Source organism: Vidua macroura, chromosome 8, assembly GCF_024509145.1.
Source record: "Vidua macroura isolate BioBank_ID:100142 chromosome 8, ASM2450914v1, whole genome shotgun sequence".
NCBI classification, from domain to species: Eukaryota; Metazoa; Chordata; class Aves; order Passeriformes; family Viduidae; genus Vidua; species Vidua macroura.
The window spans coordinates 519,565-800,417 of record NC_071578.1 but is presented as its reverse complement, the minus strand read 5'-3'; the positions used below and the strand labels follow the sequence as shown (position 1 = coordinate 800,417).

The 280,853-nt window shown below is 54.0% G+C and overlaps 5 protein-coding genes and 1 long non-coding RNA gene across 25 annotated transcripts; 3 read left to right on the top strand and 3 right to left on the bottom strand.

Moving 5' to 3' along the window:
* Positions 1 to 14,244: 14,244 nt before the first annotated feature.
* Positions 14,245 to 15,789, bottom strand: LOC128810591 (uncharacterized). 2 transcript variants are annotated; one of them, XR_008438076.1, is made up of 3 exons: positions 15,669 to 15,789; positions 14,558 to 14,750; positions 14,245 to 14,320 (listed from the first exon to the last, which is right to left on the bottom strand). It is a non-coding gene; the product is annotated as an uncharacterized LOC128810591 (long non-coding RNA). The 2 variants fall into 2 exon arrangements; XR_008438077.1 differs by having other exon boundaries at positions 14,568 to 14,750.
* Positions 15,790 to 62,819: 47,030 nt separating this feature from the next.
* Positions 62,820 to 87,114, top strand: PPP2R2D (protein phosphatase 2 regulatory subunit Bdelta). 2 transcript variants are annotated; one of them, XM_053983898.1, is made up of 10 exons: positions 62,820 to 62,959; positions 63,180 to 63,272; positions 73,910 to 74,007; positions 76,176 to 76,341; positions 77,359 to 77,471; positions 80,443 to 80,620; positions 81,719 to 81,883; positions 83,885 to 84,054; positions 84,131 to 84,222; positions 85,146 to 87,114. In XM_053983898.1, exons 1-10 carry the CDS (start codon positions 62,953 to 62,955, stop codon positions 85,423 to 85,425), a joined length of 1,362 nt encoding a protein of 453 aa, XP_053839873.1. In that variant the 5' UTR covers positions 62,820 to 62,952; the 3' UTR covers positions 85,426 to 87,114. The 2 variants fall into 2 exon arrangements, with proteins under 2 accessions (XP_053839873.1, XP_053839872.1); XM_053983897.1 differs by having other exon boundaries at positions 63,177 to 63,272.
* A 1,214-nt stretch (positions 87,115 to 88,328) lies between these two features.
* On the bottom strand, positions 88,329 to 96,502 carry BNIP3 (BCL2 interacting protein 3). The gene is made up of 6 exons (XM_053984128.1): positions 96,415 to 96,502; positions 93,339 to 93,528; positions 92,641 to 92,725; positions 90,391 to 90,497; positions 90,152 to 90,301; positions 88,329 to 89,242 (listed from the first exon to the last, which is right to left on the bottom strand). The coding sequence occupies exons 1-6, from the start codon at positions 96,449 to 96,451 to the stop codon at positions 89,191 to 89,193; spliced, it is 621 nt and encodes a 206-aa protein (XP_053840103.1). The 5' UTR covers positions 96,452 to 96,502; the 3' UTR covers positions 88,329 to 89,190.
* Positions 96,503 to 103,454: 6,952 nt separating this feature from the next.
* On the top strand, positions 103,455 to 168,079 carry JAKMIP3 (Janus kinase and microtubule interacting protein 3). 15 transcript variants are annotated; one of them, XR_008438188.1, is made up of 24 exons: positions 103,455 to 103,528; positions 125,738 to 125,875; positions 127,316 to 127,510; positions 128,595 to 129,092; positions 135,943 to 136,158; positions 137,794 to 137,913; positions 138,329 to 138,475; positions 138,890 to 139,021; positions 139,490 to 139,525; positions 140,880 to 140,939; positions 143,243 to 143,371; positions 144,935 to 145,063; positions 146,817 to 146,900; positions 147,644 to 147,706; positions 148,389 to 148,487; positions 149,390 to 149,488; positions 149,578 to 149,637; positions 151,267 to 151,332; positions 151,663 to 151,731; positions 151,806 to 151,883; positions 154,823 to 155,026; positions 155,320 to 155,385; positions 157,078 to 157,565; positions 167,178 to 168,079. XR_008438188.1 is itself a non-coding variant. In XM_053984177.1 (24 exons), the coding sequence occupies exons 3-23, from the start codon at positions 127,376 to 127,378 to the stop codon at positions 156,323 to 156,325; spliced, it is 2,532 nt and encodes an 843-aa protein (XP_053840152.1). In that variant the 5' UTR covers positions 103,455 to 103,528; positions 125,738 to 125,875; positions 127,316 to 127,375; the 3' UTR covers positions 156,326 to 156,347; positions 157,078 to 157,165. The 15 variants fall into 15 exon arrangements, 14 of the variants coding, with proteins under 14 accessions (XP_053840152.1, XP_053840151.1, XP_053840150.1 ...); XM_053984177.1 differs by lacking the exon at positions 167,178 to 168,079 and adding an exon at positions 156,275 to 156,347 and having other exon boundaries at positions 143,246 to 143,371; positions 149,578 to 149,631; positions 157,078 to 157,165; XM_053984176.1 differs by lacking the exon at positions 167,178 to 168,079 and adding an exon at positions 156,275 to 156,347 and having other exon boundaries at positions 149,578 to 149,631; positions 157,078 to 157,165.
* A 2,855-nt stretch (positions 168,080 to 170,934) lies between these two features.
* DPYSL4 (dihydropyrimidinase like 4) lies at positions 170,935 to 185,056 on the top strand. 3 transcript variants are annotated; one of them, XM_053984187.1, is made up of 14 exons: positions 170,935 to 171,034; positions 172,731 to 172,819; positions 173,096 to 173,280; positions 174,084 to 174,248; positions 175,609 to 175,670; positions 175,764 to 175,844; positions 178,495 to 178,563; positions 178,899 to 179,019; positions 179,655 to 179,811; positions 180,011 to 180,152; positions 181,168 to 181,338; positions 182,006 to 182,185; positions 183,170 to 183,317; positions 184,201 to 185,056. In XM_053984187.1, exons 1-14 carry the CDS (start codon positions 170,996 to 170,998, stop codon positions 184,290 to 184,292), a joined length of 1,701 nt encoding a protein of 566 aa, XP_053840162.1. In that variant the 5' UTR covers positions 170,935 to 170,995; the 3' UTR covers positions 184,293 to 185,056. The 3 variants fall into 3 exon arrangements, with proteins under 3 accessions (XP_053840162.1, XP_053840160.1, XP_053840161.1); XM_053984185.1 differs by lacking the exon at positions 170,935 to 171,034 and adding an exon at positions 171,185 to 171,717; XM_053984186.1 differs by lacking the exon at positions 170,935 to 171,034 and adding an exon at positions 171,563 to 171,794.
* A 9,281-nt stretch (positions 185,057 to 194,337) lies between these two features.
* On the bottom strand, positions 194,338 to 266,730 carry STK32C (serine/threonine kinase 32C). Of its 2 annotated transcripts, XM_053984191.1 has the most exons (12): positions 266,595 to 266,730; positions 220,811 to 220,866; positions 202,438 to 202,589; positions 200,319 to 200,492; positions 199,854 to 199,891; positions 199,075 to 199,164; positions 198,431 to 198,534; positions 198,224 to 198,340; positions 196,684 to 196,809; positions 196,408 to 196,539; positions 195,470 to 195,537; positions 194,338 to 194,664 (listed from the first exon to the last, which is right to left on the bottom strand). In XM_053984191.1, the coding sequence occupies exons 1-12, from the start codon at positions 266,677 to 266,679 to the stop codon at positions 194,547 to 194,549; spliced, it is 1,260 nt and encodes a 419-aa protein (XP_053840166.1). In that variant the 5' UTR covers positions 266,680 to 266,730; the 3' UTR covers positions 194,338 to 194,546. The 2 variants fall into 2 exon arrangements, 1 of the variants encoding a protein (XP_053840166.1); XR_008438190.1 differs by lacking the exons at positions 194,338 to 194,664; positions 195,470 to 195,537; positions 196,408 to 196,539; positions 196,684 to 196,809 and having other exon boundaries at positions 198,252 to 198,340; positions 199,075 to 199,121.
* Between the last annotated feature and the right edge of the window lie 14,123 nt (positions 266,731 to 280,853).

Below are 280,853 nucleotides of genomic sequence, written 5' to 3'. Positions count from 1 at the left end.
TTTCGAGCTAGCTAGTTAGTGATAGTTCTTATTAGTGTAATAGAGCTATAGTATAATACAGCTTAATAAAGTCATTAATTAGCCTGCTGAAATCGTTAGAGTTCAGCGCTCATTCTCCCCAGGCGTTGTGGCTTTTACAATACTATCCCAGCCCCTCCCCACCCTCCCAGGGTGCCCAAATCCCCCCCCAGAGTCCCCCTTTTTGGGGGATGCAGAGAGATGATGCCGAAATGCATTCACACACCTCAGGCAGAGGGAATGTTTAAACCCAGATGTAAAAACATCTTGGTTAAGGGTCAACAATTGATTAAAAAATGGATTAGCGAGAAATAAGCATGGGAAGGCTCCAGGGGGTTTGTTGGGTTTTTTTAATAGTTCTTAAGCTCAGAATTTCCCTCTCATTGATTTGCATCTTTCCTCGAAATGCTGCAAAAGAGAAAAAAAAAAAAAAAAGAAAGTACAACATTTGTTTTGTTTCTGCAAGAAAACTCAACCCATTTCCTCTTAGGCCAGCCTAAACCATGATTTAATGTCATTTTCCTGATGTTTGCAGAGTGAACCAGGAACAATCAAAGTTTCTCCTGGCCTCGGGGGGTGCTGGGAACTGTTCCTGCATCCATCAGGATGCTCCCATGGGTTGTGGGTCTCTGATGCTGATCTCAATTTCCAGCAGTGCAGAAGGACCCCCCAAAGGGAATTAATTACCACCAGACAAGAAACCCTGACTCTCTTTGCCATTTACTTTTTTTCTCACTTCCTATACCAGATACAGTTTTAGGGACTGGGAGCTGAATACAGTTCTTGTATTGTTCCTGTTCTAGAAAGCAGCAGAGGAAAAAAATATAGTTCCAATTATGATCTTCCTCCCTCTTTTTCACTTGTAAATCTGTGAATTTTAAATCAAGTTTTATTTCTGTCCATTATAGACATCCAATAACTGTTTGATTTATATAACTAAATACATTGTGGTATAAAAACATCCATTTAAATAACATTCCACAGTCTTAGGGAATGTTACCCTAACCCTGCACTCTCCTCTGCTTAGGTGAATCATTAGGAGCTCATCTGTCATTGAAACCAAAATATTCTTTACATTGACATACAATATTTAAGGCTGCTCACTCTAAATCCAACCCTGAAATGCATCTGTGCTCAGAAGCCTTTTGTTCACAGAGCCCTGACAATTAAAATGTGCTAATGACATGCAGATTATTACAAACTCATCCTGCAGAGTTTGTGTTGATGAGCGTTTGAGCAGACACTGAGCCACCACCAGAGACAGGCTGGGGATGCACTGTGAGATTCCCAATTCCTGGGGAGCCAAAGCCCCACGGAGCCCTGGGCGAGAGGAAACCACGAGGGCAAAAATGTTTTATGGAAGACAAGGGGGGCAAAGCCAAAGGCAGGGGAGCTGCAGGAGCTGAGGCTGAGGCTGCACAGGGACCCAGCCCCTGCAGGATCCCTCGTCCCCTGTCCCTGTCCAGCTCTCCTGGAGCCCCTCCAGGCCCTGGCAGAGCTCTGAGGAGCTGCTCCTCTCCAGGTGAGCCCCCCCAGGTGTGCCAGGCTGTTCAACACGCCCAGTGCACCCAGAACTGAGCCCAGCCCTGCACACCTGCAGCTCCTGCAGCAGTGCCTGGTTTGGGGTGAGCTCTGCAGCCCTGTGCCCCTCAGTGATGGAGCAGCAGAACAGATCCCCTGGGCAGCACTGCCCGACCCTCTGCCGTGCCTTCATCTCTGCCCTCGTCCTTTCTCTGGCAGGAAATGACACCAGCCCTACCAGAAATGCTGATTTTCCCTCGCCACTTTCACTGCCCCAGAAATTGTTTCCGTTCTCCTGTGGGTGAGAGCGGCTCAGGAGCAGGGACAGCTGGTTCCAAACGCTTCCAGGAGCTTCCTGGCACAGAACCAGCAGCTCTGGCTGAGCCTGCCCCAGCCACAGCCCTTCCTCAGAGCCTCTCCTGGACCCTGCTCCTTCCATTCCCTGTGATTAGCAGCAGCAGCAGCCCTGGGGAACAGCCTGGGCTGGCAGTTCCCGAGCAGCTCTGCAGGTCTGGGCACCTGGGCCTCACCCAGGCACTGCCCTCACCTGTGAGAACACCCAGAACCTTCTCCTGGGCAGGACCTTGTGGCTCTGCACAGCTCCTGCCAGGAGGGGACAGCCGGGGGGTCGGGCTGGGAACAGGGAACAGGGACAGGAGGAGAGGGAACGGCCTCAGGCTGGGCCAGGGCAGGCTCAGGGTGGATTTTGGGAAAATTCCTTCACCCAAAGGGCTGCCCAGCCCTGGAGCCCCCATCCCTGGGGGGTTTCCACAGCCCTGTGGATGTGGCAGCTGGGACAGGGGCAGTGCTGGCCCTGGCAGGGCAGGGGTGGTTGGACTGGATGTTCCCAGAGGGCTTTTCCAGCCTGAACTATTCTGTGATTCCATGAACTTGGTGCCCCTCACTGCTCCACCTCCCATTCCCCTGCCAGCACACGGGCAGGACACTTTTAGGGGGAATCTGCAGGGCCAAGGCCCACCTCAGCCTCCTCTCCCGGCCAAAGGAAGGGCCCTCCCTGCTAACTGGCTTCTTGGACTGAAGCATTAAACCCCTCTATTTTCACTCTCTTTTCTCCCTGCAGCTCTAACTCTCGAGGCTGAGAATCTCTGTTCATGTCTGCTGCAGAACAGACAGCCCTCATCCTTGCCAAAGCCGTGATGCAGCCAGACAAACGCAGCCAAGTGCACAGGGCTGAGTCAGGGCACAGCAGCTGAACCCAGGCACGGGCCTGGGGCTTTGTCTCCAACTGTACCAGAGCTCCTGGAGCCTCATTCCTTCCTAGGGAGCACCCAGGAAATGAAAACTCGAACACAGCGTGGGAGAGGGAATAAGTGAGAAATGTGCACGCTTCAGGCTCTGGTTGCAAAAAAAAAAAATTACTGTGAAAAGTATTTGCAGTTGAGCTGATTAAGGAGCAATTTGTTTCCCTAATTATTTGTAAGTAATAAATGGTTAAATACCTCATTTTATAACACAGCAGCTAATTTTCAGGGCTCTTTGCTCGATTTGTAGAGTAACAGATTTGTTTGAAGTAGTACATCAATGTTTTACTCTCAACAAATAATGTCACACGTTCTGTCTCCTTCAGAGGGCCGGGCTGCATTTCCAGGTGTTTGTGGGGCAGAACATCTGGACCTGACCCTGTGGGGAGAACCCAGCAGCACCAGGGCAAGGAGAAACCAGGGAGACACAGGAAGGCACATCCCAGGCAGGGCCAGATCAGTGCAGAGATTTCTCAGTTATAAATAATGGATTTACTCGGGCCAGGAGCTGACCCAGCAAAGGCACTGATTTGTCTCTCTTTTCTCCAGTTTCCCTCAGATTCCCGAGGAGCTGCTCAGGCCAGGAGAGGAGGCAGGGCTGGATGCAAGGAGGGGGCAGTGTGGAATGAGGGACAGCAGCTGCTGCCCACAGGAACGTTCCCTTGGCCAGGACACCCCGAGGCCCTGCAGGGCTCAGGAGTTCCCCTCCAGCCTGGCCCTGCAGGTTCCAGGCTCCAAGCTCCCACCAGGGCTCCTTGGCAGGAGGGTGCAGCCGTGGGCTTTGAAGGAGGAAGGCAAAGCCAAGCCCCAGATCCTGGGCTGGCTCCTGCCCAGGTGTGATGGACAGGAGTGGGGATGGCTCTGCAGGGTCTGAGGCACTGGGAATTATAAATTTTACTCGCCCTTACTGCCAAAAATATTTATCACTGAGCCTGTACTAAAGGGGGAGTGAATGAAGAACAGTTGGGGTTTTTTTGGGAAGCACTGACCAGAGCACATGGCAGGGATCGGGTCCTGCTCTGTGGCAGCTCAGGATGGGATCGCAGGGAGCAGAGGTCTGAAGGTGCAGCAGATGAAATTAAAACTGAGAAAGAACATCCACACATGGCCCAGAGAGAGCAAACATGGAGTTTTCTATCTCAGGCACTTTATTTCAGCAATATTGCCTAGCAAAGAGCCTGCACTGGGAGAAATCTACCAAGAGGTTTCTAGACTTACTAGAAGGCAATCTTTGAGAACCCTGAATTTTGGTAGATCTGTTGCTTGTTCGCTGCTAATCATCCCCTGCTGGAGAGCTGTGAGCCTGCAGCAGGGTCACCAAAACCCGTCTGAATCCCAAAACAAGAGGCTGAGTCACACCAGCAGCCTGCAAAGCAGCAACGCCCCCACGGAGATGCCAGGACGACTAACGTGGGTTTGTGTTCTCAAAAGAAACTGCTCCCAAATTGCCTCTAAACTGGCAGCATGACAGTGATGTTTGAAAACTCGAAATCTTGATATTTAAGGTGTGTTTTGCTGCCATGTCTCCGTGCCAGGAGCACAGTGTGTGTTGGGTTGGAGCTGGATTTGAAAGGTCAAGTCAGACCCAAGCCGAAGGTTTAACTCTGGATGGGGACCCTAAATGAGTCATTCATCCTGAATTACACATTTGGCCAACATTTTATTGCATTAATGTAACGGCCACCCACTCGCCCTGTACCAGCAGGACCTGCCTCTCACATCAATATTTCTCATGGGTCTTCCACACTAATGTACAACTGCATCTATATTTTAACACTCGGGGAGGGAAAAGCCAAGGCAGACCTGTGTGGAATTCCAATTCCCTGCCAAAAGCCGTTTCAATTGGCAGCGTGCAGCTTTAATGAAGGGTTTTGTGATACTTGGGAGCCTGGCACTCTAAGCAAGCCTGAATTTTAATTTTGAGTTATTCTACAACAGAGCCAGGCACACATTAACAAAAAAGCAATTACTCCTGACATCCCAGCACTTCCCCCATGTCATTCCAGAGCAGAAATGGGAGATGAATGGGGACTTCAAGTTACAGAATGAGAACTGAGGAGAGTCAAAGTGCTGCTTTTCATTCCAAAAAGGTGGATCCAAGGTTTCAAAGCACAGGAGACACAAGGACAGTTAATGTTAAGCAAAGTTTAGGCTCCCACTTGTCCAATCAGTGAATTTTCCAAAGGCAGAATTAATGACAAACTGTCTGGGACAGGCACTGACAGAGACCTTGGATGTGTGAAATAATGAAAAAAAATAATGTCCCTTCTCCTCCTGTGCCTCTGTGCACAGAGCAGGGAAAAGGCTGGGGCAGGGACTGGGAGGTGAGGTGGGGTGGGATAAGGGGATGGGAAAATGGGATGGGATAAGGGGATGGGATGGGATAATGGGATGGGAAAATGGGATGGGATAAGGGGATGGGATGGGATAATGGGATGGGAAAATGGGATGGGATAAGGGGATGGGATGAGATAAGGGGATGGGATAAGGGGATGGGAAAAGGGGATGGGAAAATGGAATGGGATGGGATAATGGGATGGGAAAATGGGATGGGATAAGGGGATGAGAAAAGGGGATGAGAAAAGGGGATGGGAAAAGGGGATGGGATAATGGAATAGGATAATGGAATAGGATAATGGGATGGGATGCAATAATGGGGTAAGGGGATGGGATAATGGAGTAAGGGGATGGGAAAAGGGGATGGGATAATGGGATAGGATAATGGGATGGGATGCAATAATGGGGTAAGGGGATGGGATAATGGGGTAAGGGGATGGGATAATGGGATGGAGCAAGGCTGTGCTGCCAGGGAAGTGCTCCTTCCCCAGTCTGCTCCCGTGCCCAGACACTCCAAAGTGTCCACACGACAGTAAGGGCAGGTAAAATTTATAATTCCCAGTGCCTCCGATCCCATTAATTCATCCCACCGAGTGCCATTAATGGGATGAATTAATGGCATCTCCCTCTGATCTGCCACCTGGAGGAGCTGAACTCCTGCAAGGACCTCCCAATTACAGGTGTATTCCTGGGAGCTTCAAAGGGAAGCTTTGAGAAGGGAAGATCTGATGGTTTCCAGGGCAGATCCCGAGCTGAGGAGGAGCTGCCTTGGTGGCACCTCAGCGCACAGCCCTCCAGAGGAGGCTGCTATATTTAGATCTGCTATCTGCATGTATGCATAATCAAGTGGCTGGCTACATTATTCACAGAAATATGCAAACGAGATTTACGTGCCGTGCATTTTCCAGGCGCTAATTTGAGAAATACGTTTGGGCAAATTCCGAGCGGGTTCCGGGAGGAAAACGAGCCAACCTGTAAAATGGAGCAACCTACACAAGTAATTCTTCAGGAATTATTACAGCCTCAGACTCGCACGCAACTGGAGCTGAGAGGACGCTGAGGGAATAACCAGCACGGTGCTCACAGTCTTAATATTACTTAAAAGTTTATTCTCCTCACATTGGCCTGGCTTAGCACAGGAATCACCTAATTGTCTGATAAGTACATGCAAAATTACTTCTAGTGGGTGCCGTGTCATATGCAAATCGAGCCTGTTAGTGGCTTTTCAGTGATAGCAGTCAAAATAATTATATTTGCTGCTCACAGGAACAGCCACTGAACACCACTGGGCAAAATGAGGTTTTATGAACAAGATAAAAAAAAGGCAAAAAAAAAAAAAAAAATTCCGTGTTTTCTTTGCTGCTCAATATGCATAAAAGTACCTGCAGGAATATTGTGCTAAAAATCTGCCAAGCAGCCCCACAGAGCACACTTTTAATAACAATTGTATCATCACCCACTAATCCAAAACTGACACTGTTTGTCCTCAGGTATTTGCAGCATTCTGCTTTATCGCTCCTGATTGGAAAAATGCAAATTATGCTTTTTTCCTTCTATTTTCTGTTCACATAGCAAATGAGAAAGCCTTTCTAACTCATTAAAAAGCTCATTTGTCACATTCCTTTTCAATTAACTTTGCCCCTTTGTCTCCCATATTTAATCCATTTCTGAAAGGCATTGCTTCCCACCAGCTCCAAACCTGTGCCTGCTGGAGAAGGGACTGATCCTGACCCATGGGTGTCACACGGAGCAGAACCTTGCTCCTCCCTTCTCCTCCATCCTCTACACAGAGACCTTTTGGAGAGAGCCCAGAGGAGGCTCCAGGAGGAGCAGAGGATGGAGCAGCTCTGCTGGAGAAAGGCTGGGGGAGCTGGGATTGTTCACTGGGACAGGAGAAGATTTGGGGTGACCTCAGTGTGACTGGGGACAAGGGATGGAGGGGATGCCTCAGGTTTAACTTTTCTATTTTTCAGGTTCTGTGCTGCTTTAGTGTGTGGGTCTGGGCTTCATATTATGGGATGGTGAGCTCTGTGCACAGAGCAGGGAGACAAAACAATTCCTGCTCCAGCTGGGCACCAAGGACAAATGATCCAAACCTCAGCCCAGGAGCACAAACAGCGTGGGCTGGAGAGAGAAAAACAAGCAGGATGGGAGTGCCTGGGCTAAAGCTGGAATGGGACAATGAACTGCAAGGTGCAAATGGAGCAGAGCTGATCCCAGTGAGAGCCCCCGGGAGCGCTCGTGCATTTTGGGACCATTTTGGTTCCTCTTGGCTGCAGCCCTGGCTGGGCTCTGCTGCTGCCCAAGGTGGATCCATGAGGAGATCCTTTAATAAATCCCTGCTTTATTCTGTGACTCTGTTTTAGGTCAAGGCATGGAGGGACAGGGCACAGGGAATGGCTCCCACTGCCAGAGGGCAGGGCTGGGTGGGAGATTGGGAATTAGGAATTGTTCCCTGGCAGGATGGGTAACCCTGGCACAGGTGCCCAGAGCAGCTGTGGCTGCCCCATCCCTGATCTGGACAAGGTCTCCTCTTCCCCCTCCTTGAGGATTTTTGGCAGCAGAGACATGTCCCACGTGGACACTGCAGACAGCTCAGGAAGAAAATTCTGTTTCAACACTGGTGGAAATCGACTTTGCACATTCCTTCCCTATTGGGCTTGTGCAGAAAAGGTCAAAGTTTCATTTGAGCGTTTATGAAATATTTGGTAGCCTTGGATGGAGAATGCCCTTCACACAGAAAGCATCTTAATTAACCCCAAATCATTGAGCATACCTAGAATCTGCTGAAATGGAAATAACATCCACAGGAAGCTATAAATGTTTGAACTTCTGGTGTCTCCAAGCTGCTGGAGGTACCAAAGGCATTAAAACCAAGGCTCAGGTTTTCAGGTGGCTCTAGTGCTAAATGCAGAAGTCTCATTGCATCCATGCCTTACTGTCACTGCTTTTAGATAACTCTTCTTTCTCCTCTCTGTTTCCTTGTCTCTCCCTGTTTGTGTGAAATTGCCTGTGAGATCAGCAGAATGAGGGACAGTTGTGTGTCCCCTGTCAATGCACACAAAGCTCTTCACAGAAGCCACAAGTGGAAGTGGGATATCATCATCATCATCATCATCATTATTATTGTTGTTGTTGTTTTGGTTTGTTTTTGTGGGACCACTCAGAAATGTTGGTTGAAACCTGGATCAGAAAATATTTAGTTCCTGTTCTTCCAGGATTTTTTTTCACCAAAAAAGCTCAGTACAAAGCTGTTTATGGAAATTAATTCTAATGGCTTCATAGAATCTTCTGTTCCCACTGTAACACTTCGCATTACACAAGTCTTGCCACAAAGGAGATAATAGGCATGGGATATATTGAATTAGTAGATAAAGTTCTTATCTGTTCCTCTACATTACTTCCCTGGGTCTGAAATGACAAGTCATAGTTATTAAAACCATGGCAAATTGCCTGTGATTAACAAGGAAATAAATATATTATCCTAATAGAATTATCTCCTCCATCTGAAGCCCATGACAATTTCTGACAACATCCCGAAAAACGCTTTGCATCCCAGTTACCCAGAGGTCTGAGAAGAACATCCTGAGCTGTTAATGAACCGACCTTGCAATTAAAGCACATCCTTTGAGCTGGATCCTTCCTGCTGTGGGGGCCTGGGGGAACCTCCAGGTGTGTCCTGAAGGGAAACCTGAGTTCACTGTGAGGGACTGGGGAGGAACAGCTGTAATTTACCAGTAAAGGGTGCTAAAAATGAAACATGAGCTGAAGCAGGGTAGATTTGGATGGGATATTGGGAATTGGGAATTGCTCCCTGTTAGGGTGGGCAGCCCTGGCACAGGGTGAATTCCCAGAGCAGCTGTGGCTGCCCCTGGATCCCTGGCAGTGCCCAAGGCCAGGCTGGACACTGGGGCTGGAGCACCTGGGACAGTGGGAGGTGTCCCTGCCATGGCAGGGGTGGCACTGGGTGGGATTTGGGGTCCCTTCCCACCCAAACCATGCCAAGATTCTGTGAAATATTGAGAACAACAATAAGCATCCCAAACTGAAAATGAGGCATGTTTCTAAGTAGGGCATTTCTTAACCACAGCAGGTTTGTAAAGTGCTCTCCCACACACAAATGGTCTCTGAATCTCTTGGGCAGAGCCTCCTCCCAGCACAGACCAGAGGGGCTCCAGCTGTGCCTCCACAGCCCAAGCCAGGCTGGGGCTCAAGCCAAGCAGCACAGCCATGGCACAGCTGGGACAGCCACAGTGCACAGAGTGCCACCACAGCATTGCAGAGAGCTTCAACCCATCCAGAGCAACACCAAACCCCTTCAGAGAGCTTCAACCCATCCAGAGCAACACCAAACCCCTTCAGAGAGCTTCAACCATGCAGAGCAACACCAAACCCCTTCAGAGAGCTTCAACCCATCCAGAGCAACACCAAAGCCCTTCAGAGAGCTTCAACCCATGCAGAGCAACACCAAAGCCCTTCAGAGAGCTTCAACCCATGCAGAGCAACACCAAACCCCTTCAGAGAGCTTCAACCCACCCAGAGCAACACCAAAGCCCTTCAGGAGGCTGCAAGGACCTGCCCTTGCTCTTTGCCCACCCTTTACACCCCTCCTGTCCATGCCCTGCCCCTGGGTGCCCTCTGTTCCCCGTGTGGTTGCTCAGCACACCTGGGCACTCCCGGTGCCACTGCTGCCAATATCAGTCACCTGTGCTGCACAGCTGCACCCACTGGGGGTGGGAGAATGGGCCCAGCCCCATCCCAGTCACCACAAACTGTGTGCCTGCCCAGCCAGGGCCGGACCCCAGCAGATCCTGAGTGCTGGGCCCATCCCAGAGCCAGCCCAAGCTCTGTCCAGGCTGCTTATCCCAGAGCCACGGGCTTCCAGGCTTTTGGGAGGAGACAGGCTGACAGCAGCCCTGCCTGAGCAGGCTGGGCACGGCCACCAGCTGCTCCCAGCCCCTGGTCCCTCAGAGGGAGCCCAGCACAGAGCTCTCCTCCCTGGGACACCCTCCAGCCCACCCAGCTGGCACCCAGGGGCTGGCAAAGCCCACCCAGGAGGAGTCTCTGCAGTGGGATCACCCATTATTTTGGTGATGCCAGGGGAGTTTTAAAGCCAGCTCAACATTCAGAACTTGTTCTTCTGGCCTTATCAAGACTGAAATGCTCTCCAGGTTCTGGGAGAGGAGAGCCAGCAATGCTTCAGCCTGCAGCTGTTCAGAGCAGATATTCCACAGAGGATGCTGCCTCTGAAAAAGCTAAAAACAAACTGTTATTACTTGGAGAGAAGTGCTCTTGTCTCCAGCCAGGCCTGTGGAGGGATGTTGTGAGCAGCAAGAACAGAATTTGTTCCACAGAAGCACGAGGAGTATTTTGGAAATGATTGTGAGGGTGGGAATCCTGGTTTTCTCAGCACCAAACAAACACATAGCAACCGGTCTTTTCCTAATAACAGGAGATTAAAGCTGGAAATGGGAACTGCAGGGAGAGATGAGCAGCATCCAGCCCCCAGTTCCAGCAGGGCCAGAGTGGCTGGGTCAGGCAGCAGCAGGAGCCAGGGCAGAGGATGTGTGGAGCACTCTCACTTCAGTTTTACCACTGGCAGTGACAGCTGGACAGGCAACACAAGGACAATGAAGCCTGGGTGAGCCATGGCTTTGGAGAGCACGGGATCAGAAATGAGTGGGAAGCCACATCCCAGCACCCCAGGGTGCTGCAGCACCTCTGCCCTCCTGGCACTGCCCAGGCTTCCCGTTTGGGCTGAAAACCATCAGTGCCACTGGCACACAAACACTGCTTTGTGTTTAAACACCTCCTAAGTACAACCAAAGCCCTCGCAGAAACTTCTCACCCTGACAAATTCAGCTTTCCCCCAGCCAAGCCAGCCTAAAAAGCAGCCTCTGCATTCCTTTCATGAGGCTTCTTTTAATATTTAGACCAAAATATTATGATTGTAGTTATTAATTAGGCATTCCCTAAGTACTGTTTATCTTTGTATTTGAGTCATTTCCTGAGAGTATCTTTATGAAAGCACCTGCCAATTCGGCTCCAGAAATCACACACAAAACCAATCTGCATTTCCCAGTCACACCCCTTCTGTTGTGAGTAATGACAGCTTAAATCAGTCACCAGCAGCGTGGGGCTGCCTTGGCACGGGCTGGGAGCAGTGACGTGGAAATCGATGTTTGCACTCGCAAATCGATCACGAGTGGGGAGGGACCCTCTGAAGGCTTCACCCAGCAGCTGTGCCCTGACACAGCCACGGGCTGCAATTACAGCAACAGGCACTACAGAGCAAACAAGACACAGAAATCCAGTAAAAAAAAACCAAAAACACAACAACAATTAAAAAAAAAAACCCAACACAACTCCCTAAACTCGGCAGAGAAAGGAATAATCCTGTGTCTAATTCATCCCCTCTAAGTGCCACCCACCAGCACATTACTGAGCCAATGCACCAAGTAACCTTTCTAATCAAAGCCAGTAAGGAGAACAAATGATCTAAAGAACAGATCCAAGATTAATAAAAGAAAAAAACCCATTCTAAGCAGAAGTTTTTATTCTTTTATTTCTGTGTGTTGCTACCAAAGCAGCTCTGAACTGGAATGCCTTCACTGGAATGCCTTCCAGACCACCTGGCACTTACGGCTTAAAAACATTCCTGTGATAACACAAGTGTAAAATGGTTGTTGTAACTGTTTAATTACCCACAAGAGAGGTTATGCTACCATACCTTTTATTTGAATTACGGGTCTTGAAGTGCTGGGCCCTAAGCCTGAGCACAAAGGTGGAGCAAAGGAGGCTCAGGGGGGACCTTGTGGCTCTGCACAGCTCCTGCCAGGAGGGGACAGCCGGGGGGGTCGGGCTGGGAACAGGGAACAGGGACAGGAGGAGAGGGAACGGCCTCAGGCTGGGCCAGGGAGGTTTATTTCCAATACTGGGGAAATTCCCCCATGGAAAGGGGAAAGGGCTGCCCAGCCCTGGCACAGCTGCCCGGGCAGGGCTGGAGCCCCCATCCCTGGAGGGATTTCACAGCCCTGTGGGTGTGGCAGCTGGGACAGGGGCAGTGCTGGCCTGGGCAGGGCTGGGAATGGTTGGACTGGATGTTCCCAGAGGGATTTTCCTCCCCCAGCTTCTGCAGCTCTGTGTTTTCCAGGCTTGAGCAGCAGGGCTGGGTCACCCTGGAGCACACGGGCAGGAGGGGCAGGGAGGCAGATCAGAGCCACAGCCGTGTCAGGGGAGAGGGACCTCTGGAGACCACCTGGCCCAAGCCCTGGCTCCGTTTACAGGTGGTCTGGGTGCAGATGGCTCTGGGTGCAGGTGGCTCTGGGTGCAGATGGCTCTGGGTGCAGGTGGCTCTGGGTACAGGTGGCTCTGGGTGCAGGTGGCTCTGGGTACAGGTGGGTCTGGTACAGGTGGCTCTGGGTACAGATGGCTCTGGTACAGATGGCTCTGGGTACAGGTGGCTCTGGGTGCAGATGGCTCTGGGTACAGGTGGCTCTGGTACAGGTGGCTCTGGTACAGGTGGCTCTGGGTGCAGGTGGCTCTGGGTGCAGATGGCTCTGGTACAGGTGGCTCTGGGTGCAGATGGCTCTGGTACAGATGGCTCTGGTACAGGTGGCTCTGGGTACAGGTGGCTCTGGTACAGGTGGCTCTGGTACAGGTGGCTCTGGGTACAGGTGGCTCTGGTACAGGTGGCTCTGGTACAGGTGGCTCTGGGTACAGGTGGCTCTGGTACAGATGGCTCTGGTACAGGTGGCTCTGGTACAGGTGGCTCTGGGTACAGGTGGCTCTCGGTGCAGGTGGCTCTGGGTACAGATGGCTCTGGGTACAGGTGGCTCTGGTACAGGTGGCTCTGGGTGCAGGTGGCTCTGGGTACAGGTGGCTCTGGGTACAGATGGCTCTGGTACAGGTGGCTCTGGTACAGGTGGCTCTGGGTACAGGTGGCTCTGGTACAGGTGGCTCTGGGTACAGGTGGCTCTGGTACAGGTGGCTCTGGTACAGGTGGCTCTGGGTACAGGTGGCTCTGGTACAGATGGCTCTGGTACAGGTGGCTCTGGTACAGGTGGCTCTGGGTACAGGTGGCTCTCGGTGCAGGTGGCTCTGGGTACAGATGGCTCTGGGTACAGGTGGCTCTGGTACAGGTGGCTCTGGGTGCAGGTGGCTCTGGGTACAGGTGGCTCTGGGTACAGATGGCTCTGGTACAGGTGGCTCTGGGTACAGGTGGCTCTGGGTGCAGATGGCTCTGGGTGCAGGTGGCTCTGGGTGCAGGTGGCTCTGGGTGCAGGTGGCTCTGGTACAGGTGGCTCTAGGTGCAGGTGGCTCTGGGTGCAGGTGGCTCTGGGTACAGATGGCTCTGGGTGCAGATGGCTCTGGTACAGATGGCTCTGGTACAGGTGGCTCTAGGTGCAGGTGGCTCTGGGTACAGGTGGCTCTGGGTACAGGTGGCTCTGGGTGCAGGTAGCTCTGGTACAGGTGGCTCTGGGTTCAGGTGGCTCTGGTACAGGTGGCTCTGGGTGCAGATTGCTCTGGTACAGATGGCTCTGGGTACAGGTGGCTCTGGGTGCAGATGGCTCTGGGTACAGGTGACTCTGGTACAGGTGACTCTGGTACAGGTGGCTCTGGGTGCAGGTGGCTCTGGTACAGGTGGCTCTGGGTACAGGTGGCTCTGGTACAGGTGGCTCTGGTACAGGTGGCTCTGGGTGCAGGTGGCTCTGGTACAGGTGGCTCTGGGTACAGGTGGCTCTCGGTGCAGGTGGCTCTGGGTACAGGTGGCTCTGGTACAGGTGGCTCTGGTACAGGTGGCTCTGGGTACAGGTGGCTCTCGGTGCAGGTGGCTCTGGGTACAGGTGGCTCTGGTACAGGTGGGTCTGGTACAGGTGGCTCTGGGTACAGGTAGCTCTGGTACAGGTGGCTCTGGGTACAGATGGCTCTGGGTGCAGGTGGCTCCGTTTACAGGTGGCTCTGGGTACAGGTGGCTCTGGTACAGATGGCTCTGGGTGCAGGTGGCTCTGGTACAGGTGGCTCTGGGTGCAGGTGGCTCTGGGTGCAGGTGGCTCTGGGTACAGGTGGCTCTGGTACAGGTGGCTCTGGGTACAGGTGGCTCTCGGTGCAGGTGGTTCTGGGTGCAGACGGGTTCTGCCTGCAGCTCTCAGATATTCTGAGCAGGTGAAGAGTGAGGAGTCCTGCAGAATCCCTGCATGAGTCCCCTGTGCCCGCTGAGCTCCCAGGCTCAGCTCTGGGTCCAGCCCAGCCCTGCTGGCTCTCAGGCTGGGCTGTGCCCGGGTCAGACCCACCCTGGGATAAAGGGGGAGAGCGAGCCCAGCCCAGCCAGGAGAGCACGAGCCTGGGTCAGCACCTGCTCAGCCAGGGAAAGCACGAGCAAAGCCAGATTATGCAGCAGCTACATTTCATCTCTTTACCTCCACGCACCTGAATTGCAAACACACTTGGGATGAGCTTATGAAGTGTTGAAGGCCATGAATTCCACGCCACACTCAGGAGAAGGGCAGCACAGGTCAGCTGGGCCCCTGGAATGAGGAGGGGATGGTGCACGACACACGCTGTGCCCGCCACAGAGAACGTCCCAGCCAACTCAAGGTGGCACCTGCAGCTCTAAAACATCACATTTGGATTGGATTTGTCAGTTATCCGTCTTCCAATCAATACCCCAAACACACGTTTACTGAAATTCATTTCTGTAGCAAATCCAAACATCATGTACACTGCAAAGTGGTTTTTTGATACAAAACACGATGTACACTGTTTGGAAAAAAATCCTTCGTTGTATTGTGTGCAAGAGGAAAATTAATATTACTGAAAACCTTTCCAGTGTGAGTTGTCTGGTTTTGAACAGCAGCTTCGAGCAGGGTGCCAAGGGAACACACAGAATTCAAAGTATTGCTTCAGATCTGGGTGTGACTCAGTTTCTCCCTGAACCAAAATGATACTGGATGAAACCTCAGCCATGGACATCCCACCTGCTCATCCAACCCCTCAATGGTTGAAAAAAATAAAGTGGTATTTTAAATTTCCATCTGCATGAAGGAGAGCTCTTCTGGGGCAGGGAAAGGACATTTGTGTGCCCAGGCTGGGGCAGGGGTGAGGCAGCATCAGGTGAAAGCTGGAGGAGAAAACCTTTGGGTTAACCACCACCAGTGCTTTGGCAGAATTAACCTTTGCAAGAGGCCAGATCTTCTTTAAAAAGGGGAATTGAGACTTTAAACTGCCAGAGGGCAGGGCTGGGTGGGATGTTGGGAATTAGGAATTGTTCCCTGGCAGGGTGGGGAGGGATGGGATGGAATTCCCAGAGCAGCTGGGGCTGCCCCTGGATCCCTGGCAGTGCCCAAGGCCAGGCTGGAGCACCTGGGACAGTGGGAGGTGTCCCTGCCATGGCAGGGCTGGCACTGGCTGGGATTTGAGCCCCCTTCCAACCCAAACCATGCCAAGATTCTGTGAAATATTGAGGACTGCTGGATTTTGCCTTCATTCATGGGGTTATTCTCCATTTGAAAGACCTATTTCCTTTCTGACCTGAGGAAAAAAGACTTCAGAACTTTCCTTGTCTGAGCAGCCGCCCGATAAAAAGGTGAATGTGCAAGGTGAATGTTCTCCCTGCAGGAAGGCCTGGCAGGAGCAGGGCTCAGCAGCAGGGCCCGAGGGCTCAAGGGCAGAGCCCTGCAAGGCTGGGCTGCTCCCTGTGTCCTGTCCTGGAGCTGGCAGCTGGGGCTGGCCAGGAGCAGGGGGATGCTCTGGACGTGTCCCCTGCCCCGGGACAGGCCCTGAGGGTGTCCCAGAGCTGCTCTGTGCCACAGGGGACAACCCCTCCCACACTCAGCATTTCACTCGTGGAATCTGGGATTGTGACGTCCCCAGGATCCCAGACTGGTCTGGGTTGGAAGGGACCTTAAACCCCACCTCAATCTCACTAGCCCAGGCTGCTCAGAGAAGAACTTAACTTCATTTTCACGAGCACTTATCTTTCAATTTATCACCCAGACTTCCTTATTATGGCCTATTATGAGCTGAGCTTTATATAATTACCAATTTTTACGCACAGTTCTGTCTCTTTCCCCCTCGGCTCAGATAAGGACTTATCTCCCTCACGCAGGCAGGGAACATCCCTGGCCAGCAGAGCCCAGCTGGGGGCTGCCCAGAGCCCTGTGCCCTGCTCCCCTCCCCACAAACAGCATCTCCTCCAGCTGGAGCTGCTTTTTCCTTCTTCCCACCCTGTTCAGTGGCTCCATCTCCTCCCAGCCCTGCTCCCTCCACTTGGTTCTCCTCTGTGATCCACCTTTTCACCCACCTCACAGCCTGCTCCTCCTTGCCCTCCTCCTGTTCTTCACCTGCACCCACAAACCCTCCCCGGGGAGGCTGCAAAAGCAGCAGGTGCAGCCCCTCCCTGTGCCTCAGTTGCCCCCAGCTCTGCTCACCTGAGCCTGGCCATCTGTCTGGGGCTCCCTCAAAGCCCTGCAGCACCAGCCTCAGCTCCTGCTCCACATCTGCCACTGCAGGGGCCAAATCCCACCCTGCCAAATTAGTTCTGTTTGTTAAATAAGTTCTTTTCTTCAGAAGAGCACGCCTCTCAATCCCACTGTTCCTGTGCTGCTCTCCCACCCCCCTCCCGGTGGTTTTTAAGTGGTGTAACAGATTAATCAGTTCATGGCTTATTCCTTGGTCTGGCTCTCTGGATTTTTTAAGGGCTTTTATCAATGTTTAAGGTTGGATTGTGCAGAGGTACAAAGCACACAACACAGCAATAAGAAAACCTGTGAAAATAGTAGTTCACACAAGTCAAACAAATACAGCATGGCGAGAGCAAGGTTAGAATTAGCACTTTAGGTAAACCTAGGAAAAGATGAGATTTTAGATGGATTTTTGAAAAGGGCAAATTTTGAAATGGCAGCGTGGCGGAGAGAGGAAATTGTTGTGCTGGCTGCAAGTGTCACCTTGCAAAGGCAAACAGGGATGGTTCACTTTCCTTTAACCACAGAAACATTCCCTCCATTCAGCAATTTAATGCCAGCTATGAAGGCACAAAGTCAGGGTTTTTTTTACAAGTTGTTACTGTGGAAAGGGCAATTGCTATCACAGCCCGTGCTGGCCGTTGTCTCAGGATGCAGATTTAAACATCCAGGAGCAGAAACAGCGAGGAAGGAATTGTTCCCTGGCAGGGATGGAATTCCCAGAGCAGCTGTGGCTGCCCCTGGATCCCTGGCAGTGCCCAAGGCCAGGCTGGACACTGGGGCTGGAGCTCCTGGGACAGTGGGAGGTGTCCCTGCCATGGCAGGGGTGGCACTGGCTGGGATTTGGGGTCCCTCCCCACCCAAACCAGGCTGGAGCTGTGGCACAGCAGCTCCTCAGGGCCAGGCAGGCTGGGCTCCACACAAGGAGCTCTGCCCTCCCTTCAGAAAATATCCCTGGAACTCCTCAGAGATCAGTTCTTGAAATTTCACCAATTCAGCCTCTGACCCACTGCTGGTTGTACACTGAATCAAAATGCTTTTTTCTTGTGTTCAGAACTGCAGTGGTTAAAAGCAGCTCTGCATTTTATCCCACTATTGAAACCGTTTGATAGGATCAGCTTTATTGGCTTGTCTTTGCCATTTTAAATTAGATTTGTTTTCCACACATTCTCTGATCCCCCAGAGTTTGCTCGTTGTGTTCCAAGTTAAATCTTTAAAGAGACATTTTTTGTGTAACCCAATCCTGTTACTTTGGTGTTTGGGCACTTTTAACCCCCAAATGAAGCACCTTAAGTCAAATATTCTCCCTTTTCCTTGAATTAATCCTGTTAGCCAGTATGAAGGTAGGAGCATCAGGTTTCCACATGACCCTGCAAATCGAGGCACCAGCTGGGCAGAAATCCATTTCTGAACAGCCACATGAGCATCCCAGGCTGGGCTCCATTTAATCTCCCATGCCTGCCCACAGATAACAGCTCCCTCCACAGCCCTCACAGCCCTCCCGGCCGCTTCTCCCTCTCATTTTTCACTGTGCAAAGCTGAACTTCCCCTTCCAGGCCTCCTCTGATGAACCAACGGCCCTCAGTAATATTTCTCTGCAAGTTATTTTTGCTGCAAGTTTAAAGACATCTTTTATTTTTAATGCCTCTGCAATTCTCAATCTGTTCAGTGGCATTTAAACTCCAAAAAGCCGGTGGGAAGACGAGATGTGCTTCAGATGAGGCAGCGCTGGCCATCTGCGTGCGAGGGGTTTGTTTTGAAACAGCAGCTCCGGGTGCTCCAACAACTGCTCAGAGCCAAGGGTGCCTCAGCTGCCAGGGTGGTGCTGCCAGCCTGGGATCCTGACAGCTGCGGGCAGTTGGAGATAAACCCAGCTTTAAGCCAGGCCTGGCTGGGCTCTGCGGCCAAACCACGGCCCCTGGAGGCTCTCTGGGCTCAGGAGCCACCCCCACACCCTCGCCTTGGAGGGGTTTTTGGAGGTCTGTCCCGTGGTTTTCACACCACGCCCGTGGTTTTGTGGGTTTTTTTTTTTTCCCCAAGTGAATCCCTAAGGACATGAAGCAAAGCCAGGGGCATCGCCTTGAGGATTCTAAAATAAGTCAGGTGCCTGCATTTGTTGGTAAAATAAATAACCATCCCTTTCTCCATGCTTCTGGATGTCCAGCTACAACAGTGGACTTGCAGCTGGCTTGAGTTTTGCTCCCACCACAACCGAAAAAAGATGAATTTTTGAGGAAGTGGCTGTGGCTCAGCTCCACTGACACCTGAAGGCTGCAGAGTTAGGCTGAAACAGGAGCCACGGGAGCGCTGGAATCAAAGCAATTTGGGAAAATAAGGAAATTAAGGGGGAAAAGGTCAAACCCCCCTTAAGAGGTTATTAACTTGTACCAGTTGTACTTGCAGGGCTACAAATCCAGGCTGCAGGAGCACCTGGGATCACACACCAAGCCCGCCTCTGCTGCTGCAGAGATGGAGATTTGTTGGCCCAGTGAAGCGTTAGCGCTCAAATAAATGAGCAGTTTATTGACCTTTGGGTGGCTGAGACAAAACTGAAAGGCAGAACCACTCCTGGAGCAGGCAGGCGCTGGGGCTGTGCTGGGAAGGAGCCCTGAAGGGCACAGGGAACACGGGCACCTGCCCACAGCTCCCGCCAAGCACCCAAAGGCGCCGCCCTCGGCTCACCTGGCTGCTCACCCGCTCTTGTGATCTGCTCCTCTGTCTCCTCCCCAGCGCAAGGGCTGCCAGAATTCTGGGGGAGAAAAAGGCAAGGCCGTTCTCTTCCTGTCCTGAAAGGGTTTCTGATCTGTCAGCGGCGTTCCCGTCTCCGGGAGCGCCCGAACACGCGCGGAGCTGGCACGTGGGGAGGGGGCTGCTGGTGAGCACGGTGCTGCTGCGTGGATTCAAAGGTCTCTTCCAACCTTCACGGGCTCCAAATGCCCCAAGCAGAGACAAGGAAAGCACCCACAGGCAGCACCTTTGAACTCCCAAATCCATATTATGGGTCAGCAGGACAAAGGGGGAATGACTCTTGTAAATAGTCCGTGTCTCCAGGGGACAGCTGGAGTACCAGAAACGCTGGGCTCCTGCAGGGCTGGACTAATTCAGTAGCTGAACACAGAAAAATGGGGGAAACCTCTTCCTGTGTATTGTGGAATGGACATAAGGAATTCAAGGCTGATGCAGAAAGCTGGACTAAGAAAACAGCTGCTACTGTGCCTGGTGCACAACAACAAAGAGCAAAATGCTTCGTAACTTGCAAATTAAAAATTGAGATACGAGGGGGAGCTTAAGGAAAGTAAGCATGCTTCATGGAGGTAGCACAGAAGTGGAGCTGGAACAAGGATCCTGATGTGCATTCAGGAGCACAGGGCACTGATCCTGCAGGTCAAGCAATTAAATCCTGTTAATGACCTTGCCCCTTACCCGCAGCTTGGGACTCAGCACCTGCTCTCACCCCACTCCCAGGGAACCCGGGCTTTGCAGGAGGGGTGGAAATCTGTGTCCTCTGCCATGAAAATCACACCTGAGGACTTCAGGAACCGCTCACCTGGCGACTCAGGTACCTGCAGCTGAGCCTGGCGTAGGTCCTGATCCACTGCCAGCCACGGAGAGGCAGAAATTCTCTGTTTTGTGGTTTTCCAGAGTGCAAGAACTGAACCCAGAGTCACAGCCACGTCACCTGGCACAGACAGCAGAGCACGGCTCGGGTTTGGGGAAGGAGGAGCTGCAGGAATGCCCTGCTTGGCTAGGGGAGGCCAGGGAAGGGCCAGGGAAGAGGCAGAGGAGAGGCAGAAGAGGCCGTTCCATTCAATGTCTTATACTGCCACCACCTGAGAAGTTCCCACTCATTCCCAGCCTCCTCCAGGATCCCTGCACCCCCAGTCCCTCCCTGGCACGGGGAGATTTGGGGCTGGGCAATAAAGAGACAAGGGCAGGAGGAGATCCAGCCCAGGGCGAGCTCGGGGAGGTCGAACCCGAGCTGTGAGAGCACAGGGGACCACGAGGGACAGGTGTCCCTGTGCCCACTGCTGGCTCTGCGTGGCTCAGGGGAGATTGCTGATAAAAGCCAATTGCCCAGGCAGGGGCTCACCCCACACTGCCCTCACAGGGCTGAATTCTCTCGTGCCAGGGCCCTGGCAGTGCTGGCTGCTGGCAGACACAACTCAGCTTTTCCAGGGGCAGGCTGTGAACAACTCCTCAGAGACAAGCACAGAGGGGGAGCTGCAAAGCAGGGCACGAGGCACTGGTTCTCTGCTCCTCAGCACCCCCAGGCCAGGCTCTGCTCCCAGAATCACCTCCAGACTGTCCCAGGTGCTCCCAGCCCCAGTGTCCAGCCTGGCCTTGGGCACTGCTGGGGATCCAGGGGCAGCCACAGCTCCCAGGGAACAATTCCTAATTCCCAATATCCCACCCAAATCAACGCTGCTCCAGTTAAAACCATTCCCCTCTCTCCTGGCACTGCTTTGGACAGAAGCTGCACTGAAGTTCCTGGCTTTGCCCCCAGCAGTGACACTTCCCATCCCACAGCCACTGCTTTGATTGCCAATGTCACCTTAATTTCTCTTTCAAAACACAAGCCTCTCTTGCTTGGGGATATTTCAAGATTGCCTTCAATAAATATGAATGCAAATTTATTCCTTCATGATTTGTCATTCACTGCATTACCACTGCCATGGAGCAGGAGAGACCTTCATCTCCAAACTCCTTGATAGGGATTTCTCCAAAGGCAGATTCTTGATCTCCCAGTACACCTTTTTGGCTTTTATAAAATAAATACATCAAAGAAGATATTACTCAGGCTTATTTGATGTTCAGTGAGAAGTCATCCCCACCATGGGAAGATAGGAGCTACCAACCTCCTCAGTCAAAGAGAGGAATGAAACCCTCCTTCCTGGCAACCCTTCAAAAATGGATTTTCAGGGCAGCAAAGGCCATCAGGACCCTTCCCACCACTCAGGGGCTCCCTGCTCCCAGCTCCAAGAACTCTGGACCTGGAGACTCATTTATTCTCTTACCTCCCTGCTCTTGGCCCTTTCCAGTGCCCCCATGCCCAGCCCTGCCCTCGGGGGAGGCTCCTGCCCCGCCAGGGACGGAGGTGCCAGTCAGGCACCCCTGGGGGATCACTTTTCTCTCCAGCCCAAATCCTCACAGCAAATACAGCCCCCAGAGCAGGGCAGGTGGCCAGGCTTGGCTGCAGTTGCTGCATTGGCTGCTCCAGGTTTGCCCCAGGTTGAAGGAAATATCAGGATTTTTATGGCCTGATCTAGCTGAAGTTGTGTGTTGAGATCCAGGGTGACGCTGGCATTCAGGATGCCACGAGATGTCACTTCTGCTTACGTTCAGCAGACTTCTGGAAGATAATCTGCTGTTTCTAAGGGGCTGGAGAGGGTTTGCATTTAGGCTGGAGACAAGGCAGGAGGGAACCCCAGGAAGAAAGGCACACTTCTACACTAAAGCCCTCATGAATATTAATGGGGCCAACACAAAAGAAGCTGCAGCATTAATATGAGGAGCATGATAAAACAGACTTGAGCTTGTGACATGTTCAATCTCTCATTTAATTTTTATAGGAGTTGATTAAGATGCCTTTGCTTGAATTTTTATACTGTTTACTATAAAACATTATCATTTTCTTCAAAATCTATTGAGACAGACAAACCACACATTTGCCAAGTTGTTAAATAAATAGTATTAAATCAACAATACCCAGGGTCCCCAAATGCGAGTCATTTCCATGTATATTGATTTTAGTTCCATTTGCTGCAATAAAAGTTTTGTCTCCAAGCAGAAGGCAAAAAACCCCAACTATTTTATCAGATTGTTTTGGTTTTAATTCTTGAAATAATGTGTCTCTGCAGTCCCTGCGTGGGGCAAACTGGCCCTGAGTGCTCTGAGAGAGAGCTGGGGGAATTCAGAGGGGGACAGCAGCTCCTGCCCCAGGGACAGCAGGGGAGGCCAGGAAGTCACAAAGGAGCAAATCCCCCAAGAAACGGGCTGGGAGAGCTGGGGGTGACCACCTGGAGAGGAGAAGGTGCTGGGGAGCCCTCCCAGAACCTTCCAGGCTCCGGGGGGATCACAGGGACCTTCAGCAGGAACTGATGGGACAAGGAGCAAGGGGTGCAAAGTGAAAGAGGGGAAATGTAGCTGGATCTTGGGAATTGGGAATTGTTCCCTGGCAGGGTGGGCAGCCCTGGCACAGGGTGAATTCCCAGAGCAGCTGTGGCTGCCCCTGGATCCCTGGCAGTGCCCAAGGCCAGGCTGGACACTGGGGCTGGAGCACCTGGGACAGTGGGAGGTGTCCCTGCCATGGCAGGGTGGCACTGGGTGGGATTTGGGGTCCCTTCCCACCCAAACCATCCCATGGCTCCCAGCAGAAGCTGCTGCTCGAGCTGACAGGGATCTCCAGTGTTTTGCCACACTCGGTGACACCCCCCGAACTCCAAATTTTAGCAGTTTAATTCTGGCACAGCAGATCTGCAGCACATTTTACAAGAGGCAGCGAGTGTAACTCAGCACAGGAAACAGCACCAAAGCTGTGAAGGAGGAAGCAAAGCACAAACTCTGAGAGGATAAACTGGGAAGCGGCTCCCGGGGCCAAGGAGTGGGCAAGTGGCAGCAGGGGAGAGCTCGCCCTGCCCAGCAGGAACCACAGCAGCTGCTCTGCACCAGCCAGAGCTATTATTTTGTATCATTTTTCCCAATAAAATAATTCCATCAAAATACAGATTCAACATAAAGCAGATAAATCAGCGCATAAAATCAGATTCCACAGAAAGCACAGAGTCTCTCTTCTAAGTACAAGGAAATTACGAGAAAAATATATTTACTCTGGCCTTTTTCTACCTCCAAAAGCCAAGTTTTCAAACCACTTTTTTTGTCTGGGAAAGAAGTGGAATCCCCACCTTCAGATTTACACCTGCTAGAGAACAAACCCCCCTGGGTCCCAGGGCTGGGCTTACCACAGAGCTTCTCTTTCGATGGGTTAAAGCCCTGGGGTGCTCTCAGCCACTCGTGTATGACTGTGACACATGAGAGCTGCTGAACACGGAATGGGAAGAGGCTTTTAGAGCAACAAAGTTCACCTTGTTAAAAATGCACTCCCTGCAGAGGCTTCCACATCCCCCATCCATCACCACGTCAGGCTCTGGCAGTTTGGGACTGCTCAGTCAGGAACGGGGGGAACAGGAGGGAACAGGAGCCCAGACTGCTCCTCAGAGCAAAAATAACTCCAACACTCAGCAGCCAGCGGGGCTCTGGGAGCAGCCCCAGGAAAAAGGCTCCTCACAGACTTCTCCAAAGCCTGGCTTTGTGTCCAGCATCTACAGCATCTTCATCAACATCCACACCACAGGCACACCCACCTACAGCCACCCACATCCACATCCACATCCACATCCACATCCATACCCACATCACCCACATCATCCACATCATCCACACCCACCTACAGCCACCCACATCCACATCCACATCATCCACATCCACATCACCCACATCCACATCCACATCCACATCACCCACATCCACATCCACATCCACATCCACATCACCCACATCCACATCCACATCACCCACATCATCCACAACCACATCACCCACACCCACCTACAGCCACCCACATCCACATCCACACCCACATCCACATCATCCACATCATCCACATCCACACCCACCCACAGCCACAGCCATCCACACTCTCACCCACATCATCCACAACCACCTACAACCACCCACATCCACATCCACATCCACATCACCGACATCACCCGCACCACCCACATCACCCACACCCACATAATCCATATCATCCATATCCACATCATCCACATCCACACCCACATCATCCACACCCACCTACACTCTCCCATCTCCACATCCACATCCACATCCATCATCCATATCATCCACACCCACATCCATACCCACATCATCCACGTCCATATCACCCATATCCACATCATCCACACCCATCTACACTCACCCACATCCACATCCACATCATCCACATCACCCACATCATCCACATCACCCACATCATCCACACCCATCTACACTCACCCACATCCACATCCATATCACCCACATCATCCACATCACCCACACCCACACCCACCCACACAGCCACAGCCATCCACACTCACATCCACAACACATCACCCACATCATCCACATCTGCATCCACATAATCCACACCCACATCATCCATATAATCCACATCCACATCATCCACATCCACACCCACGTACACCCACCCACACCACACACATCATCCACATCCATACCCACATAATCCACATCCACATCATCCACATCATCAACACCACACCCACATCCACACCCACATCATCCATGTCCATATCCACGTCATCCACGCCCACACCACACCCACACCACGCCCACACCACACCCACATCACCCACACCACACCACGCCCACACCACACCCACATCACCCACACCACACCACACCCACACCACACCCACACCACACCCACACCACACCCATAGTCACACCACGCCCACACCACGCCCACACCACGCCCACGCCCCTCTCACTCGGCTGCTCCCGGCTCCCTCGCCCAGAGCCCCGCTGAGCCTCCCCAGGGCTGGGCTCCATCAGATGTCAGACGATCCCAAAGCAGTGCAGCTGCTTCCTGCCCAGCTCACCGCGGTCTGAGCTGAGCACAGCCTCACTCCTTCCAGGCTGCAGGCACACCCCCTCAGAGCCCACCCCCCCGAGCTGTGCCCCTCAGCAGCGCTCCCAGCACAGCCCAGCTGGAGCAGGGCACAGCCTGAGGATTTCACGGGCCTGGAAGAGGTCTCACGGTGGGGAATAACCAGGTGAGGGCAGGGTGACTGACAGCACAGCAGCAGCAGCAAAGGGACTACTGAGAAATTTCTGACTTCCTACCTGTTCAGAGCCCTGTACAGAGAAGGGTGCTAAATCCAGAGAGATGTCACTAATTACTGCTGGCTCTAAGCAAACCCTCCCTAAATGCAGGGCCGAAAACTGCCTCACCTGAGCCTGGCAGCACGGTGGTGCCTCTTCTCTGGCACACGCAGTGAACTGCTGACATTTTCTGTGCCAGAGCCTGCTTTGCTGCCTGTCCTCACCCCGCGGCTGAGCGCGAGCGTTCCGTGTTTCAGGAACAGCCTGCTTGGAAGAGGTGCCAGAACGTTCCCTGCTCCTCGCCCTGTGACAGCACCGGGCAGCCTCACCAGGCTCAGATCCGTCCTGTTTGCCTCGCTTCATTTCACAGATTGCCAGGGGAGCTGCGAGAGCCGAGCTGCAGCAGGAACGCAGCTCCCGGCCAGGCACAAAGGGACAGCCCCAAAATGCCCCGTGGCAGCGGCCCTGAAGCTGCACAGCTGCCCCAAAACATCCTGAGGCAGGGTTTGGGCAGGGGCAGGTGCTGGAGTGGGTGAGGAAGAGCGGGAGGAAGGGCAGGGGGCTGTGAGGGGTGGCTGGGCCGTGGTCCTGTGCCCGTGACAGCCACGAATCATTGAATCATTCCCTGTGCTGGCAGCAGGGATGGCAAAGCTGATTTAAAATCTGGGGGAAACGGCCAAAAAGCAGGGAAGTGTAAATGAACAGAAGGTGCCCGGGGTGTGAGCTGTGCCAGGGCCCTGCAGGCTGTGCAGGGCAGGAGCTGGGCCAGCCTGGGCTGCACACCCTGCTCTGGGTGCCCACACCTCTGATCCTGCCCAGTCCCGACCCTCCCGGGGGGCTCTGGGGGCTCTGACCCCAAATTCTCCAGCTCTGGCAGGGAGCAGCCCCAAACTCCCCCGGCTGCTCAGGCCCAGTGTGGTTTTCCAACTGCATTTCACAGAATCCCAAAGTCACAGAGCTGTTCAGGGTGGAAAAGGCTCTGAGCCCACCAGGTCCAACCAGCCCAGCACTGTCCCAGCCAGCACTGCCCCTGTCCCCAAGTGCCACAGCCACAGGGCTGTGAAACCCCTCCAGGGCTGGGGGCTCCAGTCTTGCCAGGGCTGGGCTGCCCTTCCCATGGGGAATTTTCCCAATATCCCACCTAAACCTCCCCTGGCACACTTTGAGGCTGTTTCTCTTCTCCCAGGTGTTTCCCCCTTACCTGGGCAAAGACCCCGACCCCACCTGGCTGCACCTCCTGTCCCTGGTCCTTCCTCAGCCCAGATGCAGAGGGCACCAGCTGGGATGTCCACGGTGTCAGAGCAGACAGGACCAGCCTTTTCCTCTCTCCCCACAGGCACCAAAGCTCATGGGCAGCTTTTCGGGGCACGAACAGGATGGGGATAATGAGGTTTTAAGTAGGCACCGTGGTTTATTACAAATTTATCTTTACTCATAAAACGTCCCACTAGTAATATTCCTGTCTGAGGCAGAGAATGAAATATCAAATTAAGATCCAAATACTCCAGTACAGCCTAACCACTTTGACAAAGTGATCTGATATAATTCATTCCTCTTTTAATAAAATGAAGTGAATCTTTCAATAACACTGGCTCATCCCATCAGACAGGCTGGATATCCTGAGGTGCTGTGGCAGGCTTTGGTGTCTGTCAGCACTAGGACTTCGCTGGTAGTACATGAAGTTTGTGGATTGATTCGAAGCTGGGGTGGTGAGCGAGGCGAGGAGGCAGGGATGGGAAACACCTCTGGGTGGGCTCCCACTGGGCACAGGAACAGCAGATAGGGTGAACAGAAATGCCAGTAATTCACCTGGATGTCCCACGGCCCTTGTGGCATCACGGCCTCGGTGGGGTCAGAGGATGAGCCGGGGGATGAGCCCAGCAGGTGCAGCAGGAACCAGAACTTGCTCTTTTCCAGTGGCTGGGGGGAAGGAGCACGTCCTTTGTGAGCAGATGTGGGGGGTTCTCAGGAACACTCCCCAGCTGTGCCCCCTGACCTGCACCGTGCCTGGGTTTGCCTCTGCCCAGAAGCTGCAATTCTCTGCAGCAGATGGGAGCTGTTACCTCTGCAGGCAGGTGGGCTGCTGTGTCCCCCTGCCACAAGTACAAATCCAGGAAACAAGTGCAACCCTCTCAGTTACTCCACAGCAGCTTTGTATGGAGAGGAGGAATTGTAATTTAGGATTTGTCAGCTGGTGTCAGACACTGACAGCTCCTCGTTTGACTCCTTTCCTCCCTCCTTTGTGAACAAGCCCCTGGGCTGGGAACTGGAACCCTTCCAGCCGCCCCAGAGGGAGGAGCTGTGGCTGGGCAATCCTGTGTGGCACCACTGATTCCACAGAAACCAGCAGTCATTGCCCAGAGGGACACAGCAACCTCGTTAGTCACCCAGCTCTCTCTTTATCTGCCACTGCACAGCTTCCCTGCTTTGTTTTGCCATGTACAATAATTGCAGAGGAGTGGGAAATGGCCCTTCCATCCAGCCTGGCACTCTCAGCCCCTGCTGATGCCTCTCATGAGGCTGCTCAAGGAGAACGAGGATTCAGGCCCAGGCTGCAAATTCACCTGTGGGGAGAGGGGCCACCTGAGACCAGCTGTGACTACAGCTTTTTATTAGACCCCATACTATTTTTAATAGTTCATTACGAGATAGAAAATGATTGTTATTTTCACGTGCAGCCCAAAGAGCAAGTGGAGAAAGGCAGTTGGCCTCTGCAGCAGCTGTTCCCAGGGAGGAATAAAACCCTGATTTGCCTCCTGGGAACGCTTCCAAGAGCGACAGCAGCTCAGGGAAAGCAGAGCTGAGCCCGGGAGGCTGAGCACAAGGACCACAGCTGGGAGGGATGCTGTTGTGTCTTACTGCTCGTGCTGACGGGCTGCTCTCACGTCTGGGGAGCACCCACATTTTCCAAGGCTTGGAAGGATCACACCTGCTAAGAACAGTGCCACAGCCCTTTTTCCTGGTGTTTCATTAGTTCTTCCCCTTTGCTGGAAAAACTCGCAGGAGTTTTTCATTGCTCCCCTCTGTGCTGAGCCTCATCCTTCCCACCAGGTGCATTTGCTCGGTGACGAGCTCTGCCCAGACTTTGGATCACTCCACCACTCCAAGGAGGAGAAAGCCCCTCCTGGACAGCAAGGAAGGGACTATTTTGCAGAGGCAGCAACAGGAAAATAAATGTGTGTGGTTGTAGGGGGGGGACAGGCAGAGCAGTCAGCACTCCTGGCTCCATGGAAAGCTCACCCTGCAGCCCTGGGCACTTCCTCTGCCTCCTCTGGCACTCCAGCATGTCCTGAGCCCCCACTCATTAATCTTACCTGAGCAGGGATGCCTGGCTCTCAGGCCACTTTAATTCCCAAACACACTCAGCGAGGCTCAGGTGGGATTTGGGGAAAGTTTCCTCCCCACAGGCTGCTCAGGCCTGAGCCCCCACCCTGGAGGTGCTCGGGAAAGGAGCAGACGCTCTCACACCGGGCAGGAACATTCCCCCTCCCAGCCCCACAGGCTGTGCAGTGGATTTCCAGAACTGCAGCCTGTCCTGCCCCTGCTGGGGCTCTCCTGCAGCCTGCACCCCCTGCCCCAAGAGCACTTGGGGGCTGCCTGCACTAATCCTGCTCCTCTGCATGCCTGCGGGGTCACTCAGGGAAGAGGGAAAGGGGAATTACTCCCACAGGATTCCACAAAGTCTTGCAGGGTTAAGCCCTCCCCTGGGTAAATGGTCTTATGAGATGCAGAGTAAATACTGCGAGGATTAGGCTCAAAATGCCTTTCAGCTTTGAAAAGCAACACGAGCCCAAATCAGCCATAGCCACGCTGGGCCGGGTGAGTCCCCAGGTTTAACCAAGCACTCTCCCACAGGAAAGGATTTCTAGGAATGAGGCTTTGTCCAAATGTTCCTTGCTTAGGAGAGGGATGAGCTTAAAATTCGAATGAGCAGCCTTGGTGGTGCTCAGGTGTGAGATCACCTTGTGGCACTGGGAGTACCCAGAGACTGGGGCTCAGCACACATTCTGGGGGCTGGGAAATGAGAAGGATGAGGGAGAGTTTTGTTCCTGTGCTGAGCTCCTGCTTTTTTTCATTGGCTAGAAACCCCATGTGGGCAAATCCAACCATTATTCAGTCATGGAATCACAGAATCCCGGCCTGGTTTGGGTGGGAAAGGACCCCAAATCCACCCAGTGCCACCCCTGCCATGGCAGGGACACCTCCCACTGTCCCAGCTGCTCCAGCCCCAGTGTCCAGCCTGGCCTTGGGCACTGCCAGGGATCCAGGGGCAGCCACAGCTGCTCTGGCAATTCCATCCCTGCCAGGGAACAATTCCCAATTCCCAATCTCCCACCCAGCCCTGCCCTCTGGCAGTGGGAGCCATTCCCTGGCTCCTGTCCCTCATCCCTTGTCCCCAGTCCCTCTCCATCCTTCCTGTGGCTCCTTCAGGCCCTGTGGGGCCACCCTGAGGTCACCCCACCCTTCTCCTGTGCAGGTGAGCAATCCCAGCTCTCCCAGCAGAGCTGCTCCATCCTCTGACCATTTGCTGCCTCCTCTGGATTCTCCCCAGCAGCTCCAGGTGCCTCCTGTGCCGGGCCAGGGCTGGACTCCACTGGCCAAGCTCTCAAAAGAGAATACAGGACCATTTGAAGCCTTCTTCTGAAAACACCACTTCCCTCCCACGTCCACGAGCTGCCCAGAGGAGCCAATCCCAGGGTGTGAGCGAGGGTTCTGGGGTACAAACCCTGCTCTTAACCAGCTCCCACGGGGGTGAGGAGGAGGAGGCAGAGCCTCTGCAGAGCCCCAGGCTCTGATTTCCTTCCCCGAGTCTGGTCCCTCCTAAAGCCGTGTCCTTGTGGGTGCCCATGTGCATATGGGGCCATGTAGGAGCAGCAGTAATTGGGCTCACCTGCTCCACCACCTTAAATCCCTGACATTTATGAACTCTCCTGGTTTCTCTTTGGCTTTTTAAAAGCCTGGGACTAAATTGCCAGCGAGGCAGTGCTGAGCAATCAGCCAGCAGCAGCAAGAGCCCTTGACTTTCAGAGCAGAGATTAATGTATGTGCCCCTTGGCTGGAAATTGCCCTTCTGACCAATTTGCTGTGGCTATTTTTTCACTGCTATATTGTCTTTTTCTGAGGATGTAGGAGTCTTTCCTCATTATTCTAAGAAATCTTATAATAAATTGATCTGGAGTCACAAGGAATAAAACCTTACTTGAACAAATGTCTGCTCCCTGGGACAGCAGCAAAGAGGAGGCTTTGTCATCCAACAAATGGGGGAATAAAGGCAATTTTTTACATTCTGATTGAGCACATGTTGCTGGAAGGGGGCTCAGTGTTATCTTCCTTCTACAGTATTTTTGGTTTTTGTTTAGTTTGAGAAAAAGAAAGATGAAAATTTGGGTTTTTTTCTGGTCTTTTGGTTTGGGTTTTTTATTTTGTTGTTTTGGTTTTGGTTTTTGTTTGTTTGTTGTTTTTTGTTGGTGTTGTTTGATTTGTTTGTTTGTGGTTTTGTGTGTGTTTTGTGTTTTGTTTGGGTTTGGGATTTTTTTTTCGTTTCTTTTCTTGCCAGGCCATTACAGTGTGTGTGTCACTGTCAAAGCCAGCCCACCCCGGGGCGAGGCAGGAGTGGGCACACCCCAGGCACGGGAGGGGCTGGAGCTGGCTCTCAGCCCCCTGGGAGCCCTGTGAGATGCAAACAGAGCTGAGGGACCATCTGCAGCACCAACTGCTCGGGATGGAAACTCGAGTGAGCTGCCCTGACAGCAGACCTGCAATAAACCTGCAATAAATGTGTAACAAATCTGTCAGAGATTTTCCAGGGCTCCGTGGGGCCGGGTCAGCTCAGGACCCGCGGGCTGAGGGGCCCCGGGTGCCCCTGGCTGGGACCAGAGCCAGGTTTCATGTCCAGGAGCAGCTCTGGCAGCTGGACAGAGCATCCCTCCCTCTCACATGAGGAGGGGGCTGCGTGGGGAGCAGCCCCTGCTCTGCAGGGCGTGGGCTGCACACGGGAATGCTGCACTGCAGAGGGAATCCTGCACTGCAATCAGGGAATGCTGCACCTCAAACAGGGAATGCTGCACTGCACGGGAAATCCTGCACTGCAAACAGGAATCCTGCACTGCAAACAGGGAATGCTGCACCCCAAACAGGGAATCCTGGACCCCAAACAGGGAATGCTGCACTGCAAACAGGGAATCCTGCACTGCAGAGGGAATGCTGCACTGCAAACAGGGAATCCTGCACTGCACAGGGAATGCTGCACTGCAAACAGGGAATGCTGCACCCCAAACAGGGAATCCTGCACTGCACGGGAATCCTGCACTGCAAACAGGGAATGCTGCACCCCAAACAGGGAATGCTGCACTGCAAACAGGGAATCCTGCACTGCACGGGAAATCCTGCACTGCAAACAGGAATCCTGCACTGCAAACAGGGAATCCTGCACCCCAAACAGGGAATGCTGCACCCCAAACAGGGAATCCTGCACTGCACAGGGAATGCTGCACCCCAAACAGGGAATCTTGCACTGCACAGGGAATGCTGCACCCCAAACAGGGAATCCTGCACTGCACGGGAAATCCTGCACTGCAAACAGGGAATCTTGCACTCTAAACAGGGAATCCTGCACTGCAAACAGGGAACTCTGCACCCCAAACAGGAATGCTGCACTGCACAGGAACCCTGCACCCCACACAGGAACCCTGCACCCCACCTGGGGAGGTCTGGCTGCCCCCAAAGCCCTCCTGGGTGCTGGGAGCAGGGCTGGGCACCAGGGCAGGCGAGGGGGCTGCCAGTGCCTGGACAGGTCCTGGAGTGGCCCAGGTGGGCCAGGGACCCCCAGCTCTGCCAGCCCCAGCTCCCAGGGCTCTGGCAGGGGCCGTGCTGAGTTTTTCCTGGCTCAGGGTCCCATTCCAGGACAAACCCATGAGCTGAAGTGCAAGTTCAGTGTTCTGGGGGAGAAGAAACAAAACCACCGAGGGCTCGAGATGGAGGAAGCATCCTCACTTTAATTAACCCAAAAAAATAGGGCAGCCACACTCCCACTGCCATTCCTTTTTCAGATCTTTTATCGACCAGCGTTGCTCAGCTATTTTTATCCTCAGGATGCAAAGGCAACACTGGAGGTGCAAAGTGGATGGGCAGGGATGGATAATTTATACAGACAGCAGGAACAAGAGCGAGTGCTCACACCAGGGAGAAGAATCTGCTGTGCTGCTCTCACAGTCACCTCTCTGCCTTCTCGGCACTGCCACAGAGGCCTCGCAGCGGATGGGAGGTGAGGAGCAGGAGGGTGGCAGTGTCACTGCGGGAGAGGCTCTGCACGGGGACAGGTGAGTCAGGAAGAAGAACAGCCTGGCAGCCAGGGGAGACCTCTGCTCTGTTCAGCCTGCAGGAGAGATCAGGCAAGGAAGGAGAAACCGAAAGTCTTGTGGTGGTTTTTTTTTGTTTAGTTGGTGGAAGAGGTGACAAAACATCCGTGTGATGTTAAAGGCGGGGATGGCGGGAAGGAGGAGTGACAGCAGGAACAGAGCTCTGTGGGAAGGATGAAAGGAGGGAACGTTACAGCTGGACACGCTGCTGCAGCACATCCTGCTCCCCCGAGGGGCTGGAGAGGAGTTCGTCCTGCAGGGGTGTTTGTCCATCCCTCTGCAGGGGTGTTTGTCCATCCCTCTGGAGAGGAGTTTGTCCTGCAGGGGTGTTTGTCCGTCCCTCTGGAGAGGAGTTTGTCCTGCAGGGGTGTTTGTCCTGCAGGGGTGTTTGTCCATCCCTCTGGAGAGGAGTTCATCCTGCAGGGGTGTTTGTCCATCCCTCTGGAGAGGAGTTCGTCCTGCAGGGGTGTTTGTCCGTCCCTCTGCAGGGGTGTTCGTCCATCCCTCTGCAGGGGTGTTTGTCTGTCCCTCTTGAGAGGAGTTTGTCCTAGAGAGGAGTTTATCCATCCCTCTGGGTGGGTGTTTGTCCATCCCTCTGGGTGGGTGTTTGTCCATTCCTCTGCAGGGGTGTTTGTCCATCCCTCTGCAGGGGTGTTTGTCCATCCCTCTGGAGAGGAGTTTGTCCTGCAGGGGTGTTTGTCCATCCTTCTGCAGGGGTGTTTGTCCATCCCTCTGGAGAGGAGTTTGTCCTAGAGAGGTGTTTGTCTGTCCCTCTGGGGAGGAGTTTATCTGTCCCTCTGGGTGGGTGTTTGTCCATCCCTCTGCAGGGGTGTTTGTCCTAGAGAGGTGTTTGTCCGTCCCTCTGGGTGGGTGTTTGTCCATCCCTCTGCAGGGGTGTTTGTCTGTCCCTCTGGGTGGGTGTTTGTCCATCCCTCTGGAGAGGAGTTTGTCCTGCAGGGGTGTTCGTCCTGCAGGGGTGTTTGTCCATCCCTCTGCAGGGGTGTTTGTCCATCCCTCTGGGTGGGTGTTTGTCCATCCCTCTGCAGGGGTGTTTGTCCATCCCTCTGGAGAGGAGTTTGTCCTAGAGAGGAGTTTGTCCGTCCCTCTGGGTGGGTGTTTGTCCATCCCTCTGCAGGGGTGTTTGTCCATCCCTCTGGAGAGGAGTTTGTCCTAGAGAGGAGTTTATCCATCCCTCTGGGTGGGTGTTTGTCCATTCCTCTGGAGAGGAGTTCGTCCTGCAGGGGTGTTTGTCCATCCCTCTGCAGGGGTGTTTGTCCATCCCCGCTGGAGCTGCCTGCTTTTCTGCCTTACCTGTGGCTCCCTTTCAGAGCCACACACCTGATGCCAAAACACTGAACATGAAAGGCTTGTCGCTGAAATCGATTTTTCTCAAGTTACAAATTACACCAAGCATGGTTTTTAATTGGATGTACAAGAGAACCTTTGCAACAACAGCAGGAATTAATAGTGTTTAAAAATAGCTTTTCGTGCTTTCCTACGCAGAGCAGTTCCTCTGAAGCAAATTGTCAGAGTGTAATGACACGGGCTTTGCACTTACACTTTTATTTAGCTCTTTATTTGTGTGCCAGGCAGTGTCCCAGGCAGGGCTGGACAGGCTGGGTGGCACCTGGGGACCGTGGCTGCCCTGGCCCTGGGCACACAGCACAGGGATAGCGGCTGGGGAGGAACAGAGGCATCCTCCCACAGCTAAAACCATTAACAATCGTTAATTAACCGCTGAAACTCTCCATCTTGAAGCTCTGTGAGGTTAAGTGCAATCAATGTTTATCTGATTACACTAAACAGGGTCGAGCACAGAGTGTTTGAGGAATTGCCTTGGAAAGAGAAATAAATGCAGGGGGCAGGATGGGGAGGGGCGCTGGAGGGGGAATCACCTTTTGAAAACAAACAAACAAAACCATCCCACATGCAAGCCTCAGCTGTCCCTGGACACAGTTCATACCTCCCATCCAGGCACCCTGCTGATGTCCAGCGTCTCTGAGTGTGCTCAGGAAGATGCTTTTCTCTAAATCAAAGCCAAAAAAATCAAACCCAACAAGAGCAGCCTGGAAAGGCCCTGCTCCACCAGCCCTGAGGCCAGCTGCCTTCAGTGAAGCTGGACCAAGCTCAAAGCCTGCATATTTCTGTTCTCCTGAGTCGTGTAAGCTCCATCTGCTCCCCGAGCCCCGGGCTGTGCATCTCTGTGTGCCTGGCCCGCTGTGCTCCCTGCCCAGTGCCACCAGTGCCACCAGTGCCACCAGTGCCACGCACCAGTGGTGCACGGAGCAGAGCTCGGCCACCCACAGGGGCACCTGTGCCAGGGCTGGCCCCAGACGAGGTTTTAATTAACAATGAAATGTTATTACAGCCCAGCCACCTCTCCTGTCTGTGCTGTGAGGAGCAGAGCCTGCTGTGGGGCACAGCACAGCACAGAGCTCCTGGAATCCCCGTGTCCTGCACGGCTCCCACCCCAACGCACGCAGGAGATGCAGGGCTGGGCATTCCCCTGGATCCCTGGCAGTGCCCAGGGCCAGGCTGGACACTGGGGCTGGAGCACCTGGGACAGTGGGAGGTGTCCCTGCCATGGCAGGGGTGGCACTGGGTGGGATTTGGGGTCCCTCCCCACCCAGCCCAGTCTGGGATCCCAGGAATTGTGCCCAGGCTGCTCCTCCCTGCCGTGCCGGGCACAGGCCAGGCTCAGGGACGTGTCCCAGGGCACGTCCCCATGGCAGCTGTCCCATGCAGGACCTCAGGTGTCCCACTGCTGCCCTGGGCCCGCACGGGGGGGGTCCCAGCCCCCAGTGCTCAGCAGAATCTCTGAGCAGGCCAGCGGAGCTGCAGACCTGGCCTCCAGGCGCTCCAGGGCTGCTGCAGCCCCCTGAGCACAGCCCCGGCAGACAGGCAAGGAGCAGCGAGGCAGCAGCACTGCTGGAGCTGCACCTGTGCAGGTGGGAGCTCACAGGACCCCAAACCCTCCCAGGCACCGTTTGCACAGGCTGCTGACAGAGAGAGCCGTGATGAGCCGCTGCTGCCGGCGTGGGTCTCGGAAGTTCTGTGAGGGGACAGCAAACGTGTCACCACCTGTGCACAGCTGAACAAGCAGCTCCTTCACCCCCTCCACCCCCGAAGCTCTGCCTTTCCAGAACGTCCTGCTCCTGCCCCTGAGCGCCAGCTACCATTCCACAGTGAAATCGGGTTTAAAGAGCCAAATGTCACTGAAAAATATCGAAATCCTCGCTGTGGTTTGGTAGGAGCCATCCTCCAGGAAAAATGCAGTTTTATTTTGCAAAACCTGACCTATGGTTGTGCAGCCCTGCCCCTGCCAGGGCTGTAAAGCTGCTCGAAAACACAAATGTGATTTGGGTTTGGAGCACGTACACAGCTGAGTAAGGAACTGCAATGTTTGCTGATATGGGAGCTGGAAGCACGGTCACATCCAAAGAAATCCTGCTGCAATCAGACAACGCCATGCAGGTGCTAATCAGCCTGGCTGTTAATCAGCCCTGGAGCGAGGAGCTGTGCAGACGTGGCCAGGGGTGATCCCACACCCACCCCTCACCCCAGCTCCAGAGAGCCCCTGAGGATCCCAGGCCTGCCCCCAGCCCTCGGCAGTCCTGCACCAGGCAGGGCCTGCTCTCCCTGCCTTTAACAGATGGCAAACTCAGCCTAAGCAGGAGGAGCAGACAGACACCCTTCACAAAGCCAAGAGCCCTTGGCCCAAGTGTTTCCAACCCATCCTCAACCAGGTGGTTCCTGTGGTTTGCCCCACGGCCCCATTTCCCTCTCTGCCATCTGCTGGTGGCACACAGGGGTTAAACTCTGGGGCTCTTTACGTGGATTTATTCATAAGAATCCAGAAGTTCAGTGGAAATCAGAACATCTGCATCCTTCAGAACTCATGGTAACCCCTTCACTACCACTCTGCTATCACTCAAACTTTCACCGCCTTGGCAGCCAACATTTCGTGGTGCGTTCCCTTCGTGATGCTCAGGGTTCAAAATGTGACCCCCCTGCTTCTCCATCATCCTGGGAACAGCAGGAGCCTCGCCCTGCTCCACCTCCCTGGGAGGATCCCCAGTGTCCCATCCATCCCTGCCATTCCCCCTTCCTCAGGCTCCGTGCAGTTTCTGCACTAAAAATTTACTGGAGTCCAGGACATCCCTGTGGCTGCCCTGGCTGGCTCCAGACCCTGGCAGGGGGCTCACAGACCCTGGCACAAAGTCAAAAACACCTGTGGCTTCCATTTCAGCCCGTGGAACAAACTGCCAACTCTGTGTGAGGAATTACAGCCACAAGGGTTTGAGTAGTGTGGTAGTTGAGTTAACACAGGGTGGAAAAGTAGAATTTTGGGGTTTTTAGAATGGGGTTCAAGGGGACAAGATGGAGGGATTTGGGCGTGTCCTGACCTTCTTCTCCTTCTCCTTGCCCTCCATGTCTCGCTGTGCTGGTGACACTTTTCTGTTGGTTTCAGGCACAGACACACTGTCCAACACCAATGACAGACATTGGCACGTTATTGTAACCACGGCACACGGAGTTTTTGGTATAAAATGTGAACACTGCCCTGAGGGCAGACAGAATGCCATGGCCGAGCTGCTGGGCAGAGCTCAGCAGGGCAGAGAGAGAATGTTCTAGATCAGGGAAAATAAACACCCTTGAGAGGCCGACCCTGCACATTCAGACTCCTCCTTTGGCTGCGGGGCTGGGAAATGAGGAATTTCACACTCTTGGGGTCACCTCGACACCCAGAGACACCCAGACTCCGAGAATAATTCACTAATAATTTCAGTAATCCTGTGCTCTCTTGGCCTGTTAGCTGGCTTTGAGCCCCTGGCTTTGCCAGCACACACAAGGCTCCGTGCCAGCTCTGGGGGCTGCGTTTGCTGAGCTCTCTGTGGCTGTTCCACAGGCACAGCTCAGCACAGCCATCCCCAGCAGGGACAGCAAACAGCTCGCTGTGCCCACGTCCCCCTGGCCACGGGCAGAGCCAGCTGGGAAATAACTGTGTCCTGGGGACACGGGGACAGCAGCCTGCAGGGACACCACCCCAACAGGCTCCAGGAGATGGGGGAAACTGGGGGCTCCAGCCAGCAGGAAGCCAGCGAGGCTGGGCTCCAGCAGGGGCTCTCCAAGTTAAGACAGAAGTGTGACTTTTCTGTTTATCAGGAGGACTGATGTCATCCCGCAAGATAAAGCAGCTCCTGGAAAGTGCTATTGTTTGTCTTTCTTAACCATTTATCAGCAGAGAACAGTTTAATGTTCTGGTAGAAGGCACAAGTGAGTATCTCTTCAGTGATGAAGGAAAATAAGCTTAGTGCTAAGGCAAATAGAAAATATTGATCTATCTTCAGGTACTGCAGCTGAAAATCTTTTGTGAAATTTATCTTCCCTACCCCTCCTGAGCAGTGCTCTTTGTCTCTTACCAGCTAATTCTCTGTAGTGAAAGTTTAACCTTGAACACAGAGAAGGGAAAAAACTCAAACCCAAAGCAAACTGGCTCTGTGAAGGGTTTGGGTCCACAAAGGCACAGCTGGGGTGAGCATCCCCATCCCCTCACCCATCCTGGGAAAGCTCCTTGGGAAAACCACATTCTGAGCTTCACTTCTTGGTAAAATCTCCAAGGCAGGAAAGGAATAAAGGAGCAAAATTACCTATTAGGTAAACCTGGGAGGCTCCTAAGTCTGAATCTCTGGGCTGTGCTCAGCTGGAGTCCCCAGCAGAGCTGTGTCCCTGCCCTTCCCCTCAGCTCAGCCAGCACTGCTGGCCCAGCTCCTTCACCTGCAGTGGAGAGCAGAGTACTGAGTACTCCTCAGTGGGGCTCAGGCCCCCTCCTCCTGCCCTGTTTGCAGCTCGGAGGGCAGGGACAGCTCCTGGGCACTGCCCAAAGGCAGCTGGGGACATGGGCAGTGGTGGCCTGGGCACGGCTGGGAATGGTTGGATGCACTGGGCTCAGGGGCTTTCCCAGCCTAAAGACATCCAGGATTTTGGCTCTGTTGAGCCAGATTTCCCTTACCAGTGTAAACAAAAATCCTGCGAATCGTGGAATCACAGAATCTTTGAGGAGCCCTTCAAGTCCAGCCATTCCCAGCCCTGCCCAGGCCAGCGCTGCCCCTGTCCCCAAGTGCCACATCCCCAGGGCTGTGAGACCCCCAGGGATGGGCACTCCAGCCCTGCCTGGGCAGCCTGTCCTTTCCTTTTTTCTGATCTGCAACCTGAACCTCCCCTGGCACAACCTGAGGTCATTTCCTCTGTCCTGTCCCTGTCACCTGGGAGAAGAGCAGCGTGGGGAGCATGGCCTGTCATGGGACAGTGCCATGACCCTCACCTGGCACTAAGCCAGGCCTAGAACGGAAGGAAAAGGGAAGAATGGGAAGGAAGGGGCTGTCCTGGCAGCAGGAGCAGCTCCCCAGGCAGGTTGGAGGTGGTGGGGCCTGCAGAGCCACCTGTGACACCCCCATGGGACACCCCCCTGTGACACCCCCCTGTGACAGCCCCGGGACTGTCACCACAGCAAACACAAAGGGGCACAGACAGCCCGAGCAAACTCAATTCCTATTTAGGCAAATGTTCAGTCCCTGCCCAAACAGGCAATCAACTCCAATTTAAAGCAGCCCTTGACAAGCTTCCTGTTTATTGCAGATCTGGGCTGGGGTTTTCAGCCTCTTTGTATCTCCTCTCTGTTTCTATTAAGCACAGGCCTGTGCCATAATATCATTTTTCCGACTCTCATGCCACTGACAGCGCATCCATCATTCTTCATAATTGCATCTAACAAATATTGATTTTGTCTCCAAAAGAGTAAACAGAAATATTAAAGTTCTTCTGCAGAAGGCAAAACCACTCATGGAAAGTGCATTTAAACAGGGGGAGGAGGATGAAGCCTGGACAGAACATATGGCTGTGAAAAAGCAGCACCAATTTGCACTGGCTTAAAAATGCATCGAAGCAGAGCAGAACTGGGCAGCGCAGCTGTGTGCCAAGGAAATGCCATGGGGACAAGTGGCAGCTTCCATCCGCTCTGTGTCCAGCAGAAGTGGCTCCAAACACATCCCCCTGCTCTCTGGAGAGAGGGAGTGGCTGAAGCCTGCCCTCAGAACAGGAATGCTGATTAATGAACGGTTAATGCTGATTACAGGCACTGCTGGCTGCCTCACTGCTGGGGACAGCACTGCCACCCCGGCCCTGCACAGCTGGGATGTCACAGCTGGCACAGCTGGGGACAGCACAGCTGGCACGGGGCTCTGAGCAGAGCCTGGGGCAAAACATCCCTGCCCATGGGATGGGCTTTAGGGCCCTTCCGAGCCAAGCCAAGCCAAGCCATGGGGTTCCACGAGGATATTTGCCTCTCCTGCTCCATCCCTTCAGTCCTGCCCTCGGAGGAGCTCTGGGAAGGCAGAGATCAGCCCCACCTGAGTGTGTGCAGGAGGCAGTGCCAGGGCAAAGCCAGCAGGGTGAGGGACAGCTCCTGGGGCTCGGGATGGGGGGATGCTCCCAGGGATGCTCCCAGGGATGCTCCCAGGGATGGGGGGGATGGTCCCAGGGATGGGGGGATGCTCCCAGGGATGGGGGGATGCTCCCAGGGATGCTCCCAGGGATGGGGGGGATGCTCCCAGGGATGGGGGGATGCTCCCAGGGATGGGGGGATGCTCCCAGGGATGCTCCCAGGGATGCTCCCAGGGATGGGGGGGATGCTCCCAGCCCGGGCCAACCACAGGGGAGCAGCAGCAGGAGCAGCACCTCAGCCCATCCACACCCGGCTGGGGCACTGGGTAACACTCCCGGGGCAAGGGAGGGTCCTGTGGGGACGTGGCCATCGGGACAGCACAGCAGGAGTGTCCATAACGTGGGCTGCTGGCCCGCAGGGAGAGGCAGCTCGGGAGGGTGGACAGGGGGCTGCTCCACAGGGCACAGGCAGCACACGCCAGGGACACGCCAGGGACACGCCAGGGACGCGCCAGGGACACGCCAAGGACAGACACACCGGGACACGTTTGTGTGAACAGCACTGCCCAGGGCACCCGCCCCCCCGGGAAAGCCCAGGTGGCATCACCTGGCTGCCAGGGACGCTGCGGGGCATTCCTCACCTGGGCTCGCCCCTGCCCGGCACAGACCAGAACTGATATTCCCGCCCTCGCCAAAGGGCAGTGCAGGCTGTAAGGGATGATTCCCAGAAATACCGAGGCCACCTTGGCACAGCTTCACTGGGGACAAATGCAGGAAGGAAATCACCACCTCTTACAGCCCCCAGAGCTGAACCCACAGCAGCAGCCCGTGCTTGTCCCAGCTATGCACAAGCTCTCCCCTCCCCAGAGAAATCTCAGGTTATGGCCAAAGCCTCTCCTCTCGCTCATGAAACTGCCACCGAGCAAAAGATTGTCCTAATAAGCCAATGGTTTCGTTTCTCAAGGATTTTTCCACAGCTCTGCTTAAATTCCCCAGGAGCAGCACCAGCCCTGTGGGCAGCATGCTCAGATGTTTATTTCAGCAGGGGATGCTCCACTTGGAGACAACTCTGAGAGGGGGAAAACCACTAATCTCTCAAATCAATCAAGCAGCGCCTTGGCATGCAATAAACACCAATTTCTAAAGGAGAAATCTTTCTAGAGAAACTTGATCGACTCTCTGACAGTGTTCGGGAGTTGGAAGATGAAAAGAAAAGTTATAAATTGGAGTTGCAGTAAAATATTGGGTTTCATGTCTCGCTGCATCTTGATTGCTCATATGGTTTGAGCTGTGTGTGCAAAACCCCCCCCACTGGAAAGGGGAAGGCAGTGAAGCAGCCAGGGCTCGAGGATGAGGAGCAGTCCCCTGCTCGTGGCTCCCCTGCCACCTGCAATGCCAGCAGCAGGGAAGAGCCCCACTGAGGCCACCCAGACCTCTGCCCCAGCAGCCACAGCCAGGGCACACAACCCATCCCAGCCAGGCTGGACAGGGCTGGGAGCAGCCTGGGACAGGGGAAGGTGTCCCTGCCACGGCAGGGGTGCCGCCGGGTGGGTTTTAAGGTCACTTCCAAGCCAAAGCAGTGTGGGATTGTGTGCCCCAGCTCAGGGGCAGCTGATGGGTCACAGCTCCAGCCCGGCCCAGGCTCTGCCCTGGCTCACCTGCCCACCCCAGAGCTCTGGGGCAGCTCTGCCCCCCTGCCCGCTCTGCTGCTGCTGTGCCTCGGGCGCTGATCGCTGCCAGAAGCTCCTGCCTTAGAACGGGTGCTCGTCCCAGTCCCTCCTGGCCCTTCCCTGAGCCACGCCGCTGGATTTGGGAGCTGACCCGGCACGGCGGGAGGTGCTGCAGGGACCCAGCAGAGCCCAGGTGCACAGCCCGGGCTCCCTGAGCAGGAATCCAGGGCCAGGGGCTCTCGTGTGTTTCCGTGCTGAAAAACTCAGGAGTGAATTGATGCGTTCTGTCTAGGACAGAGGGTACAAAATCCTCCCGAGGTCATTTCCTCGGCTGGCACTTCTGCTCTATCACACCCAACCTCTCGCTGCTTTGATCTCTCTCCTCCAGTCTGTCTTTTGTGTTTCCTCTCCTGTTCCAATCCTAATTTTTTCTTAATTCCTCCTATAAAAAATGACTGAGGAACCAGTAGGAAATGTCCACAGTGGCAGAGTCGGGTCCTGATCTGCTCTTACAGCAGCAGATGAGAGCAGTTTCCAGCTATAATATGTTACATCGAAAGGAAAAAAGCTGCTTTAAAAATCTATATTAAAGCTTTTATCCAATTAATATTTCATCACAGCTGCCTGAGAGAGACTCGTCACTCCTCAGCCATTTCATTCTAAGCAGCTAAAACCCATTTGTGCAGTTGTAAATCCTTGCTTTTTAATATGCATTTTTGTAATGTACTAATTAAAAAAAAAAAATTTAAGGAAATGTTTTTTTCCTCGTTTGGTTTCTTCCCCTTATTGCTTTTTGCAGCGTGAGGAACAAACATTAAACGCATCCCAGCCCCTGGCAGTGGCTCTGCCCCGAGCTGAGCATTTCACTGCCCCCGACCGTGGAGCAGTTAACAGAACAAAATCTTTGTGGGTTTGTTAAACCCTCACAAGAACCTGCGTGACAAGGAGCCGGGCTCGGCGGGATGCGGGATCCGGGATGGGGGATGCGGGATGGGGGATCCGGGATGGGGGATGCGGGATGAGGGATCCGGGATGGGGGATCCGGGATGGGGGATCCGGGATGGGGGATGCCGGATCCGGGATGGGGGATGCGGGATGAAGGATGGGGGAGGCGGGATGAGGGATGCGGGATACCGGATCCAGAATGGGGGATCTGGGATGGGGGATGCCGGATTCGGGATCAGTTCGGCATGCGGGATCCGGGATATGGGATACTGGGTGCGGGATGCGGGATCTGGGTTGCCGGATCCGGGTTGCCGGATCTGGGGTGCGAGATGCCGGATTCAAGATGTGGGATCCCGGGTGCGGGATGCGGGATCTGGCTGGCTGGATCCGGGATGCGGGATATGGGATACTGGGTGCGGGATGCGGGATCTGGGTTGCCGGATCTGGGGTGAGAGATGCCGGATTCAAGATGTGGGATCCCGGGTGCGGGATGCGGGATCTGGCTGGCCGGATCCGGGATGCGGGATGGGGGATCCGGGATGCGGGATCCGGGATATGGGATACTGGGTGCGGGATGCGGGATCTGGGGTGCCGGATCTGGGGTGCGAGATGACGGATTCAAGATCTGGGGTGGGGGATCCCGGCTGCGGGATGCAGGATCTGGGTTGCCGGATCCGGGTTGCCGGATCTGGGGTGCGAGATGCCGGATTCAAGATGTGGGATCCCGGGTGCGGGATGCGGGATCTGGCTGGCCGGATCCGGGATGCGGGATGGGGGATCCGGGATGCGGGATCCGGGCTGCAGACCCCATCGCTGCGGGAGCACTGCCCTCTGTTGCCCGCGGCGTTGGCACCGCCCGGAGCCATGGAATGCCCCGTGGGAGCAGGCCCGTCACTGGATTCATTCATTCACCGCTTTTGTCCCGAACGCACTCAGCTGCGTTTCCACGACTTCCACGTTTCCCCACGCCGGACCCTGTGTTAGGAATGAACCCCCGAGACTCACGGAGCCCGGGCCCCTCTCTTTGCAGAGTTCTCTAGAAGTAAAGCACACCTGAGAGCTCCCAGGTGCTCCCTGGTCCCAGACGGGGCACGCAGCTGCTTTTCGATCTCTCTGCAGCCAGATCCATCCTTTGCGTCACCTGTGGAATCTCCCAGAACAGCTCTCCGTGTGCCGGGGAGCTCCAGACACCTGGAGCTGGTGAGACAGATCCGCTGGGATGAGGCAATCCCAGTCACTGGGATGGGGCATTCCCAGAGAGACAGATCCGCTGGGATGAGGCATTCCCAGTCACTGGGATGGGGCATTCCCAGAGAGACAGATCCACTGGGATGAGGCATTCCCAGTCACTGGGATGGGGCATTCCCAGTGAGACAGATCCGCTGGGATGGGGCATTCCCAGTCACTGGGATGGGGCATTCCCAGAGAGACAGATCCACTGGGATGAGGCATTCCCAGTCACTGGGATGGGGCATTCCCAGTGAAACAGATCCGCTGGGATGAGGCAATCCCAGTCACTGATCCGTGTGGCCGTGCCCAGCTCGCTCCTCCAGGAGCAAGGAGTGCTCTGTATCTCTGTATCTCTGCATCTCTGTAGGTCAGACACTTCCCATTCAACAGTTAATTAGGAGAGCAGTGCCCAATTTACTCCAGCCAGCCTGGAAGGAAAATGTTAAACTGGTGCAGTTTAAGCACAATCAACACCTGCAGCCACCTGCTCGGGATCACAGGAGGAAGCTGCTCCCCAGTAACAGGTTCCAAGAGAAGAAATCAGTGATTCTCCTCTGCTCCTGATCCCGACCCTGGCAACCCCCTACAAGGATCCTCCACTGCCCTTCTGGGGCTGTGCACCCCAACTCAGCCCCCCAGCAGGAGCGGGGAGTGGGAAAAAAATCATGGAATGGGTTGGGTTGAGAGGGACCTCAGAGCCCACCCAGTGCCACCCAGGGACACCTCCCACTGTCCCAGCTGCTCCAGCCCCAGTGTCCAGCCTGGCCTTGGGCACTGCCAGGGATCCAGGGGCAGCCCCAGCTGCTCTGGGCACCTGTGCCAGGGCTGCCCACCTCAGTGAAAGCTCCCAGCCCATCACAGGTGTAACGCTGAACCACAGAACTCTGCCAGTGCCCCCCCTGCAGAGCCACGAGCTCACAGCCAGCTGCTTGTGAGCAGGAAAATGAACGGTGCTGGCCTCGATGACAGCCCAAGAGCTGCCACTGCTCAGCCCCACGAGGGCCAGCGAGGGCCTCAGCAAATGTGCCCAGGTGAAGTGAAGTGCCCAGGTGAAATGAATGTGCCCAGGTGAAATGAATGTGGCCAGGTGAAATGAATGTGCCCAGGTGAAGTGAGTGTGCCCAGGTGAAGTGAATGTGCCCAGGTGAAGTACCCAGGTGAAATGAATGTGGCCAGGTGAAGTGAATGTGCCCAGGTGAAGTGAGTGTGCCCAGGTGAAATGAACGTGCCCAGGTGAAGTGAAGTACCCAGGTGAAATGAATGTGCCCAGGTGAAGTGAGTGTGCCCAGGTGAAGTGAGTGTGCCCAGGTGAAATGAACGTGCCCAGGTGAAGTGAAGTACCCAGGTGAAATGAATGTGCCCAGGTGAAGTGAATGTCCTCCCATGAAGTGAACGTTCCCAGGTGAAGCCAATGTCCTCACATGAAGTGAATGTCCCCACTGTGAAGAAAACGTCCCCAGGTGAAGTGAATGCCCTCGCATAAAGTGGATGTTCCCAGGTGAAGTGAATGTGCCCGTGCATGTCCAGTGCACCGTGGTGCACCTTCACTTTAACACCTCCTGGAGAGAAAACGCCTTCCCAGCTCACAGTGACGAGCTCAAACCAGAGCTCAGAGACCCTGCAGGGGGAGCTGGGGCTCTGCAGGAATTTCGGCTGTGCCAGAGCTGGGGCTGTGCTGGAATTCGGGCTGTGCTGGAATTGGGGCTGTGCAGGATTTCAGGCTGTGCCAGAGCTGGGGCTGTGCAGGAGTTGGGGCTGTGCAGGAACTGGGGATGTGCAGGAATTGGGGATGTGCAGGAATTTAGGCTGTGCCAGAGCTGGGGCTGTGCAGGAGTTGGGGCTGTGCAGGAGCTGGGGATGTGCAGGAATTGGGGATGTGCAGGAATTTAGGCTGTGCCAGAGCTGGGGCTGTGCAGGAGTTGGGGCTGTGCAGGAGCTGGGGATGTGCAGGAATTGGGGATGTGCAGGAATTGGGGATGTGCAGGAATTGGGGATGTGCAGGAACTGGGGATGTGCAGGAAATGAATTTAGGCTGTGCCAGAGCTGGGGCTGTGCAGGAATTGGGGATGTGCAGGAATTGGGGATGTGCAGGAAATGAATTTAGGCTGTGCCAGAGCTGGGGCTGTGCAGGATTTGGGGATGTGCAGGAAATGAATTTAGGCTGTGCCAGAGCTGGGGCTGTGCAGGCTCCTCCAGCCTGCAGCTGCCCTGGAGCTGCTCTGTGCACTCAGCACTGGGGAACAGCCCTTGCCCAGCCACAGGGAAACAAGGACACGGGGAAGGGTCAGGAAGGAAAACCAGAACATGGATGGAAGCTATCCTAGGGAATTCCTGCTCTAAACCAACCCTGCTGCCCAGCTTCTCTGCTGTGCCCTGCGGTCCCGTGGTTATTAATCCATCCCTGGACTTTCTGAATTAGCAGATGGCGATTATGCATTCACCCTTACAGGGTATAAAAATGAATCTTCACATTTTACCTTGTGACAGAGCATTTCCATACAAAACACTCCTCCTTTGTCAGTATTCTACCCACAAACTCGGAGTGTCTGAATGTTGGAAATGGGTTCAGAATAATTTCCTTGTGTTTTACACATTTTTCACTTTAAAGAGAGATGAAAAACCATGACCCAGAGAAGCCAGTCCATTAAGATAAATCTCCATAATTTTGTACTCATTAAACAAAAAAATCCTACTTGTTCCTCTTTTCATTCATGTGTAGAGGCTGTGTCGGAAAGACCCCAAAAGTTTGAGTGGTTTTTAGTAAAAATGCAGTTGTAAGTGTGGTGTAATAAGGATCAATGGTGCCACCAAGTGGGGACGTGTTGAAAAGGAAAAATCGCGATTTCTGTGGTTCCTCGTTGGGAATCAATGACGGAAATCTATCGCCTATGACGGAAAGTCGCAGAAAAGCAGAAATAGCCACTTCAGTGAAGGTCATTACACTGCCTGTGCCCCCAGATCCAGGGGTTCCACATCTGTTATTTAAATTTTTAAGCACCGTAAGGTTGAAAAAAATCGGAAAAATCAAAAAGAAAACATTCCAAACGTTTTCTTTTTCCACACACTGAGAAGCTGTGGCTGCCCCTGGATCCCTGGCAGTGCCCAAGGCCAGGCTGGAGCAGCTGGGACAGTGGGAGGTGTCCCTGCCAGGGCAGGGGTGGCACTGGGTGGGATTTGGGGTCACTCCCAACCCAAACCAGGCTGGGATTCTGGGACCACGGGCAGCAGCTCAAAGGAGAACTCAGCAGAGAACCCGAGAGCTGAAGGCAGGAGCAGAGGCTGAGCACAGCTGAGGGATGTCCCTGCTGCAGCCAGAGCCCAGGACAGCAGGGAGCACTGCTGCCCATGGAAAACACCCCAGACATTCCCAGGATTTTCAGCCAGACAGGGGTAAGCAAGGCAGCAAAGAGGAGAAATCACCTCCAGCTCTTACCAAAAAGAAAAAAAAAAAAAGGTGAAGCAGGCAATAGCTGAACACCAAAGAACTGTGTCACGTTATAAATCAAATATTTGCAACACATTAGAATGTACTACTTTGAGAAAAGCAGGAATATTTTAAAATTCCAAAGCCTGAACTTCTCCCAGGAACTTTGTTTGGCGTTTGGAATTGTTGTAATGTTTAGTTCTGGGAGGATGGGGAGCAGCTTGGGTGCAGGAGGCTTTGCTGTAACAGATGTCCCAGCAGTGCTAAAGGAACCCGAGAGACCCCAGCCAAATGGCCACAGCCAGCAACTTGTAAATTAAAACACAGCAAAAAAGGAGAACAGAAAAAGGCAAAAGTTTTTAAAGTACTACTGTTAGGTCTGCTGTATGTGTAACAGCATATTTCTGTGAGTCTCTAACTGCAGAGTGCTAACCAGCTCAAAAGAAATCAAAATACAATCCTCCTAACTTCTGCCAATACCGAAACTCCCTGCTCACAGCCGAAGCTCGTGCCAGCTTCCCAAACCCAGGGGAGCCAGATCTCCTTACCCGTGCAACCACAGAACCTGGGAGCCATAAAATCTCACACTTGTTCAGGGTGGAAAATCCCTCTGAGCCCAGCGAGTGCAGCCCTTCCCAGCACTGCCCAGGCCAGCACTGCCCCTGTCCCCAAGTGCCACATCCACAGGGCTGTGAAACCCCTCCAGGGATGGGCACTGCAACCCTCCCTGGGCAGTGCCAGTCCCTGACCCCCTTTCCATGGGGAAATTCCTGCTGAGCCCACCCTGAGCCTGCCCTGGCCCAGCCTGAGGCCGTTCCCTCTCCTCCTGTCCCTGTTCCCTGGAGCAGAGCCCGACCCCCCCGGCTGTCCCCTCCTGGCAGGAGCTGTGCAGAGCCACAAGGTCCCCCCTGAGCCTCCTTTGCTCCAGGCTCAGCCCCTTCCCAGCTCCTCAGGATCCTCCAGCCCCTTCCCAGCTCCCTCAGAATCCTTCAGCCCCTTCCCAGATCCCTCAGGATCCTCCAGCCCCTTCCCAGCTCCTCAGGAGTTCCCCAGCCCCTTCCCAGCTCCTCAGGAGTTCTCCAGCCCCTTCCCAGCTCCTCAGGAGTTCTCCAGCCCCTTCCCAGCTCCCTCAGGAATTCTCCAACCCCTTCCCAGCTCCCTCAGCCTCTCCTGGTGCCCCAGCCCCTTCCCAGCTCTGTTCCCTTCCCTGCTCCAGCCCCTCCAGGGCTCTCCAGAGCTGCCCCAGGATCCCAGGGTGTCCCTCAGCAGGGCCAGCACAAGGGACAATCCCTGTCCTGGGGGACAATCCCTGCCTGGGGGACAATCCCTGCACTGAGGGACAATCCCTGTCCTGGGGGACAATCCCTGCCCTGGGGCTCTACGCTGGGGCTGGCACAGCCCCGGGGGCCATCGGCCTCTTGCCCCCTGGGCACCCTGGGCTGGTGTCCAGCCCCCAGGGCCTTTCCCAGCTCTCCAGCCCCTCTGCCCCAGCCTGCAGCGTTCACGGTGTCACCCACGGGCAGGACCTGGCGCTCGGCCTTGCTGACCCTCACTGCTGGCCTCTGCCCGTGCAGCCACCCCAGTGTGACACATCATTGCACTGACATTGCCCCTGTGCAGTGGGAGAACGGGCTGCCCAGAATTCAGGTAGCCCAGGCAGCATTAGCGAGCCATGAAGTGCCCAAACAGCGGCCCAGAGGAGGAGGGGTCTGGCTGGTCACAGCTCATTCCCAGCAGCCAGCTTCATCTTCTGTCTGAGTGCACAGAGGCATCGGCATGCAGCATCCACCCATCCATCCATCCATCCATCATCCATCCATCCATCCATCATCCATCCATCCATCCATCCATCATCCATCCATCATCCATCCATCCATCCATCCATCATCCATCCATCATCCATCCATCATCCATCCATCATCCATCCATCATCCATCCATCATCCATCCATCCATCCATCCATCCATCCATCCATCATCCATCCATCATCCATCCATCATCATCCATCCATCCATCCATCCATCCATCCATCATCCATCCATCATCCATCCATCCATCCATCCATCCATCCATCCATCCATCCATCATCCATCCATCCATCCATCATCCATCCATCATCCATCCATCCATCCATCATCCATCATCCATCCATCCATCATCCATCCATCATCCATCCATCCATCATCCATCCATCCATCCATCCATCCATCCATCCATCCATCATCCATCCATCCATCATCCATCCATCATCCATCCATCCATCATCCATCCATCCATCCATCCATCCATCATCCATCCATCCATCCATCCATCCATCCATCATCCATCCATCCATCATCCATCCATCCATCCATCATCCATCCATCCATCCATCCATCCATCCATTATCCATCCATCCATCCATCATCCATCCATCCATCATCCATCCATCATCCATCCATCCATCCATCATCCATCATCCATCCATCATCCATCCATCATCCATCATCCATCCATCATCCATCCATCCATCCATCATCCATCCATCATCCATCCATCATCCATCATCCATCCATCATCCATCCATCCATCCATCATCCATCCATCCATCCATCTCATCCACATCCATCCATCCATCATCCATCATCCATCCATCCATCATCCATCCATCCATCCATCCATCCATCCATCATCCATCCATCATCCATCCATCATCCATCCATCCATCCATCATCCATCCATCATCCATCCATCCATCCATCATCCATCATCCATCCATCATCCATCATCCATCCATCCATCCATCCATCCATCCATCCATCATCCATCCATCCATCATCCATCCATCCATCCATCATCCATCCATCCATCCATCCATCCATCATCCATCATCCATCCATCATCCATCATCCATCCATCATCCATCCATCCATCCATCCATCATCCATCCATCCATCCATCCATCCATCCATCATCCATCATCCATCCATCCATCCATCATCCATCCATCCATCCATCATCCATCCATCCATCCATCCATCCATCATCCATCATCCATCCATCCATCCATCATCCATCATCCATCCATCATCCATCCATCCATCATCCATCCATCCATCATCCATCCATCCATCATCCATCCATCCATCCATCCATCCATCCATCATCCATCCATCCATCCATCCATTATCCATCCATCCATCCATCATCCATCCATCCATCCATCCATCATCCATCCATCCATCATCCATCCATCATCCATCCATCCATCCATCATCCATCATCCATCATCCATCATCCATCCATCCATCATCCATCATCCATCCATCATCCATCCATCCATCATCCATCCATCATCCATCATCCATCCATCATCCATCCATCATCCATCCATCATCCATCATCCATCATCCATCCATCATCCATCCATCATCCATCATCCATCCATCCATCCATCCATCCATCCATCCATCATCCATCCATCATCCATCCATCATCCATCATCCATCATCCATCCATCATCCATCCATCATCCATTATCCATCCATCATCCATCATCCATCCATCCATCATCCATCCATCATCCATCCATCCATCCATCATCCATCATCCATCATCCATCCATCCATCCATCCATCATCCATCCATCATCCATCCATCATCCATCATCCATCATCCATCCATCATCCATCCATCATCCATTATCCATCCATCATCCATCATCCATCCATCCATCCATCCATCCATCATCCATCCATCATCCATCCATCATCCATCCATCATCCATCCATCATCCATCCATCCATCATCCATCCATCCATCATCCATCATCCATCATCCATCCATCATCCATCCATCATCCATTATCCATCCATCATCCATCATCCATCCATCCATCCATCCATCCATCCATCCATCATCCATCATCCATCCATCATCCATCCATCCATCATCCATCCATCATCCATCCATCATCCATTATCCATCCATCCATCCATCATCCATCCATCATCCATCCATCCATCCATCATCCATCCATCATCCATCCATCATCCATCATCCATCCATCATCCATCCATCATCCATCATCCATCCATCATCCATCATCCATCATCCATCCATCCATCATCCATCCATCATCCATCATCCATCCATCATCCATCCATCATCCATCCATCATCCATCATCCATCATCCATCCATCCATCCATCCATCCATCCATCCATCCATCATCCATCCATCATCCATCCATCCATCCATCCATCCACACAGGTGACACAGGTGACACATCTCCTCCCAGCTGGCAGCCCAGCCCTCTCAGCGCTCACCCCACTCCAGGTGTGCAGTCCTGGACACCCTGGTTACCTGGAACTGCTCCCCTGTGTCACCCATTGCTGTTGTGCAGGACTCTCACCCTGCTGAAGAGCTGGCAGATGTTCTGTCCCCAGCTCCACATCTCCACATCCCAGCTCGCTGGTGCTGGCACTCAGCAGAACGCCGTGGGCTGGGGAGGAGCTCGGGCAGGAGCAGCACCCCCTCCACGGGGCTGCTCAGCCAGTGCCAGGCAGGAGGAGGCTGCACAAAGAGACACCAAACTCACCCAGGGGCTCACACACAAGGAGCTCTCAGCAGCCAGGGTGGGAGACAGCAGCTTTTCCAACCCCAGCTGCTCTCCTCTCCAGCAGAAACGGGAATTCCCTTCTGATCTCACAGGCAGCAGGGCACTTCTGGGTTTCTGGAGAAAACCCTCTCGTTGGTGCAGCTGTTTCTGCCAGGTGTGCACACCTTCTTCCCCAGATCAGCACCTATTCTGAAATGCATTACATTGCTTCCTTCTTCAAAATAAGTTCCCTTTCTTTGACTTTAAGCAGCTCAACTTCCTATTAAAAAACTCTCTGCCATGAAAGAGCCTTTGGTGTAAGGCTCATTAGTAAGCTCAACTCTCCCCCACTGCTTCCCACGTCTTTGGGATTCCTGGAGAGAACAGCTTTGCTTTGATTAGAGAGGAAAACATCTTCTTTTTCAGTTGATACCAGAGTGCCTGAAAGCCAGCACTGAATTTGGGATGGGGACGTGGTACTTGTGCATGCAAGTAATGGAGAGGTTTGTGCGGGATGGAGTGAGAGCAAAGAACAGCTCCAAATTAAACTGGGCTGACAGTCAGCACTCAGCAGCACGGCTCAGGGCAGGTCTTTCCAGCCTCCACGGGAAGGTGTTCTCCTTCTAGGACCTCCTAGCTGACGTGATTTCACTGTTCATCACTCAGATTTGGGGAAGCCAGGGCTCCCTGCTCCCTGTGGCCGTGCTGGAGCCCTCCAGAGGGATTTGGGGTTTTCCTGGGATGACTCAAGAAGTCATACGTATAACATGCCTCAGACAGGAGGTTTGAACACAGACATCTGTAAAGCGAGGAGTAACAGTGCCTGGTTTTGGTGTGCTGAGTGCAGAGAGCCTGTGAATGCACCTGCACACCTTTGTCAGGGGGCTCACCTGAGCCAGGGCTCAGGACAGGGGCTTGGACACGGGCACAGCTCATCCCCTCACACTGATGGTGCCTCACAACACCAAAGCAGCCCCACATCCCCCTCAGAACCTGAACCTGGGGTGTTTTCTTGCCCTGCTCACCACCAAGGGGAAGCTCCAATAGGACAGACACGAGAGAATGCTGACAAAAATATTGGTGCGAGGATAAAGAGGAAAGGTTCAACCCTGGAAACACTGAGCAAAAACCAGTAAAGCTCAAAATGATGTGAGCTGCAGCACTGGAATGAGTTGAAGGAACGGCTCAAATGTAACCTGGAGTTGACTGGGTGACAGCAAAGCAAACAGCAAAGAGAGAGGAGCTGGAGCCCTGCGACTCCAGCCACAGCCAAGCTCCCTGACAGCACCTGCCCAGGTAACCAGCCAGGGCTTGCCATACAACCCAACAACCACCCTCACAGGTGTTTTTCATAGGTGTGGCCTAGTCGGTAACTTCTGTGACATCGAGATGGAAATGAATCAATGGAAAAGGCTTCACTTCAGAATTACGACTTTAAGGAGTTCAATAGTTGAGACAAGTTGCACTACTAATAAAATTTGCATTCTTTACGAGTGGGATATTCCGCTTCCGAAGTGGCTGCAGACGCTTCCTAAGCTGGTGGTGAGCAAACAGGGCAGCTCAGATCACTGGAAGCAGCAGCTGCCAGTGGCTGCCTTGTGCTGTGTTGTGCTGTTTGCCCTGCTCCGGGCCCCGTGCCAGCCTGTGTTTCACAGCTCGTGCCGTTCCCCGAGCACACGGCTCCGTCAGCGCGGCAGGCCACGGGCCAAGGGACGCCTCCTGAGCTGAGCAGGGACAGCAGCACCACAGGGACCCTCTCCAGCTCTGCTGAGGGTCTGTGGCACTGCACGTGCTGGCACAGGAACCTTTCGGGGCTCCTCTGTGCAGCTCAGGACTGTGACAAGCTGTGGTGTGCCAGGCTGGGCTAACCAGCGCTCCTGCTCCCATCCCTGTGCGTGTGCCTGGGCACAGCACCACACCTCCACAGCCCAGGGACCCCCGGGAGCAGAGCACTGAGCCCAGGCCACGGCTAAAGGCTCCTGAGTCTCTTTCCTCCCGTGTTTTACAGCTCCAATTGTAGCTATCCTAAGCAGCAACATTCCTGTTCTCTTTTTTATAGAACCGTGTCTCACATTCTGGAAGACCTGCAACACGTGGGTGGTGCTCTTAGCAACTTGCTGCCTGACTGGCACCAGTATTTGGGGTAAGAGGGGCTGGTGGGGGCTGTGGGAGCGTGCACAGCCGTGCCCCCACGCCCTGGCACTGGGGGAGCCCCGACGGCCTCAGCCTGCGGGGCACAGCTGGGAGAAGGGCCCTGTCTCCACAGCTGTTCTGGGGCAACAAAAATACCCAAACCCACCGTCCCTGGTTGTTAACTCCCTCCCTTCCACACACCATTATCACTACGAGGTGCACAGGGCACACAGGCTGGAGACAGAAGAGTCTTAACAATTTCACTCTGTGGAGCCCATAGTAACATATTCTGTTACCAACATCCACCAACTCCTCAAGGATTCTTCCTGAGACTTCCAACCCAATTTAGCTCCACCATATGTCAGTGCTACTTGCTTCAGCACTGAATTTTCTCCAGTATTTCACTACAGTTAAACCACTCCTCTGTTATTCTGAATAAAATGAATAAAGAAAAAAATAACTGAATAACAGAAAAAAAAAAACAGGTTAAGAGGATAATGGATCTGGAAGCCAACCAAACTTACCATCACCCTGTTGGACAGAGTGTAGGGAGCACCTGTTCAGTCCCACCTCCCTTAAAAACCCCCTCATTTTTTAAGAGCTTTGCTGAACATTTTCCCATGCCAAAGGCTGGTGAGCAGAGCACCCCAAGGGTTTTCTAAGGCGCTGCTGCTGGGATGTGCATTTCCTACAAGGAACGTAGAAGGGCTTGCTAATCCTGTCCATTTTCAGCTCCTGAGTTTGGCCCATATGGCCCTTAGATGCTTTGACCCTCCTGAAATCACACCCTGCCATCAGCAAGGTAAGAGGGGAACAGGAGTCTTCATCCAAGCCTTCACTGTCTCAAACTAGAGAAGCTGCAGCAAGGAAAAATGCCATTTCCTACATTTATGTCATCCCACATAAGTGGTTTGGGGGCTTCTCCTTGCAGCCGACCCAAAGTGAGGGGAGACCCATTGGGGTCTGCAGCTCCTCCCGAGGGGCAGCTCCGATCTCTGCTCCCTGGGACAGGGACAGGACCCAGGGAACGGCTGGAGCTGGGCCAGGGCAGGCTCAGGTGCATCCCCAGAGGTGCTGGCACTGCCCAGGCTCCCCAGGGAATGGGCACGGCCCCGAGGCTGCCAGAGCTCCAGGAGCCTTTGGGCAGCGCTGCCAGGGGTGCCCAGGTGGGATTCTGGGGGGTCTGGCAGGGACAGGTGCTGGACTCGATGATCCTTGGGTCCCTTCCAGCTCAGGACATTCCCTGATTCTATGAAATAAATGGGTGTTTCCCCAAGAGGAGCGTTCACAGTGGAATTCAAACATTTCCTTTGAAAAGTGAAGTGTTTTTCTTTTCACCCTGCCTGAAGCATCCACGTTAGTTTCATGCAGGAAGAAATGCTCGAGGAATGAGTGCTGTCCGTGCTGGCTGTGCCACAGTTCCCCCGTGGGGAAGGACTGGGGGCCCAGGGGAGCAGGACCTGCAGCCACACCTTGCCGAGGCGGTGACTCACGGCTCCGCTGGGACACGTTTATAACTTCTCTTCTCCGAGGAAAACGCACAGGTAGCAATTAAAATCTGGGTGAGGCTGGACAAACCCGTAAATGTTTGGAATTATTCCGAAGTTTTTAATTGAAGTTGGAGAGCGGAGCAGCTACAGCGGAATGGGAATGAGATTTTGACATTTAAGGAAGTGTCACTGAGAGAAATCTTGCTGTCACAGATATGACTCACCCACTGCTGTGCCTGACAGGTGTCTTGACTCCTGAGATCAAGATAATTTCACTTTAATCTGAGAGAAGCAGAGGGATGAGCAATTCCATTTATTTATAATACAAGCTCCCTTCAAAGGTAACTGGGAAATGAATATTTTGGGAGGACGTTCACAGTTCATTGCTGCCGAGGTGTGAAAGCAGCACAAAGGGCCCTCTCTGGATGGACAGCACGGCACAGAGAAGCAACACCCATGTCCCCAGAGCAAAGCCTGCCTAGGGAAGGGACACTTTGTGGTGGGGGAAGCTGGGAGACATTGGGAGAGACCAACATCAGACAACGCAGCACGTGGCAAGGCAGAGATTTATTTGGTTTTCATTACGGTAACAAGATGACAAACATTTGCCTCCCAATTTAACCCAAAATACCACAGTGGTGGCACACCTGGCTTCTTCCAACAGCGATTCCCGTTGGGAAGGAGTGCCCAGGACCTCTGCAATGCCGTGCCCCAGCCCTGAAGCAAACTGGCAGGGACTGGGCTGGGCAGATCAGAGCAACCAACCACTTGTGTCAAAGGCAGTGATAACTGAAAGGCTGACTGCCATAAATCTGACTGGAAAGAGGATGGAATTCCCAGCTCTCAGGCAAATAACCAGGAGGTGAACTCCAAAGTCACCCTCAGCTGCTCCCAGCTCCTGCTCTATGGAACAGCGAGTCAGGCACCAAACGAGATGCAGTCCCTGGCTTGGGCCCCAGTAACAGGCAAAGCCTTTTCCAAATTCACACCAGTGCCACTGTGGCTCCTCAGCCCGGGCCACACAGCACCCATTCCCAAGATCCTCCGCAGGCAGCAACATTTCTGACACGACTCCAAAAGTGGTTCCTGCAGAAGTGCTCCCAGAGTGAGGAGAAGCTGCCTGAAGCTTTGGGTTAGCTCTAGATCTTTCCTTATAAAGCCACAGAGCAATTACTGGATCACAGCACGAAGAACACAATAGAACAGACACTTTCTTCAGTCAGGAGGTGATTCAGCTATCAAAGAGATTTTTTTGTTTCTATTTTGGGGGAAAAAAAACCCATCAGTGCTTTCAGATGTCTAAAGCTGACGTTACCAGGGTTCTTCAGGGCTGTCAGCAGCTGAGAAGGGCTCTGTGATCCCTCCCTTCTCCTCACACCCCAGCCTCTCCGACAGCCCTGGGGAACACCTGGGGAGGCTACCTGAGGGTGAGCAGGACACGAACAGTGACTCACAGGGCACACTGTGCCTCTGCAGCCAGAAATAGAGAGCAGAGCACATGGCCTCGTCCCTTCCATCCCCTCACCCGAGCCAGCCAGGACACACACACACACACAGTGCCAGGAAAACGCTGTGCTGCTCCTTCCTGGAAGAGCTCCCCTCTCCAGGGCCACGGCTCAGCTGGTGCCAGGCCGGAGGGACACTGCAGCCACGGGAGCTCTGCACGGGACAGGCTGGTGACAGCGAGGAAGGTGATGGCACTGCCGGAGCGCTGGCGCCTGGGAGAGCAGGGAGGGAAAAGCTGAACCACGAGGTTTAGGACATTTGCCTGGAGGTGACAAAGGGGCTTTCCTCAGGGGCTTGGATGCAAGGGCTCTTTGGAGCAGGACAAGTCTGAATGCCATGCACACCCCACACCACGCCAGTGTTTCAGGGACAGCGGGGTCTGCGCTCAGCTGCGGGAGCAGGGACCTGGGCAGGAAGCACCAGAGGTTAACAAGGACTGAAGTCCAGGGTCTCTTCATACACCATAGGGGTAAATACAGTGTAAAAAACACAGGCAAAATTACTAAACACAGGGCTCATAAGGCAACCCACCAGCTGCCAAACCACAGGTTTGCTCCAAAGTTTGGAACACTGACAAAAATTCCATGGGAAAAAAATCTGTTGCGCTTCTCACCTAAGAAGAATCAGTTGTTTTGCTGTCAATTAGCACGTGACATGCGTGTGGTTTCTATCTGTTAATGAAATCTGACTCCGTGTGCCCACCAGCTGTACTTCCCTTTAGGACAAACGTTCTTTCCATGGCTTGCCCTGTGTTTTTTGAAGTTACCCTTCCAGCACCCTCTGTTTTCAGAGCAGTAGCAGTGAGAGCCCCCTGGCAGAGCTCAGGGCTCTGCCAGTCCCACCCAGAGGATGGAACACGGGCTGAGGGACGCGGCTGCAGCGCTGGCAGCACCTCCCACAGCACACGCGGGGGGCACGGAGCAGCCGGCCCCGCAGGATCCTATTTCCAGAGCACATTTGGAAACTTTGCTCTCAGGAGCTTTTCTTGCTCGGTGCGGCCAGGGCAGAACGTCACCTTCTCGTGAGTGTGCCCCTGAGTACACAGCAGTGACCCGGTGACTGGGAACAGCCGCTGCCGACACCCTGTGCCTTAGTTCTGGGAATTCTGCAAAAGCACCGGGCCCAACCCCGTCCCCTGCTTGTGCAATGCCCCTGCCCAGGCCCCACACAGCCCCCGAGCTGAGCAGGGAAAGCTTTCCCAACACTCCCACCCCAGAACCGCCCCTGTGCCCCAGCGTGGGCAGCAGGAAAGGGGAACTCTGCCCTGTGCCCAGGTGAGCCCCACCTGCAGAGCTGGACCAGCACAGGAGGCACCTGGAGCTGCTGGGGAGAATCCAGAGGAGGCAGCAAATGGTCAGAGGATGGAGCAGCTCTGCTGGGAGAGCTGGGATTGCTCACCTGCACAGGAGAAGGGTGGGGTGACCTCAGGGTGGCCCCACAGGGCCTGAAGGAGCCAACAAGAAACTGGAGAGAGATGATTTACAAGGGCCTGGAGTGCCAGGACACGGGGGAAGGACTTCCCACTGCCAAAGGGCAGGGTTTAAAGGCATTCTTTGCCCTCCAAGATGACTTTCCTACAGCTACAGAGGAGACAGCCAAGTTTAAAGGCATTCTTTGCCCTCCAAGATGACTTTCCTACAGCTACAGAGGAGACAGCCAAGAGACTAAGTAAAAATTGTTTTATTTAAACACTTGATATACAACACACTGCTTAGGGAATAAACACAAATCAAGTAATGAGTTTATAAATGGGTACAGATGTCATAGCAAGAAATTAAATAAGGAAAACTTGAGTCAAACACATTTCTGTATCTAAATTACCAAGAACAGGCTGCAAGCCCAGAGCAGCAATGTCTCTGAGAGGAACCATCCTGAACTCAGGCAAGTGCTAGACTTTAGTCCTTCCACAGGAAAATCCCAAAGAATCTCCAGGTAAAATTCCATTCAGTAAGATAAAGACTCCCAGCAGAGAGATTTACTTGTCCCTAACAAGACTCTTACTCTGTTAGAGGATGTTCTTCACTCATCTGGGCTCAAGATCACAATTAACCAAGTCTGTTCATCAGCCGCTTTCCTTGCATTTCCTACAACCAACAGGACATAGGAAACCACCTCACACTGAGACACAACAGTGCAGACCTTTCACCTTTCCAAGCACTTAGCCCTTCCCTAGAAGCAGCTGGGCTTTAAAGTTCTTTAAGTTGTACCACTTTCCAAGGGACTTAGAGACCAGGAATACAGTAACAGAGGGGTTTTGGGGCAAACACAGAATTCATTTTCATTTCCTCTGCTCTTTGGGATTTAGGGGCAGAAATTGCATCTTCACAACTTCCAGCATCCGTGCTTAGAAAAGAAGCAGTCCGTGCGAGAGGCCCGAACTCAACGGGGCACCAGGAATATTCAGTTAGTGAGGCAGGAGCTCGGGGAGGAGGCATTCCCGGAGCCGGGGGCTCCAGGAGCGCAGCTCCTGAGGGATCCCCGGCCGTGTTCCTTCACCCACCCCTGCCCCGTGCCCTGAACCGGCCGGGCACAGCCCCAGGGCCCGGGCCCGGCTTGGGGCTGGATCGCGATCGCTGCCCGCAGCTCCCCGAGCCCGGCTTAGGAAAGGCTGTCACTGAAAGAGGAGAGCAGAGCCGGGCTTAGGAAAGGCTGTCACTGAGACAGGAGCAGAGCCGGGCTTAGGAAAGGCTGTCACTGAGAGAGGAGAGCAGAGCCGGGCTTAGGAAAGGCTGTCACTGAGAGAGGAGAGCAGAGCCGGGCTTAGGAAAGGCTGTCACTGAGAGAGGAGAGCAGAGCCCGGCTTAGGAAAGGCTGTCACTGAAAGAGGAGAGCAGAGCCGGGCTTAGGAAAGGCTGTCACTGAGACACGAGAGCAGAGCCGGGCTTAGGAAAGGCTGTCACTGAGAGAGGAGAGCAGAGCCCGGCTTAGGAAAGGCTGTCACTGAAAGAGGAGAGCAGAGCCGGGCTTAGGAAAGGCTGTCACTGAGAGAGGAGAGCAGAGCCGGGCTTAGGAAAGGCTGTCACTGAGAGAGGAGCAGAGCCGGGCTTAGGAAAGGCTGTCACTGAGAGAGGAGAGCAGAGCCGGGCTTAGGAAAGGCTGTCACTGAGAGAGGAGCAGAGCCGGGCTTAGGAAAGGCTGTCACTGAGACACGAGAGCAGAGCCGGGCTTAGGAAAGGCTGTCACTGAGAGAGGAGAGCAGAGCCGGGCTTAGGAAAGGCTGTCACTGAGACACGAGAGCAGAGCCGGGCTTGGGAAAGGCTGTCACTGAGAGAGGAGAGCCGGGCTTAGGAAAGGCTGTCACTGAGAGAGCAGAGCCGGGCTTAGGAAAGGCTGTCACTGAGACACGAGAGCAGAGCCGGGCTTAGGAAAGGCTGTCACTGAGAGAGGAGAGGAGAGCCGGGCTTAGGAAAGGCTGTCATTGAGAGAGGAGAGCAGAGCCGGGCTTAGGAAAGGCTGTCACTGAGACATGGGAACAGAGCCGGGCTTAGGAAAGGCTGTCACTGAGAGAGGAGAGCCGGGCTTAGGAAAGGCTGTCACTGAGAGAGCAGAGCCGGGCTTAGGAAAGGCTGTCACTGAGAGAGCAGAGCCGGGCTTAGGAAAGGCTGTCACTGAGACACGAGAGCAGAGCCGGGCTTAGGAAAGGCTGTCATTGAGACACGAGCACAGCCGGGCTTAGGAAAGGCTGTCACTGAGAGAGCAGAGCCGGGCTTAGGAAAGGCTGTCACTGAGAGAGGAGAGGAGAGCCGGGCTTAGGAAAGGCTGTCATTGAGAGAGGAGAGCACAGCCGGGCTTAGGAACGGCTGTCACTGAGAGAGCAGAGCCGGGCTTAGGAAAGGCTGTCACTGAGACACGAGAGCAGAGCCGGGCTTAGGAAAGGCTGTCACTGAGACACGAGAGCAGAGCCGGGCTTAGGAAAGGCTGTCACTGAGAGAGGAGAGGAGAGCCGGGCTTAGGAAAGGCTGTCATTGAGAGAGGAGAGCAGAGCCGGGCTTAGGAAAGGCTGTCACTGAGACATGGGAACAGAGCCGGGCTTAGGAAAGGCTGTCACTGAGAGAGGAGAGCCGGGCTTAGGAAAGGCTGTCATTGAGAGAGGAGAGCAGAGCCGGGCTTAGGAAAGGCTGTCACTGAAAGAGGAGAGCAGAGCCGGGCTTAGGAAAGGCTGTCACTGAGACAGGAGCAGAGCCGGGCTTAGGAAAGGCTGTCACTGAGAGAGGAGAGCAGAGCCCGGCTTAGGAAAGGCTGTCACTGAAAGAGGAGAGCAGAGCCGGGCTTAGGAAAGGCTGTCACTGAGAGAGGAGAGCAGAGCCGGGCTTAGGAAAGGCTGTCACTGAGACATGGGAACAGAGCCGGGCTTAGGAAAGGCTGTCACTGAGAGAGGAGAGCCGGGCTTAGGAAAGGCTGTCACTGAGAGAGCAGAGCCGGGCTTAGGAAAGGCTGTCACTGAGAGAGCAGAGCCGGGCTTAGGAAAGGCTGTCACTGAGAGAGCAGAGCCGGGCTTAGGAAAGGCTGTCACTGAGACAGGAGCAGAGCCGGGCTTAGGAAAGGCTGTCACTGAGAGAGGAGCAGAGCCGGGCTTAGGAAAGGCTGTCACTGAGAGAGGAGAGCAGAGCCGGGCTTGGGAAAGGCTGTCACTGAGAGAGGAGAGCCGGGCTTAGGAAAGGCTGTCACTGAGAGAGCAGAGCCGGGCTTAGGAAAGGCTGTCACTGAGACAGGAGCAGAGCCGGGCTTAGGAAAGGCTGTCACTGAGAGAGGAGCAGAGCCGGGCTTAGGAAAGGCTGTCACTGAGAGAGGAGCAGAGCCGGGCTTAGGAAAGGCTGTCACTGAGAGAGGAGAGCAGAGCCGGGCTTGGGAAAGGCTGTCACTGAGAGAGGAGCAGAGCCGGGCTTAGGAAAGGCTGTCACTGTCACTGTCACTGTCACTGTCGGGCCTTGGCAGGCGCTGCCCAGGGAGGGTTGCAGTGCCCATCCCTGGAGTGTCCCAGGAATTCCCGGAGGTGGCACTCAGAGCTCTGGGATGGGGCACGGCTGGGGCTCGGTGATCCTGGAGGGCTTTTCCAGCCTCAGTGGCTCTGAAATTCTGTGATAAACCCGTCCCAGAGCAGCGCGGAGCCCCTGAGCCCCCGCTACCCTCCCTCCCCTCACCCCGGCTCAAGCGCTCGCTGAAGGCGGAAACGAGTCAGAGGCACGTTTGGTTTTTTTGTTGCTTTTGGTTGGTTTTTCTCTCTTTTTTTTTTTTTTTCCCCTCATCACGATTAACCCTTCGGGGAGCGAGCAGAAATGAATCGGGAGGCACAGCGTTATCTCCCCGCTGTGGCGCTCCCGCCCCGTCCCTTCACGTAAAGCCGCGTTTGGAGCGGCGCGCCTGGAGCCCCCGCTGCCGCCTGGGGAGCGCCTCCACAGCACCGAGACCACCACTACTACTACTTCTTCTTCCTCCTCCTCCTCATCCTCCCGCTGGCCGGTGCCAGGCCGGTGCCGGTGCCGGTGCCAGGCCGGTGCCGGTGCCGCGATCACCGCCCCGCTCGCTGCCCGGCCCGCCCTCCCTGAGGGGAGCCGGCGGTGACGTCACGGCCGGGCCGCCCGGCAATGGGCGCCATTTTGAAACCGCGAACCCTCCCGCGGCTCCGGGCGGCTCCGTCCCGCTCCCGGCCCCGCTCCCGGCCCCGCTCCCGCGGCTCCCCCCGCCATGGCAGGTCTGTGTCCGCGCTCCGCGCTCGGCTCCGCGTTCGCGCCGGGATGGGCCGCGGGTCCGGCTCCGTGGGGCCGCGGGAGCCGGGCGCAGGCCGGGCCGCGCCGGGCGGCACCGGCGGGTGATGCGGGAGCGCGGCGGCCCCGAGGGGTCCGGGCCGGGGGTCCGGGCCGGGGCTCTTCTCTCCCTCCCTCTCTCACCGCCCTTTCTCCCCTCCGCAGTAGTGGCGAGAGCTGGAGGCGACGGCGGCGGCAGCAACGAGGTGCAGTGGTGCTTCTTGCAGGTGAAGGGGGCGATCGACGAGGACGTGGCGGAAGGTGAGGGGAGCCCCGACCCGCTGAGCCCTCCCGGGCGGCCGCGGGGCAGCGCCGCAGCATCCCCGGCCGTGCCGGGGGCTGTGTGCCATGACTAAGCGAGCTCCCACCCGTAGGGCATCGCAGAGCAGTCACGGCGCCTTCCTCCAGGTCTTTAGTGTGAATCCCTGGATAGTTGGGGGTTGGAGGGGACCCCTGGGACCACCCGGGCCAAGCCCTGCCCAGGCAGGGTCACTGGGGCAGGGGACACAGGAGCGTGTCCGGGAGGGTTTGGAAGGGCTCTGCAGAGGGAGACCCCGGCCCCTCCCTGGGCAGCTGCCCCAGGGCTCTGCCCCTCCGCGCACAGAAGTTCTCCCTCACGCCGGGGTGGAACTTGCTGTGGCTCAGCTCCTGGCCAGTGCTCCTCGTCCTGCCTCTGGCACCGGCCTCTGACAGCCCCTGGGGAGATTTGTACGGCTCGCTGGGATCCCCCCTCGGCCTTCCCTTCTCCAGCCTGAGCAGGCCCAGCTCCCAGAGTCTCTCCTCATCTCAGAGATGCTCCAGTCCCAAAAGGACTCTGTGGCCTCTCTGGACCCTCTCCAGTAGCTCTTGGCTTTCTTGTCCCGAGGAGCCCAGAACTGGGCACACTTCTGGGCTTAGGATAACTGTCTGCAGTTCTGGGCTTAGGATAAAAGGTAACAACAGTGATATGATACAGGGAGAGGAAAAAAAGAAACACCAGTGGAGTCTGTCAGGCTTGTCAAGTTTCGCTCTGACGCACAGAGAGTGCAGCTCTGTCATTTGTGCTGCATTGAAAAGTGCAGTTTAAAGGGTTCCTGCAGCTGTGGAGAGATTTGATTCCCACTCGTTAACATTTGGGAGCTATAAATAGGGATATTAAGCAGGGAAAAAGGGCACACCTTCACATTTCTCTGAAACTTTCCAGGCGCTTCATGTTTTGGACAGAGTAGAAAACAAGAAATGTTTTAACTGGGAAAAGTGTTTGCTGTAGTGTGCAGAACCTGGGTGGAGTTTTGCTTGACTCTGATGAGAAAGTCCTTTTTTTGCCCCTAAATTTCCTGTGTTCTAGCTGTCCAGGCTGGCAGCGCTCCTTTCTAAAGTGTGAATTAACTTGCAGGGCCGTGTGTGCTCAGCTTGGGTTTGGGATTTTATTTTTATTACTGGATGCAGTAAATATTTTTCCTTGCTGCCTGCTACGGGGAAATTGTGCTGACAGTGTTTTCATTTTCATGCCACTTGTTTGGCATTCCATTTAAAATAATGGCCATTGGAGGGATAGACTGGAAACTGTTTGAGAAACTAGACCCACTCAGTTGTTTTCTTCCTTTTTCTCCCCTCTGTATGTTTTGTAGGTTGCTCTGAAGTTCCCAGAAATCTTGTAGAAATGTATAGAGGTAGCTTATATGTTTTTTTTAAATGTTTTTTTTTTTCTCAGGCCTGTCACCTGTGTGACTAAAAGCCAGTTCTCCATGAGTAAAGGATGTAGTCCTGGGGAAATCTGGCTCCTGGGGACACCTGGCTTCCCAGGTAACTCCTGAGCAGCCTGGATTTGCACAGAGCAGGAGAGCTCCAGGAATCTTTCAGCACCTGGTTTTGCAAAACTGCCACTAAAGTTTTGTTTTCCTTGTGGGAATACCAGAACTATTTACAGGCTTTGTGACTTCTTGATTTTTTTTTTGTTTTGATTTGTGGCCTTTCCCCTCCTCTTACATTTTGCCTTGAAATGGAATAAAAAATATGCTATTTATTTGCTAATAACTGCCCAAATTTAATTTCCTAGCAAGAGTACAAATACATGGCTAGATTTTGGGCCTCAGTTAAGGACATATTTACTCATTACCATCTTTTAAATCCTCTCTTACCAAACTGCACATCTAAACCTGCTTGATGGACAACCGTTGCCTTGAAATAGCCTTCGAATTGCACATAAATTTTTGTGATGGTGCAAACTTGCTACTGCTGTCAATTTTTGGTCTATTTTGTGAAAAATCAGCTCTCTAGAGGAGGAGGACACCATGAAGTTGCTGTCCAGCCTCTTCCATGCAGAGTGTTTTGCTGGATTTTCTTAGAGGATTTTTCAGGAGTTGAAACTGCTCAGCCAGGCGACTTTACCAGAAAGTCCTTTCTTTTACAGTGCAGTTCCAGCGTACATTTTATATTCCATACTTGTTTCTCAGGTGTCTGGCTTCATCACAAACACTGGGACAGCTGTATCAGATTGGCAGCTGGATTTTCCTAACTGGGTCATTAATACAGAAAATCACTGTCTCCTCTTTGTCTTGTCCGTGCCTTGCCTTTCCTCGGTGACTAATCCCTGACCTCTGTTCAGGCTCTGTGTCAGGAAAGAGAAGGGCACTGTTCAGTCTGACCATTTCTGAGAGACCAGGCTAATCCATCACTTATTGAATATGGATTTTGTAAAGGGTTGGATATGACTTTTCTAGAACGGAAAAGTTTAGCTGGATTCAGGGGAGAGGACTGGAGGATAAAACAGAGATTGAGTGAAAGATTTTCATTTTAGGGATGGCAGCAATCACAATTTGAAAACAAAGCTAATTAAAGATTGTGTTGTAATGCTGTTGTTAGTGTTAACCACGTGACTCCAAAACTTGCACTGATTGCCCATGGAACTTGTAATTCTTGGGTTGCTTGTTTTGTAGAAAGACCTTTCTAAATAGAGAATACAAATGCTGCCAGAGACTTTATCACTTCCATGATTTCAGTGTTGAATTTGTTTTGCATGTTCAAAATTGTCCATTTTGTGAGGCTCTTTTTTTTTGGGCAAGTAAAGTGTAAATCTGTTTATTAAATAATGTACAGATATGCCCAAATTCCTGTGGGCCAGATGTTCTGCATCTAATCCATGACCACTGCTGGATGCATTGCTGTGTCTCCAGTTAATGATCCAAGAAATAATCTTTTTTTTTTTTAATTCTCTAGATAGTGACTAGTATTGATTGACTGCCCTGCCAAACTGAGACATCCCTTGTTACCATCACTTCAGCCAACTCTCCTTCTGCTTTGGCTGCCTGTTAGGTGCCAGGTCAGACACCTCAGCAGTTTGCCAGGAAGCAGAACACAAGGAGCAAAGACAACCACAGTCTAACAAAAATATGTTAGCCTGTAATCCTGAGTGCAGCTACAAGTGATTTAGAAATGTTCTTTAGAATTTGTCGTTACAAATCAGTGGTTTGAGACGTTCTCGTGTGGGGTTCAGGAATTCACTTGGCCTATTCTCCTGTTCTTAAAGGAAATTCAGGCATGGTTTTGTGCTTTAAAAAAAACTCTTACAGTAGAGGTGCAGCTCTGTGATGTCTGGTTCAGTTGCATGAAGGGAGTTGCAGAATTGGTTGTAAGCTTTAATAATGACTTTTTTTCTGTAAGAGCTGGAAGGCAGGGGGCTAGTGACTACAGAGCCATGTGCTGTTTGCTGTTAACCTTAATTCACTGGTCATGCTGGAGGTGACACTTGTGCTGCAGAGGGGCAGAAGGTGGGCTGTAAGCTGGGCTTGGGCTGGGTTTTTCCTTGAAAGCCAGTGCTTTGCCATGAGCAGGACCTCCCTGAAGCCTTGGGGCTACCCAGGGCAGCTGTGGCTGCCCCTGGATCCCTGGCAGTGCCCCAGGCCAGGCTGGAGCAGCCTGGGACAGTGGGAGGTGTCCCTGCTGTGGCAGGGGTGGCACTGGGTGGGCTTTGGGGTTCCTTCCAACCCAAACCAGGCTGGGATTCCATCATGGTATTTTGATGAAATATGAAGCTTTGGTGAGATGTAGCTTGTGAATGGTGAAGAGTTTGAATAAGCAGTGAGTATCAATTGCAGAGTTGTAAGTGGGCATGCACAACAAAGCAATTTGAGTGGTGGGAATACAGGAATGAGTGCAAGTCTTCCTGTGTGAGCAGGGGGAGCCACTGGATTTGTCCCTGCAGACGGGCAGGCTGTGTGCAGAGGGAAAAGCCTAATGAGAAATGACAAAACCCACTACTTTCTTAAAGGATGGGAAGATGTGAAAGCTTCAACTGAAAGAAAAATTTGATTTTCTTACCATGTAAAGACTTTTATGAACTCCTGATAGAAGTACACCCAAAATCATCACGATGAGCTACTTAGAAAATACTAACAATAGCATGAATTAATTAAATACACTTCTAGTAGGAGAAAGCTTATTGGAATTAGTCTTCCAAAGGTTAAAAAATAATACCGAGGCAGTAGATTTGCACAAAGAGTACTGGATTATGTCACGAATCTGAGAAACAGCCTCCAGAACTTTTCATGGCTTGTGGGGAAGGCAGGGCAAGCTCTGCAGGCAGGAAAGGAGCACATCTGTGTAGCTGAGCTCTGGCTGTGCTGCTCCTCTTGGTGCCATGCTGGTCTGGCTTTCCCTGCAGACAGCTTCTCCGTGCAGACAGCTGTGTGCCCCCCAAGCTCCAGGACAGCTTTTTTGGGATGTCATTCAGGGGACTCCCAGTGTCACCATCTGCTTCCACTGACAGAAAACACAGATTGGGCTACGCGAGGGAGCGGCGCTCACGTCTGCCGTGAGCCGGAGCTCTGGGGTGCTGTGCCCCCCCTGAGGGGTGCCTGGGGGTGCTGGCAGCCCCGGGAGCAGGGTGCTGCTGCCGTCTGTCCGTCTGTCTGTCCGTCCAGGCTGTGCCCAGCGCTCCCAGCGGAGCAGCCCGCGCGCTCCTCCCGGAGCCAGGTGGCTCAGCTCCAGGTATCCAGGACACACAGGAGCTGGCAGGCTTTCCCACACAACTCCAGACAAGATGTTTGGAGTTTGCCATGGCCTCCAAGAGCTTCTGCTTCCCGGCTGGCCGGTGCCCTGCTCTTGCTTTACCTTAAATATGTTCAAGGATTTCAACTAGTCCCAAAAGCTGAGTTACTTTGGATTAAGTTAAACCCTGCCAGCTGCCTAAAGACAATTCAAGCCAGTTTCACGAGTGATTTGAGTATTAGGGCATAAAAAAATGGTTAGACCTTACAGATATTTTAGGTTGGCAGAGTGTTTAGTGGTGTAAGCTGAGAGAAGTTTGGTCTGAGCAAAACTATATCCCTTTGGTTTATTCTGATTTCTGGTACACCTCACTCCTGTGTTAACTCTTCAAAGAAATCCTGAAAGTGGAAATGTAAAAATTGAGTATATAAGGAGGCATATTCTGAAAAATAGGTGATTTGAGTAACTTGGATGTGTATGTATCTTCTCAGGTGGTTATTGGCAGCTGTAAAGTTTGGCTTACGTTTCAGTACAATTGTGATTTCTGTCAGCTGTTAGGAAACAGCACTTCAGGAGCACTGAGAGCAAGAGCAGTCGGTCCCTCCCCACTGCAGGCTGTCCTGGCAGCTGCAGGGGACAGCCCTCCTTCACCTGGCCAGGGAGGAGGGAGAGGCTGCGGGGCAGAAGTGGGTGCTGGAGTCAGTCAGCAGCACTGCCTGCCCTCCCAGCACAGGAGGCTGGAGCAGGGTGCTGCCAGCAGCTCCTGGTGTGGTTCCTGCAGCCATCCCAGCTGCAGAGCTGTCTGACTTCACAGCCCTGCTTCCCTCTGCCCAGCCCAGCACCTTCAGTGCAGCTGCACCTCCATGGGAGTGTTTGGGAAGTGCAGTTACTGCAGGTCAGTGACAAGCAGTCCTGAGGCTCTGTGTGTCTGGAACTTGTTAAGCTCCAATAGGATTTTGGTTTTTAAACATTTTTTCTATTATTTGCTCTTTAGCAGGTGTTGGTCTCTAAATTGCTTCATTTTCTTTGATAATCCCTTCCCTCTAAAGAGGCTCTCTGGGATTTTTTTTGATTGATCTTATTTGCTCCTATTATATTTTTTCTTTGAGGAGTCTTTCCTGAGTTGCTCTGAAGCGATGGCTCCTCGCTGTTCTCACTGCCCACATTTGTCACCTGTGGTCCCTCAGAATGGTCTGTTGTCCCTGTCTGCTGCAAAGAGACTTGTGTTCCTTCTGATGTCGTGTCACACAGTTCAGCACAGCATTCCAGGGAGATCCCAGTGTCTGCTCTTGAGTTGATGTAGGAGCAGATAACCTGCGCTGATCCCTTCTGCACTCTCTGCCTGCTTCCCATCTGCTGTGGGAGACCCCACAGTGCCTCCCACAGCTTTGTCCAGCCACGGGGTAACTCCAGCTTTGTAGGATAACAGTGTTGGAGGGGAAGGTGTGTCACCTCTGGGCTTGATCACGGCCACAGAAATATTCCCTCTGCTCAAGTCCCACTGGCAGTCTCCCTGGCAGTCCATGCCAACCATCTGCCTGAGGCCAAGCCAGCCATTTCCTCTCAAAGCAGGAGCCTCTGCAGAGGTTTCCCTGGGCCTTACAGAAGTTCCTGCTTTGGTCCCAGGATGGCTCATGGGAAATGGGGCTGTGCATTCAGACTCTTCTCCAGGGAACAGGACAGGAGCCAGGTTTGCAGGCAGGCATTGTTCAGGCTGTGTGCTGAAGTGGTACATTGTCCATTACATACTTGGAAAATTCTAAGTTAAAATGCCCTGGAAGCTGGAGCAGCCTTCTTTTTAGGTGCTGTTAGAGAGCTGTGAGTGTTCGGTTCCTTTTCACTACGTGTCTGAGGAGTGGGTTTGTCACAGAAGGCTCTGAACAGCTCAGGAGGATGAGAGCCACTGGTGCTGACCATGTCTCATTAGTGTTGCTCCTGAATGCGAGCTGCAGCTGCAAATTCCTTTTCTCCTGGGTGAGCCATCAGGCAATTCCATGTTTTCAGGTTTGGGTTTTAACCAGAGCAGCAATGCACAGCCAGCTTAGAGAGGAAAAGTTCACGGGAGCTAATTTTAGGCACCTGATGTAGATGTTGTGGATCTCTTTGCATTCTCCATTACCTCAGCTGAGAGCCCGGGCGTTGATACCGGTGTCAGAAATACCCAGGATGAATCCTGGGGGGATTAAGTTAGTTTGCAGGTATAAGCTTGCTGTCATCTCCAAATCCTAACAAAAGCTGGTTTCTGTCACCCCAGCTCCCTCCACTCCCAGCAGAACTTGCCCAGGAGGCTCTGGAGGCTGTAGACTTCCCAGAATTCTGGCAGGAGTTGTTTGTAGGAAGGTTTGCCCTCAGCAGAGATGGTGAAAGGCTCCGAGCACTCAGACTGAACTCTGACACATCTGTCAGGGCTTACAGGGCTGTCCTGAGGCAGGCAGTGGGCTCCACCACATTAATGTAGAGCTGGATGTGTTGGGATGGTGTTTCCTACCCATGGAAGTGATCAGTGCTCTTAAATTTGGGGGTGCTACAGAATCACAGTGTAGTTGCCAGCAATCCTCGTAATACACCAGCTGTGAAAATAGCTCCGAGTTTCTCCTCTGGATGCATTGTAATCAAGTTGGAACTCATTTCCAGAAGTGGGGGTAAACATGACTTTTTCTTGTCTGGAAAGAAATATTGCCAGCCTTGTATGTTACTGTGAAGTCCCAGGGATTGCTGCCCTCCCTGGTTACAGGAGGAGGATTTACGTGGATGCAGAGCAAGTCCCAGCCCCACAGGAACAGAACTGGAGGGACAGCTGGACAAACCTCTGTTTCTAGAAAAGCAGTACCTGAGAAGAGAGCCTTGGGGTGCTGTCCATGAGCAAATATCACACTGGTTTGGCTTTGCTCAGCCTTTCCCACTTTCCACTGGGAGTTACTCTGCTGGCATGGAGAAGAGGCTGAAAGTAAGGCAGGGGGATAAGACTGGTGCTTGTACACCAAAGAAGCAGTTACGATATCTGATAAAAACGCTTAGAAATCCCAGAGTTAATGCAACGATGAAGAGCCTGCAGAGGTTTGCTTTGTTCTTTCCCAAAAGTTCTGAGCTGACTTGGAAGTGAAGAGCAAATGTAGGTGGGTGAAATGTTGAGCAGAACGGGAATGGTTTGGAATTCATTCTGTGCTTTACTTGGAGTCTTGGAATATTTTATTTCACCTGCTTTGAGATGGGAGAGTGCTGAGGATAGTGGGTGGAATGATTTGGGGGATTGATCTGCTTCAATTAAACATGCCTATAGGGAAAACTTTATCATTCATACATTTATGGATAAAACAAGTACAGTGCTATTAAAGCAGGTATTTGCTCATCTTCCAAATTTTGAAACTTAGAAAATATTTAAAGGCAGCTTCTCTATTTTTGTCCTGCTGTGCCCACCCCCCAGTTCCCCGTTCCCTAGAGCATGTTGGTGACAGACTATTTCAGTACATCTTCTTTACCCTCCTCTCCCTGCATTTCTTGTTTCAAGCCATGGAATTTGGGTAGTGTCTGTGTTTTGGTGTGTTTCCACCCAAGATTCTGTTTGTCTGGATAGCACTGCTGGGGAATAATGGCTGTGTCAGCAGCTGGTTTGGGCAATTTTGGGAAACAAAAATGATACACAGATTATTCTGAGCAAATAATTGTGTGAATACTCCAGTAGAAAATGGGAGAAGCTAATAATAACCTTTTCCTTTTCTAAAACAAAATGGAAAAGTGGCTTTTGTGACTTTGAAAGAATTGTATGTGTTAAGGAGGCATTTATCCCTGCTATTATTCCTGAGTCTCCAAGGGTAAAAGGGATCCTTGCTAGAAGGGCTTGCAGGTGGGGGTGGTAGTGGAATATTAGTTTTGCTGCTAATAAACTTTCATAACTCAAGGGCTTCTTCCTATCTGACTACTGAAAATGTCATAAAATTCTCTGTGAAGTCACTTCACTGATTGCTTACCTTCCCAGTTTGTTTCTTTTTTCTTGGTTTCCTGCTTCTCCAGTGTGTCTTCTAAAATCCCTGTGTATAATTAATAATAACTGATAATTGACTAGTAATTCCCTTTAAAGAAAGGTGACTATAAAACTGGATGTGTCCAAAAGCTGGTTAGTAATGTGATATTGAAGGCTGGCATAAATCCACAGAAAGATTATATTTACTCATTTATTTAGTTGTTCTAAATAACATTTTTTTTTAATCCAAGAAGGTAAATCATTATCTCTCCATACTAGGAAAAAACTTTTAAGGGCATCATTGATAAAAGATGAAAAATGAATTTATGTTGAGAAAACTGGTTAGTGTTTCTAATCACCTTCCTTGTGAGAGTGGGGCATTATTGAAAGGAATTTCAAAGATAGCACATCAAGATCAATACAGGAAAGGAGTTTCCAGGGAGTCTCCAATTGCACACTCTGGAACTAATTGATATCATACACTTCAAACCTCAGAATTTTGCTATCTGCATCATAAATGCAATATTTGATGTGAGCAGGCCCAGCAGGAGCAGTGTTTGCTGAGTGCTTTGTTGGGTTTGTTACCATCTGCCCCAGCCCCGGGATAGACATTTCCAGCTCCTTATCTCACCTCCCCTTGGCTGGGGTTGTTCAGTGGCAATTATTTCTTTATTGCCACCTCCCAGAGGGACTGGGGCTGCTCTGGGGATAAGCACTGGTCTCTCTCCAGGCCCCAGGGCACTGCAGGTCCTGAGGGCTTTTCCTTTGCTCTCCTGCTTCCCTGTGTCCCCGCTGGTGCTTCTGCAGGGAGCTGGTTCAGGAAGCTCAGCTGAAGAGTTTTGTTTCTATTTTGCCCCTTTGGCCGAGCAGAGCTGCCTGTTCCAGGCTCCTGAAGTAACTAAATCCCTGAGTGCTTGGCTTGGGAAAGGCAGGTGTGCCTCAGCCTCACCTGGATCCATGGGAGCAGCACACCTGGCAGGATGCACACACTGGGGTGGGATCCCTGGGGGAGGCTCAGGCAGGGATATCTCCACGGACACTGCAGGGTTACTGCCCAGGGGCAGCACACACACCTTGGGAGGCTCAGGGCAGGGATATCCCCATGGACACTGCAGGGTTACTGCCCACACCTTGGGAGGCTCAGGGCTGGGATATCCCCATGGACACTGCAGGGTTACTGCCCAGGGACAGCACACACACCTCGGGAGGCTCAGGGCAGGAATATCCCCATGGACACTGCAGGGTTACTGCCCACACCTCGGGAGGCTCAGGGCTGGGATATCCCCATGGACACTGCAGGGTTACTGCCCACACCTCGGGAGGCTCAGGCAGGGATATCCCCACGGACACTGCAGGGTTACTGCCTGGGGCAGCACACACACCTTGGGAGGCTCAGGGCAGGGATATCCCCATGGACACTGCAGGGTTACTGCCCACACCTTGGGAGGCTCAGGGCTGGGATATCCCCATGGACACTGCAGGGTTACTGCCCACACCTTGGGAGGCTCAGGGCTGGGATATCCCCATGGACACTGCAGGGTTACTGCCCACACCTTGGGAGGCTCAGGGCTGGGATATCCCCATGGACACTGCAGGGTTACTGCCCACACCTCGGGAGGCTCAGGGCTGGGATATCCCCATGGACACTGCAGGGTTACTGCCCACACCTCGGGAGGCTCAGGGCTGGGATATCCCCATGGACACTGCAGGGTTACTGCCTGGGGCAGCACACACACCTTGGGTTCCTAATCCAATGTGCCTCTGGTGACTAAAGGCCTGCACTGAGGAATAAGTGTTTTAGCTTGTCAGTAAAAGTGTGTCAGGCTTTGAAACATGGCTGCATTTGGGGATGTAAATGAATAATTTTGTCATTAATACGAGTTGTAATGCTTTTTTTGTGCTCAAGTCTTGGAACTCCTTGATTTGCTTTCCACATTACAGTGCTGGTTTATTTCTGTTCTCTTTACAGCTGATATAATTTCAACAGTTGAATTTAATTACACTGGTGATCTTCTTGCAACAGGAGACAAAGGTGGCAGAGTGGTTATATTTCAAAGGGAACAAGAGGTCAGTGACTCGAAAACAAAAGCGTTGTTACTACACTGTTCTTGTGTTGCACAGTCTCACTTCATCTGTTCATGCCCTGAGGTTTAAATGGAGAGTTTTCCTCAGAAAACCCCAAGTTAGCCAAGTTTCTAAGAATCTATACTTGGTAAGTTGGTCTTGTGAGGGCTCCCCTCCCTCCTTCCAAAAAAAAAGAGTTCCCAAAATCCAAGTGAGTCCCCAAAATCCAAGTGTAGTTATATGTACCTGGTGTCCTCAGCGTCATTTTGCAGAATTTTGACTTTCTCCCAAATTTTTCCACTGGGTCAGGCTGATCTGAGATAAATCACAATGCTCTGGGAGAGAATGTAAAAGAAGTTCAGGAAATAAGCTGCAAGGAGTACAGGATAAGGTGGTTAAAATTTTTTGAGGATTTAAAACCAGTGGGAACAGCCTCTTCTCCAGAAGCACTTGAGCGTTTCCCATCAGGAGGGTGGGAGCACTGTCCCTCCTGCACTTCCACAGCTCCTCTTCATGAGTTCAGCTGTGTGACAGTGCTGTAATGTTCCTGTGTGTTCATCCTGAGCCACATCCCTGAGCTGGGATATCCCGAGCAGCAGTGGGGATGGGAAACGTCCACCAAGTGCCGAAGAGTAATTGTCATGTCTGGGAGGAATCTGGGATTGTGTTCTTTAAAAAGTCAGTATTCCACATGGCAGTTCCCACCAAAGCATCTGTGTATCCCATCCTTTGAGGAGTTGAGGGGAATTTGAGGGTTTGAGCATTCTCCTGGGTCAGAAATACCAGAATTGATCATGGAATTTTAATTCACCTCGTCTGTACATGAATATTACAGATCTTTGGTGCTGTGGGATTTCTCCAGCAGAACCCCTCTGCTCTCCTTGTGGGGCTCAGATGATGCTCTGTTAATGAACACCTGGCCAGTATTTTGCATTTCTCCTCACTGTGCTGCTGGTGCCAGCTCTGTCCCACAGGTGCCTCTCTGGTTGTCCTGGGAGGCTCTGGAGCAGTGAGGTGCCAGCACTGCTGAGATGGTACCTGGCTGCACCCACACGGCTCCGGGCTCATTCATCACTTACTGGGGTGGCCAGAGGCTTAACTGAGGCCCAGAGAGAAGGTCAGAAGTGCCTCAGGCACATCCTGAACTTCTCAGCATCTTGGACTTGCCTGCCATGGAGAGGCACTACTATGGGTTGGCTCTCAGTTGTTCCTAAGACAAAACCTGCCTGTCGTGGCGCTTCCTCGGAGCGGGGAAAAACAAACCCCAGGTCAGACTGTTCACACAGGAGTTTGCAGCTGTCTCCTTGGGAACACGTGGAAACTGAGGGAAGAGTTGGGAATGAGGAACGTTTCTTTTGTCATGGTCAAAACTGCAGGAAAGAATCTAAAATAAGTGTATACTGCTGGAACCTTAAAACAATAGCCATACTTTTTACCCAGTTTGGATTTAAGATTAGGTTAACTAGGTCAGTGACAGCTTAGGGTGGTTATACAGTTCCCTAGACACTTGGGATTTGGGAAAGCACCCTGGAATGCTCTGCATCATGCCCTGGGCTCGCAGGACTTGACTTCACTTGCAAGCAGCAATTACTCCAACCAAATGTGTGAGTAGAGAGGGAAAGCACCAGTGCCAAGGCAGCTCACTCCGAGTGCAGGGAACTTCTGGATGGGGTCAGATGGGAGGAACCTGCCCAAAATTCTTACAAGTCAATGACATGGGCAGTGAAGTCGGAGAGTTAAGTGAGAGTGTGGAATCTCCACAGCTGTGAGACACTGCAGGGCAAACTGCAGCCCTGGGGCTGTTCTGCAGCACAAACCACTGACACCAACGTACTCAGCCTGATAACAAGTTGCCTCAAATCTGATAATGCAAATCTGGGGAACCTTGGGACTTCACTCTCTGTTCCTTGCTCCCACACCCACCACATGAGAATAGCAAAGCCTGAAGGGTGCACAGATTTTTGATACATAAACCTACATTTCTAAAGAGGAAGGCTGTGTGCACTGTATTGATGCTAAACTGGGTACAATATCACAGACTGAAGATTCAAAATTCAAGAGCTGTTGTAAAAGCTGATGTTCTGATTGACAATTTCTGGTGATTGTTTTGTGTGGGCCATTTCTGAGGGACCCAGTGCCACCAGCCTCAAGAAATGCTCTTTTTCTTGCAGACTAAAAGCCGTCCTCTCTCTCGGGGAGAATACAATGTTTACAGTACCTTCCAGAGTCATGAGCCTGAGTTTGACTACTTGAAAAGTCTAGAAATTGAGGAAAAAATTAATAAAATTAGGTGGTTACCACAACAGAATGCTGCTCACTTCCTGCTGTCTACAAATGGTAAGGGCCCTTTCTTTTGCACAAAGAACTTTGCCATTGGAATATTGTCTCACCTGTCATACACTTGGGGTTTTTTTCTGACATACTTTGGGGTTGTTTTAACGTCTTCTCTAATTACATGCAAACTGTGTTTTGATTGTAATGTTGGCTATGTGAATATTTGGTCTGTTTAGTTTTGGTGCATCATGGAGCATCTGTAAATTAAATTGTAGAACTGGGTACATGGGTTAGTGGAAACAGACTCATGTCTTAAAGGTATTTTCCAACCTAAACTATTCTGTGGAAAAAACTTGCTCTTATTATCAGAGGAATACATTATTCCTAACAGTTTGGATCAGTTTGTGAGGTCATGGTGAAATTCTAAAAGCAGGAGTGACTTCTGTCTGCTGGTCTGTGCAATTAAAATAATTTCCTCTGATAGAAGTCTTAATAAAGCATTCTTTAAACTGTCATCTGAAATGCTCTGCAGGAGTTTGGGGAGGAGAGGTTTGGCTCCAGTTAGCCAAGGATCTCCCCACTGGGTGAGACAAGTGTGCACTCACTGCCTGCACTTGGAACACTTCCCTGGTAACACCTGGCAAGTGCATTCCTTTGGAACCCCAAAGAGTGGGCAGATCCTGATCTCTGCCTCTGGCTGGCTCTGAGCAGGTACCTGGGACAAACCTGGTTTCCTTTAAGACAGTTAGTACAAGGGGATCATGTGCTTGTTGGGTTTGGTCCCTAGCAGTGGTGTCCTGGTGTAATTCAGCTAATCATCCAGGGCTTAGTGGGGAATTTGGAGAATTGGTGTGTGAAACTCTCCCCAGGCAGTGGCATTTGGGTGAGTGGGAGGCACAGGGCCTTACTGCCCAGGCACAAATTGGGATCTTACTCAAACTGCACCTCACGTTGTGGGTAAAGAACTCTGTCAGGGTCCTGCTGCAGACAGGTCACTCGTGTCCACTCTGCTGAGTCCATACTTAGTGATTTGATTTTGTATCCAATCCATTCTCAAGCATGTGAATTTTTTGGTTTTAGATAAAACTATTAAACTATGGAAAATAAGTGAAAGGGATAAACGAGCCGAAGGTTATAATTTAAAAGATGAAGATGGAAGACTTAGGGAGCCTTTCCGAGTCACAGAACTACGGGTACGTCTCTGCTCCTTGACTTTGTGTATCTCTCTGCATGCTCTTCTCAATCTTTGTGCTACCAAACTGAAATGTGCAAATCAAAAATAGTGTTTGGGTCAGGCTCGTTGAAAACTTCCAGGAAAAAATGGAGGCATTTCATGTTCTTACATATAAAAACTATTAAAAAAAGTTCCTCTGGAAAGCTTGAGGAAAACATTCATCATTATAATACTGTATTTCTAAGAGTATGACTCAAAAATTGGAATAGGGTATTCTGTGGCTGGAAAAAGGTGTGTTTGTTAGAGCAAGTTCCAACCTAATGTGCACTGGAATAGTCTTGGACATCATGCTGTAGTGGTAGGGTTAGTGCTCCAAACTTGGGGTCATTTGGAGTGGGAGCCCACAAAATGAAAGATGGGGTTGGGGTTTTTCCTGGGGTTTCATGTTGTTCCACCATCAGCAGGAGCAGAACTGAGACTCTTGCTGCTCTCAAAGCCCCCCTCCATGGTAGGGCCTTCAGCTGGAGGCATTTCTTGGGGGCTTGTCTTGCTTTTGCCAAAGCTGAACGTTGAACAGAAGCTTTGAGTGTACAGAATGTGTTGGGAAAGGATATCCACTGCCTCCGTGTGTGCAAGCCAGGGCTGGATTGAGTGTTCCAATGAGAGCAGCTAAACCCAAGGACATCCCCTAGGATCCAGTGCTAGAAGGAGGTCCCGGTGGAGTTTTGGGTTCTGCAGCCTTGCCCTGCTGGGGCAGGCACCAGAGAGACCCTTTGGGCTCCTTCAGGCACTGTCCTGCACGGAGGGAGCAGCAGCAGCAGGAGCCTCTCCAGTCAGTCCCCTGCACTTGCTGCTGCTCTGGGCTGCAGCCCTTGCAGGCACTGCAGCCTGGAAGGGCTGATGGATGAGCCAAATCTGAACAAGAGCTGGCTGGAGGAAAAGCCTCACCTGGAGGTACCTTCATGTATAAAATGCTCGGGGTTCGGAGAGCCAGAGTGTACCAGGAGCTCTGGGGCTCTGCTGGCAGGTTTTGTTACAGAAACACAGTGCCCATGTTCATGGGGACGTGGCCACAGAGGAGGAGCAGCACTTCACACAGAGACCATGGCATTTCCAAGTCCCATTCCTGATCGTCCCCATTAGTGCACCTGTGCTGTCACAGCCAGGCTGGGAGCACTCTGCTGAGATAGGACAGTGGCCTGATAAAAGGATTGAAAATGGATTAATTGTAGTCGTTAGTTGGATGTAAACAGGCTGGGAGATGCAAACTGGGAAGGCAGGTAGGGAGCTCTGGGGTGGATCAGTCCTTGTTCCAGGAAGACAGGTTATCTTAGGCACCCTGAGCTCGGCTGGCTGTGGGAGCAGGACATCCAGGTGTGCCTGAATTCCTGCTGGCTGTTCATGAACAAGTTGGGAATTTCCTTGGAGGCTGTTCTTGCCAGTTTCCTGAGCACCCATCCAAGGTCTGGGGACATTTTGAAGGGTTTGTTTACAAACACAGCCCACGTGCTGTTGGGTGAGGCACCAAGGGCTGGCTTTGACCGGGAGGTTTCCTCTTGGCAGTGTCCAAAGTCAGCATCCATGTGCTCTGTCAGTATTTTTCGTGCTCAGTGGATTTCAGAAATGTTTAGTCACCGAATCAATACAGAAATCTGTGCAGTGCAATTAATTAATTGCCATTAAACAAGCTGTGGGGTTCAGGGCTCAGTGTTGGCGCCAGTTCTGTTTAAGGTCTTTATTGATGATCTGGCTGAGGAGATCGAGGGCGGCCTCTGAGTTGACAGAGGATGGAAGGTGAGTGGGATGTGCATCTGCTGAAGGGCAGGAAGCTCCACAGGGGGAGCTGGACAGGCTGGATTCGTGGGCCAGGGCAGAGGGGCAGAGTCCCCATCCCTGGAGGGGTTTCACAGCTGTGTGTGGCACTTGGGGACAGGGGATAGTGGTGGCCTCAGGAGTGCTGGGGAATGGACTCAATCCAGAGGGTCCTTCCTAAGGCAGTGACTCTGTGCTGGGTGACCCTGTGGGGGTCAGCAGTGACCCTCTGGGGGTCAGCAGTCACTCTGTGCTGGGTGATGTGTGGGGGTCAGCAGTCATTCTGTGCCTGGGTGATGCGTGGTGGTCAGCAGTGACCCTGTGGGTGGTCAGCAGTGACCCTGTGGGGGTCAGCAGTGTGTCTGGGTGATGTGTGGGGGTCAGCAGTGACCCTGTGGGTGGTCAGCAGTGACCCTGCGGGGGTCAGCAGTGACCGTGTCCCAGGGTGATGTGTGGGGGGTCAGCAGTGACCCCGTGGGGGTCAGCAGTGACCCTGTGGGTGGTCAGCAGTGACCCCGTGGGGGTCAGCAGTGACCCCGCGGGGGTCAGCAGTGTGTCTGGGTGATGTGTGGGGGGTCAGCAGTGACCCTGTGGGTGGTCAGCAGTGACCCCGTGGGGGTCAGCAGTGACCCTGTGGGTCAGCAGTGTGTCTGGGTGATGTGTGGGGGGTCAGCAGTGACCCTGCGGGGTCAGCAGTGACCCTGTGGGTCAGCAGTGTGTCTGGGTGATGTGTGGGGGTCAGCAGTGACCCTGTGGGTGGTCAGCAGTGTGTCTGGGTGACCCTGTGGGTGGTCAGCAGTGACCCTGTGGGTGGTCAGCAGTGACCCCGTGGGGGTCAGCAGTGACCCTGTGGGGGTCAGCAGTGTGTCTGGGTGATGTGTGGGGGTCAGCAGTGACCCTGTGGGTGGTCAGCAGTGACCCCGTGGGAGTCAGCAGTGACCCTGTGGGTCAGCAGTGTGTCTGGGTGATGTGTGGGGGTCAGCAGTGACCCTGTGGGTGGTCATCAGTGACCCTGTGGGTGGTCAGCAGTGACCCCGTGGGAGTCAGCAGTGACCCTGTGGGTCAGCAGTGTGTCTGGGTGATGTGTGGGGGTCAGCAGTGACCCTGTGGGTCAGCAGTGACCCCGCGGGGGTCAGCAGTGACCCTGTGCCCAGCCCGTGTGCTCTGTGCCCGCTCAGGTGCCAACGCTGAAGCCCATGGACCTGATGGTGGAGGCCAGCCCGCGCAGGACCTTCGCCAACGCCCACACCTACCACATCAACTCCATCTCTGTCAACAGCGACTACGCCACGTACCTGTCTGCCGACGACCTCCGCATCAACCTCTGGCACCTGGAGGTCACCAACAGGAGCTTTAGTATCCTTCGGTGCCCTCCGCACAGCGGGTGCAGCTCAGCTGCCTGTGTTTAAGAGAACCACTCCACGGTACTAATTAGAGTGGGTGTTTGAAGCCAGGGCTTAAAAGAGGATTCTGAAATCTGGAGGTGTAATGCAGTGAAAGCAGGCTTTGGGATGCTCAGTCATTCCTGAGGGCAAGCATGCCTCCAGTGGAAAACTGTCAGTAGGAACATCAGAGAGGATTTGATTTTGAAGGAGAAACTGAGGAATAGTGGGAGCATCCCTAACTTGTGGAGTTCAATCAGCTTAAATGAGTTATTGGATATGAAAAGTAGATCCTTTGTTACTGTGGATACTTTTTTCAAAGTTTGTGGTCTCCTAACCAAGTGACACTTCTCTTGAAACCAAATCTCAATATTTTTTCATGTCAAATGATACCATTAACTGCAGAAGTAATTTTCAGATCTTTCTGCAAACCTGTGCAACTAAAACTAACAGCATGCTTTACACTGACAAAGCTGCAGTAAAATAAAAATTGCAGGGGTACTGATGCCTAAGTAGGTAATTTTCTAAAGTTTTAGGTCAGGTTTTCCAAAGCTTTAGGTAAAGAGATGAGGTTTATTTGGTGTGCAGTAGGAAGCAGGAGGCCTGGGGAGACCTGCTGGACTTTGATTCTTGTGAGATCTTCTTTCACTCCAGGAGTCTGAAACTGCCCAGCATCTGTGGATTTGAGGTGGAGAAAGCTGGAGAGGCACGTTTTAAAAGAGCATGTAATGACAGGCCAAAGGGGAATGGCTTCCCACTGCCAGAGGGCAGGGCTGGGTGGGATATTGGGAAGGAATTGTTCCCTGGGAGGGGGGTGAGGCCCTGGCACAGGTGCCCAGAGCAGCTGTGGCTGCCCCTGGATCCCTGGCAGTGCCCAAGGCCAGCTTGGGCAGGGCTTGGAGCAATCTGGTCCCTTCCACCCCAGACCATTCTGGGATTCTGTGACTTGTAAAACCCAGAGTTCTCCAGGCTGTCCCCCACTCTTGTACCTCACACACGGTGGGAAGGAAGCTCTTGCCCCCGTTTCCTACCTGGCGTGTGAAGCGTTGCAGGCCTTGACCAGCTGTGGCAGACATCGTGGACATCAAGCCAGCCAACATGGAGGAGCTGACGGAGGTGATCACGGCGGCCGAGTTCCACCCGCACCACTGCAACGTGTTTGTGTACAGCAGCAGCAAGGGCACCATCCGCCTGTGCGACATGCGCTCCTCCGCGCTGTGCGACCAGCACTCCAAGTGTGAGTGTGCTCCTTCCTGCCTGCCCTGCTGCCTGCCCTGCCCTCCTTCCTGCCTGCCTGCCTGCCCTGCCCTCCTTCCTGCCTGCCCTGCTGCCCTCCTTCCTTCCTTCCTGCCTGCCCTGCTCTCCTTCCTTCCTGCCTGCCTGCTGCCCTCCTTCCTGCCTGCCTGCCTGCCCTGCCCTCCTTCCTTCCTTCCTTCCTGCCTGCCTGACCTGCTGCCCTCCTTCCTTCCTTCCTGCCTGCCCTGCTCTCCTTCCTTCCTGCCTGCCCTGCTGCCTGCCCTGCTGCCTGCCCTGCTGCCCTCCTTCCTGCCTGCCTGCCTTGCTGCCTGCCTGCTGCCCTCCTTCCTTCCTTCCTGCCTGCCCTGCTCTCCTTCCTTCCTGCCTGCCTGCCCTGCTCTCCTTCCTTCCTGCCTGCCCTGCTCTCCTTCCTTCCTTCCTTCCTGCCCTGCTGCCTGCCTGCCCTGCTGCCTGCCTGCTGCCCTCCTTCCTTCCTTCCTTCCTGCCCACCCTCTTTCCTTCCTTCCTGCCCTGTTGCCCTCCTTCCTTCCTGCCTGCCTGCCCTGCTGACTGCCTGCCCTGCTCTCTTTCCTGCCTGCCTGCCTGCCTGCCTTCCCGCCTTCCCTCCTCCCTTCCTGCCCGCCCTCCCTCCTTCCTGCCCACCCTGCTCCCCTGTGTCCATCCTGCCCTCCGGCCGTGCTGCTCTGGCCGTGGGGGACCCGACCTCCGTGGGGAGTGCCAGGGCTGCAGTGCTGGGCAGTGCTGGGCACGTCTCAGCTGCCTTGTTCTAGGCTACCCCTGGGCACGAGGGTGGCGTGAGGCACCACCTGGCTGCTCTTTGCCCATTTGTGCCTCATAAACTGACAGGAGCGAGTGCTTTGGGCACAGTGGGACCTGTCTGCTGGCCACACTCAGACTGGCTGCCTCTCCAGGTATCTGCTCACCCGTGCCAGTTCAGGGCAGCTCTTGCACCTCTCTGCATTGCAGACTGGGCTGATGCTGCCGGAATCCCTGTCCCCTGTGACCAGTGCAGCTGCTAGGATAGGATGAATCCTTAGGAAAGTGCCCTGGAAGTTTCCAGGGATGCAGGGTGGCTGCCCCCTCGGCTGCTGAGCCACCAAAGCACGAGCAGGTGAGGAATTAAAGCCTTGCTGTGGAAGCCATGAGGATCCTGCCTGGCCTTGCACACAGCCACGTGTTCCTGTTCCCTGCTGACAGCTGAGCTCTAGCAGTGTGCCCAGCCCTGGGGGTGCCTGCCACACGGACACTTCCAGGCCAGCTTCCTGCAGTGCAGAGAGGCCTTTCCTGGTGCTGGAAGGAAATACTTGTGCAATGGGAAGTGACTAACGCAAGGCCACCCCACTGATCTGGTTCAGTGTTGCATTAAATCACTTAAAAGCACTTTCATTTTAACTGCTCGTGACTGAATCACATCCTGCTACAAGGGGTCTGTCAAAAATGAGCGAGATCTGGGTAGCCTGGGTCAGGAATCTCTGATTTCAGAGGTTGACTTGTGGATCCAAACAACACGTGTGTTGATCTGCTCTCTAAAATTACACAAACTGTGTGGCAAATGTAGCTGCTCACATTTCAGGGTTTGTTCAGAACAGCTGTGGTTCAGAGCTAAAGAAAAGTACATGGTCCAGTGGTCTCCTGGTGTTTGGGTTGCTGCTGTTCCCACCTGCTGCTGTTCTGGCTGATGTGTAGATCAGGTGTGATGGCTACAGTACCCACTGCTGTTTGCTGCTCTGGTTGATCCCCAAGACCTGTGGCTTGTGGTTTGCTGGTGCTGTGCTCCAGTTGAACGTTGGAGACGGACATCTGGCACTCTGGTGACCTAGAGCACCACAGTGCTAAAAAAGAGATTATTTCTGAGAGGTGTCAAACAGCAAATTTCTTTAAAAAGAAACTGGTCACTGATTTAAAATTCTCCGATACTGAAAACATGGAAGCCGTAAGAGCTGGCATTGGTTTCATGTGGAACTGTGTGTTCTCTCTGCAGTTTTTGAGGAACCTGAAGATCCTAGCAGCAGATCATTTTTTTCAGAAATAATATCCTCGATATCTGATGTGAAATTCAGCCACAGCGGGCGATACATGATGACAAGAGACTACCTGTCTGTCAAGGTGTGGGACGTCAACATGGAGAACAGGCCCGTGGAGACCTACCAGGTACAGCCCCCCCTGTGCTGAGCTGTGCCTTTGTCCCTGTGCCCTGTGCGTGCCCAACGCGTGTCCCTGTCCCCAGGTGCACGAGTACCTGCGCAGCAAGCTGTGCTCCCTCTACGAGAACGACTGCATCTTCGACAAGTTCGAGTGCTGCTGGAACGGCTCCGACAGGTGAGGGGCTCGGGGCGCGGGGCTGGGGAGGGGCTGCAGCCCTGAACGGGGCTGCCAAGGGCTCCGAGTCACCCAGGGCACAAATCCCTGGAGCAGGCAGCTCACACCAACAGGATTGCCAGGCCTGTTGTGCCCCTGTGCCCAGGTGAGCCCCACCTGCAGAGCTGGCCCGGCACAGGAGGCACCTGGAGCTGCTGGGGAGAATCCAGAGGAGGCAGCAAATGGTCAGAGGATGGAGCAGCTCTGCTGGGAGAGCTGGGATTGCTCACCTGCACAGGAGAAGGGTGGGGTGACCTCAGGGTGGCCCCACAGGGCCTGAAGGAGCCACAGGAAGGATGGAGAGGGACTGGGGACAAGGGATGGGGGACAGGAGCCAGGGAATGGCTCCCACTGCCAGAGGGCAGGGCTGGGTGGGAGATTGGGAATTGGGAATTGTTCCCTGGCAGGGATGGAATTGCCAGAGCAGCTGTGGCTGCCCCTGGATCCCTGGCAGTGCCCAAGGCCAGGTTGGACACTGGGGCTGGAGCACCTGGGACAGTGGGAGGTGTCCCTGCCATGGCAGGGGTGGCACTGGCTGGGATTTGGGATCCCTTCCAGCCCAGCCAGTCTGACTTCTGTTGACAAGGGACAGAGGGATAGAGGAGCAGCAGGAAAACCCGCTTTGCTCACGTGCAGATGAGCAAAGTGTAACTGCAGCTGAGTGCCAGTGGCAGGAGGGGACAGGGGAACCCCTGCTAAAAGAAAAACAGTGCACTGGAAGCAGTGCTCAAATCCCAGAGGAGTGGAGCAGGTGTCCAGTGGAGAGGAGAAGAATGGAATGCCATGGCCTGGTGATGAACGTGGTCTGACAGTCACGTGTGGGAGTGAGAGGAAGGGGTGGATTTTATTTCTGACAAGGTCTGCCTTCCCTTTCCTTGAACCAGCACAATCATGACTGGATCTTACAACAACTTCTTCCGGACGTTTGAGCGGAACACGCGCCGGGACACCACCCTGGAGGCCTCCCGGGAGAGCAGCAAACCTCGTGCCATCCTAAAGCCACGCAAAGTGTGCACAAGTGGCAAGAGGAAGAAGGACGAAATTACCGTTGACAGTCTGGACTTCAACAAGAAGATTCTGCACACAGCATGGCACCCCATGGAGAACATCATCGCAGTAGCTGCCACCAATAACTTGTATTTATTCCAGGAGAAGGTTAACTAAGGATGGCTGCCCGCGGACAGAGTCTCGTCTCACATAGTTCAGCTCAGTTGTTTATCTGTAACAGAAGGCCTTGTTGTCCTATCAGTGAGGAACATTGATGCACTTACTTCCCTTGAGCTATCGGAGAGCATCTGGCCTGGCTTTGAGTTCCTGGTGTGGTTCTGCCTTCGGTGGGGTGGGAGCGTCCACGCGGCTTTCGGGGAGGAGCCTCCGAGGCAGAATTGGTGGACAGTGCTCAATGAGGCCAACACTCAAAACAAATGTATTTATTGATGTCTGAGCCTTCCTTTCCAGTTTATAGACCAAAAAATTTAACACCTGAGAAGAAAAAGTTGTCATAAAAGTGTAATTTCTCTCTCTCGCTCTCTCTGCTGTAATATTTGGGCCTTTCAGAACATTTCTCGTGCTTGATGCCTGTCCGTTCCTCCTCGGGCCCGGGCCAGGGCCTGCCCTCGGAGCTGCGGCAGGGCTTGAGCTGGGCTCGAGGCAGGTGTCCATGGCTATTTACTCACCAACTGTACCTATAACCACACCTTCTGGTGGAAACCACTTAATAAATAACAGCCTATCAAACGTGTTCTTAGAGCTGGAGGGATGTATTCAGTCTTCTTTTTGTATTGCATGTCCTGAGCTGGTGCAGAACAGTTCTGGTGGCACCTCTGACAGGGTTTGCCCCAAAACACCGAGTTTTTGGCAGACTAATACGAACTTTTTTGTGTAGTATTTCAGATTCTGAATTTAGAGTTTCATTGGCATTGTCATAGAGTTGGAGTTGCACTGGATTTGTTGTCAAAGGCTCTGTGTGTGCCAAGTAGGAGATGGAAAAGGGTCCTAGAAACATCCACAGCCTTAACCAAGTGTCGGCCTTGCACGGAGGGAACCAAAACATCGACACCTTCTCTGCTCTGAGGATAAACGTGCAGCTTCTGGTGCATCTCACCCTCAGCCAGAGACAGACCTGACGTGCATTATGGTTTTTAACCTTTTTAGTATTTGTCACAAAGGGAACAGTTTATTTTAAGTATTTGGCGTAGAACCTTGCATTTCCCACTGCAGTTCCAGAGCCACTCCGGGCCGTGCTGCAGCAGGGCTGGGCTGGGCTGCCCAGGGTCCCGAGCCCCGGCTGGCGGGACAGCAGCTGCTGGAGCTCTCTTGCTCACTTGTTTTAAGCCTTAGGTACTGTTTCTTTCTTGTTTGTTTTTTTTTTTTTTCTTCCAAAGAGGCCTAAATCACATCCCCTTGCCCCGGATGAGCCCGGGGCCACGTCCAGCAGCCGGAGGCTGCACTCTGCCAGGTGCCTGCAGCCTGGGAACTCCTTCCCAGAGCCCCAAGCTTTCCCCCAGCCAGTCCCAAGCGTGGTTACACTCCGTTTTCCCTGGAACAAAGGCGTGTTCCAGTCCCAAGAGCAAACCGTGTCCGTCCCGCCCCTCCCGGTACCGCCCCCCGAGCCACTGGGTCCCAGGAAGGTGGGAAGGACAAAGCCTGAGGTTCTCCCAGGGAGGGTTCGGTTCAGCCAGTCCTGTCCTGTACGTTGGTTGTGACACTTTGGAACTCTGGAGATGTGGAACTGGGGGGTCGCTGAAGCGTTGATCCGACCGCGTTCCCAACGCCCGCTCGAGCCGATCCGTGGGGTTGTACATAATTGTTCAGTTCTTTTGACCAAAAAGTTTAATAAATTTTAAATGTTTACCTGGCCGTGCTCCCTGTGTTTTGCAACGTTTCCTTCTGTGTGGGAGGGAATCGGCCGGATGGGCCAGCCCAGGGGGGGGTTTCCAGTTGGGATGGTTGGAGTGGCCAGGGCTGCTGCCCCAGCCCCAGGACACAGCAGCGCTGGCCGGTTGTGGATCTCTTTTTTCAGCAAATACAAGTGGAACATCAGTAAAAAGGGAATGATGGAATCTCCTATTCCACAGCCCTGTCTGCTTGTACCACTTCCAATCAGCCTTTGACTATTCTCATGGAATTTTTACCCTTTTATCTTACACCAGGTTTTAGTGTCAAGTTTGGGACAACTGCTGCCTAGTGGAGCACCCCGGTCTAGTGAAAGGTACCCCCATGGCAGGGGCAGAACTGGGGGGGTCCCTCCCAACCCAAGCCCTTCTGGGACCGTTTCTGCCCCGGGCTTTGGGCAGGCCCACACGGGGAGGCGGCTGTGGGAGCTGCACCCACCCCTGCAGGGCAGGGCCGGCTCTGCCCCGGTGATGATCGTGCCGTGACACCCGGATTGAGGCGCACGCCAGCGAGGAGGGGGTGAGCAGGACACTGCAGAACCTCGCTGCCCCAGCAGCCTGCGCTGCCCCAGGAGCGTCGCTCGGGGAGGAAGGAGCTGGGGGACAATGGCAGTGAAACAGGGACCCTGGTTTAACCCCTTCCCTTCTCCAGCCAAAGCTGGGATCTGCTGCTCTCAGTCCCTCAGGAAATGGAAGCGGCACCGGAGCATTTGGGGGTTCTGGTCCCACCTTTGCTTTTGGCTCCAGCCTCAGGGCAGAAGTTTGGATTGGAGGTTAGGAAAATTTCCTTCCTGGAAAGAACTGCCCAGCCCTGGCACAGCTGCCCAGGCAGGGCTGGAGCCCCCATCCCTGGGGGGGTTTCACAGCCCTGTGGATGTGGCACCTGGGGACAGGGGCAGTGCTGGCCCGGGCAGGGCTGGGCTGGTTGGACTCCATGGGCTCACAGGGCTTTTCCAGCCTCAACAATTCCATGGTTCCCAGCTCCTCAGGAGCATCAGACCTGTGTGTGTGTGCAGTGAGTGCAGGTTACCCAGGGCCTGCTGAGGTTTGCTTGATGCTGCTTCCATGGAAACCTCTCAATTCCGTGTCAGGAAGTGACCAGTGGGAAAGGGGCAGGCAGAGGCCACGAGCCTCATCAGCCCCTGGAGAAAAAAGGAATGAGGAAACTCTGAGTTCACCAGGAACCTTTTTATTTAAATATATAAAACATGGTATTTTGGCAAACATTCATTTTCTCATTAAATAAGGTAAAATCACTGAAGGGAAAGGCTTTGCATCAGTAAAAACCAAGGAGAAGCCACCCTGTGGTTCATCTGCCCAGGGCTGGGGTCAGGTGCAGATTTATGTGGGACAGGTAAAGCCTGAAAGCGACAGCCTGCGGTAGGTACAGCAGAGTAACTGCTGGGGTTAAATAAACGTCCTGGCAAAAGCAGCTTTTAGTAGGCACTAAATCCAAATTCTACCTCTGAACTAGGACAAACTGATGGGAGTTTTACCCCCGTGCTCACCTCTTCCCACTGTGTCTCAACACCTTACACCTCCCACCGAAGTGAACTAAGCAACACCTGCCAGAGGAAAAACTGCCCGGGGCCGGTGAGAGCCCCTGGGAATTCCCGGATCCATCTGTAAGGCCACTCGAGTTTGGGCTCATCCCTCCCTGGGGGGCTGCAGGAGCAGTGACAACATTCCCACCACAGGCACAGGGGCGGGATGGACACGGCCCAGCACGAGGGCTGCTGAAAGCTGGGACTGATTGAAACACGGAGCTGCTCTAATTCTCAGGTACTTCACTACAAAGCACTAAGGGACATCACAGCATCTGCCACGTGCTCTAGGGGTTGATCCAGCAGGGGTTGATCCAGAAGGCTCTATGTGACACGGGAGCTCCAGCATCTCCCTTCCCATTTTTAGACTAAACTAAAACAGGACACGGACAGGACACACACACGACGGCGCCACGACCAGCTCCAACCCTCCTGTGCACCTCCTGTGCTCCAGCTGCGTCTGCTCCGCTCAGCTCCAGAGCCCGGTGCCTCTAAAAGGTGCTGCTGGAAGCCGTGGTGGTCAGGCGCCTCCCGATGTAAATCCTGCAGGCAGGGCCAGAGCACACGCTCAGCCAGGCTCTGTCTCCGTGCAGGGAACGCCCTCCCTGCCAGGCCACTGCCTCAGGAATTCCCGGCAGGAGCAGCAGGAACAAAACTGCTCCGGAGCCCCTCCCCAGCCCCAGTGACTGCCCCGGTCTGGAGCCCCTCCCCAGCCCCAGTGACTGCCCCGGTCTGGAGCCCCTCCCCAGCTCCAGTGACTGCCCCGGTCTGGAGCCCCTCCCCAGCCCCAGTGACTGCCCCGGTCTGGAGCCCAGCCCCAGCTCCAGTGACTGCCCCGGTCTGGAGCCCCTCCCCAGCCCCAGTGACTGCCCCGGTCTGGAGCCCAGCCCCAGCTCCAGTGATTGCCCCGGTCTGGAGCCCCTCCCCAGCCCCAGTGACTGCCCCGGTCTGGAGCCCCTCCCCAGCCCCAGTGACTGCCCCGGTCTGGAGCCCCTCCCCAGCTCCAGGGCCCAGCACCTGCCCCCATGCTCATGTGGAAAGGAAACGTCCTCCATCCCTCCCAGGAGGGAATTAAAACATCTACTGAGTAATTTAAAATAATATTAAATGTTTTTAAATCTGTATCAGTGGAACTTTAACATCTATTCAGTATTAGCTTTTTGCTTTGCTGATCTCCTAGTTGTGAGATTACGAGTCTCATCTCCAGTGGAGCCAAGTGTTGTGTGACTACAGCTCCAGTGTACAGAATTCCTCAGTTCCCTGCCTCTTAATTGTTCTGAGAAATTCCCAGCCAGGGAGAAAATCAGAAAACTTCAACCATCCAGCAATACCACAGGCAAGAAGCACTTCCTGGATAACCATCTTGGACGAAGAGGGAGTTGGGACTCAGAATCAGGCCTCAAAGAAAGCAGGGAAAAAAAATCTATTTTTCTTTTTCCAATTGAACCTTACCCTAGTCCAATGGCCAGCAGGTGAGAGAGCAGCAGGGATGGGAGGAAAACCTTCAGGAATTCTGCAGAGAATATCCCCCCTTTCTTCATGACACTGGTGTTCCTCATGCTGAGCGTGGCTGTGCGCCGGGGGTGCTTGAAGAGGAATTCCCTGGATTTGGGGAAGGGATGTCAGGTGTGTGCTCAGCCTGGAGGAGGAGAAGCTGCAGGAGCTCTCCCAGCAGCTGTGGCAGCACTCACTTGGGCGGGATGTTCTCGGGCCGGCTGGACCAGTCCCAGATCCAATCCGCGTTCTTCCTCAGCAGCCGCTCCACCTCCCTCCTCCTCTCCAGGAAATCCTCCTCAGACTGCAACCAAGAGCCACCCCCAGGCAGCACAGCTGGCACAGCTGGCACAGCTGGCACAGCTGGCAGCTGCCCGAGCTCCTGGCTGCAGCCAGGACCACTGCCCAGGCCAGCCCTGAGAGCCGCCCACCCACCCATCCCACGCCCCACGTGGGAAGCGTTCACAGCCCAGGTAAGAGGGGGAGCAGGGATCCATCCTCAGAGTGGGGTGAGAATGGCAAAGGCCACATCCCAGATCCCAGATCCCGCATCCCATATCCCATATCCCACATCCCATATCCCACATTCCATATCCCAGATCCCACATCCCAGATCCCAGATCCCACAGATCCCACATCCCATATCCCACATTCCATATCCCAGATCCCACATCCCAGATCCCAGATCCCACATCCCATATCCCACATTCCATATCCCAGATCCCACATCCCACATCCCATATCCCATATGTGCCCAAGACAAGACTGCCCTGGCAGTGAAATCCCAGAGCCCAGCATTTAATCCTCATGCACAGACCCGAAATATTCCCAGTTCCCAGATCTGATGGACACTGGGCACAGGGACTCCTGCCCTATCCCAGTTCTGATGGACACTGGGCACAGGGACTCCTGCCCTATCCCAGTTCCCAGTTCTGATGGACACTGGGCACAGGGACTCCTGCCCTATCCCAGTTCCCAGTTCTGATGGACACTGGGCACAGGGACTCCTGCCCTATCCCAGTTCTGATGGACACTGGGCACAGGGACTCCTGCCCTATCCCAGTTCTGATGGACACTGGGCACAGGGACTCCTGCCCTATCCCAGTTCTGATGGACACTGGGCACAGGGACTCCTGCCCTATCCCAGTTCTGATGGACACTGGGCACAGGGACTCCTGCCCTATCCCAGTTCCCAGTTCTGATGGACACTGGGCACAGGGACTCCTGCCCTATCCCAGTTCCCAGTTCTGATGGACACTGGGCACAGGGACTCCTGGCCATGCTCAGAGCTGGCAGATGTCACTGGCTGTCCTTGTCCAGCTCCTGACAGTCCCAGTTCCAGCCCCTGGGCCATCCTGGGAGGCAGGTGAGCCTGGCCAGGTGTGTGCTCACTGAACAAGCCCCCCAGCTCTGGTGCAGTGACAGCACAAACGCTGAGTCAGGGCAGAGCTCCTGGCTCAGCTCAGCTCCATTCCACACAGCCCAGGCCTTGGGATAAAAATAGATCCTGCTCCCAGAATTCCAACAGCTCTTGATGCGCACACACACACGGGATGGAAATAAAACTGTCCAGGCAGCTGGAACTCTGATGGCTTTCTAACTTGGGGTTATTTGTTCTCAAAGTCTAAATAATGATCTTTAAACAGCTGAGGGGTGTTCCTGACAATATAAAATAATAATAATTTCCAGTAATAATTAACTTGCAGTACCACATTTAGCTAAGCTAAAGCTGGGTCCTTGGAGTCTGGCAGGAGTTGTAGAAATGATGCAGAAAAATTCACTTCCTTGAAAGACTTCCTTCCTCAAAATGTTTTGTGAGTCATTTTTTTCATATTAAAAGCTAATTTATTACACTGAAGGCTTCAGATTTCACCCTGTCATCCTGCAATAAGCCCTGTATTGATTAAATATGGTCAATGTATATCCTTTCCCCCACTCTTGCTGCAAATGTGTTTATTCATTTTCCTTGCAAGGTAAACAAACCTACAAAGTGAAATCAGAAAGAACAGGGAGTTTTCTAAAGCAGCAGGTATTCAGGTTTGGTATTAATTGTTAAAATACCTGGAATCAAAGCTATGGCAGGGCTTGGAAACTGTGTATTTTTGGCTGCCATATTTAAGTGACTCTAGAAATTCTTGATGCTGTCGAAATATCTTTTAGAATTCCTACTGAATTGCTGGAGGTGCATTTCAGCATTGGTGGGGGATGTAGGAAATGCACCCTGCCAGCAGCCAAAGGGAGAGGGGAAATCCTCCTGAAAAATCTCAATCACAGATTGGGAGGACCAAACCAAAGCATGCCCACGTGCCAGGAACAAACCCTGCCGGCCCGGCTCTGCCAGGGTGGCTGTGAGTTGTGGAAGTCTCTGCTTCAGCAGCTTCTGCTGCTCCTGCCCAAAGCACAGGGAGGCAGAGCTCCCCTCTCCCTCCCCAAGGTGAGGGCCTTACCTGGAAGCTGTTCTTCTCCCCACTGCTGTGGCTCTCTATCTCCAGAGCTCGGTGGCTGTCCTGGGGGGTCTGCGAGCGAGGAGGGCTGCACCGGGACAGAAGCACCGGGAAAGGAGGAGGTGAGGTGCTCTGTGACACGCTGGGAGAGGGCACGTTCTGCCCATGGCCCAGGGGCTGCGTGGGCAGTGCTGCCACGGCCCAGCCACCTCAGCCACTGCTCTGATCCCCAGCCCTGTGCCCACACTGCCTGGCACTTCCACAGGAACAACAGGCAGCAAACGAAGAGTGGCAGCAGGGTTTGGATTGAATCCCCACCAGCCAGGCCAGGCCAGGCCAGGCCGTTCCACATCCTGTGGAGTGTGAGTCCTGGACTTTGGCTTTTCCCAACACAGTTTAGGCTGCAGACCTCACAGCCCATCAAAATCCAGCAAAGGCATTGGTGGCACTGCCTGACCGCCTGCCCCAGGGCTGAGCTGGTGTGTGGCACTCCTGGACCTGTGCTCTGGCTTCTGAGCACACATGCACACTCGTGTTCCTATGGAAACACGCATAAAACGCACACCCCACGCACACGTGTGTTCATAGGAACAGGCACCTGCATGTCAGTGCACTCATGCTCTGGGCCATCCACACGTCCTTGGCACCCCGTGGTGACCCTGGCAGTGCCCGCCCCGTGCCCAGCAGAGCCCCCTGCTCACCTGTCACAGTGGGAGCTCTCCCTGGAGCTGCTCCTGCCCGACTCGTGCTGGGCGTCCAGCAGGATCTTCTCCATGTCCCCATTGTGGATGGACAGCGAGGCTGGCACCTGCTCCTGGCTCCCCGCGGACACAGAGCTGCCACTGCCACTGCCACTGCCATTGCTGCTGAAGTGCAGCTCCACCCAGGACCCTGTGGGCACAAAGCAGAGCTGAGCCCCACAGCCTGAGGCCTTTGCTACAGGCACCAGAGACCCTGGGGCTGTGCCTGACCCTGGGGCTGTCCCTGGCCCTGGGGCTGTCCCTGACCCTGGGGTTGTTCCTGGCCCTGGGGCTGTTCCTGACCCTGGGGCTGTTCCAGGCCCTGGGGCTGTTCCAGGCCCTGGGGCTGTCTCAGACCCTGGGGCTGTCCCTGGCCCTGGGGCTGTCCCTGACCCTGGGGCTGTCCCTGGCCCTGGGGCTGTCCCTGGCCCTGGGGCTGTGCCTGACCCTGGGGCTGTCCCTGACCCTGGGGCAGTCCCTGACCCTGGGGCTGTCACTGACCCTGGGACTGTCCCTGACCCTGGGGCTGTTCCAGGCCCTGGGGCTGTGCCTGACCCTGGGGCTGTCCCTGACCCTGGGGTTGTTTCTGGCCCTGGGGCTGTCCCAGGCCCTGGGGCTGTCTCTGACCCTGGGGCTGTCTCAGACCCTGGGGCTGTCCCAGGCCCTGGGGCTGTCTCTGACCCTGGGGCTGTCTCAGACCCTGGGGCTGTCCCTGGCCCTGGGGCAGTCCCTGACCCTGGGGTTGTTCCTGGCCCTGGGGCAGTCCCTGGCCCTGGGGCTGTCCAGAGTGACACTGCAGGGACACAGGCCAGCCCTGCCTCCCAGCTCATAAACAGCATGGAATGCAAAGTGCAGGCAGTTGAGCTGGGAAGGCTCACAGGGCTGGGAAGCAGCTGCTCAGTAGTACATTGTGCTTCTCTCTGCACATACAGATCTTTTATTTTGGTATATGTTCCATTTTTATTGTTCAACAGAAGTGAAGAAGAAAATAATCTCAAGGGCTTTTGCTGCCAAAGTTCAGTTATTCGTTTATTGAAATTATTCTGGGCTCCAGAGCCCAGGGACTGTTTAGTGCAGCCTTTTTTCAGTCCCACTTGTAGGCGCTGCTGTGAAGCAACCGCGGGTGTGTGGCAAGGGCTGTCATGGGTTTGCTCCTAGCAGTATATTTAACACGGTCACATGGGCTTTGTTTTCCTAAGGGAGGGAATAACAGCTCCCTCCTGGGCAGGGACAGCTCGCTGCAGGGCCTGGAGCAGCTCCCTCCCTATGGAATCCTGGAATGCTTTGGGTTGGGAGGGATCCCAAATCCCACCCAGTGCCAGCCCTGCCACGGCAGGGACACCTCCCACTGTCCCAGGTGCTCCAGCCCCAGTGTCCAGCCTGGCCTTGGGCACTGCCAGGGATCCAGGGGCAGCCACAGCTGCTCTGGGAATTCACCCTGTGCCAGGGCTGCCCACCCTGCCAGGGAACAATTCCCAATTCCCAATCTCCCATCCAGTCCTGTTCCCTGGCAGTGGGAGCCATTCCCTGGGTCCTGTCCCTCCAGCCCCCCAGAAATGAGCTCAGGGAACAGAAAACACCTGAGTTACACAAAAGCCAGAGGAACCCCACTGTGGAACAGATGTGGCCCAGCCCTAGCAGTGCACAGGGAACAGAGCAGCAGGACGGGAGCAGGAGGGCAGCAGGAATTCCCTGGATTCTGGGCAAGGATGTCTAAGGAATCAGCAGGGAAAGGAGAGACAGGAGAGTGGTGCTCAGGGAAGAAAGGCACAGCAGGAACAGCTGGAGCTGCAGGGTCCCTCCCCAGCCACCAGCAGCACAGGAGTTCACAGGGGTTCAGCTGAAGCAGGAACATCGGACCAGCAAACACATCCCAGATATCCTGGCTGGGAGGAGACTGAGGGCTCCAAAATCCAATGGCAACAGCACAAAGCCGAACTGCCTCACGTGCAGGAACCACCTGAGTATCTCCATCCCAAACACTGAGACCAGCACCTGGACAGCCAAGGTACCACGAAACCCGCTGCAGAAAAACATTCCAGGCCACCGAGTTTGGAAGGGACGCTTTTCTGCAAAGCCCCTTTTCCTTTACAGCTGGTTTGTTGTTGTTGTTTGGGTTTGTCTGGGACTTTTCCCCTCCACGTGACAGTGCCTGGTATGTGGCAGGGAGTGTGCTCAGCGCCGGACAAACCCTTCCCTACCCTTTCCCCCGAAATTTATGGAAGCTCAAGTTGTTACCAAAGAACGATCACAACCACTAGAGCTCAAATTAAGGCTTCATCTGCTGAAATCTTACTGGGTACAGCGCCGGGAATGCAGGATAAAGCAGGGAGGGGACTGGGACTGCAGCAGCAGGAGGACAGAAGATGGGGTTTACAATTTTCCCTTTTTTTCCTTCTCCTTTTGGACGCTCCTCAGAGAAGGGCTGTGCTGGAGCACACGGAACAGGCTGTGATATCACCATTTAAAGATAAAAGCAGCTGTGTTTTTACGAAGCTGGAAATACAAACAGACCGAAGGCCAGGAGAGGCGATGCAGCCCGGCCAGACGAGTCCCGGCGATGGAGTCGGGACAGAGGGGTCTGTCACGATATCCCGGCCCAGGACACGTGTGCGAGCACAGACCAGCCCTGCAAAGCTTCATTTTCTTAAGATACAGCTTTCAACGCCGGGAATCAAGCAGCAGAATTCCGCAGAGCCACGAGAATGCCCCCTCAGGCCGCTCACCCCCCGTGTCAGCCGCACCGTTTGTGGCTGCGCCGGGGTTTTTTCCCTTCCCCGGCGAATCCCGTGCTGTCCCACACCTGATCCCCGCCACTGACCCGCGCCCTGCCCACAGGCACATCCACCGGGCCTCTTCCGCGGGACACGGGGCGGCGGACGCGCACTGCGGCGCGCACACCTGCCAGCGCAATCGGCCAATATCGCGACCCAGAAGGGCCCCGCGCGGGTCCGCCCCGAGCCCGCAGCGGCGGGGCAGTGCCCCCAGCCCGCAGGGGCCGGGCAGTGCCCGCAGCGCCGCTGCTCCGCGGCCTTACCCTGCAGGTTCTCCTCCTGAGGGCTCTGTCGCGACATGGCTGGCGGGCGGCCGGGCACGCACTGACCGCGCGCCGCCCGCCCGCCGCGGCGCCGCCGCACCGCCCCGTGACGTCAGCGCCGCGCCGCCCGCCCATTGGCCAGCGCGGCGGGGCGGGGCGGGGCGGGGCGGGGGTGTGGGGCGCGCGCGCTCCCTCAGCGCCCCCCCCCCCCCCCCCGGGACGCCATGATGGCGGGGAGGGAGCGGGCCCGGCGGGGAAACGGGAGAGCGGGGACGGCGATCCCTGCAAGACATCCCTCATAACTCCCGGAGGACATCCCTCAGGACATCCCTCAGGACATCCCTCATAACTCCCGCAGGACATCCCTCATGACCCCCGCAGGATCCCTGCAAGACATCCCTCATAACTCCCGGAGGACATCCCTCAGGACATCCCTCAGGACATCCCTCATAACTCCCGCAGGACATCCCTCAGGACATCCCTCATAACCCCCGCAGGACATCCCTCATGACCCCCGCAGGACATCCCTCAGGACATCCCTCATGACCCCCGCAGGACATCCCTCATGACATCCCTCATGACCCCCGCAGGACATCCCTCAGGACATCCCTCAGGACATCCCTCAGGACATCCCTCATGACCCCTCAGGACATCCCTCAGGACATCCCTCAGGACATCCCTCAGGACATCCCTCATGACCCCCCAGGACATCCCTCAAGACATCCCTCAGGACCCCTCAGGACATCCCTCGCCCTCCCGCTCTCTGCCCGCACGGCACTCCGCTCTGCTCCGCCCGCCCGCGGGCCTCCCACACGGTGCTTCAGAGCGACACGGGAACACGGACACAGGGGGCTTTCAAAGGATACACGGAGGGGTTTCAAAGCAGATGCATCCACATGCAAAATCACAGCTTGCGGCCGCTAAGCCAGCCCCGACAGCAAAGGATACATGGCCTTAAAATAGGTCATAATCACAGCGTGGTTGGGTTGGAAGGGACCCGCAAGCATCATCGAGTCCGACTCAGCCCTGCACAGAACAGCTCCAAGAAAATTAATAAATAATAATAAAAAATAATAAATCTTCTCCTTTCGGTCTTTAATTGACACGATGCCATCAGGGCTCTCGACAGCGGGAACCACTTAACTTGTGTTGTTATTTGAAAGCAGATACTGATTTACTGCTGAGACTTTGTAAAGACAAACACATAAAACCTGATTTTATTTAGCCAAAGTATTAACTCAATTAAAGCACGCAGGCTCTTTTGCCTTGTGTGGAATTGTTTGCACTTGTGCCTTTCTGCAGCCGAGTCACAAAGCCTAAGAGAAACACATCCGTAAATTGTCCGGGAGCTATTGCAAGAGTGAGGAATATTGCTTTGTAGCCTTCCCAGAAGGACAAGGCCAGGATGTTAAGATGTGGGTATGACACTGTATAGAAGATGGATAAAAAGGGAGAACGGAACCAGCTCTGTTCTAGTGAGGAACTCGGGGGAGAGCTGTCCGTGGCAGGAGCAAACGCCGGGTTTAACAGGATAGCGAGGAGCAGGTCCCGCTCCCGGCTCCTCCCGCAGTGCTCTGCTGCTCCCTGCCGCCGGCAGCCTGCCCTCCCTGCTCCCTGCAGCCTGCCCTCCCAGCTCCCTGCTCCCTGCAGCCTGCCCTCCCAGCTCCCTGCCGCCAGCAGCCTGCCCTCCCTGCTCCCAGCTCCCTGCTGCCAGCAGCCTGCCCTCCCTGCTCCCTGCAGCCTGCCCTCCCAGCTTCCTGCTCCCAGCTCCCTGCAGCCTGCCCTCCCAGCTCCCTGCTCCCAGCTCCCTGCAGCCTGCCCTCCCAGCTCCCTGCTCCCAGCTCCCTGCCGCCGGCAGCCTGCCCTCCCTGCTCCCTGCTCCTAGCTCCCTGCTCCCAGCTCCCTGCTGCCAGCAGCCTGCCCTCCCAGCTCCCTGCTCCCTGCAGCCTGCCCTCCCAGCTCCCTGCTGCCAGCAGCCTGCCCTCCCAGCTCCCTGCTCCCTGCAGCCTGCCCTCCCAGCTCCCTGCTGCCAGCAGCCTGCCCTCCCAGCTCCTTGCAGCCTGCCCTCCCAGCTCCCTGCTCCCTGCAGCCTGCCCTCCCTGCTCCCTGCTCCCAGCTCCCTGCTCCCTGCCCTCCCTGCTCCCTGCTGCCAGCTCCCTGCTGCCAGCAGCCTGCCCTCCCTGCTCCTTGCAGCCTGCCCTCCCAGCTCCCTGCTCCCTGCTGCCAGCCTGCCCTCCCGGGCACGGGCACGGCAGCCGCTCCTCGGGAGGCTCAGCAGGTCCTGCCTCCAGGAACCTGCTCCTCTCCTGACAGGAACAGGGGGCTCAGCAGGTCCTGCACCCCAGAACTGCTCCTCTGCTGCAGCCAGCCCTGACAGGAACAGGGGGCTCAGCAGGTCCTGCACCCCAGAACTGCTCCTCTGCTGCAGCCAGCGCTGACTCGGGTGTGAGGAACCGGGGCTCAGCACTGCGGGCACACAGCAAGGGCTGCCTGCCTCAGGAGGGACATGGGGATCGTGGAATCACAGAAGCCCAGAAGGGTTTGGGTTGGAAGGGACCCCAAATCCCACCCAGTGCCATCCCTGCCATGGCAGGGACACCTCCCACTGTCCCAGGTGCTCCAGCCCCAGTGTCCAGCCTGGCCTTGGGCACTGCCAGGGATCCAGGGGCAGCCACAGCTGCTCTTTCATCGGTCATTGGATGAATGCTTTTATTTTCATGTAAAATTCGATGGCAGAAACTTTTGGGTTATTGACAGAAACTCACTGCGCTGTCATCAGGAAAAATAGTGACTTTTCCTGTTGTCAGATGAAGTCTTTGAAAGGTTATCGATTTGTTGCACTGCGATCCTCTGCACAGCTGGGACTCGCTCTAATCTTATTTACTTGCATGTCACAGACCAATCATGTATTGATTAATTCCTTTTAAGCCAGAAACAGTGACCATCTCCTCCACAGAATAACAAAGGCAATGATTGGGGTGTGGAGTCACACTTGCTGCTCAGACAGCTTCAACTTTGTGTTTGGTTTTCAGGCTCTGGGTTGGGCCTGCCATGAGGGCTCAGCCCAGCTGCAGGGACAGGTATTTCAGGCATTGCACAGAAGTTGTTTGTAATCCCAAACCAGCAATAAACTTGCATTAATTTAGAAATTGATAATGTTCACTGACATTTCTTTGGTTTCTTACTAATAAAAATCAAAGTAATCCACCCACTTCCTAGCCATACAATGTGAGACAGTGGGAATTTCAGGACTGATTTGGGAAAATGTGCCTACAGCTCCTGCCAGGAGGGGACAGCCGGGGGGGTCGGGCTCTGCTCCAGGGAACAGGGACAGGAGGAGAGGGAACGGCCTCAGGCTGGGCCAGGGCAGGCTCAGGGTGGGATCAGCAGGAATTTCCCCGTGGAAAGGGGGTCAGGGATTGGAACTGCCCAGGGAGGGTTGCAGTGCCCATCCCTGCAGGTGTCCAGGGAACTCCTGGAGGTGGCACTCAGAGCTCTGGGCTGGGGACAGGGTGGGCATGGGGCACAGCTGGACTCGGTGATCCTGGAGGGCTTTTCCAACCCAAATGATTCGGTGATTCCGTGACTGCTGCTCTCCTGTGCAGACACAGGCTCCACCCGCGCTGAAATCTGAGCACTCCCAGTCTCCATCCCACCGAGGGGTTGGTCATTAACCTCCCTGGCTGCCCCTGGAAATGGAACCGTACGTGTATTTCATGCTGAGCATTTCTTGGAATCAGGTTCATTATTAACCACCAGCTTCTCCTGCGTCCTTTCCGTGCTGCTGCTCGCCCGGGCTGTGACGTGGGACAGCGTGGGGTGGAACACGATGAGCCTTAAGGTCCCTTGCAGCCCAAACCCTTGTGGGGTTTGCTGATTCTCTGATTTTATTCCATTGGAGCGTCAATACAGAAGCCTGTGTGTGGTGTGGCTGCTGCCGTGGCAGGGCTGTGCCGTGCCCTGGGCCGTGTCTGTCACGTTCCTCAGCAATCCCCACACACTTTGTGCCGTTCTGTGGTGGCTGCACAGGGGGGTTGATCCTGCCTGACCTGAGCTCGGTGCCACAGGGAGCCCAGAACCTGTGCTGGCACAGCTGGGCAGGGCACAAAGCAGGGCTTAAACCCAGAGTGCTGCTGGTTTGCTTCTCAGTCTTGCAATGGAAGAAACTCTGACCACTTCCAGTGTGAATCAGAAAAGCAGGGCATGAAAATTCCTTCAGCTCCTCTTTACTTACTAACTTCAGGTTTTTAAGTCCATTCTCATTTTTGTACAGCTCAGCCCATGGAAGCTGCCAGAGGAATGCTTCTCCTGAGCACTTGCCAGCTGAAAAACAAACCCCAATTCTTTGAGTGATGCAAAGCACTGCTGGGCTCTCGCTGTAGGTCACTTACAACACTGCCTGCAACGTGACTTGTTTTGCTTACAAACTCCCACAAAGTGTTGCAATTCAGCTCTAAAAATAGAACCCAGTTTTATTTGTCCCAGAGCTGTTGTTGTCACAGCTCTCAGAGCCGCAGCCAGTCCTGTTGTCTCCAAGTGCCTCTACATGCCCCTTTGGCCAAGGATAATTGAACCACCCAGCAGGGAGCAGGCAGGGGGAACACGGCCTTGGGGATCCACGAAAATAGGAACAAGCTTCTAAGGAACCTGGTTAGCAGGGACATGTTTCTTGTCCTGCACAGTTGTGAGCTTTGGATGGAGGGAAAATGAAGATTTTCAATGGAAAGTTCCAGTTACCTAGCTGTTGTTTAAGGGGGAAAAACCCCTGGACCCTCCTTTCTAAAAGTGAAGCTGTGCTCCAGGGTAGGTTTCTGCTTCCCAGCCCTGCACTCAGATCACTCTGTCATTCCTGTCAGCAGTTCATGGATACACACTGGCAACACTTCCCACTCTTCTCCCCAGTCTTCACTGCTTTTCATATCAAGAAGACACAAAATCAAACAAATATGCCCTATATCCTATTTGCTTGTAGAGAACTTGGTGGTGTGGGGCTGTTAGAAGTATCTTGTACCCAAATGCATTTCTTTTATGCATATTTGGGTTTAGTTTCTGATGGAAAGGGGAATTTTCAGTGGGCGAGTGAATATTGACAATGGGTATTTCCCTCAGGTATGAGGAGCAGTGGGATACAGCACTCTGGGGGTTACAGACCTGCTTTATATCCATAGGTTTTAGTCCTCAAATCGAACCTTACAGGGCCTTGCAACAACTCCTGCCTTTTGCCACCCGCCCAGCACTCCCAGGTCACCTCAGAGCACGCTGGTACCAGGAATGCCATTCCTGTAAGAGATACACCCCAGTGCCTGCCCTGCCCTTCCACAGGGGTGGGTTTCCATGGACCACGGACCTGCTGGAGGGAGTCCAGAGGAGCCCCTCTGCCCTGGAGCTAACCTGGGACACCTGGGGGGGCTCACCTGGAGAGGAGCAGCTCCAGGGAGAGCTCAGAGCTCTGCCAGGGCCTGAAGGGGCTCCAGGAGAGCTGGAGAGGGACTGGGGACAAAACAGGGAGGGACAGGACACAGGGAATGGCTCCCACTGCCAGAGGGCAGGGCTGGGTGGGAGATTGGGAATTGGGAATTGCTCCCTGGCAGGGTGGGCAGCCCTGGCACAGGGTGAATTCCCAGAGCAGCTGTGGCTGCCCCTGGATCCCTGGCAGTGCCCAAGGCCAGGCTGGACACTGGGGCTGGAGCACCTGGGACAGTGGGAGGTGTCCCTGCCATGGCAGGGGTGGCACTGGCTGGGATTTGAGAACCCTTCCAACCCAGAAGAGCCCGTGATTCCATGACTCTAGAACTTGATCCCATCTCTATTGCTCGGAGCAAGTGCAAAGCTTGGTAGCTGTTTTTAAATCCAAGTGTCCTTCAACCCCCCCTGCCCTTTCCAGCAAGGCAGCCCCGCTGGAGGAGCAGCCCCGGGCGGGTCCCAGCTGTGCTGGATGCAGAGCTTTGGCTCCTCATGGAGCTGGAAATGCCGATCCCGGCCGGAGCGAGGGGCCCTGAGCGCCGGAGGGCCGCGTTTGGAGCAGCATCCCCGGCCGGCTGGGAAGGGACGGAACGGAGGGCACTGGAGCCGGGAGCGGTGCTGATCCCGGGATGGGAGGGCTCTGGAGCCGGGAGCGGTGCTGATCCCGGGATGGGAAGGCAGGGATGGGAGGGCTCTGGAGCCGGGAGCGGTGCTGATCCCGGGATGGGAAGGCAGGGATGGGAGGGCTCTGGAGCCGGGAGCGGTGCTGATCTCGGGATGGGAGAGCTCTGGAGCCGGGAGCGGTGCTGATCTCGGGATGGGAGGGCTCTGGAGCCGGGAGCGGTGCTGATCTCGGGATGGGAGGGCTCTGGAGCCGGGAGCGGTGCTGATCCCGGGATGGGAAGGCAGGGATGGGAGGGCTCTGGAGCCGGGAGCGGTGCTGATCTCGGGATGGGAGGGCTCTGGAGCCGGGAGCGGTGCTGATCTCGGGATGGGAGGGCTCTGGAGCCGGGAGCGGTGCTGATCCCGGGATGGGAGGGCTCTGGAGCCGGGAGCGGTGCTGATCTCGGGATGGGAGGGCTCTGGAGCCGGGAGCGGTGCTGATCTCGGGATGGGAGGGCTCTGGAGCCGGGAGCGGTGCTGATCTCGGGATGGGAAGGCAGGGATGGGAGGGCTCTGGAGCCGGGAGCGGTGCTGATCTCGGGATGGGAGGGCTCTGGAGCCGGGAGCGGTGCTGATCCCGGGATGGGAGGGCTCTGGAGCCGGGAGCGGTGCTGATCTCGGGATGGGAGGGCTCTGGAGCCGGGAGCGGTGCTGATCTCGGGATGGGAGGGCTCTGGAGCCGGGAGCGGTGCTGATCTCGGGATGGGAAGGCAGGGATGGGAGGGCTCTGGAGCCGGGAGCGGTGCTGATCTCGGGATGGGAGGGCTCTGGAGCCGGGAGCGGTGCTGATCTCGGGATGGGAGGGCTCTGGAGCCGGGAGCGGTGCTGATCTCGGGATGGGAGGGCTCTGGAGCCGGGAGCGGTGCTGACGTGCTGCCGGAGCTGCAGTGACTCCGCAATGGCTGAGCCTGCCGGCACTGAGCTCATCCCGCAGCCTGCCGGGGAAACCTGTCCGTAGCTCCTCCGACTGCTCGGATCCGCGCTCGAGGTACGTGGTGAGCACATTTTACTCTACGCTTGGGGGATTTTTAGTATTTTTTATTTTATTTTCCTTCCCTGTCCTCTCCGTGCTTCCCTGGACCAATCGATGCATCACTCCTCATCCGATCCCACTGTTTAGAGGGCAGAGAGGGAAAATAGAAGCATATGCAGCAGGGATGGATTATTTTTTTCAGCCTTTTTCAGCGTGGATCGTAAAAATCTCTGTAAATGTGTCTGCTCGAGCAGCCTACAGGTTTTATCTGGAGTGCGCTGCAGGCAGGGACTCCCTCGGTGTGCAGCATGAGGGACTGAGGTTTCTGCCTACCTGTGCTCCTTCATTAGCGTCTACCTGTGCTCGCTAATGAGTGCCTAACTATGCTCCTTAATTAGTGCCTGCCTGTGCTGATTAATCGGTGCTGACCTGTGTGATGTCTCTGTAAATATGGACGTAATGTGGGCTAGACAGACAGACAGACAGACAGCCAGCCAGCCAGATTTGCTGCACTAAGGCTCGTAGGCTCCATTTGCAGGTGTGCTGTTTGGCATTCTGTGTCTGAGGTTTTCCCCCCGTTCCCCCCCCCGGGGGGGTGATAACCGTGGCTCTGATTTGCGAAGCTCTGCTCTCGGATGCCAGGAAGGGGATGGCTCTGCCTGGCACTGGGGCCCAGCTGCACCTTCCTGCTCCCTCTGTCCCTCAGGATTTTATGGAGTCTCTGTCGTGCGTGATGCAGTTGAAGTGCCAGGGTCAGAGATTGCTGCTGGATCTCCTCTGCAGCTGTGGGTGTTGGTGTTTGGGCTAATGCACGCCCTGATGAATCGCTGTGACAAACAGTCTGTGTCTGTGCTCGCCGGGGAGCTGATTCGGGCATTTCCTGCTTGCTGAACTCCGTGCACGGCGTGGCTCAGAACTGCTTCCCATGGCAATCCTGTCCTCACAGGAAAGCAGGCTCCCCAGTCCTGGAAGTGCCCAAGGCCAGGCTGAACGGGCCTTGGAGCACCCTGACAGCGTGACACTGCTGTCCCTGTCCATGGTAGGGAATGGGATGTGCTTGAAGGGCCCTCACAACCCAAGCCAGTCTGGGCTTTTGATTCTATTCTGCGCTATTTAACCTAAAAAAAAAAAAAGTTCTTTCATTTTTCTGCCCAGCCGCTTGCTCTCTCAGTCATTTTAAATGTGATTTATCTCATCCAGATCCTTTTTCCTTTCAGTTCATGGGATGCCCCTACTGACACTGCTAAAAACGGAGACAGAAATTAGAAAACACATTGGAGTCCCGTTGACTTTTGCCTGTTATTTCACACATTGTGATACAGCCAGAGAAATGTCTGTAGTACAAAACAATAATTTCCTGGCAAGAAAGACTCACAGCTGCCAGGCTGGGCTCTCAGCTGGCATGCAGCATCCTTAACCTGGCACCTCTCTGCACTTGGGCTCCTCTCTCTGTGTAAGGGCTTGCTGGGTGCTCAATAAATGCTCAGGAACTGAACCTTTCTCAGGGCAGACCACTTTACTTTGCAGTGCAATTTCTGCCTGCTTTGTGTTGGCTCCTGGCAGCTTCCTGAGCCATAACCCTTGCTCTTCACCTGCAAATGTCAGACTGGTAGGAATTTTAGTGTTTGCAGTGGTGATTAAGGGTTTGCAGTGGCACCAGCACGAGGCCACAAGAACGGCCTGACCAGAGGAAAGTGCATTTGTCACCAGGGCCCTGATGGAGAAAACAACACCCCACTTGAATAAGGCTTTAAAGAATGTGCTGAAGGCTCACATGGGTTGTCTTGACAAACACCAGTCTGGGGTGTATTTGTGGAACCGTGTGCCTGTAAAGCCTTCCCTTGGTATGTGCTCAGTTGTCAACACCTCCCACGTGGTGAAGTTTCACCAAGTTTCCCAGTGCACTGTCAGTTTACATGAAGAGTAAAACTTTGCTTTTTTTCCTCCTAAAATGCATCGCTATAATATTACTTTTTATTGCAGATGGCTTGAATTCAAAGTAGCATCAGCAAATGAATGTTAACAAGTGAAGGCCTTTAAATAATGACCTTTAACATTTTCCCTTAAAACATGTGTTCTCAGCTTGGCACCTTCTGTGCTGCAGCTCTTCATGCATGATCAGGAACAGAGGCTCAGCTTAAACGGAAAAACAATTTAAAAAGCAAGTCCTAAAAATTTTACAGATCCTGGTTGACTGGGATGTAGGATTAGAACCCATCCAACCACTCTGGGAGCGAGACTCTAACAGCACTGAACAATTTTAAGACACAAAACATTTGTATTAATATATTTTATGGTAAAAGCTGACAAATATTAGCCAATACGTCAGAAATCCAAATGAAATCACTCGTGGGATCCTGTCTTGATTTGCCCACAGCGGGCCAGGAGCAGGTACCTGCATGCAGAGGAGAAGAGAGCTTCCTTCTCCCAGAGCATCGAGGGTTGGTGCCGTAGTGACAAAATGCTGATCCATTTCTAGCAGTCATTTCACCCGGAAAGCTAATTCCTGATTTTCCTTTGCAACTACAGCCAAGTGAGCCATGCCCAAATAAACCCCCAAAGGTCTCAGGGTTGAACAGAACTCTGTGGAAATGACTCTAATGGAGAATGGCACGGTGGCAGACTTTTGAAAACCTCCTCACTCCTGTGCAGACCCGCAGCTCTTTGCAGGCACACGTGATCAGGGATTTGTTATTTGCTGCTGGTGTGGAATCCAGATGAGGGTTCAATGGATTTCATCTGTGGAGCAGAGGCAGTGCCTGAGGAGAGACAGCTGGGAAAGGCTTGAGAGACTGTCTGGAGGATAAAAGGGTTTCCTCAAACACACAGGCCAGCAGCAGGGTGTGGAGGCTTGGCTGTCCTCAAATCCAGTGCAGCTCCTGGGGTTGGAGCTCTTGCACTGGTGCTGTGGTCAGTCGACCTTGACAAGGTCACGGCCAACAGGGACTCTTCTAAAGGGTCACTTTAAGCTGCAGAAAGTGGCTTTTCTGTCCCCTCAGCTCATGTTGCTGGCTCTGTTTTCCCTGTTGGTGGTTCCAGCTCAGCTGGCCCAGCCTGGAGGCACCGCTGCCCAGGGAGGGGCTGCGGGCTGGGCTTTGACCCCATGGGGTGGAGCATGGGCTGGGCTGGGTTAGGGCTTGGGAGGGTCCTCAGAGCTCATCCCATTCCTGTAACCACCCAGGTTTTACCCAGCATGAGGCACAAAGCGTGGCATTCACATTCTCTGGACAGAGGGACACAATTCTGTCTCTCAGGATTGCACAGAGAGAAGAAGAGAAAACAATCTTTATCTCTGCCCCTTTGCTTTCCCCATGTGGAATGTGGTGTGGAGATTGTTCACCTGCAGGGATTGCTGGGCTGGATTCTGGTGAAGGTTGTTTGGGGTCAGTGACCAGTGGGATCCAGCTGAGAGTCATAGTTTGAGTTAGTTGATGGGTGAGTAAGAAGTGAGTATGTAGAATAGGATAATATCTCTTTAAATAGTATATTAATGTAATATAGTATAATTTTAATAAAGCTATCCTTCAGCCTCCTGATCTGGAGCAGACATCAGCATTTCTTCCCTGAGCCGGGCTCTGCTGCATTTTCACTCTACACAAAGGCTTGAGGTACCAGGACACTTGGTCAGGGTGTGTTACACAGAATTTGCTGTAAGCAGTTGTCAGATCAGGCAGTAGTCACTGGCCACCGTGCCTGGTTTGTTTGCTCCCGGGGCTGCTGTGCTTGCTCTCAGTGTCACTGCTGATGATCCCTGCTGTGCTGGTGTCCCCTCTGAGTGCTGGGCTCAGGGAGCCCTTGTGTGGGGTTTGTGACACTTGGTTATGGTACAACAGAATGGTCTTGAAGGAAAATTCATTTGCTTGATGTGCAACTGGAAAATACTCAGTGGTCAAGATTTATCCGTTCCATCCCAGGTAATGCCTGCAGTAGTTAAAAGCCTTTTCTCTCCAATCAAAATGCTTTTGGGATTTCTACTGGGGCTACTAATGACTAATTAAAAACTTGCTGTACTGGTAGATCCCAACTTCTCCCTGCCTGAGCTGTCCACGTTCCCAGGTGTCACTGAAGGACACCCAGGGAACAGGGACAGGAGGAGAGGGAATGGCCAGGGAGGCTCAGGGTGGACAGTGGGAAAAAAATATTTCATGGAAAGGCATGTCCAGCCCTGCCACGGGCTGTGGATGTGGCACTGGAGGACATGGCTAGTGGTGGCCTTGGCTGTGCTGGGCTGGCAGCTGAACTCGGTGAGCTCAGGGGTCTTTTCCAGCCATAAGGATTCCCCAGCTCTGTGATTTAGCAGCACAGTCAGAGACAAATCAAAACGAGCCTTTGGAACAAAGGGTGGTCTTTGGGCTTCGTTTTTTCTCCTTTCCTGAACACACGGCTGGTTCCTGAACTGGCACATGCAGAAATTCCAGTTCCCCATATTGCCAATCCCAGTTTAAAGGGACAGAAGCAGCCCTGCCCAAGCTCTGGACTTTGCTGGTTCGCAGAGTTGCAGTGGAAGGAGTCTCATCAGGTTTTATTCCCTCGGGATACACTCAGGCAGAGCAGGAGTTAAAGGAGCTGTTGCTTGGTGGGTGCCCCTTGTTGCCTGTCAGTCACTCAGCAGGCCCAGCAGCCTGACCTGCTTCCAGCCTGAGGGAGCTCTGCCAGGCAGCACTTCCTAAACAAAGCCAATTTCTTGCTTTCTTTGGTCTGGATTTTTTTTTTTTTTTATTCCCCTCTTACTAAAATATCAGTGTGTATCCTAGGACTGCCATCATTTTGGCCTGATAAGGTTTTACAACCACAAATCGAGTAAAAAACCATAGTGGAGAAGCAAGGAGTGCAGCAAATAGGATATATCATGGGTCTGAAGGGGAATGGAAAAGCCAGGGATGCTGAAAGCCTCCCTAGAGCTGTGCTGCAGGAGGGTATGGATGCTGAGACAGGAAAGGCAGGGCACAGGGATGGGGACAGTCACTAAGGCTGGCGTCAGAGTTAGCATCAAGAGCAGGAGCAGACAGATCTAAACATGGTCTTTTCCCTCAAAGCTGTTTTTGGGAGTTTGGGGGCTGTGGGGTTGGGTGGTTTTTTGCTATTTTGTCTGTTCAAAGGGAAGTTAAGAAATGGGAGTGTGTGAAATGAGTTTCTTCAGCAGTGCCCGGTGACCAGCAGGATCCCAGGCTGCTTTGGGTGGGAAGGAGCTTAAAGCTCATCTGATTCCACCCCCTGCCATGGGCAGGGACACCTTCCAGGAGCCCAGGTCGCTCCAAGCCCTGTCCAGCCTGGCCTGGGATGGCAGGAGAGGGTCAGACTCAGCCTGGCATGGGAGGAGGTGGCACATGCCAGCCCCTCAGGGAACGTGAGCAGACCCCTTGGAGCAGCTCTGCTGCTGTGCAACACAAAGCTCAGTAAAGGACTTGTGTGGGTTTGGGGGAAAAGCCTTAGTGTGAAGCTTTTGCTCCTCCTTTCCCTGTAAATTCCTTGCCATGTGGTGTGAGGGCTCTTTTTCCTTCCAAGAGCTGGGCTGAGGTTTTGGATGTGTTTTACTGTAAGAGCAGTAACAGTTCCACGAGGGGAACAAGTTGTGGGTTAACTTGGTGTTCTGCATAAACATGTGAAACTAAAGAGAAATAAATGCTCTGCTGAAAATATCGTTGCTGTTGTTTAAAAATAAGCCAGTCAACAACTGAATTTGAGACTGAGGAGTATTACCCAGGCACGAATGTTTCCTTTTCTGCTTCTGTTTCCGTGTCAGTCACCACGGGGGTATCAGGGAGAGGCAGTGAGCAGACGTAGCTCCCGGGAAGGGATGTCTGCACGGGCAGGGATGCACTCATACATCCCCAGATCGGGAGTGAAGGGCAGGAGCAAAGATCCACGGGCTTGTTAAAACAACAGCTGCAGCTTTGGGATGGAGTTTGGAGGTGTTGCTGTACACCAGCACTCAGAGGCACTGGTGATTCAGTCCCTAAGAGCCCTGGCTGTGAGCAGGGTGCCCCAGCTTTTCTGAGGGGTGCTGTACTTGTGGCTTTAGGAACGATATTTCATGCCTGCTTATTTCATATTAATGACACTCATCTATTTAAAGGAACACGCGTGCCAACTTCGCTCCTTCCACTTTCCCTGGAGCTCTGAATCCCAAGCTGGCTTGGCTCACACAGAGTAAAATTTTCTGAGGTGTTTTTTCATGCTCTCTATCACCCAAATCAGTGTTGTTACATCTAAATTTAGGCCATCAGCCACGCAGGCCTGCTAGGAGTCGTTTGTTCCACCAGTTGTTATTTCATGGCTGTTGTGTTTTCTGCTCAAACCCACTGCTGGCTCTGGCTTGTGTCCTGCCCACCGCTGACAGTAAAGAGCACTGAACATCAGAAATGGGCAGGGAGACCTCGCTGGGCCAAGCTGTCCCCTGGACATCAGAACCTCGTGTCATTTCCTCTGCAGCCCCCAAGAGGCCCAGGGCACCGATTCCCACACGTGCCTCAGTGCAGCGAGTGCCCTCAGAGATGTGTCACTGCCTCAGTCGTTGTCTCCTCGTGAGCACAGGGCTGGGAGGGAGCTCAGGGAGAAAAGCTCTGTGTGAAATGTCACATTTGGCAGCCCTGCAGCGCCTCTTCAGAAAGCCTCACTTGGATCCTGAAATATTTGTAATATTCTTGCTGGGATGTAGGATTTGTTTTGGTTCTTTTAAAAAAAATTGCAACACATCGACTTTGAAGATGAAGCATAGAAATTATTTTTAGCACTTGATGCTAAGTCATCAGAGATGATAAAGGAGAAAGAGCAACATTTATAGCTCCTTCTCTTTGGCAACAGCAGAAAAACCCCATCCTCCTTCCTGGCTGAGTAAGGAGCTTTCCTCAAAGTCAACCTCAAATCCCACCCAGTGCCACCCCTGCCATGGCAGGGACACCTCCCACTGTCCCAGGTGCTCCCAGCCCCAGTGTCCAGCCTGGCCTTGGGCACTGCCAGGGATCCAGGGGCAGCCACAGCTGCTCTGGGAATTCACCCTGTGCCAGGGCTGCCCACCCTGCCAGGGAACAATTCCCAATTCCCAATCTCCCATCCATCCCTGCCCTCTGGCAGTGGGAGCCATTCCCTGGGTCCTGTCCCTCTGTCCCTTGTCCCCAGTCCCTCTCCAGCTCTCCTGGAGCCCCTTCAGGCCCTGGCAGAGCTCTGAGCTCTCCCTGGAGCTGCTCCTCTCCAGGTGAGCCCCCCCAGCTCCCCTAGCCTGGCTCCAGACAGGCTCCAGTTGCAAAATAGGGCTTTAAGATTCTTGATTTTAATTAAACATAAGTGCTTCTAAAAATTCAGATGCCATTCTAGAACATTTCAGTTTCATTTTTGACAGCATCTCAATTTCTCATCTTAATGTTTTGACTAAAGTGATTGAGAAATAAATCCATCACCAAAAAATGCTCCAGGCAGCAAAGTTCGCCCCAGCAGCTGTGTGGGGCAGTGGAGTGCCCGTCCCTGGAGTGTCCCAGGAACTCCTGGAGGTGGCACTCAGGGCTCTGGGCTGGGGACAGGGTGGGGATGGGGCAAAGGACTCCATGGGCTGGGACTCCTTTGCCAGGCTGAACAACTCTGTGGGTCAGACACTGCCTTGTGCCTGCAGCCTGTGGGAGCTCTCTGGAAGCTCAGTCACAGCTCTGCAGCAGTTATTGCCCTTTTTGCAGAAGGAAAGGAAAAGGCAGAGGAGCAGCGGGTTTGGCCTCCATGGCAACGGCAGCGGCTGCGCTGGGCTCCAGCCGTGCCCGGGGAAGGTGCTCCTGAGGATGGGTTTGCTTTCAGAATCTCTTTGCTACAAGCCCCTTTGCCGGTGGAGAGAGTCGTGTTTTCCTCGATGCAGTGAGCAGAGGGATGTGTCACTGTGCAGGGCTGAGCAGGGCTCGGGGATCCCCCTGGGGGCTGCCGGGGACAGGCTTGCTCTGAAGTAAAGGGGAGCAGGGCAGGGACTGAGCACTGAAAGCCCCTGTTCAGCTCCAAACAGGGGCTTTCACCTCCATTCCCCCTGATTTATGTCCTGGAGTAAAGGGGAGCAGGGCAGGACGGGGAAGCTGAGCACTGAAAGCCCCTGTTCAGCCCCAACCAGGGCATTCACCTCCATTCCCTTCAGTTTATGTCCTGGAGTAAAGGGGAGCAGGGCAGGAGAGGGACTGAGCACTGAAAGCCCCTGTTCAGCTCCAACCAGGGCATTTCTCTTCCATTCCCCCTGGTTTATGTCCTGGAGTAAAGGGGAGCAGGGCAGGAGAGGGACTGAGCACTGAAAGCCCCTGTTCAGCTCCAACCAGGGCATTTCTCTTCCATTCCCCCTGGTTTATGCCCTGGAGTAAAGAGGAGCAGGACAGGGACTGAGCACTGAAAGCCCCTGTTCAGCCCCAACCAGGGCATTTCTCTTCCATTCCCTTCAGTTTATGCCCTGGAGTAAAGAGGAGCAGGGCAGGGAAGCTGAGCACTGAAAGCCCCTGTTCAGCCCCAACCAGGGCATTTCTCTTCCATTCCCCCTGGTTTATGCCCTGGAGTAAAGGGGAGCAGGGCAGGGACTGAGCACTGAAAGCCCCTGTTCAGCCCCAACCAGGGCATTTCTCTTCCATTCCCCAGTTTATTTCCTCCTCTGCTGCAAGGCTCCCAGCCCATGGCGTGGGTTGGAAGTGCCCATGGGCAGGTTGGACACTGGGGCTTGGAACAACCTGGGATGGTGGAAGCTGCAGCAGGGGTGGGGTGAGAGGAGCTTTGAGTTCCTTTGCAACCCAAACCAACCTGGGATTTTAAGGATATAACAAATACAAGGGTCAGACTGCTGAAAGAAATGGCTGAGTTTGAGATGCAGAGGTTGCAGCCTTTCCTGGGGTCTGTCTCCCCTCCCAGAGGTGTTGCTGCTGTGTAATCAGGGGCAGTCTGCTGGATTCTGTCCTTGGGGGGTCGGGGCTGCTGCCCCCTCCCCTTTGAAGCCAGGCCAGTGCACGGAGCTGCTGTGAGCAGTAGCTCTGGCAGCAGGAGCACAGCCAGCCCTGCTCTCCTGGGGGTTGGAGGCTCTTTTAAATTGGGATTCTCTAGTGCTTCAGGCTAGTATTGATTTTTTTTTTCTGGTTTTGTTATTCCTTTATTGAAGTATTCACCTCATGTCTCCTGCATGACATGAAAATTTCATTCTTCTGCTTTCTTACTCATTCTCTCATTGAGTCCATTCTAAAACTCTCAACTGCACCTTGTATTTCTCTTTTTAGAGAAGATGCTGTTCATTAATTCACACCTGAAAACTGAACCTGATGGTCAGTAATATTTTAGTGGTTTGAACAGATTTTTGTCTGCAGAGATGTCAGAATTCTCTATGTATCTCTTCTATATGTATGTCTTCTGTATCTCTTCTGCACCAACTGGAACACCCTGCTGCTGGAGCACTCTGTATCTCAAAACCTGATGCTCAGAAGCTTTGTAACCTTGAGGACTTCGTTAAATCCATGGAAATTTGCAGGATGTGTTTGAGATTCAGTAGTGCCAGCACAGGAAGGAAAACAAGACAGTCCTTTTATGTAAATGGCATCTGCATTCTTGCTTCTAATTAAAAGTCAAAGGGAAAAGCTTTCTGTAATTAAAGGACGTGTTTGGTAATTTGTCACAGGCTGGACTCTGGAGCAGTTCTGGTTGGATCATTCTGGAAGTGACTTCCAGCCTTCCCTCTCCACAGGAACAGGCTGAGCATTCACCTTTCTCTGGCCGTAAATGGCAAGGGCAGGGCAGGGCAGGGGTGAGCAGGGACAGGACAGTGTCCGTGTGTCCGACCCGGCTGCAGCAATAAAGGCAACCCCGACGGGGAAGAAATGCTGATGTCTGCTCCAGATCAGGAGGCTGAAGGATAGCTTTATTAAAATTATACTATATTACACTAATAGACTATTTAAAGAGATATTATCCTATTCTACCTACTCACTTCTTACTCACCCATCAACTAACTCAAACTGTGACTCTCAGCTGGATCCCACTGGGCACTGACCCCAAACAACCTTCACCAGAATCCAGCCCAGCAATCCCTGCAGGTGAACAATCTCCACACCACATTCCACATGGGGAAAACAAAGGGGCAGAGATAAAGATTGTTTTCTCTTCTTCTCTCTGTGCCTCTCCTGAGAGACAGAATTGTGTCCCTCTGCCCAGAGAAGGTGAATGGCACAACCCGGGCTGCGGGGCCTGGAGCTGTGCCACGCTGCAGACACCTGCCCAGGTGTGGGGCAGTGCCAGAGCTGGGGATACCCTGGGGCGGGCTGGAGGGTTTATGGGGTGGCTCAGCTGCTGCTGCTGAGCTGCTGCAGCTCGGGCTGTGCCAGTGGCAGACGCAGGTCGCCCAGCTGGGTCATACCCGTGCTCCTGCCCACCCAGGTGGGCTCAGCCTGGCAGACGGGGATCTCAGCCCTTCCCAGCCCACCTGAGACCCCGCTCAGGAACCCCCTGGGCTGTCCCTCCGTGCTGTGGGCAGTGCAGAGCCCAGGGACGTGGTGGGGTCTGGCTCAGGGCTGTGGTTGGGGTGAGGAGCTCTTTCCCTGCCTGGTCCCATCCTGTGGGAAGGCTGGAGGGATCCTCCCAGAGCCAGCCTCACTCGTGGGGCACTTGGCATCCCTGCCAGCCTGCCAGAGCTCCTGGGGCAGGGGCTCCTCGGGCAGGGCTTCCCATTCCCGTTGCCATTCCTGTTGCCTTTCCCGTTCCTGTTCCCATTGCCGCTGCCTTTCCCGTTGCCGTTCCCATTCCTGTTCCCGTTGCCATTGCCGTTCCCGTTCCCGTTCCAGCCCAGCACAGGCACCCGCAGCTCCGGGATGCGCTGTCCGGCTGGCAGCAGCCGAGCTCCCAGGCCGGCAGCGAGACGTCACCTTTGCTTTTCCATGCAGCGCAGGTAGAGGCTGCCGGTCCCTCCCTGCTCGCTCAGCCCCGGCTCCCGTGCAGCCTTTGCATTTGATTTTTTTCCCCCAAGAAACCGTTTCCTGTTGTAACGTAACCAGATGGGGAGGGTTCAGTGGAAATACCTCGGGAGAGGCTGGCAGAGCCGTGGATCCAGGAAGCAGATCCTCCCCGTACTGTTGGCACGGTTTGGTAAGTTCCATCTGAAAAATGAAAAGCTGCTCCTTTGCTGAGTCACAGCCCCTCGGAGCTGGAGCCGTGACAAGCCGGGAGCCGCCGCGCCGCCGGATTGAGGCAGAGGTGAGCGGAGGGCTCCGGGATGCTGCCCGCCTGCTTTTCTCGCCTGAAATGATTTTTAAAATCTCATTAAAGTGCTCCGTAAACTGAACGCGTCTGCGGGAACGTGCAGCGGCACTGGTGGCCCGCAGGGTGGGGGTGGCACGGCTGTGCCGAGGCACATCCCGGGCACGTCCCGGGCACATCCCGGGCACATCCCGGGCATATCCCGGGCACGTCCCGGGCACGTCCCGGGCACATCCCGGGCATATCCCGGGGACATCCCGAGTACATCCCGGGCACATCCCGGGCATATCCCGGGGACATCCCGGGCACGTCCCGGGCACATCCCGGGCACATCCCGGGCACATCCCGGGCACGGAGCGGCTGCGGGCGCTGCCAGCGGCTCGGGATGCGCGTCCCGAGCCCTGTCCCGGGCTGGCAGCCCCCGGAGCGGCCCAGCCGGGGCCGGAGGGGCCGGAGAGCCGTGCCCGGTGCCAAGGGCAGTTCTGCCGGTGCCGGTGCCGGTGCCGGTGCCGGCGGAGCTCCTCCCGCAGCATTGCCGGTGCCGAGGCTGTGCCGGAGCCGCTCTCCCGTTCCGGGCTGTCCTCGCCGCCACAAACGCCTGTGCAGCCCGGGCCCGGGGCTGCTCCGGGCCTGGCACCGGGGTTTGTCTGCTGCGGGCTCTCAGCTCCGTCCGTGCCCCGTGCCCGGCTCCGGGGCTGCACCCGCACGGCCCCAGGGGATTGTTCCCTGGAGCTTTTTTATCTCCTCCAGCCCACGGAACTGGCTGTCAGATCCAGAGGAATTTATACAGGGAGGAGGGAGCTGGGGTTGCTGAAGGAAAGACAGGAGAGTTCCCTTACAGCAGAGAACCTGCAGGGAGGACAGGGACACAGGAGCATTTCCTGACAGGCTGCAGGTAGCACAGGGACACAGGAGCATTTCCTGACAGGCTGCAGGTAGGACAGGGACACAGGAGCATTTCCTGAGCACCGGTAAAATGTGGCATTTGACACTTGAAAGTAATTCCAGTTCTGTTGAAATGCTGCCAAGATATGTATTATCTAGACAGAAAAATGCTCTTGGGCTGCTGTTTCCAGTGTATCTGTGGTCATTTCAGTCGCAGATTTGGTTTTTAAAGCAAATCTGAAGTTGTTATTATTGTTAGACATGCTTTTCTTGTACTTTAAAATAAGCTTTTAAAAAGTTTTTTAAAACTCCGTGTCTTTGGGAGCTGTGGTGTTGCTGATCCGTGGGTAATCAGCACATCTCCAGCTGCCTGACCACTGCAGGTCACCGTGGCCTGAGCTGACATCCCTGAGGGATGGAGCAGAACCACGGAATCATAGAATCACAGAATTGATAAGGTTGAAAAAACCCTTGGTGATCATCGAACCCAGCTATTATCCCACACCACCACCATGTTCACCTCTAACCCATGGTCCTGAGTGCCACATCTGCATTTTGTGAACACTTCCAGGGATGGTGACTCCATCACTGCCCTTGGCAGGACTGGACAACTCTTTCTGTGTAGAGATTTTTCCTGATCTCAAACCCAAACCTCCCCTGGTGCGACTTGAGGCTGCTTGCTCTCATCCTGAGGAATTCAGCTGGGGCCTCTCCTCCCAGCCCCTTGCCCCCCTCCGGAGCCTCTGGGCTCTTCCCTCTCCTCCAGGCCCAGCAGGGCTCTCCCAGCTGTGCCAGCAGGACCTTTGTCCTGTCCCACTTTGCAAGAGCAAAGCAGGAGCTGTGATTTCAGCACAGGAGCAGTTAAACGAGGAGGACAATACTCTGTCCCCAAAGGCAGAGTGCCAGGGAGTGCCAGTCCTGGCCTGCCCTGCCTGCTGCAGGCCGGGGTGATGGGCTGGAAGGGCTGGGCTGGGCTGTGGAGGCTGCTCTGGGGCTGGGGGCTGCCCCCAGCCCCAGGGACTCAGCTCCTGCCTTTTCCTGGCCAGCCGTGGTTTGGCCCCAGGAGCAGCAGAACGATGGGCAGCTGCTCCCAGGGTTTGTGGTGTGTGATCCCAAGTCAAAGATTCATCTTGCCACCGGAAAAATCATTTCATTTCCTGCCAGTACCCACAGGGTGGTTCCTTGTTCTTGCATTAGTACGAAAAAGTAACTGAAACATCCTTTTCACCTACACACTATCAATCATTTAACAACTTCCTCTTCAATGTCCTTCCAAAAAATCACAGAGTCTCACTCTTCTATTACCTGGTTGCACCTATTATGTTTCATTTAGCAGAATTTGAGTGGATTAATGAGCACCTACCATTTAGCTTTCTGCAGTATCATAATGCTTTTCCTCTGATTTCACATCTCCTGCCACTGTAATACCTTATTTACATTGCTGTGTGCACAACAGATGTCCTCAGTGATGACTTGATCTTTCCTCATAAATCTCTGTGTGCAGGATATGTCAAATTGTATTTTTAAATGTAGATTATCTTGTACTTTCACGGATTGAATTTTGTGTTGCTAAGTTACCTATTTTTTTTCTAATTTGAGGTTATTGTTGGTTTTTGGTTTTTTTGTTTGTTTGTTTGTTTGTTTTTCTTTTTGCCTGCCTTGTCCTCTTTCCTGATTGACCTAGATAATCCTCTGTTGTCAGCAGGTTTTTATGTCCTGCCCTTTACCAGGTCACCAGCACACCAAACAGTGCCAGCCCCAGCTCTGGGCCTTGGAGCTTGCAGCTGGGAATCAGCTTTGTGTGGGTCCCCAGCGTGCCTGGAGTTCGTTACACATCACATCACACCACACTGCTCAGTCTCCTGTCGGGGCTGCACGGGGAGGGGCTGTTGGGGTGCCCTGGCTGGGCCGGGAGCTGGGCTCGGGGTCCCTGTGGGCCACATCCAGCTCGGATATTCTGTGATCCCACAGCTCCCGAGCAGTTCATCACAGCAGGGCCCGACCCTGAGGTGTCCTTGTGAACCGGGGATCCAGATTTCCATCCTCGCCTGCCCATCGCCTGTGGGTGCCGGGACTCACTGGGCTCACTCTGCTGCCCCAAGCACAGCCCACGTTCCTCAGCCCCTCTGCCTGCCGGCAGCCGCTGGCTCGCTGGGCAGGGCTTGCTGGGCGTGGGCTTCTCCCCTGGACGTAGTGAACCGTAGGAATTTGCATCCTTTAGATTAAAGAACTCCCAGGCTCCCCCGGAGCGGAGCAGCCACGGCCATTGCTGTTCCCAACGCTGTCCCTCCGGGTGCCCAGAGCTCTGCAGAGCCGCAGTCCCTCCCTCAGTGCCCTGAGAACGGCCAGGCTGGGCTGGGGGGACGCATCCCCGCGAGGAGCGTCCCCTCCGGGCTGGGGGACACATCCCCTCGGGGAACATCCCCTGCAGCATCCCCTCCGGGCTGGGGGGACACATCCCCGCGAGGAGCATCCCCTGCAGCATCCCCTCCGGGCTAGGGGATCACATCCCCGCAGGAAGCACTCTCTGCAGCATCCCCTCCGGGCTGGGGGACACATCCCCGCGGGGAGCATCCCCCGCAGCATCCCCTCCGGGCTGGGGGACACATCCCAGCAGGGAGCACTCTCTGCAGCATCCCCTCCGGGCTGGGGGACACATCCCCGCGGGGAGCATCCCCCGCAGCATCCCCTCCGGGCTGAGGGACACATCCCCTCGGGGAGCATCCCCTCCGGGCTGGGGGACACATCCCCGCGGGGAGCATCCCCCGCAGCATCCCCTCCGGGCTAGGGGATCACATCCCCGCGGGGACCATCCCCTCCAGGCTGGGGGACACATCCCGCGGGGAGCATCCCCCGCAGCATCCCCTCCGCCCTCCCGGCCGGGCAGAGCCCGGTGCGGCGCTCCCGGAGCAGCGGTCGGCACCGGGCGGGTCAGGAGCCGGACGGGCACAGCCCTTCCTCGGCTGAGGATCAGCGCGGTGCCAGCAGCCACTTTCCCCGAAGGAGCAAATGCAGAGGGCTGAACGGCTGGAGAAGGCTGAACTCAAATCCCGGATTACCCAGCTGCCACACTAACCCAGTGCAGGAGCGGGCTGCTCGGAGCTTCCAGCCTGTACCGGGGGCTGCCGGTGGGAACGCTTCCCCGCTTCACGACCAGCACATTTCACAGCGAAAAGCAGGGCCGGTGCTTCTCCTGGTCATCTGCACATCCGAGCGGGAGATTCCTGCAGGGGAGGGGTTCCCCAGGAGGAGGCATCAGCCAGGAGAGGCCACTTGGGAATGAGTCACTTGGCCTCAGAGGTGAACTCCAGGAAGTCAGCTTTAGTATTTTAGTGACCCAATGGAGAAGCAGAGGCAGCTGTCAAGGTTCCTATTTTCCCGGTTTTTTTTCTTTTTTTTTTTTTTGTTTTGTTTTGTTTTGTCTGTTTTCTTTTTTTGTTTTGTTTTGTTTTTGCTGTTAGTCTTGGTTTAAAAAAAAAAAAAAAAAAGGCTATAGAGTTCTTGTGTTGAAAATAAGACTTTCCCAGAGAAATGGATCAGAGAATCCCAGAATGGTTTGAGTTGGAAGGGACCTTAAAGCCCACCCAGTGCCACCCTGCCATGGCAGGGACACTTTCCACTGTCCCAGGCTGCTCCAAGCCCTGTCCAGCCTGGCCTTGCACACTTGGATGGGGCAGCCCCAGCTGCTCTGGGCAGCTTGTTCAGCCTGGGGCGCTTGGACTGGAGATGTCAAGGTGAGGGTGAAGCAGCCTTTCCTTCCCCTGGGCTCTGGGCCTGCCACGGTGCCAGGAGCCTCACACCCCCCTGCCGATGCGTTCAGTGAGGCTCAGGGCAGCTGCAGGCACGCCAGGCACGCTGACTCCAGAGGTTCATGCAGCATTTCAAATGAAATCAGCCCTGAACAATCGGAGTCCAGCTGCAGAGTCCTCAGCCTGTGCCTGTGGTGGGTGCAGAGCCCTCCTGGCAGAGCTGCCCTGGCCAAGGGCAGCAGCACAGCGTCACCTCCGTGCCTCCATACCCCCACGGGCACAGGCTTTGGCTCCTGCCACACCAGTGCTTCCCACTGCTCTGAGCTCTTTCCCGTGTGCCTGCAGCCCTTCCCCTCCCACCTGTTGCTCTGCCTCTCCTCTGGAAACAGGAGCTTTGTTCTGCCAGGTTGGTCAGGGTTTCTGGCTCATCAGCTGGGAGGACATTTTGCCTCTAGGATTTTATTCAGTCATCTTCCAGGGGCTGCTTTTGTTATAAAATCCTTTTTGTAATGGATCTTTTCTGTATAGTTGGAAATATTTATTTAGCCAGTGGCTAAAGAGGCTCCAAGAGAGCTGGAGAGGGACTGGAGAAGGGGGAATGGCAGAGGGCAGGGATGGATGGGATAATGGGCAGGAATTGTTCCCTGGGAGGGTGGGCAGGCCCTGGCACAGGGTGCCCAGAGCAGCTGGGGCTGCCCCTGGATCCCACCGGAACAGTTTCTGTGCTCTGCACTCGATTGCCATCTCTGGATTAGGTCTCTCCCTTTACCTGCCCCAGCAATAGCCGTGCTGGTGAAAGCAGCCCCAGGCTCTCGGTTGCTGCACACCTGCCTGCCCCCAGGATGTACCTAAAGCTCTCTTGATCTTCCCCAGGGAGCACCTTCCCAGCTGAGCCCGGCTGCAGGGCTGGCACCGGCTCCCAGCAGAGCCCGCCCTGCCAGCCCTCGCCCTGGCACACGGATTGGCAGGGACAGGAATGCTGTTAATCCCTGGCACCGCTGCCCCCGGTGGGTGCCACCCCCTGACAGCACATCCCAGAGTCTGGGCATGCTCCTGCTTTCTGCCCAAATCGCTGGTTATGTTTATTTGTGGTGCTGTTGCTTTCTGTTTACTCTTGCGTTTCTCAGCCGAGGATCACGTTCAGTAACAGGGCAGAGGTGGGCTGGCATTAGGGAGGGGACTCACAGCATCACAAAAAGGTCATTTGAACCAGGATATTTAGCAATGAAAAATCAGGTTTGAAATAATCTGATCCTCGGTTTTCCAGGCTGCAGGAACAGCTTTTCACTAGAGCCTGATGGACATCTCCCAGCTGTTTGCATTTGGGAGATTAATCCACTCTCCATTCAAATTCTTGTCTGTTGCTGTGAAATGTCAATTTTTATCTTGCTTTAGAGCTGGGCACACACCTACTAAGAAGAAAAACACACTGTCAAATAGAAATGTAATTTTTGGATAGTCTGGGTCAGCCTACAGAAAGATTCCTACTCCCATCAGTGGTTTTTCTGCTGCCCAGTTCCTCACAGCTGAATTTAATGATGATGAATCAGTCTGGAAATTAACCTTAATTCTGAAATCCAAAGCGCAGTGGTTTTGTTGCCACTGTTGAGTCTGTTATTTTTCAAGCTCATTTATAAATTGAATAAATCCAAGAACTGAAAATCTTTTATAAGAGTGCAGCAATTAAATACTGCCTTTTCCATCCTCAAATCCAGCTGTGTTGTGTGTTGGTGGCGAAGAGGGTTGGAGAGCAGCATTAAACACTTATTTAGGGATGTTAATAACATGCTTAAAATGTTTCCATCAAGTGCTTTTGGATCGTGCGATGCCATCTGTGTTACAGTTGATTTAGTTAATTACACAGGCATGGATTCCTTGGGAGAAGGGATGGCACAGCTTGTTTGTGAGCAGGAGAACACAGTGACACACTATTAAACTCGTGGAATTGGGTGTGAAATATATTCCTCACTAACAGTCCTCCCCAAATGACGCCGAGTTGCTGCAGTTGAACAGATCACTTGGATGGGTGTGCTCTTGGAGTTTACTGCAGAAACTCCCGTGGATTTTTGTACCTTAAATATTGGGCGTTATCTGAGAAAAAGGAGAAATTACTTCCCTACCTAGTCACCTGTTTTTAATTAATTATTGCTCTTTCTGCAAATTAGCCCTAAGAGTTGTACAATGGAGCAGGTGTCCTGCTTTAAAACCTACCTGCTGGCATTTAGCAGCAATTGTGGCTGCCAGCACTGCGTTCAGACTGTCCTGAGCTGGGACCCACAGGATCACCCCGTGCAGCCCTGGCCCTGCCCAGACCCCCAAAATCCCACCTGGGCATCCCTGGAGTGCTGTCCAAACCCTCCTGGAGCTCTGGCAGCCTCGGGGCCGTGCCCATTCCCTGGGGAGCCTGGGCAGTGCCAGCACCTCTGGGGAAGAGCCTTTCCCTGATATCCAGCTAAACCCCCTGGCACAGCTCCAGGTGCTCCCTATAACCATAATTAGCTTCATAATTGACATCCAGCCATGGTTTGCCCTTAAAACAAAACCCAAAAAACCTGTGTGAGGCTTAGGATGTAGAACCAGAGGGTGGGATTTGGATTCCTGGGGGTGGCACAAACAGGTAACTTCACACACAAGGGCAGTCTGCAAGCTGCAAATGTAGATCTCACAAAGGACACCCATCAATGAGTTAAAGCCAACAACGGTGGAAGGATTAATCTTTGAGGAGAAATTCAGGTCAGTTGGGATTTGACATGTGTCTGTTACAGCTGCTGCTGGAATCAATCTAATCCTCAGCAAAACTTTGGCTAGACTTCCATCTGCAGAGATGTCAGGGCTGGGGGATGAGGGGTGGAATTATTTTGAATTATTTCATGAAAGATAGGTTTCACAGCTTACTTCACACTGGGAAGCACTGAGCTGGTTTTTTATTTCCCTTGGAAATGGAGACTTGCTCTGCAGCAGGCAGCTGCAGGTACCAGGGTGTGTTAACTTTGCAGCGTGGGGAGCTTTCAACTTCCTCAGCAAGAGCATGGAGCAGTCAGAAGTGCCTCTGGGGAGGTCTGGGCTGGGTCACCCACGCTGCTTGTATTTTTTAAAAAAGGAATTTTATCAAATTAGTCTCAATCTGAACAGCACAGAGGAAAAAAAAAAAATCCTCATAGAATGTCCAGGGAAGGGAACGGAGCTGGGAAAGGGCTGGAGCCCCAGGAGGGGCTGGGGGAGCTGGGAAGGGGTTGGAGAACTCCTGAGGAGCTGGGAAGGGGCTGGGGAGCTCCTGAGGGAGCTGGGAAAGGGCTGGAGGATCCTGAGGGAGCTGGGAAGGGGCTGGAGAACTCCTGAGGAGCTGGGAAGGGGCTGGAGAACTCCTGAGGGAGCTGGGAAGGGGCTGGAGAACTCCTGAGGAGCTGGGAAGGGGCTGAGCCTGGAGCAAAGGAGGCTCAGGGGGGACCTTGTGGCTCTGCACAGCTCCTGCCAGGAGGGGACAGCCGGGGGGGTCGGGCTCTGCTCCAGGGAACAGGGACAGGAGGAGAGGGAACGGCCTCAGGCTGGGCCAGGGCAGGCTCAGGGTGGGATCAGCAGGAATTTCCCCATGGAAAGGGGGTCAGGGATTGGCACTGCCCAGGGAGGGTTGCAGTGCCCGTCCCTGGAGTGTCCCAGGAATCCCTGGAGGTGGCACTCAGAGCTCTGGGCTGGGGACAGGGTGGGGATGGGGCACAGCTGGGACTCCCCGGGCTGGGAGGGCTTTTCCAGCCCCAGGGACTCTGGGATTGGATTCTGTCTGCAAATCCATGGGATCTGCATGTGAAGGAAATGCAGAACAGACCCCTGTGTGCAGGACAATTCGTGTCTTGGCCTGCTCACTCCTTTTCCCATGCAATTCCCAACGGGTTTCCTTCTCACCCTGCAGCTGAGTGAGTGATGCTCTGTTTGTATGGATATATGACAAATGTTTGTGTGGATAAAGGTCAAAGCACAGCTCCAGCACGGGACACGATTGCATGGCTTGGCATGAAATTCCTTTTCAGAGGAAAACTCGTTTTCTTGCATCTGGCTCTACAGGCTGGTGCAATCCTAAATGGAACGTGGGTATCACTCATGTGAAAAAGTGGGAACTCGGCCATTACATTTTCTTTCTCTCATAGTATTTCAAGGTGCACCAGAGGCTCAAAAAGATTTGTTTAAACTAATAAATCAGAACAATTTGTCAAAAACAGAGAACACCAGTGCTCGCAGGGCTGTGGCAGATGTTGGAAATGTTCCATATTTGTAAGAACAGTGTTCTGCTTTCAAATATTGGTACCCTGGGTAGGGATTAATTCACTTATTTTTAACCATGGTGAAACATTTCGGCAACTACTACCTAGAAAACACATTTCCCAATTAGTCTTGATGTCAGGAGGCAAAGGGAGCGCTGAGCCCTGCTCAAGGCAGCTCTGATGCATTATTGATGCTGTTTTCAATATCAAACAGGCCAGGAATCAGATGCATAATCTATTCTCCCAGCATCAGAAGCATGATGACCTTTCTGTTCTATTAAGGTGATGTGTCTGATAGCCGCCCCTTCTATGTAACTCACTGGGAAAATAAAGGAAAAATCCAGGGGCAGGTGCCCGGTTTTCCAGGGAATGCCTCCTGTGCCCAGTGCTGTGGGGAGGGGGAGTTTGGGACAGGCCCTGTTGAGGGGCTGTGCTCAGGCACCCTCCGAGGTCCCCACGTGTCCCCAGTGCCAGAGCAGAGCCCCGGGGAGCAGCTCTGTGTCCCCTCAGCCCGGGAGGAGCCACCTCCTGCCAGCTTCTGGCTCAGCACGGCGCTGCTGACGGGGGAATGGTTCTGTGGTGCGTTTTTCTCGCAGTATTTGTGACAAATGTCCTTTCAGGCCTGGCCTGGCAGCTGGCCCCGGGTGCCAGCTGTGCCCAGGGCGTGCTCCAGCAGACACGGCCGCTCTGGCTGCAGGGCCACTCTTGTGGGAGCACAGGCCACCTCTGTCGTGGCTCCAACAATGGCACTTGTCCCCCTGCACACGCCCAGGCTCGTGGCTGTCGCTGGGAGCTGCCGTGCCCTGCTCAGCCCTGTTTCCTTTCTTAGCCTGGCAGTAACAAGCCAGCGTGTCCTCAGCTGCCAGGGCTGAGCTCTGCTGGCCCCCGCACCAGATCTACATCGATATATATCTGTGTATATATATATTTATACACATATACACACACACCTGGCTGCAGCATCACCCCTGGGCTCTGCCATCCTGCCCACTGCTGTGGGGCTGCACATTTGGGACATTTGGGACATGTTTAGTGGGCACGTGGTCATTCCTGGACTACCCTGTGCAGGGCCAGGAGTTGGAGTTCAATGTTCTGAGCAGGTGCTTGGCATGAAATGTGTCAATTCATACTGTTAAGCCTTCGTAACATTTTAAAGAAAATGAAAAAGCTGCATTGCTGTAGGTGTCAGGATCTGTGGCTCTACAAGCTGACCTCGGGGAGAATTCCCCCCCAGTGAACTCAGCTCCACGGTACCAGCTCCCGAGTTTTCTTTTCTGTAAGCACACAGATGTAAATTCTCCCAGCCCTCCCTGTCAGGAAGAATCCTGTTAGCAATTGCTCTCTCAAATCCCTGTACCATTCAAATGATGATTTGTCTGCCATCCGTGTGGAAGCAGTTAAAGCTTGTTGGTCGCTGCTTCCTCAGGTTCTGAACTAACCTGGCTCACGCTGCCTCTGCCTTTGGAGGGAATCCTCTAAGAAAATAATTGTAATGTGCACAAAGGCCTCGTTTGCTGCAGCAGGTACAACTCTGTGCCTGTGGCTACAGGCTGCCCCATTTTTTATCAATAAAGAAAGAGGGTTTTAAATCTCCATTGGTGTGTTGTGTCTGCTTACACAAAGCAGCAAGAATCTTAAATGCAAAGAACATGTACTCGTGTTATAGATTTCTCAGGCAATATCTTTAAAATTTAATTTATTTCTATTTCTTTGCCCAATCAGACATATTTCTTTTTATAGAAACTTCCAGGCTACAAAGTCAGGCACCGGCCTGAGTAACAGCAGAACTGAGACTGTTTGTACCACCTTGCTTTGGACAATTAATATCAGGAGTGTTATTTTATTCTCCCACTTGTTTCTCTAGGTTTTAGCCTCCCTCCTTCCCTCTGACCCAATGTCCTGCATGAATTCTCTGGCTCTCAGCAGCTCTGCCCTCCCAAGCTCCAGCCCTCTCCCAGCCTTATATCCCATTTTTGTACCCCCAGAGCAGGTGCCTCCCTTGGCTCTTTTCTCCCTGATAGAGTCAGGCTTTTGCTCTTAGAATTCAAACCAGGATTTTTTTTTATTATTATTATTATTACAATGTTGTTGTGGAGGCTGGTTCTGTTGCTGTTTTGCTGTTGTCATTTATGGTTACTCTCTCCTTGCAGCTGCCCTGACCTGCTGAGCCCCATCCCTGGACAGGGACAGTGCCTCTGCTGTGGTTGGACCATGAGGGACAGAGCGAGGCACTGAGGGTCACCAGCCAGGAACGCTGCTACCCACGTTAACAGGATCGCTTGGAGAAGGTTGGAAATGTTTTCCCAAATCTGAGCACTCTTTAATGGAACTTTGCAGTGTGACCATCCCGTGATTCCGTGATTCTATGAAAATAGAATAGAAATAAAATCTTCCCAGTGGTTGCTGTCTCCGGGCTGTGGCAGTGCCGGGGACTGGTCCCTCCTGAACATCCACATCCTCTGTGCTGTGTGCATTCCACATCATCTGTGCTGTGTGCATTCCACATCATCTGCCCTGTGAGGGATCCACATCCTCTGTGCTGTGTGCATTCCACATCCTCTGTGCTGTGTGCATTCCACATCCTCTGTGCTGTGTGCATTCCACATCCTCTGTGCTGTGTGATCCCATATCCTTTTCTCTGTGTGGGATCCACATCCTCTGCCCTGTGTGGGATCCACATCCTCTGCTCTGTGTGGATCCCATATCCTTTTCTTTGTGTGAGTACCAATCCTCTGCTCTGTGTGCATTCCACATCCTCTGTGGTGTGTGCATTCCTTGTCCTCTGCCCTGTGTGGATCCCACATCCTCTGTCTGTGTGGGATCCACATCCTCTGTGTTGTGTGGATCCCATATCCTTTTTTCTGTGTGGATCCCACATCCTCTGCCCTGAGTGGGTTCCACATCCTCTGTCCTGTGTGATCCCATATCCTTTTTTCTGTGTGCATTCCACATCCTCTGCCCTGTGTGGATCCCATATCCTTTTTTCTGTGTGGATCCCACATCCTCTGCCCTGAGTGGATCCCACATCCTCTGCCCTGTGTGGATCCCATATCCTTTTCTCTGTGTGGATCCCACATCCTCTGCCCTGAGTGGATCCCACATCCTCTGCCCTGTGTGGATCCCACATCCTCTGCCCTGTGTGGATCCCATATCCTTTTCTCTGTGTGGATCCCACATCCTCTGCCCTGTGTGGATCCCACATCCTCTGCCCTGTGTGGATCCCACATCCTCTGCCCTGAGTGGGATCCACATCCTCTGTGCTGTGTGCATTCCACATCCTCTGCCCTGTGTGGATCCCACATCCTCTGCCCTGTGTGGGTCCCAGGACAATAATTGTCCAGACAAAGGAACAGGACACCGCCTGGCAGGAGGGTGCAGCCGGGGGGGACAGGCCCTGCTCCCAGGGAACAAGGGATGGGACAAGAGGCTGCATCAGAGGAGTTCAGGTTGGATATTGGCTACACTGCTCCGTGGAAAGGGCTGTCCAGCCCGGCTGTGAAGTGCCCATCCCTGGAGGGCTTTAAAAGCCGTGTGGATGTGGCACCCGGGGGCGTGGGTCACCGGCAGCGCCGGGGGCACGGCTGGACGGAAGCCTGGTCCTGGAGGAGTTTTCCAGCCCAACAAAGCTGTGGCTGCACACTCAGCCAGGGAAGCCAGCCCCTCAGCTGGCCCCGGGGCGTGCTGGGCGCTGGTCCCGCTGCCAGGCCGGTGACAGTCCCCTCCTGCAGGCCCCAGAAGATGTAGAGCGGGCGGCGAGCGGCGAGCAGCGGGGCCGGGCCGCCCTCACCATGGCCAAGAGGGGCTCCGGCAGCCGCGCCAGGGGGGACAAGCCCGACGCCTTGGCCGCCCTGCAGGCTGCCAACGAGGAGCTCAGGGCCAAGCTCACCGACATCCAGATCGAGCTGCAGCAGGAGAAGAGCAAGGTGGGCAGCTTCCCTTCCTGTGAGCGCAATTCGGTGTCGTTCGGAAAGTTCCGGAATTCCCTCTGCTGGTTCTTCTCTTCCCCTTTCACGCTAATTTCCTTTGGGTTTTGCACTCAATCTCCTCCAAACCGAGTGCTCGTACAATACTAAACCTCAGCTCTGCCCCCTGCCCTAATTCCCAAATCCAAGGAGACACAGCTTCTCCCTCAGCCTTTGGGAGAGGGACAGCACATGGGGCTGGAGCCTCAGCTCCAAGAGTTTCCAGCCCTCACCCTCAGACCGCTTCTCAGCAAGAGCATGGAATATTAACTGGCTTTTCCCCAATTCTCCAAATCACTTTCCACTGATAGACTTCGGGGGGTTCTCGGTTCCAGAATAGAAGTGTGTTACCATGCAGGGACAAAATGATAGTTTGCATTTTTCCATGAATTTGCATCACTATTAGGCATTTTAGACCATGAATCTGACACACGGGTGTAAGTAAATAGAATATCTGTTGATCCCTTTGCTGTGCAGCAGCATTTGCAGCTCTAAGGCTGAGGACTTTGTTTTCCTTCTCCCTGTCCTTCACAGCCACTTCTGGCCACGGCCTCTCTAGAGTTTATGGCAGTTTTAAACTGAAACATCACTTGAGCCTTGTGTGGTCAGGTACAGTCAGTTATTTCTGCTGAATAATTCATCACTTCAAAAGCAGCTGGTAAAATGCAGCTGTCTGGGGCTTCTCAGGAGCTTGCACAGAGCTGTTTGTGCCCTGCCTGTGCACGTGCAGGTTTGGCCTGCGTGCCTGAGCCAGAGTGATGGCCTTGGCACCTGATTTGTCCCTTATTTTGGGGGTAATGTGCTGTGAGAGCTTCTGCAGAATAAAGTAAAGACTCAGACTTACTCAGAAGGTCCTGAATGTGTATTAAACATGAGCCTGCAGTGAAAGAAAGGTCTTTGCTACCACCAGTTTGTAGACACAGACATACCAGCATTGAGGTGTAATAGTGCAAAGTCATCTGTACCATTTTTAAACAATATCTTTATGTGTATTCATGGTTTGGTTGATTGAAAATATTACACTTTTTTTTGATTTTCCTTATAGGTCAGCAAGTTGGAAAGGGAGAAAAACCAGGAAGTGAAGCAGATCAAGGAGCACGAACAGCATAAAAGCACAGTGGTGGTCACAGAGCTCAAAGTCAAACTCCACGAAGACAAAATGAAAGAGCTCCAAGCTGTTCGAGAAACTCTTCTGAGGCAGCACGAAGCTGAGCTGCTCAGAGTAATAAAAATTAAAGACAATGAAATCCAGAGACTCCAGACCCTGCTCAACGCCGTGCGTGACGGGGCCCCGGACAAGGTGAAAACCGTGCTGCTCACCGAGGCCAAGGAGGAGGCCAAGAAGGGCTTCGAGGTGGAGAAAATCAAAATGCAGCAAGAAATTTCCGAGCTGAAGGGGGCCAAGAAGCAGGTGGAGGAGGCTCTCACGATGGTGATCCAAGCTGACAAAATGAAAGCAGCGGAGATCAGGAGTGTGTATCACCTGCACCAGGAGGAGATCACCCGCATCAAGAGGGAGTGCGAGAGGGAAATCCGCAGGCTGGTACGTGTCGCCCTCTGCTCTGTCACTGCTGCTCTTGGCAGGAAAAGATCCGTGCTGGGCTCCCTGGGCGGGTGTGGGAACGCTGGGGCTGCCTCCAGCTCTGCTTACATTCACCAGGAGAAAGGGCAAGCTGGTTTTGAAGAGTGTTAGGATGTTTTGTGAGAAAGTTTTTTATCCACGTGAGAGCCTGTGGGTGTTGTGCATGTTAAAGGCAGCAGGAAGAGCCCTCAGGCTCCTGGCTGGTCAGGGGAATGCTGCTACAGTTATGTGTCTCGGGTCATGCCCCTATTTCCTCACCAAGCCTTCCTTCCTGACCCACCTTGGTCCCTCCCTTTCCCTGCCTTTGCTGGTTCCCATGAACATCCCATAGTGAGGCTTACACAATCCCAAATGCTCTTTTTCTGCACCCCTGAGTGCCACCCACGCAGCAGGGCATTCGGGGGGGCTCCTCTCCATGCCCACCGTGGTGGTTTCCCCAGGACAGGGGCTGGTTCTGCCCCTGTGTGGCTCCCACCTGAGCAGGTGGCTGGGATCTCACCTGGCCCTGCTCACCTGACCCTCGGGGACCCTCGGTGTGTGGCTGCTCAGCCTGCCCTCACCTAACCCAGCACTTGATGCTCAGCTGCAGCAGCTCCGCTCTCTAAGGCAAGAGCTTCGCACCTGTGGCTTTGGAGGTTTCCTCTGGCACGTGTGGGACCTGGCTGGGGATGGTGGTGGTGCTTGCAAAAGGGGGGAAACCCCTGTGGGAGGGAGCTCCCTCACAGGGAAGCCCTTGCAGCACCTGGTGGGGCTCGGGGGGTTCATTGCTGCTGTCTCAGCCCCACACTGCTGAGTCCCTGCGGGCTGGGGGGCCTGGGGACACACCCCTGCCCTCCTGCTGTGTGTTTTGGGTCTCGTCTCACTATCAGTGTGGTGTCACCATCGTTTTGTGTTTGCCATGCTGCTTTACAGCACTCCTGTCCTGGTGCAGACCCAGCCAGGTCTCTGCTCAGTCATTAGCCCTTAGCTGGTCTCCTGTCACCCCACGACACGAAATGGCTCACACACGTTAGATGCAAAATGGGGGAGAAGAGGAGCAACAAGAGAGAGCTTTAGTTTTTGACTCTGCAATATACAGAATCCCAAAAGTGGCAGTGGATTGGAGGGTGGAATTGCCACCTCTCCAACCACACTGGCCAAACCAACAGCCCATCAATTCTCTCCTCCCACAAAGAAGAATGGAAAACAATCATTATTTCTGGTCAACTACACTGGTCAAACCAAGAGCCCATCAATTCTCTCCTCCCACAAAGAAGAACACAGAACAATCATTGTTTACATGAACATGTGTGAGAACTCCGGTAGAACTATGTAAACATCAGAAGGCATAGACAACTTTTAGAAGAACTTTGAAACTTTTAAAAGAACAGGGTGACATTATCCAACCTCTAAATAAATTTAAATGCCCAAGGAGCTTGCAGCCTGGCCCCAGATCAAAAGTGTGACCACGCTGCAGAGACCCCTGCAGGACCTCCTACCCTGGAGGATGCTGCTACAGCATCACCTGAGCCCCAAAGGGCCTGGCAGGGACTGACACCAGCAGTGGAGTGTCCCCTACCTTTATTTAGCCCTCTCTTCTCTCAGACTTTAGCTGTTAAGGTTTTTTTTCATAGATTAGTTTATTTTTATGAAGAGGATATTAAAAATCATTTATAACCAACTGCTTTATTGATGCTGTTCAAATATCCTGCAGTGTAAGTACCTTCTTCTCTAACCACACATCACTGGTGCATTGATTTCATTCAGCACAGTGAATGGGGGGCTAATGGACCTCCTAAATAAACTTGCTGTGTCACATGGAAAGGCCCTGCTAATGGCCTTTAATGCAGAAGCTGTAAAATAAATATGCTCTGAGTTATAGGGAACAGAGTGGTTCAATGGGATGTTATCTAAACTGCCTTTGGAAATCAAACTTTTTTACAGTTCCTGCTTGAAAGAATCAGACTGGCTCGCTGCACCAATGAAATTACCTGATGCCATGATTTTAGCAAGCCCTGAGTGCCTCTGGGGTGGACTCGAGTGCTCTCAGCTCCGTGGCCTCCACCTCAGTTATTTTGGTGGGAGCTCCTGGCACCTTGCAGGGAGGGCCCTGATGTCTGGGGTGAAAGGCTGAGCAGTGCCCTGGTGACAGAGAATCAGGGATTCTCTGACACAGCTTCAGGGTTGTTTTCTGTGCTTGCACTGGCTGGCAGTCTGTGACAGGAGGAGAGGGAACGGCCTCAGGCTGGGCCAGGGCAGGCTCAGGGTGGGATCAGCAGGAATTTCCCCATGGGAAGGGGGTCAGGAATTGGTACTGCCAGGGAGGGTTGCAGTGCCCATCCCTGGAGTGTCCCAGGAATCCCTGGAGGTGGCACTCAGGGCTGGGGATGGGGCACAGCTGGGACTGGAGGCTCTGTCATTCTGGGTGTTCCCCAGATAAACCCCCAGCTCTTCAGTGCAGTTATTGCCAGGATGCCAAAGGCTCCAGCCCATTCCCATGGGGCAGGGCTGGCAGCTCCCAGCTGCAGGCAGCACAGGGGAGGCAGTGGGGTGTTTTTAGGGTGCTCTGCCCCCGGGGCTGTGCTGGCACACGTGGCTGTGCTGTTTGTGCCTGCACGGGCTGGTTCAGCTCACCCACTTCAGCTGGCTCACAGCCTCAGGGGTGGCACTGCAAAGGGTGAAATCCCCTTGCAGATGGCAACGAGTACGTGTGGCAACAGCCTCCTTTGGAGAGCATGTCTAATTTTAGTCAACCGTTCTTAAATTTCACTTTGTGCATTTTAAACTGCCTTAAAATACTGCACGGCTGTGTTTAATGACATTTGTATGGGCAGGAGCACTCCCTGCTGGGGGTGTGCACAGCCAGGGGAAGCAGCTTTCAGCCTGGAGTGTTCCCCAAGCTTAACTGGCCTTGATGCTTGCAATGGGGGCCAAAATGCAGTGTGGGAAAGAGCCTTTAAACTTTAATTAACTCTAGGCTGGTCAGGAAGGAGAGGTTCTGCACAGCCATGGCCACTGCAGCCTCCTCACTCCCATCTCCTTTGTCAGGGGACTGAGAAATCAGAAAAACTGAGGAAATGGGATTTGCTAGCTCCTGGGGAGTGGTTATTTTCAGTCTAGATAAACTTTAGTTGGTTATGAGTAGCAGCAGCTTTAACAACCTGTGCAATCCCCCTGTGAGACCAGTGGATGTGGAGAGCTTCACGGCTCCCTGCTGGCAAAACCCCACAGCCAAAGAGGGGATCGAGGTTCTGAGCACCATCCTGACCCTCTGTGTTCCCAGAGACCCTGAGCTCGGCCAGGCAGTGGTAAATTAGTGAAGATGTCTGATGGAAAGCGTGGGATCAGATGGAAGGCTAGGAAGCTGACTTTTCAAATATTGATTTTATTGGTGATTGATTTAGTCTTTACCCTCTGCTTTTGATTCCCCCGTGTGCTGAGAAACCCCCATATGTGGGATTATAAAGGTGGCACAGCACCTGAAAGGTAGACACGTGTTCAAGGTGAATTGTTCCTTCTTCCACCTGTGGATTTTTCAGTCATTTGTGGTTTGACCCTCATTTACCACTTTTTTTTTTTTTTTTCCAACTAAACCTGGGCTGAAGGATTTTGCTGTATATAAAAGCCAGAAGACAACATCACTCCTACGTTTAGGAGGGTCAGGAAAGCTCCTCATCCTGAGGGATTCCTTTCACGTCTCACAGGCCAGCTGTTAACAACACTGTTCTCTGTGGACCTAAACAAGGAGTTCTTGTTTCCTGGGCTGTAGGCACAGTGTTGTAGTGCTCCAGCACACCTGACACAGGGCTCGGGCTGGGCCTGGGGGCCTCTGGGAGAGCTTGGCAGCTCCTGTGGGGTTGTGCCTCCAGCAGGAGCTCTGGAGCCCGGGCATTCATGGGTTTACCAGGGGCACTGATGGTTACACTGGCCTTGGACCAAGCTGGGCTTCCAGCTCCCTCCCAGCCCCAGCCAGGGCCAGGACAGGAGGCAGTGGGGATGGCTCTGGAGAGGGAGGGGAAGGAGCAGGGTGTGTGTCCCCTGTGCCTGAACCCTTCTCCCAGGGCTGGCACACCCCATGGCCACCCTGCTGGGCATCTCATCAGCCAGGTGCCAGCGCCCTGGCAGCCCCATCGAGGCTGGGACAGGTCTCCTGGCGTGTCCTGATGCCAGCTCAGACCGTGGGGAGATGTGCCTGCACTGGACAGGGCTCCTCCTCCGTGCCCCCTGCCTGGGGGATGCCTTTGATCCCAGGCACCGGCAGCTTCAAGGCCATTTTTGGCAGCATCCGTCAACTTGCGAGGGCCCCAGGAGTTTTGCAGGGACGGGTCTCCCACCCAGGACCCTACAGCCGGGTTTGAATGAGGATGGCAATGACAACTTGAAGAGTCACGGCTGGAAGCACGGCTGCTGCTCTGTAATTGGCACCAGCTGTGCCGGGGCTGCCTACCAGCGAGCAGGCACATAAATATTCAGCAGCGTTCATCCGGCCCCGTGTGCAGCGGGCGCTGCCGGCTGGGTGGGTGGGTGGGTGCTCCTGCCCCTTCCCGGCTCCGGAGCTCCTGGCAGGGTGGGAGCAGGGAGAGCAGCCAGAGCCCAGCAGAGCCCAGCATGATGCCAGGCTGGCCCTGCCCCAGGGCTGCCTGCCCACGGACCCGCGCCGCTGCCAGTGAGTTCTGGGGGCCCCTCGGCCCTGCCTCCCCCTCCTCTCCTCCGTGTGCTCAGGGACATCTTTCCCTTCCATCTCTGCTGTTTCCACGCTGTCTCTGTCTGTCAGGGGGCTGCAGGCACTGGACTTGTGCCTGTGTCATGTATGGGAATTTACTCAGGTGAAGGAAGATGTCGGTGCTGATGGTTGCTTGTGGTTTATGAAGGTTCTGTTTAGGGATTTTTTTTTTTTTTTTTTTTCCTGGAAAACAAACCATTAGTGAAATGCTGTGAAATGTTTTGTGTTGTCTCATCTCTTTGTTCCTCCCAATTTCATGTGTTGCCTTTGTTGTAATATTGTCTTTGTTTCCATATAATAGGAATCAACTAGCCAATATTCTGCTTATTTTAAACAAATAATCATTTGATGATGTGTTATCTTTTCATCTGTGCATCCATTTAGACTTCTCCTCATTAGGCATTTAGCAGAAAGAGCTCAGGTGCTCTGGAGCACCTGTGTCTTTGTTTCATGCAAAGTCAGCAGGCGCTGCCTTCATGGACATTGTTGAAAGGATCGTTAGTCAATGGCACCCAAAATCCCTTTCATTTGCTGCATTTTGCTTTCCTGATACCTGTGTGACCTGCCAGCACCTGCCCTGGGTGGGCCACGTTGGCATTTACTGCAAACAAACTCCTTGGAGTGACTCTTGACTCCCTATGTCGTTTTTTTTCCAGGTTTACAGACAAAGCAGAGATAAAAGTATTAGCACAGCTCTTACAAGGAAAAAATGTTGTTATTTGAAGCAGGCCAGGTTTAAAAACTGACCGTTGAAATTAAATGTCTGAAGGCTCAGAAACCGATGGCAAAAATCTTGTGTTTCTGGAGTCTGAAAGCAGCTGGCAGACCCTGAGGGATGGGTGTGATTTCTGCCTTCCTTGGCATCCACTCGTGCTGTGACTGCTTCTGCAGCCGTGGGTGTGATGTGCTGTGGGGTCCAGCGTGGGCAGCACCCCGCCCAGCTGGGCTGGGATCAGCTGGGCTGGGATCAGGGATTCCTTCACTGGGCTGGGATCAGCTGGGCTGGGATCAGCTGGGCTGGGATCAGGGATTCCCTTCACTGGGCTGGGATCAGCTGGGCTGGGATCAGGGATTCCCTTCACTGGGCTGGGATCAGCTGGGCTGGGATCAGCTGGGCTGGGATCAGGGATTCCCTTCACTGGGCTGGGATCAGCTGGGCTGGGATCAGGGATTCCCTTCGCTGGGCTGGGATCAGCTGGGCTGGGATCAGCTGGGCTGGGATCAGGGATTCCCTCCACTGGGCTGGGATCAGCTGGGCTGGGATCAGGAATTCCCTTTACTGGGCTGGGATCAGCTGGGCTGGGATCAGCTGGGCTGGGATCAGGGATTCCTTCATTGGGCTGGGATCAGCTGGGCTGGGATCAGGGATTCCCTTCACTGGGCTGGGATCAGCTGGGCTGGGATCAGGGATTTCCTTCACTGGGCTGGGATCAGCTGGGCTGGGATCAAGGAATTCCTTTGCTGGGCTGGGATCAGTGATTTATTCACTGGCAGGACCCAGCCACCCTTGTGAACTCCAGCCAGACCCCAGGGGTCGGATCCTGGCTGATCCCACGGGATGTGCACAGGCCCTTGGCACAGGCAAACAGGGAAGGAGAGCATTAGAGGTCACTGGGCATTTGTCATTTAAGCACTTTGTGATTTTGCATAATGTTTATTATGTGTAAGTAAAACCTCTCATGGAATTGCTCACAAGGGAGACTTTTGGAAAAAAACAATTAAAAAAAAATATTTCTTCTAGGAATTTTGAAAATTTAAAGGACACTGAGGTTTCAATATTTTTCTTTAAAAATTATTAATCCACGTTTTCTAGAGGTGACATCCAAGCAAAAATGCTGCAGAATCGTTAAGGTGTTTGAGTGAAGCGATCAAAGTGTGACGTGAATGTCAAGCTTTAATTTTCTTGGGGCGGTTCTGCAGCGGTGATAGGAGTTCAGGCCACGTCCTGGTGTTTCAGCCTGCCGAAGGAGGGGTTGTTTCCTGAGCGTGGCCCTGGAGAAGGGCAGCGCTGGCTCGCCGTCGCCGTGGCTGCGGGGTGGTGGCAGGGCAGCGGTGCTGTGCTCTGGGTGCTGCCGAGCCCTGTGTGATTGTGTTCTCTTCTCCTTGTAGATGGAGGAGATTAAGTTTAAGGACAGAGCAGTCTTCGTGCTGGAGAGAGAGTTAGGGGTGCGAGCCGGGCATGCTCAGAGACTGCAGCTCCAAAAGGAGGCTTTAGATGAACAACTGTCCCAGCTCAAAGAGTCTGACCGGCATCTGAGCAGCCCCAAGCGGGAACTTCCTTATGCAAGTGGTGCAGGAGACGCTTCAGATCATTCGGGAAGCCCCGTAAGCACTTCCACGTGGTTTCACCTAAACGAGCGACCAAACGAGTGACAGAATCTTGATGAGTGCACCCTGGAGCAAGAGCTGTCCCATGGCTGTGCAGGGGCCCTGAGGCACCCGCTCCGTGCTGCTCTGGTTTTTGTCGTGCCCAAAACTGAGATTTCCAATCAAACCTCGCCATGGGAGAGCTTTTGCTTTCTGTCGTTTTGTTTCCCGGTCGGTTTGGTTTGGTTTTGTCGGCAGGGTGGAATTCCTCTGTTCTCTCTCTCCTTTTCCTCACCGTACCATGCTCAGCCACCCGCCTTAGTTGGACAGTTTGACGCGATTCTGCCAACAAACGATGCAAATGCATTTCTCACCAAGTGCTGTTTGTGTGCGAGCTCTCGGAGCTGCGGCTTGGGGAGCAGATGTACGAGGCCAGTTCCAGAGGGAGCGGGGAAGGCAGGGCAGGGCAGCAGGGCCCCTGCAGCCCCCCAGGGCCCCCCTTTCCTGCTGCTCACTGTCAGCAGGGCGCAAGGTGAGCCAAAGACCTCCTAACCTGTTCTCTGCTGTTTATTCTCTGCAATAGCCAGCACATTCGATTGGAGTCACCCTTCCACAGTGGCTTTTGCAGTGTAACTCTGGCACCTCCCTGCCGGGGCCCCCCTTTGCCCAGAAAAGCCCTCGGGTAACTGCCCTCGTGCCTCTGACTGCCTCTGACGTGTGCAGGCTGTCCTCATTGCTGATCCTCATCAAGATTTCTTTTGCAACAGCCTTGATTGTCTCAGGACAAGTGTAAAACTTATACCTGAGCAAACCAATCTATTTTATTCTTTGGCCCAAGCCTCTCCTGCACCTGTTGAATGAGGAACCCTAGACCTCCCAAAAGTGCCACCAGCACTGTGGGCGCTAATTTGCCTCTCTCTAGTTGTACTCAACTTCTGCCAAAGACCAGAACAAGTCGTAGAGAAGGGGAAAAGTCTGTCACGTTTGTCAGTAGCTGTAACTCCTCTCTGATTCTGAATGAGAACACACCTACCTATATCTCTATTCATTTCTAATTTGATTGAAGCATTTTCACTCAGATAAAGGGCTACTACCCCTGTGGCCTTACGAGTGACCCTTTAGGACCCCATAAGGGCCACGGCTTTCTGGGAGAAGAGCTTATTCAATGCACAATTGCATGGATTTTCCCCATTCAGTAATTCAGTAATTTTAGTACCAGTTTCTTATGACCAAGTCCTCAGAGTGGGCGATGTGTCTGAAGCTCTCAGTTCAACAGTGGCATCATTGGAACACGGCCTTCAGTTTTGATATTTTCTGTTGTTTCCAAGTTTACCATTAGTAAACTCTGTGGTTGCACATTTGTATTGGCACATTTGTGACGTATTTGCATATACATATATATTTGCGTATATATATATATATACATATGCATATACATACCTCTGCATTTGCATTCTTTGTTACATTTCCACTCCTGACTCTCCATGGGTCTCACCCTGCAGCTTTCCATGGTCAGTTGGGTTCCATGGGTTACACTGTGCGCAGAAACGTTTTAAAGTGCTTGGATTTGGGCAAAGAAGAAGTTTGAGCTTTGCCAATGCGCCCTTGCGTGCGCACTTACGAACAGTTATTTGCAGTTGATCTTTGTTTTAGGAACAGCAGTTGGATGAAAAGGACGCCCGGCGCTTCCAGCTGAAAATCGCGGAGCTGAGCGGGATCATCCGCAAGCTGGAGGACAGGAACGCGCTGCTGTCGGAGGAGAGGAACGAGCTGGTGAGTGCAGCAGTGCCAGGGCTGGGGCCGTGCTGCCCTGTCCCAGGGACACCCCGGGGTTTGCTCCCGTGCTGCCTGCAAACGAGGGGCTGCCTCCTGCTCAGCTCGCTGCTCGGGCTGTGCCGCGGCTCTCCCCTCTGGCCTTGAGCAACAATGGATTTTTGAGATGGCATTCGCTCGAATCATATGTGTTTTCTTTTTAAAAATAAGTACATTCCCCACACTGAATGTTTGCTACACAGGCAGAATATCTTCTCATGTGGGAATGCTCTCTCCCCAGTGGAAAATCCCAAGAGGTTTTGATCAGTTCTGCTTTGCATCAGGAGAAAATACTTCTAGTGTGATTGTTACAGGAAGTAGTTAATATATTTGATGAAAAAGCTCCAGAGGTGTCATTTTTCTCTTTATCTTTCAGTTGAAACGTCTCAGAGAAGCAGAAAGTCAGTATAAGCCCATTTTGGACAAAAACAAACGCCTCAGTAGGAAGAATGAGGAGTTGTCACATGCCTTACGTCGAATGGAAAATAAATTGAAATTTGTGACGCAGGAAAACATTGCCATGGTGAGTGCCTGTGCTCCTGGGAGAACGTGGGATGAGGAGCTGGTGGGGCTCAGGGAGCCAGGCCCTGGCCCACACTTGCAGGTTCCATGGGAAACTCTTCCATTCTGGCCAGGTCCCTTCCAACCCAAACTAATCTGGCATTCTGTGGTTCACCTTCAAGTTTCCTGCCAGAACCCCCTCATAATCCCTGGGAACGCTGCACCTGTGACCCTGCCCCTTTTTCCAGCTGGAGGAGCAGGACCATCTGGCACGTTTGGAGCCCGGATGTGAGGCTCAGCAAAAGGGGAGCAGGAGAGCTGCCAGGGCAACCATTAGAGAGATGTTTTTTACTTGCTGTAAAGGGAAGGGCCAGACAAGTCCCTGGCAAAGCCCCCTGATCATTTCCTCTTCTGCCCTGTGGTTTTTGGATTCTAGAGGCAAAGAACTGGAGCAATAAGGAGACCAAGCTCCCTAAATGACCTTGACCACAGCCAGGAAGAAAGGGAAGTGGATTTCCTGAGACTACAAGTTATTGAGCAGCAAAACATCATTGATGAGCTCTCCAAGGTAGGATGGAAGGCTGCTGTTCTCACCTGAGAGCGCCCAGGGGCAGAGCAGAGGAAGCCCAGGGAAGGGCTCCTCGAGGTTCTGGGAGCTGATGGGCAGCAGGGGAACCTGGGAGGCATTTCTGTGCTTAGTGGTAATAGAATTATCTGTGGTGTGGTGTTTGGGAAAACCCTTTCAGTCTGCATTGGCCTGGCCTGATAGAACCATGTCCCTGCATGTGCTGGTGGCCAGATCTGGGAGGGAAAGTTCAGCTCCTTCAGCTGGACCCACCACTGGGGCTGAAGATTCCTGTGTGCAGGGAGGGGTCTGCAATCCTGGGCTTGGGGTTTTGCCTCCTTCTTAACATGTTCTCTTGGAAACAAAAAACACCAAAATCATGATACTCCTCTAGAAAATAACTTTTATTTCTTCCCTTTCTTTTTAAGCCTCTGACATTATTGCTGACATTATTTCATTCTTTTTCCTTAGACCCTGGAGACTGCTGGCTATGTGAAGAGTGTCATGGTAAGAGTGACATTAACTTCCTCCTCATTTATATGTGCTTTAAATTGCTGTGCATGGAAAGCAGGCAGGGTACAATAATGTTTATTCTCCCTTCCATCTGTGTTCAGCAGTGAGCTGACCCAGGGGTTTCCTCAGAGCAGATTTTTTATCAACAGTTGTTCACCAGAGAAAAGCACAGTGATGGTGGGGAGGAAAGCTTTAATCCCACCACCTGCCCTGATGGCTGAGGGCAAGTGTCCCCATCTCCAGGGCAGCTCTGTCCCCTTGGAGCTGCATTTTTTCACTCTGGCTGCCCCTGGCTGTGTGTGACCCACACCGGGGCGTGCTCAGCCCCATGCCTGTGCTGTGGCGGGCAGGGGTGTGTGGGGTTCCACCTCTGATGGGTATTGATGGGATGTGCTGATCCCATTGCCAGGCAGTGTTCCATTGTCCCTGCTGCTGGCCTGGGACTGCCACCAGGCTGGGCAGCAGCCCCTGTCAGCATCCCCAAGGTCACCACACCCATGTACCCAGCGGGCAAAATGGAACATCTGAGGGTTTCCCCTTTAGAGCTTCCCTCTCTGCAGCCCTGGGCTTTACGAGTCCAGAACAGAGACTTTTCTCTGAGCACTGTAAAAAATCGACCTAATACCACAAAGAGGAAGAAATTCTCCCCTGGCAGGGTGGGCAGCCCTGGCACAGGTGCCCAGAGCAGCTGGGGCTGCCCCTGGATCCCTGGCAGTGCCCAAGGCCAGGCTGGACACTGGGGCTGGAGCACCTGGGACAGTGGGAGGTGTCCCTGCCATGGCAGGGGGTGAAATCAGGTCCCTCTCATTCATTTAATGTCCTTCCCACCTGGAATTTCATTATTCTATTATTTCCTCCGATTGGAAAAATTGTTGGCAGCAGTAAAGGCTCAAACCTCACTCCAGAGGCACAGGAAACCTGCAGATCCTTAGAGAAGGAGCTGAGCCTGGAAGTGCAGAGTTCAGAGAGGCCCTGCAGTGTGTGCAGTGGGGTGTGTGCCCCTTCCAGAGCCACCAGCAGCCACCAGGGACAGGGCCAGGAGCAGAGCCAGGGCAAGGGCTGCAGGGCCGTGCTCACCCAGGGAGCAGCTCCGAGGGGACACCCAAACTCTCAGCATAAGGCTTACCATCAGCTTTATGCTAGTTTGATCCTCATGGACATAAAGAGCAATTTCTAGTTGTCTGTGGCAAACCTGGAAGATGTTGGAGTAAATAACCCGGGAGTGGTGACAGTGTGGGACAGTGGCCAGCAGGGACAGTCCTGTCTGTTGCTTCCCCAGTGGCTCCTTGTGGTTAATTCCAATCACTGCTCTCTGAAAACAGCTAACACGTGTCTCTGACTCTTGCAGGAACGTGATAAGCTGCTACGGTTCAGGAAGCAAAGGAAAAAAATGACAAGAATTCCTAAGGTAAAAAACAAAACCTTCTAGGGTGACATGCTGATGGACAGTGCTGGGTGCTCAGAGCACCTCAGGGCCGTGGCAGTGCTCTCCTCAAGGGTCTGCAAATGGGTCCTGAACTTGAATTTGGGCCATGGAGTTCAAGGACATTGACAGACTGTATTGGGATATTCAGGGAGGGGCAGGGGACCTGTTTGCATCGAGCATTCTGAGCCTTTTCATGCTCTGCATTTACCCTGTGGGGCTTTGGTGGGATGTGGTTGTCTTAAGAGCAGACAAATTTAATGAATTAACACATCTCCAAACGATCTTCTAATGGTGCTGCCTGAAAACATGTGTACCTAGTAAATAATTCATGATGGAGTTTAGTAACATGTGAAAATTGCTGGTTAGGGAAGCAATGGCTGGAGCTCAGGGAAAAGGGAATGTTGGTTAATGAGGGCTTGGCAGGGTGTTAATGTAAATATTCACACTAGAATGTCACAGCAAGGTTTAATGTCAGGGCTGCCAGTGCGCTGTGATCCACAGATGAACAATTAGAGTGAGGCTGGAGCTAATGAACCTATGAATAACTAATTGAGGTCGATGGGAGATAACTCCTGTCATCCTGAAAATCACATCCAGGATTTCCAGGGAGTCACAGTTCTGTCTCTCTGAAAGCTGGGTGGGGCTTTGGACAAGGGCTGGGTGGATGGGATATTGGGAATTGGGAATTGTTCCCTGGCAGGGTGGGCAGCCCTGGCACAGGGTGCCCAGAGCAGCTGGGGCTGCCCCTGGGTCCCTGGCAGTGCCCAAGGCCAGCTTGGATGGGGCTGGAGCACCTGGATCAGGGGAAGGTGTCCCTTCCACATTCTGGGAATCTGTGATTCTCCTTCAAAAGTTACCCACTGCAAATTAAAACCAAAGGCCAAAATCTAGGTATGTTTTTGTAAATCATAATTAAAAGTACCTTTAGATCTGTGAAGCGTTGTCTTTGATTTTCAAGCATTTACAGTAAATCTTTCTTTACCACCATTCCCTTAAACAAAAAGCAGCTTTGAGTGGAAAACTGGATTTCTTCAAACCGTAGACACATTGCTGTGGTGATTAACTTCAAGTAAAATGTTTTTGAAGCTCTGGCTTTTCATGTGAAAGCTGTGCTGCTGACAGGACAGACACCATGGTGGTGACAGTGGATTAAAAGACATTTCAGCGCGCGGCTCTCCCCTCGTGCTGAGGTGAACACCCAAAATAAAAGGGGTGTTTGGAAGTGAAATGCACGGAGCAGGCAGGGCTGGGAGGTGTCACAAATACGCCAGTTCAGGGATTCCAGCAGCTCCAGGCACCGCCTGGGCTCGCTGCGGGGGCGAAGGTTTTACAGACACAGGGAGGGACTGGGCCGGGTCGGGAAGAGCAGCAGGGAGGGAATTGCCAGAGCCTGGAGCCGGGGGGCTGCAGGGGCCGCGCTCAGCCCCAGGGCCGTCTGTCTGTCTGTCCAGTGCAGGTGCCGTGCTCAGCCCCAGGGCCGTCTGTCTGTCTGTCCAGTGCAGGTGCCGTGCTCAGCCCCAGGGCCGTCTGTCTGTCTGTCCAGTGCAGAGGCTGTGCTCAGCCCCAGGGCCGTCTGTCTGTCTGTCCAGTGCAGGGGCTGTTTGTCTGTCCAGTGCAGGGGCCACCTGTCTGTCCAGTGCAGGGGCTGTGCTCAGCCCCAGGGCCGTCTGTCTGTCCAGTGCAGGGGCTGTCTGTCTGTCTGTCCAGTGCAGGGGCAGTCTGTGCCAGGGCAGTCTGTGCCAGTGCAGGGGCCGTCTGTCTGTCCAGTGCAGGGACTGTCTGTCTGTCCAGTGCAGGGGCAGTTTGTCCAGTGCAGGGGCCATCTGTCTGTCCCAGTGCAGGGCCATCTGTCTGTCCAGTGCAGGGGCTGTTTGTCTGTCCAGGTGCCAGGGCAGTCTGTCCAGGTGCCAGGGCAGTCTGTCCAGCTGCAGGGGCTGTCTGTCCGGGTGCCAGAGCAGTCTGTCCATGTGCAGGGCAGTCTGTCCAGGTGCCAGGGCAGTCTGTCCAGCTGCAGGGGCAGTCTGTCTGTCCGTGTGCCAGGGCAATCTGTCCGTGTGCCAGGGCAGTCTGTCCAGGTGCCAGGGGCAGTCTGTCTGTCCGTGTGCCAGGGCAGTCTGTCCGTGTGCCAGGGCAGTCTGTCCAGGTGCCAGGGGCAGTCTGTCTGTCCCAGTGCAGGGCAGTCTGTCCCAGTGCAGGGCAGTCTGTCCCAGTGCAGGGCTGTCTGTCCAGCTGCAGGGCAGCCTGTCCAGGTGCCAGGGCCCCTCCCTGACCCTGCTCTCTGTCAGAAGCCGGTGGTGGAGACGTTCTATGGCTACGACGAGGAGGCTTCCCTGGAGTCCGACGGTTCCTCCATCTCCTACCAGACCGACCGGACTGACCAGACCCCCTGCACGCCCGAGGACGACCTGGAAGAGGTACCCCTCAAAAACCCCCGTGCTCTGGCTGTAACCTTGGTGCTGGTTTTTAATGAAATCCCTGCTCTGTTCCATCATTCCTGGTACCCCTCAAAAACCCCCGTGCTCTGGCTGTAACCTTGGTGCTGGTTTTTAATGAAATCCCTGCTCTGTTCCATCATTCCTGGTACCCCTCAAAAACCCCCGTGCTCTGGCTGTAACCTTGGTGCTGGTTTTTAATGAAATCCCTGCTCTGTTCCATCATTCCTATCTGTCCTTGCTGTTCTCTCATGTCTTCTACCATTCTGTCACCTCAGACAGAAATGAAACACTTCTGTGAGATTTGGTGCTGTGCATGTTGGTCAGTATCTCTAAATCTCAGGTCTTCAGTAACTTCACAACTTCCAGCCACGCTGGAAATCTCATATCCTGAGAATATTGAATTTATGGCAGGTTTGCAGGTCTGAAAAACTGAGAAATTGGACAGGCCTTGGGAGGTGTGTTCACTCTGAGCCTGGCTGCAGGTTTTGGCAGGTGCAGTTTGGGCCAGCTGAGCTCAGCACGAGCAGTAAGGTGTGTGTTGGTGGAGGGAGAAGGGAATGAATGCTCCCCTGAAGCTCTGGGCTCCAGGGGAAGGAGGTTCCTGGCTGGGTTCTGGAGACTCTGAGAGCAGAGCACACAAATAATACAAATTAAAGGGATTATTCCTTGTATTTGCCAGGGCTTCCCCACAAATGCACTCCCCAGTGTGTGTCAGATCACTGGCTCATTACACAGCTCTGGGCTTAACAAGAATCTTGTAATAAACAAGAATTGCCACTGATGATGTGCAGCCTTTTCATGGTGTGCTGGCAGCAGGTGTGTAATTCAGTCTGCTGTGAGGGAACCTGCAGAATTCCTCACTCCATCGTGAAAGATACCTGATGGTTACCAGGCACTGCAGGAAATCTGAATGTATTTGTGTATGTATGAGCCTGTTTATTTTCCATTCCTGTACTGACATCCTTCCCCCCGTTCAGCCAGTGGGAAGTTGGTGCATGCACCCAGCCATGTAATTCCATTTCATGTTGAGTGAAAGATTCCGGTCAGCCTGACATGAGAGCATTCCATACTGGGTATTGTAAGGAGGGTGAAGAAGATGAAGGGCTCCTTTCATGTCGTTGTCACCACTTCTACAACTATTAACTCTGGATTCGTGTTTTAATAATTGAGTGAGGCTGTCAGGCTTGGTTTCCTTTCCAAAGTGAAACCTTTTGTTGTTAAAGAAAGCTGCATTTTCACCTTTAATGTGATGATTTTCCCTGTTCCAGTAAGAAAGGGAAGTGCAGTCATGGGTGTGCTATATGGAAGGTAAGCTTTTATCTTTCCAAGGCAGGGTTTATCTTTTTATTTCTGTACTGCATTTCCTGGAGGTAAGAGCGTGCAAGAGATGTGGGGGGGGGACGGAGGGGAAGCAGCTTGAGGGCACTTAACCAAGATTTTTTTGTACCACGCTTCCAAATTGCATTTCAAAAGCGGTGATTTAGGCACTTTTAGGAGAAAACAAACCTAACCCCCTCTTTATTTTTATTTTTGTGCTTGCAGGGCATGGCCAAGGAGGAGACGGAGCTGCGGTTCCGGCAGCTGACCATGGAGTACCAGGCCCTGCAGCGCGCCTACGCCCTGCTGCAGGAGCAGGTCGGGGGCACCCTGGATGCAGAACGAGAGGTCAAGGTGTGCACGGCCTGCCCTGCGTGGGAACGGGGCTTTTGGGGGGGGCTGGGGGACCCGCGTGGGTTCTGCGCTCACCTGGGCTCGGCCAGGCGGCTCCAGGCACTCCGAGTGCTGCCAGCCCTGGCAAGGGGCTGCTGAGGATCCAGCCCTGCTGCAGCTCGGCCTCTTCACCTCTCATCAGCCCAAGGGAAATCCAGGGAGAATTTTTTATGGGAAATCCTTGAAAGTAAGCTCTTTTTCTGTAAAGAACTAGGACAGATAGCCTTAAATATATAATGCGTGGTCTGTAATTCCTTCTGGGCTCTGAGAGATTACATGATTCCTCATAAAATGTTTAGAAGGCTTATAGCTGAGATTTTTCTGTTAATTAAATTGCAAAGTGCCCTGTGCCTGTCTGCCCCAGAGCCCCCATGGCTCTGGACAGCTGGCCTGAAGTGCTGCTTTTGTTAGGAGCTTGTTGTGTGTGCCCAGGAGTTACAGAGGAATTGTTCCCTGGCAGGGTGGGCAGCCCTGGCACAGGTGCCCAGAGCAGCTGTGGCTGCCCCTGGATCCCTGGCAGTGCCCAAGGCCAGGCTGGACACTGGGGCTGGAGCACCTGGGACAGTGGGAGGTGTCCCTGCCATGGCAGGGGTGGCACTGGCTGGGATTTGGGGTCCCTTCCCACCCAAACCATTCCATGACTCCCTGCAGGGCTGGCAGGATGGGTCGTGCCCAGCCTGCAAGGGTGAGTGCAGTCAGGAAAGGGACAAATTTGCTGATTAACAGGATAAATGTGCCTGCAGGGCCTTAATCTGTTCCTACACCTGTTCTGTGAAGGTGTTATCCGGGAACACTGGGAGTGGGTCAGGGTGCAGTGCATGAAAACTGACATTCCCAGAAGTGCTCCCAGAATGAACATCTAGTCTGAAACATCAGGGATTGCAGCTGGAAGGAAAATCCCAGCCAGCCAGGGCATGCCCAGCTGTGAAAGTGACTGGATTTTAGTCTTTTCATAGTGGGCCAAAGGAGGCACCAGTGTAGGTCATGCAAAAAAAAAAAAAAAATCACTTTCAGTGTAAATAATGGGATAAATGGCAGAGAAATGGCTCAAGGAAAGAAAACATTCTGTGAATGTATGTAACAAATGCAACAACTGACAATAATTACATTTGTTCTCCAGAAAACAAGTGTAGGAATGTGGTGTCTATTTAAATAAGCAGGAAGCTACAAATATAGTAAAAAATGAGAGATGGGTATGAAATAGATAAGGCAGTAAATCATAGATAAGGCTCTAAGTCACAGATAAGGCACAAAGGTCAGTGAAATCTGCCACTTTGTCATGTGGGCTCTGTTCTGAGTGTTTAATGTGCCCCAGTTTAAGGGAACCAGGTGTGCCCAGAATTGTGCCATAATAATTTTCATTTGGAGAAAGGGGGGTTCTGGCTGCAGCCTGCCAAGACCAGCTGTGAGGGGCCAGCTCTGCTTTGCCATTTTGTTAATCTTGAGTTAAATCTCAAAATCAGTAATCCTATCTCCCAGACTTGATTTGATTACATTTGATTATTTGATACTCTGTGCTCAGCTGCAAATTTCTTCTGCCAAAAAACTTTCAAAATAATTTGTTAAAAGCATTTGTTGTTTTAAAAAACTTTCTGTAACTGCATTAAGTTTGGTCTTTTGGAGAAAGTTTGATATTTTTTTTAATTTCTTTTTAATTATTCTTTATAGATTTTTGTTTGGTTTTTTTTTTTCATTTCTCTCTCATATCCCACAGACACGTGAGCAGCTCCAAGCAGAAATTCACCGGTCCCAGGCTCAGATAGAAGACCTGGAGAAGGCTCTGGCTGAGCAGGGACAGGTAATGCTGACTCCAGCCCCTTCCCCACCTCTCTGCTGGGGGACCAGAAAGGTTCCCAGGCTGGTTACAGCTTGTCCACCACTTCTGCAGACAAAATAAACAATAACCAAACAAGGAAAAAAAAAAGCAACAACAATAAAAGTAAACAGAAAATATTTTTGAGACAATAAAATATTGTTTCAAAAATATTTGTCTTTAAAAATCTCATGAAATAAAATATAACAATAAAATATTAAATAATTCAATCATTGCCTTCCCTGCTTAACTTCTTCTTGTTGTTCTTGCTGATAAACAGTGTTCTGGGTTTGTGGGTTTTATATATTCCTCAGACTGAGATTAACTTCCAAATGAAGTTGAGTTTGCCTGATCTGCAGAAATATGTAATTAGTATTTAGCAAAATAGAAGTTTGATAGTAAACGTAAACATAGATGGAAATAAATAAATAGATAGATAGATAGATGCATTGATAGTAAACATAGTTGGAAATACCCCTTTTAATGCAAACCAGATTTTACCTGAAAGAGTTTTTTAATCACTGGGATGTTTTTATTCCATTTGTGTACTACACAGCTGTTAAAATTATATGGGCAAGGCAAGTTTAGCTTAGGAAGTTCTTTTAGGAAGTAATGGACAGAGAGTTTCACAGCTGTCACTGTTCTGTGCCTCTGTGTGTGAGCTTCAGTGAAATCTTGCTGCTGTGCTGCTCAGCTTCACCCACAGTGCTGTTCCTTTCCTTCCCAAGGACATGAAGTGGATTGAGGAGAAGCAGGCGTTGTACAGGAGGAATCAGGAGCTGGTAGAAAAGGTATTCAACGTTTCTATTTGCATTATTCAAATAGCATTTGTGTCTTGAGGGGTGCAGAAGGTGCAGTATTCCGCTCTGCATGGCACAGCCCTGCTGGGAACAACTCGTGTTTAATACGAGATCCTCACAAACCTGCTGGAGAGGTGGGCTTCTGGCATTCCCTGTGTGTCCTGTGCAAGGTGCACGAGGACAGTTGTGGCATTCACGTGCCCTCTGAACAGAGAGGGACTTGGCTTTCTCAGGATTTCTCCTGAGAGAAGCAGAGAAAAGAGAATCAAACCAATTCTTTTCTCATTCTCTGCTCCTGCTTGTGCCCGTGTGGAATGTGATCTGGAGATTGTTTACCCGAGGTGATTGCCTGACTGGATTCTGGTGATGGTGTTTGGATTCGTGCACCAATTGGATCCACAGCTGTGTTGGGACTCTCAGCAGAGAGCCACGGGTCTCTAGCTAGGTAGTGACAGTTCTTGTTAGTGTAATACAGTGCAATACAGTTACAGTATAATGCAGTATAATAAAGTAATTAATTAGCCTGCTGACATCACTGGAGCTCAGAGCTCATTCCCCCCACGTCGGGCATGCCAGCAGGGACAGGCAGTGGCTGGGGCTCAGCCCTGCCCTGCCCAGCACCCCGTGCCCGGGCTGTGCCCGCAGCGCTCAGCCGTGCCCTGTGCCTTGGCAGATCAGGCAGATGGAGGCCGAGGAGGCGCGCCTCAAACACGACGTGCAGGACGTGAAGGACCAGAACGAGCTGCTGGAGTTCAGGATCCTGGAGCTGGAGGTGAGCACGTGGGGCAGCCCCGGCCCTGCCCGGGCTCAGCGGGTCTGGGGGCACGGGAGAGGGGCACTCTGCAGGGAGGGGGGCCGGGGGCTCCGTGCGCAGCGCGGGTACAAGAGGAAACCCACAGGCAGCAGCAGTGTTGTTGATAGGTTGTTGTGGCAGGAGGGTGGGGTGCTGTGGGAGCCCAGCACATCCCTGTGGCTGCCCTGGCTGGCTCCAGACCCTGGCAGGGGGCTCAGAGACCTTGGCACCAACTCAAAAACACCTGTGGCTTCCATTTTAGCCCGTGGAAAAACTGCCAACTCTGTGTGAGGAATTAAAAGCCACAAGGGTTTGAGTAGTGTGATATTTGAACTGACACAGGGTGGAAAAGTAGAAATTTGGGGTTTTTAGAATGGGGTTCAAGGGGGTACAAGATGGAGGGATTTGGGTGTGTCCTGACCTTCTTCTCCTTGCCCTCCATGTCTTGGTGTGCTGGTGACACTTTTCTGTTGGTTCAAGGCAGAGATTCACAGTCTAACATAGATGATGGGAATTGGTAATAAATTATAAACACACACACGTAGTTTTGAGTGTATCAGGTGGGAGCTGCCCGAGGCTCGGGGCAGAATGCCATGGTGGGCTTGCTAGGCAGAGCTGGGCAGGTCAGAGAGAGAATGTTCAGATAAGGAGAAATAAACAACCTTGAAAGTGCAATCGGAGCATTCCAGGCTCCTTCTTTGGCTGCCTGGGCTGGGAAAGGGAAGCAAAGACTCTTTATGATCTCGGTGTCACCCTGACCCTGAGAACCCCGAGACATCGACAGGGTGCAATGAGCTTTGAGGGCCCTGCCAAGCCAGGCCATTCCACCACGCTGTGCTGTGGCACACCCCGGGGGTAACCAAGGATTGCTGTCCTTTCAGGAGAGGGAGAGACGGTCCCCGGCCATCACCTTCCACCACGGCCCCTTCACGGAGGGGAAGAGCCCTCTGCAGGTGTACTGCGAGGCTGAAGGTGTAACAGTAAGGGATGCTCCTTTCCTGCCCTCCTCTCCCCGAGCAAAGCCAGATGCCCTGTGCTGACTCCTGCTTCTCCATTTCTCTCTTGTCAGGACATTGTAGTAGCAGAGCTGATGAAAAAGTTGGACATTTTAGGGGATAACGCCGTAAGTGTATGTTGCTTTAATAAATTGTGCATGCTTTGGGGTGTACCTGTCCTCGTGTGGAGTGAGCAAAGCTGCCTGGTTTGGTGCTGCACAGCCTGTGCTGCCTCTGCTCTGGGCTACGAGCAAAGCATCTGCTGGCATTTAAAGGTTCTGCTGCCACCTGAAGAGTGCAGTGCAGGGGCTCGTGTCACCACATTGCTTCTGAGATCCCTGTGACTCGGAGAGTGGTGTTGGTGTTTGGTGCTTTCTGGCCACTGGTCACACACGGTTTCTTGATTTGCTTGCTCTGCACTTGCTTTGCTTCTGCATTTCAGCAGCTGTGTGCTTTGAGTTTGCCTACTAACCCATTAACCCTTGATACTAACCAGGATATTAAACAAGTGAAAACAGCACCGTGAAAAGGAGAAGCAAGTAACAAGAAACTTGCAAGTGCTTCTCCTTCAGCAGGTGGCAGTGAATAACTGCACACAGTTCTGCACATGGAAGGCACACACGTCCTGTGGGTCTCCTCCTGTGCTCTCCTCTATCAGAGCCCCAGGGCTGCGAGGGGCCAAGGAGAGCAGAGCCCCTCTCCAGCCCCAGATCTCACAGAGCCCTCGGCCACTCCAGGGCTCTCCTGGGAGAGCCCCCCCCAGCACTGGGGCTGCAGAAGGGTCCCCACTCTTCTCACACCTGGGCTGCCCCAGCTCTCCCTCTGGACAGGTTGGACACCAGCAAAACGCCATCCCCAGGACCATGGCACAACCTGGAAGTTCCAGAACTGTAAATACCTGAGGGCAGGCAGGCCCTGGCACAGGTGCCCAGAGCAGCTGTGGCTGCCCCTGCATCCCTGGCAGTGCCCAAGGCCAGGCTGGACACTGGGGCTGGAGCACCTGGGACAGTGGGAGGTGTCCCTGCCATGGCAGGGGTGGCACTGGATGAGCTTTAAGGTCCCTTCCCACCCAGAGCATGCCAGGATTCCTGGACTGAATCCCTGCAGGATAGCACTGCCATGTCCCAGCACTGCCATGTCCCAGCACTGCCATGTCCCAGCAGTGCCTGAGGCTGAAGCTCTCCACAGTCCCCCTGCTCAGCCCCTGCCTGACTCTGACTCAGGGTCCCCCCCGAGCGAGGCCCAGGCCCTTCTCCTGTGAACCTGAGGTCACACTGAAGCTTGGCATGAAATGCAAAGCCCAGTTCCAGTACTTTGATATTTCTGAGAAAGCAACAGAAGATGGATGGAATAGCCAACATCTCAATAAACGCTTCCCAAAATCATCACTTGGCTGCACAAAGTGAGGATGGTGCGTGGGGTGAGCACTGCATCTCTTCTCCCCAGGGCTCTTTGTGCTGAGCTTGATCTTGTCCTGTGTAAACATGTGTTTATTCCCTGTTGGGTACAAATAGATCCAGTGTCCCTTTTCTTGTCAGTAAATATGAGAATTTTGGAAGAATTATGTGTGACAAGGATTGGTAACGAATAGTGACAATGCCTTTTACAATGATTTTGCATTGCAATATTAATTTTCTCTGCCTCAGTTTATCGTTCCTCAGACATATTTAATTCCAGATGTGTTTGAAACAGCAGTGGCCCAAGCAGGGGGATAGTAAGGAGGCACTGGGATTTGTTGTAATTGTGCTCTGCTTTTGGTGCAGAATCTGACCAACGAGGAGCAGGTGGTCATCATCCAGGCCAGGACTGTCCTGACGCTGGCAGAGAAGGTAAGGACCACGGGCTGAGCAGGTGAGGACCAGGGCAGCACTCCTGGTGTGTGCTTGAAGGCAGGCAGAGCTGAGCAGAGCTGCTGAGCGAGCTGCCAGCCCCACACAAAGGTGCTTCGTGAGGAACTGCATGGGCTTTGTCCCAGCAGCAGTGCAGACAGTGAAAACGCGACTGAACTCACAGGGAAGGGCCGGGCTTTGACATGCAGCTTTTCAGAGCAAGCAGGATGCAGTTAATGGTGCTTTCTCTCCGAGCAGGACTGCCTGCTGGCACAAGCCCTGCTCCCAGGGCCGTGCTCAGGCTGGCTCTGCTCTGCTCTGCTCCCGCAGTGGCTCCAGCAGATCGAGGTGACCGAGTCCGCGCTGCAGCAGAAGATGCTGGACCTGGAGAACGAGAAGGTACCGGGGAGGGGCCGGGGGGGACACGGCCTGGGGCCGGGGTGCTCACTGACAGCCCCTGCCTTGCTCCCCAGGAGCTGTTCAGCAAGCAGAAGGGCTACCTGGACGATGAGCTGGACTTCAGGAAACAGTCCCTGGACCAGGCTCACAAGGTGAGGCTTGTCAGAGGTGGCTGATTAGGACACCTGGGCTGGCTCACTGCCCACTGCTCTGGCCCCTGTGCAAACTGCCCTGGGGCACTGCTGCTGCGGGGTGCCCCGAGGGCTGCACGGGGTCAGAGTTCAGAAATCCTCTGCACCCCGAGCTCGCCGGGGCTTCCTCCTGCCCAGAATTCCCGGGCTGGAGTGGCCCCCGCAGGGTCAGCACCTGAGCATTGACTGACTCAACACCAGCTTTAATTCAGCCAAGGCTTCGGTAAAGGACTGATATGGGAATTGGGTTTTCAGTAATTTGTCTTACATTTTAAAAAAAATATATTTTACCCTGCACGTTTCCTTGGATTTTGGATTACACCCTCTGTACCCAGGGCAGCTGGAGGTATTCTGGGATGTGTAAATTTGAAATTAAACTGCTTTTAAGTCAGTTCATCATCAGCTGATCCTGAGGCATTTCACCCATCTTATCAGTCATCAGCTGTCTTGTTTTTATGAATGAGAGAAAGGTTCTATATATATCCACAAAAGGCATAAAGTTTCCTCTCAGTTTATCTCATTTTTCCAGTTCTGCATAAACCTAGAGCACAGTTACACTTTCTGAGGAGCAGTGGGTGTTTATGCCTCTGTTTCTGCCTCCTGTTGGCTGCTTGTGTCTTGAACCGTTTGGGGGAGCTTTTGCTCCGTACATTTTCTGTCCTCTGGGTGATTTCTAGGACTGATTTTGCCACGTTCTGAGCTGTATCTGGAACCAATGCACAGTGGAAACCTTGGAAAGCACACGAGCCCCCTCAGCTGTGCTCCCAGCCCCATAACACCTTGCAGTGGAATTTCTCTGCCCATGCCAGGGCATGGGACAATTTGTTCTTTAAGGCCCCAGTCTGGCACTCTGTGGTTCCATCACCCTCTGTCCTGAGCAGCAGTTTGTGCAGCTGAAGGCTGAGTCTGCTGAAGGGAAGCAGTGAGTGCAAGGAGTATGCAGCCCATGCACAGGGGGCTGAGGGTTTATTTGCATTTCCCTGGATTTTCTGAAGGCACCACACGTGTGTCCCAGGCACAGCTTTGCTCCAGAGCACAAATGCAGCCTGAAAGCAGCAAAGGGAGCTTTGTTCCACCCTGGAATTTGAGTGGGAAAAGCTCCTTTGCTTTATAAAATTCGCCTCGCTTCCATGTTTCCTTTGTGCCCCTGGGGATGAGGAGCAGCTCGTCGTGATCCCCCTGCAGCAGAGCCAACAGGATTAGCAGGCAAACCCCTGAGCTGGCTGCTGCAAGGGGCTCTGCTCCAGGGAGCACTGCTGCTGCTCTGGGCGCCAGGAGGGTCCCCCTGCCCCTCTCCTGCCCAGGTCAGCGCCTCCAGACAGGGCTGAGGGTTTGTGTCCTGCCATCAAACACAGCGTTCTGCTGGGACCAGGCTAGCAAGGTGTTGCTGTTGTTTTAAAAGGAAGAGCAGAACCTTCTCCGGAGATCTGATGTGTTCTTCCCCATGGAGATGCCGGGTTTTCAGCAGTTTTCAGGCGTTATCAGCAGCTATCAGCCATTTTCAGCAGTTATCAGCCGTTTTCAGCCAGTTTTTTTCAGCCCTTTTCAGCTGTTTTCAGCCATTATCAGCCGTTTTTTTCAGCCGTTTTTTTCAGCCGTTTTTTTTCAGCCGTTTTTTTTCAGCCGTTTTTTTCAGCCGTTTTTTTTCAGCCGTTTTTTTCAGCCGTTTTCAGCCGTTTTCAGCCGTACCACAGCCCCTGCCGTGGTGCCACTGCTCTGCTGGGAGCATTCTGCTCTCCTGGCTCTGCTGAGACCCAGTCAGGCACCAGCAGCAGCTCAGCTGGAAAAGGTGATTTTGAACTGGGCTGAACCATCACCACAGACCCCGCAGGGATTTAAAAGCCCTGTGGATGTGGCACCCGGGGACACGGTGGCCTTGGCAGTGCTGGGGGACAGTTGCACTGGGGGACTTTGAGGACTTTTCCAGCCTCGACAATTCCACGATTCGGTTGCAGCGGGGTTCTCCTGAGGCCGTGGGTGCTCTGCAGGATGCCACCAGCTCTGGGGAGGTGCAGAGGTGCCACCAGCTGCTGCCTTTTCTCCTGCTCCGATCAAACTTGCTGAAATAGCTTGCAGCCCACTCTTGGCTTGCCCGGGGGAATAGCCTTTTTCCTGGATCCCAGGGCAGCAGACCCTGTCTGCCAGCAGCAGCTGCCCCAGGAGGGTGCTCAGTGGCCCCAGGGAAGCGTGGCCAGTCCCTCTCCCGCCCTTCTCCATCCCAGTGCACGCAGAGTCTGCCTGGAGGGGCAGGAGCAGAGCCCAGCTGCAGGACAGGGTCCTTTCCTTGGGCACAAACCCTCCTGGAGCTGAGGGCCCTGCCAGAGGAAGGGCTGGGAATGTCTCCCCATGAGGCAATTTCCCCTGGCTGGTACAAAGTGCTGCACACACACGGCAGGGAGCTGTTCCTTCTGGCAGGAGCACGGACTGGTGCTGCTGTGTCCTCTGCTGGGCAGCAGAGAGCTGGGACAGGGGAACTGAGGGACTGAAAACACATGTAAAAAATATCTGTAACGCACAAAATGAGTCTTTTACGAACACCTTTCCTTTTGCCCTTTTCCTGTTTACATTTTCCCTTCTCCCTTTCCCCCTTCCTTTACTTTTTCCCCTCCTCCTCCTGTCCCCACGGCCATCTCCCATCCCCAGGCAGGAGCAGCTGGCTCCCACATGTTTGTGGGGCAGACCAGGCTGGGCCCAGGGGCTGTCCTGGCTCCAGTGGTGCCGGGAGCCCCGCAGGGTGGAGGCAGCCCGGAGCATTTGCCCTGTGGATGGAGCTTTCCTTGCGGGAGGCTCAGCACGCAGCCCCTGCGCTGCCTTTCGGGGTCGGGCGTTCCGTTCCTCGCAAACTCCTCGCCCAACCAGGGACAAGGTCGAGCTGACAGCTTTATATTGTTTTTGATTAGCAAATTCTGGAATTAGAAGCCATGCTCTATGATGCCCTGCAGCAAGAAGCTGGAGCCAAAATTTCCGAACTTCTTTCAGAAGAGGAGAAGGAGAAGCTGAAGAGCGCCGTGGAGCAATGGAAGCGGCAGGTGATGAGTGAGCTCCGGGAGAGGGACGCCCAAATCCTGCGGGAAAGGATGGAGCTCATCCAGCACGCCCAGCAGGTGGGTGTGGGGCAGGGCCGGCCCTGGGAGCACCGGCCTCTCCTGGAGCCATCCCAGGCTGGCCAGGCCTGGGACAGGCGGGCTTGGCCTCAGATAACCCTCAGATAAAGGCAGCGTGCCTTTCCTGGCTTTGTCACACACGGTGACAATCACAGAGCACTCACCTACAGCCTAACACCCCATTTGTTTCTGGTAGAAGCACAGCACGTACAATTTATATCCCCCAAACTAATGCATCTTCCGGGTACCTCTGTATTTGGTTAATAAATATTTTTTTATTTGAAATCTGACAGAGAATTAAAGAGCTAGAAGAAAGAATTGAAGGCCAAAAAAGACAAATAAAAGAGTTAGAGGAAAAGGTAAGGTCATGCAGATGGAACAGCTGCTGTGTGTGCACATGACCATTCTCCATTTCACTTGGGCCAAGGAAACCACCCTAGAGAGAGCTCGTGTGTGTAGTGCTGTGACAAAGGGGGACAGCTCCAGGAAAACAGCTTGCATTTGCACCAGCCCCTCTGAGGAGGGGAGGTGAACTGGTGGAATTGAGTCCTGCCTCCCTGCTGCCCTTCGGGGCAGCCTGAAACTGGGCAGGGACGGGGCCATGGCCCTGGGAGGGACAGAGCCGAGGGCTCGGGCAGCAGAGCTCTGGGGAAGGGGTTGTTCTCCCTGCTTCCCTCCCGTCCCAGCCCCTGGAAAGGCAGTGCATGGAGCAGCCTTTCCCAGCAGGAGCGAGGGGCTTTGCTCTCCTCCCTCCCTGCAGCCACGGCTCGTGTCATCGAGCGTTCTGCAGCCAGCCAAAACTGCTGTGTTCTAGCCCAGAACGGCCTCAGCTGAGCCCTCCCCTGCCCACTGAACCCTCCAGGGACGGCCACGCTCAGGTGCAGCGGGGGCTGAGCTGGGCCAGCACCTGAGACTGAGCCCAGCGCCGAGCAGGGCCGGGCTCGGGGTGTTTGAGGTGTCAGAGGAGCTCAGCTGCTGCTCCCCCATCTGCCCCGGGCCCCTGGCTGTGCCTGGCTGGGCTCAGAGGGGCAGGGGCTCACTGTCACCAGCCCAAGGCACACGGGAGCTCTCGTGAGCCAAGCTGAGCCCCCAGCACCCAGACTTTACTCCACACTCCATATTTCTTCTCACCTGAGAGTTTTGTTGCACTCTGTCTGTAACCACAGCTTATTTCTCAGTTAAACACGCTGTAAACTCTTAATCTCTTTCTTCTCTTCCATTTTTCCCTCTCTTCTCTCCCCTTTTCAGTTTTTATTTTTGTTTTTATTTTTCTCTTTAGCTTTCATTCTTTGGTCATAGTCCTTCAGGCCACATGCACAAGGTAAGCCCTCGGGTCTCCTCTGCTCTCTCCTCTTCTCCTCCTGGAGCATCTCTATTTTCCCATAGAGAAAAGGGCCTTCCTTTTGCTGTGCCAGCAGGATTGAAGGGTCTCTTGGGCATGCCAGAGAACCCAAAATGGAAATCTCCAAATCCTTTAGAAAAACGTGAAACCTGGACACCAGCAGGCAAAACCTTGTCAAACAGAATTTCCTTCTTTAGAGGGAAGGACAAGGAAAAATTAAGCAGGCTTAAAAGCAAGGAAACCTCTGGCAGGCCAGGGCGAGCCCCCAGTGTGGGGTGACTCCTCTGGCTGCATCGGGGGCAGCTGAGGGAGTCCATGGAAACGCTCAGCCCCTCTCCCTGCCCAGCCAGAGAGCCTGTCCTGTCCCCAGGACAGCAGCCAGGGGGGTTTGGGGCAGCACGGCACTGCTCGGGGTGTGTTCCTGCAGGCACTGTGCCATAGGGCCCCGGGGACTCCCTGAATCCCCCTTTTTCATGCAAGTAGGGCATAAATTGCCCCATTTCTGTGTGTGCTGCCAGAAATGACCACGGCAGGGACGGCATGGAGGGAAACACTCCCCACTAAGAACATAAATGGAGTATATCACCAATCCTTTTTTATCGGTTGTACAATTCAGATAATTATAAGCAGGACCTCGCAGAAGTTTTGTGAATGTTATTTTTGCCCAGGTGGGCTTTCCTTTGATTCCTGTTTTCCTCTCCCGTTTCAGCCCCCTGAGGCCACTGCAGCTGCCCCTGCTGTCCTTCCCGGAGGGACAGCCCTGCTTCCCCAGAGCCACGCAGAGACTTTGCCCTGGCCACCCCCAGATCTGTGCCGCTCCTTGCTGCTGCTGGCCATGGGAGGTGCCGTCTGTGGGACTTGCAGCAGGGCTGAGCCAGGCTGGGAGGGAGTCCCTGCACCCCTGAGAGCCCCGAGGAGCCTTTGGAGAGGACAGAACTGAGCTGGCAAAGACAGGCAGAACCTCTGCTCGTGCCCCTCGTGCAGCCCCGGGCTCTGCCAGCAGCAGCCTCACTGATTCAGATACTCTGGATTGATCCTGGTTCCCTGCCGAGCAGGTGGCAAATTGCTTCTGTGCAGAAGTGCCCGTGTCCTGTCTGTCTGCCACACGGTCATGTTTGTTCCACAGTTCTTCAAAAATCTGTCTCGAAAGGAGAATTTAGGAAGCGTTCCAGAGGAGCAGCTCATGAAAAGATGCATGTGAGTGAAAATGAAGTGATTTGTTCCAAGGTATTTCTTCGTTGCACAGGGTATGTCCTGTGCTTTGTTGAACATCCCACAAGCCCAGTTTTAGGAAAAAAACATAAAGCTACATTCAGGAAATCAAGCTGTATTTTTTTTTTTTTTTGAGTTGTCAGTAAACCACGATGAGAAAAATTATGCAATAATTTATAATTGGCTGTCCCTGAACAATGGCAAAAGGCTTAACACTGTCCCAGCAAAAAGCTCCACCTGGAAAAGAGTGAAGTAAACCAGATTATCGCTGACCCACGTGCACTGGGCTGGGAGAGGCAGCAGGAGGGAACAGAAGGTGTCACCTGGAAGGTGCCCTCACCTCGGGGAAAGGGAGCACAAGCCCGGGATGCTGGCACAGGAGCCAGGAGGGGAAAAGAATCCTCTAGGAAAAGAGGTGAAGAGGGGAGAATCCAGAAGAAATTGCAGAGTGTGATTGACCACGTTGGATCCACAGCCGAGCACAGAAATGCAGGGCTGAGAGGCAAAGCCAGGGATGAGGAACAGAGCCAGGACCAAGGCCAGGGATGAGGAACAGAGCCAGGACCAAGGCCAGGGATGAGGAACAGAGCCAGGACCAAGGCCAGGGATGAGGAACAGAGCCAGGACCAAGGCCAGGGATGAGGAACAGAGCCAGGACCAAGGCCAGGGATGAAGAATAAAGCCAGGACCAAGGCCAGGGATGAGGAACAGAGCCAGGACCAAGGCCAGGGATGAAGAATAAAGCCAGGACCAAGGCCAGGGATGAGGAACAAAGCCAGGACCAAGGCCAGGGATGAGGAACAAAGCCAGGACCAAGGCCAGGGATGAGGAACAAAGCCAGGACCAAGGCCAGGGATGAGGAACAAAGCCAGGACCAAGGCCAGGGATGAGGAACAAAACCAGGACCAAGGCCAGGGATGAGGAACAAGACCAGGGATGAGGACCAAGGCCAGGACCAAGGCCAGGAGCGAGGTCCTGCCAGCAGCCAGGGTCCCTTGGTGCCCATTCCCTGGGAGCACGGGCAGGAAGGGATCAGAGCTCTGGGCAGGTAAGATGGGCTGACCAACTGGAAGCCCCTTTATCCTGGGATTCTGGGGACTCTGGAACTCCCTCCCCTGCTGGTCTCTCTCACTTGGGTTAAAAAGCTTCAGGTGATAACAGAGGAAATACTGAATTTGGTGTTGAAATTACCAGAATCTTCATGTAAACATTATTAAATTATTGCTAATAATTTAGGTGTTAGATTTCAGTGTGATATAATAACAAATGCTGGGTTTATGTTTTAGGTCAGTGGTCACTCTTAGCACAAAGTTATTGAGAAGTAATTAAATGCACTGTCAGATTTTTATGGACAGCAAGCAGTCATGCTGCTTTTAAAAAGACATGTTTTAAATGCAGGAGATGAAAATATTTTTCGTTTTGCATAGAAAAGACAAATAGTAATCAGAAAAGTATTTTAATTCATGATTTCCCTCACTTTTTTTTTTCAAATTTGTGCTGATAAGGAGTTACTTGGCAGATAAGCATGATGGGGAGAGCAGCAGAGAAAGCTGCAGTTGCACAGCTTTTATAGAAGTGTTATTGACGTGCCAAATGTATGTATTAATTAGGAATTAATTAATTTATGTATTAATTAGCAGAACTGTAATTCTGCCACGAGATGAAGCTCTCCTGTGGGTCAAAGTGGGCAGTGCCCAGGTAGGGGTGGTGGGCACTGGGGTGCCCCACAGCAGAGACCCCATCACTGGGCACCCAGTGCAGGGTGCTGCAGCCAGAGGACACTGGGAGCTGCGTGTCCTGCAGGAGCAGAGCTCTGCTTTACAGCCCATCTGATTGTCTCAAGCAGGTCTAGGATGGTATTGAGTTATTTTTTAGTGTCTCTTTAACTTTGGAGCCTGGAGGCTGGCAGGGGTGGGTAGCACTTGCCTGTGTCCAAATAAATAAGTTGTCAGTTACCTAAGAGAAATTTTTATTAGATATTAACTCTTACCTTTATAGAAGAGGCTTGAGTGTCCATATTTTTTGCCCTGATTATCTTAATTTAGTTTAAACCCCCGGCATTTATTACAGCTCCATTTGATATTTGTTAATTCAAAGGAAACAACGTGTGGAACGTGCTGGAACAAGTAATATTGAATTCTTGTTTTCAATTTCCCAGTGATAGAAGGATGGGGAAGGCACCATGGCAGAGGGCTGGAGCTACGTGATCTCTGCAGTCCCTTCCTACCCAAGCCAGTCTGTATTCATGGTTCTTGCTGTGTTTAACTGGTGTCTGTGGAGCTGAGCTGCCCTGGGGTCATGGGGAGATGCCTCTCCCCCAAAATGCCACCAGCACCAAGCCAGCTTTAGGTTCATGGTGGACCCACCTATTTTCAGATCCTCCTCTAACCCTTGTATTTCTTACAACAATATAAATTCTCTTTAGAAATGGCCCTTAATATTTTTAATTAAGAATACATAACCTATTTCCTACTGTAGGCAGTAATTAGAAACACCAGTTTCAGGAGCTCAGAGCTTGATGGTTTTATTTAACCACAGATGGGGACATTTCCTCCAGGGGAACCTCCTTCACCACCAGAGCAGGACCTGTCCCTGTGAGCCTCTCTGTTTTGTAGATAATTCCTTTTCTTTAAATGACTTTGCACACTGATCAGTTGAGCAGCAGGCAGTTTGTTCTGTGTTCAGTAGTCCTGCTGTCAGCAGAGCAGGGGTTTTGGGGTTTTGGGGTTTTTTTCCTTCCTTTCAGAAGGGATCAGCAGGGGAGTGAGGAGCTGCTGGAGCTGGAGCTGGCAGCCCTGTGTGTGCTCAGGCCCTCTGGAAATGATTTCCTTCACAGGGGCACTGATGAGCTCCAGCCCCAGAATGCCAACTGGCGAGTCTGCTGTGCAGGGTGAGCCCGACATCCTCGTCTGAAGTGAAGTGTGGGCAAATTCAGGCTGCCAGGGAGAATCCCACTGAGCAAAGGCGTTCCTGGGAAGGCACGGGGGCATTGGCTCAAAAGCTTTTATTCCTTTTTGAGCTGTAAACCTTGTGGGTTTCTCTCTCTCGTGGAGGGCAGGGCTGGGCTCAGCAATGAGCAAGAGATTTCCAGCGGGTTAAGAACTGTCAATTTGTATAAAAGCAGGGGGTGTCTCCTTGCACGGCGTTTCTGCTCCGCTGTCTCGGGGGCTGCTGCAGACTGAAATGCACAGAAATGACAATGTCAGTCTGAATTTGTGGCTGAGGCGGAGGAGATGGAGGCCCTGGGGCAGGAGAGCGTGGCTGGTGCTGAAGGAGGCTCCAGCCAGGTCTGGGCATGGCTGGGAGCTCCTCATCCCACTGCTCGTGCCAGACATCTCTGCCGTGCAGAGGCTGCTCCTCCACGGTTCTGCCAAATCCCACGGGAAAACACTTTGGCACAGACCAGCTGGGATTTTCCTTCTAAGCAAACATCTGCTTTATTACAGCAGGAACTTTTGGTTGTGCTTCCTGGGCCCGCTCCGAGGGCAGGACGTGGGACCAGCCTTTCATTTTTCCTCTCTACAACTAAAACCTCCCACTCCTGTGTGGCTGTAGGGGATCACACACAGCTCAGAATCCCAGACTGGTTTGGTTTGGGTCGGGAGGGGCTTGCAAGGTCATCTCTGGATGGGCAAGGACACCTCCCACTATCCCAGCTTGCTCCAAGCCCCATCCAGCCTTGCCTTGAATCATTTACACGGGTGTTCCTCTTTCTGTGGGAAGTAGAGAAGAGCTTTTTTGGAGCGTGAACTTGTGCAGCAGCAGCAATTTGGTGTCCTGTGTGCTTCCCCCTCAAAACCCCAGTGCCTTCCATCCTCTGCTTGCACTCAGAAAGAAAACTCCTAACTGTACAGACTGGCAGGGTAAAAGCCTGCTTCACCATGCTGGTTTTAAAGATAATCATTCATTTCACCTTTTGTTCCCCAAAGCACTCCTGGGCAGAGCAGCTTAAATTCTCATCACAGCTGAAGGGTTCTCCCCCTTAATTTGGGTCTTGCTGAGCTCTTGCAAATAATAAGGACACATATTTTTGTAGTTTACCAAACTCAGCGTTAGCCTGAAGAATTATTCAGCTGGAAAATCTATCATGAAGTTAGCTTTTTTAAAAGAATGCATTCTGTTTGTAAATGATGTTTGTGTAAATGGCCCTGTCGTGGAGGCGCTGGGGTGCTCAGTGATATGTCTGCACTCCAGGGCAGCAGAAATCCCAGAGAAACCTCCCCGGGAAAGGAGAACGTGTCCAAGTCACTGAGGCTGTAGTGGCCTCATGCAGATGGGTAGAGGCAGACGAGGAGCTGCTGTTCTGTCTGCGGCTTTTTCTGAAGTGCCCCGGGGGCACTTTGCTCCTCGTTATAAACAAGGATGCTGTGCGCGCCCCCGGGACAGCAAAGGGGCGAGTGCAGTGTCAGGATTGTCACCGCTGTCACAGAGGGCCGGCGCTGGCAGCGCTGAGAAGGTCCTGGAAGGGGATTGTGAAGCACTCACATCGTCACTTAAAGCCACGCTTCTCGCTTTCTTAAATACCGGGCGGATTCTGAGGGCTGTGAATTCCGGAGCGCAGGCTCCGGGAGGGCTCTCTGAAGCGCAGTGGGGCGGTGCTGCAGGGTGTGCCAGCAGGATGGAGCGGCTCTTCTCCCAGAGCCCCGAGGTCCTGCGGGGTGCCGTCAGGGCTGGCTCCCCCCGGTGTCCCCCCGGTGCCTTTCCCGGAGCAGGTGCAGGGGAGGCTGAGGTGTCAGCCTGCATTTCCTGCATCAGCTCCGCCTGCCCGGCTCACCGGGCACCGTCCGGCTGAGCTGATCCTGCTGACCTGTCCCTGCTGACCTGTCCCTGACCTGTCCCTGCTGACCTGTCCCTGCTGACCTGTCCCTGACCTGTCCCTGCTGACCTGTCCCTGACCTGTCCCTGATCTGTCCCTGACCTGTCCCTGCTCTGTCCCTGCTGACCTGTACCTGACCTGTCCCTGACCTGTCCCTGCTGAACTGTCCCTGAGCTGTCCCTGCTGAACTGATCCCACTGACTTGTCCATGCTGGACTGTCCCTGAGCTGATCCCCTCTGAACTGATTCCACTGAACTGTCCCTACTGAACTGAAAATCCAGTGTGGAAAGAAAATGGTGTGGGTTTCTATGCACATATTTTTATAAATATATATACGTGTGTGTGTGTGTGTGTGTGTGTGTGTGTGTGTGTGTGTGTGTGTGTGTAAAATGAGTAGTACCGAGATTTTATCACAGGCAAATGATTTCTCATGGAAGGAAACAGCTTTTTAAACCCCTGCTATTAGGCCTCGAGGGAGCAGCCCTGTTTTCTGCTGTAGCAGACACAGTTTGCAGCAGGTCTGTGTCAGAATCCCCCCGTGCCCGTGGCAGGAGGATGGGCAGAGCCTGACTGTGGGGCCATTCCAGCACGGGAGGTGATGCCAGTGCCAGAGCACAGCCCTGCCCCGCCTTGGGTGGCCCATGGCACGAGACCGTGCTGGAAAGTGAGCAGGAATGGTTAAAATCAGCCGTGCTCTTGTTCCATGGCAGTCCCGACCTGGCCGAGCAGGGCTGGCACTGACGGGCACCGGCTCCGGTGATGCCCGGCATCCCCAGCCCAGCCCCTGCCTCCCCCGGGCTCCTGGAGCCACTGGAAAGCTTCAGGGGGCCCGGGAACAGCGTTTCACACTCGAGTCTGTGAATATTGATGAGGTGAAATGCTTTTGTGCTCCTGGGTAGCTGCTCTGCTCAGTGTAGCTCGAAGCATTTGTCAGCATAAATGGGTACGGTCAGGAACACTCCTTCCATTGGTAAATTGGACTGGAAAAGCCCAGAATTTTCCAAGTCAGTATTGGCAGGAACAAAATACACCATAGATATGTTCACTGGGATGTCCTGTGAAACAGTGCTCTTAATTATTAAATTGAAAATGAGGAATTAAGTAAGAAAGTGAGGAATTAAGTAAGTGGACAGTGAGGGGCTGCTGATTGCTGAGATTCTCAGGGCTAGTAGCCCGTCCTCCAGCCACAAAAACCATGACTGTGGCCTGAAATGCAATCAAGAATCTGAATTTTTGCAGAAACTCTGTAGTGAATTGCCTGTGTTCACCCCCTCACCCCACTCACAAAGGCAGGTGTTAAAAAATAGCATCTTAAAAAAGAAAGTGCACTTCGTCAAAGCTGGGGGTGCAGCTGAGATTTGTGTAAGTCCATTTGTGTAATCCATTAACTGTTATTACCCTGATCTCTGGCTGCTTCACTGCAGCCAGCAGTTTCCTCTTTCTCAGCAGGAAAAAGGGGGAAAGAAAAAAGAGCTTCCTCTTCTGCCCCAGGGACCTGTCCCATCCTCTTCCCTGACATCCAATGTTCACCTTTCTGTGGAACCTATTGGAACTAAATGGCCACCGCTTTCAGATGGTTCAATAACTCCCCTCTGTATTTTATTCTGCTCGTGATTTCTCATCTTCCTGTTCTCTGGGCCCCCCTCCCTGCCCTGCAGTATGTCCCAGTGGGTTATTTGCATTTGTATTCAGATACATGTGCACAGGAGGGGCTGGATATGCCATAATTGTCCAGTGGGAGAGGAAGGGGAAAAGGCAAGGAAGCCAAGCCTAGCCCATTGTTCTTTACATGGACATGAAATTCCACCTGCTTGTTCTCAACGTGGGCCATGAGTGGGAAGATGAGAGATTCTGCATTCCCACCTCCTGGGGGTTTGTGTCTCCCAGGTGAGGATGGGATCCAGCCCCCTGATCCACTCCTTCCCACTGCATGGATCCCAGAGGGATCCATGGTTCAGGGTCCCACTGAGCCTCGCAGGCAGCAGCGGGGTCCCAAGGTGTGTCCCAGGCTGAATTCAGGTTTAGCAGGTGATGAAGAACCTCAGGCTCATCCAGGCAGACTCTTCCTTGGGAGAGAGGGCTGAGCTGCCTTAGGGACACCTCCAGCATCGCTTCACCTGCCTGGTAATTCTGCTTAAGGGGCTCAGTGAGGCATTGCCTTGGCCAGTCCAAGGGCTGCCTGGTGGTTCTGGTGCCTTTCCTTACTCCCCAAACATGTCCCAGCTTTTCCCAGCAGCCCAGGATGCTGTCAGGTCCCTCAGCCATATGGCCCCTTGTGATATATATAAATATAAATATTTAATATATAGTATATTTAAATAAGCATGTAAACATATATACATAGATAAAGATGAATGTGTAAACATCTATCTCCTTCCACTGTAGCCTTGGTAAGAGGCTGTGCTGATGAAGGTGATCATTCTTCAGGAACTGTGGTGACAGGACAAGGAGTAATGGGTTCCAACTAAATCAGGGGAAATGTAGCTTAGATACATGGGAGAAACTCTTCCCTGGCAGGGTGGGCAGCTCTGGCACAGGTGCCCAGAGCAGCTGGGGCTGCCCCTGGATCCCTGGCAGTGCCCAAGGCCAGGCTGGACACTGGGGCTGGAGCTCCTGGGACAGTGGGAGGTGTCCCTGCCATGGCAGGGGTGGCACTGGGTGGGATTTGGGATCCCTTCCCACCCAAACCATTCTGGGGTTTTGTGATTCCCTTCTCACGTGACATTTGATCTGTAATCTTTGAGGAATTGCATTCCTGCACTGTTCTCTTCAGCAAAGCTGCTGTTTCCCACAAGCCACGGATGCTCAGACGCACAAACACCAGCGCTCCAGCCGTTACCATTTCTCAAATGCCGCTGTCCCAGTTTTACAGCTCTCTGGAACAATTGGCTGTCTTCGGCGGGGGGCGCGGGGCGAGGGAGGGGTAGGTGTGCCTTTGCGGGGCCCGCAGCCGCAGGAGCCCCGGGCAGGGCCGCGCTGTGCCGGCCCCGGGCGCTGCCAGGCGGGGAGCGGAGCGAAGCGGATCTGGAAACCCCTTCAGCCGCTCTCGCTTCCTCCTCTGTCATCTGCTTCTCGCTCTCTTCGCAGGAATTGCTTCTGAAGTTCTTGGGGTGCTGTTGTCACCTGCGAGGGGGACAGAGGAGCCACCCGACCGGCAGGACCTGGTCTGGTGGGAGGTGTCCGTGCCCACGGCGGGGGCTCGGAACGAGAGGAGCCCCAGGCAGCCCGGGATTCTCTGTCCTGCCGGCCGCGCGGGCTGGGAAGGGTTAACCCTTTCCCCGCACAGTGGCTGCGCCAGGGAGGGGATTCAGCTGCTGCTGGGGCCTGGGGAGAAGAGACAGGGAACGGGGGATGGAGAAGGGATAGGGAACGGGATGGAGAAGGGACAGGGAATGGGGGATGGAGAAGGGATAGGGAATGGCGGATGGAGAAGGGATAGGGAATGGCGGATGGAGAAGGGATAGGGAACGGGATGGAGAAGGGACAGGGAATGGGGGATGGAGAATGGACAGGGAACAGGGGATGGAGAAGGGACAGGGAACAGGGAATGGAGAAGGGACAGGGAACGGGGGATGGAGAAGGGACAGGGAACGGGGAATGGAGAAGGGACAGGGAACGGGGAATGGAGAAGGGACAGGGAACAGGGGATGGAGAAGGGACAGGGAACAGGGGATGGAGAAGGGACAGGGAACAGGGGATGGAGAAGGGATAGGGAACAGGGAATGGAGAAGGGACAGGGAATGGCGAATGGAGAATGGACAGGGAACAGGGGATGGAGAAAGGACAGGGAATGGGGAATGGAGAAGGGACAGGGAACAGGGGATGGAGAAGGGACAGGGAATGGGGAATGGAGAAGGGACAGGGAACAGGGGATGGAGAAGGGACAGGGAATGGCGAATGGAGAAGGGACAGGGAACAGGGGATGGAGAAGGGACAGGGAATGGCGAATGGAGAATGGACAGGGAACAGGGGATGGAGAAAGGACAGGGAATGGGGAATGGAGAAGGGACAGGGAACAGGGGATGGAGAAGGGACAGGGAACAGGGAATGGAGAAGGGACAGGGAATGGCGAATGGAGAATGGACAGGGAACAGGGGATGGAGAAAGGACAGGGAATGGGGGATGGAGAAAGGACAGGGGATGGGGGATTCTTTCCTTTCGAGCCATTGGCCGGGCTGTTCAGCTTCCCACGTGTGTTTCCCAGGTGTTCCCCGTCCGGCTGGCGCTGCTCTCGTGGCTGGGTGTGAAATGGGAGCAGGGACGCAGCGCCGAGGAGGGGGCACGGGAAGGGTCAGGGCAGCTGCAGCAGCCCCCTCCCACCTACGGGCACCGCGTCCCTCGTGCCACCTCTCCTCCCCTGGGGAGGTGGAATTTGGCTCCGTGGTTATTAACTCGTCCTCTCAGAGTTTGTCAGATGAGGCAGATTTTAAATTCATCATTCATCACGATCATCACCATATTCTGAGTGTTACCCAAAACTGTTAGGGGAGTATTGCTTAAGGAAAATGAATGATTTGATGCGTGCCAGAGCTTGGAGAAAACAGTACATTTAACATTTAATAAATTATCTCTTTTTTTTTCAGGGAAAAAAACAGTAACTGGCTAAGCCTACTCCAACTTAGACTTAACTGAGAGCTGCTTAACGCAGCTCTCACAGCACAACGGACACAGCACAGCACAACCTGTGGAATGGAAATGTTGTAGATTTTGGGATTAAAAATCCCATGTGGAGGAGAGGGCCACAGCTGTAGTTAAACCTTGTGTTTATTTTATCCTGTAGGTACCTGCGCCGCTGGAGTTTATAAAGCTGTGGAGAAAACCCCTTGATACTGAAATTCTTCAGCCTCTTCCTGCACTTGTACATCGACCACATTTTAACCCAGCGCAGGGAGCTCGGCTGCAGAAACGGAAGGAAGGGAGTTGGTCAGAGAAGTGCGGTACTTGAACCAAAGGGATGCGATGTTTTAAGGCCAAGGTTGTGGATTTTGATATCAGCATGTGATTCTGACATGGAATTGATTTAACAAGCTCCAGTTCCAGTGCTGGGATTCTGGGATGAGCTGCATTTTTGCTTCTGCATTTCACGCCTGAAAGGGGTTCATTTTGAGTTCTACTGAAATACTTCATGTCTTAAAATACTGTATTCCCTGGAAGCCTGCAGGTGGTGGTTGAGGTGACAAAGGGCACGTTGGGAAGTGGCTTGAGTCCTTCTCATGGCTCTGCATTCAGGACGTGCTCTTGCCTGGTGTGTTCGTGTGTCTCAAACACCGGTTCTGTTTTCCAATTAGCGTCCTTGATCCTGGGGGTTTTAAGTACAAAGCCAATTGTACAGGACAGGTCCGTGTGTAAATAAGGGATTGTGCTTATCTATATGTCACTATAAATATGTATGAAGTTTTGTACATAGGAAAGAAACAAATGGCTCAAAGAATGTTTTCAGAACTGTGTCCTCCGTTTAAATGCACAGACAGGAGATTGCCACCCATGTGCTCCCTCCCTGTCCGGGAAGGGATCCTGCTGGTTCTGCTTGCTGCCCACGTCCCAGGGCTGGGCTCTGTGAGGAGTTTTTTTGGTAGCCCGGGGCCGGGCTGGGCTCTGTGAGGAGTTTGTTCCTGGCCCAGAGCAGGGCTGGGCTCTGTGAGGAGTTTTTTTGGTAGCCCGGAGCAGGGCTGGGCTCTGTGAGGAGTTTTTTTTTGGTAGCCCGGGGCCGGGCTGGGCTCTGTGAGGAGTTTTTTTGGTAGCCCGGAGCAGGGCTGGGCTCTGTGAGGAGTTTTTTTGGTAGCCCGGGGCCGGGCTGGGCTCTGTGAGGAGTTTTTTTGGTAGCCCGGGGCCGGGCTGGGCTCTGTGAGGAGTTTGTTCCTGGCCCGGAGCAGGGCTGGGCTCTGTGAGGAGTTTTTTTTTGGTAGCCCGGGGCCGGGCTGGGCTCTGTGAGGAGTTTTTTTTTGGTAGCCCGGGGCCGGGCTGGGCTCTGTGAGGAGTTTTTTTGGTAGCCCGGGGCCGGGCTGGGCTCTGTGAGGAGTTTGTTCCTGGCCCGGAGCAGGGCTGGGCTCTGTGAGGAGTTTTTTTTTGGTAGCCCGGGGCCGGGCTGGGCTCTGTGAGGAGTTTTTTTTTGGTAGCCCGGGGCCGGGCTGGGCTCTGTGAGGAGTTTTTTTGGTAGCCCGGAGCAGGGCTGGGCTCTGTGATGAGTTGTTGGTAGCCCGGGGCCGGGCTGGGCTCTGTGAGGAGTTTTTTTGGTAGCCCGGGGCCGGGCTGGGCTCTGTGAGGAGTTTGTTCCTGGCCCGGAGCAGGGCTGGGCTCTGTGAGGAGTTTTTTTTTGGTAGCCCGGGGCCGGGCTGGGCTCTGTGAGGAGTTTGTTCCTGGCCCGGAGCAGGGCTGAGCCGTGTCGGCTCTCGGCTGCTCCCTCCTCACTCTGGCCCCTGTGCAGCTCTGACAAACGCCGCTCCAAGCCCCGGGACCGCGGCGGGGCCGTGCCCCGGCCGGGGGCAGCAGCCGGAGCAGGGGGGGGCACGGGCCACCCCTCGCCCCAAACCCACCGCCCTGTGTGCGTCAGGCGTGGACTTCTTGTTCCAGCTGCTGGAGGATGTGGCTGTTATTTCCAGTATTCTGCTCTATTTCTGTAGCCTTCAGTGATTCCTTGAGTGCCTTACATGGCTTGTGGACAGAATTCCTGACCAGGAGTTGAAAATGCCCCTGGACCGACGCCGGCTCCTTGGCAGCCCTGTGCCCCTCGGCCGCCGCCGGCAGCGTGCACAGGGAGAGATTTAGCTTCGACTCAGGAAATCGCCGTGTGAATATGTGTATTAAACCCTGTATGATGTGCTGTACAGTTTATAAAAAGGGACTACTGTAAACTTATGCAAAACGTAACGCAGAGAAAATGGAGGTTTTTGGTCCGCTGGCTGGCGTGCCGTGACCCGTGTCCTCTAATCCTACTCCAGAATCATATCCAAAATACAGAGCGTTGGGTTCAGTGCTGTGACAGCAACCTCCAGCCCCAAAACAGGGACTGGAGCGATCGACTAGAGAATTTTACAGATATTTTTGTATTGTGATTCCTACGATATATATCGAGAGACTTTCTATTCCTTTGTAAAATACATAAATTATTGTCAACTTTTAATTAAAAAGATCTGTTTTAAACCTTCAAATTAGATGAACTGGTTTGGGGTTGAGGGGATGGGGAAGCTGGGCTGTGACACCGGCCACCCTGGGGGAGCGGGAGATGCCCGGCAGGGCTCGAGAGGGGGGCGTTCACCCGATCCCCGCGGCAGCCAACCCCGCGCTGTCTCTGCCATCACACACGCTGGGAGATGTCACCTCCCGGTCGTACGTGGGGACGGGCACGGGTGGATGAGCACCGGGAGGGGCGGGGGGTCCTTGGGCAGCTCTTAACGCGGCGCTGGGCTCTCCTCCCCAGGGCGAGCGGCTGCGGGAGCGCAGGGGTGCGGGCCCATGTCGGGGCGGCAGGAGGACGCTCTGCCCGCCTGCTTTGCGGGCCTGGGTGCGGGCAGCCCGCGGCCGCGGCAGAAGCGCGGCGGGATGTTCTGCAGCGTGGAGGATGCCTTCGACAACAAGACGCTGAACTTCGCCTCGCTCGCTGCCTCCGGAACAGCAACACCCGTCGGGGGGCACCGCCGCGACACCCAGCCGGGACCGAGCCCCGACCCCGGCCCCGATCCCGACCCCGGCCCCGCCGCGGCCGCGCTGCCCCCGAGAGCTCCGGCTGCGCTGCCCGACGGCTGCGCGCAGGTAACGGGACCGGGCCGGGACCGGGCCGGGGGCGCCTCGGCGAGCCGGCCTGGCCGAGCCCGCGCCGGGAGGGCGAGCGGGGACCCGTCCGGCTGTCCGCCTGCCGTCCTGTCCCGTCCCGCCCCGTCCCGTCCCGTCCCGTCCCGTCCCGTTCCATCCCGTCCCGCCCCGTCCCGTCCTGTCCCGTTCCATCCCGTCGCGTTCCATCCCGTCCCGTTCCATCCCGTCCCGTCGCGTTCCATCCCGTCCCGTTCCATCCCGTTCCATCCCGTCCCGTCCCGTTCCATCCCGTTCCATCCCGTCCCGTCCCGTCGCGTTCCATCCCGTCCCGTTCCATCCCGTTTCATCCCGTCCCGTCGCGTTCCATCCCGTCCCGTTCCATCCCGTTCCATCCCGTCCCGTCCCGTTCCATCCCGTTCCATCCCGTCCCGTCCCGTTCCATCCCGTTCCATCCCGTCCCGTCCCGTCGCGTTCCATCCCGTCCCGTTCCATCCCGTTTCATCCCGTCCCGTCGCGTTCCATCCCGTCCCGTTCCATCCCGTCCCGTCCCGTCCCGCGGAGCCCGTGCCGGAGCGGGCGCTGGGCCGGTCCCTGCGGCGCGGCTTTGGGCAGGGCCCGGTGCGGGGCCGCCTTTCCTCGGGGGACGGAGCTGCGAGCGCCCCGCCGGCCCCGCCCGGCCCCGCCCGGCCCCGCCCGGCCCCGCTCGGCCCCGCCGGACCGGCTCTGTCCGCGGCCGGGCGCGCGGCGGGGCGGGCGGGGGCGCGCACGCAGGCGGGGGCGCGCGGCGGCGGGCGCGGGCACGCGCGGGGGCCCCGCACACACGCGGCGGAGGCGGCGGCGGCGGCGGCGATGTCGCAGCCGGGCAGGAAGAGCGTGAGCCGCGGCACGGTGAGCGCTCCCCGCGGGGCGAGGGCTGCGGGACCGCGGGGCTGCGAGCCGGGGCCGGGCCGGGGGTCGCTCCGGCCGCCGGAGATGGAGCGGGGCGGGCGGTCTCGCACAGCCGGGGAGCGCCGCGGGCTCCTGCTCGCCCCGGGGCGAGCGCCCGGCGGTGCCGTTGCCGGCGGTGCCGTTGCCGGCGGTGCCGGTGCCGGCGGTGCCGGTGCCCGCGGGGCCGAGCCGCTGCCCTGTCCTTCCCCCGCAGCCTGCCCCGCTCCGCTCCTTTGTTGCGCGTCCCGGCCGGAGCCCGGCGGTCCCGGAGCTTTGTCCCGGGGCCGCCCCGGGGGGACAAAGGCGGGCGGGCTCCGCAGCGCGGCCGCGGGGCTGCCCCGCCGTGCCCCCGGTCCCCTGTGCCGCCGGGGCCGGAGATGAGCTCCGGGCACGCTTTTATCGCGGGATGGGCTTGGCAGTGTGAGAGCATCTCGCAGCCCTGTTCTGCTCCCCGCCTCAGCCCGGGATCCCCGGTCCCCCCGCGGCTCTCCCGGCCCCGGCCGCGCTGCGTGGGAGGGGATTCCCTCCTCCTGGCGCCGGCGCTTCCCGGCAGGAGCCGGGACAAATCCCTCGAATGCGATGCCTTGTGTTTTGTTTTTTCTCCTCTTGCCGGCTCGTGGCAGAGCTCCCTTGGGAAAAGCCCGGTGGGCGCGGGAGCCACGGACCAGCCGCGTTACGGGGCTGCAGGAGCGGATCCCGGGTGTGGGGCGCTGCCGCCGGGGTGGGCATGGGCTGAGGATGGGGGTGAGGATGGCCATGGGGTGAGGATGGGGATGGGGTGAAGATGGGCCCCACAAGGGGAGGGGTCGTCAGGCTCTCCCATGGGGCAGCAACGCTGAGGCTTCTTTTGATTGATGTTATGGGACAAGGGGAAACAATAAAGACAATAAATCCCTGACAGTTAAAAACAAAAAAAAAAAAAAAAGGACTGCAATTCTTTAGTTTTCCTTTTCTATGCCAGCGATGCTCTTTTAAACAAGCTCCAAAATGTTTCTAGGCAGTTTTGCCTCCGGACCCGGCTCTTTGTGGTGCAGCATCTCCAGGCTGTGCTGCCACGTGCTCAGGAGTCCCTCAGCTGGTTTTGTGCCCAGGCCGTGCTCTTTGTGTTGCCCATTTCAGCACTGCAAATAATTTTTCAAGCAACACCAGAGATCAGGAAAGGAATCCTCTGAAATTAGGCTGCAGCTCCACATAGACATCAGGGCTGCTGCTTCCTAAATTTTCTAGTTAAAGATTCTGGGTGAAGATTCTGCAAATCTGAAAACTGTGCCAGTGTCTGGCTTTGAAGTGAGGCAAGTCCTCGAGGCTTTATCTGCCTCTGCCGCGACTGTGAAAACGAATGAATGGCAATAAATTACCAGGTTAATGAGATGCACTGAGAAGCCTCGCAGCCGGAGCTGAGGCAGGAACACGGCTCAGCCCTTGGAGCTGGGAGTGCCCAGGGCTGCCAGGCTCAGTGATGCACCCCTGGCTCTTGCCTCCAAATGACAATTTCATATTGCAAATGTAGTTGTAGAATAGTCTGGATAGACACTGAACTTGAGTGATTGGAGGGAAAATACTAAACCTAGATTTACTTAAAGCTTGGAATGAGTAAAGTGGAATCCAAACAAAAAAAAAAAAATCTTTAAAAAACTGTGAATTTTTTTCCCATTAGAGTGACCACATTCTAATCAAAGGAGGAAAAATTGTCAACGATGATCAGTCATTTTATGCAGACGTTTATGTGGAGGATGGCTTAATAAAGTAAGTTAAAAATTTATATTTGCTTACGTAATTTCTTAGAATGATACAGTGCCTTGGGATTTGAACAAGTTTCCTTCCCATCATTTTTTCTTGAGAATCTTTTAGAAAAATAAAGGCAGCGTTTTAGAGTAGTGTCAGGAAAGAGGTACGCTGCAGTTCTGCAGCTGGAAAGACTTGCAAAGCACTGGCAGCCTGGGGAGGAGCAACAGAGGTTGTTCTGGCATCCTCACTTCAGAGCTGTTGCCAGCTAAGAGGAGATCTTGATTTCCTTTCCAGACAAATCGGAGAGCACCTGGTCGTTCCCGGCGGCACCAGGACCATCGATGCCCACGGGCAGCTGGTGATGCCAGGGGGCATCGACGTCCACACGCGGCTGCAGGCGCCCGCCATGGGCATGAGCTCGGCCGACGGCTTCTTCCAGGGCACCAAGGCAGCGCTGGCAGGAGGCACCACCATGATCAGTAAGGGGCAGCACATCCCGGCAGGCTGCTGCTTTCTAGCACAATACACCAGGCCTGCAGTCACTGCAGGGATGTTTGTTTACCTTCCCAGCACAGAAATGTCAGTTTCTGCTGGACAAATCCAAGCACCACAAAGCTAACTAAAGGTGTTGTGCACTGTGCAGAACCTCCTTCCCTTGCTGCACACGGAAATTAAAAATACACACGTATATTAAAAACATCTGTCTGCTCCTGGCTCGCCTCACCAGAGAGCAAGACAGAAGAACACTTTAAACACCTTTTAATATGTTTTTAACAGCTCTGCAAGTGTGGGGCATTTTCGAGTTTCTCAGCTTTAAGCACAGGCTCCATTTTTGTGTTAATGTAAAATAATTTTGCTCTCTGTTCTGTTCCTACTCCACTCCCAAGAACCACTGCAGCGTGTGACTGCAGGACCAGTCTCAGCAGTCCTGGCGTAGCTCCCCAGCGAGCCCACAGCCAGTGCTGCAGGGAAGCGATGGGCACTGGGGGCTGCCCACGGGAACTGCCCCAGGGCAGAACCACGGCAGCGCTCAGGGCGCTGCGCTGGCTGAGGAGCAGCTGACAAAGCCATAAGTGGGGTTTGCTTACTGCCCTTGTGTCTCTCAGCCTGGGACACCCATTACCCTCGTCCTCAGCAGCGCTGGAAGCGAGCTGGCACTGCCGTGTCCGCGCCCACGGCAGCGGCTCCGTGCGCGGGGCGCGGTGCCCGGCGCGTGCCCGTCCCTGACACGCGTGCCCGTCCCTGACACGCGTGCCCGTCCCTGACACGCGTGTCCCCGCAGTTGAGCACGTGTGCCCGGACGCGGGGAGCAGCCTCCTGGCCGCCTACGAGCAGTGGCGCGGCCGCGCCGACGGCCAGGCCTGCTGCGACTACGGCCTGAGCGTGGACGTCCCGCGCTGGCACGAGAGCCTGAGGGAGGAGCTGGAGGCCCTGGTCAAGGACAAGGGTAAGGGCAGAGGGACCCACGGGGTCGGGGTCACTGCAGGGTCCCGGGGCGGCGGTGGCAGCCCCGCTGTCCCCCGGCACCCGGCTCTGCAGGGACAGCGGGGCGGCCGCGCTCCTGCCCGTGGAGCTGGGACCTCCCCAGCTGTCCTCGGCCGTCCAGGAGAGAGCTGTGCATGGGGACACGGGCACCAAGTTCCTGCCATAACGTCTGGGTCTGTGCCCTCACCTTTGGGCAGCCTGGCCATGGAGAGGGATTTTGGAAGCTAAAGGAGTAGGGCTGGCCACCCTGACATGGGCTGCCAGATGTACAGAAAAAAAACATTTAAATTTAGAAAAACCTCCGAGACAGGGCTCAGAGAAGGAAACTCAGCTTTAAGTTCTGTAGTGGTGCCGTTGTGCCTGTAACTCCTGTGCATCCCGAGGTATCCCTGGGACATGGCTGGCTGGAAAGCAGGAAAGTAGACCAGGACAGGGATTCATGCATTCATTAATACCTATTGCCATGTTTGGAACTACACTTTCCTTCAGATATGCTAATGCAGAGCTAAATGTCTTCAGTGTAATTTGTAGTCTTGCAAGCAAGGGTTTAATTGGCCAATTACCATAGAAATCCAGAGTGAATTTCCTATTAAAATGCAGAGTGGCTGAAGTAATGGAGCTGTTCCTTGGAACACAGATGAAATACAGCTGTAATTTGATCACTGTTTGGTATTGCTTATTGCCTCTATCTATTCAAAATACAGCAGCAATTCATAGAATCATGGAATGGTTTGGATTGGAACAGACCTGATCCCATTCCCTGCCATGGCAGGGACACCTCCCACTGTCCCAGGTGCTCCAGCCCCAGTGTCCAGCCTGGCCTTGGGCACTGCCAGGGATCCAGGGGCAGCCACAGCTGCTCTGGGCACCTGTGCCAGGGCTGCCCACCCTGCCAGGGAACAATTCCCAATCTCCCATCCATCCCTGCCCTCTGGCAGTGGGAGCCATTCCCTGGCTCCTGTCCCTCCATCCCTTGTCCCATATTTGAGAATAAGCCACAGACTGAAGCCAGCACTGGAGGAAAAGCAGCCTGGGAGTGAGGCACACTCTGAACGAGTGTGCATTTGGAGGCAGTCACAGAGGGTACCTAGCCCCAAACACGGACCACAGAGGTTTCATTTTTTGGTTCAGGTACACCATAAAGTCGGGGTTTATTGTCTTTACAACTCCCAAGCTTTGGGGTCAGCGGGGACATTTCCCACACCAGCCCTTGGCTTTACTTTGCCTCCAGTGTAACCCTCGCCAGCACAAGCCCCCGGCCCAACCCACACCAGGGCAGTGACAAAGGGACAAAGCCACACATGTCCTTTTCTTTTTTCAAGGTGTGAACTCCTTCCTGGTGTTCATGGCTTACAAGGACAAGCTGCAGTGCACTGATGGCCAGGTAGGGCACCCGAATGCAGGGAAAGGCACAGCCTCACTCTGAGCCACGGGGGCAGTGGCGGGGCTGAGCCGGGCCCCCGCTGTGTCCTGGCAGATGTACGAGATCTTCTGCACCATTCGGGACCTGGGGGCCATCGCCCAAGTGCACGCGGAGAACGGAGACATCATCGAGGAGGTACCGTGTTTGTGTCCACTGGGACCCGGGGGAGACCAGGGCACTGGGGAGGAGAACCCCTGCCCTGTCCCTGTCCCTGTGCCTGCCCTGTCCCTGTCCCTGTCCTGTCCCTGTCCCAGTCCCTGTCCCTGCCCTGTCCCTGTCCCTGCCCTGCCCTCACCTGACCCTGTCCCTGTCCCTGCCCCTGCCCTGTCCCTGTCCCTGCCCCTGCTCCTGTCCCTGCCCTGCTCCTGCCCCTGTCCCTGCCCCTGTCCCTGCCCCTGCTCCTGCTCTTGCCCCTGCCCCTGTCCCTGTCCCTGCCCCTGCCCCTGCCCCTGCTCCTGCTCCTGCCCCTGCCCCTGTCCCTGTCCCTGCCCTGTCCCTGTCCCTGTCCCTGCCCTGTCCCTGTCCCTGCCCTGTCCCTGTCCCTGTCCCTGTCCCTGCCCTGCCCCTGTCCCTGTCCCTGCCCCTGCCCCTGCCCCTGTCCCTGCCCCTGCCCCTGTCCCTGTCCCTGCCCCTGCCCCTGCCCCTGCTCCTGCTCCTGCCCCTGCCCCTGTCCCTGTCCCTGCCCTGTCCCTGTCCCTGTCCCTGCCCTGTCCCTGTCCCTGCCCTGTCCCTGTCCCTGTCCCTGTCCCTGCCCTGTCCCTGTCCCTGTCCCTGCCCTGCCCTGCCCTCACCTGTCCCTGTCCCTGTCCCTGTCCCTGCCCCTGCCCTGCCCTCACCTGTCCCTGTCCCTGTCCCTGTCCCTGTCCCTGCCCCTGCTCCTGTCCCTGCCCTGCTCCTGCCCCTGCCCCTGCCCCTGTCCCTGCCCCTGCCCCTGCTCCTGCTCCTGCTCCTGCCCCTGCCCCTGTCCCTGCCCCTGCTCCTGCTCCTGCCCCTGCCCCTGCCCCTGTCCCTGTCCCTGTCCCTGCCCTGTCCCTGTCCCTGCTCCTGTCCCTGTCCCTGTCCCTGCTCCTGCTCCTGCCCCTGCCCCTGCCCCTGCCCCTGCCCTGCCCCTGCCCCTGTCCCTGCCCTGCCCCTGCTCCTGTCCCTGCCCTGCTCCTGCTCCTGTCCCTGCCCCTGTCCCTGCCCCTGTCCCTGCCCTGCCCCTGCTCCTGTCCCTGCCCCTGTCCCTGTCCCAGCCCTGCCCCTGTCCCTGTCCCTGCTCCTGCCCCTGTCCCTGCCCCTGTCCCTGCCCCTGTCCCTGCCCTGCCCCTGCTCCTGCTCCTGCTCCTGCCCCTGTCCCTGCCCTGCCCCTGCTCCTGCTCCTGCCCCTGTCCCTGCCCTGCCCCTGCTCCTGCTCCTGCCCCTGCCCCTGCCCGGGGAGCTGCAGCCCCAAAGCCCTGGAGGGAACGGGACCCTTTGTAGCAGCGTGTGCAGGCAGAGGAATGTGCAGGAGGATCAGAGTGTCCTGTGGAATCATCAGTGTCCTCATGGATCTCCACATGTGCTTGGGTTCCCAAAAAGCACTTTGGGGGTTCCTAAGGGATGACTGACTACCTTAAGTGATGCTTTAGCCTGTTATGTGTCGTTTTTAGGAGTATGGATTACTTGAAAAAATCAGGAGGTTTGAAGCTTTTACAGTAATGTCCGTGACATTGGCAGCATTTAACTCCACCATCAGCACTTGGGAATTCCTTGGTGTCACAGCCTCTGCTCATGGGCCTTATTTTTCCTTTTTACCTATAGAAAAGACAGGCTTGGCTCCAGCTCAGTCAGATACACAAGGTGGAGTTAGGCTGGCAGTTCCTTAGGCTCACGGTCACGCCAGCGTTCAGTCTGGTGTGGGAGGAAGGCTGAACTGAAAGCCAGATCCAATCCTTCAAACGGGTTTATTTGAACAAACAGGATGAAGGCTAATTCCCACCTCCTGGGATTTTATCTGGAAACGTGCTCCTCAGCTGGCTGTGGAGCCAGGCAGCTCAAAGCTGCAGCAGTGTTTCTGTAAGCTGCCAGCATGGTGCCACTTGAGCCCTGGGGACAAACTTGGAGGAGATCTGTGACAAGAGTACAGACAAATAGGCACGCTCAAAGAGCAGGGTCCTTTAAAGGATCCGGTGGGATCTGCTCCGTGGGGTTGGATTGCATCCTTGCCTTAGTGCCAGCTGGCTGGGAGGTTACATGAGACAGAGCAGCAGCGGGACAGGGTGAGGTGTGTGCTGGACATCTGCCACATGAGTGACCTGGGACATCCCAGAGCCCATCTCAGCCTCTGTCACCCTTTCCTCTGTGCCACACAGTGAAGTGCAAAGGGACAGGAATGTTTGGGAGAGGTGGCACCTGCTGCATCCCAATGACAGTCTCACATCCCTGTGCCCATCCCTGCCTCCCCCAGGCTCAGGTGGTGAGATCCCTCTCCCTTTGCTGCAGCCGTGACCGGGGCTGTGGCAGCCTGGGTGTGAGCCCCCTCCTCCAGAACCCTGGGTTTGAGGGGTGGGAAGGTGCAGAGGTGCTGCTGGGGCACAGCAGCTCCCAGGCAGGAGCATTTCTGCAGCACAGGACAGGTCTCTGGGAGGTGGCCCCGTGGTGAGTGGGATGTCCCAGGGGTGTGTCCCATGTCCCACCTGCTCAGGTGCGTTCATCGCTTGCCCCCCGCCCTCGGGTGGCTCTGGACAAGGTGTGCAGCGTCCCATGGTGCTCCAGCGGGCTGTGCCCATCACTGACTGCTCTCTCCTTCCTCCTTGTCCCCCAGGAGCAGAAGAGGCTGCTGGAGCTGGGGATTACAGGCCCGGAGGGGCACGTCCTCAGCCGCCCCGAGGAGGTAACGCCGTCAGCCCTGGCGCCAAGCTGTGGCCGTGCAGAGGGGCTGGGACAGCTCTGCTGTGGGACACCTGTGCTGTGGGACACCTGTGTCCTGGGACAGCTGGGTCCTGGGACAGCTGTGTCCTGGGACACCTGTGCTGTGGGACACCTGTGTCCTTAGACAGCTGTGCTGTGGTACACCTGTGTCCTGGGACAGCTGTGTCCTGGGACACCTGTGCTGTGGGACACCTGTGCTGTGGGACACCTGTGTCATGGGACACCTGTGCTGTGGGACAGCTGTGTCCTGGGACAGCTGTGTCCTGGGACAGCTGTGTCATGTTCTTGTGCCCGCAGGTGGAGGCGGAGGCCGTGTTCCGCGCCATCACCATCGCCAGGCAGGCCAACTGCCCCCTCTACGTCACCAAGGTGATGAGCAGGGGTGCTGCAGATGTCCTGGCTCAGGCCAAGAGGAAAGGTAACAGTGGCCTGCACAGGCAGTTGCTGAGCCTCTAAATCCAGCCAGGAATCCCATTCTGACTGTGAGGTCTGGGCAGTCCTTATCTCCTGAGCTCCCCCACACTCTCAGGGCGCTGAGGCTCGTGCTGGTTTCCATGGTAGGGTGTGCCAGAGCGAATTGCTTGGAGCTGGGAAGATTGGATGTGTTGGAAACTGTGACACTTCCATCTAGGCAGACACAGCTGAGAACGGGGAATAATCCACTTGTGATCGTTTGGTGTGAACTGAATGAAAAACAGATGTGGAGCAAGCTCCAAATTGTGGCTGGGGGTGGAGTGGGAAGGGCTGGGATCAATCCTGTAGGGAGCAGGGTGGAAGGGGGAGCACAGTCACTGCTTCCCCTGGCCCGGTGGCTGCCAGACAGACACAGGTTTGGTTAAAGGAAGGTGTGACAGCTTGTCAGAAAGTGTGCCTGGTGAAAGGAGAGGACAGACAGATCCAGAACTTGCTTTGACAGTGTCTCCCAGTCACCTGAGATAATCTAAAGGATTAGCGAGACTGAGGGGCTGCCAGTGCTGAAGAGTGGAAGTGCTGAGTGTGGTCAGGGCAGCGCCGTGCCCGTGCCCGTGCCCCCCTGACCCCGTTGCTCTGCAGGCACCGTGGTGTACGGGGAGCCCATCACGGCCAGCCTGGGCACCGACGGCTCCCACTACTGGAGCAAAAACTGGGCCAAAGCCGCCGCCTTGGTCACGTCCCCCCCCGTCAGCCCCGACCCCAGCACGCCGGATCACCTCAGCACTCTGCTGGCCAGGTGGGTCCCGTGTCACCCCTGGGCACACCTGCCCGGTCTGCATCCCGCCCACGCCCGCCCGATGCCGTTCTATCGCCTGTGGGGCCCGAAGCCCACGAGCCACCGGTGCCCCCGCGGTCTGCCCAGCAAGGGGGGCTTTGCCGGCCTGGGGGTGCCACCGGTGCCCCCCTCCCTGACCCCTGCCCTGTCCTTTCCCCAGCGGGGACCTGCAGGTCACCGGCAGTGCCCACTGCACCTTCACCACCGCGCAGAAGGCCGTGGGCAAGGACAACTTCACCCTCATCCCCGAGGGCACCAACGGCATCGAGGAGAGGATGGCCATAGTCTGGGAGAAGTGCGTGGTAGGTGCTGCGGTGCAGCTGGACGGGAGCACACGTGAGCTGTGCCTGGGCTCGGGGCTGTCACAGCCTGGTTAATTCAGACAAGCCAGAGTGGTGACACTGTCTAGACACTGCTGCAGCTTCAGAGAGGTGCCACTGAGAGACTGACACACAGGTGCCTTCACGGTGTCTTCAAAGGCTGCTGTGTGGGGACCACCCTCCGCTCTGGCTCACTCACCAGGGAGTCTCTGCAGCACTTTCTCCCACGGGTGATGAGGTGTTCCTGTCCCCTCGTGCTCACCAGAGCCCTGGGGAGGTGGCTGGGGAGAGGGGGTCTCCCGTGGGACATGGCCGTGGCCACGCTTCCAACTGCCAGGTCAGCCCAGGCCCCAGCAGTGGGGACAAGTCTCCGTGTCACCTCTGTGTGCCTGGCAGCAGGGCTGTGATCCGAGGGTGGGGTCAGTCCGTGTCCCTGCACCCCAGTGCACGCTTCCCTGCCAGCAGCACCCCTGGGGGGCTCCAGCCTGCATCCCACGGAGCAGATGTCCCTGTGCAGGCTGCAGGAGCTTGGCAGCCAAGCCACCCTGAAACCTCTCTTTGTGGGCTTTGTTCAAACAGAAATAGAACTTTTCTTAAGATGATGAGTGAAGATGGTAAATAAATAGCCTGGTTAGGTTCACTTCCAGTCTTTCTTCACTGGGCTGTCCTTAACCCTCTTCAGTGATCCTGAGATGCCTGTGCAGGAGCTGCAGCCGACCAGTGAAGGCCTTGTTTTCCACAGACTTCAACCTTTGGAGTCCAAGGAAAATAAAACCTGTGTCTCATATCCTTTATCCCACAGGGACAAGGCTTGTCCTCACATCCCCCTTCCCCTGTAACCGCAGCCCTGTGGCAGAGCAGACCCTCACCCCACATGGGCACAGGGGTGAGGGCAGCAGCTCCTCCCAGTGGGACAGCCCAGGTCTGGCCGTGGGGAGGGACCGTGCCCACCGTGGGCATGGGGCCGTGCCCACCTGGGCTGTTTCCTCCTCCCCAGGTCCCCGGGAAGATGGATGAGAACGATTTCGTAGCGGTGACCAGCACCAACGCTGCCAAGATCTTCAACTGCTACCCCAGGAAGGGGCGCGTGGCTGTGGGCTCCGACGCAGACCTGGTGCTGTGGAACCCCAAGGCTACGAAAATCATCTCAGCAAAAACCCACAATTCGGTAAAATGTATTTTAAATCATTTTCTGGGGCTGGTTTTAGAGTCAGAAGAGATCTGGAAAGCAATGCATGCTGGATCAGATCATTCAGCAGGGGAGGAGTTGTCTGTCTGGGTAAATTGATGAAGGACCTTGCATTTGCTTTTAAAAATAGTAGGAAAATATCCTTTTCTTGCTGTAAAGGGTGGGATTGGTACTGAGTGACCACTCCAAGACAGCTGGCATTTGGTAAAGAAATCTTAAGGTCAGTGTATTTGCTGTGGACAAGAAAAATGTAGGTGCTGAACTGAAGTACTGAGCTGTTGCTAAACTGCAATGTGTATTAGTTACAGTTTAATGTGTATTAAACTATTGCTATAGTTTAATATATACTGGTATTAATATAATACAAAATTTCAATAAATTTCCCGTAAAGAATATATAAATAATATAATAATAGACATATAATTTAATAAAGGTATTAAAGTGTTGCTGTAGTTTAATATGATTGGTTTTAAGGTTTATTCTCTCCATTCTAGTTTGCTTCCCACTGGAATCTTGTTGTTTGAAATATTAGGGGTTAGTCAGTTCTGACTGATGGTGCACGAGGAGCAGTGTACAAAAATGGGGGGCATTGTTGGCCTCCTCTTAAATCCTGCAGGCACTGAATATCAGGGTTTGCTTTTTCTAGAATGTGGAGTACAACATATTTGAAGGCACTGAGTGCCACGGGGTCCCAACCATGGTCATAAGTCAGGGAAGAGTTGTCCTTGAAGATGGAAATCTGTGTGTCACCCAGGGCTCAGGTCGCTTCATCCCTAGGAAGACATTCCCTGACTTCGTTTACAAAAGGATAAAGGCAAGAAACAGGGTAAGGAGAATTTTATTTGCCATAATCCCGTGTTTTGATCACAATCTCTCTGCTGTAGTGTATTGGGGTTGCTGTGATGGCAAACCTGCAACAGCAGCAGGAATATTATCAATGCTATTTCTTTCTGTGTGTTGTCGTGCAACTGCCTGGCTCCTCAGTCAAGAATTCTTAGTATTAGAGCTAATAATGACAGTTTTAGTAGCCTATTATAATGTTACAAAACAAAAATATGACTTGTAGCAAAAGGTTTTTTTTGGTTTGTATTGATGTAGAGGGAGGAATTCCTCTCCTAGCTGTGCTAGAGAAGTTTCTGTTGCTGTATTCCCAGTGTCTGCTCTGCAGCCTTGGAGGGTAAGGGATGTACATCCCCTAGGTACTGGAAATACAGTAAGATAAATCCTCCTGTGTGCTGGCACAGCTTTTGAAAGAGACACAAAGACATGCAAATAATGTAAAGAGCTTCTTAACAGCTCTGTCCTCCTTCCCTTTTCCATGTGCTATTGCACATTCTGCATCCTACACAAAGGCACAGCAGGAATCAGTAACCCAAATTAACTGCAGAGGCAGGAGCCCCGACTCTGGTGTGCCTCAGGGTGTCTGGGGTGCCTGGAGGGCAGGATGGGGACGTGCCAGCTCCCTGCAGGGTGGGAATGGCACCCAGAGAAGCTGTAGATGCCCCATCCCTGGAGGTGTCCGAGGCCAGGTTGAAAGTCCTTTAAGTCCATCAATTCCAATCATTCTCCCAGCCCTGCCCGGGCCACCACTGCCCCATGTCCCCACGTGCCACATCCACAGGGCTGTGAAGTCCCTCTGGGGATGGGGACTCCAGCCCTGCCCCGGGCAGCCGTGCCAGGGCTGGGCAGCCCTTCCCATGGAGAAATGTTCCCGTGCCCAGCCTGAATCTCCCCTGGCACAGCTGGAGGCCGTCGCCCCCGGCCTGTCGCCCGTCCCCGGCCGCGGCTGACCCTGTGCTCCCCTGTGCAGCTGGCCGAGGTGCACGGCGTGCCCCGGGGGATGTACGACGGGCCGGTGCACGAGGTGCCGGCCAGCGTCAAGGCCGTGGCGCCCGGCGCCGGCAAAGCCGCGGCCCCGCCCGTGCGCAACCTGCACCAGTCCGGCTTCAGCCTGTCCGGTACGTGGGGCCCACGCGGGGGCCTGGGTGGGGGGAGTGCCAGTGTCGCTGTCCAGCAGGACGGGAACAGAGAGCTCCAGATCAGAAGGCAAAGAAAATGAGCTCTGATTTATTTCAAATGTACTGCTCTATAGATAGAGAACATCGAGAAGACTAATTTCATTGGTCTTAGGGTAAAAACATGTCACACCATTGGTGTGCAGTGAATGGCACACAGTGGCAGAGCATATCTATAAACAATGTGAATAACAAGAGAGATTAGAGAATTATTTACATTCTTTCCCAACTGTTTCCCAGGCTCTTGCCTGGTTAGAAAACCTTTCTCTTTCTCTCTGACTGAGCTGAGAATATCCACATGCCAGGGCAAGAGAAACTTCAGATCTGCTCAGTAGCAAGGCGGTTTGTCCTGTGGCCGCAGCCAAGGGACCAAGTGCAGCACTGAAAGCTCTAGAATGTTCTGCAGTATTTATGCACAAAGCCTGGTGGGGGCTCTGCTCCCAGGAGCCAGAGCATCATTCGTTCTGCAGAAACCTGCCCAGCAGCTGTCGGGAGCTTGGAAAGCCGATGCTCTGCCCTAAAATGACTTCCATAATGGTTTTTTAGCTGGTTGGGTCACATGGGTCCCATATTGTTTGATAAATGTTACCAGTCCCCACATTTTATTATATACAAAATTTATTTATAGGAAAGCCACTTAGAATACTTCCAGAAAGAAACAATGAAAAATTAAGAAGTTCAGGCAAATACAGCCATTCCAAACTGTGCCATGGCTGTAGAGTGTCCAGAGTGGCATATAACAAAATTATCAGTATTTCCTGAGGAAATGTTTTATGGCTGTGGCATGTAAAGCAGTGGGACTGCCCCGCTCTCTGCTCTCCCGCAGGGTCACAGGCAGATGACCACGTTGCCCGGCGCACGGCGCAGAAGATCATGGCCCCGCCGGGCGGGAGGTCCAACATCACCTCGCTGTCCTGACGCTGTCCCCGCGCCGGCCCCCGCCGCCTCCTGCCGGGACGGGGCCGGTGGGCCGCCCCCGAGCTCGCCAGCTGTGCCAGCCCTTCCCTCGTAGGTAGAAAGTAGAGTGATCCCCGAGGCAGCGCTCCCAGCTGGGTTCTCTGCCAGCGCTCCTTCGCTAGCTGCTAGGAAAGCCCTTCCCTGTGCATGCGGCACCGCCACGTCCCCAGGGCTGCGGGGCTGGCTGGCCCTGCGCGCCGGCGTGGCCATGAGGGCACATCCAGGCTGGGTCGCGCTCTTTTCCAGCAGCGCCCGCTGCCCGCTCGCATCAAAGGACTTCGCACCGATGAGCGCTTGCGTGGTTCCCAGCCAGAGCCCTCCGCCCTGGCCGTGCTCCCAGGGCCACCCCCAGACCGTGTGTCCCTCGGCGGTCACAGCTCAGGGGCGAGTGCAGCCCCGTGTCCTGGGGCAGAGTGGTGCTGGCCCTCCAGGACCCGGCCATGCCATGGGCTGGTGTCCTTCTGGCAGCCTTGTTTTTTAAAGATCATTTATTACTCGGTTTTTCAGAACTGAGTGTGAGTCCAATACCCAATACCAGGGCTCGTTTGGAGGCCAGGGGCATGCAACACACCTTTTTATAAAGATTATTCTAGCCCAGTTATTATATTGAAAGGTGTGTACACAGAGTGAACCTCTGGCCATAGAGCCATGCATGTACCTCCAGGAATGGCTTTCCGTTCCTGTCTGCTCCTTGCTTGGAATAAACTTGGCTGGAAACTGCGAAATGGTGGAAGTGGTTGATCCACCCGAGTCCATTTTGTTGTTTTCTTCCTTTGAGCTTTTCTGGGTGAAGCTTGCACCATCCCATCCTGACCTGCAGGTTACTGTGCTCCCCTTGGAGCGGGGAGAGGCTCGTGATGGCAGCGTGGGGCCCTTGGTTTGCAGATGAGCCCACAACTCCAGGAGTCGGGCTGGCTTCCCCTCGGCCCACGCTGGTTCCAGTGCTGGTGAGACGTCATGGCACGTCCACGAGACACTGATTTCCCTGCGCTTGGGTCTCCAGCTCTGTCTGAGCCGGGCACGAGAAAGGGAGCAGGGGCTGTGGCGGCACAAGCAGGGATCTGATTTGCGAGTGGGGGCTGGAGCCACACGTATGGCAGCTCCAGATACATGAATCCATGAATTAGGAACGAACACACAAATGTAAACCAGGGAGGGATTTAATTTTTTGCCGAGGATTTTTTGGTCTTTTTTGATTATCTGATATGACCTACATTTCACAGCTTAATGCTGCAGTAATTTCTGAGTTAAGCACATGGGAATGTATTTGTTTGGATGTTTTATATTTAATTTTAAATTTAATTTAATTAATTTCATTTGTTGATTTTCTGATTTTCCCTGAAATTGCACCAAGGCCATTAACATCTAGTGGAAGGTGTGCCTGCTGTGGTAGGGGGTGGAATGAGATGAGCTTTAAGGTCCCTTCCAACCCAAACTATTTATGATTCTATGATCTCTTTTCGTCCTGAATAGAGCTTCAATGACAGCAGTGTGAAATCCATAGGGAATGGGAAAGATAAAACTCACAGTGTGATGGCAGTGACCTCCCCATCACCCCAACATCCATGGGGTGACAGGGATATCCCAGCACCCCCAGCTTGCAAACACTTAGCAAAGGAAGTTCCGAGGTCCCTGTGCTGCAAATGTCCCTTTCCCACAGCTGGCCTGGTTCGTGCCAAGCCCCTGGGCCAGTGAGGACCCAGCAGAGTCACTGTTCCCTCTCCCACATCACCCAGTTTGGGTCCCTCCACGGTCAGTGCTCAAACCCTGCCAGCCGTTCCCTTAGGGAGGGAGGGTTTGCATTTATTCCCTCTGTCAGGGAGCTGTCGGAGGCAGCACAGCTGCCCCAGCCTCCTCCCAGAGCAGATCAGAGCCAGCAGCATCTCTGCAGCTCTCCCGGTGCCAGGAGAGGCTGAGCCGAGCCCCACAGCTGCCTGCCAGTGGAGCCAGAGCCTGCAGGAAACACCCCCCCGTGGCACCCACACGGTGTCTGCCCCTAATTCCTTTGGACAGCTTTCCTGCAGGCTCTGGGTCAGGGACACCCGGAGACGCTCCGTGCCCTTGACTGACGCGCAGCCCCGGCTCCGCAGCACCGCGGCCGCCAGGGAGGAGCCCCAAGGCCCCAGCTTGTGCCTGGAGTGGGGATGGACCCCCAAATCCCTCATTAGAGCAGAGCTCCTCAGGGATGGACCCCCAATTCCCACATTAGAGCAGAGCTCCTCAGGGATGGACCCCCAGATCCCTCAGGTCAGCAGAGCTCCTCAGGGATGGACCCCCAATTCCCTCATTACAGCAGAGCTCCTCAGGGATGGACCCCCAGTTCCCTCATTAGAGCAGAGCTCCTCAGGGATGGACTCCCAGTTCCCTCATTACAGCAGAGCTCCTCAGGGATGGACCCCCAATTCCCTCAGGGCAGCAGAGCTCCTCAGGGATGGACCCCCAATTCCCTCAGGACAGCAGAGCTCCTCAGGGATGGACCCCCAATTCCCTCATTAGAGCAGAGCTCCTCAGGGATGGACCCCCAATTCCCTCATTAGAGCAGAGCTCCTCAGGGATGGACCCCCAATTCCCTCAGGGCAGCAGAGCTCCTCAGGGATGGACCCCCAATTCCCTCAGGGCAGCAGAGCTCCTCAGGGATGGACCCCCAATTCCCTCAGGGCAGCAGAGCTCCTCAGGGATGGACCCCCAGATCCCTCATTAGAGCAGAGCTCCTCAGGGATGGACCCCCAGATCCCTCATTAGAGCAGAGCTCCTCAGGGATGGACCCCCAGATCCCTCAGGTCAGCAGAGCTCCTCAGGGATGGACCCCCAATTCCCTCATTACAGCAGAGCTCCTCAGGGATGGACCCCCAGTTCCCTCAGGACAGCAGAGCTCCTCAGGGATGGACCCCCAATTCCCTCATTACAGCAGAGCTCCTCAGGGATGGACCCCCAATTCCCTCAGGACAGCAGAGCTCCTCAGGGATGGACCCCCAGATCCCTCATTAGAGCAGAGCTCCTCAGGGATGGACCCCCAATTCCCTCATTAGAGCAGAGCTCCTCAGGGATGGACCCCCAATTCCCTCATTAGAGCAGAGCTCCTCAGGGATGGACCCCCAATTCCCTCAGGACAGCAGAGCTCCTCAGGGATGGACCCCCAATTCCCTCATTAGAGCAGAGCTCCTCAGGGATGGACCCCCAATTCCCTCAGGGCAGCAGAGCTCCTCAGGGATGGACCCCCAATTCCCTCAGGACAGCAGAGCTCCTCAGGGATGGACCCCCAATTCCCTCAGGACAGCAGAGCTCCTCAGGGATGGACCCCCAAATCCCTCATTAGAGCAGAGCTCCTCAGGGATGGACCCCCAATTCCCTCATTACAGCAGAGCTCCTCAGGGATGGACCCCCAGATCCCTCATTAGAGCAGAGCTCCTCAGGGATGGACCCCCAGATCCCTCAGGTCAGCAGAGCTCCTCAGGGATGGACCCCCAGATCCCTCAGGGCAGCAGAGCTTCTCAGGGATGGACCCCCAATTCCCTCATTAGAGCAGAGCTCCTCAGGGATGGACCCCCAATTCCCTCAGGACAGCAGAGCTTCTCAGGGATGGACCCCCAATTCCCTCAGGGCAGCAGAGCTCCTCAGGGATGGACCCCCAATTCCCTCAGGACAGCAGAGCTCCTCAGGGATGGACCCCCAGATCCCTCAGGACAGCAGAGCTCCTCAGGGATGGACCCCCAGATCCCTCAGGGCAGCAGAGCTCCTCAGGGAACAAACGAGCTGGCAGGCAGGCACTGAACTATCCCTGTGCTTATGCCTGGCTTTCCATGCTCACTGTGTCTTTTTTCTTTATTTTGATTTTGCATGGCTTCCCACTGCCACAGGGCAGGGTCAGGCCCTGGCCCAGGTGCCCAGAGCAGCTGTGGCTTTCCTGGATCCCTGGCAGTGCCCAAAGCCAGGCTGGACACTTGCTCCAGCCTGGCCTTGGAGCACCCTGGGACACTGGAGGGTGTCCATGCCCATGGCAGGGTGGAAGAAGCTTTAATGTCCCTTCTCACACAGACCATTCTGGAATTCTGTGGTTCTGTGATTTCCCTCACGTCCAGCACCTTGGTCAGCAGCAGGATCAGTCCCAGCAGGATCAGTCGCAGCAGGTAAGAAAGACAGAGCTGGTTGATGAGGGTCGTTTGTCCCTGGCAAATTCCAGGTGCCACGGTGTAGGCACAGTGGTGGCCTGTGGGCACAGTGGTGACGGCTCAGGGCTGGCAGGCACTGAGCTCTCCTGGCTGCTGTGCCCGTTTCAGTCCCTGAGCTTCCCCTGCCCTGGATTTCAGGGCTGTGTGTGGGAAACTGCCCTCACTCTGTGACCTCCACCTTTCCCCCTGCAGTGAGGAGCCCAGCTCGGCGGGTGCCCTTGGTCCCTCAGGGACACCCAGACGGGGGCAGAAGGGACGAATCCAGGCTCAGACATGGATTCTCTCAGCCTGCACTGCTCCTTTGAAGTGAGCAGCAGCTTTGGGAGCTGCGTCTGCGCTGCAACCAGCGAGCAGCATGTTTACAAGAGAAATCATTCCTGCACTCTGGGGGATCAAAGAGGAAAAGCAGAGATCTCCTGACACTTCCAGGGGTGCTTTCATTGAGGTTGAGACACAAAATCCAGGGTTGTAGGGGGAAATACCAAACCCCTGTGAGCCGTGGCTGTCGCGCCCTCCATGCCGCAGCGAGGTCAGGGTCCTGCCCCATGCCCTGCCCCTGTGCCCCACGCTGGTGCCCCAGCAGCGATGGCAGCAGGGTCGGTGTGGGCACAGCTGTCCCAGGCCAGTGGCTGTGCCTGGGGCTCCTGTCCTCACCGAGACCCCCACCCAGCATGGAGAGTGCCTGCAGCCCCTTGGAGAACAGGTACAGCCTGAACATGGAACACAGAGCAGGTACAGCCTGAACGTGAACACAGAGCAGGTACAGCCTGAATGAGGAACACAGAGCAGGTACAGCCTGAATGAGGAACACAGAGCAGGTACAGCCTGAATGAGGAACAGAGAGCAGGTACAGCCTGAATGTGGAACACAGAGCAGGTACAGCCTGAACATGAACACAGAGCAGGAACAGCCTGAACGTGAACACAGAGCAGGAACAGCCTGAACGTGAACACAGAGCAGGAACAGCCTGAATGAGGAACAGAGCAGGTACAGCCTGAATGAGGAACACAGAGCAGGAACAGCATGAATGAGGAACACAGAGCAGGTACAGCCTGAATGAGGAACAGAGAGCAGGTACAGCCTGAATGTGGAACACAGAGCAGGTACAGCCTGAACATGGAACACAGAGCAGGTACAGCCTGAATGAGGAACACAGAGCAGGAACAGCCTGAATGAGGAACACAGAGCAGGTACAGCCTGAACATGAACACAGAGCAGGAACAGCCTGAACGTGAACACAGAGCAGGAACAGCCTGAATGTGAACACAGAGCAGGTACAGCCTGAACATGAACACAGAGCAGGAACAGCCTGAACGTGAACACAGAGCAGGAACAGCCTGAATGTGAACACAGAGCAGGTACAGCCTGAATGAGGAACACAGAGCAGGAACAGCCTGAACATGAACACAGAGCAGGTACAGCCTGAACACGAACACAGAGCAGGTACAGCCTGAATGAGGAACACAGAGCAGGTACAGCCTGAACATGAACACAGAGCAGGAACAGCCTGAATGTGAACACAGAGCAGGTACAGCCTGAACATGGAACACAGAGCAGGAACAGCCTGAATGTGAACACAGAGCAGGTACAGCCTGAACATGGAACACAGAGCAGGAACAGCCTGAACACGAACACAGAGCAGGAACAGCCTGAATGAGGAACAGAGCAGGTACAGCCTGAATGAAGAACACAGAGCAGGAACAGCCTGCCCTGGAACACAACCCCTGGCTGGCACCGAGAGGGGCACACGCCTGGGGCCGGCTGTTCCCCTTCCAGCGCCGGTTTCTGAGGCTGTCACGGCAGTGGTCCCACAGCTCCTGTCCCACCTGGCTCTGTGCTAGCTGACAGTGTCCCACCAGCCCAGATTCCAGCTGGGTTCCAGAATTCCAGCGTTTGGATGCTTCCGTGCATCAATACCCTGGAAATGACACCAAATCCTTGGCAATGTTAAAAGCACACATTTATTACTCCACATGTGCAATGGCTTCCGACGGTATCTGCAAAAACACAACCTTGTCATAACTTAAATATTCTGTGATGTGGTAAAACTGTCATGCAAGAAAATTACAGGAATGTATTAACATAAAATACAAAGATATATTTACATATATCTGCACTGAAATAATTTTTAAAAATACCTTCCCAAGGCAGCAGGATTTCAGCACTGTCCAGGGTCAAGTCCATATTACTGGTATTTTTGCTATTATTTTATTACTCTTAGACTCTTTTTAGCAAGCTCTGGAGTAATAGAGAATTGGCAACAGAAGAAACATCAGGACCTGACCTGCCATTTGTCTTCTGCACAGAATTCCCAGTGAAGGCTGTGGAATTCAATGCAAACACTTAAAAATATGCAACTTTGCAAAATTTTGTAACACAACAGAGATAAGAAAACAATCTCATGGCAAGTGATTAAAAGAGAATAATTTATAGGTGCTGTAGACTTTTCACAGCTGATAATGGCACACACTGTATAAATCTGTCATACAAAAAATACAGGTATTTAAATATTTATGTACAGAAAATTCCTGTGTTCTGGCTGTAGTGGAGGTGTAGCCCAGAGCTGCTAGTGACACCTTCCAAAGTGGGACGAGGGACCAGGGCTCTGTCACGACTTCACTGCGAGGTTTGCTCAGCAGCAGCAGCCAGGGCTCAGGCAGGACAAGGGCACCAACAGGGGCACCAACAGGGGCACCACACCCATCCTTTGTCCCCATGCCCAGCCCAGCCTGTGCCAGCGGCCCGGGACAGGGAACACCCACGGGAGTGGCACAGGGAGGAGAGAGGATAAGCCCCCAGGACTGCACTGTGGGTGGGGTGAGCCAGACATGGGACACCCCGGCAGGAGCCACGAAGATGTATCAGGACCAACAGCACTCAGCTGGGCTCAGCTGGCACTGGCTCCTTACAGGGACACAGCAGTGGGGACACAAGAGGGGCTCAGAGTGGGGCACGGTGGGGCAGGAGGCCCCAGAGCACTGAGTCCCTCCACAGGGGTTCTGACAATAACACTGAGCTGTTTCCTACCACTTGTCCCTTTTCCAACTGCTCTTTTCATGCCATTTCTCCTCCAGGGACTGAGTGCAAACAGGTGTCAATGAAACCCTGTCCCCCAGGGGCTCTGCTGAGGTTATGCCCAAATATTATTTGCGACCAAAACCGAGCACTTCAGCGATGTGTCCACGGTGTCTCTCCCACTCAGCACAGTGACCCCACAGCTCTGTGTCCTGGTGCTGTTCTCAGGGATTCAGGTTCAACAGTGTTCCCAGCACATCTCTGGAGATGCACTGCTGGATTCCAGGGGTGCTGCCCAGGCAGCCAGGATCCACCCAGAGTGTTTCCCCTGGGAAGGAGCCATTCCCTGGTGTCCCCCCAGAAGCTCTCCTGGTTTCTGCCAGGTGCTGCTGAGCTGTTTTGCACAATGACTGGAGAAGAGGGGTGCTGCAAGGGGAACAGGTGACTGACAGAGAGGGGGCTTGGGCTGAGAAAGGCTCAGTTCCAGAAGCAAGCCAGCTCCTCCACAACCCCCACCGCAGGGCCCACTTGTCTCTTGTCCTGAGGAAAGCGATGAAAGCATCAATTACACACGTCCTGTAACTGCCAACACCTCTCCTGGCCTGAGAGCTTCTGGCTGAACACGATGTATCTTCATCACTCATCTGTGGGATGGTTTGGTCAAAAAATCAGTGACGCTCCTCGTCATTCCGATAGTCCAAAATTTTGTCGTTATTTACAGGAGGTTTCTAAATAGTGCAATAGAATTCACTGTAAGACCCACACTGTTGGAGTAAATCACCTGTAATTCATAAGTCCTGAATAAATACATGGTTTGAGCTTCATCTGCTGTGCCAGGGTAGAGCTGGTGTTCCAGCTGAGACACAAGGTGAGCGCAGAGCCCTGGGGAGAGGACCAGGCTGCCCGTGTGGAGAGCAGGGGCTGCTTAGCACAGCAAAGGGGCCAGAGCACGAGGCCCACCTGCACACAGAGGTGAGCTCTGACAGGTGAGAGAAGGTAATGAGGCCTCCCTGGTACCCAGTAACGACACTGGAAGTTACTGGGGGCAGAGAGGGCAGGTTCCCCCAGCACAGCCTGGGATCAGAGCCAGGGTAGGTGCCCTCCTGTAGCTGGGAGAAGGAAGCAGGAGGACACACCGATTTCAGCCCTCGCTCACTGACTGGCCACAGCCCCTGAGCTGTCATTAACACAGCTCCTAACGAGGCACGGGGTGTGCAGGACCCCTGGCTGACACCAGGGACCCTGGGCCTGACAGCATCTCCTGGCTCTGCCCTGAAAATAACCATGCAACTGGACCCAGAGCTTCAGCTCCCCTCCTCCTGCACACCCCTCAAGACTTCCATGAAAACACGTCTCTGCACAAGTGCAGCCACACACTAATTCCCACATAAAACTGTGGGAGACACACACGCTGTGTCCTTGCCTGTGCAATTTCGTACCATTCCGCCTTTCTGGTTTGTTCATGGAAACAAAAACTGCAACAAAACTGGTCCTGACAGAATCCAATCTGTTAAAATTATCTCCCAGGCATTTCTGCATTAGGAATACCCAGCAAGGATGCACACACTGCAGCCTCCCAGCGTCTGGCAGCAAACAGCTGCTGATGGTTTGATGGTGACTGTGGTCCCACCACGCCCCTGGGCCACCAGAGCAGTCGTGTGGCACCAGAGGGCTTGGGCTCAGCCACAGCAACCAAAACCCACTCTGCAGCAGGCTCAACAACAAATACAGCAAAGGCCCCTGCAACAAGAAAGGCAATGCCCACAGCTGGAGCAAGGGAAGATTTCCCATCTTATCAAGAAGTTAAGACAGGTATTGGCAAATTATATACAGTACTTGTACTTTACACTGAAAATAAAGCAAATCAAAGGGTGAAATACGATATTCCTGTCTTCTATAACCAAGCAGCCTTGCAAGGCCACCCACTCTGCCTCCAACAAAACCTCAGCCTGCGATAAACTGTGTCCTCTGAACCTGGGCACATGGAGCCAGACCCTCCAACCCATCCCACAGCTCCTCACTGCCCGCAGCAGCCACGTCAAGGAAGAAAACATTTTAAATGCATTCTGCATCTCAAATACGCCTTGAACCATTACCCAGCCCCTGAAGAATCCATGGAGTGCACAAAAAAAAACATTTATTTGCCTTGAATGGGGAAAGGAACTGACAGGTGACACGGGGACAAGGAGGTGCCTGGGACATCCCTGTGCTGCAGGACCCAAGCAGCTGGAGGCTCCCAGGAGCTGGTGCCAGAGAGGCCCCGGGGCTGCTCTGCTCTGCACAGGGATTGCCCATCCCCAGAGCAGCATTTGTGAGCAGTGAGTGCCACAGTCAAACTCACGCCACCTCTTGGGCCTTCCTCCCTGCTCCGTGTCCCCCTGCTCCTTGTCTCCCCCCGTGGGACCCAAGGACATGGCTTTATTCCCTGTCCTCTCACTGTGCAGATCAGCAACCTGATATTAAAACAGAAGGACTTAAATAAGTTGATCTCCTCCCCTGACAAGTTGCATAGGCCGTATCTTCCCCCGACAGGCAGCCACGGCTCCGGGCTGGCGATCCATGGCCCGGGGCAGTCCTGTGGGAACTCTGGCTGGCTCCAGCCCCAAAGGGGAGCTGGGCTGGCGATCCATGGCCCAGGGCAGTCCTGTGGGAACTCTGGCTGGCTCCAGCCCCAAAGGGGAGCTGGGCTGGCGATCCATGGCCCGGGGCAGTCCTGTGGGAACTCTGGCTGGCTCCAGCCCCAAAGGGGAGCTGGGCTGGCGATCCATGGCCCGGGGCAGTCCTGTGGGAACTCTGGCTGGCTCCAGCCCCAGAGGGGAGCTGGGCTGGCGATCCATGGCCCAGGGCAGTCCTGTGGGAACTCTGGCTGGCTCCAGCCCCAGAGGGGAGCTGGGCTGGCGATCCATGGCCCGGGGCAGTCCTGTGGGAACTCTGGCTGGCTCCAGCCCCAAAGGGGAGCTGCCGGCGGCGGGGCGGGCTCGGGTGCTCAGCGCACCTGAGGGCAGGTGAGGGCGGGCGGCCTGGCCCCGGCCTAGCTGCTGCCCGAGGAGCACACGGAGCTGCACATGTGCAGGGGCTCGGCCTCGGCCTCGTCGGTGGTCTCAGAGGCAGACACGGACTCGCTGGGCTGCTCTTGGCTCTTCTTTAGCCTGTGGGGGCAGAGGAAGCAGGAGTTACGGAGCTGTCCCCCAGGCTGTCCCCCAGGAGCGGGCAGGGGGCTCTGGGCCCCGGTGCGCACTCCCTGCTCGAGAGGTGCCCACGGCAGGGCCACGGAGAACAAGGAGTCCTCCCCGAGCTCACAAACAGGTCGTGACAGAGCTCAGCGTATCAGCAAACCGCACTGAACTGCTCTGAAATGCCCCAAAACCTGCGAGGCTTCAGCCCACCCAGACCTCAGCCACGAGTACCCAGAGCACAGGCCAGCCCCTCCCCACTGAGCCTGCCCCACGCTCTGCTTACGGAGCAAACAGCCCAACCCTGGGCAAGCACTGCCTTTAATCCAGCACTTTCACTGCCTGCTTATTCCCACCAGGGACTTTTCCAGCCTGAATGATCCTAGGAATCCATTCTATGTGTTAAAGATCTCCACAACCATTGGTTGGTGAGTCCAAGTTTCCTTGCCTTTGTTTCCCAAAACACCATCTGCTAAAAGCAGGCTGGGTGAGGAGGTGCCACGGGGGAAAGGAGGCAGTGTCAACACACATGTTAAATCCCAGAAGTCTCTCTACAGCATATTTTATTTAATGGCAGTTAATAATCCTTGATCTTGCCTCCCTTTGTGGCTAGAGCCATTTTTCATACACAGGCAGCACCTGAGCTCCTCTGCTGACACCAGTCACCTGGGGCTAAGCCAGCAGCAAGGTGCTCCTGGCTGTCAGGCACTGTGGCACTGATTCCTGAGGGAAGTCAGAAAAAGGAGTATTTTTCCCTAAAAAAAGCACCCCACGCACTCACTTCTCTCTGTTGAAGATTACAAAGTCCTGCTGGATAGCTTCAAGGCATTCCTGGAGATAGTCATTTTCCTATTGAAGAAAAACAAAACATGCATGAGCAGCCCCATCTGCATCTCATTGCTGCCTGCAGCCCCCAGCACTCCCAGCTGTGTGCAGGAGCCTCCAGCTGTGTGCAGGAGCCCCCACCCCCCTGCACCTCAGCCCAACAGCTGGAGGCAGCAGGGCCGGCTGCCGTGTGGCTTTCACCAGGGGCTGGTGCCATCCACGGCAGCAGTTTTCTATAAAACACTGATCACACCGTTCCTGACATAGACATAACTTGTTTCTCCATGTATCCTGTATTTTGGGAGTGCTGTCAGCCCAAAGGGAGCTCAGGCAGCGTGGGGAGAGCGCAGCACACAGCCCACGTGTGGGAGTCGCTGCCAAGGCACACAGGGAGCTGCTGCCTTGTGCCCAGCCTGGGGCTGTGCAGGGACAGGGGCTGAATACACCGGGCTGCCCGGACCTCTGCTGCTCATCTCACTTCCCAAAGCACCCACTACCGTGAAAGGTTGGTCAAACTTCCAGAAGAGGAACACGTGGTTGTTGAAACGACTCCATGGGCAAATGTTTTCATCAAAATGGACCCGTGGTGTGCGTATCCACACCGTGGCTCCCGTGGTGTGCGTATCCACACCGTGGCTCCCGTGGTGTGGGTATCCACACCGTGGCTCCCGTGGTGTGGGTATCCACACTGTGGCTCCCGTGGTGTGGCTATCCACACTGTGGCTCCCGTGGTGTGGCTATCCACACTGTGGCTCCCGTGGTGTGGGTATCCACACTGTGGCTCCCGTGGTGTGGATATCCACACTGTGGCTCCCGCAGTGTGGCCGTAACGGCTGCAACACCCGCCCAGATCCAGCCTTTTCCCAGCTGCATGTTACCCCGGGGAGCACATACAGACTGGGAGCTGTCTTTGCTGTTATCCCTTGACTTGTTCTTTGCGAGCCTCTTCTTCTTCTTGTGCAGGGGCCTCGACTCCAGAATCATCTCCTCCAGCTCGAAGGTGGGGTCGCAGTGCAGGCGGCCCTTCTGCCAGGACACAGGACACCGCTCAGGTCAAGCACAGCAGAGACCCAGGAACCTCCTCCCCTCAGAACAGCTCTGCTCTCACAGCGGTTCTGCAGCGTGAGGAGCAGCCCTGCTCGGGACAGGGACACGGTCTCTCCTACTCACGTTGGGGACGAAGGCCGGCTCCACGCGCTTCTCGCACACGTCGCTCCAGACCACGCCCGAGAGCTGAGCCGAGGCCTGGATGTGCGCCAGGCAGGAGAAGCGATGCTCAGGATTCACTGTCAGCAGCTGGGGAGAGAAAAGCATTGCTGAGACAGCACTGGAGAGAAGAGAGTTCCTGCCAGAGGAGGAAGGCAAGGCAGCCAGCAGCAGCCTGCCTGGGCTCAGCCACGCCAAGGAGCCTTTCTGCTGGGGGGAACAGATAACTTCATTCCTAAGGAAATGTTCTGCAGGTACCCCAGCGCTCTGGGGGGACATGGGGGTCCCCTCCCGGCTGAGGGGGCTGCTGGCACAGGCCTGTGAGAGGATGGATTCCCTGGAAGCCCGGCTGCCCAGCAGATGGCAATGCAAACCCGCCGAATGCGCCTTCGCAGCCTCTGCCAGCAACTCCTCATTAATCTGAATCTAATTATGCAAATTGCCCACCCAACATTAACTCATATCAGAGGCACTTATTTGTTGCCAGCACCGGCTTTATCTTTCCCACAGCAAACTCACCAGCTACTTTTCAGAGTTCTCAAGCAAGCCAGAGCTAAACCAGCAGCCCCAACACATCCCAGCTTTCTCCAGCAGCAGCATGAGGAAAGCAGCAGAGCATTCCACAGAGCTGGCACCCCCAGCAGCTCTCACAACCCCGTCGGACCCTTCAGCCCCAAAGAACAAGCGAGAGGGAGCAGCCAGTGCTGCAGTGCAGCTCCACCTGAGCTGCCATCCCAGCCAGAGGTGCTGCCTTTAGGGGTGACAGTGACCATGGAGAGGATGGGATGCTGGAAGGCACAATTCTAGCCCAGCTGGGAATCTGACTGTCACACCAAAACCAGCCTCTTTGCTTCCTTGCTATCAAACATGCATCTTATTACAGGGATAATAAACACACAACACACATCATTAATCATTAATCCCAGACTGGACTGGGACCAGTGCCACCCCGCTCAACCAGTGCCACCCCTGCCATGGCAGGGACACCTCCCACTGTCCCAGGTGCTCCAGCCCCAGTGTCCAGCCTGGCCTTGGGCACTGCCAGGGATCCAGGGGCAGCCACAGCTGCTTGGGAACTCCATCCCAGCCCCTGCCCACCCTGCCAGGGAACAATTCCTAATTCCCAATATCCCATCCATCCCTGCCCCCTGGCAGTGGGAGCCATTCCCTGTCCCTCCATCCCTTGTTCCAGGCCAAGGGATGGCCTGTCCCTCCATCCCTTGTTACCAGTCCCTCTCCAGCTCTCCTGGAGCCCCTTTAGGCACTGGAAGGGGCTTTAAGGTCTCCCTGGAGCGTCTCTTCTCAAGGCTTAACATCCCTAACTCTCCTGGCCTGTCTTTTGTATATTATTATTATTGCTACTCTTATTATTCATTGTTTATGAATATGCTGATAATTTTCCAGCTAGTCCTGCCTGCACAGTAGCTGCCATCCAACCCAAACCCACCCCAGAAGGACAATTCATCCAAAACCCATCCAGCTCCAGCCCACAAGGGCCATTCACCTTGCGCAGCAGCGCGACCATTTCCTTGGACCAGGCTGACGAGTACTGGACGCTGACGGTGCTGAAGAGCTGCACCAGAGACTCCACGGGGTTGTTGGAGTGGATGTCGTACGGCCTCTGGGGACAAGAGCACAAAGGTGAGGAGTCCCCTCTCCCTCTGGGGCAGCCAGGGCACACGATCGAGGGCCGGGACGGCCGGAGCCCTACCCAGCCCCGCAGCAGCTCGTAGGCCATGATTCCCAGAGACCACCAGTCCACCTCGAAGGAATAGCCCGTCCCGCCGCTCAGGAAGGAATGGAAGATCTCCGGGGCTGAGCAGAAAGGCATAACACACAACAGGTTATTTGCTGTTCTCTGCTCCAGTCCTTCCTGTCAGTCAGAGCACTACGCTTACGGTGGTTTTTCTGCACGGCTGCCCGAGGGGAGGCTGCGTGAGGCAGGGGAGCAGCAGCCGTGTGCCTGCCCTCACTGGGAACTGGGATGTCAGCCACCTGCAGGGACAGCCCTCCCAACACAGGACAGCACAACCATGGGGCCCTGGGAGACACCAAGTGCAAGGCTGGAGCCAGAGAGGGATGGGGAGCACAGGAGGAGATGGGATGAGGAGGGCAGGGTGGGATGGGGGGGACTGGACAGGATGTAATGCAGAGGGCAGGACAGGATGGCATGGGCTGACATGCCAGTCCTGATGCCATCACACTGGGAGTTCCCTTTCTCAAATAATCGGGCTGTGCTGAATGACTTGGACACAAGCACCAATGTCCTAAATTAACTGGAGGGCCCTGGCTGGGGCAGCGTGTGCTGAGCACTCGGAATGTGACACAGGCACGAGAGCAGTGATTGTCTCTTACCCATGTATGGCTTTGTCCCAGCCAATGCTGTCGCTCTTTCACCGTCCCTAATGATGGTTGCAATATTAAAATCTGTTAAATGGGCATGACCTTAAATAAAGACACATTTTAAGAAGGAATTAATGGCAGTGCAGTGGCAATGCAGAGTCAGAACACATTTGTTTCATAAGCTTCTGCCCTCAGACTGGGTAGCACAGACACGGCCAGGTCAGGGTCAGATCCCATGGCATGGCCATGGGAGATCCCAAAGGTTTCCCAAGATTTGGGCTGTCCAGGAGAGTAAAGGGTAGGGAGCTTTGGGTTTTGATTTTGAATCACACTTGGAGCTAGCCAGTAACCCCCAGCAGCTTCAGCACTGGCCAAATTGCTCTGGCCAGAAGTTACAGGATTGAAAAAGACACCAGGGAAACACTAGCAGAACCACAGAATGTTTGGGTTGGAAGGGACTTAAAGATCATCTCATTCCAAGCTCCTGCCATGGAGCTGCCCTAGACATGGGTGTTCCAAAGCCACTGAACTGCAGTGACTCCAGATTCCCAGGGCTGAAGTTGGGCTGCCACTCTGTGCTGACCACAGCACACTGGACAGGCCAGTCGGGTGAGCATCCCCACATTAAAAAGCACAGGGATGTTCATCCAAACATGATCCAATAAAAACAGAGCAGATTTTCCCACATTTTCCCCAGGTAAAATGATACCCAGTACCCTGGGTACTATTTTTAAAGAATCTGTCCCTGGAATGAATGAGGGAGCAAACAAAGAGGAGCAGAGTGATCCTACCTTGTTCATCGAGGAGGATGTTGTCTGGTTTTACATCTCTGGGAAAAGAAGGAAGATTACAGCAGATGGAACCTCAGTCAGACCAGGGATGAGACTCAATGACAAAAAACCTGCAATTGTTTATCTATCAAAAATTAGGAACAAATAAAACAAAAATATTCTAACATGAGGCAAGCCCCTTTATGATGGACCAGAAATTGCTTTTCCTGGGCAACTTGGTGAAAAACTGGAAGGATTAGCCTCATTCCCAAGAAAAGGAATAACAATACTGGGGATATTTGTCTGAAGTCCTGGATGGCTTTAACACCTGCCCTGAAATGTACAGCCCCCAGTGAAGCATCAGACTCCCTCTGAGTGGTGGGGGGACCAGCAGCCAGGGGGTGGCCAGCAGCAGCACGGGCACCACGAGCCACCCCGAGGCCAGCAGGGCAGGTGCCAGCAGGCCCAGCAGAGCCCTGGAGGTACCTGTGGATGATGTGCTGACTCCGCAGGTAGTCGAGGGCCAGCGCCATCTCACAGATGTAGAGTTTGACCGTCTCCTCGGTGAACTGAACGTTCTGCTGCAGGTGGTAGCGCAGGTCACCTCCCAGGAGCAGGTCCACCACCATGAACATGTCCTCCTCGTCCTGGAAGGAATACCTGCGGGACCGGGGAGTGGCTGAGCCTCACGGGACTCACAAACCCAGCCTGGCTTTTCCCCTCTCCTAATCACGCAGCTCCAGGGAGAACTGCACATGGCCCCACCATGGGCACAGAACCCCAGAACTGTTTGTGCTGGAAAAGCTCTCCCAGACCTTCGAGTCCAACCATTCCCAGCACGGCCAAGGCCACCAATGACCATGTCCCCAGTTGCCACAACCACATGGCTTTTAAATCCCTCCAGGGACAGAGATTCCACCACTGCCCTGAGCAGCTGTGCCAGGGCTGGGCAGCCCTTTTGGATAGGAAATTTTCCCTAATTCCACCCTGAGCCTGCCCTGGCCCAGCCTGAGGCTGTTCCCTCTCCTCCTGTCCCTGTTCCCTGGAGCAGAGCCCGACCCCCCCGGCTGTCCCCTCCTGGCAGGAGCTGTGCAGAGCCACAAGGTCCCCCCTGAGCCTCCTTTGCTCCAGACTCAGCCCCTTCCCAGCTCCCTCAGCCTCTCCTGGGGCTCCAGCCCCTTCCCAGCTCCATTCCCTTCCCTGGACACGTTCCAGCCCCTCAAGGTCCTTGCAGTGTTGGGCCCAAAACTGAAGATGCAGCTTTGCTGCTTGCACCTTCACAATCAAGCACATCCAGCTCAAGATGCTCACTTTTTTTAAAATCAATTCCTACACTAAGCAATGCTTCCCTGAAAGAGATGAGTATCCCAGGTAATGCCTCCCTGCTCACCCTGTCACTGTCCCTGAGCAGCTGTGCCTTGTCAGCCCTCCAGCACAGAGCTCAGGCTCTGCCAGCCAGACACTTCAAAGAAACTTCACATTTTCGACTGCAAACAATCTCACAAAACCTACTTAAAATATCTCAGCCTATCTTGAAGATGAATTGGAAAACACAACTGCTAATTTAACCAGATAAACCAGAAAAAGAGATTTATATTTACTGTGGAGTAAACCGCCTCTCTAAATCTGCCGTGGGTCCCACGGGAGACTGACAGCAGTGGGGATACACCAAAACAAGTCTCATTGTTATATTTGGTGACTGCAGTTCCGAGGAAAGAGTATGTGGGATTGTATAATACTTATGAATCACTCACTTCTGCTCCCATCTTAAATGTAGGTTTATTCTAAAACTACGACTAAAAGGGTTTGCTACGAGAGCAAGTTCTCTACAGAATTTTATTGCTTGTCGGGAAAAACATTTGCAATTGCTAAGAAACTGAAAAATATAAATATTAACTCAATTGGCTATTCTGGAGCAATGGATCATTGAAACAGATGTGACACATCACCCACTTCCATCACTTTGGGTATAAAACTTCCTCAGTTTTTAGAAGTGTTCCCCTCCCCACCAGCCTGGCACACATCCAGCACTGCTGGAGTGGGAGGGGACCCTTCACTGGGCAGGAAGGCTGAGAAAGGACAGATCACTGTAGCAGGGGGTCCCAAGGCCTCTGCCTAGGGCTCACCCCAAACTAAGCAACGATTCTAGGATATAATGCTCTACTTTCTAAGACTGTAAATTAGGTTTTCCTGCAAAATTCGATAATGATGTGTCTGATCTCCAAAGGAATGTGTTTTCTTTGGCCAGTGAGCATGGTGCAAAGCACACAGAGGGATGCTGGTGGGCTGAGGGGTCGATGGTTGTAGGGCAGATGAGACAGAGTGCAGCCTTTGGTACTGGCACTGCCTAGACAGGATACGTTTCCCAGGCACTGCCAACTCAAGCTATTTGTTAGATTTCAACCTGATTTTAAGAGTGTTTTTTAAAATTAGATGTTGCTCAGTAATGAGGATATTTCTGCCAGTGCGCACACAGTGAAGTCATTATCGAGCACCTTGAACTGTCACTGTTTGTAGTGACCTTGGCAAGCGTTAGGAGAGCCCCTGGGATTATCGGGTGCGTGGCTCTGTGAGCGCTGGAGGCTCAGGGGAGGGACCTGCTCACCAGAGATTCACCAGGAACACGTGCTCGATCTCCTGCAGGATCTCCAGCTCTCGGAACACGTTGCGCACCTCGTCCCTCTCGATGCACTGCTGCTTGTTCATGTACTTCATGGCGTACATCTTCTCCGTGTCCCTCTTCTGCACGATGCACACCTGGGCAGGGAGGAGAAAACAGAGTCGGGAGCACGCTCCACATCCTCATCTGCTGCTCTGGGAGCTGAGACCCACTCTGCTCAGCACCTCACCCCCCTCAAACATCCCTGATCCCTAGGCTGAGACTTGGGCCTATGGACAGCAGCATCCCTGCTCTCAGCGCCGTGCCCGACTGGGGAATGCACGGGCTCTGCTCCAGCCCACTGCCCATCGGCAACTGCAGCTGCCTCCAGGGACAGCTTTTCTGTGTCTGGGAGCTGTGCGAGAGACCTTTGGGCTCGCTGTGCCTGGATGGAAAGCGGTGTCAGGCAGCCACAGGGCTCCTGGCCAGCCTCGCCTCCCCGCTGCTCACCCCGCCGCTGCCCAGCTCCGCAGGGTGGCTCTGCCCGGCCCGCACATCGCTGGGCTCTGGAAGGGGAAAATAATCCCTTTGGGGCAGCAGAAAGAGACCAAGATGCAAATTTGTTACGACAACGAAGAGCTGGTGCGGAGGGACAGCCCGGGCCTGTCCCCGGAGCCGCGCTCGCCGCGGGCACGGAGCCCGCCAGGCTGGCCCTGCGCGCCTCCCTCAGCTCCGCCAACCACGCCGTCATTACCAAGGTGATGCTTTCGAAAGAGCTAATTAGCTATCACGGTAACTCTCTGTAAATTACTAATGGCATGTCTACACCTGCTGTAATTACGTCTGCCCTCTGCTAATTATCAGACGTGGCGGTAATTAGGATGAGCTGGACACGTTCCCCGGGCAGCTCGGCGGGCTGCAGGCAGAGAGCGGGTCCCGCTTACACCGAGCGGAACAAGGAAAGGGAATTTCTGGGGGCGGCAGGGAACCGAGACAGGTGGGAGCCGCGAACACCCCGCGCCTCTAAACGCTGCCACTAATAACCATCTGCAAGCGCTAATGGTGCTCGGTATAATATCATCAAGGACACGCTGCCACCAGGAGGTGACAAAATAATGGGTGGTTATCGTTAGCCCGATATACCCCCTAATTAGTGATGCACAGGAATTACCGCGATTATTTTCCGCCGTCGTTACGACTGCGGTGAGAGCTGAAAATCAGCTGTTGCCATAACTCTCTGCTCACCTCAGAGCTCACGATAAGGGCACTTCGTGGGCAGAGTGACCTGAGCTGTTTCCCTGCGAGCAGAGCCCTTCAACTCCAGCTGCCAGGGACCGTTCCAGGTACAAAACATAAGGGAAAACCTTCTTCAAGCAAACTTAATAATAATAATCAACGACCTACCACAATGCACACCACCAGCAGGATCCAGCCCCTGCCTAGAGCAGGCTGAATTGGTTGTATGTTCAATAAACCAGGCAAAAATAACTTCATATTTTATAAATTCTTTTTAAGCCTTAACAATTTTCCTTTAAAACATGGTCATTGCTGTAGAACTGCTCTGAAAACAATCCAATCCTCTGAGTAACAGCCATCAAGGCACTGAGCAACATTCTCGCCTGATGTCAGCTTATTCCACATTATTACTGGAAGCTCATTAATTTCTAGGTCCTTTATTTTTTAGGTTGTGACTTGCTGTACCCTAATGAGTATTACATGTTATTCTGATGTCATTTGTCTCTTGTTTCTCCACAGTGAAAATGGGAGCCCAGCATAATAAACGAGAAAATGATGAAAACTTCATGTACTCTGTAATTATGATAAACAGTTTTCTGCATTGGAACAGCATCACCTCCACACAGAGCAGCACCAGTTCCGGGCACTCTGGAAATGTTTGTTCTCTGATTTCTGCAGGAAAAGCGGATGTTAGTGGAGAGGCCTTGCCTGCAGCTGAGCCCATGGCATGGGCGGGGGATGTCCTGTGCCAGTGGGGCTGCCCGAGGGCACAGTGAGCCCCACAGCTGATGGACAGGGCACAGTGAGCTCCATGGCTGATGGACAGGGCACAGTGAGCCCCACAGCTGATGGACAGGGCACAGCGAGCCCCCGGGCCGATGGACAGTGGGGCAGGGCACAGCGAGCCCCACAGCTGATGGACAGGGCACAGTGAGCCCCTGGGCCAATGGACAGTGGGGCAGGGCACAGCGAGCCCCACAGCTGATGGACAGGGCACAGTGAGCCTCACGGCTGATGGACAGGGCACAGTGAGCCCCACGGCTGATGGACAGGGCACAGTGAGCCTCACGGCTGATGGACAGGGCACAGTGAGCCCCACGGCTGATGGACAGTTGAGCTGGGCACAGTGAGCCCCACGGCTGATGGACAGTGGGGCAGGGCACAGCGAGCCCCATGGCTGATGGACAGCTGGAGAGGGCACAGCAAGCCCCATGGCTGATGGACAGAGCACAGCGAGCCCCACGGCTGATGGACAGCTGGGCAGGGGCGCTGTGTCTGCAGCACAGCCACCACCAGGTACTGATCACATCACACCGCTCTTGGTCGGGGTCTAACTCGGGTCAAACCAACACCAGGACCGGTGCTGGTGCTGCCTGGCTGGGCTCAGCCACTCGATGCCCCTGTCACAGGCAGCGACCATTCTTAAGGTGCCCCTGCTTACAGAAGTGCATGGATGTGCCTGTGTCCCCCCAGAATGGCAGTGACACAAGACGTATGTTTTTGTGCTTCTCAGTTCATGCATCTGTTCCTGGGGAAGGAATAAACATCTATTTGGTCACAAGTCAAGAGTGTTTTTTAAAAATTAATCAATTTTCAGGCAAGCCTACAATGCAGAGCAAGGCAAGAAGCAGAAATGGCTCTATCCTCGTTCTGCACATTGCAGCCACACAAAGGGAGCGTTTGGTGGTTAAATACAGCCATGAGGAAAACGAGTGGAACGGAGCCAGCCCTGCGAGGCAGAAGGCGGGCAGCAGCTGCGAGTGGATTGCTCAAGGCACGGCACAAAAAGCTGTCACAGAGCCCCAGATACCCGCGCACTCCGTGCTGCCACAGGGCTGTGCGCAGCCGCCCATCCCGCAGGGACAGCTGGAGCCACAGCCACCACTCCAGCCAGGACAGGGGCAGGTGACACCTCCCGGGCCGAGAGAGTGACACCTGTGCTGTCACAGTGACAACAGCTGTGCTGTCACAGTGAGAGCACCTGTACTGTCACAGTGACAACAGCTGAACTGTCACAGTGACAACAGCTGTGCTGTCACAGTGAGAGCACCTGTACTGTCACAGTGAGAGCATCTGTACTGTCACAGTGACAACAGCTGTGCTGTCACAGTGACAACAGCTGTGCTGTCACAGTGACAACAGCTGAACTGTCACAGTGAGAGCATCTGTACTGTCACAGTGACAACAGCTGAACTGTCACAGTGACAACAGCTGAACTGTCACAGTGACAACAGCTGTGCTGTCACAGTGAGAGCATCTGTACTTGTCACAGTGACAACAGCTGAACTGTCACAGTGACAACAGCTGAACTGTCACAGTGAGAGCATCTGTACTGTCACAGTGACAACACCTGTGCTATCCTAGTGACAACACCCATGCTATCACAGTGACAACACCTGTGCTATCCCAGTGACAACAGCTGAACTGTCAAAGTGACCACACCTGTGCTATCATAGTGACAACACCTGTGCTATCATAGTGACAACAGCTGAACTGTCACAGTGAGAGCATCTGTACTGTCACAGTGACAACACCTGAACTGTCATAGTGACAACACCTGTGCTATCACAGTGACAACACCTGTGCTGTCACAGTGACAACACCTGAGCTCTCACCCCAGCTGGCAGCTCGGCTCAATCCCTGCACTTCCCAGCCTGGCACGCTGCCTCCAGTGGGCTCTGCCTTTTCTCCTTTAGAAATCAAATAACTTTTTGCCCTGCTGATTCTGGAGAAATTCATCAGGCTGAAAGCCCCACTCAGATGAGAGGTCACCTGACCATCTGACAGCATGTCCTGACTTAGCCTTGTTATCCCAGGACAGCAGAGTTTTCCTGGGCTCCAACAAAGCCCGTGGCTGCATTCTGGGCAGGATCCATGCAGCTGGTAAACAGTGGGCATCGCTCTACCTCGGCTCCACACAGACATCGTTTCCTCCTGCATATGCAGAGGTCACCCAAAGCAAAGGTACTCGTGGCCCCTGAGGGACGTCACCGTCACGGCTGGTGACAAACCCACAGCTGACTCAGGGATCTGTCCCTGGGTCTGAACTGGGAGCACTGGGTTTCCTTCTTGAATTTCTGCTCCTTTGGCTTCTGCCTCTGTAAGACGAGACCGATGCCCTGGAATCCTCCCACACACACAGACACTGTTGACTGCGGCTCAGAGCCACGGGGACATTTCAGCGTACAACCTGGATCACCCTCTTTTTGTTTTCAGAGCAGAGTCAAGGCTTAGAGTCAGCCAGCACTACACACCTACCTCAAACCCCTTAATCCCACCCAGTTCTGAACCGTGGCCACTGCTCTAGTTTATAAAAATTCTTATTTGCAGTGGTTGCACCTTGCCCACATATATTGATTTCTCCTCCAGCTTCTGCTGGGTATTTATCCCTCCTTGTTTTCCCCAGTATCTACAGAACTGCCATTTTCCAGAGAGGCTGAAGTTTGAAATGAGGAGCATTAACATTAAATTGCCTGTGGCACCCAGAAGCATCAGCAGGCTTTGGGACTGCGTGGGCAAAGAAGCCTCTGCTGTGGGGGAAGCACAGCAGCAGCCTCAGGTGTTGGGGACACGGGAGAGGTGCAGCCTCTGGAGCAGGGAGAACTAAGTCCTTCATCCCAAAGGACCAGAAGCACTGAGAAGGCACTTAGCCTGATGTAGAAACAGCTCAAGCTTTTTTGACAACTGATTTCATTTTGAACACTAAATTTTCCTTTGGAGACAGACTGCAAGGGCGAGGACAGGCTGGACAATTGTGTTCACTGGTTTCCTGAGCTTGTTGAGCAAAGAGTAAAGCAGGTGAGAAGGACTTTGTCTCACCTGTGCACTGCTGAAAGGATAACCTCAATATTGACTTCTAACGAGTTCATCTCCTTTAGCCAAGCTCTCCTTGAATGGCTCAGCTCTTACACCAAGACATCGTTCACTTTTCCCAGGGTTTTCATCCTTTAGAAAGTGGCTGGAGGGAGATCCCTGTCACCCAGCATCCCCAGGACCCCTCTGCTTTGCCCTTGTACCAAGAACTGCAGGCAGAATCTTGCCAATTATCTATTAAAAAAAAAAAAGTCATTTAAACTCTCAGCTGCTATCAGGAGAGCTGCAAACAGGGATCACTGTTCTGGACATGGCCACAGCTGCACAGAACACAGAACTACTTCCCCTGGCATTCAAATGCATCTTTGTATCCATCTTGTATTATGATGGTGCTGTTGGCAATTAAAATGCAACCCTTCCCTGATAATTAGCATCTGTGTAACACTGGTAATCAAAAAGTTCATAATAATTTGTTCTACAACCCTCACAAATATTAAGGACAAAAATCAGCTAATCAATTTTTTTTTTTAGGCATAGCCAAGAGAACAAAGCCTAAAGCTGCCTCGCAGGTGTATCTGCAGTGCCAGAATTCAGTCTCAGGGATCCACTAAGCACATGAGCCACGGGAACAGCTGGATGAAGCTCTGCTGGAAGCATCTCCCACAGGCACCCCAGGAGCAGCTCCCCTACACCAGCAGGCGCTGAAGGGGCAGGCAGCCCCTCAAGGATGCTGCTGGCCCCTCAGAGGGGCTCCCCCTCCACAATGCTGACCCAGAGCTTGGTGCCATGAGCGTGAGATAGAAGCACTGAAGGCTGCCAGCACCTGCAGCCCCTCTCCATCCCCTCAGGGCTGGTCCTGGAGGGAGCTCTGGGCACAGATCCTTTCACACCTGCCCTTGGTGGGCGAGGGGTCAGGTAACACCCAGAGGGACTTGTGGCACCAAGTCCTGGCCCAGGGCTGCAGGTGCACACAACCTGCCCGTGACAGTGCCACTCGCCCCACGCTCAGCAAGGGCACGGAACCCTAACTGTCTGACCCTGAATAAAAAGTTACTCTGGATCAATCCAAACGGAACCATAACTGTCTGACCCTGAATAAAAAGTTACTCTGGATCAATCCAAACGGAACCGTCTGACCCTGAATAAAAAGTTACTCTGAATCAATCCAAACAGAACCCTAACTGTCTGACCCTGAATAAAAAGTTACTCTGAATCAATCCAAACGGAACCATAACTGTCTGACCCTGAATAAAAAGTTACTCTGGATCAATCCAAACGGAACATAACTGTCTGACCCTGAATAAAAAGTTACTCTGAATCAATCCAAACAGAACCATAACTGTCTGACCCTGAATAAAAAGTTACTCTGAATCAATCCAAACGGAACCATAACTGTCTGACCCTGAATAAAAAGTTACTCTGAATCAATCCAAACCCTTCCCTGCTTGAATGCAGAGCTTGTTTGAGCAGCACTTTGTCCTGGCACAGCGCTGACAGCAGTGTCTCTGGCAGCGTTTCTCTCAGCCATTGTCTCCAGCACACAAAGGCCCGTTTGCAGGGCCAGGACATCTGCCCACGGCCACCTCTCCATGTGCAGTGACCCAGCCCAGGGGACACCAACAGGAGAGGGCTGCTGGCTGTGACAACAGCACCCCTCAGTCTTCCCATCCAGCTCACAGAAGCACGGGCTCACAGAAGGGTTTGGGAGAGAAGGGAGCTGAAATCCCACCCAGTGCCACCCTGCCAGGGCAGGGACACCTCCCACTGTCCCAGGTGCTCCAGCCCCAGTGTCCAGCCTGGCCTTGGGCACTGCCAGGGATCCAGGGGCAGCCACAGCTGCTCTGGGAATTCACCCTGTGCCAGGGCTGCCCACCCTGCCAGGGAACAATTCCTGCCCAATATCCCATCTAAACCTCTGAAGTTGCAGTCCCCCAAACAAGGGGGACCCTCAGGAGCCATGCTCTAAGTACAAGGTTATCAGCTCGACAAATCTGCCTTCACATCTTTAAGTGCTGATTTTGTCTCCATTTCCAGACACCTTGCCATGTTTCACTCCTTAAGATATTTTTCATGGAGCCTTACAACTTTAGTTTTTCCCTGCTGAAAAGCCGTGCTTTTCCACAAGATTGATGGACTCGTTTGTCAGAACACCATAAATCATTAAAATCTCTTTTATGCAGCACTGCTGTTTGCTGCAGCCAAGTTGTAACAGCAGCTGATGAAACTTTTATTCACAGCAAGTCTGTTGGTGTTTCCAGGTCGTGTCAACACTTCCATAAAAAATCTCTTTCTCAGTTGCTTATGCTAGAGCCAAAAAGTCTTCTGACCCAAAATAACACCTGCTGTTCCCAACAGCACTTCAGTGTGCTGTGTATCAGAGGGTCACAGAATCCCAGACTGGTCTGAGTTGGAAGGGACCTCAAAGATCATCCAGTTCCAGCCCCCTGCCACGGCAGGGACAGCTCCCACTGTCCCAGGTGCTCCAGCCCCAGTGTCCAGCCTGGCCTGGGACACTGCCAGGGGCCGAGGGGCAGCCCCAGCTGCTCTGGGCAATCTCAGTGGCTTCAATCTGGAGCCCTAAGAATGTGTTCCTGTGCTTCTGTGCAGGTCCACAGCCCTCTGAGGCTCAGCAGACCCCTGAATCCCCTCTGGGTGTGCCCAGCACTCCGTGTGCAGGCAGAGGAAACCACGTGTGCAGGTGCAGCTGGAGCAGCTCAAAACACGGGCAAAGCTAAGCTTCTTCATGGTTTTTGATTTTTTTTTTTTTTTCCCAGAATGAGCCTTATTCTGTCTCACTCACACAAATGGGACAGCCAGCACACGGAAACTATGTCAGGAAAAGCTCTCCTCATTGGTACCCTGCAAACAGGGCTGAGGCCTTCCAGTTGTATCTATCAGGGAACATTTCCTCATTTCCCTGCAAGAAATCATGGAAGGGGGCTGCAGAATGAATCCTGTGACTTAATTTAAGGTGCTTCAGAGTAAGCATTTCCCTTTAATGTCACGCTGAGAAAATAAGGTCCCATCAGACATGAAGCAGATGTTTCTGTAATTCAGTTTGGATATGGGGGATTATTTTACTTGAAGCTCCAAAACACATGTAGATTTCTTTTCCTCAGGAGAGACACTAATCCAAATAAACAAGGAGAAACAGAAGAAGCGACAAGAGAGAACCCTAAAGAACAATAAGGAAATAGAAGTGGTTTTCTTTGCTTTTACCTGTCCTGGTTCTCCACCTCCCCCCCCTGCATGCCAGCTGAGCGGCCCCATCACCAGCAGACACCCCAAAGCTGGTGTCTTCACTCAGTGCTCAGACACAAATGTAGACATTTGGGATCCCCCTTTGGCCACAGCCCTGAGCACATCTCTGCTGGGGTGATTTGCTGACCTCCAGGGCATGGAGCAGCCCCTGGGGAGGCCCTGAAGGGGACGGGGGCTGTGCTGGCACCGTGCGGAGCACAGGGAGGAGCCAGCCCAGGAGATGTGTTCTGGAGCTGCCACACTGCCTACAGAAAGGCTGTTAGGCACCTACATCTCTGTCTGGCTTTAATCACATGCTCAGAGATCTCTGCTGGGCTTTTCTGCTTCAATAATTAAAGTAGAATGATGAAGATTCAGACCAACCTGCAGAGATCCCTGAAGACACTGTGACCCATCTTTCTGCCTTTTGGGTGGATCCAAACCTGGATGCACCATTTCCTCCAGCTCAGCAGCACTCCATAGATTTACAGGGGGACCTGGGCCCCTGTGCACAACCGCAGCTAAGGAGCATTGTCTGAATAAATTGTGCACTGTTTTGCTGTGGGCGACACGCATTTTGAGTTATGTCTAGTATTTGGAGCCATCTCTCCTTATGGCCATGACTACATTCTGTGATAGGCTGGTGCAAGAGGCACAATTATTATTTTAGCTACATATTTGACAGATATTGGGAACAGAAAGAAATCTAATTACTTCCAACGAAGATTGGAGGGCCTTATTTAATCTCTGAACGTAAATTGATGTTGAAGTTCCCTGACCCCAAGGCAAGAAGATTGGCTGTGCTATTTTGAAAAGCCTCATCACTCATTGTGATCCGGCCCTGATGGGCACTGGCATCGAGACCCAAGTGGCCCCAATGTCCTCGGCTGTGCTGCTGCCACAACACGCCCCCAGGCACCAAAGCTTCCCTTCTGTGCTGAAGGAAATAAACACAGGCTTTCTTTTCAGCCAAGAAAGAAGGGGATACTCGTGCTTCACAGTGCAAAACCCTCGGGAGGAATCAATGCCTCTTGCAGCCAAATGCTTGATTTTCCCTTGGCAGAAGCTTGCTCCGTGGAGCTGGTGCTCAGCACCAGGCTGCACAAAGGGATCAGCCCTGGAGGGCAGCTGTGGAGGCTGGGCAGTGGAGATCCCTGCCACAGTGAGGGCACAGGGGCTGTGCTGGGCCTGGACACAGCCCCTGCTCCTCCTGGCTGCTCTCCTTCCCCCGGCACTGCAGCCACCCACCGGCCAAGCCCCAGCAGCCTCTGTCTCACCAGGGCTGCCTGGCCCCAAGGAGCCTTCTCAAGCCTCACGAGCCTTTCTGCCAAACCTGCCAAAGAGCACTCCATCACCTCAATGACCAGGATAAAGAAACGTGCTTTGTACTTGTCCATATTTCCAGGGATGGGACTCCTCTGCCCAGGAACACCCTGCAAATCTCAGAATCACAGAACCACAGGATGCCTTGGGTTGGGAGGGACCCCAAATCCCACCCAGTGCCACCCCTGCCATGGCAGGGACACCTCCCACTGTTCCAGGTGCTCCAGCCCCAGTGTCCAGCCTGGCCTTGGGCACTGCCAGGGATCCAGGGGCAGCCCCAGCTGCTCTGGGCAACAATTTTAACCTGACAAGCCCAAAGACGGTAGCAGGGGCTAAAATCGAGTTCCAGAGCAGAGCAGAGCTGATCTGAGAGCCTGAGCATGCAGCAGCCACCCGGAGCTCTGCCAGGGGCACGCAGGGGGCACAGTCCCACCGTGGGGTGAGGCTGGCTGCAGCTCCTGCATCCTGGCAAAGAGCACTGGTCCCGCTGGGCTGGTGTTGGGCAGCCTTCAGTGTGCCTTGGTTTAACTGCACCACTTGCTGTACACGAACAGATTAAGGATTTCATACTGCATGGCCCTTTGTTGAGAGGAATTTTTAGCACTGACTTTTAAAAACAATTTTTAGATCAAAAGTAATAATATGGCACAACAATCTTACTGCAACTCCTTGAGAAAACGACAGGAGCAGAAGGAATCTCGATGAATTTTGGACATAAATAGTAAGTAAACAGGAGGTGAGGGTGGAAAGCAGAGACACAAAAGGCTTCTGTTCAATAAACATGGTTTCTTTCCATGTTCTTCTTTCCTTAAAAATTCTCATGGACATACACTCCAGAGTGTTTTCTGAAGGGAGGTAGAATCCCTGATCATACAGATAAAACGTAGTCTATCCCAAATGTGATGGATCAGTAAGAATAAAAAAGTATTAAGAAAAAATAAGAAAAGCCAGTTTGCAATTGTCAAAGTGATCCTGTACTTACAGTTTCATTTCAGAGAACAAAATGGCCAGTTGGTACAAAAATGGAAAGCACTAAATTTAGAATTTGTCAACATTTTCACTCCTGATATTTTAGTTTGATGGAACTATTGAAACAGACGTGATTTTGCTCTGCACATTACATAAACAACGATGCCCAGGCCTTTCCAGCAGGTGACCCTCGCTGGGCTGCACCTGAGGGCCCCTCACCCCAGCCTTGGCAACAGCACCACGGATGGAAAGAGCCGGGGGAAGGAACCCAGACCCACCAAAAACCCCAGCCTGATAGGCACGCTGCTGACACACCCGTCCTGGATTTGCTGGCTGTTCCCTCAGGAGCCCCGTGCAGGGACAGCCTGACAGCCTGACCCTTCCCTGGCCCATCCTCTGCTCCCCCTGCTCAGGGCGGCGTTGAGCACAGACAACACAGACAGAAAGAGCAGGTGCCACGGGAGCTTCCCCTCCCTGTCTCTCCCTCCCAGTCGCTCCATCCGAGTGGGCAGAGGAGCAGTGCCAGGGCTCAGCGCCCTGGGGAGGGCTCTGGTGCTGCAGAGCAGGGCTCTCCAGCCCGTGGGGCAGCGCCTGCCCCGCTCCCAGCCACGGCCCCTGCACCACTGAGCCCACGCCTGGGGCCTGGGGGCTCCTCCTGGCACCCAGCCCTCCACCCCCCCTTTCTGATCCACCTCTAAGGGTCTATCCCACAACAGTTGTCCCCACGTGCTCCTCTCGCCCCTCTGCACAGCCCACCAGCACCGTTCATCTGGGAAACAAGGCGCATGGCCACCTCAGGAGACAGGAACAGAGACAATTCCAAAGGAGAAGGGCTGTCAGGGAAACCGGGAGGGATAAAAGCACCTGGTGTGCTCCTCCCTGGGAAGGACACTGCCTGGAAGCCTGGCCCACACGAAGGCTGTGTCCCGGGGCAGTGTGGCACTGCCGCTGCTCCCAGCACACGCCGTGGGTCCCCCAAAACAACCTCAGCAAAATCACGTCAAATCCCTTGTCACAACAGTTTCTATTGTGAGTTGTGCAGTTTCTGCACAACCAGTTGCATCAGTTTCTGCTTCTATTTTTCATGCTCTGTCTTTAATTCATTGCTGAGACACAGGAAATCCCAATGGCCTTGTAGTGGCTTGTGGGCAGCTCTGCCTTCACCACAGGAAAACCAGAGCAGAACTGTTTGCAGCCTTTTGGAGCTGTGTCCATGCAACTCCCACGAGATTCAGATCAGTTTCTAAGCAGCACACAGACGCTTCAATAAGAATTCATGAACTTTAGAGCCACAAGAAGAAATACATCCTGTGAAGAAGAGGACAAAGTCTCCTTCCACAGACACCACTGCCCAGAGTAACAAGAGGGTACACCCGTAACGCTCTGGACAAAGCCAGGCAGCATTTTCCTTAATAAACCCTATTTGCTGTATCATGCTGATGTACCCATAATTTCATAGGAACCGAGGACACTGCTCCCTATCATTTTTGACATTAAGTGGTTTGTAATTGGATTGTCCAACCATGAGCATTAACACAACATCCCAAACTCACAAGCTGCAGCTTCCAAGGACCTGTAGATGACCTCGATGTCCAACACAGCTTCAATTTTATTGTTGCCAAAAGCCACATCTGATGCTGGAACCTTCCATCTCTCAGTTCCAATTACAAGCTGGTGGGGGTGTGGGCTATGATGGCTTGTCAGAACAAAAACAAGATCCAAATGCTGGCCACATTTCAGCCTCCGAGAAAATTGCAATTATCATTAGTGACAGAGGATGGATTTTTTACTTTAGAAGTAAGAGGTTTTCATGTTGGCCATGTGAGAGCTGCAGTCTGGGGTGGCCGTGTGGGCCCTGCTGAGGGCAGGAGGAGCCTGTGCCAGCAGCACACAGCGGAACAGGAGGTTCTCCTGAGGGCAGCACTAACAGAACTGCCATTACATTTCCAATCATTAATCTGATCAATGCCAAAACATTCTGCTCTTGTCCTTTCAGGTGGGTGAATGTTCACAGAATTCTGTGATGCACTTAGGCTGTAGAAGTCTCATGGAATTACAGAATCCTTTCAGCTGAGTTGAAAAAGGACCTCCAAGATCAAGGTCCAGTCTCTGACCAAACAGCGCCCTGCCAACCAGAGCAGAGCACTGAATGCCACGTCCTGTCATTCCTTGAACACCACCAGGCAGGGCTGGGCACTCCACCACCTCCCTGGGTAGCCTGTTCCAATGTTTCTCCAAAGCCAGGTCACCCTGACCCAGCTCCATCCTCCCCTGCTTCCTCTGCAGCTCCTCCTCCTCCTCCTCGTGTAAGGTTTGCAGCTCTCTGTCCCTTACCCCACTGCAAGGCTGGCCCTTCTGACAAAGGGCCAGGGCTGGATTCAGGCACATCTGCCACTCAACGGGCAGCACATGTCGATCCATGAAACGGTTTCCTTCATCACAGACCTCAAAACGAGATCTCCTTGGGTTCAGGAGGGGAGGGGAGCGGGGAGGGTGTGGGTGGATTTCGTTGCAGAACCTAATGCTGACAAAGCTCTCACCTGTGGGCAGGAAGAGCCGGGCAGCCAGCTGCTGTCGGGGCTCAGCGCACACAGCAGCTCACGGAACACGCTCGGCTGCCACAAGGCACAGCCAGCTCTCTCCTGCTCTCTCCTCGTGCTCCAGCTGCGGACACGCTCCTGCTCCCAGCCCCAGCTCTGAGGCTGCAGCCCGTGCAGCCAGCCAGCCCCACAGGGCACCGACCACCTGTGCCACGGGCCAGCCCCTGGGGACATCAGCCACCCTGCAGGGGTGGCCCAGGGCCATCAGTGCGAGCTCGGTGGGGACGCGGCTTCTGCCCTCTGCTCTCTTACTCCTCTTTCCTGTCCACAGGTGCCTGGCTGCTGGAGAGAGGGTCCATCCCACCTCCCAACCCACCCACACTCCCACACCAGCGTGACTCACCCACAGGGAATGACGGGGCTCAGAAAAACCCCAGGCAGTTTCGAATGCAAATGTTAATAAGGCACCGGGTGTATAATAATAACAAAAGTGGGCAGTTTGTTTGGTAAATCATGGTCTTTTGAAGTCTGATCTCTCAGAAACCCCAAACAGGTCCCCAGTGGGGAGTGCAGGATAATCCCCAGCCCCTTCCAGCTGAGCTCACTGCTCACCCAGTCACTCCAGACCCTTCAGGGGCGCTTCCCACTCTGTAATTTTCCTGCTGCTGCCCCCACAGCCTGAGATGCAGACAGAGAGGAGGTGCTGGACCCCACCACCACTGCACCTTCCATGCTCTGCCACTGCCCCCCTGGCTTTTACTGATGACACACTCACAGCTTAGCAACATCCAGGAGAGAAGAAAATCACGTAGTACTACCAGAGAGATGGCATCAGAGGGAGGACACCCCTGTGTGTGCCCTGTGCTTTCTCACCCCCTGTTCCTGGTCACTGTCCCCAGCCCAGGCAGCTGCTCCTGAGCTGGATGCAATGGTGGAGCACACTGTGGAATCAGAGAATCCCAGAACCCTGGAATATCCTGAGCTGGAAAAGACCCACAAGGAGTCCAGCTCCTGTTCCTTCCAGACCCCCCAAAATCCCACCCTGGGCATCCCTGGCAGCGCTGTCCAAAGGCTCCTGGAGCTCTGGCAGCCTCGGGGCCCATTCCCTGGGGGGCCTGGCAGTGCCAGCAGCCTCTGGGGATGAGCCTGTCCCTAGTGTTAGTGTCCTTCACATCACTCCTGCTGCAGGTCCCCATCTCCTGCATCCTGCAGGACTCCCTGGGCAGCCTCGGGGCCGGGCAGGATGGGGCCTGCCCAGCACTGGATGGCCCCACACCAGCAGCTCTTCAGCAGCCCAGGACCCACAGACCCCCCTCAGGCTGTGCCCCCTCCACAACCAGGCTGCCCTTTGACAAAGGCAGGCAGCCCTGGCTCCAGAGCCTGCCAAGGCGTGTGGTCCAGTGACAGGAGCGGTGTCCAGCAGGGACAGCCTCTGCCCAGCCCTGCCAGTGGCTCCAGCAAACCCTCAGCCTCATGTGAGACCAAGGACAATAAAGGAAAAATCAAGGGCAAAAATTATGTGTGGCAGCTAAATACCAAGGGATTACGTTTCCAGCCCTTCTTTAGGGGGAAAAATCCAACATTTATAAAGCTGGAAAAAAAGAAAATGGATCAAGCTAGTGTTGATGTCAAAGAGGGATTCAGTTGAGAATAGACTTGAAGGGAATTTTATTTATGGTGCAGCTACTGGGTGGGCATCTGTGACCTTTAGAAAATGGATTAAAGCCTTTCTATACCCAGCTCCAGGCCGTGTGAATTATTAAAGCAACAAAATCATGAAGCTGAAGTACTTGTACAAAGCAACTTGGACACAGCCAGCCCTCCCTGGGAGGGTCAGTGGAGCTGGGCTGGGACCAGGACCCCCAGCCCCTCTGGAGCAAACGGAAAGCCAGGCCCCCACGGGCCTCCAGCACCCAGCCCAGGTATACTGGCTCCCTCTGGAAGATTCCATTTCCTGCTGCTGCTCATTCCAGCCCCAGCCCTGCTTTAATCCCCTATTTCCAATGGCACACAAAGGCACAAATCCACGCTGAAAAACTTCGGGCGTGCTCTTATTCCTTCCCAGCAGTGAAGAGTAAATAATGCATTGCCACAGCCCCATCCAGCTCCTTATCCCTGGAAAAGGCAGCTGGGGCTGCAGAACCACGAGGGCAGCCCAGGGGGGAGGAGGAGGGCAGGAGCACACAGCCCCAGCTGCCTCATGGCACTGAAGCCACAAGAGGCCAGCTTCAACAGGCAGAGGTGCCAGTCCTCAATGGCACCGCTGCCTGCGGGGATCTCTGGGGCTCATGCTGTCTCTCGTGAAGCACAATGAAGCTCACAGCATATTTCCCACCAAAACAGGGCCACAAACTGCACCCCACTCTAGAAACCCCCTCCTGGCTGCTGCTCCTCGGGAAATGGCATCAGAGCAGCCAAAACCTGGGCAACTGCTGCTGCTGCTTGGAAAGGAGCCTGTGCTGCAGGAGGAACACTATGCTGGTATTAAATCACTGAAAACCAAATAATATCACCTCTACTATGTGTGGAAAATATTCCACACTTGCTAATTGGCGTAAACATGGAATTGAACCTGACCTTCATTTGATTAATTGTATCTTAAAGCTGATTAAACCCATCTCTAGAAAACAGAAACTGGCCATTTATTGCAGATTATGCCAGAGCCACAGCTCTGGGGCTCTCAGGCTCTTCAAAAGGGATTTCTGAGTTCCTTTTTCCTTCCCTTCTACAGTTCCCATGCCGAGGATGTCGCTGTCTGTCCCGAGAGGTGCACAAAGTGACCGTGGAAGGAAATGCTGTGCCCAAGGCCCTGCCCTGGCCCCGGGCCCTGTCACCATGAGATCACACGGTGCCACAGCTCCCACAGGTCACTCACACGCCCAGGGTCTGCTCGGACACTGGCTCCTCAATATCTCCCTCAGCGTGGGCAGAGAGTGGCTTAATCAAGCAAACCAGCTAAGTCACTCCTAAATTTTTAGTAACACTTGCCAGGTAGGCAGTTTTATGTTTTCTGTAATTAAATGTGAGTTGTAAATGACTTGGTAAACGCAAAAAGCTTTTCTCAGTGTCAGAGGAAATTCAGCATATTGACAAAGTCATCCAGAAAGATGACAGATGAATCATTTCAGCATTTTGTTGAAAGTGTGTGTACACTTCTGATGCCTGCTAGACTGCTACGTGCTAGACTTAACCTTTCTGCAAGGCAGAGCGAGCAGCGCAGGGAGCAGCTCTCTTCAGAGCCAACACACTCCTGCCCTGGGACAAGAATTGGTTTTTCTCTGTTCCATGTTCTGAGCAGAACTAATTTTCCAGGTGCTGCTCCTTAAAAGAGTAAAACCCCCTTGTCTGGAAAGTTTATATGTGAAGTATGAATCTTCTCCTATCAGCTCGAAACAAAAATGTGGCTGCTCTTTTTCACTGGGGTTTTGAGTTACTGTTTGGGCTTTGATTGTGAGCTGAAGACACAAGACCTTGAGTGTTCCTGTTCTCACCAGGAGTGTCTGGGGAGACTTTCTTCAGCTGTTTGCCTTATCCTCACAGCCAAGGACTGAGCTGGCATTTAATCATTCAGCAGAAGCCCAGAAATCTGACAGAGCTCTGCTGCACGCTTTCGCCTCTCCTTGCTCAAGGGATGTGGCTGCAAAGAGGGGTGAGTGTTTCAAACCACCCCCTCAAACCGTCACAGTGACTTGCACACTGCTGGCAATCCATTTCCCTTACCCTGGAAGCCCCAGGCAGACTTCCATGGAAGCCCAGCAGGAATTCACGTGGGTGGCTTGTGCCAGAGCAGGCTAATCCATCTCCTGGTGTTTGTCAGGGAACTGAGGCTGCACAGGAACATCTTCTCTAGAAAGAAGCACTGATGGCAGCACTGGGACCGAGTGTCCCCTGTCCTGCCTCTCAGAACAGCTGGACCCTCCCCATGCAGACCACGGCTGATTTTGTGCTGCCACCGTTACACAGCACCAAAACTGCTTAATGCACATAAAGTATTCAAAAAGAGATTTTGGTAATTGGCAAAAGTTTGAGTTCAGGAGTCAGATCTCCTGGGAAATGTCTGCTTTTGCAAAGTTTCCATCTTCCAGCCATCCACGTATAGCAGGTCAGGCTGCTCCCCAGGCCGTGGGGGAACAAGGCCTCGTCAGGCTGGACCACAGAGGGAGAAGGCAAAGGACAGTGTGGGCCATCTCCAGAGCCAGACCTGGATGTTCTCACCCTCGTGGCATCAGCTTTTGATCAGTGTGGTGGGAGAAACCAGCCAAGATGACCTGACCGGGGGGAAATGCGAGCAGGTGCAGCTTGCCCAACCCCTCAGCTGTCCTGTTCATGTCCCCAGGGCACGGGGACACTTGTGCCACCCACCGAGCCGGGCTGGCTCCTTCCACAGCTTTGACACTGCACATTTCACACTATTTCCACGGCCATGCCTCCGCCCGAAGCCCCAGTGCTGGCACACGGCCCCACCCACACAGGAGTCGGCGGGCAGGTGACACACCTGAGCCAGCAGTGCCCGGGATCATGGCTGGCACTGTCGCTCCCAGCTCGCAGCCCCACGCAGGGGGCTCGCAGCAGGACACGGTGACAGAGGGACTGCAGAGCTCCCCGAGCAGCCCCGTGCTCGTGTGACACCCCAGGGACGCCGTGCTGGCACTGCCAGACCGGGGCAAACGCCAGAGCCACCTGCACAGGGGCAGCCAGAGGAACGGGGAGTGGAAAAGGACTGGCACTAGGAAACCAACAGTAACCAGCTCCCAGAGACACACAGCTTTCTGATCATCACCTCCCACATCCTCCCACATGCTTGGCAAGAAAAGCCAGTTAAAAATAAACAACAAAACCTCCTCAGCATAACTGATTTCTGGTTGGGAAAACAGCCCAGGACTTCACAGAACCCTCCTGGCCTGTGTGCCAGCTCAGTCAAGCACCAAGGACAACTTCCAGCACCTTCCTGCCTCACTGCCCCCCTCCACAACCCAGACATCCCCACAGGAAACTGAAAACATAAAGAATGTTTGCTCTAAAATGGTCACAATTGTGCTGGTAACTTACAACACATCTGCTGCACCGAGATGCCAAGAAATACAGCAAAGCCAAATGGCAACAAGGTGTTTTCCTGAACATTTTTCCTCTATTGACTGAGCAGCCATCGTAAAAAAATACAAAAATAACCAGTTTTGCCCCGTTACTGTTCCAATAAACCACAAGTACATAACAGCAGACACCTGATAAACCATGCAAGACTGAGAGCTCAAGCCTACCTTGCCAAAGCTTCCCTTCCCAATGGCCCGGAGAATCTGGAAGTGGTCAAAGTTCACTACAAGGTAAAGAGAAAAGAATTTACATTTATAAATGCTTTACTACAAATAAGCTTGCATTTAAAAGAAGGCAGGGAGACAACTACAACAGAGCGTTGGCCAGGCTTTTATTAAAAGTTTTCCCCTTGGGAAGCTGCAGGACAGCTTTCCTTTCAAGTCTCTTTCCACGTGCTTGAGGGAGCTGGCAGAGGGTTGGATGAGGTTACTAAATCAGTGGTTTAGCACCAAGTAAAATACAGCTTCGACCTGTGTGGATCCGGGGGGAGCTTCACAGAGCTCAGGGGCAAACAGCAAGTGTGGCAGAGCAGAGAGCGTGGTGAGACCCTGCCCCACACTCTGCCCCTGGCCCCTGCCCACTGCCCCCTGCCCCACAAACACTGCCCACTGCCCTGGCCCCACAGACACTGCCCCCTGCCCCACAAACACTGCCCACTGCCCACTGCCCACTGCCCACTGCCCTGGCCCCACAAACACTGCCCACTGCCCACTGCCCACTGCCCTGGCCCCACAAACACTGCCCACTGCCCACTGCCCACTGCCCTGGCCCCACAGACACTGCCCCCTGCCCCACAAACACTGCCCTGGCCCCACAAACACTGCCCACTGCCCCACAAACACTGCCCACTGCCCCCTGCCCCACAAACACTGCCCACTGCCCCCTGCCCCACAAACACTGCCCACTGCCCTGGCCCCACAGACACTGCCCCCTGCCCCACAAACACTGTCCACTGCCCACTGCCCACTGCCCTGGCCCCACAAACACTGCCCACTGCCCCCTGCCCCACAAACACTGCCCACTGCCCTGGCCCCACAGACACTGCCCCCTGCCCCACAAACACTGCCCCTGCCCCACAGACACTGCCCACTGCCCCCTGCCCCACAAACACTGCCCACTGCCCTGGCCCCACAGACACTGCCCACTGCCCACTGCCCACTGCCCACTGCCCACTGCCCACTGCCCTGGCCCCACAGACACTGCCCCCTGCCCCACAAACACTGCCCCTGCCCCCTGCCCTCAGCCATGCTGGGTGCTGCTGGTGGTGCTGCCAAAGGACAGCGTTAGAGGACAGGGACAGCCCTCCACTCCCTTCACGTGCAAACCCATCTGGAAGAGATCCACAGCTTTTTCCAGAGCCAGCGTGAGGAGCAATGACAAGAGATGAGCGTGCAGCTGTAACACTCAGCCACTGCCTCCATCAGCTGCTGCTGCAAACAAAATTATTTTTATACCAAAGTACTGCTGTGGTTTAATTGAATATCAGTTTGAAATAAAGAAGACAAGGTGAGGAGGAGCTTGCTGATGGACTGAGCCCACCTGACAGCCCCTGACAGCTGTACTATGAGACCCTCACCGTGCAGGGCACCCTCAGCATTCCTTGCCAGATCCCTGGATGAAAAGAAATGCTTGCCATGGGCTTGGGCGTTTGCAGCATAAGATGGTCAACAATGAGCACTGAGCCCATTGGCTGGCCACAGAGACCAAAATCACTCAGGAGGAGTGGGAACAAAGAATTCACTATAAATATTACGAGTCCCACTCCCAGATCTTAAATAAATGCACATCTGTCATCTCTGAGGATGAATCAAGAGCCCACGCATGCCCATGGAGTTCCTATTACCCTTTTGTGCTAGGCTTATATCCAAAATATTGTTATTGTCACTTCTGTGGGACATTTTCTGCAGGAGAGCTCAGAAAACTTTGCCAAATGAAACTGAGAGCAGAATCTGGGCCAGCTCATACTCCGTGTGTCCCTGCACTCCAGTTCCCTCCCTCAGGGATGCTGAAGGGCAGGAGCACCACGACTGCTCCACGTTTACTTGGTTTGGCTGACTTTGTGGTGATCGGTCAAAGGCTGCACTCCTTGACCTTGGATAAGGATCTTATTCCAACTTTAACAACTCTGTGGTCTCTGGAGATCTCTCCAGGAGCTCCCACAACAGACCCCATGGGGACACCAGTGTCCCCACAACCTTCTGACAGCCTCCCACATTCCCCGGGGGAAGGGCTCAGCTCCACGGGTGTTGTGTCACCTCCTCATCGCCTCCCTCCTCTGTGGGCTTTTGTTTCAGCAGTGATTTTATCAAGGATTTTCCTACCACCCCTACTAGAGGAGCTGCAGTGAGCAATGCAAAGCTGCAGCTTCATCTGCAGAAATATTCCGGCCGAAATCTTCTGGCCGAAGCATTTGGAGCAACGGATCAAACGTTTTCCACGTGCAATCAAGTCCACTGGCTGACCTCCCATCACCCAGAGGATGCCCAGCTCCAGGGAGCCCCTGGGAAGGGCAGCATTGTCTTGACAATTAAACCACGTGCAAGTGCTCATGATCTGCCATCACTGCAGGAGGAGAGCTTTTGGTAATTCTTTGTTATAATGTTTGGAATGTTGTGTAAAAAGGCATTGCCACTGAGAAAACAAACCCCAAAGTGTCATTTCCATGTATCCATGACTACAGCTGATCTGGGAAGCCTGCTGGAGTCAGCAGGCAGGAAACAGACCTAGATATGAATATTCACCAGGCCCTTGAACCTATCAGAAGGATGTCACCTTTAATAAATCAATACAGAGCTCTGCTGATGGGAAGTTCGGATGATGCCGTGACTGGTTTCCCAGTTCCAGTATTTTCTGTGGGATTCAGCAGGCAATCTGTTCATTCTGAGCAAGTAAACAATTCTGTGATTACACGATTGCAATAAAGCAAAAGCAATCTCAGCATGTGAAGAAGAAAATCATAGTAGCAGTGTGTTGCTTTTTGTGCACAACACAGTGGATTACTAAGAATGTTAACTTACCACTACGGAATACGTGATTATCCCTAAAATAGAAGCCCTGAACCTGCCTGGAACAACTGCGGGTGCTCAGAGGCTCGGCTCTGCGCTGACAGGAGAAAGCTGGCGTTCACCCCCAGCCACAAGAGCTGGCTCTGGGCTGCCTGCTGCCAGCCTGAGTCACGGGCACCGGCGGAGGCCTCGCTGGCAGGAGCAGGAGGTGGCAGCTGCTGCCTCTCCCAGCACAGGCCCTGCTCACCCGCTGCCCTGGCTCCTGCACGGCCCCGGCACCGCGCTCCGGAGGGGCAGGAACGGCCCTGGGGCACAGGGACCTGCAAACCTGGGTGCTTTAGGGAGCTTTTCTGTACCGAGAGGCTGCTCAAGCCTGCAACAGGCCTCCCGCAGACATGGTCGTGATCCAAGCCCGTCAGGGCTCACGAGGCACTTGGACAATGCCCTTAATGGCACGCTTTGGCTTTGGGCAGCCCCCAAGCACCAAACTGAGGGACTAGACCAGCCTAGGTGAGTGGGACTAGTGGGTGCCTTACAACTGAAAATATTCTGTTCTTGCATCCCATCCCATCCCATCCCATCCCATCCCATCCCATCCCATCCCATCCATCCCATCCCAAACCCACCTGACACATGCAAACGGGAGGAGCTGACTTGCCCATCACACCCAGGCCATGCCCTCTGCTGTGTGCAGTGCCCCACGGCTGTTTCCTCAGCTCCTCACGAGAACAGGACACTCACTGCTCCCCCAGCTCCTCATCAGCGAGGCAGGGGAGGAACCACGGCACAGGAGACGTTGGCATTTGCCATGCCCTGCTTCCCAGCTCTCCCTGGCACCAAGTGACAAACCATGAATCACACATAAATACCAGAGCCTGCTTTGCTGTGCCCTTGTGCCCCAGTTCCAGGAATGTGACAGGTGGGATGGCAGGGATGGCAGGGATGGCAGGGATGGCAGGATGGCAGGGATGACAGGATGGCAGGGATGGCAGGATGGCAGGATGGCAGGGATGCAGGGATGCAGGGATGCAGGGATGGCAGGGATGGCAGGGATGGCAGGATGGCAGGGATGGCAGGGATGCAGGGATGGCAGGGATGGCAGGGATGGCAGGGATGCAGGGATGGCAGGGATGCAGGGATGGCAGGGATGGCAGGGATGCCAGGATGGCAGGGATGGCAGGGATGGCAGGGATGCAGGGATGGCAGGGATGGCAGGGATGGCAGGGATGCAGGGATGGCAGGGATGGCAGGGATGGCAGGGATGGCAGGGATGCAGGGATGCCAGGGATGCCAGGATGGCAGGGATGGCAGGGATGCAGGATGGCAGGGATGGCAGGGATGGCAGGGATGGCAGGATGGCAGGGATGGCAGGGATGCAGGGATGGCAGGGATGCCAGGATGGCAGGGATGGCAGGGATGCAGGGATGGCAGGGATGCCAGGATGGCAGGGATGGCAGGGATGCAGGATGGCAGGGATGGCAGGGATGGCAGGATGGCAGGGATGCAGGGATGGCAGGGATGGCAGGGATGGCAGGGATGGCAGGGATGCAGGATGGCAGGGATGGCAGGGATGCAGGGATGGCAGGGATGGCAGGGATGCAGGGATGGCAGGGATGGCAGGGATGGCAGGATGGCAGGGATGGCAGGGATGCAGGGATGCAGGGATGGCAGGGATGCAGGGATGACAGGGATGGCAGGGATGGCAGGGATGCAGGGATGGCAGGGATGGCAGGGATGGCAGGGATGCAGGGATGGCAGGGATGCAGGGATGGCAAGGATGGCAGGGATGGCAGGATGACAGGATGACAGGGATGGCAGGATGGCAGGGATGGCAGGGATGGCAGAGATGCAGGGATGGCAGGGATGGCACAGATGGCAGGATGGCAGGGATGGCAGGGATGCAGGGATGGCAGGATGGCAGGGATGGCAGGATGACAGGATGACAGGGATGGCAGGATGGCAGGGATGGCAGGGATGGCAGGGATGCAGGGATGGCAGGGATGGCAGGGATGGCAGGGATGCAGGGATGGCAGGGATGGCAGGATGGCAGGGATGGCAGGATGGCAGGGATGGCACAGATGGCAGGATGGCAGGGATGGCAGGGATGGCAGGGATGCAGGGATGGCAGGGATGCAGGGATGGCAGGGATGGCAGGGATGCCAGGATGGAAGGGATGCAGGGATGGCAGGGATGAAAGGATGGCAGAGCTCCATGTGCCCACAGGACCTCCCCAAACCTCACGCAGCCCTGCCCTGCCCACTGCTCAAGAGAGTGCCAGGTGCTGCTGTGCCATCCCTGTAATTAAGACCTCATTGTAATCACAAGATGTCCTGTGGGATAAAGCAGGCTGGATACACAGCTTCCACTTGCCAGTGAAACAGAGAGAATGAAGAGTACATTTCCCTGCAAAAACTCATTATAAACAAGGATAAGGGATGGAAAAAAAAAAAAAAAAAAAAAAAAAAAAAAGAGGGCTTTGGCTTCACTGTTTTAAAATTATTAATGTTTTCATTATTTTTTGCTGTTGATTCTGCATTTATTTGCAAAATACCTAAAAGTAGCTCTTCAGAGACACAGTGGACTCCCAGTGAGTGTTCAACATCAGACCTGGTATTAATCTCCAGCAGCAGGAGAACAATATAGTAGGATGCAGTTAGTAAACTTGCTCTACAGCACCCTCAAATCTGGGGAAGCCAGCAAAATAAATCACATGTTAAGGTTCAAGTCAACCTTTTACTCTTCAGCTGCATGCTTTCCAGCATCATTAATATCAACAGGGACATTTAACTCCAGGAATGATTCTCTTCAGCACTGAAGGCCTAAGAAATTATTTTTTAAATCTTGTAACAGCAAATGTGTCAGGGTAGTATGACATGATCCTCTTTCTATCAATGTATTTGTAGACATTGGCATAATTAAGAGCACTTCTCTGCCCACTGTCTTTCTGCAATGTAGCTTGCAAGAAGCACCCCAGTAACTGATGTGGAAACGTTAAATTGTGGCCACAGAAACCAGAAGTTTGCTGCCACAAAATGCTGTGAGTCTCATCTGGCAGGAAGGAGAGTTCCAGCTCCAAAGCCATCACACACAGGGTGACACGGGAGGAGAGGCCACCCCGGGCAGGGACAGGGGGGGCATCAGGACACGGGCACGGGGCATGGCAGGCAGGGCAGGAACCCGGCAGGATGAGGAGATGGGGGATCTGGGGCAGCTCTGGAGCACAGCTCTGGGGGGCCTGGGCAGGGGACGGGGCACAGAGGGAAGGAGGCAGAGCCCACAGGGAAGGGCAGCACCAGGGCAGACAGAGAGCATCCCCAGGGATGGGATGAGCGGCCAGGAACAGCAGGGAGAGGGGCAGGAGGCACACAGAGAGCATCCCCAGGGATGGGATGAGCGGCCAGGAACAGGGAGAGGGGGCAGGACAGGGGAGGGATGGGAGGACTCGGCTTGAAAAGCTTTCACACCTTCAAGCTTTCACAGCGGAGGAGCAGCCTGGGTGAACTGGGGAGGTGGAGAAGATCAAAGGTGAGATTTGTGTTCAAATGCAGAGGTATTGATGGAGAGAGGGAGCAAAGGGCCTTGGGGGAGATGCCAGCAGTCCCTCCCGAGCCTGAAACCCTTGGAACACAAGGCATCCCATTTGCTCCAGCCAGAGGGCCCGTGCAGTGCAGGAAACCACGGCTTTCCCTGCTGTCCCTGGAGAAAGCACAAGCAGCATGTTTGGTCTCCAGCATCTCAGGCCAGTCTGGTTTGCCCACTCATATCCACAGAGAAGATTACACGGGTGAGGGAAATGGAAATACAGTGTAATATGGCTGTCAGGAACCTCAAGTGAGCATTCACTACCCAGGAATTCAGGGAATTCTAGTAGATAATGGAAGAAATTAAAGGTACAATGCCAGCCCAAGGCTGTAAATGAGCCCCTTTAGGAAGCACAGACTCAAACCCACTATTAGAAAGCAACTCTAAAGCTGTGTAAAAACAGAGACTTATTGTATAATTAAAAATGAGTCCCTGCAACTCCGTAAAAAATCAAATGTACTGTACAAAGCAACTGCTAAGTCAGTTTAGGAAGACTGGGTAATGGATATGCAATCCAAAAAACATTTGCATTGGCCAGAAACCATTCCTAAACAGCAAAAAAATACCCCTTGTATTGGCCAGGAGCCCTCCCAAGGAGTGTGAGCACGTTGCATTCATCTGGTCTCCATCAGCGAGCTCAGGAGGCACTGGAGATGGAGAAGGAAACCCAGCACCTCACCCTGTGCTCCGTGTGCTTGACCAGCGCTATTTCTGTTAGAAAAACACGTGTCACCGTGCAACAGCAACCCAGGGAGGCCAGCAGGGCACTCATTAACCAGCTGAGCCCTGGCCGGTGCAGATTAACGAGCACTAAGTGAGCTCCCAGCGGTGCCAGAAGCACGGGAGATGCGGTCAGCAAGGGTGAGCAGGGCTGCGCTGCCAGCAGCCAGGGCTCAGGGTCAGCGTGCCCTGGAAGTGCCTGCAGGGCAGCTCCAGAGCCCTCGGCCGCCCGAAGAGAGTGCCCAGGGCCCCAAGGCCAGCCCCGAGGACAGGTCTGTGTGCCCGTGCTGCCACGTGTCTGGCTGGTGTTTCACAAGGGCACTGCCCTCGGCAAAACTGCCTGGCCAATGATCCAATTGACAGCGGTACCTCTGCTTAGGCAGCTCCCCGGGAAACCACAGAGCCGAGCTGTCAAAGCAAAGGTCACTCCGGCATCCACCCGCCCATAAACACCCCAGGCAACCTGCAGGGCCAGGGCTCACGTTCCCTGCCACAGCCGAGGGCAGGAGGGGCTGCCAGGGGACAGGGACAGCCACCACCCAACGCTGCTGCCCAGGAGTGCTGCAGGAGCCGTGCCCAGAGCAGCAGCAGCCACTGCACACCTGGACACAGTTCCCTCACCTGTTCCCAGAGCAGCCACTGCACACCTGGACACAGTTCCTTTCCCTCACCTGCTCCCAGAGCAGCCACTGCACACCTGGACACAGTTCCCTCACCTGTTCCCAGAGCAGCCACTGCACACCTGGACAGTTCCATTGCCTGCTCCCAGGAGCAGCCACAGCACACCTGGACACAGTTCCTTTCCCTCACCTGTTCCCAGAGCAGCCACTGCACACCTGGACAGTTCCATTGCCTGCTCCCAGGAGCAGCCACAGCACACCTGGACACAGTTCCTTTCCCTCACCTGTTCCCAGAGCAGCCACTGCACACCTGGACAGTTCCATTGCCTGCTCCCAGGAGCAGCCACTGCCGGTGTCCTGGGCCAGAGCCAGCATGGATCTGGGATGGAAAACTTCCTGTGCAGCTGGAATAAACCCTGCCCGGCAAATAACCAAACCCCTCTGGCACGCTGAGTCTGGAGCACAGCAGAGCTGGAGCTGTCTGGTCACAGAACCGTGGGGCTGGGCTGGAAGAGCACTGGGCTGGAAGAGCACAGGGCTGGGCTGGAAGAGCACAGGGCTGGAAGGACACAGGGCTGGGCTGGAAGGACACGGGGTTGGAAGAACACAGGGCTGGAAGAGCACAGGGCTGGAAGGACACAGGGCTGGGCTGGAAGGACACGGGGCTGGAAGGACACAGGGCTGGAAGAGCACAGGGCTGGGCTGGAAGGACACGGGGCTGGAAGAGCACAGGGCTGGAAGGACACAGGGCTGGGCTGGAAGAGCACAGGGCTGGAAGGACACAGGGCTGGAAGGACACGGGGCTGGAAGGACACGGGGCTGGAAGAGCACGGGGCTGGAAGGACACAGGGCTGGGCTGGAAGGACACGGAGCTGGAAGAGCACAGGGCTGGAAGGACACAGGGCTGGAAGAGCACAGGGCTGGGCTGGAAGGACACGGGGCTGGAAGAGCACAGGGCTGGAAGAGCACTGGGCTGGAAGGACACGGGGCTGGAAGAGCACAGGGCTGGGCTGGAAGGGCACAGAGCTGGAAGAGCACAGGGCTGAAAGAGCACGGGGCTGGAAGGACACAGGGCTGGGCTGGAAGGGCACTGGGCTGGAAGGGCACAGGGCTGGAAGGGCACAGGGCTGGGCTGGAAGGGCACTGGGCTGGAAGGGCACAGGGCTGGAAGGACACGGGGCTGGAAGGACACAGCCCTGGGCTGGAAGGACACAGCCCTGGGCTGGAAGGGCTGCTCAGGGAGCCCCAGCAGGAGTGACCCAGCCCCAGCTGATGCCAGCTCTCGGCCGTGCTGCTGTGCCAGAGCCCAGCTGTCCCAGACAGAGCCTGCAGGCAGTGCCACAGCAGCACCCACAGCGTGGGCAGTGCCAGCAGCTCCTGCCCCACAGCAGCAGTCCCAGCACTGCACTTCTCGGGGTGTTGCTTTTTTCCTTACTTCTACTGGTAAGAAAATTTTATTTCAAGGAACTATAATTGACTTATGGAAAAAAAATATTTTAAAGCCTTTCTAGCACATGTTTTTAGTAGCATAATGTTAGCAATAAACAGCTGCTGGATGTTACTTAATGTTTCTGCAGCATATGTTAGGAATGATAAATGGCTGAGTTTCGGTGCCTCATGAAAGATTGAGGTTGTGCCATGTTCAGGGCTCGGCTGGGACTGCTAAAGTCCCCAAAGTGAACAGAAGCACCTTTGTAAAGAGACGTTAAAATTAATTTTAGACAAATTAATTCCAAGCAGCTTTGTAAAGTTGGCTGGACCAGGACACTGAATTAATTGCCTCCATTCATTTGTTTACAATGAGTAAAATTGTCTCTTCTGGAGTGTTTTCAATACTGGCCATGCCGACACTTTTTTGCACAATAAAGACTCTTTTGCAGTTTTATTTTAAAAGGTATTAAAGGAATAAAGAGTTACACAAAATTAAATGATTGAGCTCAAATGAAGTTTTCATTTCTCCTCTGAAAAAATCTGAATTTCGGGTGAAATACCCAAACTGGGTATTATCCACCACTTCTATGGAATGCTGATGAAGCCCCAGCTCCACATCCTGACCATGTAGGCAGGGACTCCCCAGCCTTGGCCAGCACCCCACAGGCCCCAGGGAACACACTTTGCTTTGGGGGAAACACTCTCATTAAAAATCTTAATCACAGAATCACAGAATCACAAAGGTTGGGAAAGACCTTTGAGTTCACCCAGTCCAACCATCCCCAGCACTGCCAAGGTCACCAATAAACCTCAGCTGCCACATCCACTCGGATTTTGAACACTTCCAGGGATGGGGACTTCACCACTGCCCTGGGCAGCTGTGGTAACAGCCCATTCCATGGATAATTTTTCCCAAAATCCACCCTGAGCCTGCCCTGGCCCAGCCTGAGGCCGTTCCCTCTCCTCCTGTCCCTGTTCCCTGGAGCAGAGCCCGACCCCCCCGGCTGTCCCCTCCTGGCAGGAGCTGTGCAGAGCCACAGGGTCCCCCCTGAGCCTCCTTTGCTCCAGGCTCAGCCCCTTCCCAGCTCCCTCAGGAGTTCTCCAGCCCTTTCCCAGCTCCCTCAGGAGTTCTCCAGCCCCTTCCCAGCTCCCTCAGGATCCTCCAGCCCTTTCCCAGCTCCCTCAGGAGTTCTCCAGCCCCTTCCCAGCTCCCTCAGGATCCTCCAGCCCTTTCCCAGCTCCCTCAGGAGTTCCCCAGCCCCTTCCCAGCTCCCTCAGGAGTTTTCCAGCCCCTTCCCAGCTCCCTCAGGAGTTCTCCAGCCCCTTCCCAGCTCCTCAGGAGTTCTCCAGCTCCTTCCCAGCTCCCTCAGCCCCTCCTGGGGCTCCAGCCCCTTCCCAGCTCTGTTCCCTTCCCTGCACGCTCCCCAGGCCCTCAATGCCAAATACAAGGCTGAGAACAAAGTCTGGCATGTCTTTGCCATTTCCATTCAGAACTAAAAGCTGACAACCTGCTTTGCTCAGCACAACAGGAGGTTTGGGGTTCATCAGCCCGGGCTCACCCCCGTCCCTGGGAAAAATCCATGGTTTTATGCATGCTCTGCACGTTCTGGCTTTTTGGCAACCAGGTTTGCTGAGCAAGCCCAGCTTAAATACAATTAAGGAACTCTCCTGGGGATGTAGAAGCCTTCAGTAATCAGAAATAAAATCCAGCCAGCAGACATACGGTGTTTCCAGGAAGAAACTCATCACTGCTATTCTAAGCCAGCTCAGTCCTCCCAGGTCTATGAGACGAGGGCTACTAACATGTGATGAGGCAGAAGTCCACAGGGGACCCTTGTGATGAAGCAGAAAGCTTGAGGAAGAAGAAATGAAGAAAATATTGTTGAAATATGAAATAAAATTCAGGACTTCAAGAAGCATCTCCAGTATTAAATTAAAATATATGTGGCAGAGATGGATCATAGAGTCACAGCATCCCAGACTGGACTGGGTGGGAAGGGACCCCAAATCCCACCCAGTGCCACCCCTGCCATGGCAGGGACACCTCCCACTGTCCCAGGTGCTGCAGCCCCAGTGTCCAGCCTGGCCTTGGGCACTGCCAGGGATCCAGGGGCAGCCACAGCTGCTCTGGGAATTCACCCTGTGCCAGGGCTGCCCACCCTGCCAGGGAAGAAATCCTCCCGTATATCTAAACTAAATTTAACCTCTGCCAGTTTAATCTTTTAAAATCAAAGAAAGTGATTTCATTAGAAATCCTTTTGAGGCAGGATTTCCTCCCTTTATACGATGTATGTGTAGCCTCATGGGACCCCAGTTCAACAGCTCATGTCCTTAAATTTAACTCCAATAAATGTTTTTTAGCAGGAGAGGGTTTATGTTACTGCAGCCCACGCAGAGCAGTCCTCCCTTAAGTACAAGTGCACCCTCATATTTTACCATCAGCCACAGCCCCCAGAACACACACGGGGTGGAAACTGAAGATGCCCAAGTCCTCAGCAGTCCCCCCCTGGCCCAGGCTCTGCAGAGGCTGGGTTGGACCCTCGACTCATTCCTTCATCACAACCGTCCTCATCAGACCCGCCACTCATAAAATATGGATACTGCAGCACTCCTCAGCCTCCACACTGGAGCAAACCTGCCCTGCACCCTCGAGCTGCAGCTGAACTGTAAAATATTTAAGCCCATCCAGAGATGCTGGATGAATTCTGGAGGCGGGACAGCAGCAGGGCTGGCAGCTGAGCTTATGCAAACCCAGATTTAGGTGGAAGGAGGATATGTCTGAAGACCTGCTGGAGAGCTGGTGCCTCTGGATTCCCATCCTGAGGACACCACCAGCACCGTTCTCCTGCCGACACGGGACACAGGCCCCACAGCCAGGAGGAGCAGAACCAGCTGCTCTTAGGGCAGCCTGGCCAACAGCCATCGTCCTGCTGGGCTGTGCCTTTGGCAGCCACTCCACTGGGATGTGGGATGGGTTCCCCAAGAGGGAAGGGAAGGGTCAGCACCCCACAGCCTGTGCTGCAGGGCCAAAAGCGATGACAGGGACCTGCCAGCCCGTGGTTCACCTTACCCTGGACCACACAGCAGGAGCTCTGCTGGGTTCTCTTCTAAACACAAGCAGGAAAACAATCAATGGCGGGTTTTACTGCTCTGTGGGGAAGCAATTCCACCAGCCAAACTCCATTGCCTTCTCTGAAATTTCCAGAAGGCCCAGCACTGGAAGGCAGTGGTGCAGGAGCCCCTGGCTACGGACCCACCAAGCTCCATCTTGCTCCATCCATCCATCCATCCATGCATCCATCCATCCATCCATCCATCATCCATCATCCATCCATCCATCCATCATCCATCATCCATCATCCATCCATCCATCATCCATCATCCATCATCCATCATCCATCCATCCATCCATCCATCCATCCATCATCCATCATCCATCCATCATCCATCCATCATCCATCATCCATCATCCATCCATCCATCCATCATCCATCCATCCATCCATCCATCCATCCATCATCCATCCATCCATCCATCCATCATCCATCATCCATCCATCCATCCATCCATCCATCATCCATCCATCATCCATCCATCCATCCATCATCCATCCATCCATCCATCATCCATCATCCATCCATCCATCCATCATCCATCCATCCATCCATCCATCCATCCATCCATCATCCATCCATCCATCCATCCATCCATCCATCATCCATCCATCCATCATCCATCCATCATCCATCCATCCATCCATCATCCATCATCCATCCATCCATCATCCATCCATCCATCCATCCATCCATCCATCCATCCATCCATCCATCATCCATCCATCCATCCATCCATCCATCATCCATCCATCATCCATCCATCCATCCATCATCCATCCATCCATCCATCATCCATCATCCATCATCCATCCATCCATCATCCATCCATCCATCCATCATCCATCCATCCATCCATCATCCATCCATCATCCATCCATCCATCCATCATCCATCCATCCATCCATCATCCATCATCCATCATCCATCCATCCATCCATCCATCATCCATCCATCATCCATCCATCATCCATCCATCCATCATCCATCCATCATCCATCCATCATCCATCCATCCATCCATCATCCATCCATCCATCCATCATCCATCCATCATCCATCCATCATCCATCATCCATCCATCCATCCATCATCCATCATCCATCATCCATCCATCCATCATCCATCCATCCATCCATCATCCATCCATCATCCATCATCCATCCATCCATCCATCCCTCCCTCCCTCCTCTGCGTTACTGTTTGCTGTAAGGTTCAATCCAGTCTGTTCCAGTAAAACCCACGCTGCCTGGGTGAGGGGCAGATTGAGCTGTGCTGCTCTGGCACCATTTTCAAGCATTAACCACAGTTCAGTTCTGTCTAATACAACAAGGATAGATTTTTTTAACATTTATGGCATGGTAATAGTTGCACTGATTGTCCCCCAGCTTGCAGTGTAATAAATACAGGGTTTATATCAGAAATAAATCCACTTATTTCCACGAGCTTGGCTCACCCTGTGGTCCTGACTGTACAAGGGAAACCTTTAAACAAGAAGTTAATTCTTTAAATCATTTCAATTCACAATTTAAAGAAAAGTTGTTCTGTGACAAAGCCCCCCCTGAGGGTCTGACACACAAACTGCTCCCCACCCTCAGGTCTTCAGCCCACCTGTGCCCTGAGGATGAGACAAGCCTGAACCTTGGCCCCTCTCTCTGAGGAGCCTTCTTGGAGTGAATTCACAGAACCAAGAGGGTGCAAAGGGTTTGTGCTGCCATCCTGCCCAGGAGCGTGTCTCACTCCACCTTGCATGCTCCAGCCTCTCCTCTATGTTAATCACTTCAAAGCTGCTAAATTATTCACTGCTCAGAAAATACATTTTCATTTCTTAGAGCTGGCAGCCAAGAATGACTTACAGAAATAGGTCATGCTCATCCCATAGAAGAATTACCATACACTTCATGTGCTCCCCTCCCCACTTTCCATTTTTAAGCTCTGTTCCACGTGAGCATGGGCCAAATTTAAACAGTCTGCATTTTTCATGCTGCTCCCACTGTCTCCACCATGTGCCCTGACTTTCCATTTTTAATAAACTGTACCCAGCAAAAATATGAACAGACCAACTTCTGTCAGGTGCTCCTGTAGACCCGAGCAAAGCTCCAGTGATAACTGCAAAGGAACTAACCCCAGCTTTCCAATGCCACTACCCTGGCTTGGGAAAACTCCATCCTGCCTGGAGCCCAGCCAGGATGCTGCCAACCACTGCCCTTGGCCAAGTAAGGTTTGCACCTGCCTTGAAAGGAGGAGCAGGTTGTACTTTTCCTTCTTTTCATTTTTGCTACTTAAATGTCTCCAAAATAAACACATTTTAATGTGACATTAAAAAAAAAAACCCAAAAAACATAACTTCTTGCTGGCACATTTAACTTTCTGGTTTTACACATCCCCAGACAAAATGCAATTGGCTGAGGCCTGTTCTCAGCAAGCTGTCAGCCAGGATATGCCCAGGCTGCTGCTGTCTGTTGGGCCCACAGGAATTTTTACTCACTGGGAACCACAGGACGAGGGCCCGGTTCAGGCTTTGTGCTCCTGTTGTGCTTGGCACAGGCAGTGCAGAGCTGGATTACTTGGAGACCACGCTGTGCCTGCAGCCTCCAGGAACGGGACTCAGCCCAGGGGACACGAGTGGCACATGAAACCAAAGTACAAAGCAAGAGACCTGAAACAGAATCAAAGACTCACAGACTGGTTTCTCTCGGAAGGGACCTTAAAGCTCATCCAGTTCCAATCCCCTGCCACGGGCAGGGACACCTTCCACTAGAAGAGGTAGCTCCAAGCCTCATCCAACCTGGCCTTGGATATTTCCAGGGTTGGGAATGTGCAATACCATCACTGGAACTGATGAGACAGAGGAAAATCAAGACTAAGCCCATCCTGAAGGCAGGGGAGGGAAGGAAACTGAGTGTGTGGCAGGTGCAAGGGAGGATGGAAAGGACCACAGCACCTCAACAATGTCACTGAGGACAGGGACACCAGCCCTGTGCTCTACTGCTGGTGCCATCTCTGAGGCAGAGGGAATTGCACTGCCTGTCTCCCTGTGCTGATCGTTGAACAGCCCATTCTGCAGTGCCAAGTGTCCCCGAGCTGTGCCACCCATGGGTGCAACACGGGGGCTCTTGTTGCCCACAGGAACTGTGCAAAGACACTGGAGCAGAATCATCTCCAGGCTGGAGAGGCTGCAGCTCGTGGGGCAGCCCTGCAGCTCCCAGGGAAAGAGGAGGCAAAAACAATGAGGACAGGTCCTCTATGCACAAAGGCAGAGGCAGAGCTTGGGGATGCTTTGCGCCCGTGGAATCCACAGGAGACTTTTCTGACCGACTTTAATGGGACACGGATTCTCCCAGCAAGGCTCTGGAAGTGCCACCCCACTGCAGCAGCTGGGTGCTCAGTCTGGTTTAGCACAGGGACCTGCCTCAGGCCAGCCCCAGTGACAGCCCAGTGCTTCCAGCAGGGTGCCAGCCCCGCAGTGGCCCAGCCCCTGGCAGAGCCCAGTCCCTGCAGCCCGACTCTGTGCTCCGGGATGCTGTTTGTTTGTGATTCACGCCACGAGAGAGGGGCGCTGATCACAGAGCCCAGCTGCCCTGCCATATGCAGCGGATTAATTACTGTATCGTTTGTTCCCATGGCAGGTCAAAGAGATCATTACCAACTCAGGAACACGAGTGCTAATAATAGTATCGCTCCCAACCACATTCCAGCATTCAGCTTGTTCCGACTGTTCGGCTCAATAACAGCTTACACTAATTCCCACCAACTTTTAACACCCGTGTATTGAGAAGTTCACACTCAATTGGCACAAAGTCTAATTCACAGCAGGATTAACTCTTCATGCTTTAAACTTAATTACCTGCAGTCAGGTGGCTCTTGATGTTCCTTCCTCCCTAGCTAAACCAAACACACACATTTAATGATTCCTGTGTACATTCACTGATGGAGCTAATTAGGACTCCTGGGGGGCCAAGTGCAACTTTTCCAATGTTGTCTAAACTGAAAACAAAATGTTCCAGAAGCCACGCTGCACACCCAGGCTCTGTGAGACAGCTCGCTCCTGTGAGTCTGCAAAACCCAACAATGTTTGCTGGGAGAAAGGAAAATAGCTCAGAACAGTGCTGCCCACAGAATCACAGAATTGTTTAGGTTGGAAAAGTCCCCTGAGACCATCGAGTCAATCACACCTCCAGCACTGCCAAGGCCACCACAAACCCATGTCCCCAGCTGCCACATCCACACAGTTTTCAAGTCCCTCCAGGGATGGGGACTCCAGCGCTGCCCTGAGCAGCCTGTGGCAGGGCTGGGCAGCCCTTTCCATGGAGGAATTTCCCCTGATGCCCAATATAAAGTCTCCATACTGATGTTAACAGCCCTCAGTATTTCCGTGGGCACTCCCAGACCCTGTGTGACCTTTCTGCCCCGGGCAGCAGAGGCAGGAGCACAGGCAGAGTCTGGAGCGGGCAGGGCTGGGATGGGCTCTGAGCACCCGTGCCCACGCCCTGACGTGTGTCCAGCCAGGCACACCGGACACGAGGAGCGGACAGTGGGCACACAGCGGGCATGGCGTGGCAGGCAGGACTGCAGAGCACACTGCGCTCCTGGCAGCTCAGCAGACATCTCTGATCATGGACCAAGGGCCCACGGGAGCAAACATCTGCAAGGCTGAAGCCCCTGAGAAAAGCAAGGCAGGATCTGCGCGTGCCCAAGAGCTGCTGGAGCTCTCTGTTAAACACGGGGTCTGTGATTGCAGTGCCAGCAGTGCCCGTTTGGAACAGCCTCAGGGAACCCTGCTCTGAGAAACTGCTCAGCTGCCTCACGAGTCTGCAAAAAGAAATACTTCAAACCATTAAACTGCTATCAAGATACTGCTGATTAAAGGATGACTCCAAAGTCAGGGGATTGCCCCAGCAGCTGGATCCCAGCCACAGCCCCAGCTCCTGTGCACGGGCAGAAAAGCAGCAGCAGACTCCTGTGCTGCTCCTCAGCCAGCCCATGGATCAGCCTGTCCATGTCCAAGTGGAACACAGCTGTGTGAAGCAGGAGGTGCCTGGGGTCACCGTGCCCATGTCCAGGTGAGGCCATGGCCATGTGAGGCAGGAGATGCCCAGGATCACTGTGCCCAGGTCCAGGTGGAACCATGGCCGTGTGAGGCAGGAGCTACCTGGGATCACCATGTCCAGGTGGAACACAGCTGTGTGAGGCAGGAGGTGCCCGGGGCCACCGTGCCCATGTCCAGGTGGGACGATGGCCATGTGAGGCAGGAGGTGCCTGGGGTCACCGTGCCCAGGTCCAGGTGGGACCATGGCCATGTGAGGCAGGAGGTGCCTGGGGTCACCGTGCCCATGTCCAGGTGAGACCATGGCCATGTGAGGCAGGAGGTGCCCGGGGTCACCGTGCCCAGGTCCAGGCAGGAGTTCTCCACCAGGCCCCACAGCCCGGGCAGAGGAGCCGCCCTGCCCAGCAGAGCGCGGTGCCCGGTGCCGGCACAGGAACCTGTCCAAAGCCCACCAGGACCTCCTCCCGGCGAGGCAGGGAGCCATGGGAAGCCAAAGTGAAGCTGCATTAGGAAAAGCCCAGGATCAGTGTGAGGGTGACAGAGGGGCACGCGGGGTCCGGAGCTGAGGGCTCCCGGTACATGTCACCACCATCCATCCTGCGGATGGTCCCTGCGGCTGCTGCTGCGCTGCAGTTACAGCAGCTCCTCTGTGACGTGACGGTGTCCCTGTGCAGCAGCTGCACACCCACAGCCCACACCGGAATTTAGAGGTTTTCACAGAACCAGGGCAGCCCTTGCAGCTGGGCACTGCTCGGGGCTGTGCCCCTGGCACACGCTGTGCCATCCTCGTTACCAGCAAAGCAGTGATTAAACACAACACCGCTGGCAGCTCGCAGCTTCTCTTATTGCCCAGCAGCCTCTCCAGCCTGGCCACAGAGGCAGGAGCCCCGCTGGCCTGCCAGGAGAGTGCACAGCGAAGCCACACCATGACTCACCCCCAAAACCAGGGAAAACCTCAAACCCAGCATCCAACTGATGCCAAAAGCACCCAGGTAAATAGACAAGGGAATAAACTTCTATGAAATGCCACAAATACAACTTTGAAACACCCAAAATAAGCCAATGAAGCCCTGTCTGCTCAAACTAGTGCAATTACCCCCAAAGATAAGGAAGGGGAGGAGACATTCTCAACAAGCACGTGGGGACAGCACTGGGGGGCATCCCATCCTCTCACCTGCCTGTGACACTGCTCCAGATCCCTCCCCCATCTCCTCATACTCCATCTGCTTTCCCTACAGCTGGGTCACATCTTTTGTCATGCATCTTACTGTGAACAGCAGTGAGAAATATCAAATTCAACAGATTCCTGATAAACTGTAGAATCAATTGAATGAAATGAAAACCTTTCCCTCTCCCAGCCTCTGTTTTCACACTTGACATCTTGAGCATTTTCCAGTTAGATTTAATGAGCAGAAAGTGTTCTCTTTTTCATTCCCTAAAGGAAAATACTATTTTCTGCCTCCTGGGGAAAAAATTGTTCAAAATCTACTTCCTTTTGATCAAGAAACAGAGAGAAAAAGACTAAATGTTTCTTAAATTAGCCCGCCAGTATCCCGAAATATCAAAAAGCCATTATAGTGGATATATATGTCTCTCCACACAATGGAGAATATGTACATTTGCTGCCAGAGGAGGGACAAGTCTGTGCTCATGGTAAGGAAGGAGCTCCAGTGTCTGACAGGCACACAGATACACCCTTCTGGAAAGGCTGTGAGAGCACAGCCTGCTTGTCCCTTCCAGCTTGGAAACCAGCGTCTTACCACAGCCTCATCCCAGCACAAATCATACTCGTGGGGCCATAGGGAAAAAAACGCGGGGAAAAAAAAGTTCTGCGTTTCCAAAAATTCCTCTTTTCCTCGCCTTTTCCTCCTCTTTGGGTGGCGGTCCTCCAGGAGGTATTTAAGCTGCTAGCCCTTGAGCTGTGCTTGCCCCAGGGCAGAATGAAGCCTTTCAGTGTCTGGTGCTGGGGATCACAACAGGGCTCTGAGAGCTGGGATGTCGATGTCTCGGGGTTCTCAGGGTCAGGGTGACCCCGAGATCATAAAGAGTCTTTGCTTCCCTTTCCCAGCCCGGGCAGCCAAAGAAGGAGCCTGGAATGCTCTGATTGCACTTTCAAGGTTGTTTATTTCTCCTTATCTGAACATTCTCTCTCTGACCTGCCCAGCTCTGCCTAGCAAGCCCACCATGGCATTCTGCCCCGAGCCTCGGGCAGCTCCCACCTGATACACTCAAAACTACGTGTGTGTGTTTATAATTTATTACCAATTCCCATCATCTATGTTAGACTGTGAATCTCTGCCTTGAACCAACAGAAAAGTGTCACCAGCACAGCAAGACATGGAGGGCAAGAAGTACAAGAAGGCCAGGACACACCCAAATTCCTCCATCTTGACCCCATGAATTATATTCTAAAAAACCCCAAAATTCTACTTTTCCACCCTGTGTCAATTCAACTACCACACTACTCAAACCCTTGTGGCTTGTAATTCCTCACACAGAGTTGGCAGCTTTTCCCACGGGCTGAAATGGAAGCCACAGGTGTTTTTGACTTTGTGCCAGGGTCTCCGAGCCCCCTGCCAGGGTCTGGAGCCAGCCAGGGCAGCCAGAGGGGTGTCCTGGGCTCCCACACTGGGAGAATCGTGCTCCCCTCCCACCCCCCGTGCTGAGCCATTCCTCGCCCAGCTGCACCTCAGGGGCAGAATTCCAGCAGGAACAGAGCAGCCTGTGGAATCAGAGCCTGGCCACAGCGCTGTGCTGAGCAGAGGAGAGAGCTCCCTGCCCCGAGAGCTCCCTGCCCCTCCGGGACGTGGCCCCACAGCTGCCCAGCAGAGCCTGCTCACCCACCCCACAGAGACCCAAATCCCACCCAGCAAAGCAGCATTTCAGCCTTTGCCTGGAAACAACGCCGGCGGCTCAGCTACCTGTTTGCAATCCTACAAAGCATCTCCAAGGGAAACGGAACCACGTGCTGACACTGAATCATCCCCAGACAGGAACCTCTCCACGGAAGGCCCTTCCCAGCTGCTTCAGGCAAACCAAGGTTGACTTTGCATATACGTAGGCATTTGTTTTTCCTTTAAAAACTGCCGTGTTAACTGCTGGCTGGCTCCACTGGCTCTGGCAGGAGCTGGGGAGTCCAGAGGCAGCATCTGCTGCTGCATCCCCAGTGAGGGAGGAGACGCTGGTCCAGCTGATGCCTGTTATTTTTTTTTAATAAATATGTCATTTACAATATTGAACAAAATATGGAATAAATACCACTTGTCACTATCCAATGCTACAACTTCTCTTAAGCCTGTAATTACTTAGAAAAGCCTTTCACTACTCAGATATCCCACAGATTTTCCCTCAGTAAGTCCAGGCTGAAGCTGATGACTGTCAGCTGAAAGACAGGAGTTGATTTCAGCCTGTTTATCCTCCAGATTGATCTATCCCACAGACGAGGAGAAGAAACCAATGGATGTTATTCATGTTCTCTGCAAGTCCTCCAACAGCTCGAGCCCAGGCTGGCGTGGCCGTGGAGGTCACAGTGCCCAGGTCCCCTCCGGTGAGGCTCTCACAAGGATGCCAGGTGCCAGCACGGAGAGGGAGTGGAAAGGACACAGCTCATCTCCCGGGTGAGAGCTGGGGAACAGTCCCTGAGTCAGGACCCTGCTGACCCCAGCCCGCCCAGCCTGGGGACGCTGTCCCCGGGGCTCCCCAGGTGTCCCCAGCCAGACACACCTCTGTCCCCTCCGCTGGCCACTGCTAACAAGGCACCCTACACTGCCCAAGAGAGGTGACAAAGCCCAGGTGACAAAGGCCAGGTGACACAGGGAGGCTCCTGGTGCTGTTCCATGTGCACGGCCACGCCCCGAGTGCCACCAGCTGCAGAGCCACGGAACAGGCACCAGTTTGCATCTTTAAACATAAGGTGTTTTTTCACGTCTTTTGGGCAAGAAGTACTCAAAATGCATTAATGTCTTGCTCTGTTAACAAAGAAACTATGGCAACACACACAGAGCTGCCAAGAGAATTACTGAAACAAGGTTTAATAGTTAATAAGCAGCCAGATGATGTCAGATTCATCTATTAAGACCAGTTTATATCTGCCTATTAGAACTTAATGTCCCAGAAAGTTGGGTTGGCCAGGATTAAATAGTCTTCCTTTTAGCCCAATTATCAGCAATAAAACCAATTTTCTAAAGAATAGGGTAGAGTTATCCAAAGTGTGGCCAGACCAAGCCTGTATTTTGTAGCATGCTTATAATGTTCCTTTTGTTAAGGAGCAATTTTCTAGATGTCAGAGATGTGAATCAAAATTTAATGTGTATGCCTGTGTGTGTTATGGAAATGGCAATTGCAGCAGTTGCTTGCAGCACACCCCGACTGCCAGGCAGCAGGAAACCAAAAGCTTTTATTCCCATTTATGCCAGAGCATTTCTGAGTGTGCTGGAATTGTTCTTCTTTCTAATTGAGGCGATCAAGAATTCTTAAGAAATAATTTTCAGCAAAAATTAGTTTCTAAAATGGAATAATGAATATTTTATGGAAAAGCATTAAGTTGCAGATACACCTACAGAGGGTTTTGTTTACCTAGCTGGCATATCCACCATGAGGAGGCCCTGAGGTCCCCACAGGAGCTCATGTGGGCTGGCCCTGGGAGCCTGCCCCGTGGAGCTGGCTGTCCACACCATCAGGAAACCTTCCACAACCTCCAGCCCCTGCTTCCTTCCTGTTTATTAAAGCAGCTAGGGCTCGTTTTGCTGCTGATGGAGATGCAGCAAAAGGTGCCCCTCTCCCTCTGGCACTGTGGCCTGGTCCCAGACCAGAGGCCAACCTTCCAACCTTCCCAGCTCGAGGTCACTGGGCAGCTCCAGTCCCTCCCCGAGCTGCTGCCACGCCAAGGCTTTATTACAGATCACACACCCCAGTTCCAGGCACAGCTTCTGTTCTTGCAGAGCTGCTCTCTAACCAGTTTCCTCCAAATCCCTCTCCCCTGCCGCAGCTGCAGGAGCATCCATCCCCTCAGCCTGACACCCTGCTCTGTCTCTGCCATGCTCTATTCTTAGCAACTCTCTGATCACCAGTCCTTGAAACCATCTCATCTCTGACCTACCACATCTTCTGCAACTTTCCTTCATTCCAGTCTCCAGTGCTGCTTCCCCTGAAATCAATCAGAAACTCTCAAAGCTTTCAGAGGCAAAGACAGGAGATTATTGCTGGACAGTTCCCCGCTCTCTCCTGATTATGTCTGACTCCTTCCGCTCCCCTTACGCTCAATGCAAAATTAAAATCTCTGGCAAGAAACTCCTCCTGCACTTCCTAAAGCTTTCTGTACATCCATCTCTAACCGTGGCATCCAGCACTAGAACTTCAGCTGACCCCAGAGGAGCTGCCAGGCGTTCGGAGCCAGCCCAGGAGACACTGGGGGAACGGGGCGGTTCCCCCGACACCCCTTGGGGTCAGCCCTCAGCCCCCCAGGCAGGAGCAGAACCAGCACCCCCCTCCCACGGCTGCCCGGAGCCCTGTGCACTCACAGCACGATGGCTCTGCCCGATTTTGCCCAGCTGAACACATCTGGCACCTTCCCACCACAGCCCTGGAAAAGAGCGTGGGACCGGAGCTGCCAGCAGAGCTGGCTGCTCAGGGGCACGTGGGACAGGGAGGTCACCTGAGCTGCACTCCAGAGCCTGACACACCTGGGCAGCCCTGCTGTTTTGGGAACACGAGGTGCAGGATTCAGTGGAATCCCTCACGTGTACGCAACCCCTCGGCAAAGAAAAACATTGAACAGCTTTAAAAGACTCAGCTCCTCATGTGAACATCACGGCAGAGCTGCGGAAACGTTCTCTTCTCTGTGAAGTGAACAGCTGAGTAACTGGTACCAGATGGACCCTATTTGGATCTCTCTCATAAATACAAGATTCACCATTTGGAATTAAACGAGAGGAGCAGCTGTCCATTGTCCCACTTGGAGGGGCTTTGTTCATCAAATAAGCAGGAGCCAGGTGTCTGTGGAAGGAAAATCACAGAATCCCAGAGTCACTGGGGTTGGAAAAGCCCTCCCAGCCCGGGGAGTCCCAGCTGTGCCCCATCCCCACCCTGTCCCCAGCTCTGAGTGCCACCTCCAGGGGACACCTGCAGGGATGGGCACTGCAACCCTCCCTGGGCAGTGCCAATCCCTGACCCCCTTTCCATGGGGAAATTCCTGCTGATCCCACCCGGAGCCTGCCCTGGCCCAGCCCGAGGCCGTTCCCTCTCCTCCTGTCACAGACTGCCAGCCAGTGCAAGCACAGAAAAGTGCCAGTGAACCCCTGATTCTCTATTACCAAGGAATCAGAATAAAGATTATTGGAGCTTCAAAACCAGACAAGGTTCCTGCTCAGCCAAGAGTCCTGTCATTTTGTCCCAAGAGCAGTGCCACTGGAAGGGGTACAGCTATTCCCCTAATCCTGCACAAAGGAAGGGCTGGAATTTAGGGAAGGCTGCTTTTCCTGTCTGTATTTTGTTACACAAACCCCACAACAGCTACAAAAATAAGCAATAATTAAACTGCAACCTAATCTATTGTCTTTATGATAAATTATGAATTACTGTATTATGGACACTCATTAAATCGAGAAAGCTGCTAAATAAGATGTATCAACATTCAGAACTCCCTGACCTAGTGCCCACATCATTTGATGCCAGCCTTCCATGACTCCAGCGAGGCCAGCAGCAGGCTGTGCCAGGAGGATTTGGGTCCTGCTGGAGTAGGCGTAGAGGGAGCAGAAATCTAAACTAGGGATGAGATGACTCAGTTGAGACCGTTCGGATGAGGCAGACGATAAAAATACCCGAAAGACGTAAGGCAAATCTCAAACCCGCTCCTTTGGTTCTAAACCAGCAAGGCTGGGCCGGGTTTTCCCACTCCTTGCCAAAGGCAGCTCTGCAGGGAGACAGAGACGAGGCTGGGACGAGCTCTGGGCTGGCCAGCGGGGCTCAAACCTCAGAGCCCCCCCGGCCGGGCTCAGCAGGCTCCCACAGTGCCCTGTGGCACTGCCCTGTGGCACTGCCCTGTGTCACCCCTCTGCTGGCACTGCCCTGTGTCACTGCCCTGTGTCACTGCCCTGTGGCACTGCCCTGTGGCACTGCCCTGTGGCACTGCCCTGTGTCACCCCTCTGCTGGCACTGCCCTGTGTCACTGCCCTGTGTCACTGCCCTGAGGCACTGCCCTGTGTCACTGCCCTGTGGCACTGCCCTGTGGCACTGCCCTGTGGCACTGCCCTGTGTCACTGCCCTGTGGCACTGCCCTGAGGCACTGCCCTGTGTCACTGCCCTGTGGCACTGCCCTGTGGCACTGCCCTGTGGCACTGCCCTGTGTCACTGCCCTGTGGCACTGCCCTGTGGCACTGCCCTGAGGCACTGCCCTGTGTCACTGCCCTGTGGCACTGCCCTGTGGCACTGCCCTGAGGCACTGCCCTGTGGCACTGCCCTGTGGCACTGCCCTGTGTCACTGCCCCGTGTCACTGCCCTGTGGCACTGCCCCGTGTCACTGCCCTGTGGCACTGCCCTGTGGCACTGCCCCGTGTCACTGCCCTGCTGGCACTGCCCTGAGGCACTGCCCTGTGGCACTGCCCTGTGGCACTGCCCTGTGGCACTGCCCTGCTGTCACCCCTCTGCTGGCCCTGCCCTGTGGCACTGCCCTGAGGCACTGCCCTGTGGCACTGCCCTGTGGCACTGCCCTGTGTCACCCCTCTGCTGGCACAGCTCCTGCAAGGCTGCCTGGAAGATGCTGGGCACGGCTCTGAATGCCTGGGGAAGCACCCCAAAGTTACCCAGCACCAGGCGTGGGGTGCTGCCTCCCAAAACTGCTGATGGCATCCCAAAAGCGCTGATGGGCCCCCCATAAACACTGATGGGCACCCCAAAAGCACTGATGGGACCCCAAAAACACTGATGGGACCCCAAAAGCACTGATGGGACCCCCCAAAGCACTGATGGGACCCCAAAAGTGCCAATGGGCCCCCCATAAACACTGATGGGCCCCCAGCCCCACAGCAGGGCAGGGAGGAGCTGCGAGGCCCGGCCTGCAGCGGGGCTGCCCCCACAGCACACGGAGATACCACCAGGGCTCTTCCCTTTCCAGATTAAACCCCTCCAAGGATGCACATCCATTTCTGTCAGGCTTCAGTTCTGGAGCAGAATAAGCCGCCTTTATCTTATTATTTTAAAAAGTAAATTTTCCATAGGAAAGTGGAGCTTCGCCTCTTTCAGAAATAAGGATTTTCTCTCCATAACTGCCATTAAGTAGTGGACACTCATTTAATTAAAGGCTCTCTGTAATTTGACAAGAATCTCTAGAAATAATTTCTCCCTCGGATTACGTCTTTGAGAGGTTTTCTGACAAGATGTAATTGAGAGACTGACCTTCACTGGGAGTGGGGGGAGCTCACAGAGCCTTCAGGAGCTTAAGGATAAGGGCTGGGGGGATCTGAAACACAGTCAGTGGTCTCTTACGCCCTCCTGAATAACCCTGGAGCCCCAAAGTATTTTTTTCAGATTCAAACCCTTGCCTTAATCCAGCCTCGTCCCTGTCAATGGCCCCATGGAGTGAAGGGAAATAGGAACTGTTGCCAGAGAGCATTTGAAATTCCTGTTTTTAATTAATAACGTCAAACATGTGCTGCACATTTCAATGGGGTTTGAGAGACGTGCTCATTGTAAATGTTTCCTTGTTAACTAGTTATGAAATGCAAAGTCATTGCCAATTTACCATTGCCAGACAATGCTACAGCTGCTTTCACACGACACAATAGGCTCAGGCTTTAAGACAGGTTCTTCAAAGGCAATAAGTGATGAGCAGGAAAATCGGGCCCTTTTCATGATAGCAATTGAGGATCCCCACTGTTTTGAACAGAGAACTTACTCAGAGACTGAAATATTGTATTCCTGCTATGATACCTGAAGCTGCTGCCTCAAAATCATTGAAGACACAGACGTGGTTTTCTCTCTTTTCCTTTATTTCTGTTTCCTTTCACTTCCCCACAGCTCACTCAGGCACTGGGGGTGACATCTCTGCTCAGCATCTGCCTCTTCCTCGCACACAGCACACGGAGCCCAGCAGGCAGGTGCTGGAGGCTGGGCTGCAGCCAACACCAGTTCAGGGCCGGGGCTGCAGGCTGACAGCGTGTCTTTAATAACCATATCTCACGTTAGCAGAACATCTTTGTTTACGCCTAACACACCACATGACATTCAGCAGTATAGGAGGAAGGAGCGTAATTAAATCTCCACTGTAATTGTCAAAACAAACCAGCAAGGTTGATTTTGCTCACTTGCCGATGTAGATGCGCGGTGGAAACGGGAGAATGCAGGTGTTGGGGCTGGATGTGGTGGGCAGAAGGAGGCAGAGGGTGGTGGGGCTGGTGACCAGTGATGATGGCCAGGCACTGGGAGCAGCTGCACACCCCGAGTTCCATCGGGCATGGAAGGGCCATGGGGCAGAGCCAGTGGTGTCACATGGAAACGGTAATGAGATCAGCCCAACGAGCACCCTGTGCCCTCACTCAAAGAGCTCTCCTCTCAACTGCTTTTTAATTAACTGCCAGTAATTAGTGTCACCCAAGCAGCCTCAGCAGAGTGCCTCTCAATGGCACCTCGCTGCCCTCCAAACACAGAGTGCTTTAATTAGGAGGGATCTCAGCCAGGTGCTTGGGTCTGTGTGGCACCAAACCAGCTCCCTGGTGCTGACCCGCCGGTCACGCCGCTCCCGGGCAGCCACTGGGCTCCCAGAGGGGCAGCCAGAGGAGGGTTTGTGTGTGTCTCCCTCCTGGGGCACACTGACCCCTTAGCACCACCCGAGGCAATGCCAACCACCCAGGCTGGACACACACAGAGGTTTGAGATGCAGTGGGCAGCCGGGGCACGGCACTGGGAGAGCCCCAGTGTCAGAGGGACGAGTCTAGAACCACATGAAGTGATCAGTCTAAAAGCAGCAGAAGCTCCAACAGCAGAAGCAGGGACCATTCTCCCTTTCCCTCTTGCCCCAGTTCATGTCCCAGCACGCTGGCTGCAGGGGTGCCTAGCAGGACACCCCACGTGCTCCTGGTGCCCGAGGTGGGCAGCACAAGTCCAGCATGAGGGCACAGCACAGCCTGGGGCTCCCAGCCCAGAGCAGCAGGTGGTCCCTACAGAGGAATGGGTCACTGCCACTCCTCAGTCAAACCTTGACACCCACGTGCCTAAAGAGAGGACGCTGTGACCCAAAGGGACACTCACCACCCAGGACAAACCAACATGGCCTGAGCATGAGCATCGCTGCTGGGCTGTGCTGGGACCCCCTGGGCAAACCCCTCTGCGCTCAGAGCCAGCAAAACAAGCAGGAGTTCACCTGCAGGCAGAGGTGTACCACATCCTGACGGACCAAACATCCCCCTGGAAGCACCACAGGAAGGGATTGAGGTATGTAGGGCATGGATCTGACAACACTGCACAGCTCTACTCGAGCCCAGCACCAACAAACACCGTGTAGAGACCTACTTTGCAGCAGACCTTGTGCTGCATTTGCATCGTGCTCAGACACAAAGAACTTGCAGGCAGTGGGGCTTCGCTGAAAGGTTTAAAAACAATCCTGGGGAACGGAGCTCCCACTTGGGTCACGCGTGGGAAACCTGACATTGGGTCTGTCAGAACAGCCCAGTCACACTCCTCACAGCAGATCCTCGTGAGAACACCAGCCTGAGACAGGCTGGGGACACCTGAGGGCCAGAAAGGGAACCTGTCCAGATAGGGACATCCATGGTACACCGCCATCCTAAAGAAAAGAATTACTTCTTCTGCCAATGTCTGTAATTGTGGCGCCACAGGTAACGTCCTGTGTTTAATGATTACTCCTGGCTGCAGTTACAGATGTGACCTTTCCCCACGCAGTGAGAAGGCTGTGGCTGGTGGCAGAGAAGAGGCTCTCTGGTCAGACACGCCGAGCACTGGTCAGACACACCCACAGCTCCGGACAGAATCCTGCCTGTATCCAGCTTGGCCAAGGCCAAGGAGATTGGCACCATCTGTGTGCTAGTGAAACCTGAGGGTGGCTTCCCCGAAACCTGGCAGGGGCCGTCAGCTCCCCCTGGCACACGGCTCTGCTCCTGCCTGCCCGTGGCAGGGCCACATCCCACGCCCCACTGCCCTCTCAGCAGCGCCTCGCTCACCCTCTTGCTCCTTTCAAAATCCTACAATACTGTGCTTTGCTCAAGCCCGAGCCAGGCACCCAGGGCAGGGTGTCTGGGGTGCAGACACACACAGGGGTGACCCGGCAGCCTCGGGAACTGAACAGAGAGAGGAGAGCAGAGCACCCGGCCAGCCGGGCACAGCCCCGCTGCCCGCTCCTCACCGCTCCCTGCCTCCAAGGCCCGTTCCCTGCTGCTATTTTTCTTTATGCTCTGTGCCACTAACAGGATAAATTCGGAAACAACCGGCGATTTCTTTATACAGCAACAGCCAAGCTGTGACGGCGAGCACCCCAGGACTGCGGGAGGGCAGGCTCCAGGCTCTGCTCTGGGTTCCAGGAGCTGCCAGGCTGTGCCAGCGCTGCCGGGCCCACGGGGCAGTGGGGACAATGACATCTGTCATGGCACACCCAGGGACAGCAGCAGCTGCTCCTGCCCAGCTGGCCCCCGTTGGCAGGTGCTCTAGGAGCGCACCTGGAGATGGTGGCTCAGGGATGTCACTTGGAGCAGGTGAAACAAAGTGAAATTTTAACAAGGTAGAAATCTATTTAGATTTAAGTGAAATGTGCAGCTTTGAGCTTGCTAGCATAAGTAAAATATGCTGTTTAGTCTGGTAACTCTGCAACACTAGTAAAAGTGCCTCAGCTGAGGAGAAAAAAAGTGAATTTCCAAACTGAAGAGATAAGAGATAAGAGAAGCTCTTCGAACCTTAAAGCAGACAGGGTAGGAGTTCTTTCTATACTTTCTGATAAAAAACTAGTTACAAGTGTTAACTATCTACAAGTATAATGCAAAATCAGCAGAATAAATATGCATGAACCTATTGTAAAATTCTATACATATATAAACTAGTAAGGAGTAATAAAAAAAGATCAAGGGTCCTCAGGGGCACGCATGTCCTTTGAAGGGGAACATGTCACCATTAAGGCAGGACGGGAACGAAAGAGACTCCAAGTCTGAAGGCAAGAAGAGAACTGATTTATTTCAAATGCACCGCTCTTTTTATAGAGAACATCGTGCAGACCAATTTCATCGGTCTTAAAGTAAAAACATCTCACGCCATTGCTGCGCTGTGAATGATGCACAGTGGTAGAACATATCTATAAACAATGTGAACAACAAGAGAGATAGAGAATTATTTACATTCCTTTCAAACTCTTTCCTAGGCCCAGCCTGGTAGAAACCTCTCCTTTTCTCTCTGACTGAACTGAGAACGTCCACAGGAACGATCCCTCACATGCACCCAGCGCTGAAATAAACATACCGTCCCTACAGATCTTTACAGGAGTTGTGGGGTTTTGATTTTTCATCCGCGTTTCATTCGGCGAGCCAGGCAAGAGGGTTTCTGTCCTCGCAGGGGCAGAGGGGAGAACGGACCTCCTTCCCTGGAGGGGGCTCTGCTCTGCCTCGGCTGCCGCCTGCGGAGACAGACAACGACCTGCTGGTGTGCGGGTAAACGGGGAGAATCGAGGGGCCCCGGGGGAGAGAGAGACAGGGCTGCTGGTCAGTGACCCAGAGACGTCTGAGTGCACAGCCTCGCTCCTGGGCCTGCAGGCAGCCCGGCCGAAGGGGCTGGTAAGGTAAAGGTAAGGTAAAGTTAAATACAGACAAAGGTAAAGGTAAAGGTATAGGTAAAAGTAAGGTAAGGTAAAGGTAAGGTAAGGTAAAGTTAAATACAGATAAAGGTAAAGGTAAAGAAAAGGAAAAGGAAAAGGTAAAGGTAAAGGTAAGGTAAAGGTATAGGTAAAGGTAAGGTAAGGTAAAGGTAAGGGAAAGGGAAAGGGAAGGGGAAAGGGAAAGGGAAAGGGAAAGGGAAAGGGAAAGGGAAAGGGAAAGGGAAAGGGAAAGGGAAAGGGAAGATAAAGGTAAGGTAGAGGTAAAGGTAAAATAAAGGTAAAGGCAAAGGTAAAGGTAAGGTAAAGGGAAAGGTAAAGGTAAAGGGAAAGGGAAAGGGAAAGGGAAAGGTAAGGCAAAGGTAAAGGTAAAATAAAGGTAAAGGTAAGGTAAAGGTAAGGTAAAGGTAAAGGCTTACAGAAAGGTAAGGAGGGCTGCAGCCTGCTCAGGGAAACCAGAGCACAACGAGTGGGTGGCCGTGCACAGACGGGCAGAGCTGTGCTGTGACAGCCCAGCCTGTCCCCGGTGCCAGGGCTGCGGTGGCACAGGGGACCCTGCCCTCACCCCCACCGGCCTGGCCCCGACCTGCCCGTCCCGTTGCTATGGAAATGCAGAGAATAACGAGCAGCACGAGTCATCCTAGACATGCACCAGCTGCTGACGTGAAATCCAATGCACTTTTTCATGCTGTAACCTTATCCCACCCTCCTGCAACTGCACAACTGCGTCCTGCGGGGAAGGAGCCACCCGGGAGAAGGGAAAACAACAGGGCTTTGTGCTAAAAGATCAGGAAACAGATCACAAGGACATTCAGAGCAGACAGACCATGGCTACCTTCAGTACCACAGCACTTGGGAAGGCCCTGACACTGTGCTTGGAAGACTTAAAACATTAATTAATAGAAAAAACCCAGCAATATTAATAATTAAGAACACTTTTCCAAGAAAGAGCCACATTAAATCCAGTCACCACAGGTAACTGAAGCCTTCAGACCTGGCAGGTTTTTTCTGTGCACCCAAGGAGAGCCACAAAAGCTGCTCAGGGCAGAGAGGAAAAGGAGCCACCCACATCTTGTTTAACTTTGTGTTCTAGGCAGCAGCAAACAGCGAGGCATTGTGACAAAACTGCTGGGCTCACTGCAACAACCAGTGTGTGATGGATCACACACAAGCATTTTTAAGTGAGAACTTAAAACTGTTGATAACAAGACAGAATTCAGCAATCCCTTTTTTTTAAATCACACGACAGGGTTTAAGAGGTCTGAGACAAGCACAGATCTTTTGGGGAACAACCTACCTCATTCTCTTTGATATCACCTATTCCATCATTTATTTTATGTCTCCTGATCATCACTGCTTTTCCCAAACCTATCCAGAAGCATTGCAGTTTACTACAATATGTAACAGCCCTAGGACAACAACTCTTTGTAACAGAGAGAGCCCAAGAATATTTTCTACAATCAGCTGCTTCTGGTTTTCCATCAAAAGAGCCTTTTACTACTTGCCACACCAGCAAATTCATCGTGAGTCATGAAAGACAGTCTTGTTCCTCCTGCTGTGTCACTGGGGCTGCTGAGAGCTACCAGAACACTGGGAAAATTCACCAAAAAGTCAAACTGTGCACCAGCCATGTTGCATTTGAGCTGCAAGAGCTGCAACAGCAGAGACATTTCATTTCAAAATGCCATTTCCTTGTTTTCTAGCACTCCAGCACTGCTGCACACACTGCACTGAAGGATGGTCTCTGCTGCAGCATTTCACACCACTGGAGCACCAAAGAGAAAATCAAAAAGAGCAGAAAAAAATCTGCTGAAAAAGAGCTGAACTGGCAGCTATGCCCATTTCTTGGCAACTGGATGGATCAGCACCGTGAAGATATACTGATGTCTGGTTTGGGGCTGTGGTTTTTAACATGGGCACGTTGATGAATGCACATCCTCCACCACGACCTCCTCCACGGCTTGGAAAGGGTGCTCAGGCCTTGGAGCTGCCCAGGGAGGGTTGGAGTGCCCATTCCTGGAGGTGTACCAGGAATCCCTGGAGGTGGCACTCAGAGCCAGGGGCTGGGTGGGGATGGGGCACAGCTGGGACTCCCCGGGCTGGGAGGGCTTTTCCAGCCCCAGGGATTCTGTGTGAAACACCTGTTCCAAGGGCAGGAGTCCTTTCTGTGCCCACAGCGGGCGGTGAGCAGTGTGCACTGAGTGTGTGTACGCTGCACTTGGACTTAATTCAGACATTCCCAGCTGAGACCATTTTCCTCACGACAGCCTTGTCAACACAGTGATGATGACTTGAAAACAAACTCTGGATTTCCCTCTCGAGAGCAGCCACTGGTGGGGTGTGCAGGCTCCAGGGTGCTATTTCAGGCACACGGTCCTATCTTTGTCCCAGAGGCTCGTGAGCAGCAGACGTGCTCCCAAAATACCTTTGGCTGGGATCAGTGGATGTGCTGGTCGGCAGAGCTGCTGCAGCAGCAGCTGAAGGGCTGTGGAAAAGCTGCTTCTGCCCTGGCCCTCCCTCCTGTCAGAAACTCAGCTGAAGAGACACGGGGGCAGCAGCTCACCAGGGGCTCAGGAGGGAGCCCAAGGGCCCCGGGCAGGCTGAGCACCACCAGCAGCTCCAGGAGCCACGGGCCCGGGGCTGGAGAGCACCAACAGCGCTTTGGTGTCTCTGGGACCACCGGTGTCCCCACATGCAGGTCTGTCCTCTGCCACTCATTGAGCTGGGCAGGCATTTCCCACAGCTCTGGCAATGGAAGAGGCTCTTTGGGCAAAGAAAGAAAAACTAGGAGCAAGACAGTGTGAGTGAGAGGGCATCACTGACACGTGCTGGCAACGACAGTAAATCTGGGAAGGAAAAAAAGAACCACAAGAGAGTGTGAATACCTGAAGATATTTTGCTTGACCCCAGGTGGGAGCAGTGATGCCCTTTGGTGCTCCCTGCAGTCAACAAGAAGCCTTTTTTCTGTTCTTTCTTCTGGAGGTGTCAGAACAGATTCACTCCACGGGCAGACCTCACCAGAGCTCACAGGAACTGGGCTGACCCACCTGCACCTGCAGGACGGGTGGCCACAACCACCCAGGATCCATTTCGACTCCACAAGAAGAGAGCAGACCCAAATTCACAGCAGATGTCAAACAGAATTATTCACCAAGTTCAAATTCTCCGGGGAGAGCAGACATCCTGCTTCTGTGATAAGAAATCCTCTGGAGCACAGCGATGTGCAACTCGCTCCGGAGAGAAAGAACATCTCTGGCAGAGGCTCGCCCACAGGGAGAGGGAAGCCAGGCTGGCAGCAGCACGGGGAGCGGGGCATTGCCCTCCCCTCCAGCTGGGGTGGGCACCATGGGGGCTGCAGGGGGCAGGCTGGCCCTGGGGAGAGCCCCCTGCTCACCCTGAGCTCCTCGGGGCGCGCTGCCCGGGCACAGCCTGGGGCTGTCCTGGCTCAGCATCCCCAGCTCTGACCCCGGGCACCAGGGCCACCCGTCTGCCCCCCGCCACCCGCCCTGGGACACCCACAGAGCAAACCCCGGGGAACAACAGCCTCGGCAAGAGAGCAAGAGCAGAGCTGGCAATGGAAAAACCCCACTTCAGCACAGAGAGCACGAGGAGCACAGTGGCCTCTGGAGAGAGCAGCGGGGGAGGCAGGGGTGCCTTTGGAGATGCCAAGCTAAGAGCATGGAAAAATCCAAACCAGGGCCAGAAGGAGCACTAACTAAAATGGTTTCCCAAGTAGTGCTGAGGGGCAACACAGACTGAACTGTTTGTTGATGTTACTCAGCCTTTTGATAAACAGAGGCAATTTGTTCTAGTTAAAAGAAACCTGCTATTTTTTAAATAAATTCACAGATTGATCTTTACATCAGAAAGCCATGTAGAGAAACACACAACAGGCTGAAAGTATTCATTAATCAATCCCCAAGTTTGCCTCGCTGCAGCTGTGCTTGTTTTGACACCTGCTTGCGATGCTCCTGCTGTGGAGCATTTTATTCCATTTAACATGGAATAAAGCCCAGTGGAGCAGAGCAGCAGCCCCTGCCAGTGCCCTGGCCCTGCACTCGCCCCACGCTGCACCAGAGTGGCCACAGAGCTCCTGGGGACAGGGCTGTCCCTGCTTTCCAGGGCACTCCCGAGGGACCATGGCAAAGCCCGTGCTGGTGCTGGAGCAGGAGCTGACAGCTCGAGGCAGCTGGCCCGTGGCTCATGGCTCTGGCTCCTGCAGCAGAGCTCGGGGAGCCAGGGCCAGCCAGGGGGGCCGAGCAGCACCGCACAGTGCCACTGCCAGCACCCCGACGTGAGCACCTCTGTGCCCTTCGGCTCACCCAGAGCCCCCCGTGCTGTCTGTCCAGCTGTTCCCAAACCTCAGCGCTCCCGAGAGCCCGGGATGGAGCAGTGCCTGCTGGAGGGGTGAGCCAGGCTCACTCACACACCCCGAAGCACTGCTGCTGCCAGCCCCGGTACTGCCCACTGCCGCCGTGCCCACACCTCTCCCCGCAGCACGAGCCCCTCCTTGACCAGGCACAGCTCCTGCCTGCACTTCGGGGAGCTCAGAGCTTCGTGCCGAGCTCACAGCAGCAGCCTGCACCCACGTGGGCCAGCTCTCCCCAAAACCTCTGGGGCTGGTTACAGGAGAGAGTGTATGGAAGGAAGCCCAGCGTGTCCCCAGGCTCAGCAGGCACTCGAGGCACCAAGCTCTGGACACAGCCAGAGCCACTGGCCAGTCCTCCCAAGCAGGGCTGACACACAAGGAGACACACAACCAGCCAGGAGAGCAGATTGTTTCATGCTGAAGCTCCTGCCAAGCCTCTTCTGTGCTGGAAGAGCCACTAATCCACACCAGTTCAAAGTTCTGAGCAAACCTAGAATCAGGCCTGAATATGAAATCATGGGGCTTGTTTGCATGTGTATGAATTATTCATGTGCTTCCCATATGCAGCATTGAGCCTTCAGAGTGCAAATTATTTGGGACCAAGCTTTGGCCCTATTTTCTGTGAAGCATAAAGCACATTTTCCAGCAGTGCAAACAATCCAACCATAATGTGTATCATTTTCTGTGTTCCCTGCTGGCTGGTCTTGCCTGCCAGTTCCCGCTGAGACTGGAACCAGTGCACAAAAAGCCAAGGTGCAGAGCGTGGCTCTCCCGTGGACTCTGTGACACTTGTTTCACAGGGCACTCTAACGGGCCACGTCCCTCGCACAGGAGGTGACCCACATCCCACATCCTACACCCTACACCCTACATCCTACATCCTACATCCTACACCCTACATCCTACATCCTACATCCTACATCCTACATCCTACACCCTACATCCTACATCCTATATCCTACACCCTACATCCTACACCCTACATCCTACACCCTACACCCTACATCCTACACCCTACATCCTACATCCTACATCCTACATCCTACACCCTACATCCTACACCCTACATCCTACACCCTACATCCTTCTGACAGTGGAACACTGAGTGTGGTGGTGGTGTCCAGCCACCAGCAGGGCCCAGAGCACACTCACCCTCCCCCAGAAATGCTTCTCCTCATCCTCACGGAGAGCTGCCTGCTCAGAGGAGGAAGCTGAGCTCCAGCCCAAGCCTGCCCAGCCCACCTCTCTGACCTGTGTCAGACAGCAGAATGAAGACCACAGGAATTCTGCAAGGAACCAGAGCGTGCCTTCTGCAGACTGTCCCACCTACTCCCCGATGCTGTTCTCTGCTGCTGCTGGGAGTGCCTCAGCTCCTGGGCTCCCAAACACTCCGACAGGTCATTCTCAATCTAAGTTTCTTCCCAGCTTCTACCAAGTTTCCCTGTTCCTTTGCTTTTTTCCCCACCCTGGATATGTGACATACTCATTTGATGGCCTTTTGTTGCCACCACGTGATCCCTCTAAAATCCCAGGACACAAATCACACCCCGGTATTTTAAGCAGTGATGGCAACTTTTGTTGAGTTGTGCATTTTCTTTCTCGGAGGGTAGGAGGGGGTTATGGTCAGGAGAAATAATGAAAAGGAGAAATAATTCTTTTTTCCAGAGCAAAGAGAGCTCAGGCAGGGATGGAGACCCAAAGTAACACAGCAGTAGCTGCAGTGCTCCCACAGCCTCACTCCTGCCCTCCCCACTCTGCTTCAGAGGCACTCTGGGCACTTTCTGCAGGGCTCCAATGCACATATTATCCACATAAATACAAAATATCACTTGTATCTTTGGGCAGCTCAGCTGTAACCAAATGCAAATTTGGACAATAAGGTAACTGTGCTGGTACAGCCCTTTGCAGGTTACCCTGAAAGTCACTCGGGCATCATCAGCCTTAGGGGCCCACCAGCTCTCTGCTGGAGCCACCAGAACCAAGAAAAGGTATTTTCTGGACTAAGAGATGAAATTGATCAGCTTCCAGAAACATCAGCAAAGCTATAAAGACATTACATTGCAATTTAATTTAATTTAATTTAATTTAATTTAATTACACAGCAGGGCTAACCATCAGCCTGTAAGGATTCATGGGCACAGGCAAAGCAGCAAGGCACATAATTCTGAACATCACTGAGTGCCTGCTTCTCCTCAGCACCCCAGGAACTGGGAGAGCCCTGAACAGCACCTGAGATGTAAATGAACACGTCAACGCTCGCACTCTGTCACACTGTCACTCCTCATTGCCTGGCAGTGCTCAGAGACGGCTCCCACACTTCCCAAGCACTTCTAATTTTCCATAACTGTCACCAAAAGCAATTGAATTGCTGAAGAGCAGTGGCAGAGGGAAAGAGGACGCTGATGTCTCTTCCCTTGTGCAGAGAAGCTGAGCCGCTCCCCGGCTGTCCCGACACTACTTCAGGAGATAAGCAGCAAGCCAGGCCCAGCCAGCGCGGGTCCCCTCCCTGGCACACACCTGTGCAGGTGCTGGCACACACCACACTGGGAGGGACACCCCCCTGAGCCTGCCACGCTCCCCGTGCCAACCTGGGACCCCACAGCCCACACGGGCAGCTGTCAGCCACCAGTACCGGGGTGGCCCGGGACAGGGTGTGCAGGCAGGTGTGGACATGCACCTCAACAGCCCCCAGAGCCACGAGAGGCTCACAGCCCGCCCAGGGACCCTGCCCTCCCCGCTGGAGAGCAGCTCCACTGAAAGGAGTGGAGAAGTCAGCCCTGCTCGTTCATGCCAGGCTGCCACGAACAACGGGCTCAGCAACATCCCCTGTCCGAGTCCAGCTCACAGAGACTGCCCTGAGTCCACGGGGGGTGCAAAGCCAGCCCTGAGCCAGGGCACAACGCCCCTGGGGCGAGCAATGTTCCATCCCAGGCATTCCCACAGGAAATAAAGCAATATTTAGAAGGAAAGGCAGGCTCTCCCCAGCTCCACACCCCTGCTCCCCTACTGCGACACACCGAGAGCCCAGGCAGCTGCTTCACCACTTCAGCACCCCAGTGGGAGATGGTGAGAGTACCAAACTGCAAAGAGAGCAGCTTTCCTCATTTCTGGGAAGGTTCTCCTTGTCGGGTGCTGCCCACTGCCATTCCAGCGGGCACGGCAGGAGGTGACCTTGTGCTGCCCCGCAGCCAGCACGGCTCTCCTGGCCGCAGCTGCCCCTGCTGCTCTCTCCACCAGCTCCACGTCCTGGGACCAGAAAGCACAGCTGCAGCACCGGGGAATGCCAGCCCTGCTGGGAAGGTCACCACGCCAGCGCCGGGGACACGGGGGGAAGGTGGGCAGATCCCAGCCACGTGCTCCTGCATGTTATTCCCAAATCACAGGAAGCCCATTCCAAGCTAGTCATGAGGACTGTGGCCTCCACAGAATAGACCAAGTATTAATCTGATCTAATATTTCACTTGAATGGTACTTCCAGTGACTTTTCCTTGATTGCCCTTGTCCCTCCCTATCCATCAAATGTCCTTCAAATTGCTGTTGTGTTTATTTTCCGTTACTCCAGCTCCATGAGAACAGTCTCGGCTGCCCTGAGGACTCATTTCACCCCGATCTCCTCTCCTCAGGTCTCCCACAGACACGTGAGCCCCTCGAGAATGGCTTTTCTTGAGACTTGTGCCAGCACTACTGCGAAGGGACCACGGCCAGCAGGGTGGAGAGGCTCAGCACAGTCATTAAACAGCTCTGAGCAGTAACCCCGATACTGCCGTGGAACCACACACCTCCATGACTTGAAATTGCTGAATTCCCAGGATTTAACCTATTTCCCCATTACTTGGCACACTGCAAAGCTTCATGCCTAGAAAAGCTTTCTGTGCTTGGCAGGAATGAGGGGCAGTGGCTCTGCCGGGGACACAGAGCCCATGGAGGGGCAAAGCACCCCAGACCCGGGGCAGCCAGAACAAAGCCCTGCTGACAATGCTGAACACAGCTTTGCTGACACCTCCTTGCAATTCCCACTCCCTCCTCCCCCCGCTTACTTACTTAGCTACCACTTTGATAATACAGAAAGGCTTTTTTCCCTTGTGTTTAAATATCAGGGAAGGCATCTGTGCTCCCAAGCCACAGCCATGAAAGTCAGGCTATGGGAAAAGTTCTCCTTGCAGTCTGGGCAGGGAACACTCTAGTCAGTGGTGTGCAGAGCATGGAAGCTTAACACATCTGTATCTGACCCCAAACAAGTAGTATTTGGGATTTTACAGCTGCCTTTCCGGGCACTAGACCATAGATTTCCAATAAAAGGGCAGCGTTTCCTGCCCAGGCCTTGTAAGCCCTGCCCAGCTGAGGTGACAGAGCCGGGTTCTGTGAGGAGCATGGCCAGCAGCAGCAGGGACAATGGTCAGGGGACCAGGGGACACAGCCAGGGGACCAGGGGACACAGCCAGGCCGTGCTAGCTGCCCCAAGACCAGCACGTGGTTTATGGCACTGATCACCTCAGAAGAGAGAGAGAAACTTTTCCTGATCCTCGGATCTGTCCCCCAGGTCCCTCTCCCAGCAGCACAGCAGGATGTCCCCAGACCTGTCACAAACCCGGCCAGAAGGGTTTGGGCTCCCCCAGAGGTGAAGGACACAGAACTAGGGAGGTCAGGCTGTGCTCCCCATCCTTCCACGTCCCTGTTCCCCCAAACCTCTGACTGTCTGGCAGCACGCCCTTGTTTCCCTGAAGGTCCCAACCCCTGGAACAAAAAAGTTATGGGGAGGAATCCCAAGCTGAAAAGCCGTGGAGAATGTCGGACATCTCACTGCCATAGAAGGGGAAGTAAAGGCAGGAACACAAACAGCTCGCCACCCTGCGAGGACTGAAGCCCTGAGCGGCGCGGGGCAGATGACAAGGACAGCGGGTCCGGGAGCTGCCCGAAGCTGCCCCAGCAGCCCCGGGCGGGACAGGCTCCCGGAGGGGCTGCAGGACGCGGGGGCAGCCAGGGTGGGCTGGGCAGGGCTGGGATGGGCTGGGCTGGGCTGGGCTGGGCAGGGCTGGGCTGTGCCAGGCTGGGCTGGGCTGGGCTGGGCAGGGCAGGGCTGGGCAGGCTGGGCTGGGCTGGGCTGGGCTGGGCTGTGCCAGGCTGGGCTGGGCTGGGCTGGGCAGGGCAGGGCTGGGCAGGCTGGGCTGGGCTGGGCAGGGCTGGGCTGGGCAGCCAGGGCAGGCTGGGCTGGGCTGGGCTGGGCTGGGCTGGGCTGGGCAGGGCAGGGCTGGGCTAGGATGGGATGGGCTGGGCTGTGCCAGGCTGGGCTGGGCTGGGCTGGGCTGGGCAGGCTGGGCAGGGCTGGGCTGGGCAGCCAGGGCAGGCTGGGCTGGGCTGGGCTGGGCTGGGCAGGCTGGGCTGGGCTGGGCAGCCAGGGCAGGCTGGGCTGGGCTGGGCTGGGCTGGGCTGGGCAGGCTGGGCAGGGCTGGCTGGGCAGGGCTGGGCTGGGCAGGGCTGGGCTGGGCAGGCTGGGCTGGGCTGGGCAGCCAGGGCAGGCTGGGCTGGGCTGGGCTGGGCTGGGCTGTGCCAGGCTGGGCTGGGCTGGGCTGGGCTGGGCAGGGCTGTGCCAGGCTGGGCTGGGCTGGGCAGGCTGGGCAGGGCTGGGCTGGGCTGGGCTGGGCTGGGCTGGGCAGGGCTGTGCCAGGCTGGGCTGGGCAGGGCTGTGCCAGGCTGGGCTGGGCTGGGCTGGGCTGGGCTGGGCTGGGCTGGGCTGGGCAGGGCTGGGCTGGGCCGGGCTGGGCTGGGCAGGGCTGTGCCAGGCTGGGCTGGGCAGGGCAGGGCTGTGCCAGGCTGGGCTGGGCTGGGCTGCCCGCTCTCGGTCCCGCTGCGTGCCCCCACGCCTGCAGCGCACCGATGTGAACACGGGCACCGTTCGAAGCGGCTCCCGCAGGTTTCGCAGCTCCTCGCCCGTTTCCAGGGGCCGTGCCGCGGGATGGGAGCGGTGGGAGGCAGCGCGGGGTGCGCAGCCCCGCGTGTGCCCGGAGCCCGGCCCTTCGGCAGAAGGCACAGCCGGAGAGGCGGCAGCAGGGCTGTCAGGGCTGCCCGCACAAGCGCAGCTCCGGGAGCAGCGCTCCCCGCCCGGCAGCTCCGAGCCCGATCGCCGAGCGGCTCCCGGGGCCCCGGGCCGACACACGCGGCCAGAGCGCAGAGCGAGCACGGCCCCGCACACCCGCACGGCTGCACACCCGCACAGCCCGCACAGCCCGCACAGCCGCACATCCCGCACATCCCGCACAGCCCGCACAGCCGCACATCCCGCACATTCGCACAGCCCGGACATTCACACAGCCCGCACAGCCCGCACATCCGCACAGCCCGCACACCCGCACATCCCGCACATCCACACATCCCGCACAGCCCGGACATTCACACAGCCCGCACACCTGCACACCCCCACATCCCGTACATCCACACTCCCGCACAGCCCGCACACCTGCACACCTGCACACCCTGCACATTCACACAGCCCGCACACCCGCACAGCCCCAGGCGCTGCTGCCTGCTCCTGCCGCTGCCTTTCAGCCCCCAGCCCCAGCCTGCTGCCTCTCCCCAGTGTTATCTGAGCTTGCTCCCCGAGAGGGGACACAGCACACGACACCCGCGGACACTGCACCTGAGCCGGGCCAGCCCTGAGCACTCACTTCCCACAGCCAGGCTGCTTTACTGGGAGAGCTTCACCAGCTATACAACTGGAAAATGCTTAAAAGTTGATTTCGATGCAAGTAGGATAAACACAGGCGCCTGCACCTGACCCCCTTACAAAACACCATCTGCATTCTGGCAGAATCAAACTAGAGCTGGGGGGAAAAGTGATTAAGACAAAATACTAATCACGATGAAAGTCACTGGGCTGCACCATTACAACCTTGCACATCAGCAGAAAAAACTAATTCAGCACCAGGACACGGACAGGAACCCGGGACCACTCGCCTCGTGTCAGCGAGGAGAGGCACAGCAAAGCACAAAGCAGCAGATGGCTTCGCAGATTCTCATGTATATTTACACACAGTTTTTTTAGTAAACCACTTTGATTCAGGAGAAACCACATCCAAAAGGCACTCTTGAAATTCCTCTTCAGACATAATGGCATAGAGAGATAAATCTTGCTGTGGTTTCCCCCTCTCTCATGGAACACAACTGTGGGCAATGCTAATAGCACTAAGTGTGCCCTGTATTTCCTCCTGCTCAGCCCCGGTGCCCGAGTCCAACAACTCTGCTGAGCAGTTTTCAGATATCTAGGTCGAAACATTCCCATTGGCTTCACAATTACAGATTTTCCTCACCTGGTATAAAAAATAAATCTAAAAAAAAAAAATTTTTTTTCTTCTAAAAAGATGGGAGATGTCAATAAAACTTGCTTAGTTGGTTCCCAGAACAACAGCAAAATTCCTGCCCAAATGACAAACAAGCCTCATGACTTTTGTGCCTCCTCTTGCTCTCCAGCTCCCTGACAACAGAGGACAGCCGGGGGGGTCGGGCTGTGCTCCAGGGAACAGGGACAGGAGGAGAGGGAACGGCCTCAGGCTGGGCCAGGGCAGGCTCAGGGTGGGATCAGCAGGAATTTCCCCATGGAAAGGGGGTCAGGGATTGGCACTGCCCAGGGAGGGTTGCAGTGCCCATCCCTGGAGGTGCCCAAGGAAGGGCTGGACGTGGCACTCAGAGCACAGCTTGGACCCGATGATCCTGGAGGCTTTTTCCAGCCCAAAGGATTCTGTGATTCTGTGAGACACCCCAGTGCCCCGTGCCCTGCACAGAGAGACGTGTCTCAGCCAGCACACAGGCAGTGCCCACCCTTCTGTGGGGCTGGAGAACAAACCCACTCCTCGAGTGAGCAGCTGTTTAAAAAATCCTTGCAGGTATAAATAACAAACCCTGAAAAGTCCCTGCAGACAAGGGTGTGTTTCTCCTGATGGCAAACAGCCCAATGCAGAACCCACAATCCCGCTACAATTCACTCCAGCTCACTGAGCCCACCTTACTCCAGCACACAACTCTGAGTGCTCCACCCTGCAGCCCTCCTGTACTTTTGCCTTGTTTTCTTCTTCCCATACTTTTCCCCTTTGTTTTTTCTCCGTCCCCTCCATTCATTAACTCTCTCTGCTCATGAACAGGGTACAACGCACCTCACCAAAACCGAGCTCTCACAAAGGCATCCCTGGGCAGCATCTCCAGCTGGCCAGGCTGGAACTCCCTCCCAGCTGATGGATGTGCAGCTTGCCTGCTTTTCTGTGGGACTGGAACCAGCTGGAGAGCGGCTCCCCCAGCCAGAGAAACCCATCTCCGCCACGCCAGGGCTCCCTGGAAGCACACGCAAACACCCGGGCACTGTCCTTTCACAGTCAGCTTTCCTGTTAGCTGAACCCCAGTTGTGGAACGCCCAGAAATCCCTGGCGGGCTGCGTGTGCAAGCAGGGAGCAGCACGGTGTGCACGCTGCAGCAGGCGGGGCGCCCCACGGGCTCGGACGGGTGTGCTGTGCCCAACACACAGCGCCAGGCACACCTGAGCACACCTGAACCTGGCACCACGGCACGGGAAGGCTCCTGAATGGGGGGATGGGGACACCACAGCGGCCAGGAAGGGAAGCAAGCAGGGAGCAGCACAGCTGTCCCTTGGGCACGGCTCCCCAGAGCCCAGCTCCACATCGCCCTGGCCCTGGCTGGAGCAGGAGCCAGCCCCACGCAGCGCCTGAACCAGCACCAGCTTCCATCTCTGCCAAAGAGCAAGCCCAGCCAAGCACTGACAGAAAAGATGCTGAAAAAGTGGAGAGGGTTGAGAGAAGGTCCTTAGGACATACTCTGGAACACCAAATTTACCCTTGGAGTCAGACTCAGAGCTCAACCCACACATCCCACCAAGGACAGCAGCAGCCGTGGCCCTCCTGAGAGAGCGGTGTGACAGGAGCTCCTGCACTGGTCCAGAGGAGATCCAGCAGCAGCTGGGGCTGCACAGGTGCAGGCCGAGGAGAAATGGCAATTCTTAACAGAGGGGTAAGCAGCGGAGAGCCCTCTGGAGCCAGGTGTTTCACACCAAGAGAGAGCAAACACATCACTGCTCACCCCCAGGGCATCCCCCGTGCGCTGCCGCAGCCACAGCGCTGTGACAGGAACCACTGACTCAATGCCGTCCCAAAACCAGACCCCAGGAAGTCAGGGACAAAGACTGCAAGGTCTGCAAGATTTGGAGTATGATTTTAGTATTGGTTGTGTTATCAGTGACCACAATAAACACTAACATTCTATTCACATACACCCTGGTGAAATTATCAGGGATTATCTGCTGGATTTCAGCAGTCAGGCTCATCCTTGTGCAGAGATCCATCACAAGGAACCACGTATGGGCAAAATTTGACATACCAAATGTATGTCCTTTTTATATTTTTAATTGATTTCTCATTATATTGTTGTCACTGGTAAGTCTTCCACATTATGTCACACACAAACCCAAGTATCAGCTGGCTTCTTTATCTAAGGAAGTTATTGGGATGTCTTAGGAGATCACCATAGCAACCGTGCCATGACAGTAAATATGAGTTCACTGGAACAACACTGTAATTGCTCTGAGCACACTCTAACAAGGAATTATGGAAAAGCAGGAGATATCAAGGAAGCGATGTGCCAATAACTGGGACACAGTGAAAGCACTGATTGAAAGTACCTGGAAGGTGTTCCCAGGCTCCTGTCAGTAGCCACTCGGCTGCAGAGCTCACCCACCCTGGCTGGCTGCACACCGGCTCAGGGTAGAATTAAAAGCCTCTCAGAAAAAAATTTGTTTTCAGAATGTAATTGCAGCGAAGCCTCTGATTTAAGTGTCTTTACTCGGCTTGCTCAGTGTGAATTGCTAATAAAAACGTGTTGGAGAAATAACCAGCTCTGGTGCCAGGAAAAGTTTGCCTGATTTAACCCATCAGCTGCCAGAGCAGCACAGACAGGTGTGGTCCCCTCATCGAGGGAATTTCAGCAGACCCCGACCCTCACATCACTGCACTCAGACCCAGACTAACACATCTAACTCCAGGTTTATCCAGTGCACAATTCAGCAACCCCCCCCGCCCCAGGGATTTTCGTGTGCGCTTGGTTGGTGCCACAGGGCCAACGCAGCATTCAGGAGTGCCCCGGCCACCCGGCACTCGCCTGCTGGCCCGATGGCTCTCCCGACTCTTCCCCCACCCACAGTCAAAGTTTCCTCCCTTTACTCCTCCGAAATTTCACCCTGCACCCGAGATTTCCAATGCAGCGGTGGTATTTCACGGCGTATTCCTAAACACACACAACCCCCCCCCGCCCCCCCCCCCCCCCCAGCTTGTATTTTGGGAAGAACCCCAAAGCAGCTTTCTGCACGGGCAGCAGTGCCCGGGTGCTGATGCCGGCGGCACTTGGCCCTTCCTCGGTCCAAGCGGGGCTGTCCGTGCACGAACCGAAACTTCGCTGCTGAACTGCTCCCTTCCCATCCCCCGTTTTAACGGCGGCTGCCCCGTGCCCGTGGGGTGGCCGTGGGCAGAGTCCCTGCGTCCTGCGGGGAGGCGACGCACGGCCGGACCCCCGCAGCCGGGCACGGCCCCCGCCGCAGCCCCCAGTGCCGGGCGGGGCAGCTCGGCCCCCGGGACAGGGCACCCCGGGCTGGGCACCGCGGGCTGGGCACCCCGGGCTGGGCACCCCGGGCTGGGCACCCCAGGACAGGGCACCGCAGGCTGGGCACCCCGGGACAGGGCACCGCGGGCTGGGCACCGCGGGCTGGGCACCCCGGGACAGGGCGCCCCGGGACAGGGCACCGCGGGGTGGGCACCCCGGGACAGGGCACCGCGGGCTGGGCACCCCGGGACAGGGCACCCCAGGACAGGGCACCGCGGGCTGGGCACCCCGGGCTGGGCACCGCGGGCTGGGCACCCCAGGACAGGGCACCGCGGGCTGGGCACCCCGGGCTGGGCACCGCGGGCTGGGCACCCCGGGACAGGGCACCCCGGGACAGGGCACCGCGGGCTGGGCACCCCGGGACAGGGCACCCCGGGACAGGGCGCCCCGGGCTGGGCACCCCGGGCTGGGCACCCCGGGACAGGGCACCGCGGGCTGGGCACCGGGGCACCGCGGCAACGGCGCCGCCGGGGCAGGGCCGGGCAGGGCAGGGCAGGGCCGGGCAGGGCAGGGCAGGGCAGGGCAGAGTGCCTCGGAGCTGGACATCCGGGCTGGGCAGGGCAGAGCATCCCGGGCAAGGCGGGCACCCCGGAGCATCTCGGTCCTCACTCACCGTCCTCCCTCTCGTCGAAGACGGGTCTCTTGGAGGAGGAGGCGCTCGCTCCCATCCTCTTCTTCCACTTGCTCCAGTGAAACATCGGGGCGGGCGGCTGGCATGCCCTGCGGCCTCTCTCCGCCGGCCCGGCGGCTCCCGCGGCCGGCCCCGCCGCCGCCCTCAGCCGCCCCGCGCCCCGGCGCCGCCCGCCCGCATGGCAGCGCCCGGCGCCGCCGCCTCCCGCCCGCTGCCCGCGGCGGCCACGGCGCGGCGGGGCGGGGACGGAGCGGGGGGAGCGGAGCGGGGCGGGGACGGAGCGGGGGGAGCGGAGCGGGGCCGGGGGAGGCGGGCGGAGCGGGGCGAGCGGAGCGGAGCCGGGAGCCGGGGGCGGGCCGGGGGATGCGGGCGGAGCGGAGCCGGGCGGAGCGGGACCGGGGGATGCGGGCAGTGGGGCGGAGCGGGACCGGGGGATGCGGGCAGTGGGGCGGAGCGGGCCGGGGGATGCGGGCAGTGGGGTGGAGCGGGGCCGGGGGCCGGGCGGAGCGGGACCGGGGGCGGGAGCGGGGCGGGCCGGGATGCGCCTCCCGGCCCCGCCCGCATCCCGGGCGCGGGGCTGCGGCCGCGGCCGTGCCGAGGGCGGCGCTCCGGGCCGGGGCCGAGGCCGGGGGCGCGGTACCGGCCCCCGCGGCTCCCCGCGCCGAGCCCCGCCCGGCCCGGTGTCCCCGGCCCCGTTATTTGAATCTCGCTGGCAAAGACCGCGCGGGCAGGAGCCGCCACCGCGCTGCGGCGCAGCCCAGCCTGTCCGCGCTCGGCGTGTCCGTGCCAGAGCACACCGCTCATCCTGCGTCGGTCCCTGGGCTCACTGCCGACATCGGAGCTCACGAGAAGCCATCCCCCCTTGTCCTGGCACTTGTAAACAGTCTCTCTCCATCCTTTTTGTTGGCCCCCTCCAGACACTAGAACGCCGCGATTAGGTCGCCACAAAGCTTTTTATTTTCCATGCTGGCCAACCCCAGCTCTCTCAGCCTTGCCTCATGGGACAGGTGCTCCGTCCCTCAAACCATCTCCATGGCCTCCTCTGGACTTGCTCCAAAAAGCCGATGTGCTGGCGTCCCCAGGGCTGGAGGCAGCTCCGCAGGTGGGGGCTCACCTGAGCGGGGCAGAATCCCCCCTGCCCTGCTGCCCACGCTGGGCGATCAGCCCAGCACAGGAGGAGTTCTGGCTCCTGAGCTGGGCCATGGCCAGCTCTCGCCCACCAGCACCCCAGCTCCTTCTCCCAGGGCTGCTCCCGACCTGCTCAGCCCCCAGCCCGCACTGAGAGCAGCGTTTGCCCCAGTCCCGGCGGAGCCCCAGCACTCGGTCTTGCTAAAGCTCATGAGACTGTTGAGCTGGAGCATGCTCGTGACTTGGGTTTCCGTGGCTTGCTGAGCTGGAATGTCTCGTGGAATGGCTGATGAAAAGCATCTCAGAAACAACTCTCAGTGCCAGCAGACCACGCCAGAAACGGCATGGCAAGGGACAGCCCTTGAGCCAGTAGACCACAGCTGTTACAGCAGCAGTACTTCCGTGCTTCCTGAGATGCTGTTTCCCAAGTTTTCATTTAAAATTGATGCTGTTTTCTTTCCCAGCATGTTCTGAAATGGATACATCAGTTATTGTGCTCCTCACAGAATGTGTGTGAGGAGGCAATCATTATTTCAAGGAGCCTGGAAGTTGTAAAAGGATTAGAATGGAAAGGTATCATTTAAGAACAGTTTTCCGAAGGCAAAGAATAGTTCTCAAAGAGTATTTCTTTGAAAAATCAGAAAGAATTTGCTCTCAAATAAAAAGATAGAACACTTTTACACAAGGCAGTAATTTTAGCTTTGTTTAGGTATAGGTTTGCGTTTGAATACACTGTGAATCTCTGAGCTATCAGCTTTCCTCCTTCCTTTCTCCTGCCTTTACATTCTGTAGGAAAAGTATGAAAGATGCCATCTAACAGCTCCAGTCAGTTGTCATTTCTTTCTCATTCTCCACTAATATTTGGAAAATGAAATCCAGAGCACAGAGTCAGTGTTTTCCCAATAAATTTTCAAGATAGGATTGGGACATAAGGATGTGTTTGTCCTCATGCCAGAGGGGGGTTTCCTTCCACTCCATCTCCTGATTCCTTTCCCCGTGCAGAGGCAGATAATGCAACAAGGGTTTGTTCAATTTATTCTTCATTGAGCAGCGTAGTAAGTGGTTTTACCTTCCTAAGCAGGTGTCAGAGACAAAAAAAAGATCTTGTAAGTTTTTTTTGTTTTTTTCAGTGTTCCATTATTATAGCAGAATTATGTTCATTTTAATTGTAATCATTTTCTACTTCAAGAACTCGAAAAGGGGCTCCCTTTCTGTTCATTGAGCACTCGTGTCTGACACCAATTTTAAACCCAGCGAGGAACGTGCAGCAAAAGATGCTGATCCCCTCAGCAACACCTGCATGTCGGGAGTCAGCACAGGTCACCACCTCAGTGACACAACTCCAGTCACCTGAGGAAAATGACCTGTCATAACTGATGCCAGTCCTGAGGGAGGGGAAAAGGAAAACCCAAACCCTGCTCTACAGTGGTCCAGTGTAGGAAAGGGAAATGGAGAGAAAATTCTGCCTTCTTACATATCCCGGTCTCCAGGGAAACAGAGAACCACTTTGTGTTTGAAATGAGGGAGTTTAAATAAAAGCTGACTTTCACAGTAATTTATTCCTCAAGCATCTTTGGCTGTAGCTGTGACTGCACCTCCAAGGGGCAAACGTGCAATTTGGGTGGCCAAAGGGGTAACTGGGAACAGGCTGTCCTTGAAAACACTGAGAGTCCATAACTCCTTTTTTTTTTCAGTTTTTCCTCTTTGTTTTCCAGTCTTGTTTGGTGGTTTACATTTTAGGAAGAGACAATCAGGCGTTTTACCAGTGGAAGTCCTGGGGATACTCTGTGCGTGTCTGGCAGTCCTGGCAGCTGTGAGCATTTCAGCAGATTGGGTGGTTTGCTTAGATCACAAAAGACAAATAAGCTGCGAGAAGGTTCTGTTCCTCCTCGGGAAAGCTGGGGAAAACCTTAGGAAAGCAGGAGAGAACCTTAGGAAAGCAGGAGAGAACCTTAGGAAAGCAGAGCTGCTGCGGTGGCAGCGGGCAGTGCCCCAGCCCTCCACAGCTGCCGGCTGCCAGGTGTGCGGGGAGGGGCCGGAGCAGCCCGGCCGGGGCTCCGGGCTGCAGCTCCCGGCTCCCCGAGCTCCCGGCTCCCCGAGCTCCCGGCGCCCCGAGCTCCCGGCTCCCCGAGCTCCCGGCTCCCCGAGCTCCCGGTGCCGGACCACCAGCAGAGCGTGGCCGCTGGCCAGCCCGCAGGTCCGTGCTGGGGCAGCCCTGGGCAGGGGAGCTGGCACCGCAGGGCTCCACCTGCCTGAGAGCCGAGCCTGCCAAAGGGCACAGCCACCATCCGCACCTCTGGGAGACTCTGTCTTTTCCCATCCACCTTCACTTTTGTGTATTCACTCTTTCCCCACAGATTCCAAGAGATAAAGGTTTTCTTCAACTTCGCCAGCCATGAAATCACCTCCAGCCTTACAGAATTGCACATGCTGAGCCAGACTCACTCTCTGTCCAGTCAGAACCATCACCAAAATCCACTGACATTCAACGGGCAAAGTCAATGTGCATTCATTTAACTGGAAGACATGATAAAGCCAAATAAATTCTTTATTAAATTCCTGGATTGTTATTTTAATCAAAGTATTTGTATCAGTTATTATTTCATCCCACTTTTCTCAAATGCCTCTGTTCTGCAAGTGAATGAGTCTTCTTTGTGGAGTGACTGATCATTCTCATTCCCAAGCATTATGAGCTGCATATTTTATATCGTGTCAAAATTAGGATGAGGGAAACTGAAGATAATATTTAAACTTGCACTGTTAATCTCACATTTCAATTAAGCAGCACGGATCCTGGAGTTTTCCTTGTTATGCTGTACCCTACTGGGAGCTATTACAGTTCTCATTCTGTCGTGTTTCTGGTGGCACAAAATGATTACAATTTTCTCCTCAGGAAAATCAGGATCAGGTTCCCTGGTATCAGTGAAGTTATCCTGAATAAAACCAGTGTAAATAGAAATAGAACTGCCTGAAGCAGCATTATGTTCTTCATGGTTATCTGGTCTCAGAGAGCTGATGAAGCGGTTTCTGAACAAAAATACCACCAATTATCACAAAACTGCAAAGGAGGCAAATACTGTGAGAAACTCCTAATTTGGGCATAGAAACAAGGCGGGGGGCAAGATACCATGATATTAAATTCCTTAAAAAGCCCTGTCCTGGACATAATGGCTGTAATTGCAACATGTTTAAGATGATGACAGGAATATTACTGTGATTCCCAAAATTCACATGCCTTCTTCATCAAGAAGAAAGCCTACAGAGAAAAGCCTATGTTTATTTTTAAAAGTCCCTCTAACAGAACACATAATTCTTTCAATAAACATTACATAAGAGGGAAATTTCACATATTTTCCTATCATTAGTGTTTCTGTAAATACTGCCAATTCTATTTTTAAAGATGCTAATAGTAATGACTCGGAGCCAGCTGTTCAAAGTCTTTTAACACCACCACAGTTAACCAATAAATTGTGTTAGAAGGCAGGGATTTGATGGATGGAGCACTCAGTGGATATGGAATTGGCTGGATGGTCCCACACAAAGGTGTGATCGAGGCTCCTGTGTCCCAGTGGAACCCAGTGAGGAGTGGGGCTGGGACGGGCACGGTTCAGTGTCCCAGAGACATGGACAGAGGCACTGAGAGTGACCCTGAGCTGAGAGTGGGGCCACACCCAGAGGGAAGGGATGGGGCATCCACAGGGACCTGGACAGGCTGGAGAGCTGGGGCTTGGGCACCTCCTGAAGTTCAGCAAGGCCAAGCACAAAGCCCTGCCCCGGGCCAGGGAATCCCAAATCAGCAGCAGGCTGATGGCCAGCAGCCCTGGGAAGGAGGACTTGAGGGTGCTGGGCACGGCCCAGACACGGCCCTGGCATCCCAGAACTGCACCTGTGCTGGGGGATTGTGCCCCTCTGCCCCCCAGGTGAGAGCCCACCTGCAGAGCTGCCCCAGCCCTGGGGCCAAAGGCAGGAGGACCTGGAGCTGCTGGAGAGATCCAGAGGAGGCCCCGGAGCTGCTCCAGGGCTGGAGCCAGGCTGGCAGAGCTGGGAATGCTCCCCTGGAGAGGAGCAGCTCCAGGGAGAGCTCAGAGCTCTGCCAGGGCCTGAAGGGGCTCCAGGAGAGCTGGAGAGGGACTGGGGACAAGGGATGGAGGGACAGGACCCAGGGAATGGCTCCCACTGCCAGAGGGCAGGGATGGGTGGGAGATTGGGAATTGGGAATTGTTCCCTGGCAGGGATGGAATTCCCAGAGCAGCTGTGGCTGCCCCTGGATCCCTGGCAGTGCCCAAGGCCAGGCTGGACACTGGGGCTGGAGCAGCCTGGGACAGTGGGAGGTGTCCCTGCCATGGCAGGGCTGGCACTGGGTGGGATTTGGGCTCCCTCCCAGCCCAAATTTCCCTGGTTCTGTGCTCACCTGCCGTGGGCACGGGCAGCAGGAGCAGGGCTGGTGCAGTGAAGGCAAGGTCTGAAGAAGCTGGCAGGGGCAGGCTCACACCTCTCAGCAGCCCCGGGGCACTGCAGGGCCTTTCCCAGCAGGTGCTTGAACCCAAGTGTGATGGAAGTGCTGCCTCCCTCCTGCCCAGCTCCCTCCTCCCACGCTGCTGAGGTAAGTGCAGTACTTCAGTTGCTTGTTTTGCCTTTTGCAGTATCAAATATGTATCCTGCTTCATTTTCTCTGTGCTGTAACGCTTTCCCTTGCCTAATTGTGTGAAAGAGCCATTTTATTTCTGGCACTACTTGAGCAATTCAGCCCTTTAATTTTTTGGTGAATTCTGCCTCCTTTACGTTGTTGTTGTTTTTCTTTCCATTTACATGTCTGTTTGCTTTTCTCCTTGTCTCATTCACTTATTTAGATTAACCAAATGTTTTACTAAGAAATTAAGAACATATGCTGCTGCAGTTTAATAAAATGCATTCTGAGAATTCAAGTCTTTTAGTTCTGGCTGCTGCTTTGGGACTGGAGCTTGTGACTCTGGCTTGCTCAAAGTCAAATGAAGCTATGGAGGGACCTATTTATCGACTTTTGCTCTACTATTTCTTTCTGCCTCATTAGGATAAAATCTTCCTAGAGAGTGCCACGTTAAAGGAATGGTATTTTGTTACTGTGCTGATGCTGCAGAGAATTCAGGCTTCAGTGAGGAGTTTGAACTGGACAACCAGATTTGAAAAAGGAACACTGAAAGTCCCGCTTTAAGATGATTTACCTAAGTTATGGATCTTTCCCAATCCACTTTCTCTCCCTGAAATGTCAGTGAACTTGTTTCACCGTTACTATTGTGCTTCAAAATTCTAAACAACGCTGAGATCAAAACTAGCTGAAACAATCCCTGCTTTAATTAATGGAATGATGTCATTGCTTTCAATCCTAATGTATTTTCTTATGTAAACTTAAATAAAATTACACTCAAATATTTTTTGTTTCAGGTAAACCAATACAAAGCAATTCTTCTTCCAGCACTCCCTTGCCATTGATCCATTTGTATTCACCATGAGTGTTGCCCTCTGGTTCACAAACACTGCTTCTAATTAGGATTTAATTACCTAAGTAGCCTCAAAGAAAATCTATGCCAGGAAAAGCGTGATGCAGTGACTAGTCATACCTGCTTTTTCTTAAAAGCAGGTAAAGCCTATTCAGTAGCATCTGTCTGTTCAAAGCAGGCGTGCATCCGAGCCGAGGAGCAGCTGCCTTGCCTCCCTCACTCCAGCTAAGGGGATTCTTAGGAGCTTGTGCCTTAAACAAAACAGACAACACAAACAAACAAACAAACAAACAAACAAAAACTCACATAAAAAGCCCATGGAGATTTAGGCCAGTTTAGTTGTGCATTGTTCCTGTGGAACAGCAGCACACTAAGGCACTGCGGGGGGGGGTAGGAATTTTAAGAATTTTAAGAATTCCGAGGTTTCCGGTGAAATGGAAGCTTTCAAGGTGCCACATGCTGTAACACACAGCAGGCTCCTGTCCGGGCAGCCCGGCAGGGCAGCAGTTCCCAGTCCTGGGCGCTCCAGTGAGCCAAGGAGGGAGCAGCGGGGCAGCCGGGGGAGGCGCTCAGTTCCCAGCTGCACACGCATGGGATCCAACTAGTGTTTCCTGTTTGCCCAAAAATGTATTTCCTGGGCTGCCTCCCTTGCCGTGGGGTGGTTCCCACACCTCCAGGCGTGCCCGTGTGAGGGTGTTGACTGTTCTCCCCGGCACAGGGGACGGATCTCGGGGACGAGCAGCTGTGGCCCTGCTGCAGTGCCAGACTGACTTGCACCCTCACATTCCGCGTTTCATGGAGTCACAGGCTGGGTTGGGTGGACATCAGAGCTCATCCCATCCCTCCCCCCGCCCTAGGCAGGGCTCCCTTCCACTATCTCGGGTTGCTCCAAACCCATCCTTGGACACTTCCAGGGATGGGGCAGCCACAGCCTCTCTGGGCAACCTACAGATTCTTAGCTATGGCCTTTAATTCCTGGATTTCATTTTCTTTTAAGAAAAAATCCCAGACTAAATGACTTCCAGGTGCTTTGATGCATTCTTTAATGCCCTTTTGTTGTTCTTCCCACAGAAACGTGGAGCCCCTTACAGTGCTCACGTGTGACATTTTAAATACCAAGGAACACCAGCCCCTCTTTCTGGGTTCAAAACATGTTTGTGTTTTTCTCTCTCAGAACTGGCATCTGGGAGAAAATGTCCTATCAACAATTCCTGGCAAATTGTTTCGGGAGCTGCCAGATCTGCTTTGGCTGGCTCTCCAGTCTAAAAGGATTAAAGCTTCCCCGTGCAATTGGTTACCACAAGGAAGATCACTGGTCATACAGGCAATCTAATGACATTTGTATTTATCTTCCACTTGCCTGACTGTAATTTCATTGCAACAGCCAGACTTTGAGATGCTTTTTTTTGGTACTGACCTGGGTGCAGGGGAGTGGTAGATAAGCTCACTGTTGTTTGCTGAAGCTCAGATGAGCAGAAAGGTCCAGCTGATATTACAGGGTGACTCTCTAAACTCTTTTAACCTCAGAAATGTAAGAGCTGTTGCTTTTTTGATGTGGGATTTGCACCATTTTCATTTGGTGGCTATTTTGGTGGAGTTGTAGGGGAAGTGGAAATGCAGACCCAGGGTCACAAAGCCGTGTCTCTCCTGGTGACAGTGAAGGACAGCTGGGTCAGAGACAGCTCCCCATCAGCCTGCTCCTGATGGTTGTCTGACAAGGTATTTATCACCTCTTGGGAGGATTGATTGTCTGTCCCCGTTCAGATGAAGTGTGCAGGGAGGAAGGTTTGTCACTCTGAGAAGTGACACTCGCTCTCACCTTGCCATGAGCACCAAAACTAACTTCTCACCAGGTTTGTGGGTGTCCTTGGACAGCTCCTTGCTTCTCGCTCCAGAAGTGGAAGACAAGAAGTCCCAGAATGTAGCAATTAACTGGAACAAATAAATTATTTTTTTACAGGAAGGAAAGAAAAGACCAGCACAGACCAGCTTGTTTGCAGGAGTGGTACTAAAATAAACATTTCTGTGAGAATGTTGAGGAGGAAAAGGAGGCAGCTCTTGGTCAGTAGATGCTAAGGCATTATCCAAAGTAAAAGGAAAAAAAAAAAAAACACAATATGATGGTGCCTCTGGGGAAATCCTTCATAGGCATTCCTCCCTGGCAGGGTGGGCAGCCCTGGCACAGGTGCCCAGAGCAGCTGGGGCTGCCCCTGGATCCCTGGCAGTGCCCAAGGCCAGGCTGGACACTGGGGCTGGAGCACCTGGGGCAGTGGGAGGTGTCCCTGCCATGGCAGGGGTGGCACTGGGTGGGCAGGGGTGGCACTGGTGATCTCTAAAGTCCCTTCCAACCCAAACCTTTCTATTCCATGATTCTGTCTTGTGACTGAAACAAGGTGCTTAAAGGTATTTCAAGATCTCTTGTTTGTGAATAATTACATACTCTACTCGTGATTAGACAAATGCAGCTAACAAAGGTTATGTCTCCAAAAATAGCTGGAAAGTACCAAGGTTTCGAAATGCAGCTCTCATGTCCAATTTTTAAATTGGACAGGACTGACAGTTATCAGTCCCTTCGTGTGTTCTACTTTGTCTTGTTTGTGTTTCTGCACTGACTTAACCAGCAGCTCAGCTTTTAGGAAATGCCCACCAGAAATATCCACTGAGTATTCCTCAGTTGCATTTTGTCCTTATTCCATGTTGGTCCACAAGCTGTATTCTAAGCTACTTGGAAATTCTGCGGGTATCCTTTCCCTCCTTTTTCTACTTTAAAAGCCATTGAATTCCCCACTTCAAAATGTGAATGTGAACACAGTGCTTTCAGGCTTTGACTGAATTGAAACGTCTTAAAATATTGCCACAAATGTTAATGTGGTGTTGAACACCTGCCAGAATGTTTGTTTCTCCTTCCTAGAGGTAATGAAATATTATGATTGAAACGACCAAGCTTCCTTAGTGTTTGTTTTGTTGAGTTTTAACAGTAAACAAGTCAATTTGCAATGCTAGGAAATAAAACCAGCCCTTTGTCTAAGAGTTTCATTCGAGTTGATATAAAAGCTGTTGAAAGGACTGTTATTGAAACGGTGAAAGGGAAGCCGTGAAAGCTCAGGAGCAGTTACGGCTGGTTTGTGTTCAGGCTCTGTTTGGTGGCTGTGGGGACAGCCACCCTCCCTGTGCTGCCATGAAGTGTGCCTGTACCAGGAGCACACACAGCAGCCCTGAGCATTTTACAGCCCAACAACAACAACTGTTTTCTCACCGAGACATGCTGACATTTTTCAGAAGCTTAGGGTTTGACTAAATGTTAACAGGTTTTCAGATAGATCAAAAAATATTATCTTATATGTGACATGAATGTCTTCTGTGCCCTGTGCAAAGCTGCTTCCCAGAACAGGAACACCAGAGTTCTTCAAAAAAGGAAGTTGATGAAATTAAATAAAAACAGGGCATATTTCTTTCTAATCTTATTATCAAAAATGGCAGAGCAGCTTTAGCTCAGATTTAGCCAGAGGAAGGCACTCAGCAACCCAAAGAGCTAAAGCTCAGCAAAATTATAAACAACAGCAAATGATGTGTTTATAACGGGGACAGTCAGTATCAGACTTTAAAGTGATAAGCAGGATTTCCAAAGATCAAATACTAAATATTGGAGCAGTGTATAATGAATGGGCACAAATGCAAACTTCAGATTGTCGTGCTGGAAAGCTTTGGGCTGTGTTGTTTTCCAGCACTGATGTTAATGCTGGAGAAATCTGGACGTGTCTTGTGTTCCTTTCCTACTCCTTTCTGCTGCAGGAAACAAAGGCAGAAAAAAAGTTAAGAAGGAGAAATATCCTTGTGTTTCTATTTGATTCAGTGAGCTTTGCTTTTGCAGTTGCTACTCTTTTCTGTTTTATTGAAAAGGCAATTGAAAACTCTGCTTTTGGAAAGGAATCCTATAAACGAGCTCCCACAGAGCTTGGTGAGTGCTCACTTCTGGTTTGAAGGTGTCAAAGACTTTTTTGGCTCTCAGTGTTGAATTCTGTCATTAGACCTTAAAATACTTTGATATTTATCTAAAGAATGGCCGTTTCTGGGCCGGGCTTTCCTGCCCTATGTGGCACTGCTGGTGGCCCTGGCCCTGCGGAAGCCGCGGGTGCCCGGGCTGTGCTCAGCCCCGGCCGCGGGCACGCAGCGCCGCAGGGCCCGGGCAGGCGCGGGGACAGCACGGGCAGCACGGGGGGACAGATGGCCGAGGCTTCCCGAGCTCTGCTCCTCGGGCACAGCGCAGGTGCCCATCCCGGCCAGCACTGCCAGCAGGCTTTCCTCGGCCCTCCCTCGCACCCTCCTGGTGTTTTGAGCAGTCCCAGGGTAAGGCTGGCAGCATGGCTGGGCCAGGCTGCTGCTGTCCTACCCAAAGCCCTGTTTGGCTGCTCTGCTGCCTTGGCAGAGCCCAGGGTGTGTGGCACGGTGGGGACAGTGGCACAGCACGGCCACCAGCCCGTCACACACACGGGCTGTGCTTGCAGAGCCCGTCCCTCTGGCCCAGGGCTGCGGCAGGCTCAGCTCCTGCCGGGGCCAGGGCGAGTCCTGGGCTCAGTGCTCTGAGCCTGGGCTGGAGGAGCCGCAGTGCAAGGACTTACCCTGATCCACTGAAGGCATTTCCTAGGGTGGAGCTGTGCCTGCCCGGCTCCTAAGGCAGCTCACACCATGGTCTGCACTCACAGGGACCTGGACATTGCCAGGCAGCCCAGCTGGAACCTGGGAGAACACCTGGAATTGTGCCTGGGACACGGGGAGGCGCTGGCAAAACCTCGTGTATTTTTACAAAACACACGTTTTCACAAGACAGTTTTTTCCTGAGAAAGATATGTTTCATGAGCTGATTTCCAGCCCACTCCTCCTCCTCCGTCCTGCGCTGTCCCCAGGCTGCACAGCTGCCATCAGAAGCACCTGGGTGCAGGGACAGAACAGGAGACAGAGGTGCAGGGCAGCACTAACTCAGAGGAACTGCCCTGCACCGCTGTCTTCTCTTCCAGTGAGCAGAACACCAGTTTCATGACACTGGTACCATCAATAGCAATCTGTAAGGTCATCTGAGGTCAGTTTGGAGGCTGATCCGTGATAATTCTGCCTCAGCTCTTAGACTTGGGCTTGTTTTCCTGTAGACCTGGAATGAATTCTCAGTGCTCACCTTTGTTGACTGAACTTTCTGTGGTTGTTAAAAGTCACCTGCTCAATGCATGTGACGCCTTTGGAAGGGAGGCAGAAGTCTGAAAAGTGACAAATCCCTTTTGTTACTTACCTGTGGCTGTTCCTAAACCTGGTTCACCTGATTAATGTAGAATTGTCATGAAATAGCAAAGATGAAAAGTTCACTGCCCAGGCCTCAGTCTCCTCTGCTGTAAAAGGGGCTGAGATACAGTTATCACCTCTTCAGCCCACTGAAGAAACCCCAGGCCCTGGAGAATTGTGTGGCTGCCTCTACCCAAGAGTTCTTTAGAACTGTGCGTGATTTAGGAGCAATTCTAGAGTGAAGCTTCTCAGGAGGGGCTGTGGTTTGAAACTGAAGTGACTGAATTTGTAAGGGATGCTGAAAGGTGCAGTGCCAGTTTGCCCCCCAGGCATGCCAGTGGCCTGGGCAACCTTCCCCCCTGCACTCAGACCAGTGTTCAAACCTCAGAGCCTTCCAGCAAGATAAAAAGAGATTGCATTCTTCCAATAGTGAAGTCATCTGTGACTCATTTTGATCATTTCTGTTTAAAAATAGATTGTTTCTCCGTAATAAACTATTTTAAATCTAATTATATTCCCAAACAGTCCTTTGCAAGGTGCATTTTCAAAGCCGTTTCTGCTTGTTAATAACGCAACTCTTCCATTTCTGCGTTTGTAATTTATTATTATTTGAAGTCATCCTCTTATTGGTGACTCATGGCATTATGAAAGGGTGTTCTGGTAGCTGTGTCTCAGCAAACTTTGGGTTCAGGTGGTGGAGTGCACTCAGTTTGCTGCAGCCCCAAAGCCGAGCGCTGCCGTCAGCGCTGTGTGCTCACAGCAGGAGGGAGGGATGGCTCAGGGCTGGCTCCTGGCTGCTCTGACAGGGACACAGTCCTGCAGAAGCTCTGGGGACACTGCCATCACAAATCCAGCAGCAGCAATGACACAGCAGCATGTTAATCTGTGCAATGAACACGGGTTTTCAATTTTATCCAGTGTTGTTACTCTGTGCCATAATTACATGTATGACACTTCTGGGCTGGAATTTTGCTTTGCAGGCAAATTCTTCCTTTATGTGTTTTTTCTTGGCCATTTTGCCTGCCTGGAATATTTCCACTGCTCTGTGGTCCCAGGTAATTCCTCTTTCCTGACCGCTCCTCAGAGCTCCTGGACTTTTTACAAGAGCGTGTAGTGACAGGACAAGGGGGAATGGCTTCAAAATGAAAGAGAGTTAAGATTAAATATTAGGAAGAAATTATTCCCTGGCAGGGTGGGCAGCCCTGGCACAGGTGCCCAGAGCAGCTGTGGCTGCCCCTGGATCCCTGGCAGTGCCCAAGGCCAGGCTGGACACTGGGGCTGGAGCACCTGGGACAGTGGGAGGTGTCCCTGCCATGGCAGGGGTGGCACTGGGTGGGATTTGGGATGGGATGGGATGGGATGGGATGTGACGGGACGGGACGGGATGGGACGGGACGGGACGGGACGGGACGGGATGGGATGGGATGGGATGAGCTTTAAGGTCCCTTCCAGCCCAGGCTGTTCTGTGATTCTGTGAGACACTGGAGGCTGATTCCATCTGGTTCCTTCCTAAACTGTACCCGCAGTACAACCAAAGGCCCGTTGTGCAGCCAGTGTGAGGCAGTGTGCAGTGCAGTTAAGCTTTGCTCTGACTCCCAGCGCAGCAGGGACACAGCCACGTTCCACGGCGGCAGCAGGACTGCGCGCTCCTGGCGTGGCCGGGGTGGAGCTCTGCGGGCAGCAGGGCGTGTGCAGCCTCTCCTTGCTGGGAAGAATCCAGACTGCCGGAGTCTTCCCCAGATTGGGGTGACCCCGGGTGGTGGTAAAGTCTCTCCTCCAACCCGTGCCTTCAAAGAAAGACTCAGCAGTCTTCAGTCGTGTGGTCTCAAGGCAGTTTATTGCAATAATCTCAAGGCACACAGACTCCCTGACATTCTCTCTGACTCCTTCTCCTTCTGCGTCTCTCTCCGTCTCCCTCCGTCTTTGTCTCCCTCTCTGTCTCCGTCTCCCAAGGAGCTGGTGCCATCTTTTATATCACACATTATGTATTAAATGTTTATGGTTTTTCCCCAATGCCTATCACCTATATTGAACAGTGGCTTTCCACTCTAAACCAGTCTGTGAGTGCCAACATCACCAAGAACATGGGGGATAGGAAGGAGAAAGAAGGAGGACAGGGCACGCCCAAATCCCTCCATCTCAGAACCTCTGACCCCCATGTACAAAACTCAGACCCCTCTGTACAAGGCCTAAAACCCCCCTGTACAGCACTCAAAAATCCTACCTTTCACTTCGTGACTACTTCTATCATAATATCTAAACTTTTGTGATTTCTTGTTCTTCCTGCAAGGTTGGTAAATTGTTCCATGGGTCAAATTCAAAACCACAGGGGTTTCTGGCTGCCTGCCAGGGTCTCAGAGGCTTC

What these genes read in the sequence shown, in the direction of transcription:
- PPP2R2D (XM_053983897.1), top strand. An exon ending in GGTCACCAACAGGAGCTTTA is followed by an intron (nt 80,621 to 81,718) that starts GTATCCTTCGGT and finishes CAGCTGTGGCAG; the next exon opens with ACATCGTGGACATCAAGCCA. An exon ending in GTGCGACCAGCACTCCAAGT is followed by an intron (nt 81,884 to 83,884) that starts GTGAGTGTGCTC and finishes TTCTCTCTGCAG; the next exon opens with TTTTTGAGGAACCTGAAGAT.
- BNIP3 (XM_053984128.1), bottom strand. Translation starts at nt 96,451, where the DNA reads ATGTCGCGACAGAGCCCTCAGGAGGAGAACCTGCAGG. An exon ending in GAGAGCTCCCACTGTGACAG is followed by an intron (nt 92,726 to 93,338) that starts GTGAGCAGGGGG and finishes GTCCCGGTGCAG; the next exon opens with CCCTCCTCGCTCGCAGACCC. An exon ending in GGGAGAAGAACAGCTTCCAG is followed by an intron (nt 90,498 to 92,640) that starts GTAAGGCCCTCA and finishes TCTTGGTTGCAG; the next exon opens with TCTGAGGAGGATTTCCTGGA.
- JAKMIP3 (XM_053984171.1), top strand. Translation starts at nt 127,376, where the DNA reads ATGGCCAAGAGGGGCTCCGGCAGCCGCGCCAGGGGGGACAAGCCCGAC. An exon ending in TCAGGATCCTGGAGCTGGAG is followed by an intron (nt 148,488 to 149,389) that starts GTGAGCACGTGG and finishes CTGTCCTTTCAG; the next exon opens with GAGAGGGAGAGACGGTCCCC. An exon ending in CCCTGGACCAGGCTCACAAG is followed by an intron (nt 151,884 to 154,822) that starts GTGAGGCTTGTC and finishes GTTTTTGATTAG; the next exon opens with CAAATTCTGGAATTAGAAGC.
- DPYSL4 (XM_053984185.1), top strand. Translation starts at nt 171,451, where the DNA reads ATGAGCTCCGGGCACGCTTTTATCGCGGGATGGGCTTGGCAGTGTGAG. An exon ending in TCCTCAGCCGCCCCGAGGAG is followed by an intron (nt 178,564 to 178,898) that starts GTAACGCCGTCA and finishes TTGTGCCCGCAG; the next exon opens with GTGGAGGCGGAGGCCGTGTT. An exon ending in GGATAAAGGCAAGAAACAGG is followed by an intron (nt 182,186 to 183,169) that starts GTAAGGAGAATT and finishes TCCCCTGTGCAG; the next exon opens with CTGGCCGAGGTGCACGGCGT.
- STK32C (XM_053984191.1), bottom strand. Translation starts at nt 266,679, where the DNA reads ATGTTTCACTGGAGCAAGTGGAAGAAGAGGATGGGAGCGAGCGCCTCC. An exon ending in AGTCAGCACATCATCCACAG is followed by an intron (nt 199,892 to 200,318) that starts GTACCTCCAGGG and finishes TTCTTTTCCCAG; the next exon opens with AGATGTAAAACCAGACAACA. An exon ending in ACGAGCTGCTGCGGGGCTGG is followed by an intron (nt 198,341 to 198,430) that starts GTAGGGCTCCGG and finishes TCTTGTCCCCAG; the next exon opens with AGGCCGTACGACATCCACTC.